Source organism: Cuculus canorus, chromosome 1, assembly GCF_017976375.1.
Source record: "Cuculus canorus isolate bCucCan1 chromosome 1, bCucCan1.pri, whole genome shotgun sequence".
Classification (NCBI taxonomy): Eukaryota; Metazoa; Chordata; class Aves; order Cuculiformes; family Cuculidae; genus Cuculus; species Cuculus canorus.
The window spans coordinates 117,578,942-117,827,718 of NC_071401.1; the positions used below are offsets into that span (position 1 = coordinate 117,578,942).

Sequence of the window (248,777 nt, forward strand, 5' to 3'; positions counted from 1 at the left end):
AGTATGGTATGCATGGGATCTTTTAAATTCAGTACTAATCTTTTGAAGAAATACTCCAGTATGCTTTAGTATATTACCCTTTTATTTTGAACTACTTTGTTTTTACCTGGCACAGGCAATAACGCTACAATTTTTCTCTGCTTATAGAACACTAAATGAAAATAGGATGATGTCAGGTCCAGGCAAGCAGGAAGTGGGAACAGACCAATTGTACTGAAGAGCTTTACAAGCAATAGATATAATTGGTTTTGTTGGTGGAGGTTGTTATTTTTTTCTTTTAGGGAATGAGTTTGTATTTGTGTGTTTTCTGGAGTTGTTTTTTGTTTGTTTGTTTTGTTGTTTTTTTTTTTTTTTTAGGGAGAGAGAGCTATCAATACGTAGTTTAATAGATTTAATCTCTTTTGGAATGTTTTCTAGAAACAGACCAAATCCTCCCTTACTTAATTGCAACCTTTTTCTTCTCCTACACCATTTCCTTCCTACCTCTGAATTGTGGTAGGACGTAATTCTGTGCTTAATAGTGTCATTGTAAATCTCCAGTGAAACAGCCTTTAATGGAATAATGGAATTACTTTTTCATTTATAGTTATATAATTGGTGACAGGATCTAGCCCCTGAAAGGAGACATTTCCAACCTGGTGATTCTATGATTCTATGATTCATTGCCTTTTTGCTTTCATTGTGCATTGTGCCCATTGACTCACTAGACACATATGAAAGGGAAGATGTAAAATATTTTTAAATTGCCAGAATCACATACAAGTGAAAAAATGACCTTTAGTTTGTTCAAACACAGTTCTTTTGTTGAATAAATATTTATCATACCTGCTTATACTGTCATGTCAAATGAAGCTAGTATTTATTTTCTCTGGATGAAAGCCACAACTAGACAGGATTAATCTTAAGCAAAATCTCAAGACAGTAAAAATACTGTGTTCAATACAGAAAAAAGCTTCATGAGTACTGCAAATGTTATTTTTGCATGTTAAGTCCAGCTTCCTTGGATAAAACACTGAAGAAGTCTCAGATCGGTTTTCAGCTAATAGAGGTTTTGATATGCCTGATTTTATTTGCATGAAATTTAAGTGACTGGGCAGTAATCTCTTAACCTGAGAAGTGGAAATACCTTGTAACAAACTCCAGCAGATTAATGTAAGGGGAGCCTGATAATATTTTTATTTTTTTTAATGCTAATTCTCCTTTTCCAGTGGGAGTGAATGATGTCATCCTGTCTCCTCCCACTGTGTAAACTAAGCTTGTGTCAAAGTGTTGCTGCCTCTTGTCACAGACAGAACAGTTCACTTAAATGCAGCTGCAGTACTTTTGTGTGATACCTGTCAGAATCATTCCCAGTGCGAGGTTGGGTTTGTGACCATGATGTCAAGATTGGTCTTTCTGCTTTTCTGTGGATATATTGCACTAAAGCTGGGAAATGCTCAGAAATTGCCAAGAGGCAAGTAGCTATGACAACTTTCTGGGGTTTTGTTTGTTTTTCTGTTGTGGGGCTTTTTGTTTTTTAATGCTTGTGTTTTGCCATGGAAATTAGCTTTAAACATGTTAGGAATGATTAAAGATAATGGAAAAGATCAAAGATCAGTCGACAGGGCACGGTCCAGGTATAAGAGAGTAACTTTAAAAGTCTTGAATAAAACAAGCTCAAATGTTTTCATGGGATCTTGTGACTCTGTCGAGAAGTACCATGAAACAAAGTAACTGTATTTAATGATTTTATAATTATTTAGACAGCATTATGCAGGTTTGTGGTTTAAGATCTTAAAGAAAATGTGCCTTAGAAGCACATTCTGTTACTGGTGGAAGATTTCAGTTCTGTCTTGAAAGAGCTTTTATGCTTTCTCTTTATATCCATCCTTAACAATTGAATAGGAATTCATGTTTGTAGGTCAGGTTGTATGCATCTTTGAGGGGGAGAAATATGACTTATTAAAGCTTCCACAAGAATAAAAAAATCCCCCAAATCAGTGTGAGTATTTTTTAACTGTTCCTTTTTCCTAGAGTCTGGAAGTACAGTAGATTTGCAAAGCTGGCAGGGATCTCTTCTCTTCGTTGCTAACGTGACCTGTGTAACATTGTCATTTGACTAGTATTTTATTCCTGCAGGAAAAACAATCATAGCATAAAATGAAAAGAATATATCTAGATCATAAAACATTTTGCAGTACCTTGGCATTGAAACAGCACTTTCACAACTCTTTCTGTACTGCACATATTGCTCTCGCTTTGTAGAAGTGCCTGCTTGACTCCACTATGCTTTGTAATGCATTTTACATCTGCAGTCTCCTGCAACCAGTAACTTTTAGAAAGGAAGTTGTGATTTAGTTCCTTATGAAATATTTATTAAGAAATCTGCACTTTGAGGACTTCCTCGGATATTCTGTTTCAAGGAGGGAGAACTTAAAGGTATTTTGGGGACAAGAGGTGATTTCCACACACCCCCACCCCTCACCCCGAGACCCAAGAGACTTTTTATAAAAGATTTTTTTCTTTTCTTTTCTTTCCCCTGTGACGGTGATCTTGTTTTGAAAGAGGCTTTCTTTTAAGCTCATCTTCTGGAGCCAATGTAGAGGTTTTTGTATACTGCTAATAGTGGGACAATGTCTAGTCTGTATGTAACACATGGATATGCAGTTGTTGTTCAAGTCAAGCAGACTGTAAGACCTTAGTTTAATCCAAAAAAAAGCAGTCAATAAGTAGATTTTGTAGCAGGATTCATAGGAAGGATTATGTTGAACAGGGAAGAACCTTGTATGTACTGCCTATTTTGAGGGTAGGAACTTTTCTAGTGGTTCTCTTTTTAATGGTTTCATTGAAATTTCTGCTCACTACTATAGAACGGTGCCTATAAATTTACGTTAAATGTGAAATTCAGACAAAGCTGATCCACTGCAGTCAGTGGCAGATTAACTCTGGGACATATTTTTTTCCTTTCCTAAAATAACATTGCAGAAGTGAAGTTGAGTTTGCCAAATGCATAAACCTGGAGGTGGAAACTTCATTTCTTGTCAATGAAATAGTGTTTTAAAGATTATCCCATTGCAGTGTTGAAACATTAGTCTAATTCTTTTGTTTTCGTCTGCCTTTCAGGTTATTATTATATTGGACTATCGAAAAAACAGCAGTGTTAGTATCTAGCTCTTATCTGGAAATGTTCAAAGAATTGTCTTTTTCTACAGCTCTCTCATGTTAGGAAGTACAATTTTTTTTCATAAGCAAAGAGTATATTTGGATCTTAAAGTATTTTTCAAATGAGGATATGTAGTGGTAGCATTCCTTTAAGAGGGCTACTCTGCCCTGCTAAGTAAGCATAAATTCAAGTGAATTCCTGTGTTCTTCAAGTCACAAACTATGTAACTGAGGCTCCAGACTCACTGCTATTCTGTGGATAACAGTGGAATTAATTTCATAACTTGAGGGAGAACAGTCTAGCCAAACTTGCTTTCTTGTGGTGCAGGTGCTCCTGTGAACAGGTTCTTGGTGTAAATCTTGCTATTCTTACTACTACTTTGGAAGTAGTAGGACTCGAGTCCTCCTTCCAGGAGGTGAAACACATTGATCCCTGGTCTCATGGCCTGGGGCTTCTTTTTGGTGATATAAGATGGAAAGAACATCTTGCCTCCTGCAGCTGCAGCAGAACATAGCCAGGACACCCTTTGTATGTCCATGACTTCCAGAGTTATTTGAAAGATTATGTGCAGAGATGCTGTTCAGGAGGATGGAACACACATGACTGTCTTTTCCAGTGAATTTTCATACTTTCACCTCTACAAGTGTGTGTTTGACTAGAATGAAAGAGAAAATGTTACTGCATCCTTCCAGTACTTAAAGGAGGCCTAGAGGAAGGCTGGGTAGGGACTCTTTATCAGAGAGTTCAGGGATAGGATGAGATGTAACAGTTTTAAGCTGAAAGAAGGGAGATTTAGATTAGATATTGGGAAGCAATGTTTCATTGTGAGGGTGGTGAGGCACTAGAACAGGTTGTCCAAAGAAATTGTGGGTGCCCATCCCTAGAGGTGTTCAAGGCTAAAGTGGATGAGGCTTTGAACAATCTGATCTAGTGGAAGGTGTCCCCGCCCGTTGGCAGGAGAGCTGGAACAAGGTGATCTTTAAGGTCCCTTCCAACCCAAATCATTCTATGATTCTGTGATTCTATGATTTTCCACTTATTTTTGTCTCTTCCCTCAAGCCACTATGCCAGTGCCATCCAATGCATAACTCTTCAGTTCAACACTGTTGTACTTGAAATATTTTAATGATGGGTGGAAACAGATGCAATGCATAGGTTTGAGAGTTATAACTTGTCATACTTTCTTTAATTTTTATGATTCTGTGGATCAGAAACATTCCATCCTTGAAAAATACAGCTTTATCACTGTGGATAGGAACTGGGTACAGACAAAAAAAAGTAGTGTACTAATAGAAGGAGTTGGTAAGCAGCACTTCCTGAATCTGATAGGGAGATGAAAAATTAAAGCCACAGAGACAAGAATAAGCAAATTAGAGGACAAAATCCACAAGATTGTCCTGCTTTGTAGACTGTGTTTCATCAACATCTTTACAGCTGGACCTGATACAACTGTTGAAGGTGACAGTTGTGGAACAAGTCCTTAGAGTCTGGTAAAACAGCATTTCCTGTTTTTTAATTCACCAATTGACTTTCCAGTTATGACACAGCTATAAATAGAAAAACGCCTTTTCATTATAATCTCATTTTCTGAGAGCTTTTAAGTATATTCATGTTCTGTTTTTCTCTGTTAGAGCCAAAAAGAATTTGAGCTTGATCCCTTCATATAAGCTTACAATTTAATGAAGTTTTTAAAAAGAAGAGTCTGGGTTTTTTCTGGTTTTTTTTTTTTGGGGTTTTTTTTCCCACATTTCTGACCCCTGTGGTTTTTCTACTATTTGAATTAGTCATCAGGTAGATTGGAATTGAGGCCTATCCTTGTTCTACTTTCTAGGATTCAGGCCTGTCCTGTTCTGCTTTTCAGGAAGGGCTCAGGAAACCTTAATTCACCTTCCTTCTGCTTTCTGCCTTCTTAGGGTAAAAGAATACAGACTTGATATTTCTTATGGGACGATGTGAAAGAACCTGATTTACAGACTCGTGTAAGGAAAAACAGATTCAAAACTTTCTTGTTTCTACAGTGGTCAATTATGGTGATAAATGGGAAGAATAATAGTTTTACTCCAAGTTTTTTTTTTTGTCGTTGTTGTTTTGTAAGTATACAGGAATGTTAGAAAATATTCTCGATAACTACTAGCTAAGATTTGTGTTTGTGGTAGTTATAACTGGCGTCCCTTTGAGAGTGAATGCTGTATTTACAGTATACTTCCAAACTTACCATTGACATTTGTTAAAGGAAAGGTCTAATCTTATTCATAGCTAAATTTGCTGGCTATACTATGTTATGTAATACTTCTTCCTAACCAGACATTAAATTCAGCATGTGTTTTTACTTACTGGTGTCAAGCAGTTACAACAATGTTGAGTTATTTCAATGTATCACTGTCACTGTATTGCAACAGCCAAAATTTAAACTTTTTTGCTGCCCTCCCATTCCCCCAGCCCCTCAGCAGCACCCCTATGGTAGCTGTAGGGTAGCAGGTCAGAAATTGTAAGACAGGGAAAAGATACCTGAAAGTTGGGGAGTTTGACTTTATAATGAGGCTGGCATATCAAAATATCACAAAAGAAGTGAAATTACATGTTACTTTCTCCATACTTTACAAAACATCTTTCTGGGACCTATTTTTCAAAACATGCAATGTATCAATCTTTAAAAAGCATATTCTGATGAAGGAGGACCTGTCTGGACTAAACTATTGAACTTCTTTTTTTTTTTTATAGTGTCTGTATAGTGAACTTCAAAATTAAATTGATGTTTGTGAAATACTTCTCTTGTGTTTAATGGTACATAAATGGCAACAAAATCCTATGAGAAATTTCAAAGGGATCCTTCATCTACTATAACTGAGTGTCTAGAGTTTTTGGTCAGTAGATATGTCATGACAAATTTGGCTTATTCTTTGCTGAAAACAAAAACAACCCGTAAGAATGTTGCCATTATAGCAGCTCATTTAATCAAAGCTATCTTATCAGGCAGACAGTTGTGTCCTAGGATCACACGAAAACATATCTAAACCTGGTATTGGGCGTCAGCCTTCTGAGTTCAAAGATAATCTGTAATATCAGAATTCCATTTTTATACTGGCACAGACAGTGGAGAGACAGTGTGATGATACATATGGGTGGATCCTGCCAGAATTAAATTCCATAGCATATGCACGCCTCTCAAATGATCTCATTGCTGGGTAATCTGTATAACCTTCCACCTCCTCGTTTTAATTTTAATGTTCCTAAGTATCTCTGAATATTATTTTTCATTCTTACTCCATATAGTCTTTTGTATCTAGCCATTCCAGCAGGATAAGCTACATAAGTCACTTGAGAGGGGAGCTGTAGGCTAAATCCTGCTGCTCTTTGGCTATACCTACTGTATATGGATAGTACAGGTTGTATATTTATTGAATGGTTGTACTGTGAATGGTCAATGGGTCTAAGGCTTCTTTGTAGTGTTTGGACTTACCCGGTGTGTACTAAACATTGCATGTCCAAACAGAAACCTTTTCTGCCCCAGGGGGAGAAAATTGGCTAGCACTGACCTGCCATAGTCAGAACTGTTCGTACATCTCCTAGTGGATTTCTTTTCCTTGGGGAAATTCAAGTGCAGACTTGAAACTGTTGGTAAGTAGGATAAATTTGTTGCTCTGGAGTGTTTTTAAGTATTGCCTTTTGAGGGAGAGAGACCGTTGGAGACTTACTCACTGGCGTGGATTGAGCAGCAATGTCACATTAAATCTTGGTGTGAAGAGAGGCAGGTGTTAGTGTTCTGGAAAGGTAGGGGTCTAAAATAGATGCCCTTAGCAGAATAACCCAGTCTGTAGTTTGGTCCTAAGTAGAAGAAGTCAGCCAGAGGCAGGCCAGATGCACACAAGCTTGCCTGCAGGCCTTTATTCAAATGCCCTTAGTTAGAAATTGAGTTTTCTACAATACAGGCCAACATGTGTCCAGTACAAGATTGCTTTATGAAATATATGCCTGTCATATTTTACTGTGAGAGTAGTGTTCATAAAAATGACTGATGGCAGTGTCATCAATCAAATCTCTGTGGGGGCAAATTCCCCAGCACAGTGTCCCTCAAAACATATCAGCTATGTGTCATTATACTCTCACTAAGTCAACCCTAAGCCTCCTCACTTGAGCAAACCAGTGTGTGTGTCATGTCAAGATGAAGAAAAAACAAGTCAAGTTTTAAGAACCACCAAGTGAATTTCTACTGTTGCTGAAGTTGTAATTGTAATTATGGTCACCAGAATTAATTTTTTTGCTCTCATTGTTTAACCAAAGTTACGTCATCAGAACACGCAGATATCCAGATAAGCCAAGGATGGTCACAGTAAGAATACAAACCCAGAGTCTTCACCACTTCAGAACTGCTGAATAGTAAGTTGTAAAGAGCCAAGGCACAAGAGATCTGAAAGCAGTGATGTAGGGAAAGATTTTTTTATTTGAAGAAAACTAGTCTTCACCCAGTCTGGAGGGGAGAACTTGCTGCAATTGTTCAGAGGTTGGTAAACAAAATCTAACCTCTGTTTTGTGAAATACTTTAGTTGTTGCTGAGATCCACCACGCTGTAGTGATTTAATATTATTTAGTGTGTTTTCTGGAAGGAAAAGAAAGGAGGCAAAAATCCACAAATTTTATTGGGCTAATTGTAGCCATGTTTTTTTTACCCAATTCCTGTTGATCATGAACAAATGGGTCAAGTCAGCAGGGCTCAATGTGAATAAATTGACTTCAATAAAACCCAACAAAATGAAGTACCTGTGTGTGATTTGATTTTTATTTGTGTGTGTTTGTGTGTTATGCTAACACTAGAGTGTTAATGACCATACTTAATAAGGGATTGTAATTCTTTGCTATAATTCAAGCCACAGAATCAGTAGCAAAATGGATTCTGAAAGTGTGAGGGAATTTCTTTTGAAGGGTTACTTCTGCATTTTTGTGTAGTTCTACATTTTTGCATTATTATTGAAATCTGCTCAGGAAAAGCATGATTCAATAAAGCAGTAAAAGATTGTAGTATTCTTCCCTGTCACCAGCAGTTGTGGAATTAGTTTATGAACCTATAAATGGCCATGAAATGCGTGATATGATTCTACATAATTAACACTTTGGGAACTTGGCCAGTTTCAGAGGACTGACAGTGTATATGGGGTAACATTATTTTTGAACTTGCATAAGGAAAAATCTTTTCTCCTTTCCTCAGCTATTGCCTCTGCTTTACATTAATTATTCACTTCAGTTTTTCTTTCTATGACGTAAAAGTCTGGAATCACTTTAGGACACATAAAATTGTGATTGTTTCGAAACTACAAATATGTAAACTTGAAATGCCCCAGTAGGCTCTTTTCTGACTTTGAAACGAAAACATTGCTGGCAGTTTTAATTCCTTCGTTACCAAAGTTCAAGCCTATACATGAACAAGAAAAATGCACAGCGAGAAAAATGCAAGACTCCAGGCTTTATTACTTATCATTTCCTTTTAAAATTTCAGTATGTCTGTGTAACATGCACAAGCATATGCTGAAAATAAAGGAACGGGTGCATAGTCTGAAAGTCAGTAAGAGATTGTGCTTTGGGATAAAAATAATAGGAAGAAAACTGTGTTGTCCAACCTGGATATTTTGGCAGAGTTCCATTATCTCTGGTTCATATAAACACTGAAGTGGTTGGATTAAATGGCAGGGCACAGTTTTTATTTATAGCGCAGCATACACTAAGGCATAGCTTGTTACACAGTTAGGGAAATGGCTGCTGTCAGATTTGAGAACTGTGAACTCTCTTAGCTCGATGAAGAGCCCTCTCAGGGAAAAGTGAAGAATCAATAGGTGTCCTTCCTTTGTCTTAAAGCTTATTAACAGCTAATTACTGTTGTAAACATGACTATGAAATTGCTCCGCATTGGTGGTCCTGTACCAATCAGAATCAGCTTTTAGATATGCTATGACAAAATCTCTTCAGTATTTTTTCTTGCCTTTCATTTTAATTATGAGGAAGGCAAAATAGGAAAAACATCTCCCTGTTCACGTAAATTATCCAGTGTTCCTCAGCTGATGACAAATCTGCTGTGACTCAGTGGTTGTGTAGTAGTTAATTATGCTTCTTTATTAAATCTTTGTATAAGCACTATAAATAAGTTTTTTAAAGGACTGTAACGCTAGTTATGCACACTTTTTGAGCTAAAGATCTTGGTTTGAATTTTAATAGATTTTGTGATTTTTTTTGCTTAAATGGAAGAGATATAATAAGACTAAACTTGCACGCAAGTAAGCAGGTCATGAGAGTGGTTTCACACAGAGACATGCACACACAAAATTGTTGTGGGATCTAGTTCAATTTTGGTAAATGCATTGTATCAAAAAATATTGATTTTAATCTTCCAAACTTTTAACAATCTCTCTGTACTCTCCCAGTTTTAGCAACATGGTCAAATAGCAGTTAATAAAAGCATTAGTATGTTGTTAATACACAGTTAATGAATTCTCAGAAAACGAAGTTTCGTAATAATGTTACAGATGTTTAGTGTGTTTCCACTTGAAATACGTGCAAAAATTAGCAATGGACATCACATGCTATTTATATATTTTGAAGGGAATGCAAGATTGTTTGTAGTATTAAGGCTGAAGAAAAATTACAGATGCTTCACCATGCAAACAAAATGTATACTCTTAATTGTGCCTTGTTTCAGTATAGAAATCTCAGGCATTGTGGGTATTTTTTTCCATTACCTGAATTTTCTAGATTTTTTTCCCCCCATTAATTTGCTTTTGTAGTGTTAAAACATTTTTCACTTGTCAAACAAAACTGGCAGGGGAAAGACCATATCATATTAAAATGCTGTGAAGTTGTGAAGCGGTATTTATGTACTTTATATGCTCTTAAGTCAAAGAACATTCCTTGGGAATATAATCTACTGCACATGGGGATTAATATAATCTATCTCACACTGGGTTACAAGATCAGCGATGAGATAACTATATACATACCATAAATTCTCCACGAACAATTGAATACATGCCTGAGCAAAGTACAAGTGAAAATGCAGTCAGTCATACACAGATTGACTAGCTGACGGGTCTGTCCATAAGTATACGTGCCCCTATCTTGCCCCACAATTAGCATAAACCTTCTTTTAGCATAGCTGATAGTGTTTTTTATGGCATTTTCTTTCAATAAAAATTGGATAGAGACTTTTTTTAAAAAAAAAATGTATATATGGACATAGAAGTAGGGGTTAGAAATAGAGATTGTTCCTCATTATTTTCATTCGTGTTTGTAGATAAAAGGCAATGTGGTGAAAATGTAGCAGCTGATGTAATAGATATAGAATTTGGAAATATAGTCAGAGAACATAAACTCCATATTGTCTACCATATCCTGGGTAGGAAGTGGGAGAACAGATGAAATGCTTTGTTACTATCAAAAGTAAGTATCCGTGTCATATCTTAGTACTCCCTTAAACATACACACAGCCTTTGCTTTACATGTTGTTTACTCACTCTAAATCTATTTTGGTTTGCTTTTTTTTGTTCCAATGCATTTATTTAGAAAATTTACTTCATATTTTAGTTTTCTTAAGATAAGCTAACAGTGCCTCTGCTTCACAAGGTGCCCACAGTGTTGGAAAAAACAATTTCTGCCATACTTCTTAAAATCATCAAGTGTTTATCTTAGTGATGGCTGAATTTACCCTCTTTAATTAAAGACTTACTGAAAGTCTGTTGCTTCTTTCTTCAGACATTTGCTTGAACTGTAGAAGCTTTCTTTTGATCTCTGCAAACAGAATGTGTAACTATATAGAGGAAGATAAAAAGGGTCACTTGTGATTGTACCGTTTTAGTTTGTTTCTTTTTTTAATAAAATCCAAGTCATCAGTCTTGAGATCCATCTCATCTAATGGTGCAAGATGAGATAAATTTTCCATGTGTAAAAACTATATGCAGTTGGAATCAACCCTTACGTGACTAGTAGCCAGCTAGTGTCAGAGACATGCGTGAGAAATGTTCAGTTTGGAGACCAAAAGCATAAGTGAAACCACTTTACTGTGACTGCCCTCTTGGAAACATTGAGGAGAAAGCTTTGCTGATAGACTTGAAAGCACTGAGAAGACATAGCAGCATTTCATATTTTTTGTGGGATTTGTTAACTGATGAAGTTTGTTTGTTCTTTCTGAGTTTAGCATTTGATATGCAGCAACATCAAAGAATTCTTGTATATGTTTCAGATATTTAATTGCTTTATCATCTGTCTCTCTCTGAAAAATGGGAAACTTCTTCCAAAGTTAAAATGCAGAATATTACAAGCACCATTGCCAAGTGCGCATCCAAAGCTATTAATCCTTCCACTATTTGAAGTCCTGTATGTCTTGGATGTAAGAAGAAGATTTTGAGCAGAGAACTCAGATACTTTGTGTGATCATATGATGGTTGCAATGTTGGAAGTGAAAAAACATCATGACTTCAGAGAAGAGATGATCCCACTCATTTTTCATCTTTTGATGTATACTATTTTGACGAGGCCTGCTTCAACCTTACACAGCTTGATGGGAGATATATAAATAGAGATTAAATCCCATTAGTCAGTATTAAGGTACTAAGTACATTCTTACAAGCTTGCATACATTTAAGAATTATTAAATGTCAATGCAATCTCAATGTGGTGGGCAGATTTTACTTTTCCATTTCTGTTAGAAATAGATTTTTACATTACCTTCTGATTAAATATTTGTTTCTGTTCAAGAATAACTTATTTTATATACCTTTTATTTCATCTTTTGAGAACCTGTGAACTAAATCCCAGAGTTAACTGTCATTCTTGCAAGATGGGCATGGGCGTTTTTACTCAAATATTAAGTCTTGACAAAGGAAGGAGCATTCAAACTCACGGGCGCATCAGGAATGCAGCAGTGTCTGTTTCATTAATTACAGTGCCATTCTGTAAAGATGTTTTAGGGACTTAGTTTGATGTCTCCTTATTTTTGAATGGGTGTCTCAGTCTGGTTTGTCTCCCTTCAATATGAAAGCAGATAATTATGTACAATTCAACTTCTTCATTTGCCCAACCAAGTTATTTCGCAAGCACACAAAAATCACAAAATGTTCTCCCCTGTTGAAATTAATTTAGGAATTAGTGTGGATATTTCTCGAGAACCAGAAAGGTTATCAATGAGGACTTCGGACTTTTAACCACTGACTGCTATTCTTTGAGTTCATTTCTGCATCTAATTTGGAATCTGCACATTCAGTCTGCGTTTGGCTGGAAGGATACCCGTGAAGATTGTGTCAAAGTCAATGTAAAAAAGATTCGATAGTTTCTTCTTGTACACAAAGCTAGTAATAGCATTGCAGAAGACAGCAGGGTTGGTCAAAGTCTGGGCTTGGTAAATTTGTACTGCCTGTTCTGAGTCACCTTCTTGTTCATGATATGTGCAGGTGTGACCATCTGTTCCTGGTGACTGAGATTAAGCTGAAGAGCTTGCAGATTCCTGAATGCTCTTTCTTGCCCTTACTCAAGCAATTGCAGTAAGAAAATAAATGAAGAAATAATTGTTTACTGGATTTTCAATATCTACATGTTGGAAATAGGTAAAAAGATACTGGAATTCAATCATAGCATTGAGGAAGGCAGTCCTTCTTGAGAGCTTTATGGTGCATAATTAGAGGTGCAGGAGAAATACTTCCATCCTTCAAGTGGAAAAATATTCTTTTCTATAAAGGAACACAGAGATGAAATGGACTTTCTGAAATCATATTTTCCCCTTCTCCTTATTTCTGAGGCAGTTTGTTTCAGAGCATCACTGCCTTTGTCAGTTTTCCAGCTATCTGCCTTTCCATGGTTTGTCACTTACTTCTGCTCTTCATGTATGGAGAACTTGTTCAAACTGCTTTCTGCTGGGATTTTGTTTGTTTTATGTATTTGGATACTGTTTTCATATCTATATAGTTTTCCTCTAAGCTGGATGACTCCTATTGAGGCTTTTTTCCTGTGTACCATACTCTGGACCTCTAGTCATTGACTTCACTTTTTTTTTTTTTTCATGGATTTTATCAAGTTGATCTACTTTATAATGCTTCTGAGACTCCAAGAGTTGGAAATATATGTTGATGTCACATTTACTTTGTTGGTGTAGCCTGTGGACCCTGCTAGCAGACTAAATACTACTATTTTTAAGCCCTTTTGTCCTTAAAAAAATCAGTGTGCTGCATCAGAGAAGAATGTAAATGAAAATTATATATGACAACATCTAAGTCAACATTACAAAATGCTGAGCTTTTACAGAATACTTGCTTTTTCAGCTGCTTGGAGCATGGCAGCTAAGATAATACTTGTCACAGATGGAAGATTTTAGTATATGACTACCTATTTTATTCTACAGATATAGAAACACTTGCAAATATCAGTTTGAGAGTGCTTGGGGTCTTTTTAACATTAATTTGAAGCTGCCTTATTCTAACACATTAGAAATGATACTGTCTTACTGTCAGTTATTTCATATTCTTCTTTCAAATCTGACTCCTATTCTTCCAAAGTATTTCAAAAGATCCCTGGGTGAATAGTCACTCAGCAAATCAGTGCAAAACCTTTGTACTGAAAAAAAACAGAATTATGTATTCTGATGTAATAGATATGGATCATATGTAAGGAAAACACTTAAAAATGACTGCTATAATGTGAGAACATCATTACAATCTGGGTACACATCAATCCACGTAGCCGATGATCTGTGCATTTGGTAATGAATGATAACATCGTGGATTGTAAAGTGTAGTATCTTCACACTTCTTTCAGAAGCAAGTGCAGTTATCTTTCCAGATACTGTTTTTCGTTAAGCTTTTGTTTTTTGATTCTTCACAAATGCATTGATAATTGTAAATGAGAAGTGGATTAAGGGAGCGGTAATGTTAAGCACTGCCTGCCAATGAACATGTTCTGCGTTAAGGTCTGCACTCTTTAATACAGATCACTTAAGTCTATTTTTAATTTGTGGGCAGATCTCTATCACGAGCAACTAAATTCCTCACCTCCTTAAATTCTTAGTATCTTGTTGAGCTGTCTTTATTAAGGAGCTGTTGTTAAAGAAAGTGCATATTTTTATTCAGTGATCAGCTCTAAAATATGACTGCCTTATACACAGGCTGAAAACTACACTTCTCTTTTGGTTTTTGCATTAGCCTTTGAAGGCTTAAAAGAGAGTTAGACCTAGAAAACTTGGGAGGCTTCTCTTGGTCCCCACAGTCACCTACACACCTTCATTGAATATCTTCATGCAGGATCTGTCAGGTTCTTTGGCCAAAATGCAATATTCTTCATAGCCAAGTCTGGGTGGAGTTGCCTTGGACCTGTTTCCTTGGACAGGAGAAGGAGCCAGGGTTGGAAAGACCAGCTCTTCTGGGCAAGATGCAGTCACTGTCTCGTCAGCTCTGTCCAGGTGGAGTTGCATCAGCCCAGAAAAAGACATGCCAGGCCAGTCTGGAAAAATTGCAACAACAAACAACTAGCACGGAGACTGAAGCCAGGGGAATAATGCCCGGGAGATAAAAATGCATTGGATCCAACTTGAGCTTTATCCTCGTGCAAATAAGTGATCATAATTGAAATTGAAATAAAAGTTTGAGGTTTTTTATTAATGAGGAGTTTTTTCAGGGACAAATAATGTCTTTTTGAGTTTTGTTGTTTATATACTGTTGATTTGAAAAGTAATAACTACCAAAAATTGTTCAACTTGAAGGAGATTTGGGGAGATTATGCATCAAAAATAACGGATAGACTTTGTTCTGTCCCTAACCTTCAAAAAATGTTAAATTGTTTGATACTGAATTTTATTTAAATTATATATTTAGCATATATATTCGACCTAAGTCAACCGCTAAGTTGACTGACAGGGCAAAGAGAGGAGCGGAATTTTCTAAGATTTCAAAGAAAAATTAAGCAATATCTTATGACAGGAGCCAGAGACAGGTTGTTGAAATTCCATCCAAATCAGTTCTCAGAAATTTAACTCCTGTTCCTTTTTCCATCAGGTCTGTAAATTTTGCTATTCCTATACAATGATTTTCTTGCTTGTTTTCAGTTTTATTTTCTATTTTAACAAATAACGGGAAATCAGCTACAGAATGAAAGCTGGAAATGGAGATCAGACCCCTGAAGTGGGTTGCTTTGTTTAAATCCAGGGTCTTTTCAGCTTTGTACCCTAAAAATAAGGGTAATTAGTGTACTTAGTCAATAAGAAAATAATTTTAAACTAACAAGGAGCCTTGTGAGGGACATGGTGAAAAGCATGGAAGTGTAACTTCAAAGAAGTGTTTGAATTACTTGAAAACAGATGAGAGAGATGTAAGCATATGAGTAATGAGTTCCTTTTTCTACATTGCTTTATGTAGATATATGGAAGTTGGAATTGCTGATAGCTACATCTTTACCTCTGCATTGTCCTTACTTGTACCAAAGTAATGGCGAGCTTCAGCTTATTAACTCAGTTCTAAACTGTAGTGATCACTAATGGGGTATGGGCAAAGGAAATCTACAAGACTGTATAGCTGTGTAATAGAAATGTTTTTAAAAGTTTCTTTGAGAAATACCAATTTTTTCTATATGCACTAAAACCAGAGAGTGTATTTCAAATTAACAGTAGTAAAACTATATACGCATTGCAACTAAAGGAAGAAGTCTTGGTAATCCTGAAAGTCTACTATGAGAAAGAGAGCTGAAAGGGAGGTAGCTGACCCTGGGCCCTCACAGTGCATCTCTTCCTAAGGAGGTCTTAGTTGAGTTACTGCCTCCAGCTGAACGCTACTGTTGAGGGATTTTCCTACTGGATGTTTCAGATATTTGTACTTCTTTTGTGGTGAATTTCTATTATAAATGAATTTTCCAAAATTTCCCCCAATGATCTGAAAGAAGTATGGAGGGGAATTAACAATTTATGATATCTTATTTGCTATGCACAATCTCTTAAGAATGTTGATACACCTAAAAAAAAAGTTATTATCTTTCAAATAAAAGTATTTTAAAGGCATAGACAAGAAAGAAGTTATTTAAAACTCTCTTGAAAACATCTTTATTCTGAGTTAGGCAAGTAGAGAAGTTGGAATTCGAGCAGATTATTCCTGTATCATGAGACAACTGATGACACAATGTCCACCTGAAAACTGAAGTTGTTAAATGTGATTTCTGAACACAAGTAAATGGACCAAGTGTTTGTATTGTCATTATATTAGCTGAAAAGATTTATTTGGCATCAAGAGAAGCTAGAAAACACAATATGGAGGGTTACATGAAAGTAATGTTATTATTTTTTTAACTTGAAGTAAGGTTGCTACAGCTCATTCTAGTTTATTTCCCAGAGAGGCTTGATCAAAATTCTGCATTTCCTGTTGGCTGACATAAGGTGGCTTCCTCTTTAACATGTGGATTCTCCTCACAGGCGTTCAAGTCTCTCACTAGATATCAGAAATTGGATTAGATTTAGATCTTCTTGATTGTTCTTTGATGATACCTTTTCTTCTCTTTTAAATTACTGCAAGTCATAGGACAGGTTGTGTTTACTATGCTATCTCACTCACCTTCTCAGTTATTGTTGGAGTTGAAAAGAGAACTGAACTTCAGAACTGAATAAGGTAGAATCAATTACTAGTTTCTAGTTATCAATAAATTAACAACACTTGATATTAAGGCTTAAAATAACAAGCTTTATCCATCCCATTAAGAGCCGTAGTCAAAATAAGAAAAACCCTACCACTTCCAGTGTCATTGTAAGTGAAAAAAATGGCATTTCACAATGAAAGATTACTACTTCTCCTCAGTTGCTTGCTTGAACAGTTTTGAAATGAACAGAATGTATAGCCTGCAGACAGGGAAACTCAGGTTAAGGAGAATGCTAGGACTGGAACAGAAGCTGTATTCCTGAAGCTTTTCTGATTGCTCATCCTTAAAAAATGTGCCAGTGGATCTCACTGTAATGAATGTTGGTCCACAGGTATGATTGACACTGCTTTTGTTCATCTTTTTCTGGAAGCTGCCTGAGCAGAGAGATGCTGTGAGTCTAAGTTACAAGCTTATGAGTTAGGCTACTTTTGTAGATACGTGCACGTGTGTGTTTTGAAAAGTTAACTGCATCTTGACAGCCTATTTTTCTGAAGTAATACGGAAAGTAAGCGTACTAGTATTATGAAAAAAATATTTAAATGGAGAACTTCAGTTGCAAATAACAAAACTAGGTGCAATATTTTAACTTACCTTCTCTTGATTAGGTATTCTTTGTTGTTCTTTTTAGGGATATAATTTATATAGCACCTATTTTCATCTTTTGGAGTATTTATAATGTGGATTTTGTAGATAGGAACGATAGTGTTTTATGTATTCTGTAATGAGAAAGATGATCTAACATTGTCCACAGCTACCTGACCTGAGGATACAAAGAAGTGGATGGATTTTCTGCTGAAGTTAACAGGAATATGACAAGAGGCACCGGGTACAAATTGGAACATAGGAAATTCCATTTAGATATTAGCACTTTTTTTTAAAATCACGAGGAAGATAAATACTGGAACAGGTTACCCAGAGATGTTATGGTATGTCCTTAGAGGTGTTCAAGACTCAGCTGGACATGGCCTTGACCATCTGATTAGGTCTGCTTCGAGCAGGGCGTTGGAATAGATCATCTACAGAAGTCCTTTTCATGCTAAGTTATTCCATGATTCTAGGTTGTTGCTATCTTAGTCTTGTTTATTCTACTTCATAGAAACAGAACTGGTTTTAACTGTTTCCCATTTTAAGCCATATTTGGGTGTGAGCCAAACAACTATTATGTCTCCATGTTTGCGAGCCAAAATAAATACAGAAATCTAAAATAGCCAAATAAAAGCTGCTGGTGGTACTATGGCACCAGATATGGAAAATGAAAGCTCTCCTGTGAATGACTTGAACGTTAGAAGTGAGGTGGTGCTCACGAATAGATGGTACTGATATGTTTTCTTAAGGCATGCTTTATTTGTCTAGCACTCCGGGAGGCAGTGCTGGGTCTCACCTTCATGCCCTCTAAAACCTTTGAAACAGTGAAAACCAAACAGTTTCAGTGTAAGGCAAACAGAATTCTGATGATGAAGCCAAATTTGCTGTAATACAGTACAACTGAATTCACCCTCTAGTTTTGTGGGGCAGAGTTCAAGGCTTTTCATTCTGTGGATAAAAACAAAAAATAGGACTGTATTTGATCGCAAGAGACCGTACACACTTCAAGCACACCAGCAGAATCATAGGATAAGAGAAAGGAATACCTTATCCCAGTACTGGTTTTGCTGAGCCTTCAGTGAAGCAGGCAAACAGATAGCTCCAAATGTAAGTTGCCAAGGTGAATTTATTTCAAAACAAAAAATAGACACTTTATTTCATTTGTGCTTCATTCCCGAAGTTTGTTGCTATATCAGCACTTTGGAGTTACTTCGGAATGTATTAGTTACTAGTTAATAAATTATCACCCAGCTGTTGACATATCTTCTTAAACTGGAGGGAGAATTAAAGTGCTTTTCATCTGAAGATACGTTATTTGACAGGGCCAAGATGTATTTTGGGGCCTGGGTAGAAACAGAAAAGAGCAATTAAATTCACATTCCAGTCACCTCATCACCGAAGTTCTCTCACATTCCTTGAAACAGAGAAAATCAAACCAGCTGGCAGTTCTAGTGAACTCCACATCTATTGTTACCAACAGTATTGTAATTATATAGTGGGGCATAAGACACGATTTCAAAGACTTAGATTCTCTGTTACTGCAACAAAATTAGTTTTACTTTCTGGGAAGCAAACTCGTAAGTGGTTTTATTTGTGCTTATGGTTTGGAAATACCTGTTCCCAACATTGAATTACTGGACAAATACTACTTTCATGCAACTAGCCTAATGAACCATTTCTATTTATCTCCTTACCTCTCTTCAATTATTAAATAGCAAAGGAATTATATAGATCTATTCTCAGTAGTTACTGTTTGGGCTTTCCAGACTGCCTTGCAATGGTAAATCCTTAGAGGGATGTTAGATGTAAACCAAAGAGCTTTGACTGAAATTTTGTTGTGAAAATACAAGTTGAAAATTGGATTTCTCCTTTGCCTTGTAACTTAATATGTTATGACTAATGATTACAAATCCTCTCCTCTCTTCCTCTGTTATGCTATGATTAATTAAAGTGATAAGAAGATATTTCACATAATCCCTGGTGGATCTAAAGCATGTACAAGCGTCCAACTGAATATTTTGTGTACTATTTTCCATACCTGCTTTCACCTTTTAAAGATGTGAATTTCAGTCACCTGATTTAGAGTTAAATTTTTCTAAAGTTTCAATATTTATTTGTTCTTGGCTCTTGTTGCCTATATGTGGCCACTTATTTTTTCCAACTCACCAAATTATAGTCCTCCCAGCTGAATTCCTCAGACCATTTGTAGTGTTGTTCTTCTTTCTGAAGAGTTGTCAGTGGCTGGTTCCTGTATGACGCAGCTGATTCATTAAGCTGTTTTCAAAAGTCTTTTCCTTACAGATGAAGAGCCCTTTCCTTTGAGTGACTGTAACACTGCAAGTAGTCTGGTGCACTTAACAGAGCGCATTTATTTCAGATACGCTGTGCATGGTTAGTCCTGCTCATTTTGGCCATCAGTTGACTTTTGTTGAAGAGAATACTTGTAGATCACTGTGGAATTTCTCTTGGCAAGCCAGGAGGGAAAGATTGTTTTTTCAGAGGATGCTATGGGTCCCAGAATCTTTCATTTGGAGATGGCGTCAATGTAGAATTATTCTACAAATGTAGATACTTAGATCAGAGTTTCAATAACATATGCCAAAAACTGATACAAGTGAATATGAGTTAGGAAAAATTAACTTTGTCTTGCTCTGTGCCTGCAAGCATTCTTTTCTGGTTTTAAGAATGTTTTCTATCTTTTTGCTTAGAAATTAGAGGGCATCTAGTTTATTATTCAACTGTTTCGTCAAAAAGAGAGAGGGGAAAAAAGGTATTCTGAAATCATAATATGACAAAGTTATTTTCTGAAAATGAAATAAATTCTTATCTCAGTATCATATCTATCAGGTTTCTGTGACTTCCCTTGTCCATTTGATCATGTTTAATGAATGTTTATTGAAAAGGTGGCCAAGACAGAGATATTACTCAAAATAGGAATGCTTTGTTTCCCCCTTAGTTGTTCAAAATACCTTGAGATCAACACAAGTGAAATCTATTTTGTTGACATTCTCCTGGATTAGTCTCCCTTCACCACGCTAACTGATATGAAGTCCTTTATATCTTTATTGTTCCAGTCTGGCTCTCTCTTGAGTAGATTGGCAGTGTCTGTGCAACACGCTGCATCGAGCCCTCCTCAGATGTCTGCAGAGGCCCCTCTGCAGTGCTGTGCCCTCTCTGTACACCTCTTGTCCACTCTGAGAATTCTAAGTGACCACATAAGCCTACCTCATAGGCCTTAACACAAGTTGAGTTTTGTTACATTTTCATGGGAGGCTTTGTTCCTTGTTTTTAATTCTGAGTTGGACTTAGTCTCCTGCACAAAGCTGCCTTTCCCACTTATATCCCGGAAATGTTTGAATTTATTCATAAGTGTCCAGGTCTCCTTTGAACTGCTGTGACCTCCTTGAGTCTGGAACATTCAAACTTTTTTCTTAAATTCTCTAACAACTATTTCTTTATAATGTACTCAGCTATAACAAAAGAGGATTGATTCACAGCCCTTTGTTTTTTTATTTATGATGCTATGAAGTATACTGTGTGTAAGCAAAAGTGAGGTGTTGGAAGAGTGGAAAGATGTTAGAGTGGTAATATGTTGGCAGGCAGAAGAGCTGGACTGATGACCAAGTAGCACAGTGACCTGGTTTGAGGAGACAAGTCATTCCCCTCAGGGAGTCCATAGCAAGATTGACTTACCATCCAGTGCTTGTTGTCTTCCTTCTCTTCTCATTGTTCTTTGGTTTTGTCTCCTGTGTAACCGTTCACTCTCTGGAACCCAAAGGCTATCATTCAACAGCTACGATTCCAAGGAAACTTGGGTTCTAATCAGTTGGGAACCTTTGTTGCCTCAGACAGAAAAACTTGTCAGTGTTGGTCTTGGTTACGCCTCTTCTGTCCATACACTTCCAGAAAGTGGTAAGCCTCTGATGGTTATTGTTTTAGCAGTTAAAATTCATCCCTTGATTTCATTGACTCTGGAATGCCTGTGGAAGTGAATGTGGTTTAGTCATATGAAGTGTAACTTCTATGTTTTTCTTTAGCACAGTTATTTTCCTTTATAAACGTGCAGCTTAGTAATAGTGAAGAAGGTTATTTGCCTGCCTTGCCCTATGCTGCTCTTTGGGTCAGGCTTCAAGAGAAAGGGAAGAAGAGCACACTTGCTGAGATTGACTGTGCCCTCTCAGCTAGGAGAATTTCTGCTGTATGGAGGAGAGGAAATAGTAAACAAGGAGCTTACAGAAGTGTTAGAAGGTAGTTATGTTAAGAATAGCATGTAGCAGACCCTATAGCTACATCTCTGAGGAGACCAAAAGAAAGGCTTTTTCTAAACGCTGCTAGGACTTTGCAGTGTTTGTTGCCTTTCAGGCCATCACTGAAATGATCCTTTATTTAAAAGTGAATTAGAGTGAAAAGACCTGCCCTGACAAGATGGTGTGGGGGCGCCAAGGATTATTTTTTTTAAATTTTAAGTTAATCTCCTTTTCTTCTGTTCTGCCTTATTCTCTATTTTTAAAAATATTATTCCTTTTTATGTTCTGCTAGAACTGGCTTTGAGTTTAAAAGGAGTCTTGCTGGTTTTGATGTGCTAGCTATAAATACATGGTCTAAAGGGTCCTAACTCAGAACTGTTTCTGCCTTGGGATCCCATTTAGACTTTCTCTTTTCAGAAACCTCACTGACAACTTTTAGGCTTAAATAAAATCAAGACCTTTTGCCACTGTAATTGACTGCTTGTGAAAAAAACCACAATATCTAACTAATTGGAATCAAACCCAGTTGAATTTAATCTTGAATTAGAATTAAATCTTCAAATTAATGTAAAGTGGAATTGAGAGATATATAGAAGCAGTTGTGTAGAATATAAAAATGTGAAATTATTGTAAATATAAAATTAAAATAGGTCTTCAGTAAATCTTTAAAATAATCCAGTTTAGGGTCTGAATAAGGATTTTATTAAAGAAACCAAATTGTTGTCTCATATTTTAATCAAATACAGTACATTGTGCTTTCTTCTTAGACGTGAATATTCAATGTAATCTAAGAGACTTTTGTTTCATTTATGCTCTGATTTCCAAGGTTAGGTTAAAGTTGTGCAGCCTATATATAATCCTAAACTTTGTTGGTATGGAGCACCTTTTACTAAACATCTTTATGAAGCATATTAGGAAGGTTTTAAGTCTGTTGGGGTTTCTTCCTGATTTCTGCTATTTGGAGCCTTGTCAGTTTTCAAAGTTGTACACCTGCGGCAGTTTCATGTATTGAAAACAGAAGAAGTCATGATGTCTCCCACATAAGGAAGCAGCTGCCACCCCTTACCCTCTGATGGCATTGAACTGCTGGAAATATCAGAGAGTTGAGTTTTCTAGAAGCCTTCTGCAGCCCTGTCAGAGTTGCCTTTGGAAAACAGGGACTGTTTCTTGGCTGAGTGCTTTTACTTGATAAGTCTTTACGTAAAGGAGGCATCTCATTGGAGGCGCATGTTTTGCATCAGTTTTACTTTTACGCTCCTTTATATAAAGGGAAGAGACATAAAGTGTTTGGCCTAGGTCTCCTCATTTAGGGTGCAGACAACCACAGGTGTTTGACAGTACTACTAAATCATCTTCACAGATCGGGAATTGTGGCCTCTCAGAGACTCTGGTGTTTAGAATTTCACCCCAGAAAACCCAGGGGTAGGCTGGGATGATACCAGAGAATCAATATGTGCTTGTTTAAAGAAACTCTGAATATGTGTCTGTAGTTATCGAGAGACAGAAAGGAGGGGAGTTAGACTGAGAGGAAGGAAGGAAGGAAGGAAGGAAGGAAGGAAGGAAGGAAGGAAGGAAGGAAGGAAGGAAGGAAGGAAGGAAGGAAAAGAGAAAAGGAAGTTCAGTATCACTCCACCTTGTAATTTAATGAATTTAATGTCAAGGGATACATATCTTCTAGTTCTTCAGAATTTATCTCCTGAAGTGAAATGATTTTGTACAAATTTCTGGGTTTTTTTCCTGAGAAGTTAATTGCAGCCCTCATAAGTGGAGAGATGCCTGACAGTCATCTGGGAATAAAAAAAATTCTATTTCAACTATAAGAAGAGGGAATAGTAACCCAAAATGTACCATTCTAGTGCCAGTGTCATAAGTTTTGGGAGGAGTAATTATTTTTCTTTTAAACATTGATGTTCAACAGTTCTGAAAATACAAGGCTAACAGTGACAAGGAGTATTAAAATTGTAAGTATCAGGGAAGGAAAAGCCAATGCTCCTTCACCCCATGAAGAGAAGATAAAACACCTTTTTGTAGACTAAAGAACTGATTATTCTGTTATGAATTCATTCCATGTTGTCATAAGTTAAATTTTGTAGATGGCTATGCAAGATGTTTCTTACTTTATATGCTACTCCCCTAGAAAGCATAAAATGAATGTTTAAAAAAAGTTTCTTAGTAATTTGAGTAAAGTGTATATGTTGGTTAGGTGTCCTGGAGTAATTCCAACTAGAAAATTACATTTCCAGTCCAACATAGCAAAAAATAGAATACTTGTAGCATTTTTATTTGGATCTAGTTCCTAATTATCCTTTATCCTAATTTTGCAGTGTGCTTAACTTGCTTTTAAAGACTTCATATTTGTTACTAACCACTAAAGAAGTTTTTTTTGTCTGTGGGTCCTATAGATAGCTAATACTACTATAACTCCAACATTTAAAGGAAAAAATACTTCCAATTCCTTCATGCACTTTTCTGCTACTGCAATTGTAGAAGCTGTTACAGCTCATGATAGCATTAAGCTAACGATGGAAAAACACGTTGGAAACCACAATTTTACATGACTCTTAATTTATTTTCAAAAAATACACTTAGTTTCCAGAAGATTCCACCTTCAAGCAACTGTTCAGTTGCTTGCGAGAAACAAATTAAACAGCCCTGTATTCTTATATTGTCATATTTGATTACTGAATTATAAGATCATACATCCTGATTCTCCCTTTTTTGACTCTTTTCTCAGTGAAAAGGCAAAGTTTAAAAGTTCAGATCAATGCAACAGATGACACCATTTGCATGAGGTATCTTCGACCAAGTCAAAACACCAAACTAGAAGGCTTTGTCCTGGGTTATGGAAGCAGCTTCTTCTCTAATCAGTACATTCCTTTACCTTCAGAAGGAAAGACTTCCATAACAGAAATTGGTAAGTCATATTTGCTTTGCATGCTCCTGTTGTCATGAATTGTGGAAAGAGAGTGAGAAGAATATGGAACTTTGAGTTTCTTAATTTTCCTTTTTATCAGGTCGTTCTTTAGGATTTCTTTGTGTTTGTTAAAGGTTGCTTTGAAGAATTTCAGGTGTAAGTGGAATTAGGACACCCTTCAAGGGGAAAGATTCTTGTTCTTGTTTGGAAATAATTCTACTGACATTTGTTTTGAGGATTTTCATTGTACCAAGACATTGTACTCTAATGAGCACATCACAGGTCAAATGGGATGATTTGACTAAACTTGCAGTTATAAAGCAGAATACATGGAGATGTGCATGCTTTTAACAAATCTTACAGGAGGCAATGAAATAGTTCTGAGAACTGTGTGGTTAATTTCCTTTGCAAGTAATGTTCATATCAAAATGATGCTTTTTCTGGCAGGGGCCTACTCCAGTCCTACATGTTATAGGAAAATAGTGGAACTAGATTAGTTAGAATTGTCTGAAAAAACAAATTTTATGATAAATAAATATAATAAATAATAATAAATACACCCACCTCCCCCACCCCCTCCTCACCTCAGATTTATCAGGATTTGATATTTAAAGAAATCTTTTTAATCTCTGAGGATTTCCATGCTGTTTTCTTTAATCTTTTGTACACTGAGGTGAATCTTAGTTGTGCTCATCATTTTAATACCAGTGATCTTCATGTAAAACAAGGGGGAAGAAAGAATGCATAAGCATAGATGTAGCAGTTGCCGTCTTTTTGATGTGGTCAGTTAAGGCATTTCCAGGGATCTGCTCCAGGTTGAAAACTGCAGAATAAAAAAGAATTAGTAAGATGATGGACACAGAATAATTAAGATATTAGAGACTTTGATTAGGTAACTGTACCAAAAGTTAACTTTCCCTTCTGTGAGTTGGTACTCCTGGGATGTTTCTGTAATTCTATCACCAATCAAGTGTTTCAGTTTATAGCTTAAGCTGTGTTTAATTTGTCTGATTCATCCCATGTGGAACTTTTGAATCAACTCACTAAGAATGGTGTACAGGGCTTACTACAGGATACTGTGAATTGGGCATAAGTAGTGCCTGCATTGCTGTATTGCAGAAACAGTGAGGATTAATATTTTTCTTTGAGATCCTTGAAAGAGGACAAAGCACTGGATGTAACATCATGTGTAGATCATTTACACTTCCTATTTAATAGGGTAGCTTTACTATCTAATGCTCTTTGAAACTGTATGAATACAGAAAGCTGAATGCCACCTGGAACAGATGGGGTTTTGGTATTTTGTAACTTTTAACAGTAATAGCTAATGGCTGGAAACTGCAAACACCTTTCTTCAGTTCTGCAGTGCATTACAGTGCTAACCACCTGTATATTCATGAAGACATACTGTTAATCAAAATCTTGTAGGAATGAATGGAGAAGACGAGAAAAAAACATGATGCAGACAGCCTGTCATGAAATGAACACATTTTCTCTAGTGTATCTAGAAAGGGAAAAGCAGAAGTGTTGGGGAATGCTCTCCTATTGCTTTTAATTATTTTAAAGGATAATAAATTCAAAATTTTAAATCACTCATGCTAATACAAGTTGTCAATCAGTTTCCTAGTGACAATGAATCTTTGATTGTGACTTCTGGGTGTCCAGTAACTAAAAATGCAATGTGCAACATAATACTAAGACTAGCATTTCCAACTTGAAGAAAATTTTTGAAAGAACGGGAATAAAAGAAGCTAAGAGCAATAAGTACTTCAAGTCAAAAACATTTATTTTAGGTAATTAACAGTGCATTTATTGGAGCTATTGCTTTTAGCTAAGAGATTTAGGGTTAGATTATATGTTTTGTAAACTCTTACTGGAGTTTGGAAGCAGAGAGCACATAAGCTTTCTCATTCCTTTAATATTAAAAACCTCATTAACTGCAGCTTTGACTATGCTTTCCAACGTGTACAGTACACAAGCTAAAAAACCTCAGTTGTGCTTTTGGTTCTGTTTTAGAGTGACTCGTGTGGTAGAGGTGAAGAGAAGACAGAGGTGATTGCTAGCACACCCTACAGTTTCAGGGACTACCTGTTGGCATAACCTGCAGGAAGTGCAGGGTAGTTCTTAGATTTAGGAACAGTGGTTAGGTTTTATTTTGGCAGCCAGAGAACACAGCTCGGCACACACTTTATGTGGGTGTTAGAAAAAATATGGTATTGTAAAAGGACAATAAAAATGCTCTCAAGATACTTCCAAAGATAAAACCTAGAGCCAATTGTTGAAAAAATCTTACAGTATCTTTGTACTGCTAGTACGTCTTGTATGTAAGTTGGCCAAGTATGCTATCTTTGTATTAAAAAATATGCATTTTTGAAAACACACACTAAAAATTGCCCATTTTGTAGATATTCTAGTGATTCAAGTGCCATTTTACACTTTGCAAAAGGTCTTCAGTGAATTCTGCACATTTTTCCACAATTGAAACAACCAGGTTTATACAGAAACATTTAAATTCACCCTGAGAACTCCTTCTTGATCCTGTAATACTTTGGCTTATCCAGTTTTTACAGAAAACAGATGGACTTTACAGGCTGCCTTGGTTGTGGCTTTTGTTGAACAGGATGTGGAGGGAGTGATTCCCAAATGTGAAAGGACATTGTAACCTGTTTAGATGAAGACTAATACAATTAAATGTTTCCTCCTCTCCTGTCAGTTTTAATGGTTCATGGAAAGACAACACCTCTCCCAATCAGTTTAGGGACTTTGATTACGACCTTAAACTGATTTGGTAGCTTAAATGTAAATATTAGAAATGGAGATTTAAGGACATTTGTTAGTTACTAAAAAATATATTTTCCTAATGGATTGAAGAAAATTGCATTAAAATATATTATCCTGAGAGAGTGACTAGATTAAGGACAATGGAATCCCTGTATCTACACAAAAATGGATCTCACCCTGGTAGTATTATAACTGTCTATTCAGTGAAGACTTGTAAGTGAAGATGGTATAGATATGCCTACTCAAAGGAAAAAAAAATTCATTAATTTAGTAGTTAGGCCATTGTATCACAGACCCTATGCATAAGTCAGTCATGATTCTGTCCCTAAAATGCATCAGTCCTTTAAGATATCCATTGTTCTTTCTCACAGTGTAGGTCTACAGAACAGAATTGAATGCCTTCCAGACATTTCCTTGATTTAGCTCTACATGCCTGGTTTGGTTAATGGAGCTGCATAATTGGTATTCTGTTTGTGATAATTGTCCTTATTTGGAAATGGAGTAAGGGGAGTGAAGCAATGTCTAACTTATTTTTTTAATAGATGACACAATATACACAATATTATATATCTCCAAGGCCCATGACTTCCATATTTGCAAACTTGTTACTGTTGATTAAGATGAAGTTTATTGTCAGATTTTCTGCTGGGTCACACACCTCATATGAATCTGTTAGCAGTAAACTTGAAGTCAGGAGATTTTTTAATTTGTGAAATTGCATGTATATACCTGCATATATATTTTAAAATAAATGAATGAGGAAGTGATCTTTCCTAGAATTTCCAGGAGAGATACAGCTTTGTGGAAAGTGTGACATCCACCTACATTTCATCCATTAAAATATGCAGCACCTCACTGCAGTGATTCTTATCTCAAAATATTTGTTTTCCCTTTCTTTTGCAACTAAAATAATAAGTGAGCCATCAATTGCATAACATTATCCATGAATTGGGAACTGCTTGCAGAGGGCATATACAAAGAGAAAAGGATTTTCTGAATGTGTAATGAGCTCATGCTGGAAACAAACTCTTGAGCAGCTTCATGCATTGCTAGACAGATGGATTTGAGTCACAGTGAAGGAGAAATGTCAACGGTGAAGTTGTACAAAGTTTTACTCACAAAAGTTATGCCTCTTTATCAGGATATTCTTTTGTGCTAGGTGTACTTTATGAGTTTACAGGACAGTAACACCGGTATTGATCATGGAAGTTATTCATACTGTATCAAAAGATATCAAAATTTACATTCAGCCAGACTAGTAGATAAGGTGAATAGACCCATCCAAAAGGTCTGAATTTGATTTAAACTTTTATCTAAATCTGTTCATTCTGTCTGACTCTTAGAAAGTATTTCCTTAAGAAATTTGTGCTCATTTTTGTTAACTTGGTTAGGAACATTGCAAGTCAGTCTCTTTGAATTTGTTGATACAGTTGGAAGAACCCAAACAACTGAGGGGAGACAGGAAAAATTTAGAAGAATGAACAACAATTAGCTATCAGAGTAAATTTCTGTCTGAATGTAATTTCCCTTTCAGTTTCTAAAACCAGCTCAGAGTTGGGCCATGTTTTGCCCTTTCCCTTACCTGAATTAGATTATGCAGCGTAAGAGGAGAATATATTGGCAATCCTGCTTTATAACAACCATATAAATGATGGATTGATTTAGATATAAAGGAGAATTCTAGTATCACCTTGAATGCATTTTTAGAAAGTGTAACTCGGGGATGTGTACTAGAGCAGTGGTTGGCTAAAACATCTCACTGTGCAAGATTTCTGCATCTCATCACTTCCCACAAATGTGCAGATCATAGAATCATAGAATGATTTGAGTTGTAAGGGACCTTAAAGATCATCTAATTCCAATGCCCCTGCCATGGGCACAGGCACTTCCAACTAGATCAGGCTGCCCAAGGCCCCATCCAACCTGGCCTTGAACACCTCTAGGGATGGGGCATCCACAACATCCCTGGGCAACCTGTGCCAGTGTCTCACCACCCTCATTATGAAGAATTTCCACATAATGTCTAGTCTGAACCTTCCACTCTCCAATTTATACCTATTGCCCCTAGCCCTACCACTGCAGGCCTTTGTAAACAGTCCCTCCCCAGCTTTCTTGTAGCCCCCTTTATGTACTGGATGGTCTCTATAAGATCTCCTCAGAGCCTTCTCTTCTCCTGGCTGAACAACCCGAACTCTTTCAGCCTGTCCCTGTATGGGAGGTGCTCCATCCCTCTGATCATCTTTGAAGCCCTCCTCTGGAACCGTTCCAACAACTCCGTATTCTTCTCATGTTGAAGATTCCAGGACTGGACACAGTACTCCAGGTGAAGTCTCACAAGAGAAGAATAGAGGGGCAGAATCCCCTCCCTCGACCTGCTGGCCACTCTTCTTTTGAAGAAGTCCTCCACAGGGACACAGTCCTCCACAGGGCTGCTTTCAATCTCGTCATCCCCATCCTGTATTGAAACTGAGGATGTATTACCCACATAGTTTTCAAGATGCCAGATAATGTGAAAGTTAATCTAGTAGTATGCCACTTCCTAGTAACTTAGAAAAAAACCCAGATTCTTATTGCTCATAGTAGTTGAGCCTACCAAACTGGATGACCTGGAGGAAGTAAGCAGCTGCATTTTCAGCTAGACAAGCATACTAACCAGCTGCAGTTTAAAAGATGAGACACTGACAAATCTGTATCTCATGTATCTCTGATAAATACTGATGTGTCTTGAAATTATTTCTGAGGGCAGATGCTGGATTCATGGATCTGTGTCCAGATATTTGAACTTTAATCTTAATTATGTAGCTACCATTTTCTTACTAAATACAGTTCATACAAAATATGAAATATTCATCTGCAAGCAGGATTGTCTATACTCCATGATTTGATTTGCATTTACTTGAGGTCATAATTTTTTTTTAGAAATGCACTTCTTTTTAAAATATATTTTAGTGTAAATAGTTGATATATTCTGCGGATCATTATGACATGCAGTCAGAACCCCACATTTTTTATAGGTCTGATGGTCACCTTTCTGCTACCTAGCTTCTATTTCAACAAATTCATTTATCCCTTAAACCTTAAGATGAAGTAGCACAAGATAAATTATGGTTTTATTTAGGTTCCGATATTTCACAGCATTTTCTTTTTTTTTTCTTATGTAGCTCACCTGTCCTCAACGTTCATGCTTCTTAAAGACATGGATTTGTAGAGTGTAATATGCTTATGTAGGCATCTTAAAGGAACACAGATGGTAATAAGGAGTTTTTTGCAATTTGATAAAGTTTAATACATGGGTGAGGCGATGTTTTAAGGCCTTGAAAATTAATTGAGTTGTAGTAGCATCAGATGATTCTTGTGTTGTGATGAGGAGTGATACGTATATTTCTCAGCAGAAGGATTCAATCAGTATGAAAATTCAGTGGCCTTTAGAATTTACTAAGAAAAATTTCAATTTGAAGTGGAAGACTGAGAAAGAACTCCTATTTCTAAACCTGAACCAAGTCTCATTATAAGAGATTAAGCAAGTTCTCTGCCTTCCTTGGTTTCAGTTTCCTTGGATTTAAAATATATCTCTGTCCAGAACAGAAGCATTTCAAGCATTGGACTCGATGATCCAGTGGGTCCTTTCCAACCTGGTGATTCTATGATTCTATGATTCAAGGCCTGTGTTCTTCAATTCACGCATAATTCTTTGATAATGTGCATAAAACAGATGAACTTAAGTTAAACTACAGTTGCTGTACTTTTTCATGGTTGATTCTGGTCAGGAATAGCAAAACATATTTCTGACTTAAGCTCTATTTTTAGCTAAATTCAGAATAGAACCTCTCATTTTAGTTACAAGGATTGTAATATTGTCTGAAATTCAGTGGTTCTAAACCAGACAAATGATACTTTTTAAACCTGCCTGTTCTGTATCAGATTTCTTTCAACATCTAGTCTCTACCAGTTTTGCTAAACACTTGGTTATATAGATTGTATTATTGGAAGTTCTGTGAGTTAATGGGGAGATGGGAATGTCTTATATTCTTTATTAAGGCAATATTTGCTAAGTCCATAAAAAAAAGCTTAATGAGCAGCACCAATCACAAAATATTCCTGCTGAGAGCACTTTGTTATGAAACAAAAACACCTGTTTTGTAGTTTTGAAATGTACAGGGAGAAATTTACGGTCTTTGTTTATTACCTCATTTTATTTAGCAGACAATCTAACCGTATACTGCTACAAGTAATTTCAATCTTCAATCAGAATGAATTTTTCCAGTGCTGGAGCAGGGCTAAGTTATCTGTTTCGAAACATTTGGATAACTTTCTTTCACAATCTTTGGAAAGAGGAAAAAATTAATTTTTGCAGTTTTGAAGACTAATTTTGTAGTTCATGAGCTTCAAATTGATGTTTGAAACTAATTCAGTGGAAGTTAAGCTTTCTCAATACTTCGCAAGAGTTTTAATAGTCTCACAAGTGGGCACAAATGCACAGTAGAAAACTGGGATTAAAGTACAGGGAAAACAGATTACTGTAAAATGTCACTTATTTCTGGTTTTAGGTCTCAATACCAAGATTATTTAGGTGACTGCTCAGATCCCAGAAGAAGTGTGTGCTACCATAAATATTAAAAAATATTTTTTTTGTAAAGGAAATGCTATTTGCACTTTGGGGTTTTTCTTTCTTTTCAAGCAATTCTTTTTTCCGCACTACTTTAAGCAGCAGGCTTCAGTGGTTATCTTAGTTATATTTATATTGGGTGGAGTTGAAAAACATTTAGAAAAAATAATTAAACAATTAAAGTATGCCCATAGTATTACTTTTCAGTCACTTAGATGCATGGAATCACTGAAGCTAGAGTGTCTTTTCCCACACTAGCACAGTCTTTTAGATAGCTTTTGATTTATTCAACGCTGGTTTTCCTTCCTCCTTCCTTACAGAAATCTCGAAGTAAGAGAAAATTTAATGATATCTCAGTGGTTGTGTTTAGTTTGCAGACTTAAAAGCACCTGTTAAGCTGGGATAGGTAGGAAATTCAGTCTGTCATTCATAGATACAAGTTTAGGTAAATGTATCTAAACTAGAATAAAAATTTTACATAGAGTAATCCTTTCTTAAAAAAATGCGACTAAAGTAGTTTTGATCGCTATATGGCGAGCCAAATTCTGCCAATTCTTTGGAAGCTCATATGACTTCTTGTGTTGCAGCTCAGTGAGAATAGAGCTTGGTTCTAAACAATCAAGAAGGGCAGAAATCTTTGACATCTCATATCAGAAGTAGGGACAAATCTTTCTGAAGATGAATTCCCAAAACTAAAATCACCATCTCAAAGTTATTTTAATCAAAGTATATATTATTTTAAGCTGCATGGTGAAGTTACCTGCATTTCACTGTGAAAAACACGAGTATATCTGAACTTGTAGCCTCTTACCATGCGTGCTTGTGTCATCTAAACTGCATGAGATGTCTTTCAAATGTGTTAGAGTTTGTGTAAAACTTGGTTTGATTCCTTTCATTATTTCCTATGATGACTAGTATTTCCAGAAGTTTTCCTGGTTCACAATTGACACCCAGCTAGCAATGACAATGCTTCCTCTAGAATGGCTGCAGTTCTTGTGTTGTTTAAAAGAAAATTAGACCATTCAGATAAGATTGAATTGAAAGACAAAGATTCTTGTCTTTGGAAGGACTTTGGTTTTTAATATGTAACATGATCTGTTCTATTAGCTTTTTGAAATTAAGCGGTTGAACCTTTTGTGGGAAGTGGTGGAAAAAAAATTTGAACTGGAGTTAAGATGGAGAGAGATTCTTTCCTGAAAAGATTTAAAAAATATTTTGCAAAGGTTCATTTTTCCTGGTAGAAAATGCATAGGCATTAAAATAAAAAGAAATTTAAGTGTCGGAAGGTCTGAGGAATACAATTTGTCTTTGAGATGAATTTATTGAATAAGAAAATCATTAAAATTGTTGCACGTGACCTTATTTCTGATGTAGACTTTGAGTGGAAACTCAAAGTCACAGCCTTTTGCAGAAAGTATGTAAACCTATTAATAAAACAAGCCAGTGTCCAATATGCAGTCTTAAGCATATCTGAAATTGTGTTGTTTCCTGAAACCAGATAATCATGCAAATCTTGATGGATTTAGTATTAGTCTGTTCCGGTATGAGCTTCTCAATGATCAATTAATTTTATTTATTCTATTTTGATGTAGTCAGATTTTTACTGAGAAACTGCTTACAACAGGAAAACTAAGGTGTATAGCCTTGAAACAGAATACAGAAAATGTAGGAAAAGTTCTAGTTCCTGTCAGAGAGTAGATATCTTTGGTTCTACTCTTTAGGCCTTACTGTCTTATTATTTTACCTGTTTTACTTTTTTGTTTTGCCATCATCTCTTCTTCATCTGGGTTTTCATTCTCCGTCACTCTCCAAATAATTTTTAAGTTTAAATGCTACATGTTTGTCCTGCCCTTTTCATACTTTTTTGTGTTTAGGTCATAAAGATTTGCCAAATCTTTTGTGCATAGGTGAGTTATTTTTCTTAATGACTGGAATATTTCTGAATGATTGGTGAAAATGCCTTAAAGCAAACATTCCAAAAGATCGCAAAAATTATTTAATGTAGTGAGCATACACTGAATATTGGACCTTTTCTTATTGATTGTAGGTTAATCCCTTTCTCAAATAAATAACACTTCTGTACTAATTGCTGGTTTTTTTCATTCACAGATGCAGAGCCACGGTATTTGGTTTCAGTAAGACCAGCACGTGTTTCAAATAATAAGAAATCTTGTTCAGGTATTTTACTATTACTATATCTCTTTTTTGAAGTAGTTAAAGGAAGACAGATATTTGTAACTTTAGGTGTCTGACTGGGATGCACAAGTTCCATAAATGGGAAGGGAAAATGTGGGACAGTATTTCCTAGTCAGTAACTAGTAACATATGCTGTGTTCAAAATATTAAGTATTTAAAGGTTGTTCTTGTAAAAAGTTTTTACAACTCTGAGTTTAAATTTAAAATACTAATTTCTGATTCTTAAAGAGGTCACAGTGCATGCAAAAAGAAAAGTAAAAATTTTTAAATACAATGATCTGGTGTACTGAAGTGATTCTTCTCAAACTAGTGTTACTAAGGATTCTTTCATCCGTGAAATTGCTAATGCTCTTTGTTTCTTGTTGGAAATTATAACATGTATACATATATGCATCTGTATATCAGTACTGCTACTAAGTTTGCTGATGCAAGGAGTTAAGGAAAGAGGGAGCTTTCTAGCTTAAACTATACATAGCAGAGCAGAAATCTGGATTTGATTCTTGTCTATTCAAAAGACTTCTTATATGACCTTAATCATGTCATTAATATTTAGTTTTTGATTACTTTCTTTAATACGGAGATGACTCTAAGATTCACTGGACTGTTGTGAAGAATAAAGTGATAGTATATATGTATCTGTTTATAGTTTGAGATCTTTGCATTAATTTTTTTTCTAATTCCTGGTAACTGCTTGGGATTAATTTCTTGCTCTTGGACAGATGTAAAACAATGTGTCTGGAAAGATTTTTTGAAAAGGGATTTACCTTTCAGGTGCATTGTGTATGTATGTCAAAAAACCCACAAAAACAAAAAATGCCCAATGCACTATTTGGACATCATCAATTTTTATATCTACAGAATACAGAAACTGATTTAAGGAACAAGATTCAGATTATTGACTTTTCATTCCAGCAGATAAAAGTGTAACAAGAGCATTTAGTTCAGTGCTATCTAGATAATATGGCAAGTCTTTTTATTAGTGAGAGTAGTTAGACTGGACACATTACCAAAAATTGTAGTAGATCAACACGGATGATCCCTAAAGTAATTTTTGGTTTTACATAAATCATTTCGGTCTCTAACTGGGAACTAATGGCATAATAAGATGCATAATCAAAATCATATGTAGGTGTTCCCAAAAAACCAATACAATGTCAAGATACGTGATACCTTGTTTTTTCTTTTTCTAAAAACTCACATAATTTCCATGTTTCCTTGAAAAATGGTCAAGAAAGGGATTTTGCTATAAAAAGCAGATTTGCCAGAGAGTTTGGTGAATGACCAAGCTGTTAGATTTAAGTTTGTCCTCTAAAAATAGAGGAAAAGTATAGGAACTGGTCCAGAAAAGAAAAAATTATTTGGCCGTTTGCCCTTGTGGTAGAATGGTGTGTTCCACAGTATTCCAAAGCACATCATGCTTCCTCTGGAGGGTAGAGAGTGGTTATGTTCGTGGAGGTTTTGTGGTAACATATTCATCATTGACATTTTTGAAGAGGTATAGGTCCTTTAGATTTTTGATGTAATGTGATTTAAAGAATATATGAGTTTCCTTTAGTTAATCATCTTTCAGATACCAAGGGCTTTTATCAATCCACAAACTTCAGGTTCAAAATAGTTGCTCTAGACCATTTCTTCATTTCCAATTCTCAACTTTTAAGCTTTCTTAAGCTTTATTCAAAGAAAGTTCTTTCTCCATGTAAGAGTGGTGCTGCTTTATTCAGAGCAAAGTTAAAGTTAAGTACCATACAACAGTTGAATATTTTGAATGTAACACGTGTTTAAAAGAGAAAAATAACCCCAGATACAGGCAGTGATTCAGACCTACCTAAGGCTAAAAGCAATAGAATTTCTGTAGGTTATATTTTACTCCTGATGAAGAATGCTGTAGAAAGTATAAATTATCTATGGACATCACTGCAGTGTTACTAAGAATCCTACCAAGACTTTACCAGTTCTGTCACATTCAAAAAGAGACTTCCTAATATCCTGAACTCTGTGTAACACCTTCTGCAATGCAGTCCAAGACAGAGAGAAGTTTGAAGTTAATCTGCGGATAGCTTATTTTCATACTAAGCATAGCAAACACATCCACTGCTCATTTTCAAAAACTAGATTTAATTGGAAAATGGGCTGTAAAAAGAAAAATAGAGAAAACTTCTTATAAGAGAAAATTAAAATGAAATTTAGTAAACAAGTCTCCTTCCTACCCAACAAATGATAGCAAGAATTCATTTACACTGCATCTGCTAGTCTGGAAGTGAAGACTTCCAGTTTCTTACCAGATTGAAACACACGCTATGCAAGCCCAGAGGGCACCTAAAAGACAGTCCTTCTGACATCTGTGTGTCTGATACCTGCTTTCTAAAGCAGTCTCTTAATCCATGCTCCTTCTGCCTGCTAGCACTGTTCTCCCTTTCTTTATGCCAAATTTATTCTGCGCTTTTTTTCTCTGTTCATGCTTAGTTGGCTTCAGAGACAAAAACATTCTCCCTTCCTTGCAAATGTTTCACTTGTCTTAACAAGAAGCCAACAGATCACAGACACTGTCTCTGCCCCCCTTTTAAAATCATACATTAGAAATGTTGACTGTGAAAAAGAGAGATAACTGTTGTATCTTACCCATCAAGCTTAGTAGAGAAGTAGGTCTTAATTTACTTTATTATCTGACTGCAAAAACTTTCCCCTACATAATGCAGGTGAGAGAAACTAACATATAATTGGATTATATGTTTCTTATGTAGGTCGGAACAAGACTCAAAAGCCTTTGCAGCTAGTAGTTGGCACTCTCACCCCAACCTCTGTGTTCCTCTCTTGGGGCATCCTAGTCAACCCTCAACATGACTGGACATCAACAAGTAACTGTGCTAGTGACAGGTAACATAAGAGAAAATTGATCTCTATTATGATAATGATTTAATCCAGTGTACTTATTGTTTGTGGCTGAAATAAGTTTGACAGTGGCAATTTAAAAGTTGGAAGTAATAGTTCCAAATGTGAAGTAATTTTTATTGTTTACTTAAATTAGTGCTTTGCAAGTCTTGTCTTGAGTGCAAATTTAGCCAGATGTCTACATGTTGAAGTACAAATCTTGCTATTTCACACTAGATTCTTTGTTCTTCTTAAAACAATGGCCTTGGCTATGCCCGAATTTATATCTGAATGAACTGAAGGAATCTTTGTTAAGTCTTACGAAATATGGTTTAAAATTGGGTAAATAGAAGTAAAAGAAGTCTTTTGTTGTGCTGTGGTAAGGGAATGATGCCTTGTTTTAATGCTTTTCGTTTTCTGTATTTGATCTTACGACTACGCTGCTTTCCTGGTATTGATACAGTACAGCTTTCATTAATATTCTGTTGTAAGTAAAAGAAGATCTCTTCTACTATAATATTTTTGTTTTGTTGTAATTATTTACTGTGTGCTACCATAGTTGGGGAACTCACAAAGACTCACCAAGCTGCAGTTTCAAGAGAAGCCACTGCATAGTTTCTTAGTTACATGTACCATTACATTTTAAGCAGCTCTTGGAGGATGACTAAAATTCATTGACTGCAATTATTGAAATTGTTAATACAGAGGTTTTCCCTGCTCTGTAATTGCAGTGTTCTTTTTGTATTCTTCCCTTTATGACAGAATAATTTTTTGTCTTCATCTACATCCCGTGAAACTCCATTTAAGTCAGCAATGTTTTGTTAAACTAAGAAGAAACTTTTTGCACCCATGTTTGGGATGCATCTACATCTGGTTTGCAACTATTATCTTTTAGGTTTTTTTAATGCATATTTGCATTATTAAGAACACTTTTTTCCCCTCTATCTGTCTAATTTTTTGTATAATTTGTAGCTGTCTGATTTGACTTGAATCTGCTTACTTTGGTGCTGATAATAAAACTCCATTAAACTGGATCTCAAACACAGATTATACTAAAAAAACCATCGTGCATATCATATAATGTGGTCATCCCACATGATCTTTTTCTTACCTCTGAAAGGTTTTTGATTAATCCTTTTAGAGCTTCGAAAATTTCTCATAAACAAATTTAGATCTTCATCATCAAACGCTACTGAAAAAAACCAATAGTGTTTATTAGGAAATTACTATGAAATATAAGGAAATATCCAAGAATGTATTTAATTGGAATTCTTTTTCAGCAGGAATAAAATATAGTTTAGCCTTAAATTTTGCTCTTGCAGTCAAGAAAGAAGCAAATCGTTTCCCACAGTTAGATATTTGTAGAAACTAGACGATCATGGAGGAGCCTGTAAAGTTTTCTTCCCACATAATGATTTTAGTAGCATTGTTACCATGGAATTTATCTTCTCTGTGTGCTATGTCAGCACCAAAGTTACAGAATCCATTGTGCAATGGGAATGAAGAACACTTTAGAAGCCTATATCCTATATTAATCCACCTGGAGATTTGGGGCATATGATAACCCACCATAATGCCTTCATGAGCTTTGGGCTTTCTCCTCAGTAACTGAATATTCTTGTTGGGCACTCATTAACTTGAAGTTTGAGCAAACTCTTTAACACAGTATGCAATTTTTTTAGTGTAGTGGGATGTTCCTCTTACTGTTACACGTTGAAATGAAACGTTAATCATCTTCAAGACTGCTGTGTAGCAACTAACCTCTAATCTTTGACATGGGCAATAGGAGGCAATTATGACCTCTTAACTCAGTTCTGTTCGTTAGTATCTCTCCAAGTTTATATTTGCAACTCTGTATGACCTGAAATAGTGTCAGTGTTCTCAGCCTCAGATTTTACCATCTCCGGATGGGTGTTAGGCTTTTGTAGGAATGTTGCATAATATGTAAGTTGAATACATTACTGACTCAGAAGATAAAAACCATATGGAACATCATGGATCTGTTGGCCAGGATTTTCTCTAGTATGAGTCTGACCTCGGTGGATATTCCTGAGGAGATCCAGTGCTGTGAGCAAATGAGTTTTGAAAAGAGGTGCTATGTTCTCAAAAAACACTGATATCTTTTACTGCTTCAATGAAATTATTGCTTGCTTTTTGAGGGAATGTAGTGTTCTTCTGTATCTATGAAGTGCTTTTCAAGAAACTCCAATGAAGACAATGTTCCTATACTGGTTTTCAACAAACCATTCTTTGGTTGCTTAACTGTTCAGCGATTAAGGGCATAAGCTAATAGAGTGTTACATATTTCCTGCAAGATAAACCCAAACCCTTGTGGAAGCAAAGATAATCACTGCCATTTGTGTGGACCAAGTTCTTTGCAAGGTCAAATTTTAAAGCCTCCTTGAAGTGGCTGTCACCTCTGATCAGACCCTTAGTACTGGAATACAAAACAAAGCATAACAAAAACATCCAAGCCAAAAAACTCAGGCTATGAGTTTTATGTACCTGATAAAAACTGTGTAACACCAGAGAAGTTCCACCAACAGTGTGGAGTTAGCATTCTCAACATCTTCTGTTTTTTTGACACCGGTATGGGGTAGTTGATGAGGGAGGTTGGCAAAGTTTCAATAGCCTGCTGCAAAGTCATGTCAGTTCCTTTTTTTATGTATATTTCCAAGAGTATAGAGAGTCTTGCCTTTCTGTTTTCAAACAACCAGAGCTGTCATAATGAACGTACTGGAATTATGTTTGCTGTCCATTTAGGTCTGAAAAAGAAAGTATAGGCTATTGCATAGAATACTTTTGACCTTTCCTTCTGCTAGAACAACTTCACAGATCCCAAAACAGAGCAGGGATTTGAAAAAGGTGGAAGTTGACGTTCTGCTCTTTAGGAAGGGGGGTCAAGGGAAGGAATGGAAAATGTTTTTGCCATGCAAGACGAAAACAGGTTGTGTATATAGAATACTATACGGTATTGGGTGGATTGTATAGAAAAGCAAACACACTTTCAGATACATAAGAAATAGAAATTTCAAACCTGAACTTCAGGGGGTTTTAATGAAATATATCTTAGTTAATAACTTAGACCAAATCACATTTATGCTGTTTAAATGTGTTCGCCCATGGTTTAAATGACTTAATATCATATTTGTGAGTAGTACAGATTTTGTGTTTTACTTAGTTTGTATCTGATGTTTTAAAAAAAAAATTGTAAGAAAAAACAAGAGAGAAGGAACAACCAGAGAAGAATTCATGTTTACTCTTTATGTTATACAGCACATAGAATCAGGGTTTTTAAAACCCTGAATTTAGAAAGATATGTGCATACATTTCCTTTTTTTGTGTATCTGCAAATCTCTGTCACTGTGGAGCTGCCAACTTAATTAATTATAATTTCTGTTGCAAATATCATAGAAAATTTATTTTCAACTTAGCAGAATTCCTTATGAAAAATATACTTCAGCATATAAACTTTCTGAGTTTCAGATGCTTTTGAGTTACTGCTACAGGGGTAAATGCTGAAAGCTTGTTTAAAAAGATTTGTTGGTGATCAGCCTTTCATTCTCTAGAGCCGCCAACTCTTCAAGTTATTTTGGTTGTTCTACAAAAAAAAATAAAGTGAAAAAAGTGATTGCTAGTGATCATGTAACAGTGAAAACTAAATTAGAAAGTGGTTTGTAAACCTAACATAGTCATCAGCAATGTAATTATTTCTTTCTTTTTATATATGTCAGTGTCTGTTACTTTAGTAGACTTGGCATTAAACAGGAAACAATGTAATCAGCATCATGTGCTGATTTGGTAAACACTCAGTATCTGAAAAATTGTAGTTTAAATAATTTCTTTTATTACTTTCTTATACTAAATGGATGCTGTACTTCTAATGAAGTCTGACCATAAACAAATCAGTACATGCATATTTTAACAGACTTTTCTTAAAAGTTCTATTACGTTCCTATGCACAGAAATGCAATAAGCTTTATAATCTTTTAGCTATGGCAACACATGATCACAGAGGAGGAATGTTCTTATATCCCCAGGGCTTAATTTTTTTGTTTAGTGTTATGTGCCACTAAAATAGTCATGATTAAATTGTTTGGAGTTTTGGTTTGGATCTGGTTCTAAATAAACCCATGTTATTTATACAAACTGACTTTCTCTGGAAATCTCATAAAACCATCTGCCTTATAAGATTTCCAGTATCTAATTTTTTGTGCCCAAATATTTGACTTTGCAAGTATTTTTTCAGAGTCTGGCTGAAAAGTAATTTGGTTGACAATTGGAAAAATAACGCTGATATTCTTGGCAAGACAATGTCATTCATACTGATATATGAAAACTTAATGTTTTCCCTATTCATCCTAGAATTTTTCTTCTAACAGCAAGTGATATTTCCTTCATTTCAAAAGCAAAAACTCTGTGGGCTACTTATTAAAATTATCATCATATTTTGATTTCTTGTATAATAAAAAATTATCTCTAAGCTAAGAAGAAAAAGCTTTTACTACTTTTCATTGTGAAGCTTAAAAATGAAACCTGTGTAAACCGAACATAAAAAAGATAGAAACATCCTTTTGTATCAGGCTGATTATCTGTTACATAGACTTTACAGATACAGTGATTACTGCAGTGGCAGGTAATATGATATTCATAGCGTCATAGAATGGTTTGGGTTCTAACCCCGCTGCAACGGACAGGAACACTTTCCAGTAGACCTGAGCTACTGCTACAGGGGTAAATGCTGAAAAGCTTGACCTCCGCACCTCCAGGAATGGGGAATCCACAACTTCTCTAGGCAACCTGTTCCAGAGCCTCACCACCCTCACAGTAAAAAACTTCTCCCTGAGATCTAATCTAAATCTTCCTTCTTTCAGCTTAAAATTATTATGCTTTTTTATATCACTACATTCCCTGATAAAGAATCCCTTCCCATCTTTCCCCCTTTATGTACTGGAAGGCTGCTATAAGGTCTTCCTGGAGCCTTCTGTTCTCTAGGCTAAAGAACTCCACCTCTCTCAGGCTGTCCTCATATGGGAGGTGCTTCAAGCGCCTGATGTTCTTCATGGGATCACTCTAACAGATCCATGTCTCTCCTATGCTGTGGACTACAGAACTGAACACAGTACTCCAGGTGGGGTCTTATGAGAACAGAGTAGAGGGGCTGAATCACCTCCCTTAGGTTGCTGGTCACAATTTTTTTGATGCAACTCATATTACCATTGGCTTTCCAGGCTGCAAGCACTTGTTGCTGGCTCGTATTGAGCTTCTCATCCACCAGCACACCCAGTCCTTCTCTTCAGGGCTGTTCTCCATCCATTCTCTGCCCAGCCAGTATTTGTGCTTGGGATTGCCCTGACCCAGGTGAGGACCTTGCACTTGGCCCTGTTGAACCTCATGAGGTTCGCAGAGATCCACTTCTCAATCCTGTCCATACCCCTCTGGATGGCGTCTCTTCCATCCAATGTACTAACCATACCACACAACATTGGCAGACTTGTTGAAGGTGCACTCAATCCCACTGTCCATGTATCCAACAAAGATGTTAAGCAGCACTGGTCCCAATACCAAATCCTGCAAAACTCCATGATGAGACTGGCTTTGCTTCTTTTATTGCTGCCACTATTTCACATTTTGTGTGTGTCATAAATGGAGCAAGGGAAGTCAGAATATTGCTAAGGAATACTTAAAGCTCGTTAGCATAGAGAGAGTTTCAAGAATGCAAACATTATGGTGTTGCACAATTTCATATGGAGAGAGGCCATCCACGTGAGTATAAACTCTTTATTTCTCTACAGTGTTTAGGGTTTGTTATGTTTTTTCTTGGCTTTATCACAGCAATTAACTTGGAGTGGAGCAGTAACCCTCACCTGCTCATTACATCTTCTGTTTAAATTGTTGGAGTTTATTGATCTTTCAGTTGCCTAGTAAAAAGGGAGAAAATAAAATTTCTCTACAGTCCCATAGAGGTTTGCTTGGAGGATTCTTCTACTGAGTGAAACATGGCCTGTTAGGTAGAGAGATTAATTTTTATGGAGCTTAAGAAAAGAGCTCTAATGTTTTATAGAGTGCTAACTGGAGAAGAACCGTCATGAACCCTGAAATCTTCTGATTAAGGAATACAAATGCTATTCAATAAACACTGTTCTGGTGAAATGTACCCTTTTCATATGCCCCTCCAAAATAAAGAAAGAATCAAAATTAAAAGCAGTTAAATATTGCCAGGGCTTTGTACATGCCAAGAATCTGGATTAAAATGAATTCTCACCTAGACTAATTGGGTATGCCACCTCCTTGCTGAAACATCAAACTAGCATTGATAGCTGTGACAAAGATTCTTGGGACTGTTCCAATTGACTTCACTTAAATAACATATTACTTTCATATTAGCTATTAGGGCCCTGCAGTACACAATCACTGTTTCAAATTCTTAACTCACATGGCTAATGGGAAGTGTTTTATCTGAGAAACAGTGTAGTGTACCTTTCCACTCTATGTGAGTGTGGCTGTACTCCATTTCAGCCTGCCTTCTATCATTTTTGAATGCGAATCTGTGGAGAGGTTTCTCTAAATGTTTGCAGTCCAGGAGAAGCAGTTTTGCAGCTTCTGATACACACAGCAGGCCAGCTGCACAAGTTTTGTACATGTATGTCACTGCCACGAGGGGATTGATATACATGAGTGGTGACTGGACTTTACAGCTTTCTCGTGTCTTCAATTATATGTGTTGATTGTTTGATATTGTATTTCTTTTCTGAAAGGAAAGTTTGTAAAAGGGATAAATTAAAATGACAATAAATTTTAATCAGTAGAGTTTTCTTAACCAGGCACTGAATTTGCACTGTATTTGGCAGCTTGTTGATCTGGTTTCACAATGATTTGTTGAACTTTAATGACAAATCTTGGTATTTCAGAATTCATACTTTATAAACAAATTTTCCAAAAGAGCATATTGTTAACAATTTGGGCATTTTTAATACTCAGATGATTGTGACTTGCTAATTGTTAAGTTGAACTTCATTTTGGTAGCTTTTTATAGAAATTGTTGAGGAAATTCTGTTGTCACAGTCAGTGTTCTTAGTTCTTGTCGTGGCAAGATTCCACTGAGATAATTACACACTTGGTGAAGTTTTTACAGGCTTGGAAACCTTGGACTTGAGAGCACAGTTCTTCTATGCTATATGTCTCTATTTCTAATGGCACATTTTGACACAACTATTAAAATCTTGTCTTCCTTCTCATTTCTAGTGCAGCTATTCATTTAGACTGTTAAATAACTGAAGTAAATTAGTATACTGATATGACTATTTCTACTGCATTCAACTAAAACAGGCAGGAGAAGGTAAGGTTGAAGATGAAAAGAAATGAGATTTCCTCTTTCAGGCAAGCTGGGAAGAAGGTGGCTACTTCTACCAGTGATTCACATTTTGCTCATAGAGCTATATATACTATTCTAAATCCCTTACTAAGATACTGTACGGGGTCAATCAAGATGCTTTTATGCTGCAGATAGGATTTGTCTATTGCTGTTACGTCCTTTGCAAGACAGTGACAGATTCCAAAAATCTCCTCTTGTCTGCTAATGTCTATGTAACTGTGTATGAAAGGATCAAAAAGGCAAAGGAGGAGGAATTTTCCTCATTTTAATTTTGCTAGTAATTTTTTTTAAAAACATTCTTTGTCTGTCTAACTTGATAGTTAGATCTTACATTGCTTGAGGAGATCACAGCCCCAAGAAGTAATGGTGTGGATTATTACTTGGTACTCCAGGAATTGATAAGAGAGAGGATATTCGTGACTTACTGTATGTCTTTTCTTTCCAAGACTTCAATTAGACTATGGCTTGTTTTGAACACAAGGTAGTGCGGCTGTTGAAAAGAGTTATGTGAGTCAGCATAAATATAAATTTTGTAACCTGGCAGAATACCTGAATGGGCTGAATTGAGTAACTATAACGGGAGAAATTATGTTTTTGGTGCCAAGAAAATAAATTGATAGTTATGAGATAAAATGTGTAAACAAAGTTAATCTTTGGGTATGGAAATATTTTCCGTGACTGGCATGTGTCTTGTGTTAGATTGTGTTTTAATAATGAAGTAAGGCTTTCCCTGTACTCAACAGTCATCTTTCATGTATAGCTTATTCTGCAAGTGCATTTTTCTAACTTTGGCAAAAGCAGCTTTATGCATTGATGGTATTTATTTGGTCCATTAAGTCCTTTTAATCTAGACCTTACAACTTGATATCTTTTCAGCTGATTAAAGATTGGTTTAGGTTGTTTTCTTAAGGTTCCTTCCTTTCACTTCATATATTTTTCCTTGTGTAATTGAATCTCACAACCCAATTTTTTTTTTTTTTTACTTCTGAGTGATTTTTGGACATCTATCTGGGGTTTTAGAGTTGTGTTACTTTTATGGCCTTAATTTACTTTATTGAAGTGTGGAAAAATACAATTGGATGGAATTAATCCTTTTTCAGCTGATGTAAATGTAAAACGGATGTGGACAATGGATATACTTGATTTATATTATATGTAACAATTTTCAGTAATGCTTGCATTAAAAAGTTGCCAAATCTCTTTGAGATTTATTTTTACAGAAACAGAAAACCCCACCTCATTCTGGCAGTGATATAGTATATAAATTTAAAGTGAGACTGTGGCAGACAGTGGAGTTTTTGTGCTATAACTCTCACCATTTGCATTGTGTTGTTTTCTACTGGTTAGCATTGCAGTCATGCTTTTTCAGGGTGGTGCTGCTTGACTGAATTGGGCAATTTCTGAAGAAATGTTTTTTAATTTCATAATCAGCCAGCATTCATCACGTTACTGATTTAAACTGCTGAAAGTAACATCTTGGTGTACTTTCCTGTTTGAATTGTGGGCAACGCATAATGGGATCACTGAATGAGAAATGTGTCATATAAATGTCAAATATTACTGATTCTCCCTTGAGAATATTTTTGGAATAATTTTGAGGGGAACACCTTCAGCTGGACAGATACAGGAGATTTTGAGAAATTGGTCAAGGCTTGACTAATAGACTCATGATCCAATTGACTAGTTACGGCTTATGTCATAATCAGAGAAACTTCTTGCAAAATGAGCTTACAGTTTGTGGTTAGAACCACACACATGGATGTTTGTTTAAAAGGGACTGCTCTTTTGCTCTTTATACAGTATTCCTAATGTTGGGTTCTATATGATGGGGAGCATATATGTACCTAGGAGATGACTGGGCTGGCGTTATATTTGTAGGGATATTTGATAACCAAAAGAGGCCAGAAAGAACAAGAAAAATGGTGATTAGGAGTCATTTTAGTAATTCCTAATGAAAATTATTGCCTTTGTGAAGAAAAACCAAAAATTTTTTTTTTTTTTTTTTTTTTTTGATCGCACAGGTTTTATACAGTCCGCTACAGAGAAAAGGGTAAAGACAAGAAATGGGTTTTTCAGCTTTGCCCAGTAACAGAAACAGTGGTGGACAATCTGAAGCCAAACACACTTTATGAGTTTGGAGTTAAAGACAATCTAGACGACAGCATTTGGAGCAAGACTTTCAATCATAAGACAGTTTTGTCTAGTAAGTATTTGGCAATAAATCATCAAATGGCTACTTAATTTGACAACATTTTTTCCTCTATTGTGGTATTACTAAAAGTAAGCTGCTGATCAGGTTTTCATTGTTTAAATGCTATCCCTTATGATCTCCCCAATTCTTTTAGAAACTGGTGAAACTAGAAAGAGTTTGTGTTTGAAAAACTGCCACATACTCCTCTGAAAGGTGTTTTCATTGCAGAAAGTAGAGGATCTGTGCGTGTTTGTAGAACTCTAAAAGTGACTAGTTTAGATACACAGAAAGTGTTGAGTTCCTATGTCTATAGTTCTTACTGGATTATAAGCTTTTTCCTTAAACCTTTAATAAAATCATCACTGATTTGAGCTGTTAGAAAGTATTATTCTCATTTGAATCTACTTTTACAGCTGATTCTATGTTCAAGCTTGTTAAAAGAAAGAAGGGGCCTGTCCTATTCAGCATGCATCACAGTGGACCCTTTATGACTCTGCTGGAAAGTTGAATTTTAAGATAATTTTCAGTCAAAGAATTTTATAAATTGTGTTTGAAGCATATGATCTCATGTGTGGTTTTGTTTAGGTTATCATAGAGGCAGTGTATAGCATCTGTATCTGGTTTTCCAGTCATATTTTAAGCTTTTTCTCCAGAGCCCCAAAACAGCGCAGGCAAAGTGATTTCAAATTAGTCCTTGAAAAAACGTACTGCTCAAAGAATCGCTTCTGTCAGTGGAAGAAATAGGCAGTAGCAGAGCCTTCCTCCTTGCAAAGAGAGGAGAAGAGCTCATAACAGACGTTGTCCAACGTAGTTTATTTTTCTCAAGAATTTACATAAAGGTATTTCTGAGCATGATTGTCTTCAAAAGGTGCTGCAAATTCCTATGCTCAGTATTTCTAGCTTGATACAAAATTTGAAGGCTGGGAAGTCTCATAAGAGAGTCTTATTCATATGAGGTTTCCAGCTGAAATTTGATTTGGACCTCAGTATCAAGTTGTAGGTGAGTTACACAGCTTGATGTATTTGACGATACGGGAGGGAAGCAGTTGGGTGGCTTCTAATACTGCAAAAGCCCTCACACTCCCTAATAAAGTATTTTGCTGGCCTTCATCATAAATTAGAAACCTGTAACTTTCAAGTAGCTGCCAAGCGTTGCAGGTTCATTTTAGAAATCCAGAATAATGTAATTATTATACTGTGAGTTTAAGGTGGTGAATGGTGGTAGGCTTTTCCCTGCCTCACAAAACAAACTCTGCTTCACAGCACTAAAGAAGGCTTAATAATGGTTGGTTTTCCTATATTTCAACATTATAAATTAATCTGTAGAGCAAGTGCTGTACATATTTGAGCACTTAAAATAGGAGGGAATAAGAGTGCATAGTATTTATAGTTTAATACTCTGTTTTAGTCTGATTGAAATGTCCACTGACATCACCAAATTTCCTCTTTGATATAATACATTTCTAAATGCTGTTTCTTACAAACACTATACATTTTTAACAATCCAGAAGAATAATTCCTCTAAGTTATGGAGAGAGATTGAGTTGGTTTGAAAGAAACTTTCTTGTAAAAGTTCATATTCTAAATAACTTCTTTTTCCCTAGAATATAGACTTGAGTATTCAGTGAGTGCTTCTGCAGACACTAAATCCAGGGAGCTTGTTACCTGGTATATCTACTGATAAAGCATCTTATAATTGGAAAGTTGACAGCACCTTTCACACTCAAGCCTTCTATATTTTCATTGCATAGTAGGTAGACAGAGTAACTGTGGGCAGTAAACAGAGTGAACATTTATTATCTGTCTGCATAAGAGCTTACTCATCAGCACAAATGGCCACTTCTGGTTTAACTTGCCCTCTTGTGGCAACTCTTTCCATATATTAAGAAACATCTCAGCCTAAACCAAACCTCATTCACTGTAAATTATTTTTCCTCACTGAAAAATACACAAATGACTATAAACTGAAATTACCGCTCTATATCTTTGTATTTGTTGATTCCACAGGACGAATTTTTGTTGTACTAAACACGTAGGGAGGGGCTGGGAGGAGAATCTGGTTTTAATTCATGATTCAAGGAAGACATAAAAGGCATGGCAAATGTTCAACAGTTATTTAACCATGATTTATAAAAAGAGATTAAAGCAGATTATTTCTGACCATCTTAACATGATTCTCTCATGAAGTCAGTGTGAAACTTTAGTTGGTTCTCCCTTGTCTTTAGACCAATAGTAAGTCCTGTTTCTCAGAAGTATCAAGCACTGATTATTAGCATCAGTATTTATTTTTTCAGGATAACATGTCAACTTAATTGTCTCTTTATATTTCTTTACAGTTGCTTTTTTCTTTTTTTTTTCTATTGCTTATCTGTTAGGGATGAAATTGTGAAGAAATATGATAACATTTAGCTTGATTCAAAGGGAGCAGAAAAGTGTGAAGGTAGAAGATGTAGACAAAGTTTGAAGCATCAGACTAGAATACCAGAGGGGCTAGGAGGGACTGTTTCTCCTCTGTATCTAACTGTGGCATCACAACAAGCTTCTAGAACTAAGAAGCTAAGAGGAAAAAAAAATAAGAGAAAAATTTCAGACATTAAATCCATGGGCTACTTTGTTCATGTGTTGAGCCAAAGGAAACCATGTCAAACCCAAGAGAAGTGATATGCCTGCTGTGTATTACCAGTGGTAAATGTGGTGGGGTTTTTTTTAGAAGAGTATACTGAAAAGCAAGACTATGTATTGGAGACTTTAAAACATGCTGCTTTTAGCCGGTCCTAATATAAGCCTCTTTCAAGTTTCTTCCTTGCATATTAGTGCTGTGATTATATTAATTTTCTTAATGGATCCTCATAGGCACTTCTGACTTTCCTTAGAAAGTCCTAAAGATCACTTCAACTCTTTTACCCCCTGCTGCAGAACAATGAGAATGTGTTTCATTTCCCCTCTGTCAAAATGTGAAGGGGAGGCTTTGCAAATGAATTAATTAATCTGGAGAAACAGGACTGAACAGAACAGAATGTTTTGACACTTTATAATTAAGTCTTCTAACTTTCTTAGCTTCCTTAGCTTTCTTCTAACCTTTCTTAGAAAAAAGATGAATAAACTTGTTTTACTTTGCTTTAGACAAAACAAATAATAATCCTATGTATTTATTTCTCCTTCTGTCAAATCAGATAAAAAAGTAAATGGACAACTCCAGAATATGTACAAGTTGGTACCTAATGCCCAGACACAGGTATGCAAAACAATCTTATTTGCTATAACAGATTTGCATTTTGAATGGTCAAATTTTTGTGTCTCTTTTAGAGTAAACTGAGAAAGAGATAAACTGCAAATATAAAAATTCCGTTAAATTTAAGACTAGGAGAAGCATTTCTAAGTGTGGATCGATAATATGATTGAGAGCTGTATCTGAGATGATTACACCTACTGATTCTGCTTTAACAATGATGAAGTGGATGTTTCCATGAGTGGATTCTAAACATTAAAATCTGTTTATCCCTTTGTAGTAGTCAGATTTGTTACTTGTGATGTGTGTTGTGGTCAGTTAATTTTGTGATAAAGTAGTGCTGTTATTTTATAGACCAATTGTGTGTATACACAGGTCTTCTAAGATCATTAGTAATCCCATTGAGCTCTCTGATGGCTTTCACATGTGAGGTCTCTGCAGAACGAGAGGAAACTTCATGGGGCAATTTAATTTCCTTATTGAGATTGCTAGGCAGTCCATTAAATCCTTGCAGATGGCAAGGTAGAATTTTTAACTGTTTCATCAGAGCAATTGAAGATTTTTTAATAAATAAATAAATATAAATATTTATTAATTTCCTCTTTTTTATTTTCTCATCTGGTATTTGCCATAACAGCTATCAAGCAAGCATGGTTTTCATACTTTCATAGGCTCACATACACAAATACTTTTTGCTTCCAAGAGCTGAAGTAGAAATAAGGCTCTGTAGATTGAACCTGTTAGTAGACTGATTTTAACACAGTGTAAACCAGGCATTTTATTTATAACTTTAGATCATTACCTCTTCTGTGAGATTAAATGATTTTCTTCATATTTTCTTCCCTTAATGTTTCATCAAAATACGAGTTTCAGCAGCTAAACTTCTGGGTGGGGTTTTTTTGTTTTGTTTTGCTTTGTTTTTATGATACTATCCATAAGGTAGACTATGGGATAACTTTCCATGAAAAGTTGTACAAATCCTTCTTACTTCAGTCATTTTAAATGAATGACTCATAAGTGATGATTATTATAAAGGAACAATCCATTATTCACAATTCTCTTCTGTTTTGGATTTTCCAAGTGTTTTCATGGTAGGAAATGACCATGTATGGTTTCTCATTGTTGTTTCTTCATATTGTACAATGTCATAAATATTCTGTTATTATCAGACCCGAATTTGCTTCAGGAATCAAACCACGGTCCATTACATACATTTTCTTGTAGGAATAATTAGGTTTGTTCAGGAGAGTAATACCTTAGTTATATCAGTACATATAGAGTGAGAGCAGTATAATGATTAGATTATTGGAAATGGTTGTGTCTCATATTCAAAAGAAAATGTTTTATCTGTAAATGATATGAAGCCGGTAGATTAGATACGCAGGAATGTGATCATCTCATTATGTTGTTGATGAAATCAACTTTACCATTCTTCCCACTACTCCCATAAGCATCCTAAAAGTTACAAGTGACGACCCAATACCAGGTAATTCGTTCTGGCATCTGGAGTGCAAGCTGAGTTCTTTTCTTCCTCTTACCAAACCCTGTGTGCCAGGATCCTGACTGTGTTATGCCGCTTCTGTGGAAGCAGTGGTTCTATTTATGCAAGAGAAGTCCTGAGAAAGTGAGCTAAAACAGTTTTCCAAATATTTGCACAGCTTAAGCATGAAAGGAGGACTGGAGCCAACATCTAGTCTTTTCAGACAGTTTCACAAGTCTTAGCTTTAGAGCGATACTGTTTTATCACTCCACAGAAGTATCATGAAAACATTCTGCAGATTATTCTAAAAATTCTCTTATCTTTCTCACTTCAGTGATGCAAAAAGCCATAAAACTAAAGCTGGGAAGCATATAGTGGCAAGCTCTTAATTTTATGTTATAAATTCAGTGTCCACATTATTAGGTGGAGAATGTTTCATTGGTGCAATCACTTAATCAGTCCAAAACCAGAATGAATATTATTTAGGCCAAGCTTTGTTTGTGCCTTATTTTGCTCCAAAGACATGACTGGCTTGTATCAGCATGGTCCTAACTCTTCTCTGTATGGAGAAATTTTTAAAGGCTGTTTATTAAAGCAACATTACGGATCCATCTAGTCATTTTGCCCTTTCAACATCAGCTTATGTTTCTTTTGGCAGGTTTATCCTTTAAGTTTGGCTAAGCTCCTAGGGCTGTGTAAGCTACAGCTAATGAGAGAGGAGAAGAAAAGGAAAGCTCTAGGGATGGCCATTCTCTTTCCCAATGGTTGTTGGTAGAGTGGAGTTGATGCAGTAAAAATTTATTTCCTCTTCTGGCTGACTACATTTCTGTAATTTCATAATGCCAGTCTGAAAGATGGGGTCCTCCTTGGTTTTGGGTGGCTAGAAAAAAGATGGAGACTTCTTTTTTACAAGGAGTCACAAGATAAAGATGAGAGGTAGTGGGTACAAATAACTACTGGGGAGATTCTGACTGGACACAAGGAAAAATTTTGATTGTGAGAACAATCAGCCATCGGAATATTCTCCCCAGGGAAGTGATGGATTTCCCAGCATTGGACACTTTGAAGATTCAGCTGGACAATGTGCTAGACATGCTTTTGCCAAGAAAGGCTGGATCAGATGATCCTTGACATCCCTTCCAACCCGATATTCAATGATTCTATGATTTTCCAAGGCCAAAATCAAGACTCTTGTTTTCTCTCATTTGTTAAATTCTGGAATTAAACCTGCCTGCTCTTTCAAAACTTATACAGTCCAGGTTGACAGTAATGCTTCCTTGAGGTGTCTCTTAAATGTATGCCAGTTATTTGTGGATTTGAGGAGTACTGGAATATAAGAGAGGCAGAAATAACAAAACTCTCTCAAAGTAATGTTGCCATAAGCCATTTGACAAAATGTCTAAGAACAGCAGTCCTTTATGCAATATGTCATAGGTATATGGTCAAAAGTTAAGATATCTGGCTTAAGGTCTCTTACAACTAATATCTCTGTTTTCCCTCTGAAATTAAGAAATACTCTATTTTCTATTTCCCTTCACTCATAGAGATGCCACAGTTATTTTAAAAACCGATGTTCCGAATCCCTATACACTTTCTACCCTCTGTCTAGAAAATACAGAAACACAGAATCATTCAGATTGGAAAAGACCTTTCAGATCATCAAACATAACTGTAAACCTAACACTACCAAGTTCACCTCTAAACCATATTCCTAAGTACCACATATACACATCTTTTAAATACCTCCAGAGATGGTAACTCAACTACTTCCCTGAGCAGCCTGTTCCAATGCTTGATAACCCTTTTGGTGAAGTAATTTTTCCTAATTTCTAGTCTAAACCTGCCTGGACACAGCTTGAGGCTCTGTCATCTCGTCCTGTCTCTGGTGACTTGGGAGAAGAGACCAACAACTCTCTCTCCTTTCAGGCAGTCGTAGAGAGCAACAAGGTCTGCCCTCCGCCTCCTTTTCTCCAAACTAAACAACCCCAATTCCCTCCAACTGTTCCTCACAAGAGTTGTATTCTAGAACCCTCACCAGCTTTTTTGTCCTTCTTTGCACATGCTTCAGCAGCACAATGTCTTTCTTGTAGTGAGGGGCCCAAATTTGAACACAAAATTTGAAGTGCTGCCTTACCAGATCTGTGTACATGGGTACAATCACATCCCTAGTCCTTCTAGCCATGCTACTTCTGATACAAGTCAGCATGCTGTTGGACTTCTTGGCCACCCAGGTACACTGCTGACTCTTATTCAGCTGGCTGTCAACTTCCACCTTTTCGACTCCGAGCATGTAGCATTGAATTGGGTTGTTGTGGCCCAAGTTCAGGACCCAACACTTGACCTTACTGAACCCTGTACAACTGGCTTTAGCCCACTGATCCAGCCTGTAAAGATCTCTCTGTAGAGGCTTCCTTCCCTCAAGCAGATCAGGGCTCCCACCTAACTTGGTGTGTTCTGCAAAATTACTGAAGGTGCATTTGATCCCCTCATCCAGATCATTGATGTAGAGTTAATAGTGCCATTTTTACAGATGCTATGTTGATGTTTCTGAAATATTTTGTCCAAGTAAATTTTACTAGACATAGAAATATCTAAAGAAGTCACTTTTTGTAGATTGAGAAAGAGAGCATTGACAACACAGAGGTAGATTTCAATGGCAGCACTTGCAAATTTGTGCAGGCAAACAGCATAATTATAGCAGCTGCAGAACATGGATTTCATGTCAATTATTTGTTCTTGGGCGAGAAACTAAAATTTGAATATGTTTTAGTGTATTTAACATTTTTATATTGCAGTCATTGCAGTCATCCCTTGTTATTCAACAAAGAATGCTCTTGTCAACATAAGAACATTTTACTAGTAAAAGGACTGATAATAATTATGATCAGAAGTTCTGCACTGGAGTTACACAAGTGCTCACTACAACTTGAGAGGTGTTTATTTGATTATAGGTACCCTGATGAGAAATATAATAATATTAACATGTTCTTCTGATGAATGCATTTCATCCCACTTGTTAGTAACATTAATAGCAGGCTTCAAAAAATTACCATCTGCAACACAATTTCTTCACTAAAAGGCAAAATAAAAGGTAAACCTTGTTAATAATAAAGGAAATATAGTAAGTAATACAGGATAATCTTTTTTTTAGTCCTTTATTAATGAAAATGATTGAAATGTCTACTTACTTTCAATCTGCATTCATCTCAATGCAAACAAATTAATGGGTTTTGCAGAATAAGCAGCCTCCATCCAGTTCCCTAAAGGAAGGGACATCTTACTTGTTGACATTTGCCTTCTTCCAGCTTCTTAGACTTTGATATTTATTTGATGTGTCCCAATCGTTGCTTTTAAAACTTTTTTTTTTTTAATATTTATGATAGAGCAAAAATAGTTATCGTTAGGTAAATAAATCTTTGACATCAAATGCCCCTGGCCAACCTCCTGTTTATGCAATGAGCATGACATGATATGATACCAAATATCTCTTTGGCCAGCTTGTGTCTGCTGCCTGGCTGTGCTTCCTCCCATCTTCTTGCACATCTACTCACTAGCAGAACATGGGAAAATAAAAAAAAAGTCCTTAATTTCTTAACAACAACAGAAAATATGAGTGTATTACCAATATTATTGTCATACTAACTCTAAAACTCAGGGACTGCTGGGAAGAAAATTAACTCTATCCCAGCTGAGCATAAGCATTACCTAGCAACAACTAAAGTGATGCGTTATCAACAACATTTTCGTATAAATCCAAAACGCAGCAGCTACTGGGAAAAAAAAATTACTATCCCCGTTGAAACCAGGACATTCTGACATAACTGGAGAAAAAATCCATTTTTATTGATTTAGCATTTTCTGCATTGCTGGCATTACAATCTTAACTATCACCTGAGTGTATTATTAAAATGTTAGAAGTTGTTCCTAGTACGTATGTCTGATAGTGAATACTGATTTACGATCTTTGGATCAGCTGTTTTCTTCTGTATAATAAATGTGGGGTCCATTCAATGTTCCTAATTTTTATGATATCAAAATACCAGAAAAGATTCACCCTTAGGCAAAAAGTCATCTGAGTCAAAGGCAAGTGAACAGTGGAAGAGTCCAAGTATTCAGCATAAAAATGTGAGAAAAACATGAGTGGCTGGCCAATCCTGGTTTGGAAACAATTGCACTGAATAATTACTCTGAGTTAATCTACTTTAAGCAGACCATGGACCCAAGAGTGCTGATAGTTTACTAACGTACACCTGGTTCTGGGATAGTTTGTGTTCTAAATATATTATTCCTGAGAACATAATTATATCCTCTGCCCAAATTTGTAATTGCGTATGTTTCAGATGTTTTGCTGTAGTTAGATTTCAGATTTTCTTAGCTTTCTGGACTACTCCCCAGTGAGTGCTCAAGAGATTCTTGAAGACTGAGGATTCCTAAACTGTCAAATACTTTGTTTTTATGAAGCAAAACATCTCAAGGTGAAAAAAAAAAGGAGACTGAAATGCAATATTTCTATACTAGCCCATACGAAGTAAAGCAATAGCATAACCTTCACTGACTAGGGCCAGGGACATAAAGTGTTAACTTGGGGCAGGCACTGTGTTGGATTAGAGCCCTTTATTTTTTTAACTAAGAAAGTCCAATTACTATTATGGGAGTTATCCCAAGGCTTGTTTTTTGGTTTTTTTCCCCTTCTTCAGCTTACGCTGCGTGATAATAAGAAGTTGGTTCCTGTCACAATAATCAAACAAGGTAAATTTGCATATTTTTTAGTTGATACTTATGCTCTGCAAATGAAAAAAAAATCTGACACTGATGTGAATGTCATGAGAGTTTCCCTTTAGAACAGGTGGAACCTTATAAACTATCGTATCATTTAATTACAGACACTGTTAAGCTGTTACATATCTGTGTTTATAAAATGAGGTATTATAAACAGCGACTTAATTAAGTCATTGAATGGATACCAATCAGTTCTGATTTTTGTTAGTATATATTTGTTTACAACTGGATTGTCTAGGTATGTTGATCTCCCTGTTCTGCATAACTTGATAGTCGGGCATGAAGAGCAGCAGTACAGATAAGATTCATGCTGCCAAACATTTTGGCTAGGTAATTGACTTAGATCCCTTTCTTCTCCTTTCCCTGTTCAGTGGAGAGAGATGTCTACAGTAGACTTAAACTTAATGCCATTTAGAAAAGCCCATTTCTCTCTAGTAGTGATAGTATAGTAATGTAATCTTTGAAAAGTAGCTGCTTAAATGTAGCTGGCAGAAAATGAGCTGCAGATTAAAACTTGCTAAAAGAAATTGTATTGTGAATAGTTATTGTGACTAATTTTAAGTCATAAAAGCAATTAAACTGTCCTTGGAAGTAGTTCACAGCCCAGCGAAGGGAAAATAGTGGTGTAAAAGAAGAATAAGGCAATTACCATTAAAATATAAATGTAATGGCACTTTCCATGCATCTTTTTAAAGACTTGTGAATGGCAGGATAATGAGGTGCCCTGGAGCTGGCTCTATATTAACACAAGCATAGAAAGGTTCTTTTCACCAAGGATATAAAACTGATATGGTAGGGGAAAGAAGATATGCACTGTTAAGAGATCATGTTGAGACAAACACAGTTTGCAGTCTCTTAAACTGAATGCAAATGCAGAAAACATTAGTATGTTGTCCTCATCTACAAGTATTAAACTGAGGGATTTTTTTCAGAATGATGAGGCTTGTCTCGGGTGTGGCTTTGTTTCTTGTTTGTTTGTTTGTTTTCTAAATGATTTTCTAATACCCTTCTCTTGTCTCCACAGTTATTCAAAATCGGACGCAGTCAAAAACTTCAGATAGCTCTTCTCTGCCAGGAGCAATATTAGGTGACTAGAAGATTTTTTTCAGCTCTCTTTGGCTGAAAATTAAAAATGTGTAAATACTTTAAATTATCTTGATAGTTCTTTCCTTGCACATCAATGGGTATTTTATAGCCAGTTCAGACAGTATTTGTTATATTTAATGGTGGTACAGATGGTTCAAGGATAATGTAGCCTAAGGGAATGAGATTCATTTTATTCCCATAGTATTTATAAGAAGATAATGTCACTGTTTAAATCACAAAGTTCTTTCATACTTCAGGTAAAGTTCTGTGGCATAAGATCTTACTGAGATCAGGCGTTGTGATATATAGTATAACCTTCCTTGCAATTAGAGCGTCATCTTAGATCTCAGGGTGTAACTGTTTCCTTCAAGCCGTTCAGTTTCATGCTTCCTGTCCTTCTTTGACCTATAAGAATGTGCAATATTGGCTTAGAACATAAAAACAGCGAAGAGTTTATCATATAGTGCTCAGTGTAGTGAACTACTGGCCTGCCTGAAATAGATAGAAAAGGCTCACTGCTTCAAGCACTTTGTGGACAGTTTATTCCTGGATTTGGGAAAGTGTTGAGACCTCTATATGCGCATGAAAATACTGACATATCTCAGTGGGCAGAATATTTTTCACCTCTTCTGGAATTAATGGCACACACCTTTCTTTGCAGTGCACCTTATTGTTCCAGGTCTCAATGAAACGCAGCAGAAACTTCCACCTCTCCTGACAATAGATAATATACCTCAAGCATCCAGGAAAAAATTGGGTAAGCAGAAATGAACTCAGTTTGTGTTGTTCATGAACAGTATCAGCAGCGTAAATGAATGAGGTCATGCAGACAAGCAGAAAAACAGAAAAGCCTTTTTTTCCTTCTTACCTTCTTTTTTTTCTGTCTGTTTAATTAATGATTAGCTTGAATGTTCAAGCATTCACAGGAATTGTTTATTTCTAAACATTTCTACAAACTTTTAAGGTATTTTGCAGCCATTTAAGAGAATATGTAGTAGGTTTGACCCATAGAGGAAAGAAGGGAAATCAGTCATGTTTATGGTCTTTAGGGGTTTTGTTTTGTAATACAACGTCACTTTTTTTTTTAATAGGTTACATATTTCAATATATATATATATTTAAAAAAGGAAATTTTGTGTCCATTTTAAAGACTATATTTTCAGTGAATTTTAGTTATATGAGTTCTGGCTTGAGTATAAGTGAGAAACAGTTTCACAAGGAGATCCTTATTATTATCTGTAATTAAATCCATGAAAAAATGGTAGCCAGAAATTAGCATATTTCAGTACAGTGTTAATGTGTATCTTATGAATATGCCTGAAGCCTGCAGGAAAAAAAAAGATTAATTGAGACTTTTGGGTTTGATCCCTGAGCTAGCATATCATCTGTGAATAGTATAATTAGGGGAAATGCACCTATCTTTAAAAACCTTAATAATGCCCCCAGGGCATCGTTCACAGATCCCTTGATTAGAGTTCTGGATCTGATGGCTTTTGGCTTGGCTGGACTTAATACTTATTATGAACTCCAAAAATCTGGGTCAGTTTTTTTTATTTTCCTTTCTTATTTCTGCTTAGCTTAATTTATTCTGTCACTCCGTTTCTGGCTGTGGTACATATGTGTAACATATCTTTGAATTTTGACTTTCTTTGCAGTGACAAAACAGCAGTGGTTGCTCCTGTTAAGATATTGTGTACATGTAAGGGTAGAGCTACACAGTAGAATAATATTTGAATGTGTTTGAGTAAGAATATATTTGAACTGAGGGTGAGTTCCTCTAAAAATTAGAGTCTGGATGTATTTACCAGCGTGTGACAGGGCGATATTGTTAGGATCATCTGTAGCTACTCACCTAAGCTCAGTGGAAAAACTTAATTGCAGTATTTACATTACAGAACACTACTGTTTTTCAGTCATGATGATAAAATTAATCACGTCATTAACTTGTTTATTATTTTCCTTGAACAGCAAGCATAGAAAACAATACATTTATCATTACTATCTTAGTTTTCACATGTATATGACATGCAGGTAACAAAGGTATCATTAAAAGTCAGAAGACCATATTTTGACAAATCTGTTTTCCACACCCCTTAGTTTTACTAAATCGTGTTTTAGGACCTTTCATATTAGATTCAAACTACAGTACCTAGAACTTTTAGCTTTATTTTCATTTTCTACCAATAAAATTATGCCTTTCTGCAGGAAAACGATGTTGTGGTTTTAGATAGGTCATAAGGTTCAGTAGAGTGCATAGCAAAAATGGCAGAATGTGAGTATGAGCAAAAGATGGGGAGAAAGACAAAGGTATCTTCAGTCGTCCTAGATATATCCAACTTCTCCAGTTGACTGAGCATAGAACTTGGAATGCTAAATTCAAATCCTTTTATATGTCTAAACCATAAGCTGGTGCGATGCCAGTTTGGAGCCACTCTTGTGGCAGATTACACAAACACCTCTGTGAAAATAACCAGGGCAGACAAGAAATGTTTTGTTCTGGTCTGTTTACATTTACTATGTGTTCCTTACCAGAGAACATGAAGTACATGGGTGTACACACAAGGACTACTGGATTCCGAACGAATATACAACAGAAAAGAGTCATTGCTTGGAAAGGAGAAATACTCTGAGAAATAATTTAAATGTATAAAATAATTGACAAGTCTATACAAATTATACTTCATTGATATCTGACAATTACGTATGTCTACAATAAAATACAATAAGGCTTATGCTGTTTGGGAAGTTATAACTAACTATGATTCGCTCACATAGTACAAGTGGTGTAATTCTGTGTTATTTAGAAAAGAAAAAAAATGCATCACAGAATATTGTATTTATTAAATTCTCAGAGTATTTTTTTTGTGTTTACTTAGTCAAAAACTTACTTGTTCTTTTCTAAAAAAACTAAAAAACTAGTAGTCCAGAAAAAAAACCCACAAAATATCTTGCCTTAGTCCTCCTTGGAAAAAAAACCCAGAAGTGTTTTATTCAAGTAAAAATTAATTCATTTTCCCTTTTTCCATTGCTGGTATTTCTTTATTGGAATAGAAGGCTGTTGTCGTACTGCTGTAATTTTAGAAGTAATGTAAAGGAAAAGAAAGGCATGACAAGTGTGACAATTCCATTGCATTTGAAAATGTATTGGACTATTCTTATATAATGTTTAGAACTGTAACGTATCTTTGAATTTTGAAAGACATTATTGCTGTTAATGCTCACATGCTAGACAAATGAAAACTAAAAATATTTTGGGCTGTGGAAAGTAATGGTTTGTAAGGCATTAAATAATTCCTTGCTGTAAATTTTACGTTTTAAAGAATCTTTTAAAAAAAAAACAAAACCAAAACTGATGTGTTTAAAATAGCCAGGCAGATGCTTGTACTTATTGTGCAGTGGAAATTTGTTGTTTTCTAAAATTATTCAGCTTTCTGCATTTATCCGTATTGGTTTACTTCGCCAAACAAAAGTGGGTCAGAAATAAATCTGTAGTAGAGCAGAGCAGATATTACAATTACTTTCTAATGTCTTTGTCTGTTTAGCCAAGAATGAAACTCAAGTGTGGCCTGCTGAATCCAAAACACCAGAAGTTCAAGAAATCTCCCCACAGTCCCTCCCAGGTAATGAAAAGTCTGGTTTTAGACACTCTGTGAAATATCTTTGTCAAATATATCAACTAAAATTGAATCCACCTTTGTGATGCTTCTCCTGCAGTTAAATGCAGTAGCTGGAAAACAGGAGGATAATGTGGATGAATTAGCAGCCATGAGTGATAGATGTGGATAAAAATCTGAATCTAAATTTGGAGGGAAGTTTCAGATGCTACAATTGTTAGGCTTATAAAAACACTTAGAATTAGAATAATGTATTTCTCGGGTGCTGGATACCTTGAAACTGACAAACGGCAAAACAAGAGTTTTCTTGTCATGCACCTTGAACTTCTGACTTTAATAAAATGTATGAATAAGAAACCTCAGGGTAAGAGCATGACTGTGCAAAATGCATATATGAGATTATGATGGAACAATCACAGTAACAAGGTGTGTTTCCGAGGTGCAGAGAATGACAACATGATGTTCCATTTGAGTTCAGTTTGATCCATATTCAAGGTTATTTGTCTGTGGAATGTATGCTTATTCGTATATTTGGAAGACTAAAGTTTCTTTGTCATCTACTTGTGGCGGAATACATATAGGTTTTTTAGAAAGGGCACACTCAGATGATAATTTCTTAAAATGTTCAAAAACATGAAGTAAGATTTTAAATATCTCAAGATTAACTGCTTCCATTTGCTCGGGAAGCAAGTTAGCTTAACATAAATGGACTACTTTATCAAGTTTTACGACGAGTATAGCCCTATATTTTAACATTTGCAATCTGAAGACAAAAAGATTGGAGGAAACTAAGTTGTTCGGAGTCAGATAATGAAGAATGAGTTTCTCCCTCTTTATCAACCCACATATTGAAATCGTTTAAGTAGACATATGCCTATCTTCACTTTCTGTAGTCTGGCTTTTGTCCTGTAACTGAGACTGATGTCTTGATTCTGCTGTCATTAGAAGCAATAGTTGGCTTCTAGCAGCTTCTTTGCTGAAGAGGGAGAAATATGGCAAGACTTGAAAATGAAAACAAGATCTTAAGGACTAATTTATTCTTAACACAACAACACAAATTCATAATGTTGTTTTTTTCAACTTCAGTCTTTATAATGCTGTCTAATATATCTTAAACTAGCTATATATTTGAAACAAGTGTGAACATTTTTATTAACTTTACAGGGAAATTGGAGCTGACTAACAGTTAGGAATACCAGTGCATTTGTCTAGGACATGAAAGAACAAGGGCTTTTTTTAAAAAGAAGCAAGTTATTTATTTATGTAACCAACACGTTAAGCCTAGTTTACCTGTTGCCCTGGAAAAGTCAAAGACTTTTCTCTCATTTTTTCTAATTTTGCTTTTAGAACCTAAACTGCTTCTTGTATTTTTTTTTTTTTTACAAAAATGTCTTCTGTTGCTTCACATCATCCCTACAATTCTGTGCAAAACAAAGGAGAGTCTGGTTTCTTTTGTCCCAAATCCAGGCATGCTTTTTCTTGTTCAGCTTGCTCATCTAACTTAGCTGACAAGAGACATGCTTCATGTGAGTGTATGAACATCTGACTTCTGAAAAAATGTAAAGCATGATGAATTCTAAATATCTGTATTTGGCTTTGGTGGTTTGGGGGATTTTTGTTTTTTCATTATTACATTTCACCAATGAGAAGTGTTAGCTTTTGAAGTACTTATGAGGTATGGGTTTGTTAGTCGTTGTCTCTGGGTCTCTTATGGGTGAATTTCCTCCCACAATCTTGATAGAGAAAAATTACTTAATTTCTCTGTAGAACAAAATCCACCTGCCACTGGTGACAGTAACAGCCTGTAACTGACTTAGCAGGGTTCTAATAAGGGAGCGTGTGTGGAGATTCTAGTTCTCATGGCACTGAAAAGCAATATACTCCAAACCAGAAAATAATATACTGGTTGCAATTATAGTAGCATCTCTGTAACTATTTAGAATTCAGAAAACAGAATGTTTTCTTTGGGAAATGAAACAAGAAGCCTATAAATCTCTATGATCAGTTCTTGTTTGAAACATTCTTAGCAGATTGTGGAAAAATCATGGAGAACGTGCTGGAAAAACAAAAGTAACTTCTATTTTGTCTCAAAAATAGAGTGATCTTTTATTAATCCAAATGCATGTAAAAACTTAGTGCTATATTGGTGCAGATCACTGATACTAAAGATCTCAAAATACCACATCTAAATGTTGTGCAGTTTACTGTGTGGAAAGAATGAATGTTCTTCTTACATTCAAGGCTGAGACCTTACTATCTTGTGTTCCATATCAATGAGATTACTCTGTACAACTGAGATTACCAATTCTGTGTACCGGATGACTGATTAAATTCTATGGGACCTGAAACAATATGGAGATGAAAAATGTGATCTTGACTTGCATACCACAGGAAACAAATGTTATGTGAAACAGCTGAAAGAGTATGATTATGCACTAGCTTATTAAAATTTCATAAGCAATCCAGTTTAGGCTGTTTAATAAACTGCCCACCTTTTACTCTGAAAATGTAGAATTAGAATGATGAATGAAAGTCAAAAAGCTATTATTACTAGACAAACAGAAGAGCTAGGATATTAGAGGTGAATCTTTATTTTTTGCCTGTCAATTTTGATATTCAAATTATTTTAAAATCTGGACTAGCAGGGAAAATATTTGTAAACAGGCTTTATGATGCAATTGACCTTGTTTATAATGTATAGCATAATGAGCTTGTGAGTGTGAGGCTGTAATGGAAGTGAAATGTGTTTTTCTGATCTGAGCTTTGCTCTTTGTGACTTGTACTTTCCTTTTCTATGACAAAATAAATACAAAGCATCATAGAGATTTCACGTTTGAAAACAAAAATAAATAATTAATCATGATGGAGTAAAGCTGCTGTAGAAATTATTCTAATCAGGTGGCATAAAATGGTGGTCAGAAAAGCAGCAAGTAGGCATAGGCAGCAGAAACAGAAGAGCTCAGAGGGATTCTAAATTAAAGCAAGATTCTTTCTTCTAGCTCAGGCTGAGAAAAAACATGGATCCCAGGAATTTAAGTCAACGCCTAAACCCGAATTGGTGCAAACTCAAAACATACTGGGTAACTAATTTTGTTGATTTTTGCCTTCTTTGTACATTAAATGCTTATTTTCACCTCCAGCAGAATTTCTTTAGTACTTGCTTCATCCCCTTTATGTTACTCCAAAGGAAATTCTAACAACATATTCTGGTTCCCTTTGTGTTTCCAGCAACTCGCACAAGAAATGCAAGACAGGATGCATCTAGAACTGTAGCTGTTATGCATATGGTTATTTCTAGCAAATTTGTCTTGGTGATTCAGTTTTGGTTTTTGAAGAAATGCTTTCTGTCTATGTGGTCTGTATGATTGATATCACATAAAATTTCCATCAGTAAAATTAAATTCAGTGATAGAACTGAAATAATTAACTGCTTGATTTTCTTCTGATAACAGATTCATTAAAGATAGCATCAGCAGCGATGAAAAAGGAAAATTTCATATTTCATGTGACATGATATAATTGTATTTGTCCTGAAGGAATAAAGAACTCTACTGATTTTTTCATAGAGATGTATCAGAATAAGATATTTCAGATCTAAGTAGTAGCAGCATTGTTAGTTCCGTGATTTGGAGCAGCATCTACATATTTGTTGCATGCAGAATTCTAAATTCTCCGATATTGGTTTTGTTGCCTGTATTTTAATCCCCAAACAATGCAAAATTATGAACAGAAATTTAAACATGAGGTTGTGGTTTTTTTTAGATTTGCATAGATTTTTCTAAAGCACTAATGGCATACATACAGGATGATGTATGATAAAATATCATCAATTGCAGGACTGAAATACAGATATTCCCATGAAGAGGACTACTGATTATTATAAATAAAAATACTTTTACATAATCTTGTTTATTAATTTTAATGCGATACTCTATTTTTTGTCTTTTTTTTCACTTACAGCTGCAAGCAGATTTCCAGCATTCACTGAAGCTACCTGTCAGTCAAGCAAATTTTCTTTCTAAATTTTAATCAGTTTTTTTAAGCCTAAACAATCTTGCTTGCCTTTTAGCCATACTTTTAAAGATTAAAATAAGAAGATTAATCATGATGGGTCACTGCTTAATTTCCAACCAGGTCGTCATAGTTACTAATGGATGTTTGTTATCAACTTCCTGTGATTCATGGATCTGCATTATGGTTAGCAAGAAAGTGATTTCGTTCATATTCCACATACCTCTGTAAGTGGTAAACTGATGTGGTTCAGTTTGGGGCTTTTTTCTAGGTTGGAACTACTTCTTTTCTTTTTTATTAAATATCATTGGTTTCAGGAATAAGTAGCTATAAGCCAAAATATAGTTCCACAATGTATCTTGTAATATTCTTAATCAAGTAAAGCCTTGATTATTTCTTTTATCATAGCTTCTAATGAAATAGAGCCAGTTCCTTCTGGATTCAGAATCTCTGATGTTCCAAAAAGGCCGTTGACAGAACTTGGTAATCACATTCTTTGTAAATTTGAGTAAAACTTGGTGGGAAATTATTTAATTCTTTTGTTGTTTCCACGGCTGGTAGGTTTTAATAATTCAGCTGCAATAATATCATTCTATATGTAAAACAAGGTAGCCATTAGGTTTTTCTTCACAAATCTGCAATTTTCTTCTTTAAATCTAAGTCTGGTTTGGCTTCATTATCATGGCAAGATGCTCCAGATTAATGCTTCATTTTAAAACTCAAACAAACAAACAAAAACTCATGAGGATCTATGGGCTAACTTTTATCTGTAAAATAATGATGGCAATTTATACTTAGCTAATAACTGTACTCTTAGCTTTGTAACTTTCTTCAAAGTACCCCATAAGCTTCTGAGACTGACTGTATTTCTGTATTTCACAGTTGGAGTACTCTTCCAGCCAACATCAGTTCTGTGGGTTTTCACATTGTTTGCCAAACACTTGTACATTTGGTTAAAATAAAGCCATAAGTTGTAGATGTTGTTGTAGTTTAAATACTCATAAGCATCTACCTATTTCTAGATTCATTATTTTTTAGTGATGAACTTCAGAACACTTTGGAAATGATTGATACTGAGAAAGTGCAAAACTGCTTACATTTTCAAATAGATTTACCTGTGTTAAGGTCAAAATGTTATGGACAAAATCTTCTTACGGTCAAAGGGGAAACACACTCTTTCTTTCCTTCTTTTTTTTTTTAAACTTATATCGTATGTATGTATACACACACATTTATGTGTATGTAGACTTGTATAGGCACAAGTAGTTACGTATATGCATGTATATGTGTAGGTGTATGTATATGTAAATGAAGCCAAGTTTACTATTAGTGTAATGGAAATCTTAATGGTCTATTTAATTCCAGAATCACCATTAGTCTAGATTTAACTCTTACAGTAAAACAGATTATTAGTGCAGGTAGAGCCTTTAGATAAAAAAAAAAAAAGCCTCAATAATAGCAGTAATATGATTAAAGTATTACGTCACAAACTTATTAGTTTCTACTTTTTTCCTCGTGTTTTACACACCCTTCCACTACACCTCTGGACCTAAAGCATAGTGATTGCATGCCTTTGGTGGTGGTGACTGGGTATCTTTCAGCACATTATGAGCATCTGGAGCCTTGTACTACGATGTTCATGCTGATGAATTCTTCATGCTCTCTTCTTTCGTTCTTCTGCTGAGAGATACATCTGCATTTACCACATATGGTGATATTTGTGTATGTTAGATACTATTTCTGTGTACTTGTAACCCTTAAACTAAATTTTGTCCAGCTCAGGGTGTGCTGTTTTTATAACTGACCGTCACTGAGATGTTTACAGCGTGGGCTCTCTCCTCCCAAGCCTTGTCGCCCCATCTCTTATCATCCCATGCCTATATTCCACTACTCCACATCCTATGCCTCGCCTTCTCGAGACCTCTGCTTTCATAACAGGCATATATTTCTTCACACTGTGTCATCGTGCTAGTCATAAATATCTCATGCTACCAAAACAACTGCTTGCTCCTACTATCTATATAAACAGCTATTACAATAGTTAACTTGTGAGTGACCTTGAAACTTTATGGGTTTATATTTCACTAAGCATTAGTCAGGAGTTATCATATAATAGTGCTGGTTTGTTTAGATGGCATAGTTTTACTTAATGCAATCTGCCAAATAATTTCCAGAAAGAGCTCTTACTTCTTAAAATGAATATTAGAACCAAATTCACTAGAACATAATTTGTTCTTTTGACAGATCTTTTCCAGGTATGTTTGAGGGGATGGGGATACATATTTGTTTTTACTGTAGTAAGAGAAGTTTTGATAAATCCAGTTTGAAACAGCATTGGATATAGACAGAGAGATATTAGGTGACTGAAGAACTTGTTTGCTATGAATATAACTTAAAGCCTGAAAATTATTAGGCATGGGAAGTATTTTTGCTTTTTGCTGGGGAGCAATAACTTAATGCTGTATTTCTCTCCATGGTAAAGGTAAAATATTAACAACATTTGAAGCAAAGTACGAGTTTCATTCAATTATTTTTTTGGGCTTTGCTCTCTCTTCCATTCCTTCCATATAGTCCACTTAGCAAAAGTGGGATTTAATTATGTGAGGCTGGGCTCAGCTGAAGCATCTGTGCTCCCCATGAATTCAATGCTGAAGCCAAAGATATTCTGTGAGAGGGAGGGGTGTGTGTACAGAGGAGATGTACTGTGCCTGTGATGTACTGTGATGCACTCTGTCTCTGCATTGCGCCTCTGCATGCCTTGATCATCTACTGCCACAAAATCACAAAGAAAGCAAAATCTAATTTCTGAGATGTAAGTGTGCATGACCTGTATTCTGCCCTAGTTCCCCTGAAGGCTCTATTTTTTAATCTCAGTTTTACCAGAGGGAGACATCGCCTTTGTTTTCTAAACTTTCTGTGTGGTCGCTATATTTTGAATTCAAACCTTTCTGAAAAGATAGCTTTGTTAGCATGCCTTCAATGTTCTGAGACCTTTGGGTGATCTCTCATGGTTCTGGGTGTAAATGGGTCAACAGGAGCTTTTGCCAAAAGGGGTGAAACATATGGCTTTTGTTGTTATTATTAGAATAGAATAGTTCCTGTTGGAAGGGATCTACCACAATCATCTGGTCCAAATGCCGAGTCCAACTATGTCAAGATAGTTACCTAGTTTGTTAGTGTGATAAGCTAGATTGAATGTAAATGGGAAAGAAAATCTAAAGGTCTATTCCAGTTTTGGCTTATATTTATATTGCCTACACTAGAAATGAAGCCCAGTTGTAGTTGTTTGAAAGTTTTTCTCAATCTCAAGATTTCAGAGAACATTAATTCTAAAAGTAAGGTATAAGTGCTTTTCAAAAAAACTCATCTTGATAAACACCAATTAAAAACATAGATGGAAATTTCCTCTTTCAAATATATTATAGCATAAACTGGCATAAGGCAGTGATAAATTTACTGGAAAGAATGGTACTTTCTGGCCTGTACACACAGTTGGATAGAATCTGTTTCCTAGAAGCAGGACAGTAATACAAACCTGCACATGGTGGAAACTTTTTCATGATAGCCGTTAAGTAAGAATGTCCAATTCTGCCTTGATTCCCTTTTTTCACTAGAGCAGGTAACTGCAGGTTATCAATACTTAAAAGTGAAATAACCATGAGGGGTTCATAATACTCTTCATTACAGCATAACAGATAAAAGATGCTGTTTACTGACTTTCATCATTATTTTAATGGCTTAATTGTACTACTCTTTTTTTATCTTTTCCCATTATAGCTCCTTCAAAAATAGTTATTCATAATGTAATAGCAACCAGTTTATACAGACCTGTGCTATGAATTTCAAATGTATTTTTTGGGTTGTAGCTGCCTCACTGTGAAGAAAAACCTCTCAAGTAATATAGTTTCAACCTGGTTAGAAGATGTATACCTAAGTCTGAATGGGGTAAAAAATAATAGGAATAAGAAACTTTCAAACCAAACAAAAACTTGCTACTTCTGATTAAAATTAGATTTTGTACCACTTGCAAACTGAGAGTGTCTGTCTTGGCATCATAAATTTTTTTCATTTTTTCTCTTAGCTACTCAGAGTCCAGGCTTGAAATCTTTGCCTTCTGCAGAAACCAGAGAAATGGAGATGGGTAATCATCATATTATTTCCATGAATTTTTTTCCATTATCTTAGCATCACATAGATCTGCAAATGGTAATTTTAAGATCTGCTTTAGAACCTTGGCTATCAACACTCACAGGAAGATGCTTATTCACCATTCTTTGACTGTGTAACTAGCTGAAAACCACATATGTTACTGGCTTAAAAACTGCTTAAAGCAGTGTTGTCATATCTCATTGTTAGCTTCATTCTTTCTGTATAGCTACAGTTCTTCTCCCAGAAAATTTAATAAGACAACATTTCTTGCTGATAAGAATTCTTTTGGGCATGTGGAACTCAAATTTCAAGGCTAGAAGACTGTATGGCAAGCCATCATCTCCTGTTGTCATGGCACAGTTGTCTTGCATCTCACTTCTAGACCATCTGCCACCCTGCTTAGCTTTTCATTAGCACCACCAGGAATTGCACAGCCTTCACTAAGCTATTTGATGCTAATCCATTGTCACAAGTCTTCCAACATTTTAAGCTCGGATTATTTTTTCAGCTTCTGAGGAAACACAACTTGTTTCTTCAGGATCCAAAACATCTGGTACCACAGAAGTGCAACCAACCAGCTCTGGTAATGATTCCTTATAAAATTAATCCTCTTGACAGTTAGGAATTTTCAGAGGAAACGTAGTGCTTCTCATTGAATAGTTTGTTTAGTTTGACATAAATGAAGAATAACTTCAGGTAAGAAAGTTCTGTATCAAATAGAAGGGTTTTTTATGAGATTTTATATTGAACTAGTTGTTTGGAGTTTTTTTCATACTTAGCTACAGCATGTAATTCTTAGCTTTAAAATTAAATTGGACTTACAGTAAATACTATATTTAAATAGGACTGTCCATGCCTGAGTTTTGTAAATGGAATATCCTGATTTACTGATGTACTCAGAGACCTAAGAAATTAATGGAAATTGCATAAATTCCAGCGTCTTTTGAAAATGTAGCTTTTCTTTTAGCTTTTCTGTAGACATAATTCTAAGTGCCCAGATTTGAAAACTAGCACTATAAGAACATATCACTGAAGATTCAGACACTGGCTAGTTGGTCCTTAGAAAATTTCTATAATATTTCTCTTATTTTATACTTGAGTTTGTAATAGCTAGATATTTATCTGGGGCCACTGATGGTTATCCAAAAGAAGTAAAAAAAAATAATAAAATAGTAAGATGAGAGTCAGTTGGAGAGATTTCACTTCATTTGCATGCCAGTAGGATAATGCCTCGTGGAGTAAATCCATTAGTAAAGGTGAGATTTACTGCAGCTCTCAGCTTTTCACGTCTGGCAAAAGACAGTTTATATGTTTCATTTGGTGCAGTTCCTGCTTTGTCATCCTTCAGCACTGGGATATCCTCCTTCTTGATTCTTGGAGTTCTAGACAGGATTCCACACAGTTCCAGTTTGCTAATTTTTATTCATAATTTGATCTCCTTTTTTGATCTGCCTTGTATTTTTTGTTTTTAATTCTATAGTTCCACTTCATTTTGTGTGATTCTTGTACCAGTTTAGTACATTAGTTGCATTATGTGTCTGTACATTAATGCATGTTTTTGGAAATTGTTTTTGAGTCATACTTAATTGTATATTCTACATTTCAGAGTCTACCTTTCTGCAGAACATAATGTGTTAAATATTACCTAGAAATTTCTTCAGCTCATAAAAGAATATGATGCTGTTGCATGATGGTTCTTGTCACTTCGAAACAATACAGCATGATTTTTGTTTTTATTTTCCAGCTTCATATGACTTCCATTATGTTACCTCTACACCCCAAACTTTTACAGCTTCAGAAATATCAGACACTGGTAAATTATAGTAATATTATTTCAGAAGCATACCCTTTTGTTTGGTTGGTTGATGCTGAAAAGCTTATTACTTCCTTGTTGATGATTTCAAACAGTTGTTCCATTGTGTCTTGCCCTATATGTTAGTTTTTCAATTCCTACAGCAGCATGGTCATTTCTGGGATTAGGCACAGTACAGTTTAAAGCAAGGCTGCAACTAGCTTACATAGTGAGAATAACTTACCAATCAAATGGATGTGTCAAGAAAAGATTTAATTTTGCAAGCCTTAAGACTTTTACAGTCAAGTTACATATAATGTTTTTTAGTTATAAGATTATTCTCTTTCTCTTTCAGTCTGTTTTTCAATGTCTAAATACATTTTGCTGTGATTTCCCTCCCCCCTCCCCCCCATATTGTCTTAAAATAAGGAAATAACTCCCAGGCCAGACCTTTCTAACTAAGCCATAGTTTGGCTTTACATATTTAAGGGTAGGTTGTTTCTTCCTGTAGCCTTTGATATGTGAGAATGCTTAATTTTTGTAAGCATTTCTTGAATATCAGCAAGTATGTGCATAAGAGCTGAGGGCAATGGGGAAGAGGTAGGAGGAGATGGAAGGGGAAGGAAATCAGTTCATTTCCCACAGCTTTATGCTGAGCAATGTAACTGTAGTTTATTAAGTGTTCTGCTGTATAACCTACTGGTTCTTGGCATCTCAATACACTTTTTTCAAGAGTTCAGTTTTGCTGCACTGTTCTATAAGATATCCTTCTCCCAGGCAATAATTTTAAATCATTAGTTCATTCTGTTTGATGGGATACCTGAGACCAAATCTGACTGAAAAAAAAATTGGCTGAAATTGAGGAACTGCATAGACCTAAGTGACATAATGAACTCGAACCGAGAGATTTTATCTCCTGAAATCACAATTTTTTCCTAAATTTGCTGAAGAATTTTTAGCTTCATGGTAGGATGAGAGAGCTTTTTTTTCAGGTGCTATCTAAAGCGAGTGCATGTAAAATAATATCTATATTGTTTCCAGACTCTCTATGAACATTTGCACACTTGGGAAAATTAGAATAACGTCTTAAGCTAAGTAATTAGTGAGAGTATTTTAAAAGCTTTAAAAAATAATCTTCATTTTTTAAATAAATAAAAAAATAATAATAAAAAATAGTCTGCGGAGCAGTGGAAGGTAAAATTTCTCTCCTGTAAAGCTTCCTTCTTAATTTATTTACATGAAACTCTTTCTCAAGTGTATTTACATCTCTCTTTCTGCAGCTGGAGATACTGCTGAGTGGGAAATATCCATGCCCATAAGTACTACAGAACCCCAGTTGTTAGAAACAATGCTGGGTAAAGTTGATAAGATTGCTTTATTTACTTGTAAATATTTTCTTTTAATTTTTATCCTTGCCGTTATTTTTGGAAGCTTTGCATTGCTTTGTTTGTCACCATCCTAGTAATTCATACCACATATTGCTGCCAATAAGTCATTAACTATATTCTCATACACACTCATCATTCATCTTTATAGATGGTGAACTGGGGAGCATAGAAGTGGGTTCCATTGAGCTGATTTGGTTTGGTTTTCTCATTATTGAGGTTCCCAGCGGTGGATTTGCCATTCTTAGCTTTCATTTTTTTTCCTTTCCACAGAACTTAACCGTGAGAGTGTATTAAGCAATTAACATATATTTCTGTGTGATGTTTCTGTGGAAAGGTTGTTTTGACTAGCTTTATATTGGCTGGCCCATTGACTGTTTTCTGGATCAAAAGGTGTTTTCTTAGTACCTACAGTTCTTAATGTGCTAAGATTCTTAAATAGTAATAGATCTCATCAGTATTAATAACTAGGTCACACGGTTTCCACATGGACTTCCACATCAGCCTAACTTCATGAGATACAGTCATGCCTAGCTGATTTGCAAGCAAATTTCCCTTTGCTTCCATTTTAACAATGCAACATTCATCTGCTGGATCCCACGCTATCCATAGTAGCTCTGAGGCAATCAAGCCTTTTAAAACAAGATTATCTTTTCAGATTTAGATGAAAAGAAGCCTCTTTCTTCAAGATCCACGACACTTAGCATGCCAGAAATGCCACCAACCTCAGCTGGTAATGATGTCCCTCTTCATTGTAGTTTTCCTGACATCTAGGCACTCACAAAAGTCACAGCAATGCTTTGCTAAATCAAAGATTTACTCTGACTTGCTCTGTATAAAAGCGTAACTAAAGAGTAAGAAAGAGAGACCAGTTGTACCTGCTGGAAAATTTGAGAAATTTGGAAGGAGGTCTTGGACTATAAGATTATTTTCTTATATTTGCAACTGATTAGCTAGATCGTCCTCTGGGCTTGTCCATTATTCTATGAAGGATAGTATGTATGTGCAGGCCTATTATTTAGAATGGTTAAACAAGTGCTAACGTGCCAAATTTGGTCCTTTTTTACATTGGAAGGAAAAGGTCCCCATAGGTGGGAAAAAGATTTAGCTGCTGTTCTAAAGAATACCTTGTGAGTTTTTAACTGTGATAAAATGGCATGTACTGATTTGGTTAGCGAGTTACTGAGTTTTTTAGAAAAGGTTCATGTAGACAGGCTTGAATGGAAGAGTTTCAATATCAAAAGGCTAGGCATATAAAAAAATGCAGAGAAATCACTAGAGACCTTATCCTATTTCTTGATCTTTGTACATATTTGAAAACTGTCACCAGCATTCTTGCTTCCCTTGCATCTGGAGTAAGCCCCTCATGTACCAAAGATGCAGAGTGCAAACGAGTACTTATAGACTAGATCCTACACTGCTTTATGTGTTGTGTTGTGCAGTTTTTCTGTGCAAAATTAGGGTAAGAGATTATGATGAAGACATTTCAGTGAAGTTATTTTTTCTTCAGTGTACAATGGGATGATGGGTTGTACAAGGGTAAAAAAAACTGGAATCCTGCAGAAAAATTTCCTTTGGTGAATTTTTTGCAGTAATGCCTCTTCAAAGTCATTGCGCTTTATTAGTTCAAGGGACTAAGATCTTGGACTTCTAGAATGAAGCCTTTGGAAGATACTAGGGAAAAGTGAGATCAGATCTTAAATTCTGAATACAAAGATGAGTCTCTTTGCTCGGATGATCAGTCTACAATGACTGTTTTTTCTGCATCTACCAAGGACATGTAAGGAGTTGTTTGGGGAAGCAGACTTTTAGCCATTTTTCCATTTAGTTGAAGGAGCTACTGTGTTTCTAGGGATATTGTGTTAGTCTCAATCACAAGATGGCAAGATAGTTGACAGCTAAATTGGTCACTGAGTCACGAGGTTTTGCTGGGAAAAGGGATGTATTGCCCTAAATACAAACGTTTGCTGTGTTCTGAACCAGTGCTTCTTGTACTGCTCTGGCAAGATTATGTAGATATCTCAAAGTCATTTCCATGTCTGACCATAGCAACCCAGAGACCAGACCTGGAGTCCACCTTGTCTGCCTCACTGGAAACCACAAGGACTGTGAAGGGTAAATAGCCAGTGATTCACTTCCTACATTGATTACTTTGGCAGTGCTTTTCTCTGCAATGATGAGCCTGTTCAGATGTTTGAATGTCCTGAAAAGTGGGTCAATGATGTGGTTGATCACTTGTGGCTCCTTATTAGAAATTGCTCCACTTGTAAGCTTTCTGTTGCCTTTTTGGTGGGGGTTCCACTTCTAGGTTTACTCTGTTATCTTGGGCTATATATGCCAGCGGAAAGATAGTTTTATGCTGCTATGGGAAGTGATGCTATGACATGTTAGCCTTCTTAAGCAGGGCCATATCTCCTTGCTTATAGCTCTATCTTGATACCACCCATGCAACAACAGCCTATCTGAGGTCCTGAAAGTGGTTTTTGTGTTTGATCTTAGCTACTCGGAGACCAAGGCTGAAATCTACCACTCCTGCCTCCCTGGCAACCCAGCAAACCATCATGGGTAACTAGAAAAACTTCCTTTTTACATTTTCTCCTATCTTGCTCACTCTCCATCATACCTCCCACCCCAAAACACCTGGTATTCTTGTCATCTTCCATGGAAAGTATGAAGACTTGGTGCAGCTTGGCTTGCCAAAGCATTCACCACACTGTTCCGCATTCTGTATTTTGAATCTACGCTTTTTCCATCGCTGATGAGCATTTTCTGCAGGGACTGAGTGAAAGCTTGCATAGAGAACTTACCATCGCATCTTGCTTTCAGCTACCATTCACCCAATTCGTGTTTTGGTAAACAGTCTTCCTTTCTCCAACACATTAAAATAGGACCAGTACTTAAGAGGAAATTTCCATCTAGGCTGGCAGAAGAGGATGGTGTTACAGCTCAGCTGCCCACCAAGGTTTCCTCGTCCAAGGGTGCAGCTCTTCATTGCTTCACTTCTGACTTTCAAGGCGGCTAGCCATCACCAGCCCACACCTTTGCTCTGTTACTGCTTTTTTTTAAAAAAACCAACATATTATTGTTTTAAGAATGATGCCTCTTTTCAGCTTTTGTTGAATCACAGCATGTTTCTTGAATGTTCAAAACACAGACAGCCTTGGGCACTTGATTTCTTGCAGACCTCATAAAAATGCAAGATGGGAATTGTCCCAAGAGATGTTATTGTGCTTTTTGATGAACCGTTATTTCTCTCGGGGCTGTGCTGGGAAGAAGTATAAAAGAAATGAAATGGCCATACACAAAAAGCCGTGTTTACTTAGGGCACTGAATATGGCACTTGGTGACAATGGGTGGAGAAGCTCTTGGTGAAAGCTTGTTTCACACTGGCAGGTGTAGAATACCCTTGCTGTGGCCTGGTAGTATATTTTGGCCCATGAGGGGGGTCAAAAAGCATTACATGAGTAGACTGGTAAGCCTACAGACTTGAAGTTGAGTGCAAATAGAAAGTGCAATGAACAATATTAACTGTCTTGCAATGTTATCGTGTCCCTTTTGTCTGTAGCAGTCTTGCTTTCATGTCAGCTGAGCTATGACATGCACTTCAGAATCTTTTCCAGGGCAGTTACATTTCTTGCTTTGCATTACTTAAAAGAATTTTCTTGTTGTTATAGAGGAGAAATCAGATACTTGTAATTGTAGGAAAACATAAATTTGACTGAGATGAGGTTATTTCTCTCTCCTTCCTTGCCTAGTGATGTTGTCTGGATTATTTTTCACATTCTTTTATTTTTGGTGATTTTTTAAAATTGGATTTGTTTCAGTGTCATCGTATCATAAATTTCCTTTCTCTTTGCCTCCTTTTGCCAAGTGTAATTTCTCTTTTTCAGTCTTATATTCGTATTAACATTGTGGGATTTTTTTTTCCATTCTACTTCTGATGTTTCATTTTATTTTTGGCATCACTTTTATGTGTTTTTACACATTTTTCCATATTAACCTCTTTCTTTTTTAAATTTTGATTATTTCACTGAATGTATTTTTGTGTTGCTTTAGCTCTTTAATATTCAGACACTAAACAATTGAATCCGTGGTTACAGATAATAAAATGATAGTGTAATGGTTCGTGTATCTTCTAAATAATAAGCCACAATCTTTTTTCCAGCCTCACATGACTTTACTTCCACTCTCCAAACATCTACATCTGCAAAAATGTCAGAGCAAGAGACTGGTAAATCACATTTGTTTTATTTCCAATCCCTGATCTTTCTTGATATTCCGGTATTTGTTATTTGGCCTGGCTTTTTAATGTTACCTGCAGTGGTCTTTCATTTGTTCCTTAAGGCTTCATGTTATTTGTATTAATTGCCAGTGTCTAGCAGTTCTAGCCTCAAGTTAGTGATCCTGATATGGTCTGACTATTTCAAGGTATTGTTTTACCTAAGAGCTGTTGACGGGGAGAGAGAGGGAGAATTTAGCAGATAAGAGGAAACTGTTGAGCTTTGATAAGTTTTGGGCTGTCAGTATAAGTTTCCCTTTGGGGAAGAAATATTTTGTCTTTAGCTAGCAGACACTTTTAAAAGAGATTTCTTGATTGAACATTCATTTCCTGCTATAACTTCTCAGAGTATTCTCTAATATTCAAAAGACTAATTCAGTACAGCATTTTGGTATTAAAAATTAATTTTACAGTTATTTTTGCTAATAATTTATTATTTCTCCCCTTATATTTATGGAGAACATAGATTTTTTTAGGCAGAGTATGTGTATTTGTATTTGAGCATGAGATTTTCCCCAGAATGTGATTGTGAAACAGAAGTAGAGGGTTGTAGAGAGCTTTTTGTCTGTGTTTCTTTTCATTCTAGGGTGATTTCAGCATATTCAGGATATTTTATTACATCATTACATCAAACATCTTTCTCTTTCTGGGGACCAAATTTAAAATCAATTGTCTTGTTTCTGCAGTATACTATACTGAGACAACAAAGCAAGCATATAAAAAGCTGACTTCTGAGTGAAAAGTTAGTTGAAGCTACTTCTTCATCTCCTCTTGATATGTTTACAAGTGGTGTTTAGTATTGTGAGGGCAATTAATCTTTTGTAATGAGTCTTTTGTAAAGGCAATTAATCTTTAATCTTTTTTTTCAGGAATCTTTGTGAATGGACTTTCATAGGTGCTATGTAGTGCTTGTGTGTCAGATGCACGTCTTATGACATGATTGAAATAGATTTATTTATAGAATCATTGATCATGCACAGATTACATGGTAATGTAGGACTGTGGATGTCCCACACTTACTAAATATACAGACAAAATACTGGGAGTCTCGGGAAAGATTTGGTCCTTAATTTTAAGTACATGTGTTCAAAAGTGCTGAGTGGCATAAACTGCAAAAAGTACTTCGAGAATAGTAAGGCTGTATTTTTCTGGTCAGGATGTTTAAAGTAGGATATAAATCACAAATAATGTAAAATTAAATATGTTCTGGACTTTCCACTCATAGAAGTTGAAAGTTTGCACATTTTTACTCTTATTTTGTTGATGCAGAATAAGTAGAACAGGTGGCTCTGAAATCAGTTTGGTTGGTAATGCACTGTGTGCCAGGATGAGTAACTGCTCAAGGTCTCAAAGTAGTGGTGTTTGAGACCTTGAAGTCTTCAATGTAAAACAGCTGTATATTTTTGCTCCTTTCAAGTTATACATTCCAGTGCAATGCTGATGATTTTTTATTTTAATAATTCTAAAACTTAAAAATGGACAACTTCTTGCAATGGTTGTTGGATTGATTAATTGCAACTTAGTAAATGTAGCTACAGAAAATGTGAATTTGTTAGCAAATTTGTCCTAACACACTAAGAAATCCTAACGCGCTAAAATGACATCTTTCTCTGTTACAGTAACTTTTCAAGCACCTTTCAAACCTGTTACATCTGACAACAGTGAAGCAGAATTGGGTAAATGATCATTAACATTTTTTGTCCCATGGAGATTAGCTTATTACAACATATATACACTATTCATGCTTTTCCTAGTCTTATTCGTTAAACTTTGGTCAGTGATCTTTTAGCTTCTTATTACAGCTAAATTCAGAGAAGTATTAGCTTTTATCTGTTGCAAACTTCACACTGAACACAAACATCACGCAGCTGTGTTAATACTCTATGGGTGGTACTGACAGTTGCCCTGCTGCTACATGAATACAATATTTTTGTTTCTTTTTGAAGTTGAGAGCACTATTTTATCCAAGGTCACTTCAGTCAAATCAAACTACCTTCATTAGGTGGAAAACTTTAAGCAGATAGCCAAGTGTGACTTTACTTCTCTCTGTGGCGTGTTCTATCAGAACTACTACAGCATTCCCTCTTGGTATAAAGAATCAGGCTACTTGAATTTTTTATTACTTGTCCTTCAACTTTAATCAGTGATGAGTGATCTTAACGTTAAGAGCACCTACTCTTCCGTTTTTCATATACCACTTCCCATGGAAATAAACCATGTTTCTTTCAAGCTGGCTACAGAATTTTTCTAATGGAAATAGTGGTCTTAGAGATCTGGTAGAATCTGATTTTTTGCATTTGTGTTTTCATTAAATTACTGTCATAAAAACACGTGTTCTTAAGACATTTCCCACCACAGGTTGGTCTTTCTCAATAATGCTGTTTATATCAAAGTAACTTTGTGGCAGTTGAGGGAAAATCCAATCCCTGGGCAAAATATGAATTTGTTCATTATGTTCAGAAAAGTATCTTGATACCATGTCTGTAAAGACCACCTGCCTCAGTATCTGAAGTTTTTCTCTTTTGTTACCTGTTTTGTTAGCTTTAGAGAGACCAGTTGTGATCAACACCTCTTTCTTACGTGGTAACTAGATATATAACAATAGGTAAACAACACAACAATAGGTAAACAAACATGCTTGCATTGTAGTTTCCACTTCTTCATCACTGCCTTGGTTTGTAGTGAGATTAGAAGTCATTATCTTTAAACAAAATGTACATCTCAAGTTTCTTTTGTGTAAACTATTTATTTTTATTAGTAAGTAAAAAGCATCATAGAATCATCATCATCATAGAATGGTTTGGGTTGGAAGGGACCTTAAAGAGCATCCAGTTCCAGCCCCCCTGCCATGGGCAGGGACACCTTCTATGATATTAGGTTGCTCAAAGGCTCGTCCAGCCTGGCCTTGAACACTTCCAGGGATGGGGTAACTGCAGCTTCTCTAGGCAATGGGTTCGAGTGCTTCACCACCTTCACAGAGTAGAATTTCTTCCTTATATCTGCTTTAAATTTCCCCTCTTTCAGTATAAAACCACTACCCCTTGTCCTGTCAGTACATCCTATCAGTTGTCCTATCACTACTGAGCATCCTGCTCAGACTGAAGGACTGAGAAACGTACTTATGTATTACTGTAATTATTTTTTTGTAGGTTTATTTCTTATTTGAAATTTTCTTTACCTAAGCTCTTCAAAAGGATATAAATTCTATGTCTTGGAAATGTAACAGATACAAGAATACCACTCTGATTGGACTTGGGTTGTATCCATAACATAGGAGACAACAGCTTGGTTGTTCTGTTAGTCATCCTATAGCTGACTCTCAAGTAATTTACATTCTTGATTTTTATTTGTACAATAGTTTTCTTTTACAGAACAGCTTCTGCCAGCTAGACACTGTGGTATTTTAGTGGCTTTGATGCCACTTCAACTTTTGAAACTGAGGTTCTCTTTTCAGCTTCTGATGAAACACAGCCTTTTTCTTCAAGATCCACAACATTTGCTATTCCAGAAATGCCATCAACAAAATCTGGTAATGACATTTCTTGAAAATGTAATTTTATTCATAATTTTTCTGGAAGTTTTAAGGACAGAGATGACTCAGATTATCATTGTTTTTTCGTACTTTGGTTGTAAATTAATTTACTCATACTATAATTACTGATTTACATTGGGCTACCTATCCCAGTTCAGATGTCCTGGTTTTGCACAAGTGCTCTATAAACAGATTCCCTGAAGTCAGTATAACTGCCAGCAGCTACCAGTGAATAGTTATTCTAAACAGATAAATAAATAACAGTAATTTTGTCACTCATAATACTCTATCTGTAGAGTGTAATTTCCCTCAAATCTTTTGGTTCAAAATTATGATTACAGAAATATTTATTCTGATAAAGGGTGATTTGGCGGATTGAAGCTGAGCATGGTATTTTTTGGTTGTAGTTCGGGGGTTTTTTTACAGTAAATGTTCGAATACCTTTGCAATCTGTTATATTTAACTCAATCAAAATGAAACTGGAAAAATCGTTATTTTTTCTTAATGTCTAATATGGCCGTTTCTCAGACAAGCATCAGGATATTTTCTTTTACTGGATTCTGGTTGTGAAATCTTACTCTTCAGCCTCTTTTATTTCAGATTTTAGGATAAATTCTAAAGCCTCGCAAGAGTTCATGTTTTACAGGACATGTACATAGTGCGAATAGGCTAATGCTAGTGATTCTGACAATTGTCCTCTCTGTGAATGGAATGGTTTGTTTCTTTCTAAAGCTGAAAACTCTACACAGCTTCATGCTGTTGCAAGTTATTTGTACTTTGAATATTCTTTTGATGGAATTTTTTAAGCATCTAGCATATTCAGTGCCCCTTCTGTGTTTTGCTGATTCTGTGATACTGCTTAAGGTTTATACCACGTTTTATTATGCAGTGAACCATTCCCACATGACTTTTAAAAATGCAGGCTAGCTGGATTTAAAGTGTATCTCACATTGCATCAGATGTGTTTATAAACTCAATTACAAAGTTTCTAACTTTGATGTTTAGTAGTAAGCTTTTGTAAGCAGGCAAAACAATGCTTTTTGTAACTTAAGCTATTAATTTACTCTGTGTCTTTCCCTAAAGAGGTCATCCATAGGCTTTTTTCCATGCCAGGGGTACGTGTTTTCCAACTTGTGTGCATAAAGTGATATTTTAGGATGAATTAAGCCCTAATTCATACTTTATGACTAACTTCTAATGTGAAGGCATGCTGCATCAAAATAACATTAGACATTTGGAGCTCCTTATTTAAAAGACTTATTTAGAACTTTCAAATTAAAGTGTAGGGGATGAGGGAATTGCTGTCAGCTGTTGCTATCAGACAGAATTTTAAAATTGGATGCAGAGAGCTGGCCTTGTAATAAATGCCTCAAAATTAGATGTTATGGATCCCAAAAAAAACCCAATCTCACAAGACAAAGAACACAGTAGACTACTACAAATATCAATTAAAATTTTGTATACAATAAATCTAAAATAAATGTAGACCTTTTGGACCTGCTAATAAAGGGCTGAAGATTACCTTAGCTAAAGATTGATCTCATTTTGTTTCAAGATTGTTTTCACATTTGATCTTAGCTACCGAGGGCCCAGGCCTGAAATTCACATCTCATACTTCCACGGAAACCAGAAGGAGCATGATAGGTAAATAGTATATAATTCCATTAGCTATTCCATTGCTTGCCATCACTTCCATTGGCTGTGGACAGTGCTAAAATTGATTCAGACACATTGCTTTGAAAACTACTTGATGCTAGGCTGGATTTTTTTTTTACTCCCCTCACATTTCAACTTGGCCATTTCTGTGTAATCGGAGCTGAAAAATAATTTTACCACAGTGGCTAAGTAACAAAAAGACACCTGCTAGCATATGCTGCTTTTAATTTTCTTCTAGTAGTTGCAAATTCTTTCGAAGAATAGGTACTTATAAAAAAAGGCCAGTGAGGAAAAGTCTACCTAGCATGAGACACCAGAACTGACCTTACTTTATTTCTTACCAGCTTCAGTGATTACTCAATACCTCATTTCACAGCTGATCTTTAAAGCTGCTGCCATCTCGCTTGATCTCACATCAGTGTTGTCTTGCACTGCCCAACAGCTGCTGTCCAGATACTGTGACTCTGAAGTCAGTTCTCAGTTTAATTCCAGACTTTCTTTCAGCTTTTGATGAAAATCAGCACATTCCTTCAACATCTGAGACATCTAACATCAAAGAAATGCTGTCAGCTGTACCTGGTAATAATTGCAAATGCAATTTTAAATAGAAATTTTCACAGAGATTTCATCATATTTTTGGTATCTTGTTAGTTAAGTTTAACATGAACTAGAATAATTACCGAACTGTCATATTTAACTTGCTCTCTTAAATACCAGACTAACTTAGGAAAATTTGTTTATTACTCTAAAACAGAAAGTGCTTTTCTAATTCTGGTCTGCATTCCTAATATATTTAAAAATCTATATTGCTATGTTTGATGATAACAGGTTTTAGCATGTCTTATTACGTACTGTTCTCTTTTTAAGTTGCAGTACTGCAGATGGATACGAGTAAAAGCTAATATGTTTTGTTTAAACCCCTGAATGAAACAGTTCTAACGGCTGAAGGTGTGGAGTAAATGCTTCAGAAATAACAGGATCAATAGCAATGAACATCTAGGCTCCCAAATAGTGGAGAATGGACCTGTAACTATTTCATTTTCCTGATGGTGTAACTTAAATTCCAGAAAGTTTAAAATAAGAAGATTCTTAGGCGTTCTGTCTAGCATTAGCTGTTGGATGCCATGACCACCCTATTTGGCTCCATATCTTTCTCTTTACTCACATAATACAGAGAGGACTTTTAAGCATTCAGTGTCTTGCTTCTGTTTGCAGTTACATCATCTTGAAAACCACAGCTTGTGCTGGGTCATGTGTTGTGCTGGCCTTGCAACAGTGAGATTTCTCAACATTTTAAATCCAGATTTTCTTTTCAACATTTAATGGAACGCAGATAGTTTCACATCTAAAGCATCTGGAATCCCAGAAATACCATCAATCCAATCTGATAATGACATTTCTTGCAAATCAAGTGTTCTTGACAGTAAGAAATTAGAAGAATGAAATGTTGGTTTGATTTTCTTTACTTTGGCGATGAGAACAACTGCAAGATAAAAATTCTGCATCAGATACTACTTTCATTTAAGGCAGTGTATATGATGCTTATAATGCTGGGTTTGGGGTTCTTTCCTAATTCTTAGATCACTTTCTGTGATACTAATTGGTACTATTACCTGTAATTGCCATTATCCAGTTATATATTATTTAATGTAATAAAATTTTACAATATGAATTCCTGGGCTCTTCTGTGCCTGTGGAGTATGGTGAGGCTGGAAAGCAAACTTTAATTTCACCATTATATGTAGAGTATCCTGATACTGATAACTACAATATTACTTGAAGTTATACTGCTTTTTATTTTATGATTGCTTTGTCATTACTATGCTGAAGCTTTGTGATTATTGGTATTTATGATGTCTTCCTGGTTAGTTACAATTATGGAACATGTGTAGGAAATTCTCTCGATAGATTTATTTTCTGTTGACTTTTCATTTGTGGTTTTAAAACAGTTAAAAAACTTCTAAATACTTCAGTTGTGTAGAATATTCAAGTATATTTATTGCGAAGGAGGTCTCTTAAGCTATACCGTAGTGACAAAATTCTTAGTAAGGAGATGAAAGACAGCACAGTGGGCAATGCAAAGTCAAGTTCAGGGATTTTGTAGAATAGCTCAAGACTTGGTAGTCCAGATAGGCCTAGGAGAAAAAAAGAATTATGTTTATTCTGGGAGATAAAAGGCTTGATGACCTTCTGCATGTATCCTAAAGAATCAAGCCATTTTCTTTGATGTTTTTCTTCATCTATAGGGCAAATTTTATGCTGAACACAAGAACTCTCCTTTTCTTCTTTTGGTATACTCTGAAAGTTTTCTTCTACTGCAGACCTCTCTAGATATTTGCAAATGTTCTATAGTATTGCCCTGTACACTGACAAGTAGGTTTTATACTATTTTATACCATTTTATACTTGCCATCTTAACTGTGTTTAACCTTCAACTCAGTGCTAGTAAAGGTGCAAACATCGGGTAGGTAATTCAGAAAACATGTTTGTGGAGCAAACGAAATGAAAATAGAGGGGACAATAAATAGCCCAGAGACACAGAGAAGTGTGTAGCCAAATGGATCATTGAAAAGGAGAAATTTCTGGAACTCTCTTCACCTTCATCACCCTGTCTACAAACACATACATTTCCAAAACATTTTGCTTGCTTAGACAGTAGGAGTCTAATGGAGTTCTTTCAGAGTAAGAATTCCATATTTGAAATTTTCTCTCTATTTGTCCATCGAATTTGTGCTCTTCCAGTTTTCCTATAAAACACTTTTGCCAGTGTGATGGTAGTTTCAAAATTTGATTCCGTTTTCTTAAATCTACTATTTGACCTCTCTTCTATTTGTGTTAAGAATTTGGTCTATGCTTTTATCAGAAACACTCTATTTGTCTGTAATATATTTGTATGCAAGTAAAGGGATTATTTTATCCTGATCTTTGCATTTCACTATTGCCATTTGCATATCTGTTCACTGGTTTCTGGAAAATAAATGTGATGATTCTTTTAGCTCATGGTTCTCTAGCAGTGTGGAGAGAAGGTTCTGTCTGTTTGAAGTACTTAATACCTCTTCGGAATGGAAACTGGTTCCTGTAAACTAAGAAGATGCTTACAGTTATTGGTTAAGAAAGCACAATCTGTTTTTCTTCTTCTAGTTGGCTCAGCTCTTGATGGAAACCCTTACTAACTTCAGCTGTACACATTTTTCTGCAGAGAAGCTGTTGTTTGTTTTTTTCCCAAGCATATATTATTTTCACTCTAAAGTTCAGAATTTAAGAGTGATGAAAAAAATAGTAATGAGAGCTAGGTAGTTGTTTTTCATGTTAAGTATAAAGTCGTCATTTCAAAAACTTGACAGTATCTTTGATGTGGGCTGAAGTTCTGGCTAGATATTCATTGACTAGTTTTCAATTTATAGTTTGAAAATATTTGATGCTAGAAAATGAAGTTTGAGATCTGTCATTTATTGCAGTTAAATGACAGGTCTGAAATATCATGATGGCCATTACTGTCTACTAAGAGCAGTGTTTAGCAAATGGTGCAGGGTTTTTGGTAATTCAAAGTGACCAAAGAAAATGATTTATTGTTTATATGGTAGGATAAGTATACCTAAGAAACTACAGTCTAAATACTGATTTATTCGGATGTGATTAAAGTGATGCTTTCATATGCATAGAGAGACTGCCATAACATCTCAAGTTCTCAGATCTTAGATATCCCAAGACAAGTCCTGAAGCACACAACTTTTCTTTCTCTGGAAACCACAATGACAGTGATGGTTAAACAGTGATTCCATCATAATTTCTGTCATTTTGTAAATGCTTAAATATGAAAAGCATTATTTTAAAATTTATTCAAAACTATTTGATTTTTTTTCCTGTCAGTGGCAATGCCATATGTGTCAGTGAGGTGGTCAGTCATTTATATAAGTGATGACAAGGAGATACTTAATTGTTAAATTTCTCAATTCCTCTTTGTAGTTTTCTGCTTGATAGGTCTTAGTCACTAAAAAGTTAATTGTTTGTATTCTACGTTAACTCAGCTGGGCCACTCTGATTTAAAAAAAATGGAATAATACTGTGATGAATGCAAATATTTATTAAAAAAACTGTATGTAATATGGGCTTCATTCATGTAGAATTACGTATGAACATTGCTTTAAAAAACATTGTTCATCTGTAGTATCTGAAGGCAGTTTTCTGATTTAATCTTAGTTACTCAGAGATCAGAGCTGGAATCTACTTCTCTTCACCTTGCAAACCAAGAAACCGTAGAGGGTATATATGATATTTTTTCTATTCTCCTGCCATCACTTCAGATGAAAACTATCTACTTTTAACAACGCCTAGGTTTGTTAATCACTTTGGCTTGCAAAAACACTTGACATACTAACGACATGATTCTGTCGTTTTATTCTGTGCTTTTTTCCGTCTCTTGAAAAATCACTTTTTCACAAAATGAACTTGTCATGCAACGCTCGTGTGTCTCTTGCTGCAGTTTTTTAATTTGAAAATTCTTTCTAGAATGTGATGTTCCAATATGGCAGAAATATAATTTTACTTCAGCTTGTCTTATTGTGGTGCTATAGCTGTCCCATAGTTTCCTTACAAGATATCAGTTATTTTCTCCAATGTTTTCACTAACAAGCACTGAAGTTCAAGCTTTATGAACAGGCATGTTACTCATTGGCATAGATACTAACCTAAAGGAAGAACGGGGATTTTCAGATGTAATGGGGAATAGTGAGGACTTTTGTGGGAATGATGGGGCCTTATATAATCTGCTCCTTGTAAAAATAATAATAATAACAATAATAATAATAGTGATGAAAACAACAATAAGAAAATACATTTTTTGCACAAATTATTGAACTGCTAAGGAGAGTTAGATGTATGACTGAAAATTGGTAGAATAATGATGGAATGATGGAATAAGGAAGTATTTGTAATTCTTTTCATTTGGGAGGTACACACTACCTGTCATCTTGTATTCTGAAAACAAAGATGGGTCTCTTGGCTTCCATGATCAGCCTGCAATGACTGGTTTTAGGGAATGTACCAAGGAAATGTAAGGAGCTGTTTGGTAAAGCAGATATTTAGCCATTTTTCCATTTAGCTGATGGAGAGTCATTTAGTTTTTGTATTTTTAAGAATATTGTGTTAGTTTCAACTCAATACGGCAAGACAGTTGATGGCTAATTTAGTCACTGAGTCACAATATGTTGCCAGCAAAAGGCACACATTGCCTTAAATAGACCTAATTACAGGGATGTTCTGAACCAGATTTGCTTTTACTGCTCTGCCGAGATTGTGTGGGTATCTCAAGATAATTTCCATGTCTGACCATAGCAAGCCAGAGACCAGACCTGGAGTCCACCTCATCTACTCTGCTGGAAACCACAAGGACTGTGAAGGGTAAATAACCTGTGATTCCCATCCTATGTTGATTATTTTGGCAGTGCTTTTCTCTGTGATGATGAGCTGTTCAGATGATTGGATGTCCTGAAAAGTGGGTCAATTATGTGGTTGATCACTTGTGGCTACTTATTAGAAATTACTCCATTTGTAAGCTTTCTGTTGCCTTTTTCTGGGGTTCCATTTCTAGGTTTACTCTGTTACCTTGGGGTATATGTGCCAGCTGAAAGATAGGTTCACGCTTCTATGACATGTCAGCCTTCCTAAGCAGGGCCGTATCTCCTTGTTTATAGCTCTATCTTGATACCACTCATGCAACAACAGCCTGTCTGAGGGCCTGAAAGTGTTTTTTTGTGTTTGATCTTAGCTACTCGGAGACCAAGGCTGAAATCTACCACTCCTTCCTCCCTGGCAACCCAGCAAACTGTGATGGGTAACTAGCAAAAAATCTTCTTTTCTTCATTTTCTCCTGTCTCGCTCACTCCCCATCATCCCTCCCATTCCAAACCACCTGGCATCTTTGTCACCTTCCATGGAAAGTATGAAGACTTGGTGCAGCTTGGCTTGGCAACACACTCATCACACTTATTCTGCAATCCTATTATTTAGTTCCACGCTTTTTCCATTGCTGACAAGCATTTTCTGCAGGGACTGAATGACAGCTTGCGTAGAGAACTCATTGTCACACCTTGCTTTCAGCTATCATTCCCCTGCTTCTCCATGTTTTAGTAGATGGTCTTCTTTTCTCCAAGACTTTAAAATATGACAGTGTTCTTAAATGGCAAATTCTTTCTGGGCTGGCAGAAGAGGACGGTGTTACAGCTCAGCTGCGCACCAGGGTTTCTTGGTCCAAGAGTGCAGCTCTTGGTTGCTTTGGTGCTGACTTGCAGGGCAGCCAGTTGTCATCTGCTTGTACCTTTACATTGTCATTAACTGGAATTGGGAATGCTCTGCTTTATTACTTCTTGAAGTCACATTAGTGTGTGAAGAACGATGCTTTTTTTTCAGCTTTCATTGAAGCACAGCATATTTCTTCAAGGTTTGAAACACTGGCAGCCTTTTGCGCCTGGCTGTGCTAATGACCTAATTTGGTAGTGATTTCTAGCAAACTTGGTGACAATGAAAAGCAGGGATTGTCCCAAAAGATGTTATTGTTCTTTTGGATGAACTGTTATTTCTCTTGGGCCTATGCTGGTGTGAAGAATAGACATAGCCATATATGAAAAGTCCTGTTTAGTTAAGGCACTGGATATGGCAAGTGGTGACAATGGGTGGAAATGCTCATGGCTATAGCTTCTTTCACATTGGCAGATGTACAAGACCAGTCCTGTTGCTTTGAGATATTTTTTGGCCCATGATGTTACAAAAGCATTACACAAGTAGGCTGGTAAGTCTACAGACCTGAAGTCAAGTGCAAGTTAGAAGTGTGACGAACGGTACTAACGTATCCTTCCCATGGCGAAGAAATGGAATTGTAGATTCCCAGAGATGGTAGCCATGTTTCATAGTGTCTTAGTCCAAGTGGTGGAAAGTGATTCTGAAGTCTGTTTTTGTAGCACTCAAAAAATCTTGTGTTTCTGTTAGCTGTCATATAGTTCACAGTCTTTTCCAATGATGCCACAATTCTTGCCTATATTAATCCTTGTAGGGTTCTTCCACCTTCTCTTTTGCAAGAAAATTCTTTCTGTGTATCAGAAATTGTAGATGTCGCCTTTGTCGTCTCTATTTTTTAGTGTTTTTAAACTGGGTTTCTGTATGTCACGTCTTGCAAGCCATAAGCAAGTCTTTCTTTGCTTTTCACCTCCTCTTAAATTATTTTTTTATCTGTTCTTTTTATATTTTTCCATCACATTGTCTGATATTTTTGAATATTTCATCATATTTCTTGCAGCAGCTTCTTCATCATTTGTACCACCAGTTCATCTTCACGCTACTGTATTATAGTGGTGCTGGCACCTTGTAAAGCAATGTAAAACAATCTTACTTTTTTTCTGATTTCACCATTCCCACATACCCCTCATTTGTACACCAATAAGAATCTGTCTCTCAGGGTTATTTACATTTTTCTGCAGTTACAAGTTCAGCTGACCTGGAAATATCTATCCCTCCACTCTCCAGAACACCTTATGTGCTAACAACAACTATAGGTAATAGTAATGCATTAGTGTTAGCAGTTAAACCATTTCTGGTGTTTTAATAGCATTTTTTTTAAATCCTATTAGTCCCAGATACTTTGTCCATGCGTGGTATTTGTCTTCTGCTTGAGTCATGATTGACAGTGTAGATAAAATACCATTCTTCACATCAGCCAAGACAATTTGTGCTTACTGCTGAGAAACTCACTTAGTAGTGATTTTGATCTTACTTTTGTCTCTCAAAAAGCTATTCGGGCTATTTTGATGTAGACTTAAATGAAGTAATCTTGCTTTAATAATAATAGTGCCTAAAGCTGAATAAGAATTTTAAAGTTACTTGGCTTTTTTTCTTTGAAGTTTCTTGTTGTACTCTAGGATAGGTGGATACATGCGTTTATATACTCTGTATTATTTATGACAGCATAGTAAGCTTGTTTCTTACTAGTTCTAATGGTTCAGTGCTTTTTTTTTTTACTTTATTTTACTCTTTTTTTACACATGTATATATGTACACTACATAACATTAAAAATGACTGACAAAATCTTAACAGGAAACACCAAAGAGAATTTAAACAGTCCCTTTTTCAGAAATATATTTGCAGTGTTTTTTAGTTCTGCATATTATATTTTTTCTGTGTTTTTTGAGTGCTTTATGCTTATAACCGCGGTGTTAGAAGTTCTTTTATCTATGTATTTTCTGGGTTGCTTTAAACTACATGGGCTATGCTATCTAAAGTAATATCAGATTTGGTTGGCTGACATTTTAGATTCAGTTGTCATTTTAAACACTAGCTTCACCTCTCACTCCAAACTAGCTCTGGTCCATTGTCAAGGTAAGGTATGCTTATTGTGGGTAGACCTTTGTATAACAAAATTAGGTATATAGATATATTTGTTTGTTATTTAAAAAACCTCTATGTGTAGAATTAATAATCATAGATATTGTGACCTGGTTCTTTTATAGCTTTGAGTGGTGTTCAGCCTGTTCTTTCAAGCCCTGTGACACCTAGTAAGCCTGAAACAACAGATACTGGACCAGGTACAATCATCTCTACCTAGTTCAATTCAGTACCTCAAACCATGCTCTAAAACCCACTGAAATAAGTACACTGATTATCTTCTCTTTCAGCACACTTTTGGATTTGACCCTAACACCTGAATTTTGAATTCATAATAGATTGCTGTTAATGGTTGAAATTGGTTATTTCTTGCTCTTAAAATGCGTATGTCAACTCAGCCATGTGATTTTTCTTCAGTATTTTTAAAAATATACCACTCAGATAACTGAGAAAACAGTGTTTATTGTCCAGTTCTGCTGCTGAAAATACTGTGATGTATGCTGTAGGCTGCATTCGATTGATGTAGCCTTGTTAAAAAATACTAAGGTGAGTGTATCCTTAATGCATGAAATTGGTTAACAAGTAACAGACACTTGATACTTTTGGACTGAAACCATAGCTGGAATTGTTGTCAGCTTTCTACTCCAAATTTGTATGATTTTACTGTCTGACTAATTGATTGTTCAGCATGTCTTCTTCATTAAATTCTTACATTTTACACCATACCATCTTCCTTAAGTAATGGACCAAAACTCAGAATGTTCAAATGTTTGACTTAAAATCTTGCTTGGCAGTGATTGAGATCCAGACCAGTTGCAATGAAGGCAGGAGAAAATGAACATGCAGAATTTCTGCACATCACAAATGCGCTGATTTATAGTCACTGAAGCTCTGTGCTGTTCGAAAGACTGAATTTCCCTTTAACATGTACTAAACTGACAAGTGTCCAAGCATTAGTGACACACTTGTTTTTCTTGTGAAAACAAATTTGGGTTTGCTAATGAAGGAACAGTTTCTTCCATTTGCTCTCCTATGACTGTCATAATTTTTTCCAACAGCAACAAGTGAATCCATTCTGGAATCTTTCACACCTAAAACTTCTCGTCCTTTTCAATGGCCAAGGGTAACATTAGGTAATGTTGTTTTCACCCAGTGAAAAACTGTGTTTGCTTTGAGCACTACACCCCATATGAATGCTTTTCTTCTAGCATATCATTTCACATGCATAATCATTATTCTATTTTCTGATTGTAGACTCTTATTCTTCTATTGTCATTAGACTGATTCTTATTGATAGATCTCTGTATAAGAGCACCGTTCAGGATGGTTTTACTGTCATCAGAGAAGTAAAATTTGCCCCTTGCATGAAAAATTCCATCATCTTTTCATTGAAGCATTTTCTCTCTCACACTCTCAATCTCATGCACATGCATGTGTTGACTTTGTCTCTAATATGTAGGGCTCTTATAGTGCAAATTTTAACTGTTTCAGAGACACAGAATCTTTTTTCCGATCTAGGCACAGCAATTCAATGTCATCTCCATTCCATGCTTTAAGCTCTGAATTCATCATACCGCCTTGACATTCCATACTAAGTTGTCTGCCCTTCGATATAAACTCATGGCATGTGCACTTTGTTGTGGGAAACCCTTGATAAACAATTTTTGATTGCAAACTGAGCTCTTTCTTTCAGCTCCAAAAGAAATACCACTTATTCCTTCTAAAGTGAAACCATCTGCTACCACAGAAGTACAGCTTGTGAAACCTGGTAATTGTGCACATGATTTGTATAAGTTGGTACGCAGAGACATATGTTCACTAAAACTAAGCAAAACTTGCTTAAAAGACAGGAGTTACGCAATACATGAGCATCTTGACTAACTCATCATTCTAAAATAGGTCATTGAATGTTGCCTAGCAAAAGGAATGAGAGTTAAGCTCATCAGTTTCATGCATTTCAGTCCAGTGATAAAAACATAAATGAGTTCTTTAGTTTTGTAAATTTTTAAAGACCTGGAAGGGAAAAAAAATTCTGAGTGGCACATGGCTTTGTAATATCGCTTGTATGAATGATATATATTATTATTATTATTTCTATAATCCCTTTTACCAGTTCCCATCTCCTACATTCACACAGACATATTATGGTAAAGGTGGCAGCTTTACAGCTTTACTAGTCACAACAGTTTGTTGATTGAAAGTAAAGTACTACTTATGTGATCAATAAATCCTCCTGCAAGGAACTCATTGGAAAGGATTGCCATTTTAGTGGAAATAGTGGAGCTTTCTCAAAGCAGAAGGGTAAACATTCATATGCACAATATGTGTTCTTTGACCATGGGAACTTTACCATCTTATTGTGTCTTTTTTTCCCCTTTTCTGCTTTCTTATTAAAAAAAAAAAAATAGATCTCTGTATGCATTTTCTTCTGATTTTGGATTAAGGGGGATGAATTTGCTTCCTTTAGTGGTTCAGGTACCAGATCAATAAATATTATGTTGTGCATTCCCAGAGTTGTCATTGATTCTTATACATGTCTTACAATCGACTGCAGGCTCTGACTAAAGATTTTCAGTAGTTTTCTCTTTGGGGTAGATCCTCTGGTATTTGTTATGAACTGCAGTCTTTACTCGAGTCAAAGCCCTCAGATATCCGTTCTTATTAGTCTCCCACAACATAAAAATAATGTATTTGTTGATCAAATTAATGGATTGAAAATGTCTTGAGACCATAGATATGGGGGAGGAGCCCTAGAAGCAGACTCTCAACATGTAGCCACGAGCACACAATGTCTATTTTCTTAGGAAACAAAACTAAAGCAAGTGTAGGGTGTTATGCATAAGAATAGGACTTAGTAACATGTTTATCTACTCCATTTTAAAAACATAAAAGCACCCTCAATTAACAGAAAGATAATGCTTTTGGCTGACTTTTGATACGTCTAATAACTTGTTCGACTACACTTGATTTTTTCTTTTCTAGCCCCTAAATCCCCACATTTGGAGCCTAAGACTTCTCACACTGTTGAAAAACCAAAATCAACATTAGGTAATACATGCTTCTGCAGCTGTTGGTCACTCTTCTTTGCAGTCCAGGACACGGTTTTTACTCTTTCACTTTATCTCATAGCTTTTGCTATATTTAATCCGTTTCTCTGAGAGGAATAAAGTTAGGGAATAAGCATTCAGAAAGGGGTTTTCTAAACTTAGGATAAAAAGAAACTTGAGGTTTTTTTTTTCATACTGTTTTGCTAGTTCTATAGTACAGTAAAATTTGTGTTCAGAATTGTGTTCCATTTTGTTGGAGGTTTTTCTACACCAAAATACTTTTAGTCTTAGAAAATCATTAAAAACCCACTGGAAATAATATTGAAAGGCCAAGTGCAAAATTAGCATTGTGAACATTAATCCTAGAACTCTCAGTGAAGGATTCCTGTGGCACTGGATGGACTTGTTTATTCTACTGTTCTTTTATGAATCTTTCTGAATGTCATTTTGTCTTGAAAAACACTTTTCAGTCACTTCATATGTCTTATTCTACTCTGTTCCTTCTATAAATATCATTTGCTTTGCCACTGTGTCCATTGCTATGAAACCTTTCTTGGAAAGAGGTCTCACAGCACTGCTTTAAAAATACAAACAAAATTACTGATTATACTACCTGAAATCCACCTGAAGCTTTATCAGATGTCATATTAACAGTTATATTTAGCTAATTGCAGTTTGAGCCAATGCATGTTCAGGGGAAAAAGGTTTCTAGGACTGGTTGCTCTTAGTTGTTACCATCTAGATGATGTTATATCTATTAGTAACAGAACTCAATTACTACAGTTATGAAGCATTTCCCTTATTATTGATTTCATGTTTTGCCAGCTCTACCATATTTTGTCTACAGCTGTCTTTTGACTGCTTAAAATTGACTTGGAGTTCAAAAGGATAAACACCATTATTATTTTGCCTCTTAGGTATCTAACAAAAATTAATTTGCTAACTTGATGAAAGGAACATTTTGATGTGACCGTAGGCTACAATTACATATTTTAAATTTGTTCACTGATTTTTAAGCGAAGGACAAGGAGGTATTTTGCTGTGGTGGTGTAGTCTGTGGAAGATTTTTGAGAAGTCTTCTTAGCAAATCTGATTTCACCATTTGCTTTTGTTCCCAGTGACCATTCATTGTTTCATTTCAAGCTTGAAGAATGTAATTTTCGTGTGATATGGTGGAAAGGATAATCTTATAACTCAGTATATTTATTTCAGCTCCTAAAGAAGCAAAAAGCACACCTTCTGCATCCAAACCTAGACCACGTGCCAGAACCAAAAAGCCACGAACTAAACCCGGTAACTAATTTCCACAGCAAACATTTGTTATAAAGTGTCACTTAAGTAGTATTCTTTAGTTTAAATTTATTCTGTGTGACGCTTAGCACATGATCATCAGAAAGATGGGCACTGAGGGGAGCTGCACACTTAGAGGAATATTATTTTTGTATTGAAACAAAAAAAATTTGAAGCAAAGCAAAAAGATTTTAACTTTTATAGCCCAAATCACCAAGCTGCGTAGCCTGGCATTCAAGGAAGTTGTTATCCTGCTTTTCATTTCATAATAACAAGTTAGTTCAACACAGAGTCTAGAAAATATATAATTCTTAATCCTGGAGGAAATTAGGCAATATTATTAAATTATTTCCAGATTCTCTGTGAATTGTTTTTTTATCATAAAATGAATTGCTCTAACCAAATAATTCCTTGTGAGGCTTGTTAACTAAAAGGTATTTATGACTTGGAATTGTCTCAAAACAGTGTGAATAATTAGCTTTTCATGGTGATTACAGCTTCTACAACATTCTTAGTGTAGTGTATTACAGGATTAATTACATTTGTGTCTGCTGTAGATACCTATATCTGAATACAGATCTGAATCCTGCATAGGTTGGGGTTTTTTTGAAATGTCAGAGAAAAAAAAGCAACTAATTTGTAAAGTGTTGCGTAAAATTGTTTTACATCCTTGAATCAACACTGTATATTGATGTTTCCACTGTGAATGTCTGTATAACAAGTTTCTATATAACTACACAGAAGGTTACACAATTCTGTATACCTCTTTTTTGTCTCTTTCTTGTTAGTGATTTTACTGATCAATCAGGTGGAATCCTAAGAACCATTTTTGAATCATAATTAAGCTTGTAATGATTTTCCTGTGAGTAGGCATTTGTGAATTTGTCATTTGTGCTCATGGGACAAATGATGATATTCTTGTTCAGAAGCTCTTGTTTGACATGTAAAATATGCAGTGCAAGGGGATAAACTGCCCTTTGGATAGGTTGCAAAATAGGTAGAGAGCAGAATCTCCTCTGTATTCCAGGGTCACTAGGGAGTTCAGCTTAAATGAGAAACTCGTGTCGTCACAGTCGTTGTCACCCTCCTTTAACAGTGAATCAAAATAATGACAAATATTTGCCAAAGTCATACTTGATCATTGACTTAATAATGACCCACTTTGGATCAAACCAGAATTCCTGAAAGTTAATTTTGACTTACATTCTTAATAGGATTTTGTACTGTTTCTGGTAAATTATTTGTCTTTTTGCAGTGAAGCAAAAAAAAATATTTAAAAACAAACAAAATTTTTCAGGTTTTCCAACCAATCAGCTGTATTTCTAGTAGAAGTTTGCAGCTTCATTCTTCTTGATATTTGGGTGACTGAATTTTTTTCTTGCATTAAACACAACAGTTCTTTTCATCGAGGTGATTGCGGCCAACTGTTGTGTTCACTTGTATTACTGTTAGATGTTACTCTATCTAAAAATACTAAGTTCTCCATTATTCAAGGAAGGAAAATGTAGTTAATTTTCTACCATGCACTGCAACATTTTCTTCCCAGAAAAGTTCAAGAATAGCTCTTTATAATGAACCCCTGTTGAGGCCTTGTAGACACAGTATAATTTTCCACTCTTGTGCCTCTAGTACAAAACACTAGTTCTTCATATTCATCCGTGCATTTCAACTTGTGTCATACGAGACTTCTGCATGATAACCGCAGAACTGTTTTAACAACAAATAAGCGGAACATATCTGTTGTAGAGAAAGATCTCAGCTGCCTACTATTTGTAAATTTCAGTATTCGCCATACAGTACTGAAGCTAAGATAGAGTAATGTTCGATAGATTGATGCATATGTGTAGTTGTTCCTTTTCCAGTCTTCTCTCCCTTACCAGGACTATGAGGGTCCTGGAAAGACTTCTTAACATGCATCTTGTGAAGGATAGTGGTACCCGGGAACTATACCTTTTCAGCCTATGAAGACTCTGCTTGACAATTTGATGCATGTCTGTCTTAGTATTTTCTGTCCTTCAAAGCCTCAGGTTGCCTGGCTGCTCAGTCCTTACAACCCAATAATCTGACAAATTGTTCAATAATAACAAGAATCACTTTTATGTTAAGCTTCTCTTATATTGCCTGGGAGGGTTTTTTAGGTACTCTGCTCTCAGAAAGGTCAGAGGAAATTAAAGTAATTTTATTTCCACCCAATCTTATTCTTCTCTCATCATCATTCTGAGAAATCCATCTCCTTGCTCAACTTTCTTCATTTGTCAAGAAAAGTCAACATGAAATGTGAATTATATAGCTATTAATGAACTTCTTTTTAAATGGGCTGAGAAGATATTATTACCAGAGACTTTCATAATCTCTTTGGGGTTGGGTGGAGGATGACATTGTTGAATTTTTTATTTGAAAATAACAAAGAGATGAAAAGGAAAAAAACAGATCTGAGTGATTTAAGTGTCATCAGAAAAACATGTTGTATTGAATATATGGCCCTAGGTTGGATCTGGAAGGATGTGCAAAGTACCTAACTTGTAGTATATTATGCTGCTTATTGGGTTTCCCTGCTTGGATATAGAGGGAACTGTAGTACATTATGTACAGTACTCAGTGCTGGCAGATATAAAAAAGTAGCCTTCAGCTGTTAAATAGATGTAGAATTCACTGCTGATCTTTGTGATGACAGAGCAGTACCTCCACATGTGGCAACTGGGAGAAGAATTTGGCAAAGAACAGGAAGATCATACTAGACAATGCTTAAGAGCATTCAGTAAATTTATCACTTAGTGTTTCTGTTTGAACAATGGGGATGTTCTGTTTGAACAATGGCAGATTTTGATTGGGAAGCAAGAGCAGCTAAGCCATACGAAATGTTGAGAAATAGGTATAGATGAACCTGTATTTGTCTCATGAAAATTCTCTTTATTCCAGCAGCAACCATTCCAGTGTCAGTCACTACTAGGAGTCCCTACACATATGAACATCCAAAGACTGCAGAGGGTAACGATTATGAGTCATCATTAGTCATTCTTCTTTTCATTGGTCTGATAACATGTGCAGTTGGAAACAATTTTGTGTAGGCTTCTTGCTTATTCATATGTATTTCAAACACAACAAATGGAAATATAGTTTTGGTGCTTTATTATTTCTCCATATTCTTATCATGGACATATTGTCTTGTAAAAGACAGGATATCATTCAAAGAGTGATGATTAGACCCTTCAATTACGTTAGAAGAGGAAAGACTAAGAATTATCATAATAACAAAGATTTTATTAAATACAAAAGTAATATACTTTAGCTAAAAATCACATCTAGAAGTACAAACTGCTAAACATTTTCTGCAGAAGGGGGAAATTTTTTTGTTGCGCATGACAGAGCATTGCTTGATAATTCCTCAGATTTAAGGAAAATATTGTTATCTTTTCAATTAATCCACAGAAACTTGGGTTCAATCTAAGAAAAAGAAAGTAATTCTAGCTTTAGTTAGGATGAATGATTATATAAAGAAATACATGACAGCTACCTTTTTTGGTGAGTGATATCTTTAATAAATATGTTTTCAAACTATACTAAAAACAAAGGTGTCCTTTACAGTGAACCTTAAAATGTTATGTCTCATTTAAAGGACAATTTGTGTCATTGCGTTTTCTACGCAGATTGTATTCTGAGAAGGACTTCAAGATGCTTTCAAAGGTATAGCTTTGCTCTTTAAAACCTAGATGAAGCCCACATAATTTATAAGACTTCACTGGATGAGGATGGCTTTAAGTCTTTGTGTAAATTATTTAATCAAACACAACCAATTTGTTTTGATTGTTAGGAACAAATCACTCAGATTCACTTTTTCCGACTGTAGTAAGTTTGACGTTATGAAGTAGTCTCAGAACTCATCTAACAACCTTGAATTGGCAATGTCAGCATTGGACAACAATGTTTACTTAGCATCGTTTCTTAGCTCTCTTTTCTTTGGCTTTTAGCTAAACTTCTAGAAGCTAATTCTGCTGCAGATGAGGATACAACTCTTTGATTATCCCTTTCTTCAAAGACTCTGTCTGCTTATTTTGCCCATATACAATAATGTTTTTTGCATTAAACCCATAGCACGTTTTTTTCTGTGTTTATTCATTGATAAGAGCTAAAGATCATTTCCTGGACTTCATTTTTTCATTGCTGAATGTGATTCTTCTAATTTACTTTCAACTTAAATGCTGGCTTTTAACAAACTAAGGTTCTTCCAGTTCTTCCAGATCCAAAATCACAATCCACTCATTTGAAGCCCAAAGAATCTGCTAAGACTAAAACATCTCAAGCTAGACGTGATAGGGCACTTCTATTGAAATTGTGTACTTTGAGGCTTGTTATTAGTGCAGAATATGAAAAAGAAAAAAAAAGTCAACTTTTTATCCCTGGAGACCAGAGAAGGAAATAATTCATTATTTTGGGATAATATTTATACAAAGGGAAAACAAATTGCTTCAGAAAACAATTTGCAGACCTAACAGATTTGATTTTGTTATCAATATCTGAAGTGGTTGTTTTTCTTTGTAAGAACTCACTAAGTTTTTGAAGGCAAGCTGAAAATGGAAATGAGTGTTATATAGAAAAATACATTGAACTTGAATTCTGAAGGTAGTTCATGAACTTACATAGTGGAAAAGTCATTGCGATCAGGGATATGCAGTGAGTACATTAGTAAGACTAGTAACTAGTTTAAGTTTCCTATGCAGTGTCTGGCCATTGTTGACAGAAAGAAGTAACACTGTTTAGTATTTTTTTCTGATTTGCAGCAGTATTAATACTAGGCTATATTACACTGAATGTTGCTAGAAGTGTAAAATATACTGTAGTATCAAAAGCATCAGTTGCAAAACAAGTTTTGTAGTTTTATTTATTGTAAATCCTCTTTTTAAAATAGGTAGATGTATCAGAGGGTTTGGGATGTGAGTATAGGTTATAGAAAATGCTGTCTTTAGGTCTGTATGGCTGTATGTTCTATGTTGCTTTAGTTAATACTGCTTTGAGAAGGGAGAGTTTATCAGTTAATAGTATTTTAACATATTTTCTGTACTTCCAGGAAATTTTTATAGATTCTGCTATTTCATGATTTAGGGTTACGATTTTTTCCACCCTTTTTTTCCCCTAATTTGGCGCGTATTTTGTGAGGAGGAAAAGGACATGATGTATTTGGTTTGTGATCCAAATTAGGAGAGGACATAATGAAAATAAACTAAGACGCTTTACCAAAATAAGTTTTTCAGCTATAGTTATATTGTTCTATAGCTGTACCAATAGCAGCCTTTTAGCTCTCTGTTTGATTGCTCACTCTAGAGGGAAAATGCAACTGTTATGTCATGGTCAGTATGTCACTTTCAAGCAGCAGACTTCAGTTTGGGGATACCTGGCATTTTTGTATACCAAGAATCCTTTGCTGTCTCTGAGTTTAGCTGTTCCTAGTTTAGTTTCTGTTTAGCTTGCTTGTTCCGGGTTTCACTGTTTTCAGTTAGCATATTTTGCTTCTGTTGCCATCAAGTTTGTGCAATTATATTTTTCCTATTGAACCATTACAATTAGGAAGTTTAATTGTCCTTGTTTGTAAAAAAATAAGAGTTAATTCGAAGTTCCACATTACTGCAGTGTAGTATTAACACCTGCTTTTATACTTACCAGTGGAATAATTATTAGTTTTCTGGAGTATTTTCCCTACTTACTGTGTCATACTGTTTCTGTTGCAGTCTTGGAACCTATTACAGCTAGAGTTGAACAACCAAGGTCAACGATAGGTAACAATATTTCCTTGGCAAACTGTCATGTTTACATTTTTCATCACAGAAAGCATCAATTAAATTAATCACTTCATGCCTTAGGATTGTTTAATTAAACTTCACTTTTCTTCTAGGTAATTCTCTTGCTTGGCATTCATGATAGTTAAGCCTATTGCTTTCTTCACAGTTGAAATGTCCACTTTTTTAAAGGAAACAAAGTTGGCAGCTCTGAATCATCTTATAATTATGCTTTTCTGTGATTTTTCTCAGCTTTTCATTCAAAAAAATAAAACCTGAACTTCAAAAATAACTAAACTTCTACTTTCTTGCTTAGATTGGTGCTGATCAACTTCTTACCCACATTTTCTTTTCCAGCTCCAAAGGAAACTCAACGTTTTCATTCTAAACCTAAAACTTCGCCCAAACCTCATATCCCACAAGCTAAAGATGGTAAACTGCTTTGTGTGATTATTTTTAATACTGTTTATATGGGATTGAAACGTACTTCTGAGCAGCTGTTTAGTTATCTGAGCCAGTTAAAACACAGAGGGTTTGTGTTCTCATGTGTGATCAATGTTTATTTGCAGTGTTCAGGAGTAGTACCATTCATTAGGCATCTTTCATCATGTGAAAGAATGAGTACGCTGCTCCATGGCAGAAGGAGGATAATATTACTGTTAAACTCAGATTACAGTGGTAACCAAAGAAAATATCTAACAAATAAAGTATGTATTGTGGCTACACTTCTAATACAATATAGTTTTACAGTTTTAATATAATGATGTTATTCATAATAACAATAACAATAGTTATTATTATAGTTGCAATAGTGCTACTATTCTCATAGAATAAATAACTTTTCCTTTTAAGTCACAATTGTTTAATTTCATGACATTATTATTTTCTGCACTATGAACAAATTACACAGGGCATGGTTATTGTTTATTTATAAGTATTAATATTTATAGCATTAATGGTCATTTATGTCATACTCCAAAATACTGGATTTTTATACTATGTCATTAAAGATGAGTACAGTTGAGTTTAGTGGTAGGTATAAAAAATTACTCTCTATCTCTGCTGTCCAGTTATTACTATCAACAGAAAATTACAAAGGTGTCAAATACGAACATATGTTATCTCTTGGTAGATGCAAAGTATTTAATGATAATCACTTCACTGGAGTTCTTTAAAATTGTAGACAAAGATCAATATTTTTGAAAGCTGATATTATCTATTAGATATAATTTCCTCATGTAGAAAACAGTCAAAATCCTTGTGCTTGGATGATGTTTCAACCATGGTGGCTGATTGTAAAAGAAAGTTTCCAAGTTGCAACTGAAAATACAACTTTTCATAAACTCAGTGTTTGAGTCTATGGCCATTGTTCATTACTTTCTAGCCTTCTCAAAAAATGGTTTTGTTATAAAAATGTTTCAGGTTTGTACTGTTCTGTGTTAAAAAAAAACCTATGGTTTCTTCAAGAACCTATAACATACAGAACTTTTTTTACCATATCATCCGCTTATCTTGTAATAGTCTTAAAAGGTGCAAGGAAATTTTTTCACCCATACAGAAGAACTGACACAGAGAGGGATATAATTTCTATTTTGTCTCTGTTTCTAGTGTAAGAAATGCAAGAAAAGAGCATCAATTTCAGATCCTCATGCCTCTTAAACACCAGGTTTCATTTTAGATGCCAATTTAGAGCTGAAGGGTGTGATCATGCAATACACCATTAAGTTCTTTAATAATATAGCACCCAGAAAACAAGAAAATTATCTCTGATTCCAATTGTATATATAAACCATATATGAAATGCACCACAAAAGGGAGAGATTTGTGTCCCTAAAATAACATTTTCTGAAAAAGGGAGTGATACATATTTTAACATCTAATCAAAGCCTGCAAGATAACTAAGCTCACATTATGTTTCAGCTTCCACTGATTTCTCAGAAGCTTCATTTAATAAAACAGATCTTGTACGAGGCAGTATACACAGTATATAATTTAAAATGCAGTTACTAAACAAGTAATACTAATTGTAAGTGGAGTTATTCTCTTCAATTTTCATAATAACTGTTATGTTTTGTTTCTAATACAGTCCTGGAATCTATAACCCTTAGAACTGATCAACTAAAACCAACAATAGGTAACAGTTTTACCAACAGGAACCATCACATCTAGCATTTTTCTCAGTATGCACTGAACATCACAAGAACATCTTCATTGCACTCCACTGCCATGATTGTTTACTATCAAATTTATTCGGTTTTGTGTGTGTGTGGTTTTATACTAACAATTCATAATCTTCTTGTTTGGGTTTTCTCACACAAATGTGTTCTGTAAAGTGGGTGGATGCAACACATTCTACCTTTGACCATGTGTCTCTGTATTCAATTCATGTCCTGTGCTGCTTCATCTTTTATACTGGTTCATGCTTACTGGCCTTGCTTTATGTTATCCCGTTACAGGGTTTCTCCATCAGCACTATTCCTTTTTGTACCAGACTTCACTAATCATATAAGCATTTTTCGTTTCCAGAGGGTTCCAAAGGCATGTGTTCTTTTTTAATATTATGTGTTCTGTCAGTTTCGGTTCTTAAAAGTTTAATAGTTGCTTTTTTTTTTTTTTTTTCATTTCAGTACCAAAAGAAACACAGCGTGTTCCCTCCAAACATAGAATACCACTAAGCTCAGAGGTGCCACAAACCAAACCCGGTAAGTACATTGTTTCTTCACCTTATCATACTGATATATGTATCTTATGAATTCTACTGTGATCAGTGAAGCTTCGTATTTATATGTATCCCTTGGGTGTATATGCTTGTGCATTCCTGTATAACAAGTCATGATGTATAGAACTTCTAAGTAACCTGGTAAGTTTGAAATCTCTATCTTAATTTCTGTTTCACATTTTAAGCCATTGCAACACTAGGCGTTTTCTGTGCAGTTGTTAGTGGAAATAGATCTATTCTTTGTGTACTTGCTTGAGTTTTGGGAAAGTGAAAAGGACTGGGATTGCAAAGAGGAAGAGTTTATTTTCTGTATTTCTGAAATTTTATACTTGCTTTTAAATTCCCAGGCACTTTCATTTTTACTTTTCAGTTCAGTTTTGCACAGCCCTTGTGTTGTTCAGAGGTTTAAGAATGTGTAGCACTTTCTATAACATTGTTTACATAGTTTGGCATGGAGTAATATACAACCCCATGCTAATTATAGTTGAGGAAGAAAGTTACACAACTCACACTCACAATTGCATGAGGGACTGTGGTGGCTTCATCCAAGCCAGCAACTAGGCACCTACTAGCCTCTTGCTCTTTCTAACCTGCAGTGGGTTTGGGGAGAGAGTCAGAAGAGCAAAAAAAGAGAAGAAAAAAATCATTGTTCAAGACAAGGACAATTTAACAAACAAGGGAGAAAAAGAGAGGAAAAACTATTGATTCAAAGGCCACCGCACACCACATGCCACCAGCAGACAAATGCCAGTCTAGGAGCAGTGGGTTTGGAGAGGTTTTGTTGCTGAGTATGGCATTGTATGAGGTGGAATATCCCTTTGGTCAATTTGGTTCAGCTGTCAGTGTTATATCCCCTCCTGGCATCTTGCCCATCCCCAGCCAACTTGCACAGGGACAGAATGAAAACCAAAGAAGTCCTTGATGATGTAAGAAGAACTATTCAGCAACAGCTAAAACATTTGTGTGTTATCAATATTGTCTTGGTTACAAATATAAAACAGAGCACCAGAGAGGCTGCTATGAAGAAAATAAATTCCATCCCAGCCAGACCCAGTACAGGTATCCAAGTTATATGCAGTATTAGATTCCCCCTCTGCTGGGAGAAAGGGCGGAGAGATGACAACTAAAGTTCCTTCCCCCTCTTGTAAGTCTGCACCTATTGTTTGAATAAAAGACTTGAAATAAGTCAGGAAAGTGTACAAAACTGAAGCGGAAAAACTACCCACAATTTCTTTGTGGCTTATTACAAAAGCTTCAGATTATATTTGGGCTCTGTTCTGTATTAGAGCTATTGCCTTGAACTGGAGACAGTTCTGAGCAGCATAATACTCTAACGTGTGTTGAGTTTCAAGGAAGAGCCACCATCTGTCATTGGCTGTAGTAGGGATGATATGATCATTATGGAGGTAGCGATTGTAATGTTTTGATTGGTTTTTGATTGTTCCTGATAATACTTGTATTTGGTTTTTATCATGCTAATGCAGTTCTGGAATCAATTACGTTTAGAACTGAGAAACCAAGGTCAACAGAAGGTAATGATACTTTCTTAATTGAATAGCTATGCTGTCTTTCCTCTTCAACACAAATCATTAAGAACAGAGGTGCAAAATATTGTAACCTTTCTTTGTATGTGCCTTAGTAACTGAGCAATCAAGATTCTCTGTCTCTTTCCTTATTTTCTACAAAACAGTTGAGGAGGATCCTTGTGCCTTCAAAGTTGTTATGAACATTATGTAGGGCAATTCCTTCACTATTTAGTGATAAGAGGCAGAGGGCAGTTTAGAACAGGATCCTAACTTGCATATTTTCATCTGTACTGTAGAGGTGGCAATGTTTTAGTCAATCATATAGTTTGGGTGTGCAGAGCTGCATGTTGCAAGTTTTCTGTCTCTGCTTTCCTTCCCCCAGTGTTACTAAATGAAAAAAAATAATTCTGTTTCACTCAAACGTCAATGCCACTATCAGAACAGAATCACTTCACTGATTTTTAGGTCATATGCTTCCTTGAGGTAGATCCATTTGGCTAAAGCATTTTTATCATTTTGATCTGGTATTGCTAACCATTTCAGTACAACCTCCCTTACAGAGCAGTAGTATCTGTATTTGAAGCTACTTATTTTGTTTTCTGTTCTTTATTTTTCTAAGCCCTCTTCTTAAACAGAACCAGTAATTCAGTCACATGCTTAGCTGATGATGCCACAGAAGATTATTTCTTTTCTCTATAACCTGATTTTCCTCAAGAAACCCTTTCTTTTTGCATTGCTCTCACAGTACATCTTTGGTTCAAATCTTCGCTCTGTTTTTATTGACTATTATGGGTAGAGTGGACACACATACCTCAGAAAATTTTAGTATAGTGAAACCCAGTTTCTTTCTTTCTTTTAGCTCCTAAAGAGACACGTCGTGGGCCTTCCAAACCTAAAACATCACCCAGTCCACATGTTCCTTCAACTAGAGCAAGTAAGCTTATCAGTATTTTGCCTTTTAGTGCAAGAAAGTTTCATCAGCTTGAAAACTGTCAAAATTGATTAGTTCTCTGAAGGTACACAGATACTTATTTAATAGGCTACAGTTTAATGTTGTAATTAAATCCTGCTATATAGCTATCATAGAACAAGATAATCAACTAGATATTCATACATGTCGGTAAGCTGCATAATGTCAGGAATGTGGGGGTTAACACTCATCTTCAGCCTTAGCACATAAAATTTGTGTCTTGATTTCTATAAAATGTGACAGATGTATTAGTATTTTCCAACTACTCATTTGCAAGTGTAAAATTACAGTACTCTCCTGTTCCCAAAACTCTGGAAATAGTTCTGTCCATTTGAAAATCAGTGGTAAATTTCCACATTTCTCATGCTTTGACTGCTTTGCTGGAGAATTTTTTTAATACAAAGCTGATTTAAATGAGCAGCAGATTTTTTTAATATGAAACACTTGAGAAGCACAACTAGGGAAAGAGAACTGCAGAACTTTCTACTTTTACTCTGTAGAAAGCTCTGTTGATAGAGCTGAGAGGAGTAGAGAGCTAATCCAGCACTGCACTGAAACAATCATTTAGTTTTCAGTCTCTGCACTAACATAATTTTAATTGCATTGACAGGAGATCTCTTTGTGACTATTTTCAAAAGGCAGAAATACTTCCTAAAGAATTTCTTTGCAGAAAATGCATCTCCTGTCAGGAAAATCAAAATACTTATGCTGAATCATCATCTTCAATAGCATGTTCAAAACTTTGCTCATCTTCATAGGTCTGAAAGAAAGTCGTCGAGTCCCTTCCAAACCCAGGGCATCCCCAAGTCCAGATGTACCATACACAAAACCTGGTAAATACACTGTTGATTTGTTGCACTTGAATTTTCAGAGTTTCTTTTGGGTTGTCCTCATTGAATCCAGTGTTGATTAATATCTCTTTTTATTATGAACAAATAGATTTTCTAGTGATCATTATATACATATTTAAAGGAACATAGAGCTGATTTTATTTTTAGTGGCTGAGTTTTAATGAGTTGTATATTCTTTTCAGCCATATGACAGCTACCACTGATGAATAGTTTATATAACATGGTAGACAACATAAAAACATATTAATATTTTTGGAAGAAATTGCATTTCTTCTGTGCCTGTTGAAAGATACTTAGAGAAAATCATATTTGAATGCCTTTGTGTGTGACTCTAAATATCTGTAACTCAAATGACTCATATGTTTGTGTGCCCCAGTAATGGAATTTGACCCTTAAAACTATACTCAATAGAGATTTACATAGCAGTGAACTGCCAAACCTGTCACTCTTGATGTTTCTGAAAGCATCAGTTGAAATTTCCATTTGAGTGTGTGTATATTCACTAATTCCAATAATGAATATTTTTTTTAAAAAAAGAACAAATTTAAGTATGTGTTCCAACCTTAGAAGAAATCAATCATGTAAAAGGGAATATATTTACTGTTTTACTTGTACTAATCGCTAATTCTGTGTACGTTCTCATTTTTATAAAGTTTTGACACCTACTACATTTAGAGTTGAACAACCTAAGACAGCAACAGGTAAAGTTTTCACTTTGGACTAGTCATTATTAATTTTTCCTGGCTGCTCCTTGGACCAAAGATTACATATCATCAGTCTGTTTTTCATGTCATCTGTTTGTGGTTTTGGTTTGTTCTCTTTTCTACTTATTCAACTTAATTCTACTCTGTTCCAGGTATTGAAAGATTCCTGGCTATTTTTTTTTTGGTTTGCACAGAAAATTTCTTTCACTCTCTCACAACTTGTAATTCCTTGGACACTTGTAGGAGACAAGCATGACATGGCTGCAGCTGTGAGAGCTGAGATGCAGATTGAAACATGCCTACTACACTTGTCTGTGTTCTTTCTGGTTTTGTTACTTGACTCCAGATATTGCTTACTTTATCAATTTTCGACCCATGTTTTCATTCATTATTTTCTTTTCTTCTTAAATTTCTCTGTGTACCTGACACTCAATTTTTCAGTCTCTCATGTAAGGATCTTGCTTTTCTTTGCAAACATGAGGCACACCAGTGCCCGTGCAATTAATCTGTCTAATTTCTGAAGAAAACACTTAAAACAGGTCTTTTCTTTCAGCTCCCAAGGAACCACAGCATACTCCCTTTAAACCTAAAACAGCTCCTACCCCAGATGCTCCACACAGCAAACCTGGTAAATTATCTGGTCTTTTGTCAAGCTGCAGTTGATAACTGAGCAACCGTTTTCAGGGTGGGCAGTGGGGGAAGTGGTCAACAGTACGTTCACTGTTACTTGAGTATCATTCCAGCTTAAGAAACCTCTGCAATGCTGTGGTTAAGTCATACTGCTGATGAAAACTGCAACAGTTTGAGACTTTTTATATATATATATATATATATATATATTATGAGGATATTGCCAGAAGAAGAAATATTAGTGACCTGTATGTTTAAATCTATAATAAAAAGTTATTCATTGCTTGCATCTGGGCAACACACTTCAGTTGTTTGCACTGTGGTTTTGAAGCTCGTATGAGAAAACTTCTAAAGCTGTTGCAGTGGTTTTCTTTTACATCCAGATTAGACTGAGAATTCCCTTCAGTATCATTTCAGTTAGGGGTCGCCTCGGCATAAATCTGATTTACCTGTATAAGATAATCGGTGATTTCACTGAAGGGTGGGTTTGGTTGTTTTCTAAGTACCTAGATGTTAAAAGCAAACAAAAATTGAACTCTTTGTAACTATAAACCTCTCAGGGTAAATGCCCATTGCTGTTTTAAAACTTCGTTTTGCTGGTGCATGTAGTATAGTGCTGAAGGGGGTTTTTTTTGAGGGGACAGGAGGGAAAGGGAGAGGCTCCTTATTATTCTGAGTGTTTATCAACATTTTTCCCAACAGAAATCATTCCAACCTTCCATGAACCAGATACTACTATGATTCCTCATATTCCTGAAAGAACAAAGGCAACATTGGGTAATCATGTATATTTCATAACTAATTACTCTATTTTCCATTCTTGTTAGAGCAGATCATCTTAGAGAAAGCAGATTACATAGTATGAAATGTAATCATGAAGTTTTGTTCTGCTTCTTCATACTTGCTTGCCCTTTCGTCTTGATAAGGGTAATAATGCATGAGCTCAATTACTTTTGAAGGTCCATTTTCTTGAATTCCAGCATCAGGACTATGTTATTTCCTCAGATGTTTTCCAGTAAAAGGTGAATTTATTTAAAATGCAGGTAGTGATTTCTGTAATTTCTGTGTCTGAGTTATGGATAATATTATCCTAAACACTCTTTTGCTTTGCTCCTCACTTCTTTGCAGAAGAAAATTGCAAGCAAATGATAAGATATCAACTGTAGCATAACACATACCAAAACAGACCAGTTATGTGCCTCTCCAAATCATATACTCGTTCTTAAAGCCATCTTCTCTGCTAATTCCTAGTCATCCGTACTGAGAAAGCTTGCTTAAACAAACAAAATATTACCTGAGAATTCTTCCTTCTCAACTTAATTGGCAGATATGGACCAAATAACAGTCAATGAATCCAATCAATACTAGGCAGCAGGAGTATAGCTGAACAATCTTTGTTAATAATCTGTCCCCAGTTTCAGATATTGACCATGATTTTCTGGGAAAGAGGCAATATCATTAAGGAGTTATTAATAGCAATTTAATAATCTTTAAAATTTGTTTTGGTTTTGTTCTTTTTTTGAGAAAAAGAAAATGAAAAATGCTTTTAATCATGTTTCTATTTTAGTATATACTCCCTGTATGCGTTGACACTTAAGTTAGTATTCATTTGTTAACTTTATATACATAACTTTATGAAGTTTATATACTTCATAAAGTATATACATCTTATACACATCTGAGCCTACCAGATGCAATACTCATATGCACAGAATGGTTCTTAAGAGCAAGGAGGGTAAAGAATGCATAGGCTAAGACAGATATTTTGAGGATCTCTCACACTGGTATGGATTACAGGCTAGCAAGTGCTAAGAAAACCTTTTCCAGTAAATGATTCCTACACAGCAAGAATTTTTAACTGAACAGTATGAAGATAAGACTGAATAGTTCCCACATAAAACCAAAGAAGTTAATTTATAAATCCAGTATGATATGAAGAGTCCACTGAAAAATAGATCCTGTTCTTAGACACTTAGGTATGGCAGATGTGGAAGATGTAGACTACTACTGTCTAGTTTTGTCTGACTACTGTATGCTGTTAATGACTATATTCTTCGCTGCTTCATCCAAAGCTACAAATTTATATATAATTTTGGGGAAGCTATTTGTACCATCAGCCGTTTAATTTGTTTTCCTTTCTTTCCAGGAATTCCAACTGCTTGATTTTCAGCTTTACCTTTCCATAATTTGCCTTATTAGAGAGCAGATCATACTTATGTTCCTTGTGTATTATGAAAGCAGTGTGTTTTTTCAATTATTTTTCCGGGTGCTGTTTGTTTTTATTTCAGCTCCAACTGAAAAACAATTCATTCATACCAAATCAAAACCATCTGAAAAACCAAGAGTGTTGCACACCAAACCTGGTAATGGAGTCATTCTTTTTATTTTGTATTTCTTTTTAATCATTCTTTCCCCTAGCCTCAGGATTTGTGCTTTTTAACCAAATTATTTGTAACTGTGTTTGCGCTGAAACAAATGCATTACACTTAAGTCAGTCAATCCAACGTATGCTAAAACTACATTGAAAATAATAGTAGGATTGGTAGTGTGGCATAAAAAATGTTTTTCCTCCTTTCTCTTGCATGTAGGAAATGATTACTAAAATGTAGTGATGTGGGCATTGATAAATCTCAGTGGCTAGATAGATTCAGTTCTCTTTCATTATTTCCTGCTAATGAGATGCTTCTCTGTGAGCGTATATTTTTTTAAAATCTATTAAATGCAACATTATTGCTCCTTTGCAATGTGTTTGCACACTGCAAACTGACATTGTGTGCTGTACTGAAACAAAAGTAGTCTTAAAAATATTTACAGTGGGCTGTGTCACTTCCCATTTTTCTTATAGAACAAATACATAGAAGTATTTAATAGAAACATGATATCTGTGAGCAGTTGATTTTTTAGATGTCCTGCTACTATATAGTTTGGGGCATTTTGAAGGTTTTAGAAATAATGCAAATAATACTTTCTTTCTACTACAGTTTGATATTCTAAGATTCTTCACATTTTCTCCTTAACAGCAATACATCAGACAACTCCACAACCAATTATTACAAAATCTTCTACTACCACTGAGCATTCAAGGGCAACAATGGGTAAATAAGTTTCCTTAAAGTTACGATACAGGTATTTTTAATTTTTCAATGGAGAAATATCTAGAGAACAAGCTCTGGTGTGGTACTTTGTGTAACATCATTCCACTGTCCTTCATCCTGCTTGCATACATGCATATTTCTTAACACAGATGAGTCTCAGTTCTATCCTAGAAGTAAAGCAGAAATAGCCTACGAATAGCCCATGTCTGGTCAGAAGATTGTGTTTGTCAGATCTTCAACCAAATTCAGTTGTCTAACTTTTCTTTCAGAGCAAGAATTTTAGCCACCAACTCAACTTATCCTACAGCACGATACTAGGATTTTTCTGTGTTTTGGATAGACATTTTGTTTCAGGTTCCATAAAGCCATGGAATTGTTATTGTCTTTTTTTCAGGTATTTGAGGCATGCATTTTCTGTGGGCTAAATATGGCATTGAATCATGACTCCTGAAGAATACAATAATAATCTTTTTCCTTTTCTTTCAGCTCCAAAGGAAACACTGCTCATTCCTTCCAAACCCAAAACATCTGTTGAGCCAGAAGTACCACAAGCTAAACCTGGTAATTTAAAGTTTTTAACTTTAAAAGCGTTGCTGGGGCACTGTCTTAGTTACACTTTCTGCTGTCATTCAGTGCTGCAGTCATGTGACATGCGTGATATGTATACAGAAATTACTATCATTGCTTAGCTCAGAGCTTATTAATAAGTTGTATCAAAGATAATGGCCAATTGCATAAATTTCCATGGAGAGCGAAAGGTAAGATGGCTCGGATTTTTAACATAGTTTGTTGAATTGGTGGGCTTTAGCCATTAAAAATAGGAGGAATTTTATTAACTTAAATAAAAATATACTGCTGCAGCCAGCTTCACTAAGTTCTTCTCTTTGGGGGTATTTTGTTACCGTAAATACATCTGTTTCAATATCTTGAGTACTTTTGAAACTTGGGGTACAGACTCTCAGTCCAAGATAGATGCTAAGAGTAAAGGTACCTTCTTCCTATCACTGATTTTTTTTGCAGTATGGTTAAAATTTAGGAATGTATGGTTAAAATTAAGGATGGTAACACCTCAGCTTTAACCTCAGTGTGAAATACATCCATAAAAATTACTAGGTAGGAAGGTTACAGAAGAAAAAATATTGTTAGATGTGGAGTGACAACACTACTACAAGAAAGAGCAGCTCCTAATCTTTCATACTCTCTGATCTAACCTACAAAATAATAATATTTTAATTTTAGACAAATAGATTAATGAATAGTTTTATTGTTATCCCCTTTTCTCCCCTAGACTTCTAGCCCTTTTTATACAGCCAAAAGAAATTTAAGCAGAACATTCAAGAACTGTGCATGTATCTTACTATGAAAATCAAACTGAACAGTCCAGGAATCACAGAAGCAAAGACTAGTTGGTTTTGGAAGGGACCTCTGGACATCATAGAATTATACAGTGCTTTGGATTCAGGTCATCTGGTCCAACCCTCCTGCAGGGGCAGAGACATCTTCAACTCCATCAGGTTGCTTAGAGTCTCATCCAGCCTGGCCTTGAATATTTCCAGGGATGGGGCCTCCACTACCTCCCCGGACAACCCGTTCCAGTGTTTCACCACCCTCATTATAAAAAATTTCCTCCTTATATCTAGTGTAAATCTACCCTCCCCTGGTTTAAAATTGTTACCCCTTGTTCCTATATCAACAAGCCTCACTAAAAAGCCTGTCCTCCTCCTTCCTGCAGTCCCCTTTAAGTACTGGAAGGCTGCTATAATGTCTCTCTGCAGTCTTCTTCAGCCTGAACAATCCCAAGTCTCTCAGTTTGTCCTTATAGGCAAGCTTCTCCTACTAAAGTAGGTTTGCCTAGAGCAGGTGAAAAAGGTTTATTTTCTAAAACTCTTGTTTTGAAAGACTGTCTTATAAGTAAACAATTTAGAGCCTAAGTCTCAGTTGAATAAGAGCTATTTCCAATCATACCATAGGGAAGAACTGCCATGTTTAAATACCACCTCAAATTAGTTTTAGGCAAAGAATTTTAGAAAACAGAATTTATACGTTTATTCTTTTCCTTTTGAATTTTCATTCATTATAATGACTTATATGCAAAATAAACTACTCTTAGGAAATTTGTTAAAAATTTGGCAAAATTTAGCCACTGTCTTTCATGCTAGTAAGTGGGTCACTTTCCAGCTTCCGTATTTTAACCTTATTTCTGAAAGACAGAGAGACATCTAGTGTGTGCCTCTGCCTGCCAGTCTCTTCTTTTCCCTCAGTAACTATATTTCACTAAGTTCAGTCACATTTGAGTGAGAGAGAAGAAAGTCGGGAAGATAAATACATTACCACAAGCTTTTAGAATTTTTTTAGGGAAATGCAGGTTAATACATCCAGTGTGAGAAAGACCACGGACTGTCAAGACTCCACCTTTAGGACATTCATTTTGAAGTTGGTGAGGGGGACAGTAGATAGTTGCACTGTCTGACTATCAGCATGAAAATACAACCAGACTGATCAGAACACGTGTCTGTCTCATGTATGTTAAAACAAATGCATAGATAGATTTTTAGGAAACAAAGGACACAGATCCTTAATGAAATCCAGCTTCTTTAATTTCACTTCTCATAGGATGTTTTATTTCTTGTAGCTCCAAAGGCAACACACTTGGGATCAATTAACCTTATAACAGTTCATGTTGTCGATGGGTCCAAAATGACTTTGGGTAACGGGAATATTTTGTCAGTTTATTTTTCACGGAACTTTACTTTCTCTGCTTTTGCTATATGACTAAACTTGCACTTTAATTAACAGAAATACCTTAATATATCTTTATTTTATTTTCATTTGCTAGTCACATTCTAGTGCACTTAAAAAGTGTTGCCAGTTTTCGTTTTCCAGCCTTTTTTTCTTTCATGCAATTCTTTCTAGAAATAAGTACTGCATGTACAAGGGTGAGGAGTTGTAAAAAAAGGCATTACCCGATCATCTCTTCTTCTTTTATTTGACTTACTAATAGTAGATATCTTCACAGTCTTAAAAAGTCTTCTGTCTGCATGAAAGCAGGATTTTCAGCCAGATTTCTAGAACTAACTCTTTTTATTTATGGTTTGCACAAAGACAGTTTGAATTTCTCTTCCACCTGTGCTGTCTTATGTTCAAAAGGAAATCATTTGCAATTGATAAGCAATGATATCTCCACTTTCAGTTCCCAATGAAACATACCAGATTTCATCCAAGCCCAAAATTGCTCAGGCAACTGAAATTCCATGGTTCCATACGGGTAAGTTCTAGGGTTTTCTTGAGTTGTTGTATTGCGAGTCTGTAGATCTTAAGTAAAATTAGTTTAACGTTTCATGGTCTGTTCATTATTACTTTTAAAACTATTTCAAACATTTAACACAAAAAATTATTTTTCCTCTTATCAAATGTATTTTTTTCGCTGCTCTGAAAAATCAAAGTTTAATCAGTATTGCCTCAAAGATGAATATGAAGTTTTGAACAGTGTTAGTGCTGTGTATTTTATCCTCAGATGTACAGTGTTGCAAACATTAAATGTAATTTAATTCCACGATTTTCCTTATAAAATATCAAAACTAAGTCTGTAAAACTTTTCCAAAATATAGCTGTCAATAATGAGTAATGTGTTCTTTCCTGCATAAGTATTTTCTCTGACACTTCAGAGAGGCTGTGTTAACTGTTGTGGATAGAATGGTTATTAGTGTCAAATATCAAAAAGCTACTGAGTTATAGTGGTTGATAATTTGGCATGAGATGACAGTGACTACTGCCAATGCCTTCAGCTTTCAGTGTAATTCACACAAATTCATTAACAACTAAAATATCAAAAGCATTTGACAAGTGAAAGGCAACAAGAGAAAAAGGTTGAAGGCTTCTGATTTTAACCTTTATGTAACAATGTGCTTCAGCAGCCCTACACAGTGTCTGCATTAAGGGCTTCAAATGGAAGAATATTGTTTTCTCAGCAATATTTTAATATTTCATGTTTTTATCTGAATATTGGACTTCGAAAGGCGTTCATTTTGGTGTTTTATTTTGAGGTTTTTTGTTTGTTTTGTTTTTTACAGAACCTAATTAAATGTCTTAAGGCCATGGATACCTTGCAGAGCTAACTCTGTATCCATATACAGTTGGGTAACTGGCTGTAAATATTTTATATCTTTTCCTAAACCTAAACATGAATGTAACTGGTCAGACTGCATGATGGAGTCATCTGACCACTAAAGAAACTAGCATATTCAGTGTGCATTTGGGATTGGAACTCATAGAATTCTCATATGTCCATTTTTCTGTATCACATCGGTGCATGGACCTTTTTTTCTGGCAAGTTACACTGCATTATTGATGTTCCTTTTATACACAGTATTTAAACTAAACCTTATTTCTTTTAGCACCTCATAAAACACGTCTCACTTCTGCAAGACCAAAGCCATCTGATAAATCACAGATGAGACCTGGTAATAATTGTTTATTCAGTTTGGGATGGGGAGGAGATTAATAATTAATTAACTAGTTTCATCTGCTCTCTCCATAGAATTTTAAGTGTTGTTGAGAAAAAGGGGGTATTTTTCCTTTCAAGTAACCAGTCTAGAGATAAAGCCAAAAAAAAAAAAAGAAAGAAATCAAAGCAATGTATATCATCACAGCAAGTGTCACTTTTTCTTTTTTAATAAAGAATTATTGCATCACATGGAAGTCTGTTGGGTTTTCTTCTCATGGAACTTTTTTTTTTCTTCTTTTTCTTCTTTCTTTTTTAAACTCTCTCACAGCTCTTAGTAAAACCACAGTAGCACCAGCTAGAACAATAGCACCTGGACTGCCAAAGTGGATTGTGCCAACAGGTAAAACTTCAGTTTGGGCAAGGGGATTATCTTATCAGTAAAAGACATGAATGTGAGATCTTCAAACCATTTTGAGCCCTGCAAAATATTTCATTGTGTTTGATTGTAGAAGTTAATCCCTCAGAATACTGCATGTAATTGCTGTTACTGGTCATGCTGTATAATGTCTGTGTTTCATTATGAAGTTTTATTGACAATCAGAATAAACTTACAGATAGATTATTAATCAATCAATAAATAAAAAATACACATATTCAAAACAAACCTTTGGTTGTTCACCCACTACTAACAGTGCTGCTATTCCGTATTATTGCTCTGTGCTAGCTGGGTTAGGATAACCATCTACTCTATGAATTCCTTTGTCTGTGTAATATTTCTCTGTACTAGGATTTCCGAAGTATATTGGGCAGTTTAATACCTATTTTTTACCTTGGTATGATTTGAGGTACTCATTCCTGTACATAATTTTGAGAAGACCACCATGTTTCTAGAAATGGCAAAACCTTAGAAGAGAGGTTTGTACATTTAAAAGTAGCCTGTTTAGAATATGACATACTCTTCTGAATAATATACAGGAGGGATGTCTTCACAGGAAGGGTGTGCTCTTTGACCTTCCGTAGTCCTCCTGCTAAATGAAATGAACCCATTGAATTCCAGGGCATCAGGGAAAGTTACAGTACTACATAACCAATGGCAGTAGTTGTTGTTCATCACTTTTGTGTGCAGTACGATCATAAGTAAGCTTTCTAATGTATGATTACCACAAGAGGCCAAATGCACACAGGTGTCCAGGAGTAGTTGACTTTTTAAATCACATTATGAAATTGGCACAAATGGACAATTATGTTAGACAGTATATAAAGCTTTTCCTTTCTTCTATATAGTAGTAACCTTTGCAGAGGTAGATTAAAAAGAAGGAAAAAAAGAAAGCATGCTGAGTAAATTAGCAGTATAAACATAATAGTAGATACACTAATTGTTAAATGTAGTTTATTGTGCTTAGTGCTGTTTTAGGTGACTGCTAAAGTATGATTTTAAGCAATCTTATTTTAAGCGCTCTTCTTGGAGCACTGTCATTATTTCCATGTCTTTATAGTAGTGCCAGTTACCAGGAAGAACCAGAGTTTCACTATGGTAGATGATGTAAAAAATCATCAGAAGACTACTGCCTTCCTGTGAATTCTTACTCACAGACGAATAAGTATCTTCTTTTTAGAATTCTTCTGGAAAATTATACTTCTAATAATGTTTTCCATTGCTTGGTTATGTAAGTATTTTTTCTCTAAGTTAAAGAAATGTCCTGAAGAGGTCTATTACCTAGATTTTATGTCCTGCCAAGTGAGCCCTTCAAGTAGAACCTAGTGCCCAATATACTAAGGAAGAACTGGCATGCATTAATACTGTCTCTTTGTGACTACACCCTTCTGAACTAGAAACTCATTAGTATCCTTCTGCCATCCTGTACTTTTCTTCTGAGAAGCGTAGAGAAATCACCAATGAATTTTGTATGTTTGTGACACATTGGGAAAGGACTGCAGCTTTCAACAACTTTTTGGTCTGTACATTTCCTGGTGATCAGTGAATGAAATCCCAAGCCTTCCTGTAGGGAAGGTACATCACAGTGTAGTGGCAAGTGCAGTGTCTGAGCCTACGAGGCTGTGCTCACAAAAATCATTTCACACAAAAAAAGCGTTCAAGTAATCAATTAAAGATATCTATATCTCTCCCAAGCAATGTGCAATTCCTAAGCCTGCAGAAGAGATTTAGAAAAGAGAACTCCACTAACCTGGAACCGTAAATCTTACCAGCTGAACAAAGAAAAAAAAATTCTATTTCAGTAGATGATATCTTAAAGAAACTAAAAACTTCTAAGATCTCTGGATGAATTTGGGGAGTGGGGAATTTTATTTCTTCCATTATGAAAATGATATGTTGTTTTCTATGGTTATCTTATCAGAACTCTTAATTTCTGATCCAAGCTGATTAGAATCCTTAATTGGACCATAAGCAACAATATGTTTTCAGGCTTACCATTAGACATTACATGATTTTTAATTTCTCTGAAGAACACCATATTTACTGAAGAGCCACGGACATTCTGTTGTTCAAAGACCAATTAGGATCTCTTCATTCCTTGCTGGGCTGGCACTGCTTTTGAATGTAATTCAGTTCTTCCTGATTGTGCTCATTAGCATCAGTGCAAAGATGTTTCACCATACGGACTCTGCTTGGCAGCTGCAGGGCTCACATGATAAACAGTGGAATTTCGTTTTTCCAGTGGCTGGTTTCATGGCAGGCTTTTCAGTCTCCTGGCTAGCTGTAGTGTCAGGTGGTAAACTTGACTGTGAGAAGGAGCCAGGAGTTGCCTCCTCGTGACTAACATTCCTTTTAGTTGTCTGCCATGTTTTATCAGTTTTTTTTTCTAGAATTTCAGTTTATTGGAATGGCTTTTTGTATTTGTTTTACTGTATCTAACTTGCTTTTACTTAATCCTAGCCATTTAAAAATTGCTCCTGATCTGTTAAGCTTCCAGATAACCTTCAGCAAACAAATTTTGAGCAACATTTCCATTTCCCGTGTGAAAGAGAGAGAATTGGTTTCCACTATAACAGCCCTTAACTTTGTGTTGTATTTTCATTTCATTTTTGAAACTGTAGATGCATAGACATGTTCTAGAGGAACTCAAGTCTTAAAGTATTTCAGTTTTTTTTTATCAAAGGCACTTTTCCCAGTTCTTCACTTTAAATGATCCACCCTCCTAATGACATTCCCGTTATTAAAGATGCAGAGGTTAGTTTTAAGGTGTTCCAGACAACATGAATATTTCCAGGAAAAAAAGATAAAAGTAAAAAAAGACACAAACACATGTGCACATATATTCTCAGTTCTGTTTAAAGTTTGGATGAACGTGGCAAGTCAAAATGCTTATAATAAGGAAGTTATGACAGCTAGCATAAGGCAAATGTTATGATAAATGGATCAAGCTGATAGTGCACATACATTGTGTGAAAACACTAACTTTTATGTAACTTTGAAATGCATTGAAACATTAGAAAAGGAGATTTTGTCAACAGGGGAGTGTTGTAGTTTGGTAAGCTTTTTCCCTGAAACCTTAACTTTTTTTTCATTACTGCTTTACTAATAGTAGAGGAGCAGTACAAGTCTCCTAAACCCAAAACCAAAACATTACTTCTTCCATCTAAAATGTATACAATGTTTTGTTCATCCCTAGCTGATATAAGTCAGAAAAAAAAAGTGATTCTAAATTGAATTTTAAGGAGCAGGAGAGAGGTAGGTTGTTCTGTAGATGCTGTAAGGTGTCATGGATACTTGGATGATAGTGTGATTTAGTCAACGTGCTACCATGTTTTGTTGATATGTTTATTGTGAGATGAAGATAAGAAACTAAATGTACTCTATGAGCCATGGTGTACAAGATTATTCTTCTTTTTAAAGATGATGCCAATCTTCTCATGCAACGTCTTCCTTAAACACTATTCACATGAAACAGTACGCTGATAAGTGCACGTGATTAGTACTCTGGTGCTTTGTATATCTGAAGATTTAATTATCCATTTCATTTACCTGAAGATAAATTGCTGTTATATAAAACCACAGGATGTGTTTAGATATTTGGGTTGCAGGGACCAAGTGACCTGTGTCCTGTTCCCATCTTACTACAAGTCTTATTTTTTTAATCTTAAGTAAATAATTTAATGCTTCCATACTATTATTTTGCCTTGTGAGGAGTACTGAGACTCAGTTGCACTTTTAGAGTGTAGAGTTTCTATTCAATCTCGTTTTGAGTGCGGTATCACAACTGTGGATGCCTAAGGTATGCCTAGTCAAATAAGAATGGCCAAATAGTAAAATTATTGGAAAAATTATCTACTTCATGCTGTTGAAATACTAGTTTAATCTCAAAATGAGATGGGCACCAGATTATAACCCGATGAGATCTTTGGTTGAAATGTTTAGATCATGTTGAAATAGGCATAATTTATTAATTAAAATTAATTTAATCCTGAGTTTATTTAAAAAAAAATCAGGTTTTTTTCTTATCTTGTGAAAAAGAGCTCTTTTTATTTTCAAAAACATGATGAAATCACAATGCATTTTCTCACCTTGCCATATATAGAGTTCTTGTAAATATATTAATTTAGGAGTCTGGCTATGCTATAAATCTCAACATGTGAAACAGTTGTTTTATACCAGGAGTAGTTGTGTTGATATTTTTAATGCCATTTACTTCAGTGTTTTCTTAATGTGTTTATATAACTTTTAAGTAGGACTTTCTTTTATATACAAATTGAATTTTATGCACACTTTACCTCTGGTACTCCAAATACGGTATATGTTTGATTCAGAATTGCTCTAGTGATTCAATGTGGAGCATAACCAGAGATCTTGGTTTGGGGAAGAAGAATTTGCAAGAACCAATGGACACTCGATTTGATTCAAAAATTAAAATGTTCTCTCTATTCATCTTTCCACACCCACTCTTGGTTTAACACATCTGTTATCTCTTAATCTCACATATCCTCTCTTTCCAATATGCTTTTTTCATGTTTAAAATTAACATGCAGAGTCTTCTAGGCCAAAATCACTTTCTGTTTACTTGAACAGGAAGATAATGGATATCGCTAAGTTATCAGTTAAAATATAGATGGGGCATACATGCCAGTTTTGCACTTAAAGTTAGCTACAGTTTGAACATATAGAGCGTAGAAGTACTCCATGACTTGGTACTGCACTCTAGATACTTGTTTTGTTTCTCATTTCCTTTTGTTTCACAGATGAAGTATATACACCAGAGGATGTTGACAGACAAATTGACGCGGATGTGAAAAAACCTTTTGAATATAGTCATACCTGGGAGAAGCCATTTTCTGGTAAGGTCAATAGAGAAAGAAAACATAGCAATTTTTAACAGTTATGAAAAATAAAAAATACTGCCTTTCCTACACAAATAACACCTCCACTGAAGAACAGAAAATAATTCTTAGTTATCCTCATCAGTTCAGATTGTCTTGGTTTCTGGATGCTACTAAAAGAGATAAACCCCAAAATATTTTATGGTCATTACTTATCAGTAACATATACCATATATTACAAAATTAACACCACCAACATCGCATCCTTATGATCAAAAACCCACAATACTGCAAGCATTGATTCTTTTCATGCTGATAGTTTCTACTTAGCAAAGGAGAAGAGGGAGAATGCATCACTAACTTGTCCTCCCACTTACAAGAATGTTTTGTTGAATACTAGGATTGTTAGGAAAGTTAGAACATTAGGCTTGAAGCAAAACAAGGTAAAGTAAATAGGACTACAGTTTTTTTTACATGTGCTATAGTAGGCTTGTCAGTTTTACTTTTCTTGCAAGTCTTGCAATCACATTTTCAACACAATCAAAACTTTTTACTGAAAAACGGCTTCAGTAAATAGGCCTTCAAAACCAGGCTTTTTGCATTTCACTTTTTTCTAGTCAGCTGCTTAGAAAATTTCTGTTTCAATTGAAAATGTACAGTATAGAGCATGTTTGTATGCCGCATGTATACACAAAAATTGTTTTCTTTTATAATCATAACCAAGAATAGAGTTTGTTTTAGTTGTGCTTTTTTATTGGTAAAACCCACTGAAAATAAAAAAATTGGGGGGTTGCCCTTTGATTTACTTTTCAGCCACAGCTGCTCTTTTCAGTTAGATTTTCCTTTGAAAGCATACTAGACTTAAAAACATAGATACGTAGCCTATTTGACAACTGGCTTCCAATGTTTCAGCTTTTTAAAGTTTATTCAGTCTGAAGATTGTACTTTGCAAAAGGTTTAGTTCAGTATGATATATCACTATATATCAGTAGCTGGATGCAGACTGTAAAGTGCAAACAAGGATGGCTCTCTGCATATCTTTTTTTCATTACTGAGCATCAGGCAGTGCTGTGTATTTAAGTAAGTCCAGCCTGTGATTTGCAGAGACTAAAAGGTTTTTTATGCATACAGATTTGAAGGAGCATCTGCATCTGCTCTTACTCATCTTATGATATTAGGTATTTAAAGTTAAGCTTTTAGAGCTTTTGAAGTAAGACAATACCTTGAACTGTAATCATAAGAGACAGTTGTGCACAGTTGTGAAGTTAGCTACTACTATTGCATAATTTTCTTGTACACTTCTGTAATCTCCGATCTCTTCATGAGGCTTTACTATGTATGTCAAAATTCAGAATTATAGAATCATAGAATCGTAGAATTATTTGGATTGGAAGGAACCTTAAAGATCATCTATTTCTATACACACACACCCCCTTCTCCCTGCCATGGGAAAGGACATCTTTCACTTGATCAGATAGTTCAAAGTCTCATTGAACGTGGCCTTGTACAATTCCAGTAATGGGAAGTGGTTCATCATAGATACTACCATGTAGCAGTATCCAGGTATGATTGTTATATGTCAAAAATTTATCATCCTTTTTTAGGTTATTCAGGTATATTTTTTTCCACCTCTACCTAAGGATTAAGAATGAATACTAAACCCACAAATGTTGTTTTCAAAACCATTACATCTTCCTGAATTAGATAGAGCATTATTTCCTGTCTTTATCTGATGGATTTTTAAAAAATGTGTTTTATAAGTGACTGCAAAAGTCCAAAAGGAAACGGGAACAGAGAAAGATGGAGATGTTGCTGTTTGTATATTTTAAGTCTTTCTAAAAAGACTCTCCCAAATCAGTCTTTGGACCTGCTCCCCTCTTGCCCACAGTCACTCTATTTATATGGTAAACTAAGGTCTAATACGTAGGGCCTGAGGTGGTTTGTGTAGCAAATAACTCACTATGAGGCAACTTGTATATTTGTTGACATTGGCAGCTTTGTAAGAATTATATTACTCTTGAGGATTTCCCCCTATTAGTTACAAAAAGTCTTTTGTTACATAAATGTGTTGCACATTATCTCCTAGGTTTTTTTCTAAAGGAAAGAGTGCAAAGGTAAATAGTAGAAGGAAAGTCTGCCTTTCCTTTGCATAATAAAATCATTTAGAATTGCCTGGAAAATACAGTAAAATGTTTTGTAAGCGTGAATTAAGAAGCTTAGGTTCTCCTTTCAGACCTCACTGTTGAAGAACCCTACCAGATACATTTAATAGATTTTGGCTGGAACTGCATGTTCTATCACAATAACTATCTCTAGCCATGTCAGTGCATGAAGTAATATTGAAATTTTTTATTTCTCACTTTTGAACAGCATAGGTTAAAGTATCGCAGAGAATTTCCCTTTTCCTATATCTTACTTCAAGCTGAGGCTGACCAGTTTTATCAGTCAGAATGTATACAAGATCGGAAATTCTTTTGAGTAAGATACAAAAGATAAATCCAAGTACACCAAAAGTGATGTTTATTCTGGGAAGAAGTATCCTGTTGGCTGCCAGAAAGTTACCATTGACAGAAATGAGTAACTACACAGAAAATGAATCACTGCAACACTTGTACAAATCCCAAAAGAGCTACATTTTTTTCAGTGTAAGTTTGGTTTAAAGCTCCATGGTAGACACTTTCCAAAGAATTTAAGGCAGGAAATACAAATTATGCCAGCTCCTAACCTCACCTCTGTGCTTTTGATAGTAAATCAGACATGAAACACTATTTGAGAAGTCAGAATATAACTGGTAGGGGGTTTCTCATTTTATGGAATTTGAAATTCAATAATTAATAACACTGTCTTTTAATGTCATTCAGTAACTACACCACCTGGCCCTCGGCATCCTCCTATACCTCCTGTAAAGCCTACACAAATGCGAAGAAAACCTTTGCCCCCAAATACCGTGACTGGTAAACCAGGGATTCCAGGTACCTCAACCTTTTCAGCATAAATATTTTATTATGTGTGCATTAATACTCAACTGACTAGCTGGGTATAGGAAAATTTTATAGTATAGATTCTTTTTTTAGTCTTTGATATCTATAAAAAATGGTCTTCTGGAACATATGGGTCTCGCACCTTTTGTCTTCATACATGCACTCCATTTTCCTTTTGTTTTCCTAACATAATTATGTTAAAATTATCCCTTGTAAGGAAGCTGAAAGCAAAACGGTATAACACAAGTCATCTTTTAATGACCTTAGGAATATTTCATGTCTACTAATAGCATTTGCAGTTACTTAATGTTCATGTCAGATGGGAGCTATTGAATATTATGCTTCAATGCTACTCTCAACTGGTTATCTTCAAACATATTCTGTCCTATGTATATAGGGCACATCCATTAACCACTGCAAATAATGTAATAATAGAAACCCAGAAAACTAACTGCACTAGGAGGTAGCGTAAGCTGAGTTATTTCATGTGCAAAGAGTTTAGCTACTGTATTCCTGCTTCTCAGTGTCAGTATAAAAGAACACAGAAATTTCACATTTTCTATTTTATTTGATTTTTCATCCTGAAGCTGATATTCAGTCATCTTATATATGTTTTGTCTTTGTATTCTATATAAGAATCCTTAGACTAGTGTTATTCCTAGTAGTCTGACTATCATCTCATTATGCTTAGCATCATGAGAAAAGCTTCCTTCTTCACACTATTCTCTGTATTTCACAGGAAATATAAAGTTCTTGGCTCTCCTTTATTTCCAGATGGCTTTTTTTTTTTGTTTGTTTCAATTGTGGCTTTGTGCGTTATTAAGGGACTAAAGACCTAAATAATTCTTTAGTATTTTGTGCATCAGATTAGAAGCAGGAATCTCTAAGTTGGATGAAACGAGCTGTGTATTTACTCAACAGCAGAGCTGATGTTTCCTTAGTAATAGCTGCAACAGAGCATAAGATATTGTCAGTCTGAAGATGCTGCATAAAAATATGTTGACTTGGTATATTTTGTTTTGCTTGTAGAAGGGTCTATGCTCATTTTCTCCATTAAGTGTGTAATTAATTTTCCAGTGTTTTGAAATGTCACTCCTCTTCCATACACTACAGGCCAGATTATGTGGTAGTCAGCAGTTACCATACCTTCCCAGGCTTTCAAGATGGAATAAATTTGTTAGATGATCCAGTTCTCCCTTGTGGAGCCAGTAGCAGATTTTCCTTTTTCTGTGTTTCCTAGTGTTTTATCCAACTTAGTTTAAAACATTATAATGGAGTTTCTTCTGGCTCCCTAGAGAGACTGTTCCACAGTACTAACAGGAAAAATTTGCTTCAATGTTCTTGGATTTTCCCTTTCATAATTCTGTCCTGTTTCTTTTCATCATTAACACTGTAATTAATTCCTCACTTCTATCTTTCTTACTCGTCCAGTGTATGAGTATTATGGAAAAGTTCCTATGCAGGCATTAGTCTCCTGAATCAAAAAAAAAAAGAAAAAGGCAAACAAGCAAGTTCCAGAATCTTTGTGAAACTGGACTCTAAGAAGAATCTTTCTAAATTTTCTCTTTATTAAGGAAATCACTGGAAGGTAGGGATTTTTGTGGTTTTAAACCAGGCTCACCAGAGTTCTGCCTTCAATCACCATGTTCTTCTGTGTCACATATGTAGGGAATGTAGCTACATTATACAGTTCTTCAGTTTTTCAGGGTTGAGATTTCACAGTCATGCAGTGATTGTCTGGGAGTATCTGCATGTTTTGTGGATGTAGTTCTTGCATTTACAGCTATTTTGCAAACAATTAAGACATTGCTTCTTAGAAACTTGTTTTCATTAATAGGTGATAACAGCTGAGAAGTAAAAGCAATGTCACATAATCTAAAACAATTTTAAAATAGCTATTTAATTATGGGAGATAATATCTCCTCTAGCCATCAGTTTCTGCCCAAACTTACAGTAGCTGATACAGAATAGAACAGTTCAGAAGCTTTTTTCCTTGGCTCGTGTAGTCTCATAAATGTTGGTAATACTTTATTGCATTTTTCATACCTTCATTTGAACTGCATCTTAATTTCATTTAGTGGAAGTTCTAGTACTGTTCTGTGGTTAAACTCTTAATGCAGACCATAGTTAAGTTTATCGTTACACATGTTCAAGCTGTACCTTTGCTAATACATGTGCTGTACTGAGAATAGAAATTGAATGATCCTAGCTATATTTGAGGGAAGAATCCGATATTCAGTTGCAGAGTTCAGCTATTCTGTCTTACAATTCATGAATCAATGTCTAGCTTTATTTGATAAACAGAAACATCAATGCTGGTCATTTTGCATCCTTTCACCAATCTGTGTAGGATGGTTCTGTGTATTAAACCAGGTCATATTCTAGCTGACTGAAGTCCTCCAATCACCCAGTAGCAAAAAAATTTCTTACTGGGTTTCAGGAGTAGGTTATATTGGCAATACGAGCAACTAGAAACTTTCCTCAATCTGGAGGCTGTATAGGTTTAGAGGGAATTACATAGTTCAAACAAAAATACTTGTTTCATGAAGCTGTTGTCACAAATCTGACAATTTTCTGCTAGAAAATCAGAAAGGTGTTTCACTCTGCTTTGTTGACGCAAGTTCCTCCTTTTGTCACTATAGCTAAACCTACTGGACCAACATCGCCTGTGAGGACTAGAACATCATATAAGACTCCAACAGCTTTTGCAACTCCAGAATATTATGGTAAGCATATTACAGACAGATCTGGCTTCTTTTTGTCTTTTCTTTTTTTTCCCTATTAACATAAAGGCTTCCTTTTTTTCTTTTGGATCCCTTCCCTAAAATATATTGATGCATTGTATATTTGATAGCAGTATTCTGTCTAGGGTGATTTTGATTTCTTTTATGCCACTTTGCAACTTTTCTGACTTGACTGAAGGCATCTGGCAGTCTTCTTATACAGACCTTGGTAAATGAGAACATGATGGCTCTTCCATCTTCCTAGAAACCAATATATGCTTAGTAGTCTTTCAATACTACTCAGTGACTACTTTAAATCTGTGAATGAAATAGGTAAGATACTTCTTTTCCTGGACATTTCTTTTTAAGTGGCACATAAATTACTGTTTGACAATGACTGATAGTGGTCAATATGGTTGTAATATCCTTCTAACTATCTGATCAAGCTGCCACCATTTAGACAGGAGAAACTTCAATAAGGTAAATATAGTGGTTAGTTGGTAATTTGCCTTTTTATAAAAGTGGAAGTTAACTACAAATTCAGACCTAAATCTCCTCCAAATGGCCATACAGGAAAGGGTTTGGAGGAAGGTGTGCTTGGAATTAATTTTTGAGCCAAAATACACAGTTCTAGGTATACTGTCATGAATGATACTGTTTCTAACTTTCCTGGACTTGCAGAAACTCTGAAATTCTTGTCTTCTTATAGTGATCATGAACTTCCTGTGACCCTTAGTGCTCCATAAAGCAAGCCAGGTTATAGATTTATTAAAAAAATGCTTCCTGTGAATATATTGTGGAAGTCCATTATGGTATTTGCATCCAAGAGAAAATTCTGTTCAGCCTAGTGGGTATTTATAATTTACCGTAATTTAAAATGCCAAAGAAACTGTGAAATGCTGCAGTTCTGACACTGAAATCTCATATTTATTGCAAATTGAATTACAAACTCTCCCACAGTTGATGCAACTGTCTTCAGCTCAAGTCCTACATCAGAAACAGATTCTTCAGGCAAGCCAAGGTACCAAGGTATGAATTTAATAGCCATGGTGTTTTTATTTGGGGGAATATACGAAGACTGACCTATCTTGTGTCAGAATTACCTTTTGTTGTTATTTGAAGGCCAAAGCTTCCTTTGATTCTGTTCCTCTTTAGTGTTAAGTGAAGGGACTGTAGCGCAGACTATCAGCAAATCCTAAATTTTACTTCTCTTCTCTTTCTTCCCTGCTACCACATTGTAGTTTACAGTCTTGCCCTCAAACTTGTTGTGGCTCTTCTAGTACGTCAGCAGTAGTACAACTGCACGCAGTTCACATTCTAGCAAACTAAATGAAAATCTTCCTGTGGGCTTGCAGGCATAATTGGGGAGAAATTGCTCCAATACCAGTGTGCCTTACTAGAACGAATATCTACTCACTATATTAACCTTACCTGTCATTCCACACTGTGAACATTCAGATAGTCTAGTAACATAGTAACATATACTAAACTAGATGATAAAGTAGGCAAGTTATTGCTGTTGCAGTAATCTTGAGAGTTTAGCAAGGTGAGATAAGGGGAAGTGCTTTTGTACCAAAAGATTTTTAGAGCATTTTTCTTGATCTACTAAGGGATAATATATTTCTGAAGATACTGACTTTCTTGCAAGAGCTTAATGTTTACATCCCATAGAATTTTTAATTTTAGAACTGACGTGTTTGTCTTCAGTAGTTGTCTTTTCCTAATTTCGAGGCAGAGTACAGGACATTTGCTTCAGGTTTGTTTCAAGGTTTGATGCTGTACCACTGAAAACAGTTAAGACTTTGACAGTCACTTTAGAAACTACAGGTTTAATGGTAGGATGACTCCGGACTAAACTTGTTACTCTTTCTGATGAAACAAAGTGGTCATGGGCATTACATCAAAATTACCCAAAAGGTGCAAATGTAATTGTGTGTGTGGGGGGGGGTCTGCAGTAGTCATTTTACTTCAGTGGGACTAAAGTTAATTGTCCTATTTTATGACAGAAGTCAATGATTTCAAACAGTGCATATCACCCACTAATACTTTCAGAGTGATATTTCAGCAGTGGTGCCAGTGGGTTGGGGTGAAGGCAATACAGTTTCCAAGTCTAACAACAAAAACCTCAACAAGCAGCTTAATACTGAATATGTGCTTTTTATCCTTAAACATTTATGTTTGACATTGATTTAGTATGCAGATTTTTACTTCGTGCCCTGAGGTGGAAGATGTGTACTATGTGAAATGGCACTGACAATTTGTAAAAACACTATATTGAATAACAGCTCTTTCCTGTTGCTCTTAGCCCCTCATGTAATGTATATGAAGAAAGATGAGGATGTGCCTTGCTCTATCACAAGCTCTCTTGAACATTTTCCTCAAGAAGAAGTTGGCACCAAGGAAGAACCTACTCGCCCTCCACAAAATCCTCCAACAAATCTCACAGTGGTGACTGTTGAGGGCTGTCCAACTTTTGTCATATTGGACTGGGAAAAACCAGAGAATGACACTGTTACTGGTTAGTTTGATTTCTTTCCTCCATTTTATAAGAATACAGTATTTCTACCTTGTTTTTACTTTCACAGTGGTTTTATGCCATTTCAAATATACTTTAATCCTAAGGGAGTCTTACACTTCAGTACTTTTTATTTTGTGCTAGTGTCAACTCCAGTGTGGATAAAAAAATGTTATTACATTAGAATAAGATTTTCACAACTATATCTTTGGTATCAGTTATGAAACAAAAGACAATTAATGAGTATCACTCTGTGTCTGCTCATGTTTTCTGGCTTCTCTATGTACAGGTTCTGTTAAGATCTAGCCAAGAAGTTCTTTCAATGTGACAATACTCTTTAAAGCATATATGCATATAGTGTAGATGTGGTTTTGACTTGAAGACATTGATCAGACAAAATGAAATTCTCCATCCATCTAGTAAGTCAGTAGAACTCTGACAGCATAATATTTGCTGTACCTATCATAAGGCCACAATGTTCTCTGAAAATAATTGGGTTTTTTCATTTCAGGTTTTTTTTTTCTGGTTGGTTGTTTATTTTATTCATTTCTAAAGGAAGGGGTTTTTTGAGAATAAATCCTTGTTATTCATGCAGGAATTGATACACAGACAGGCATGCATGCAAGACAACCATTCATAATTTTTCTGTCATCTTCTGTAGAGCCACACAAGCTTACTGAAATTGGACATTTAAATTAATTAACAATTGAAAACTAAAGTAAGTCATTCTTTACTGTTAGGAAAATGGTTTGATGTGGTTTTTTTTTAACCGTAGACACAAAATTTTCAGTTGCAGAAATCCCTGGCTTAACACAGCCATGGCCAAAAAGATTTGGCTGTGTTGCATTACAAGTAGAACAGATAAGACTAGTGAGAACTAAAAACTCATCATTACTCGTTCACTTAAGCATATAAATGGGAAGTCTTCAGATGTTGTATATGCATGTCATGAGATATTTAAGTGTAGGTGTATTATTAGGTGATTGTCACAAACAAGTCCACTGTCTTCTCCAAATCAGTCCTTCTTTGATTTTCCAGAAATAATTACTGAATTTAGCCTCCATTCATTCTTGCTCTCCCTTCCATTTTGAAAAATAACAAATACAAAACTGAAGTAACACTCAAAACAAAAATTAGCCTGCATTTTTTTCTTCTGGTGAAAGTTAAGGAAGTTAGCCCTTCTGCTGGATTAAAAAGGGAATAAAAAGAGTCTATAGGCTAATAAAAAGTATTAGGGAAGAATGACTACTTGGCTTGACTTCCACAATGTGCTTCATCCTAGAAGAAAAGGAAATGTGAGCTTATTGCTAACCTTAGAATTAGGCTGAGGATAGGCTCTCTGTGAACACTCCCCACTCCAGACAGTTCTGCAGTGCTTCTTTTTGTTCAAGGGAAAGCATTTCTGTTGCTGTTTTCATTTGGAGGCCTCCTGCATGGCCCAGTCCTTAGCTTGAATGGATCAGATAATGTCATTTAGTCTGCATGTTTTCTTGGAAGTAGATTTGCTGTTTTCTTGAGCATGTTAATGAGCCCATTGCAGCACAGATATTTGTACTGCAAAAACAGAAAAACATTTTCACTGTAGCTGGTAAAATTGTCATCTGGTAAAATACACTCATCTAGCAAGGCCTAATTATCTTCTGATACTGTTTTGTCTCTTTTTCAGTGCATTTTGTGAAATATAAAAGCAAGCCATACTCACTGTTTCTTCTGAGACTTTAGGTGGAAACCCTTCCTCTATTCAGTTGTAATCAGCATTTGTAAAAGTTAACTTTCTGTGAAGTTTTTTCTCTTCTATAAGACTATTCTGTGATAACTGAGACACTTGACATACCCTTCCCCATTCCAGAAAAGAAGATTGAAGTCTTCTACAGCATGTGTGACTAATACACATTTGGTTTCACTGAGAGAAACTGTAGTTTTCAATCTAGCTGTCTTCCTATGTAGATGTAACAGCTTTCCCCTAAATACTATCTGTATTCTTTTCATCTTCAATGCAAAATACAAAATCTTTGAACTCTGTGGCTTTCAAATGCTCTCATTGAGCTTGTCTCCTTTGTCTTAACTTCAAAAATCTGCTCAGTTAATGACTCATCAAAGGACACTTTCTGAATTCAAGAATAAAATCCCATTTTTTAATCCCATTTTCTGAAAACAGTGATTACTTTATATTGGCACCAGTATGACATTGTTTAGACAGACTTAAATCAAGTTTTCTGCCATGTCTTTTTATTTCTGTATTTTATAGAAGTTTTTTCAGTCATTTGATTTAGGCATCACATCTTCTTTTTAATGCACTGTTTCAGATAGGACCTTGGGAATATAAAATGTAAAGTTTAGAGCTGTCTTTTTTTAAGATTACATTACTTGACTTTTAGCTATGCAAAAGGAGTTTCATTGTACTGAGTAGTCTTAAAAAAAAAATGTGCACTTCAGTAATGGAAAGGTCTGATAAATAGCAACCAAAACAGTGACCAAGCTTACCTCCTTGTTTTCCTAAAGTCTGCAAATATCATGAACCAAGAAAATTTTGCTGGTTCTCCACTACTGCTATTGAGTTGCAACAGAAACAAAGGGCAGTTTGTTGTCTTGAGCACTGAAACTCATGCTCCGAATAATAAACAGGTACTGGATGTGATCAGTATTTCTTTGTGTGAGTGTTTGTGCGTGGGCATGCACACCTGTGCACACCCATTCGCATGTGCTGTATTTTCTTTTCCAGCTTAGATTAATTAAAATATTCAAATCACATTTCGACTTGGGGCTGGCAGAAGGCAGAAAAATTGAATTCGTCTCAAGTTACCTACTCATTCTCTATCTGGTTGTACCTAAGGCAGTGCTTATCTGCCTTCTTTCCCATGCTTCTTAATGGAAATTTCTCTACTGAGGCTTAATTAGGGCTAATAAGGGCTTTTCTTTGTGAAGAGAGGAAAATTAACAATATATTCAGTGCCTTCATTAGAAGAGGTTGTTATGAATCAGAACAGAGGTTGTCTGCTAAAGAGAGACTGTGTCTTGGACAGGACTATGACTGAAGGGGTAGCTTCTTCCCAAACATCTGTTGTTAATTCCCTGTTCAGAGCATGGCATTTGCCTGATGATACATCCTAGTGAGATAAAAAGAAAGTAGTGAGACTCCATAAATCATACAAATACAGAAAATAAATTTACGCAAAATTATTTCGTTCTAAGCTGGCGTTTTCCCAAGATGCACAATCCATGTTAGGTGGGCAGTTTCTTTTGGAAATCTTAAAAGTATAGGTCTTATTTTACCTTAATCAAGGTTTAAGAATTTAGAAACTATACTTTCACATTTGATGTCCTTTCATTCAAACAGCAGAATGCTTATATTTATTTGTGCTTGGAATATTGTCACTCATGGACCTTTGGGTGGAAGTGAGATGCTGAGTATCCTCTATCCCATAACTGAATTATGAGGAAGGATGAGGGGCTACGCACTCAGCAATCTGAAATTGGATCTCTTTCCTAACAGTTTCAGCATACTAATGTCCATAATGGTTCACACAAGATGCCCTTACAACTTATTAGACAGTAGGAGCAGAAATCAGATGAGAGAAGAGACAACAATAAAGAAGCTCAAGCAAGAGCTGTTATTTAAGCAAACGTCTCTTTGCTGTAATTTTGCAGAGTATGAGGTTGTATCAACTGAAAATGGCGCAAGTGATGGTGAAAAGGAGAAGTCGATTATCACTACAAATCAAACCCATTCTACTGTGGAAAACCTAAAACCTGACACAAGGTAATTAAATAAAATAATTTTCTAAGTCCATCCAACTGATTTAGACTGTCAGCTCTCTGCCACTTCAAATGAAAATACATATGTATATAAGACCAAACTGGCTTTATTCCTATTCTGATGGGGAAAAAAAGTTTTCTTTCATTTTGCTTTCTTTTAGGTTACCAGATAAGACACATCTGAGGAATCCTTAGGGAATTTCCAAGAATATATATGGACAAAGGGTAGAAATGACCTGTTGTATAACAAAGATTAACAGTCAAATATGAGAAAATTTACTGGTCTTTGCAAAAAAAGCCCTCTTTAATTTAGCAGATAAAGAAGCAAGGTGAACACAAGAAACATAAACTTGATAAAGTGAGATCAAGATTTATATACACCATTTTCTCTCTCTGGGGTTAGAGGAAGTTCAGCACAACTGATGTAGACTGCTTGCCTATTTAGTTGGATGTTCATTCAAATACTGCAATGCAAGTTAGGCCACTATATGAAGACTGACCATTGCATTGCACTGTTGAGAGGAAAGATACATTTGTCCTGTATGTTTAGTTTTCTTTCAGCATCTTGAAACAAGTCAGATAGTTAAAAATGGTCAGAGGATTACAGTTGGTGACATTCATCTCATGAAACTACTCCAAATAAGCATTATAATTCTTTTTTCTACAAAAAAAAATCTCATCAAAAATTATCCCTCTTTTTCTCTGGTAAAACTCAGAGCAGGAAAGAAAACCACTTGTCCTATATTTGTGTTGCTTATTATTTGCATCAGAAAGTTAAGTTGTTTTTTTTCCTGTAAGACCAACCATTTGGCTTTGGTAACTGAATTTTTCAGTGTCAGATAAACTGCCTTTTCCTATTATTATCCTTAAATCGGTAACACAGAGCAAAATTCTGCATAGAATCCATCTTAAACATTTATTTTTAGACATGAGTTTTATTCTAGGGTATTCTTAGCTCACGTACTTGTGACTTGCAGCTTCTAGGAGGAGGAATGAGAAACTGTTGTGGAAAGTGGAGTAGTAGGAAAGAGGATTGGAAAAAGCGGGCATAAGAAAATTGTGATACCCAAAAAGAGCTTATTTGAGAGGTTCCAAAACTCATAAGATGGACAAGAATTGCTGTGTATTGCATCTCTATTATTCCTTCAAGTCATGTGGCTTGTGAAAAAGTAAGCTGCAGCTATGATGTTCTGTCTTGCTAAGAGGCATTTAGGATATGTTAGTAATACAACTGGAGGCAAGCATCAGTTTCTTCAGTCTCTTCCTCAATCCATTGAGAAGGTTTAGAAAAGACAGCCAAACAATATCTTTCTGGAGTAGCAATGGAAGAAAGGCAGTAGATGCTGCTAAACTTGTCAGAATATGCTGTTTGTGTCTTCATTTCAGTTCTGTTTCAAAACAATACAGTTGCATCCTTGAAAAGAGCTGCATGGGTTTTTTAAGAGATGAGAGTTGAGATTTCATTTCTTTATGCAGTTGAACTCTTTGCATCACATACAGTGACAGAAATCGGACAAAATTTAAATGTATAACGAGCACAGAAGCAAAGGCAAGTTGTTCTTGCTGACAGCAATGTCTAGACCGCCAAAAGAGAAAAATATTCTTAAACTGCTCTTAGTTCACAAAGGAAGAAAGATGTAGGGTGGCAGACCCAGCTGGACTGGTTGGAAAGATCATAAGGAAGTCAGGAGGTATAGAGAAGCAGATAAGCTGATTTTAACTTTAATTGGTAATTCTGTCCATCCTAGGAGAGGATTTGGGGGTTTTGGTAAGCAAAGGCAGACTGAAGACCATGGAGAAAAGTTATATTTTTGAGCATGGATTTTGTTGAAAACAACTAGATATGAGATCAGTACTGACTGGTGGAGGGTGACTTGAGACATAAATGGATAACTTCCAAATGGAAAAACTGTGAAAATCTTTCTGGATTCAGGAAGCAATCACCCAAAACAGAAAACCTTTGATACAAATTGTACCAGTGCATGTCCCTCGAGTCACCAGGCTTTGAAGGACGTGAAGTCCTTCTTAGGGGTGGCTCTGTTCAATTAAACTCCCATTTCAAAATCTGTGTTTCCTACTTTTGAGGACACCTTGAGAGCTTTGGAAGAAGCACAAGAAATTTTTACCATTACCATCTGAATCCAGGTTTGTTGCAAGGGATGGCATACATCCATAATAAAAGTTTCCTGTCTGTCAGGAGCTGACTGCTCACTAGATGAACAAAAAGGACCTGTAAACAAATCTGACTGAAAATAAGAGGAATAGAGACAATGAAACACAGCTCAATAAATTAATTAACAGAGTCCCTGAAATATCTGCAAGTTCATCGAGTAATACATTAACATTGGGAAGTAGACTTTTCCACAATTAATTTTAAAGGAAAGACCTGTACAAGAAGTGGAGCTGGAAAAGAAACTTGGAAGAGAAAAAGAAATCCCTTTCACAAAAGATCATTTACAAAACTACCAGTGAGTATACGGAAAGAGAGATGCTCATTAGCAGAAGGTGGATTAACTAGGGAAGAAACTCTTGGCCTTTAAATGCTTAGGAAAAGCTAGCAAGCTGAATTTGAGAATCTATTTTTTTCCAGCTTTGCTGAAGCCATTGGTGAGGTTGTGTGAATCCCATGTGCTGCTCTGAAGGCTCAGTGCATCTGGAGCTGAAGATAGTTCATGACAAACCTAAACCAGACAGACCTAAACAAAGAGTTTCTAAAAGGAATAAAAACATCTATGAATGCAGTATCTCAGTCTACGTGGGTAAATTTAAACCAAAAAGATCCTATAGCAGCAAGACAGCTAAAGTCTGTAATTCTCCAGTTGTCTGCTCTTGAGGAGTGGTTCACAACAAAGATGGTCTGCAGTCACGTCATCTTGTTGAGTTAAATCAGTTAGGATATGTTAGTACCTAGCCCAGAAGCTAAAGAGTTAATCACCCACCCATCTGGAGGGAATCAAGACAAATTGCTCCTCAGTATGAAGGGGGCAGAACAAGCAACAAGGAAAAACTGGGTCCATTTAAGCATGCCAGATCATGCTGTTTGTTTGCTTTCCTCTTCTTAACATTCTTCTTTCAAATAGGTCATACTGCTACACCTCTGGGAAGCTCTGCAGTAAGCCAGACACCAGTCTTCCTTTCAGCTGGCCTTTTGACAAGGCAGCTTTTAAGCATTAGGAGCTAATGGCCAGACTTAGAATATTCAAGAAATTTGGACAGTATTAGGGGGGCAGGAAGGAGAGACTCTTACAGTCTGTCATGAAAAATTGCATGTCTGACTGCAACTGTCAGTAAGTACAAACATAGAAGTTAAATGAGATACAAATTTCTCTGAATCATAGGGATGTCATGTAGTATTCCGTGTGTCCATTTAGCTGTCTGAGAAGTGACTAGATCCAGAAAAAATGCACTGGCTGAAAACAGGAGTCCTGACTTTTAGTACAGTTACCAGGTATTTGGCTTTAACAGACTCATACCATGCTATTATGGAAATGAATGGACTTTCATAGGTATGCAACAACTTCTGAGCGTTGGTTTTAAACAAATGAAGTTTCAAATATTATGGCAGTTTGTCATATCTCTTGTTTGTCTTGTAATATATAAGCCAGCTTTATGTATCCTTAGTGACTTGATTGCGAGACATTGAGACTCTGAGAGGAGGGTAGAATAGTGACTACAAAATCTAAGTGTGAGGACATAGAACATTTAAAGAAGTGTGGGGGGTGGTCAGCTGCTTTCCAACACAACGGCTTGATTAAAATCAAATCTAAAAGGCTCCTGTGCAATGTGATTTTGTTGGACCACTAAGATCCCTAAGTCTTTTGCCCAAGAAAATGCATGTTGTCTCCATGTCATTCCCTCATAGTAAGCCATGCCTGACAGCTGACAACTTCACATTCATTTAAAGGACTTTTCCTTATAGGACAAGTATGTTGGCTTCTTTTTCACCTGGAGAATTGCCAAATATGGTGATTGCATTACATCTTAGAAAACTTCCAACAGTCTAAAGTACCCTGGAAAGTTCAAGTCTTGATATCCATTATTTGGTTGTTCACAGTTCTTCGAACTGCTGCTGTTTCTGGCACTGAGCTGCTGTCTGGGTCCTATCTAGAATTCTGTTTATTTAATCAGATATTTTGCTCTTGAACGTAACTTTTACCTGAAATCTCTCAAAGCATGTAGTGTGGTTATGCTTTGTGAGCTAGGTAAATATATGTATACTTCTTAAACAGATAGTTAATTGGATATAACTTGTGCTTGGAGAGGAAAACTTTCTCTTGTTCTAGGAATGTTTTCTTCTTAAACATTTCTATTCTAGATGTGCTTCTGTGATCGAATAATCATATATACACTGCCGTTAATTACAACTTTGTACCACAGTTAGCTTTTGTTACCCTTTACATTATTTCTAAGAAATTTAGAGTAGAGCCTGGTCACATTTAACCCTCTTTTCAGTGTCAGACTTAAACATACACCAAATTTTCTTTTCAGTATCAGACTTAAACATACACCAAATTTTCTGCATTTTTTGCCATCTTTATTCTTCAATTCATCCTTCACTTGTTAAATGAGTGAAATAGCTAAATTCCAGTCATACTTTTTTATCTATTATAGTTATTCTAAACCAAGTACTGAGCTACTCAGTTTTTACTCTGTTATTCAAGCAGTGTCTTTAACTATTGTGCTTGTTGATTGACTCTGAGCAACCTAATGCAACTTTAAGTCTGTCCTGTTGTGAAAAGAGGCCTAGACCAGATGACCTTCACAGATCTTTTCCAACCTAAATTATTGTATGAGTGTACCTTAGAGGTAGTTTCTGATCTTGTAAATCTTAACTTTGCCTGTTTTCTTTAACGCAGGCCAAGATGGGTTTGTCTGTTAACGCTAAAGTCATTCATTTCTTAACAAATTAAAAATGAGAGAAAATGTTGCACCAGTATGGACTAATCCATCAATTTATTTTTTTATCCTCTACGTGGAATTTCTGCCATTCTGCCATACTGAGAAAACTGCAGCAGGTTTTCTAAGAAATGTGCCATTTATTCCACTTGGAAAATAGTTGAAGTCAAACTACAAGACTGATCATTTAGGTCAAAGCAATGACAGCCTAGCTTCCAAGCAGTCGTTTGAGAAGTGAGACCTGTAATAATCCATCTAACTTGTCATACGAGTCCCTTGTTTTTAAGTTTCCTTACAGTGCTTCTCACACTGGAACTCATAGTTTCACTGACATGCCCAAGACTCTGCACTTTTTATCTGTTCTTAAAAGTATTCTTAGTTTTATGTTTAAAACTGCCCTTAAAAATAAATTATTGCAGTAACTTTTCCTATGCTAATTCTCAAAGATCTCCCATATGTTGAGTCAAAGTGAGGTCATTATCCACAGTTTTCAGTATTTCCCTCCTTGAGATGCTTGTTTGTTATAAACCTTGAGAGGCCTGAGAAAGAAATAGGCTTACTGCATTTTTTGTTTTTTTCATTTTGTCTCTTGTGCTGTAATGATGGCTCTTATCTGCATCGTCTCCTTCATTAAAATCAGTTTCATTGACTTGCAGTTTTTTCATGGACTTTCCCTAGCCTACAATATTAAATGCAGATGTTGGGTTTTTTTGCTTCCAATTCTATTTTCCCATTTCCAAAGGAAATTTAGGGGTTTGGGATTTTTTTACTAGTTTTGGAGTTTTCTATCTTCTTAAAATTGATTTATTTATTTAAGTCTTCCAGTCATCTGATAGAGTATCATTTTGACTTCTCCTGCTATTTCTACTGGTTTCTCTGCCAAAATATGTAGTTCTTTTTTCTGTATCCTTGCCCTATCTAGATTTTTTTTTTTTAATTAGGTATATATTTCCTCTTTCATTCTGGTGGTTTGTTTAAGGGCAAATAAGTTCACAGCTTCCAAGTCCAGGAAACTTTGCAGCACTAATTTCTGTACAAGCCTTCAAAAAAAGAGTCTGAATACTGCTGAAAACAGTTTTCATGCATGTTTGTTTTGGCAGTAATAGAGAAAAAATATTAAGGGTGCAGTCAGACATGTGTCAAGCAGCTCTGGGGAAATTCAGGTAGCCATTGAATTACAGGACGTGTCCCACCAGCCTTCTGGTATAGAAAAAAACTATTCATAAGAAACAAAATGCCTGTGGTGCTTGCAATCCACAGCTTTGTAAAACCTCCCTATAGGTACTGATCCTTTGCCTGGTTAAATAATTTGGTGATTTCAAATATACTTTACTACCTTTAAAATACATTTTGAGTGGTCTCATTTGGACTTCTGGGTTAGATTGTGTTGCAAGGCAAAGTATATTTCCAGCCATGAGGTCTCTTGACAGTTAAAAAGAACAGGAAACTTAAATTAAAAAAAAAAAATATTAAAAATCCAAGGCCTCAAAAAAAACAAAACCCAAAATACCCAACCAACCAAAACTAAAGTAAACATGAAATGTGTTGTATATATGCATGTGCCATACTTTTTCTAATATGTGGGGATGGTTTCCTTCAAAAGGTTTTTCATATGTCTTACAAAAGTCATGAAACCAAAAAGGGAATGTTACTATAATTTATATAAAAGCCCTACAATGTAAGTCTCCAAGCCTCTATTGAATAGGCTTTTTGTGCACTTATTCACAATAATTAATACCCTCCTGCTCATGCTGTTATTACCATTACCTGGAATTGTTTTGTATTGTGGTTAGTGCCCAAAACGTGCCAATACCATAAAAGAAAAAAAATATACTGATGCAGACACCTTAGCTATCATTAACAAGGATCAAAAGATGAGAACTACAGTGAAAGTCACAATGCAGAAAAATACAGAAAGTGGCACAAAAATGCTTAAGTTTTTTTACTATTTATTGCAAAAGTAACAGATTTCTCTACTAAATTGCTGTTGCTGTCAGGGTTCATGGGTAAGCATTTCCTATTTTTCTTGGCCCTTCTTCCAATCTGATTAGCAGAAAGACTCCTCAGACAAACCCAGCACTTCCTTTCTTTCTCCATTATTTCGTTTCCTTCTCTTAAACCTAGTTTTATTAGCAATGATGTCTGATCATACTGCTATCCAAGCACACTCTGCAGATACAGAAAAGCTCTGTATGCTGAGACAGCCCTGTGTGATTGTCATCTAACCACCAGCATCTCCCCTGCAACTGACCTGGAGTCCCAGGACTGTAATCATCTGCTCTACTCATCCTATTATGGTGAAATTCTCTCTTCACCCACTTTCAGTTCTACAGTCTTCAATCTTCTACTTTTGCATGATTTGAGAAATGCAGGAGTGTCTCTGTCTGCCAAAGTTCCATGTGGAATAGCAACTTCCTAGGGTGGAAAAATAAGCTCTTTCACAGTAATTACTGTAAGTCAAATCCATTTAATCTCCACGATGACTTTTACTGTCTTATGCAGTTTGGGAGGATTTGAGAGGCGTAGTTTATAGAATAGAAATTTTATAGATGTGACATATGTTAGATTGCTGCATATATTGGGTGGGTGAATTTTTGGCATCAGAGTGACACAGATAAAAAGATGGAATATAGACTCCTGTTTCTCATGAATAAGTCTAGCTAAGAGGTAGGCATGGGATAATCATTATATAGCTTTCCTATATCCCTTTTTTAACTTTGTCCTACACCCTTTCTTGTGCCTCTAAGGTTTTTTCCCCTCCTTTGTTGTTTGTATAGAAGTGTATAAGATAGCAGCAGGTACCCTTTTTTCACCATTTTCTTTTTATTTTTGAGATCTTTCATGTGGCACACTAAAAGTTAGACATTAAATGGCTTTCTATGAAGAGACTCATAGCATGACTCTAAAATTACAGTTAGATCTCTAAAATCTACCAAATCGTCAGCTCAGTCTAACTTTTCCTTTCTCTCCCCTTAAGTTTTCAATCAACTTGTTTCTTATTTTCATCCCCAAACATGTTTGTTGTTCTTGTACTGTTGCAGCCACTATTATTGTTTCAGGATTGAATGTGACAGAGGAAAGGAGCCTGTGATGTTTGGCCACCTGTGAAAACATGTAACACAAAACAGTAGAATTCTATATAATTTAGTTTAAAAAATTTGCTCTTTAACATTATTAATAGAGACTCCTCTGTGGAGCAAAGCTATTTTTCTTCATTATTTTCCTTTTCTCCAGTTTTGTTTATATGTTTCCATGAGCTGAAATCTCTGTGTAGATGTCAGTTCTTTATTTCAATCTTGCCATGATTTTCCCAACTGGTTTGATCTTGTCCAGAGATTCTAGTGGTCCCTAGACCACAATTCAAAAAACACTGCTTGGAAAATATTTAGTCTTAAGTTCTTGCTTTGTGCTTTTAATGGAGTTAGAGAATTGACGGGTCTAAATTCATCAGATTAAATTTTTTGGGGAACCAGACTCCTCCATATGAAGAGTCTTAGCTGATGCGACTTAAAGTAGAGCAGAACAGCTCTTGAGGACCATATATTTGTACAAAAATCAGCAAAATACTTAAATTCCTTTCAAAATCCTCCAGTGTCTTGTCCAGCTTGTGTTTTTCTGCCTGACAGAGGCATGTAAATCCAGCTTGCAAAATCCGTGAAACCCTTGCACATTCGGGTAAGAAGCAGATATGCTGACTGTTGATCTTTATCTGCAGTTCAGACTTGTCTGCATCATTACCCTCTGATTCTCTGTGGCAGACCAGTCCAGTTCCATAAAAGCATTTCACCTGCTCAGGTTTTGTGGGAAGGGATAACTCTCCACAGAGACAACAGTCCATGGGGAGCTGTTAGAGTTAGTTTTAGGCTTATGGTTTATTTTAGGATTAGGATTAAGGTTAGAGTTGGCCCTGCAGGGAGTTGACCTAGACCCCAGTCTTTGTCCTTTTCTTGTAGCCAGTCTGATGGAATAAAAATACCTCTAGGTCAGGAATCCTAGGCAGTGCTCTTCATATTTTTCTTTTGCTTTCTTGCAAAGGGACATAAACAGATAGGTTTTTATCACCCATAAGGTCAAACCTTAAAGAAATAGAACACACCAACTTGAGCTATTGATCAAAGTTAAAGTAATAGCTCTAGATAAGTTGTTCCTGCTGTGAAGGAAGCAGAAAAACTTCTTTGGAGTCTTTTTATCTCTAGGCATGCATTAATTTGTACATGTTCCAAAATGTATCTTCTAGCTATTACTTTAAAAAACACAACATATTAGCAAATCTTCATCTATGCTTCAGTAATTCTTCAGAAAGGATCTGCAACTGCTTTGCTACAGTTCTCTGGATAACTACATTTCCTGCTACACGAGAATACTTTTTGAAAAAAGTTACTGTACCATATTGCTGTACATGACTATTAACTGCTCAGAATCTATTTTTAAAAGCAAATATTTGTTATAAAAAATTGAAATTGATCATTAAGAATATTTTGTGTCTAGAACTTATTATTTAATTTATTATTTATATAAAGTCTCCCTTGTAAAGTCAGCTAATATGGGTTCTCAAAACACTCTTACAGCATGTGTGAATAAATGTTAAGATTACTCTAGACAGAGTTTCTAAAGCTCAATAGAAGCCCGTGTTTCACTTAGAAATGTCCATGAATTATCCACAATACATCTGTTCAGCATACCAATCTTTATAAGTATTTCGCTTAAAAAAGAAAAGAAAACCCTAGAAATAAAAGCAATTGCTTACGTAAGCAATTTCAAAGTTAAATATTGTCTTAGAAGTACTATAGATGGAAAACAGTTGCTTGGTACTTCATGATTAGACCATTGAGGTTAATTAGCGAGCTGCTCAGGTTTTGCAGGAGCCAAGAAACAATGAGAGGTAATCCAAAGTTTGGATTGAATTATTCTGTCTCTTGTAGAGACTTGCAAATGGAGTTTACAAATTTCCAACAGTGCAGGGAACGGTATGTTTTTTTTTCTTTAGAAAACTGCTGTTTGGAAACAATTTAATCAATACATTACAAAGCTATGATATAGTCATGAGCTACCAAGTTATCCTTGGTAAGTGATCCTTCATAAGTCAAGGATTGGATGTTTAAATGCCCACTTCTGGGATTCTCATTTTGCTCTGTGTTTAGTCTCTAAGTTAGGGCCCATTTTCCAGGCCTACGGTCCCTTTGACTCATGTCCTGTGGATCTCTCTTGCTGACGAAAAAACGCTCTGTGTTAAGAGAGATTCACTATGTTAAGTACTTAAAGCATATGAAAAATCTCTCTGTAGGTGACATGCATGGGACAGATGATTCCCTATAGGTCATGGAGAAGGCACAAGGAGGGTGCTGTTGACTGGGTAGATATGTTCTACCTGTCAGGGTGCTTTGGCAGAGAGGGCCAAAGCGGTTCCTACAGGGAGGCACTGAGCTGTTGCTGCCAGCCTGAAACCAAGAGAGCCGAGAAGCAGCTTGCTGGGATAGTGTGTGCTGAGAGGAGGGAAATAAAAGAGTCTGCTCCTAGCTCTGCCCTTGGTGTAAGATCCTAGCTGTGTCTAGTATTTGCCCTTTAACTCTCTTTTCTGCCTCATCTGGCTGGTGTCTTCTCTGTAACAATTTTAGGTTTGTGACTGTCTTTCAACAGCTCTTTACCTAGAGCTTTTAACTGGAAGTGTAAGTTTCATCTGACCTGCAGAGTTAGAAAATGCCTTGTCTTGCCTGTCCATCGCTGTTAGCCAAGTATTGAAGGGTGGGAGAGGTTTAAGCAGAGGAGTCTGGCTTGGATTTTTTTCTTCCATCTTCATCTATTTTCATAGCCCTGTGTTTGGTTCCCAACACAGCCATGATGAAAAGAAATCACGAGATAACTACAGTACAGACTGGTGTTGTGTTGACATTACTGTGAAACGATAAGGAAGAGACACTGCACAAAATCTTTTCATTACTTCATATATTTGCTATTAACATATACTCAAGCAGTTGGATATTTGCCTTGGCTGAGCTCCTGTCCTGGAAGATGCCCTGTGTTTCACCACTGCCCGATCTGTCACTGTTAGTGGGCCTAAGAGACATTGAATTGGAGGTTTGTGTTCTTATGAATCAAAAATGTGCAAATAAATAGTAATGTCCTTTAGTCAACCCCTGCTTATCAGGTTGCTTCTGACCTCACCTGAACTGCTTTCTTTGCCAGAACTGAAACTGCACGTGAGAGGAGACAGACTTAAAATAGTGGTGCATTAAATCAGACGCTAATGGTATGTGGTATGTGTGCAATGAATTATGAAAAGATCAGTAAATTATGTTTTCAGTGAGACGTTATGCGGTTAAAACAAAGAACATCTCAGTGTTTCCAGAGCAAGAAATGAGGTCTTTTTACTCTTCTCTAGGAGGCGAGTGGCACCACAAGAATTGTATTGGCTGTTTGCTTGCTCCAGGCTCTGAAAGAACGGTTGGCTTGCAAAATTTTCATCTCTTCTATTTTATTCCCCAGTTATGAATTCCATGTGAAACCTAGAAACCCGCTTGGTGAAGGTCCAAGTAGCAATGTCGTGACATTCAGTACTGAATCAGGTAAGAACTTCCAAAGGTCTGACCACTGTTTACAGTGCTCTGATATCTATGTTTGTGGGATATATGAAAGGTTCTCTTGCTTCATTTTGCATGATTGGTTTTGCTCTTTAGCGTCTTTTTACTACTTACTTTTAGACTGTCTTTTTACTACTAAGCATGTTATAGTAGTACCTGGCAGGTCAGCCTGAGATCAGGCCTATATCATGTGAGGATATATGATGTCCAGACTGCAGGCAAAAAAGCCCAGAATCACAGAGAGTTTTGGCTGGTGGTCATTATGAAGAAACTAAGTTTATACTTAGAGAAGACTCAGTCTTTTAAGATTAAAATTCCTGACCTTTTTATAACTGTCAAACTCATTGATGACTTCTGGATGGGGAGCAGAAGATTCTTCTTTGGGCTGGTGTGTTTATGGGCATTTTTTCTACCTGTTCAAATGAGGCAGTTGTGTATTAGCAATGTCTTTTGGATGAAATAAGGATTGAGTAATGGCAGTTGGAAAAAGTCGATGTCCTGGCATGTCCTCTTCCACCCTGTTTACTCTCCTGTAAAGCTGTTGGAGAGGTGTATACAAGCCTATTTTGACCATTGGTGACTTCCCAAGTTAAGTCCTATCTGACTCAGAGGTGAGAATCAGAGAGTGCCTTTGCTTTTCTATTCTAGTTCCCCATGAGTCTAATTACTAGAGTTGACTTGTTGACATTGTACAAGCAAGATACATTTTGTGTAGAAGTGTTTATTGCTTGATAGTACTTGAGGACCACATAATGCACAAAATGTTTTTTTGCTTTTTTAAAAGGACTTTCTCAATCTGTGTTTTGAGCCAGGTGTAATAATAGTCCTCGTCTAGCGCTGTCACTGATGGGTGAGAGTTTTGGCTGAGAAAGGGATTAGTCAGGGAGAAATTCAGCCTGTGCCACACATTTAAAAATGGTGAATACAGTCTTTGTAATCTTAGATTGTTAACACTGCAAAAATATTTATGCCAAGTGCAGTTTTCATGAATGACAAGGCTCATGTTCAGTGTCCTATTTAGCTTGGACAAATTAAGCAGTCATTTGTCTTCTTTCTTAATTGTGCACATCCATTTCTCACTAGTGGTCTTTTATAGCCAAGTTCTGTGTGGCAGGTATTACAGAGACATCCTTTTTATTATTTAGGTTTTGAAATTTTAAAAAAGATGTGGTAGGGTTTTGCTGATTACTGGATTAAACTTGTTTTTACTAGAATTGTGTTTGACTGGTTTTGTACCATAAGTAAAACTTTTAAAAGTTCACTGGTACTATTTTCACTTAAGTAATGTATTTCTTCTAATTTAATTTAATACAAAAATGAATTGTGCTTCCAAAACACTCTGTTTCACAAATTATAGCGTGTCAATTGTAGAAAATCACTTATGAATGCTTTTCCATCAAAATATAGGGAAAGTTCATTTTCCAGTGTCTGATTGAATGTTTGTTTTCTTTCCCCAGCGGACCCAAGAGTGAGTGAGCCAATTTCAAGTAAGCCTTTCATGTATAGTATAGTGTCTTCTGATCAGGAATTTTTTCAGAAGTGAGATAGCATAACTTTACAAGGGGGGTGGCTGTACTGCACCAGTTAAGTGAGTTATGGAATCAAACAGCATTCACACATGATTTCATTCCTTCCACCCACGCCCCTGGTAAAGGAATTCATGCCAGGCTGCTTGTTTACCTGAGTGGAACGCAATCAGCACGATGTGGTGCTCCCATTGCAGCTGGGATGGCTTCAAACCAATGTACACAAATGAGCAAAGGACAGCCTCATATTTTCTCAGCCTTGTCATTAAAGAAAAGAAAGCTCTGTAAAGCGATTAAGCTAGTTCACACATGTTAAGTGAGTTAACAGAGCACGACTTGGAGGACACTATTTATCTACCATTGTGTTTTAGAAAAATTTTCTGCTTCTGGTGGCTTGATCCATCTCTGCTTTAGGCCACTTAGAAGACTCTTGCTGTGGGAGATGGGAGGTGTACCGAGCTTTTGAAGAACAGCTGAGATTGTTCAAGCAAACTGGGCTGCTTTTTGCACTTGTAATGGACTTCGACAAACACCGAGACACTATTTTTTTCCACATAATCCATGACACATGATTTTTATGTACATATATTTAGACCACATACTGTTTGCTGCAAGTTGACTGTCCTGACATGGACCCCCTGAAAAACAGTGACTGTATTATGCACTTTGTAAACAAGAGTTTCACCAACACACAAACATTGTCCCCCTACCAAGGTCCTACGATGAGCTTGTTCCAAACTGGCACCACACACAGAGTAGAAGTCGTTTACAGTATCAATCATATCTGTACCCTTTGGTCCTTCCCTGAAATATTTTTCATGTTCAAAATGCAGGTGTTATGGTGCATTCTGGTCCATTAAGGTTTCCAATTCTATTTTTTTCTAATATATTTGTTGTACACAATTTTGTACGCAGCATCATCCTTCAGCCTCTCTCTTCCTCTCCTGCAGTGGGAAAGGATGCTATCTGGACCGAAATCCCATTCAATTCGGATACCTACTCAGAATGCAAAGGGAAACAATATGTAAAGAGGACTTGGTATAAGAAGTTTGTAGGTGTGCAGCTGTGTAATTCTTTGAGATACAAGATATACCTCAGTGATTCACTTACAGGTAAGAGACATTCAAGCCCGTGTTGTTCACATTATACACTTCTGAAGATACATTTGTTCCAGAAGTAAGAGATTTAACAAGATAGGCTCTGCTAAGTGTGATTAGGTATGTTTAATCAGTCCATAGCCAGATTTATCATAAACATAAATCTGCTTGTGCTCAGTAATCACTGATGTGCTTGATACTGAATTTTCAGACTCAAGAGTTACTCCTTTTCAGTGATCATCTGATTCACAGTACCTGAAATATCCTGGGGGTTATGCAGAAGATTGATAAGGATCAGGTCTCTGTTAGTGAGTGGCAAATAATGTAAATGTACCGAATTTGGATTTAAAGTGTAGCCTAGATAGCTCTTAATTAGAGGATTAGAACCTAATTTTAGACCACAATTGGACAAGTCATTCCCACACCATTTGATAAGCATATCGTTACTTTGCTACTTTGAGGCTTATAGACACAACATTTAAACTTCTTATAATCCACTCCAATCTCCTGTACGATCTTTTATGAGAGGTACATGGACAACTCTATCACAATAGCGTCAGTACAGCATCCAGAACACAGAGGGTACAATACAACTTTGCATAGGAAATGTCTCCGAGTGCCAGTTAGGCAGCATGTTCATCACATTCAATTCAGTTAACTAGGAGAAGCTGTGGCTGAAAGAATCAACTTTCACAACCACAGCTGTCCCATTGCAGAGTGCAGCACCTCACAGGAGCGGGGGTATGTTCTCCGTGTGTAAGAACAGAAAGAGAAAAGAGCAGGGCAGTGTAGGGCAGACCAGGCCGATATAATTTTAAACTGCCTGGCCTTGTACCCGGCACCATTCTTCCATGAACAGACAAGGAAGGAAAGCCCTATCATTAATAGTAAGTACAATACCTCATACATAAATAATATCTTGGCATTATGTGAATAAAAAAGACTGTTTTGAACAGAGGTATCTTTCATTCAGCTGTTGCTGTACTAACCAGCTGCGATCAAATGACAAACACTGGCAATGAGGCATAGAGTATCGCAAAACCAGCCAGTAGAGGAAATAGCAGTGCTAATTTAGCAAGACTAGTCTTCAGCCCTAAATCAAGTGAATTAACACTGCAGTGAAAGATACTTAAGTCTTAGAAGAAAAGTTTAGTATATCAGGAGCCCATTTTCCTATTTTCATTCGATCGTTTTTGTTCTTGCTGGAAGATTGGTGATTTAACTTGGCTGGAGAAAGATGATGGTAGCCACATTGTATTCATTAGACTTACTAAGCCTAGTTCTTGCACTTGAATTGTTACAACCAGTGCTGACCAGTTGTCACAATATTTGAAAAAAAACTGAAATATTTAAGAAGGAAAGCTGCTTTTCCCATTTCTAAAGCAAGACTCTCATGGCACAGGCCTCTGTGTGAGTGAGAAAATTTCCAATTTGAAGCCAATTCTGTTTTGATGAGTTTCCCTGTCACACCTTGTCTCATCATGCCAGTGACGCCAGCAGAAGCGTCTCAGCTAGCTGTGCTGAGGTCTGAGTTCCACCTTATGCCAAAAATATCTTCCAAAGCTTTGCTGTTTGAGCAGCTTATTGATCTTGAAATTTGGGTGTTTGGGCACATTGACAAATGCTGTTGTATAAAGCAGCCAACAATCATATCTTTGTGTGCTGATTTTCAGCATAAATTTATACTGCTAGTGTTGCAGAATTCGCAGTGTGTAAAAAAAAGATAGCATCTAATTTTCTTAAGACCACCCATAAGGGAACACTGGGGGTGGGGGGGAAATGAATTTACTTTGTAAAAGAATTGCTATCCCCAAAAGAGAAAGATGAATCCAATTATTTGTTAACTAAGTATTTTTAAGCATGTTCCTTTATTATGGAAAAATTGGTCAGTAAGAATTTAATATTTACTCAGAATGCTGCTAATTTTTATATAACAATTGTTTGAATTATGCATAGGTTATACTGTGGGCCGAACGACTGTGTGTGTGTCTGAAGGTTACTGTTCCTGTGTTAGCCATAAAAATATGTTTTCTTTTGTCTCTCATGAAGAAAATCTGATCTACGTTACACATGCCAGGACTGTTCTATAAACCAGCATCTACTGCTGACTTCATTTAACAGTTCTCCAGAGCAGTCATTGTAGGCATTCCAGAAAAGCAGGCCACCTTAAAAAAAAAGTATTTATTGAGGGGAGGAAAAAAATAAATTCTAAGTGTGACCTTCAAGAGCCATGGAAAAAAAAAGAAAGTGCTATTTTGGGCAGCCTGAAAGTTCTTAATTTCAGACAAAAAAATTGCTGAGAGGAACTCCCTCTGACCAGTTCTCCAGTGGAAAAAAACATGCCTGCAGCCAAAACTAGATAGTAATAAATAAAAAGAACTGCATGCAGTGAGACCGTCACCTGGAGGTGAGAATTTTTGGCAAGGTATTGATCAGATCACAAAAATATGAGAAAGGCAGAGTTGATTGGTAGGCTGCTCTGTTATGAATTGCACTGCAGGGAGCAGTATTACAAGGCATCTCACCACTTCTCAAATGGTCTCATTGGCACAGATTCAAGGCTACAAGACACCCAGCATCTAAAAAGTAGCTGGACTTTCTGCTTAGCTTATACCTGAGTATTAAGCCTATTTCCAAATGCTCTCACCTTTCCTTTCAACCTCACAATCCAAAGTTGAACACATTAAGAACAAGTGCTGTGAAAGAAGTTTAGAAAAAATGCTAAGTTTATCTGAAAAGGTTTCCTGCCAAGGCCTGGGAAGAGAAGGTATCATGCTTTTATCCATCTTCTGAACTGAATTTTACTAATGTCTTGCAAATCAAATTAGTAAGTAAGAACATCTCTCTGCCAAAACTCCTTCACTGTGAGTCCTCTTGTTAACAGGATAAGCACAGCCCATAATCTCAGCACACACCGCATGGGGCACTTGAGACTTTGTTTTCTACTCAGTTGCAGTCAAGTGTCCTGCTAAGCAATTCGGCAAATAAATACAGGGCACACTTCATGCTCTGAGCAAGCAGTTTCTGTATCGAGGTCATCTATTTGTTAAAGGATATCACTTCTGCATACATGTCGTAAAAATATGATGATTTGTAGAACAGGCCTTGGCTGTGTTACAAGGTGGTCTATAAAAACACCTTTGAAGGTACTTGGAGGTTCTTGTTAGGGAAGCAAACCTGTCTTCTGTTAAAATCACTTGCAAAACTTACCTCATTTTCATACAATTAGGATGAGGTTCTAGGTAATAACAGAATTTCACTTATCATATGAAATGTAAGGAAGGGAAAAATGCATTCAGGTATAGATTTTGGCCAGGAATGGAGCAGTTTTGTTCACAGCCATGAGCACTGTACTTGGAGTATGCACATAACATTTCAATTGCAGCTACAGATCGTGGGAGGAAAAGATTCGTAGCATTCACAATGCGGGGAGAACTCATGATGGGGAGAGAAGAGCGAAGGCAGGGGGAGAAGAAGAGCAAAGGGGTGGAGAAGAGCGAAGGCGGGGAGAAGAAGAGAGATGGGGGAGAGAAGAAGAGCGAAGCAGGGTAGAAGATTGATGGGGGAGAAGAAGGGCGAAGGGGGGAGAAGAAGAGCAATGGGAGTGAGAAGAAGAGCGAAGGGGCAAAAAGAAGAATGAAGGGGGGGAGAAGAAGAGCGATAAGGGGAGAAGAGCGAAGGGGGGAGAAGAAGAGCAAAGGTGGGAGGAGAAGAGCGATGGGGGCAGAAGAAGTGCGATGGGGGGTTGGAATTATATGATCTTTAAGGTCTCTTCCAACCCTAACTGTTCTATGATTCTATGATTCACCTTGGCTTCCTCACAGAATAAAGAGCACAGCCCATTGCTGCTGGTGGATTTTGGAAATAACTCTCACTAAAATGGATATGGATTTTCAACTTTGCTGCTTCTTTGCTTTCAGGAAAATTTTATAACATTGGAGACCAAAGGGGCCATGGAGAAGATCACTGCCAATTTGTAGACTCGTTCTTAGACGGAAGGACAGGACAGCAAGAAGATCTACCAGTCAAAGATGGTAATTCCTTTTGCCTGTTTCTGTAGCAAACCTTGGCATTTCCTTAGTTTGTGTGTTGCTTTTTCCTGTCAGTGGATTCAGCACCCCCTGCTGGGGTGGGCAATGGAAAGGGACTACTGGCTTTGAAGGCAGAAGAGAGTTGAGAGGTTTTTAAAGATGAACGACTTATTAAAACAAAGCTGTGACTCGGGTTCTGTTAGGTAGCAAACAGCCTCTCTCCTGTTTAAAACATTCCAACAGACTATTCACAGTTGGTATTAACATATTTAAACCCAACCACAAATTTGAGTTTGCAGAGAGGCATGAAGTGTTTTGTTCAAGCTATCGAGGTTGGTTTAAAGAGCAGTAAATCATCAGTTGGGCATTGAACATCTTTGTTTAATGCTAATGAGACACTAAAAAGTTATTACTGGAAAATGTAATTCATGCTGCAGTAATTTTGTGTGCACTAATTTGAACCAGGTGCCTGGAATTCCAAACTGGTCTAAGTGGGCATGGGACTGGATGTCCTACACACAGCTGTGACCTGCCTGGCTATTTTTCATAAATTGCTGAGGCTCGAGAGTAAGAAAACTGTACTTCTGTCAGCTGAACTCCCGCCTTGCTTGTTTGCAGCAATGCCAGCATGAGGTATCCCATTCCCTTGTGGGGTAGGAATGCAAGCTGTATTGATACAGGCGTGCATCCCGAGTGTGTCATGGAATATTTTACTGAGGAAATATCAAAATGGTTTTCAGGGCAATATCAGTGTGTTGATCAAACCTACTTGTGTGCAGTGCTTCATTTATAAAACACCTTACAGAAGTACAGAAGTGCATTGAGGTAGGTGCGGGAGATTAAAGTGAAGTACCGAAACCTTTCACAAGGTTTTCTGAAAATAAAGTACGTGAACAATCTGAAAGGTGTTTGCCTCTGTTATCTCCTTCCTTCTTTTTTCAAGAAGGCTTTGCTTTTCGTTCCCCAGTGTTGCCCATCTGTAAAGTTATTTTCTTTATATAGGGCATTGTATGAATGCAATTTGATGTTGACAGGGCAGCAGACCTCTCGGCTGTTATCACTCTTTCAAAAAGTTTACATAAAAAGCTCACTACCCCAGCTTAAAAGACAGTTAAAACCAATTTGATTTCAGCAACTGGATTTAACTGAGTGGATTCATGAGATACATTCATTTTTAGTTAAATAAAAAAAAATCTAAACAAAAAAAACCAAACCAACCCAACCAAAAAAAATATCCCCCCCTTTCATGTATCTTGTATTTCTAATAAATTAACTGAACAGAGGGAAACGGATTGTCCATTGCTGCTCAGTTCCTTCCTAACTGGCAAGCTGAGTTCTGTTCAAACCAGAATCAACTACATGCGTTTGACCCAAAGCGCAGGGAGGGCATCAGGCCTGCTTTTGTGCATTAGTTGCAGAACAATATTTTGCATATGCCCATGCATATCTGTGTGCATGCTTCAGCCATACATACATTTCTGATGGCCAGGTTGGATTCAGCAGTAATTGCTCACTTGAATTTTTAACTTAGTGTGAATTGTTGGAAGAGGAAGTGTGTATAGTGCCATACAGAATATAATTAAAGCAGTAGGTATGATTTTTTCTTTAGGGTGGGAAGATAATGTGAAATATCTCCAACTGTCAAAGTTTTATTTAGGTTCACTGGTGTATTAATGCTGCTGTAGTGGGGAGTATTTAATCATTGCAACTTTGGAAGGAGAAGCAGCCTCCTGTTTAGAGAAGACCCCAGCAGCAGCCAGAGGCAGGGAAAGAGTGGGCACTGGCTTCGTCCTGCCAGCACCGTCCATGAGTGGGTTCTGGCACCACAAGTCCCAAGGAGAGGCAGGCTTCACCTCTCCTGCTCTGGGCTGCAGCAATCTCAAGCGCTTCTGCTTTTGATTGAGCTGGATGGACAAATGCCAGCTATTTCAGAGTGCTATCAGTGCAGGAGCAGTAGACCAACTTGTTTGTGTCAGATGGGTTAGCAGCACAGTGACTAGTTTAGCTGTTATTAAATTGTGAACAAACTGCACAGGGAAACCAAAGGAAAGTAGTTTCTGAGGGCTTCATGCAAACAATTCTCTGTTCTCTCTTCCAGGCTTTTTCAGGGCAGTGCGTCAGGAACCTGTCAAATTTGGAAAAATAGGTGGGGAGACCCACATTAATTATGTTCGCTGGTATGAGTGTGGAACATCAATACCTGGGAAATGGTAGATGCAACATGAACTTGGTGACAAGGCCCAGCACTTACCAACCCCGCCAACTGCCCAAGGCAGGCACAAAGATGGAAATGTTTATGGTTTGCCTGGCACTTAAATAAGTTTGCTGATGTGCAAAGGTTTATGCAAGTCTAATGCCAATACTGCATTAATGGTGTAATAGCGTAGGCTGCTTATTGTAGTTACCCAGTTTTACAAATTTGTTTTTAGACTACAAAAAATCCCAAACAGGCTAGGGACATGTTGTAGGATAATGTATAGGGAAGCTGGCTCCCTATCCTTGAGGTATGGTTTATATGGTATTTTAAAAGATGCAGTGTGTGTATTATTTATCACAATGTTGTAATAAATGTTTAAGGCACGGGTACGGCAGAGCTGGTCATGGAATGCATTAGTTTTTAAATATTCACTGGTTGTCCTATAACCTAGGTGCCATAAACTACCTGTCCAGATAGATCTGTAATGTCTCTCTGGTCATAAATTATAGAAAAGACCTTAAAAATTTTAATATCCTGCAACCAGTTAGCTTGAAGCATTTTCTTCTTACACGTACAAACAGTTCATACTCCTGCCAAAACGCTGAGGTAGGTTGCTATACATGCAGCTTTTTTCCAATGTTTGTTTTCAAATGCTTGAGCTCCAGCAAAGCAGAATGTTCAGCCTTTTGCTGCAGAGTTAGAGCCACCGCCCGTGAACTTGGCAGTGGCTGGTCGGTGGGTTTGGTTTCCCCCATTAAAGCAGACAGGTACACGTGTCCATGGAACAAAAACTGCCTTCCACAGCTGTCGCTTTCCATGACCACGTAGTTTTCAGAGACTGAGACTGGTTCAAAAGCTAAATGTATACAGAATGCAGGGGGGACTTGGAAAGATAAATGAAACAGGAAAAAAAACAAAAAGCTACTTATAACAGCATAATCAGATTTACTTTACATTTAAAAAAAAAATGGTTTAAATTATTGTTCACTGGGGACAAAGGGGAAATTGTGATAAATGAACTTTAAAACTGCTTTACAGCAATTCTGATTAAAACTTCTCCCAAAGCTACTTGTTGTACTGCTTGAACATTTATGACCTAAATAAAGAGATGTAGGTTTTTTTAAAAGGTGTTATTCATTACATTACTAATGTATTGAAATATGAACAGGAACACCCATATATATATATTAGAAATAGTCATTTATAGAAAATGCCTTATAAAGTACATTGCAGGTACACTGTACTCCTAATAAAATATTTTTTAATCAAATGCTTTTCTTAAGTGTTTTACATGAAAACAAATGTTAGTTTCTGTGGCAAACGCTATTATTTCAGGAGGCAGTTTGTTCTGAAACAGGCACACATGAAAGTGTGATGAACTGCTGTGTTAAGTCTGATGAGCACAAACAGCTGGAGTTACAGCTACGGCTCATTGGATAGTAAGTCTGAAGGGAGAGCAGCAATGATTAAGGATGCTGAAGGCAGCAATACTTTCATTCACTTTATTTCCTAATTTGTTTTTCTGAGAGTTCAAGGAGCTTGCTCCAGTTCAAAATGTTATTCTATACTTAGTTTCATTTATTCCTAGAATCCATAAGATGGAAAATATTAACTGGAAGAATGCTTTACCCTCTGCTGTTATACGGTCTACTGAACTTGTTACAGCTCTTCATCTGCTTTTTGTTGGCTCAAAATCCAGTCACTAGAACTGCACTCAAGTTTTTCTAGGTGGCAAAGAACCTGTGGAAAATTGTTTAAGAGTTCTTTTTTAAAAATACATAGTTGGTTTAAATTTTCAAGTAATAAAACCAATTCTCCCCCTGCCCTTGTTAAAGTGAAATTGGTAAGGGGCTCTAAGATTTTATGTATTGGTTCTTACTCATTTGGTAAAAGGGTTTCTTGGCCATTAACAACAGCAGACAAGTGCAAAATCATCTACTCTTGCATATCCTCTGCAAAAGCAATCTGTATTCACAATGTTGCTCCGTTTACAGACCTAAAAATCTGTCTCTTCTACTAACTCGAGTGCCACTGATCTTTGCTTGGTATCTGTACACCCAGCACGCATACTTGTCTTAACACTGTTTTGTTCCATATTACCTAAATGCTAAAATCAAGATCAGGCAAATAATAGATTCAGGGGTTTTATTAGTTCTCCATGTGAGCATTACAATTTATAATACATCATATCTAGTTTTACCTCCAGAATGAATCTAATTTAGTACACCACAGTATTAGTAAAAACAAGCCTGATAAGTGGGCTATGAACTTCCAACTAGCATCTTCATACCCTTCAAACAAGGCAAGCTAGAATGTCAATCACTTTACAGACATTTAGGTAGTGTTTCCCAAAAACAACCCAGCCCCGAATTAAACTAGGAAGCAGATACAATTTAAAGCAGGAAAGATTCATTTGGTCATTCCCCTCCCCCCAGCAGAATTTAATTACCAGCTATAGTTTTGCCTCATTACAGTTTTGGAATCTCAATTAAAAATCCTGGAGTCTGTTTGGATGGAATCGTACGTGCCAGTTGGCCAGCTGCCTGTGTTTGACAGCACCTCCTTACCGGTAGCCAGGTCCCGGCTGGGTGTAGCCCTGGGAGCCGAAGGGTGGCCGGTTGCGGGCATAGGGGTTGGGCGTGCTAGGCCCGGGGGTCATGGTGCTGCCGGGCGGGGGGGTGAAGCCAGGCCTCGGCTGGTAGGCGCCAGGTGCTGCCTGGGAACCGGGGGGACCGCTATAGGGAGCCGGCTGGGAGGCCTGTGTGGTGTAGGGCTGCGGTGGGTAGCTGCCCGCTGGGTACTGCGGAGGCTGCCCTGCCGGCAACTGCTGCGGCTGCCCCGGGAAGGCAGCAGCTGGGGCCGGGGCCGCTGGCTGGCTGTAGGCTGGGAACTGCTGGGCTTGCTGCGACGGGGCTTGCTGCTGCTGACTGTAGCCTGCTGGAAAAGCAGAGAGTGACGTGGGGTGAGAGACAGCAAAGAATCAAGGACATTTGCAGAAAGACCTTTTGGGTAGTTTTTTTTTCAAGGTGAGACACGCAAAACAATGCAGTAAGCACAGAAAGGCCAACCAAGAACAAACTGCACATTCTCCTGCCTTTCATATAAGCACACTGCCTGTTTTTACGCACTACTGTGGCAGCACAGCAACAGTGAAAATAGTATAAAATAGTTTTCCCAAGACTCACAAATTAAAAAATGACAAATAGTATTTTACCATCATAGCAAATTAAAAAGTCTTCATTGGCAAAAGAGGGCGAATACAACCTATTTCCCAAAGAAAAACTCAAAACTAAACTGTTATCAATAAATTTTAAGGGTTTAATTGAAGTCATACCTTTGATTTAATCATAAGTGTTTTCAGTTCTTTAGGGTTAAATATGAAAAAGTTGTGTAGAACAAAATACTTTAGTACAAAACTTCCATTTAAACATGTCCCAAATTGATTTTTCTGTATAAAAACAGCTTCCGAAAAGAAACTTCTCCTACTGAAGACTTTAAAGTGACACAGAGTCCTTTTATGAAGAAATAGCTACTTTTATCCATCATGACACACACCTGCAGCTACTTGCAATGAAACCTCTCCAGTGACGGGAGTCCTGTCAGCATTAAACACCAGACACACAAATTATTAAAAGTGAACAGCCCTAAACAGAAAGAGTAAGGATTGAAGAATGCACTGGAGTAAAGTCTGAAACTCACCTTGAAACTGGAGTCAAAAGTTTACTCATGAGACAAAACTTTGAAGGGTCCACTTTTACTACCATGAGTAAGTAACCACACTGCTGCCTAGGAAATCTACTAGCATGGGCATAGATCCTCCTCTTGGAGGACGTGGGTTTGAAAGAACACAATACTCATGGGAACAACAGCAAAACAAACAAAAAAATCCTACAAATCAAGATCTCCAAAGGCTGCTGTCAGTCCGTCCTCAAAAATGACTATATCTGAAAGATTAGGTTAGTCATGAAATAAGTTAAGAGGAGCCCCAGATCCGTTCGGTGGTTTCATGATGTTGATTAGAATGCAAATCTTGCATTGCACTACAGCCTTCACAGGGACTTCTCCAGGAAGATAATTAATTAGATGACGGTGGGATATGACTAGAAAGCAGATGGAAACCACTTTCTTTTTTTCCCACCCCTCAGTCTTTTTTAAGCCTAAAGAAAGCCAGATAGACCATTCTACTTTAACAGGCTCATTACTTCTGAAATTAGACTTCAGAAAGTCTGGCACTGTTCTAATTACAAATGTGGGGGTGAGAAATCTGCAGAGAACAACACCCCATTTAGAGACTCAAATCAATCAGCTCTCACACACTGCACAGGAACAAGGGCTGAGGCATAAACCTTCAGTTCCAAGTTTCCTAGAGTTCTTATCCAGGATGGATAACATGGAATTTCTTCATAAACTCCACAAGTGTTCTCATCTACATCAAAAAACTGATGCACTCCCACTGTATATATTGCACACCAAAAAAACGCCATACAGGCTCTATTCCAAGTCACTTAATGGTATGAGAGTCTTTTGTTTAGTTTAAGGAAGACTGTTTAGAACAAGGAGTGATAGATGCTTTCTGAAAGTATTAAGCAACTTGCAATTTGTTATGGAATCTTCTGTTACAGAAGTACATCCCTGTACTTTAGCTGGATTACGTTTCCTAGCATATACTATGCTGTATTGGATGCCAGCTCCTTCTAAAGTAAATAACTGGAAATTCTGAAGTCAAGTTTATTTGGGGTATATGCAAAAGCCAGCTTTTCATATTTGGCCTCACAGAAACTACTAGCGCACTAAAATGTTCTGCTAAAAGTCTACTGGCGCCTCTACTTGAGGCATCAGTAAAATCAACAACCAAAAAATACCTGTCACTTGAAAGTTTCTCTGAAATCACAGTATTCGTAATAGCTAAGTATACACTAAATGACAACTATAATCAGTGTTTACACTTTACCCCACTGTATTTTGTACATTGAGATCATTACAGATACAAGAAATAGAGGCCATCTTTATATACCCCCAATATTTAAGGAAGGTAAATTGGGATGTCTTAGTTACTTACTAGAATGTCAAGACTGTAGAAGTTAATCCTGATGATTGCTCATACTTATGGTAATTCATTTTGCTTACCTTTCTAGCAATGCATTCTCATTAATAATAAAGTCTGCTTTTGGTCACAGTCAAGCAGGACTGAGGTACCAGGACTCCAACTATGTACAAAAAATACACAGCTACAGTGTTCTCCTACTAAAACATAAGGAATTTATGAAATGTGCCGGTTCCCATCAGAACCAGATGCACTCAGGCTGCTCAGCACCCTGACCACAGGTCCAGAAGCTGAAGCACACAGGGTTGGGCATTGGAGGACACCACCTACAGCTAACTCACCATTGGAGAGAGCTGCTTACCTGGGTACTGCATACCATACTGCTGCTGAGGCTGAGCCTGCGGTTGCTGAGCTGGATAACCAGGCTGTTGGTACTGCTGATACATCTGACCTATGGATTAAAAACTTATTTAGTTGAAACCCAGTACCCTAGCTATTTTATAAACAAACAGTGAACATCACCCTAACAGTTCAAATATCACAGAAACAAACTCTCTCACAACATGTAAAAACTTATTTAAAAAGATCTGAATACAGTGATATTTGAATGATTCCACCTAATTACCAACTGAAATCAATATACAGATTTTAGTTTCTGAACCATAACGTTCTGAAAACTGAATGGTGTTTATCTATCTCCAGCAGGATAAATAGTTCTAATTTGGTACACTGGGCATACTATTTCCCATTTTCAGAGGATGTCTGAAGCCATCCACTCCAATTACTGCTACGCTGGTGGGTAACAGAACAGGAATCTTTAAATATCTCAATAAGTGTTCCAGGACTTACACTGTAAATTAAAGTACTTCAAAAGTTAATCATGTCTTCAGGTTGTCTGTTTATATTAGGTTTTTAAGACCATTTCTGCATCAAAGTACTGTAAGCAGAGTGGTACATTATTTATTCTGACCACATTTTCCAGATAAGTCATCCATCTCTTAGTACCTGACTTGCTATAAGCCAAGTTTTCTTAAGAGATCCAGGGGTATACAGCCTAAAGAAAACCCAAAACCATAACCATATATTCCTAAGCTTGATTATTCCAATTCAATGTTGATCTTTCCTAATTTATAATTTCTTGGCAAGAAGAGGCAGAATATTTGTTTAGACTTAACCTACAGGCCCTGTTGAAGCTTTAGGCTTCTGCTGTTTTTTACTTTAATAATAGGCACAGTCAAAGAATGAAGACAATTACCTGCCAAAATTTAAGTTCAGCTGAACTAGAGCAGACATGGAAACTTACTGAATGATTATTTGTTCTGCAGAGATCACCAGACTCTATAAATATACTGTAAGCTGTATCTTCAGAATTGTACAAGACAAAACCAACTCGGCTCTGCTCCCAGTCCTCCCAGACCCCTGTGCACACTGCTTTAACAAAGCTCCTTATTTCTTCTTTTCTCTGTGGTACTTGCAGCTGAAAGCAATGGTATTTCACATTCACACTAAGGTGTTCAAAATGTTTTGTAGTGCTACTGTCCCTTTGAAGTTTTATTTTTTATGCAATTATTGTGGAACGAAAAGAGTGCTAAACACAAGTCTTGAAGATAATTTAAGCCTGCTAGCTTGATAATTGAGAATTAGACACTTGGAATGAATGGATTTTGTCTCTTAAATGCAGTTATTGGTAAGTTCTGGGAGAACAACCAAAGGGCAGGCTCCCTGTGTCAGTATCATTAGCTACAGGCTAACAGACCACACTGGCACCTGCTACAGACAATCATATAAAGGGATATAAAAGAAAGCATGAAGTTTTTCCAAGGCTTTCTGAGAAGGCTTGCTGTCTTCACCAGGGTTGAAGCATTAGAGAGGTGGCTCCAGTGCCATTTAAGAAAGCATTCTTAATTTATGTGGTCAGGGATCCTATAGGTCCTTAAATACACAGCTTTCCCTCTCACCAGATTTTACTCCGAAAACAAATGAGCTACAACATCAGTGTCTGGTTTTGTACTTAGTGCTTATTGCAGTCAGGGATCTGCCAGCATTTACCATTGCTCCTGTGCACTGAAAGAGCCATTTTACCTTGATTTAGAAAAAGGACCAAATGGGTATATAGTCACATAACATTCTTTTCCCTAAAAGATCATGAAGTCCTTAAATGAACAAACTTCTACACCTATTTTAGCAAAGATAAAAAAAATGTCCACATCTGTACATAATTGGTTTCTGTGTGTGTGCAGCAACTGGATTTAGCGATACAAAAGCACAGGCATGCCACAAGAGATAGCAGTATACTTAAATGTCTTTGCCATATAGATTTAATTCAAATTAGTGAATGCTTAAAATTTTATCAAGGGAGGCAAGCCATCCATTAGTATCTGCACAAAGAGGTGAGGTGACTTAGTATTCACAAATAATGATTACCAATAAGCAATTATAACCATCATATCATTTATAGGCAGACAATGGCATTAAAAAGCAATCCCTGATATACCAAAATGATTGACGTGTAACTGGCATCATCGTTTTACTTATATCCTCAAAATACTGGGAAGGGGTAGGGAGAAGCACAGCTTAGAGTGCCTTGGTTCTTTTATAAGAGGCAAACTGATATATTAAAACTAAAACTAGTTTCTAACAAGAACACATAAGAACTACTCTGATATGAGCATAGACAACTTCTTTCCTAACTAAAATGAGTTTTCCTGAAACAATTACTTTGTCCCTTCCCAGGTATTTGTAGCCATTCAGGGTTCCAACCTACTGCTGCTAGAGCTTTTAAGTGTTCCACTGCTTTGTTTCAGTTCTAGTTTAACATAAAAACTTAAATCCTCATACCTTATAGTATTTAAGTAAAAGTAAAATAAAGTAAAAAGTCTATATTCATAAAATACAAATAGCTGAAAGTATATTTTTTAATACTGTTTTCTAGCTGCTCACAAAAGAACCTGAAGCTTTGTTTTCCAAAAGTAGCTGCCACACAAAAACACTGAACAGTTATTTTATCTTTAAGCTTGCTGTCTCGTTTATATCACCTCACGAATTCTTAGGAAAGTAAGCAAAAAAAATCCCCTGAAAGCAGAAAAATAAGTTTTATAAGCCCCACTGCAACCAAAAGCATTTATGCCTGCTTAAATATTATGTCTAACTACAAGTTGCTCAAATACTCTGTTTTATCAAAATGTTACTGATGCCCTTCAGACAAAAGTATTCCAAGTGACTGTGGATACTGTCATCACCTCCAATAACGCCTCTCACATTTACCTCAGCATTATGTCAGTTTAGGAAGCAGCAGAGGGTTGTAAATTGTTTCTATGCTAGCACATAAACAACTTTATATTGTAGTCCATTCAGAGGTAGAAATACCGAAGCAAGTCGTTCCACAGTCAGTCTCATCCTGAAATATGCAGGTCCAACTAGTGCTCTTAAATATCAATAGAAAAATGATGTCCAAATGTCCAAACCTCTGAGTAGGTTTATTTTTAGAAGTCAAATAATGTGTGAAAGGGCACAGTGCAAAGGAATCTGAATATCAGAGTTAAGACCTTAGGGTTTTAAAGAGCGCTAAGTGAGGCTTTCAAGGGTTACACAGGAAAACTCCAATGAACATAAAATAGTTATAAGGCTTAACCTGGCTAGTACAAAGCCCTGCACAGCAAAGAAGCAATGCAGTAATGGCCCTGTTTTGTTAGATAGAAATGATAAGTAAACAACATTTTTAATTCATAATAAACAAGCCAAACTATTAGCTGAGTGAAAGCTTGACACAATACACAGAGCATAATACAAACTAAGGTTTGCAGACAGCTTTAAAGTGCAGTGTTTATAAATCTGCAAATCTGCCTTACAGTAAAATGAACATGGATGCAAGTAGAAAACAGTACCATAAAAACCCTCCTCCTGTTCCATCACCTACCCTTTAAAATAAAGCTACTGCTCCACCTGCCGTTTCTACATTGAAGAGCATGTGAGGAAAAGGTTTGCTGCCTAGTGGCACAGACGAACTTGCAGTTAGGTTATCAACTTTGAGTCTGCTAATTGGAAGTCTTAACTACTAACCACTCAGATTCAGACACCACCGTTCACTTCCTAAATAGGGAAAACACATTGGTTACCTTCCACTTGACCAGTCTGTGGCTGTGTTCCAGGGTACGGTGACTGCTGTGCCTGAACACCAGGGGGGTGGGCTGCAGAAGAGGAGGAAGCAATGCTGTCTGGTGTTCCTGATCGCTCTTCTGCAGGGGCACTGGGTGGTCCTAGAGGAGCAAAATCAAAATATAGTACATAAGACGAACAGAGTTTGAATTAAAAAAATCTAATACAAGACCATTCCCTTGCAATGTTTTTTTTATAATTTTTTTTCCAGTTCTCCACACATTCACATGCCAGTGTCATACCTGAGCTAAAACTAAATATATTTGCACATTTAAACTCTCCTCTGAAAATATTTTTTGTGGGAATTGATGTCATTGTCAAATGTCATCCTCCTGAGGAACCTGACCCATTTGCGGGATACAAACCTGTGTGACATGTTTTTTCCCCTGCTTCAAGCGTTAATCTTGCACACATACACTAAAGACCTGCTACATTTGGACAGAATATGGTCCTATACACCCACTCTTTCTCACTGGAGCAAAGGTGAAAAACTGCATGAAACACTTCAAATGTACCAGTGTTTTACTGTGCCCCATACAGGCCCAGGCAACAGTGTTTTTACCAAGAGCATGTGAACAGAAAACCTCCAAGGAATGTATTAAATTTGCACTCCCAAACAGAAGAAGGCACGCTTCAGTCTACAAGCAACTATCCACTTTAACAATTCCAAAAACATTCCAGCAAGCACCAAATGAAAGCATGGGAAAGGAGAATTCAGATTTTCTCTAAATCAGTGAGAAGTTTTGAAATATGCATGCATGTCAACAGGTACAATATACTACAAAAAAATGCAGAATACTTTGTGAGAAACAAGGGGGCTTAAACCTGGATCTTTCCAGCTCTTAGCTATACGAATGCTACCTATGAGACGTACTTTCAAATACATGCTTAAAGTTAAGAACAAGCATTAGAATTGCTGCAATTTCACTTCCAAATTTAAGACTGTTATATTTACACATTATAAATATGCATCCAACAAGCACTTAATTGTGTCTTGATATTACCCTCATTAGGGGGAAAATGAATCATATTTGCCTACTTCTGGGTTTGCCTTTATATACAAAACTGCAGGGTTACAGCTTTAGAAATGGGATTTCTTATATCCTGCTTAAACGGTCCTCTGTGATGTTCTTTTAACATTCAAAGCAAGGTCAAGTCAGTTCACCATATCAAAATAATTATGGAGACCCAAAAACATGGAAGCCTCACTAATGGTATGATCAAAGCATTAATAGACACTGAGGCTTTGTACCAAAAGGTAAAACTACTCCTTCAAAAATCAGATCAAATTTTACACTAGCTGTACTTCATATTCTACTCTATCACTTCATTGTTCAGATATGGCCCTGTAAGTTTTCAAGTACCATCAAACCTTTATCTGGTTTGTGAAATAATGATGCTGTGACAATACTCAAAACATGCCGTGGAGGAAATCACTCAACAGACCTGACCAATGGAGCACTACCCCCATTCTGAAGACAACCACTCCGCCTGCAGGTACAACTTTAGATCCTGCACAGCTGCTATCATGCAATGCGCATCTATTCCTATCACTACACACTCTTGCCAAGGCAGCCACGCTGTAGAAACAAGCTCCAGTTGCTATTAGCTTGTCCATCTGTATCATTCATTACTTCATACACCATATAAAATTCACATGCTCTCAAGTTGAAGAGTACATAGCAAATCCTGTTAGCTAACAGCAGTTTTATTTTCAAGTTTCAATGCCACATCTTAAATTTTGCCAGATCCATGCAGATTCTGTGCAAAGCTTCTCCACGTTCTGCATCACACTCCCAATTACATTCAACATTGCTTTAATAAATTATTCTGAGTTGACTGCATGCAGTTTAGTGTAACCAGTTTTCATATGGTTAGCATTCTACTCACAGCTGGGGCCAACAGTCATTAAAGAATAAACATAATGCAGACAACTAGGTTGTTTCTTTATGTTAATAGTAAAAAAGTTAACACTATTTACATTTGAAACCAAACAGAGAAAAGGCAGGGTCATACAAAATACTGACTGACCCAAACAGCAGAAGCACAAGCCAAGAACATAGGCTGGACTGCAAGATCAAACTCCTCTAAGGCAGAGCAGTGGACACCGCTTTTCTATCACTGACAGATATCAATTAAGTTACTCTACACAACAGCTTTAAGTAATTCAGATAAAAAAAATCATTAAATTAAATTAAGCCATTATTTACTCCAAGCTAAAACCAGCAACATTTCAACATTTTGTATACAAAAGTTAGCAGACACATTTACAACATCTTAATATATCAAGTTTTAGAGTTCTGAACATAAAGAGTTTATATAGAACACTGCTTAATACTTCTGAAATACAAATGCCTTGTTACAGAACAAGATTTCAGTCATTGATTATGAACAGGTTTTGCTTTCCTTTTCTTTCACAAGATATGTTCTTACCTGACACCTGATCATCTGTCAAGCCAAATGCTGACATGACATTCTTGCTGATTTCATCCTGGTTCTTTAATGGATCAAATGCAGACATGCTTGCTGCTATAACTTGAGTAGATGGCTTAACATTAGAGTCAGCAGCAGCAGGCTTTTCTTCCCTACCATCTACAGCATCTACAAAACAAAATTGTTAATAATTCTTGAAAACTGAAACACCATCAGATAGATACAGTACTACAACAACTTTAAAATTGCATGTTTGTGGATGTTTCCTAAAAGTTTCAACTGCTGCAATGCTTATGCTATGTAACAGTGATGAATCAGTGATGTACCTGAAACTACAATGAATCACAAAGATTAGGTTTCATTGCAGTTACTTAAACATACACTGACACTGTTGAACATCAGTATCACATATCGCTTTGTCTTAAATTCAAAGGTACAAAGCTCCTCCTTCAACAAATTGTTCTGGTATGACTTGCCTACAGAGAATTTAAAATTAAGAAAACTTACAGGATAGGTTCTAGTTTATCACAGTGTTTTATCAGCTGCAGTTTTTGTTTTGTTCTATCGTCTTCTCTTCAAATGCTTCCTAAACTGACCGGTGAAGTTCATCTCTTTGCAATAATACAAGTAAACCTTACACCTCACGGGGGCTAACAAAGAAACAGGTGCAGATAGGGATCTGACTGGCTAGTTTTGTTTCCACTCTAAGATCATCACCCTCACCTCTTTCCAAATGGTTTATAACCAGAATCCACAGTATTCCCCTGAAGCTAGCAATTGCCTATATTGTAGGAACAGAGGCTGGGATTTCTAAACAACAAAAGCAATAAAACTTCGAAGTGTAAAATACAAAAGCAGCATTTGCTAAAGAAAGGCTGGAGTTCTTGATTTGCCACTTTACTTAGAACACTGTATTTCACGACTTTGTGTCATTGTTTTCCGTCCAGCTTACCTCAAACCTGCAGTTCAGCACACAGAGGTATAGTTTCTACAGCACAACAGCCCTAAGCTAGTCAATGAATGCCTCAAAACTGGGAGAATAAGACTTCCTTCCCCATTTTGCCTTCCCCTTATAACTCTTTCCCACTCCTACTTGCACCTTTGTGCTGCTTACCCTGAGACAGCTCTGATGCTGGTCTGAGCTCAAAATATGTGGATTCAATTTCCTAACCTGGCAAAAAAAGTGGATATAATTTTTGCTGAATTCACTTTTTACTGTTTTAGTGAAGCAGACTTGCTTAGCATCACAACAAGATAAGCACCAGAGCTAGCCCAAAGTAAACAGTGAGACTGGTGAGCTGGGAGCAAGAACTCTTCAGCAACAACAAACTATTAATTCGGCCCAAAGCCCTCTTAAAATGTGGTCATCACTCACAAGTGTTAGTTACAGCATTTTCATACATTGCAACAAAAACATAGACTTTTAAATTTTATTCCTAAATTCAACTTAGTGCTTTACTCCAGATAATTTGAATAAAAATTCTGCCTCTGAGATAACCTAAGCATTGAAAATTGAGTTCTGAACCATCAAGCAACAATTAAGAATTATCATAATTAGTATTCAAGCCTCCATTTTTCACTTCAGTAAATTGCACACAACTCTGCAAATCCAACCAAGCAATACTCTGCCAAGGCCACCTACCGCTTTCAGGCAGATTAGTGGAAAGCCCTGGTTCAGCTGGTGGTTCTAAACAGTCCAGTAAGCGATTAACTTTATTGCGAAGCTCTATCAGCTCTCGACGCAGGTATTTCACCTGATTAGATTCTAGGGGTCTTGGTTGTCCATTCACTGCAAAATAGTGGTTAAATAAATTTAAGACTGAAGTAACATTCTGACATTGTTTAAAATTGCAAAAAGAATTCTTAACTTTTTACTTGCTTGTAGCATCATCCCCCTTGGTGGAGTTTAAAGTGACACAGTTCAATCAACACAGACTGAAAGCATTGTAGAATTTACTGTTCCTTTAATATAATCTCAGTTCAGCACAATCCACAAAACCAGAACTACAGAGTAAAGTCTCTAGTTAAAGTTTCTGCATTGTTGACTCATTTCTATGGATATATCCTGAACAATACAAATGTCATACTTGGTTCTGAAAAGCTGTCCCTTTAGAACTAAAGCAGCACACACACCACCAATGCTGCAGTTCATGAATAAAGTCAGTGTTCAGGTTGAAGACTACTTGCTGTTCCTTGGAACTAGATGCTAATTCACCAATAGCAGCTTGAAAATAAAGAAGTATTTTATACAAAGGCCAAAGGGTAAATGTTAAAATCTATTCAATTTTAAGCAATTAATGTTAGCTTTTAGTAGTGTACCAGTAACATTGCAAGCTTATAATCTTAAATTTCTCACGGGCCTGTGAAGAAAACCCCACAAATGCCAGTGTAAGATAACATGCACTCTAAGTACAAGTACTCTAAGTAGTCTTATGAAAATTGTTTCAGTTTCCATAAATTCAGATGTGAAACGTCAAGTGAGAAAACAGATATCATTTATTAATCCAGTATTTTACTGATTTCATTCTTATGAGCTGATAAACTGGAAGTTTTCAGTATCTTGCAGTGAAGGCCACTGCTTGAGTTTTAACAGACATTATTAAAAAAACAAGAGATAAACAATCTTCTGTACTTACCAAATAATGTCAGCTTAAGTATCCTGCTGCACTGAATTGCAAAGGAAAGGTCTGAGCTATCAAAAATTGTTATAAGATCCCCATCTGAAAAGAATACAAAAAAAGTTACATAAAAAAAAAGCCTATTAGCTACTGAACTTCATTTAGAGCAGACTGAAAAATAACATTCTCTATTTGATCCTGAAATCACTAGGAAAAAAGTTACAATTAACACAATCACAGAAAGGGTACCATACCTCATTATATGGAGGATACGAAAACTGAAGATGAAGAAGCAATAAATAGAGGGGGTTTTTTGGTCTTTACTAAATAAGGCTTGTATACTCATTTTGCTGAGCTACAATCAGACACACACCCTGCTGACTTAAAAAGCATCTGCAATAACTTGAGTAGGAAGAATTATTTCTAGAATTAGGAACACTTAAAGAAAAACAAAGTCATTCAAAACAGGGGGCTTTAAAAATATCACAACAAAGCAACAAGTTAGACATGTATGTAACGCAAAACAAAAACATTTATTATTTTAGCATGAGAGTCAGTGTGCAGGGAAATTATGCACAGAAGGTATGACAGAAGAATGAGTGGCTACAAAAAGGAGCCTTCTGACATTAGCCCTTTCAAAGCTGCATAGAGCTCATCATTCTTTTATGTTTGCATACGTAATGAAACATACGAGCTAAGACTTCACAAAGGGCAACACCAGAAAGATCGACACAGCCAGTTAGTTATATGCCTATTACAAGCGGCTCCAAAGGGGTACTGTTCACAGACAGGAGAGTCAAGATAGATAGCACAAGCCAATCCCAGTTCGATTTTTAAAACACAAAATATGCACGCTATCAAGGGAAAATTTTAAGTGACTAGAACTCTTTTTCAGGTTCTTGTCAGAACACCGAGGTGCAGATTGCTTTTCAACAAGGGAATAAAGTTCCAGTGTAAAAGTGAATATAAAAATATTTATCAGCCTTAACGCACAAATAGAAATGAAGACATGCAGATGTCAAAGTTATTAGAACAAAACTTTTCTCGCAAACCAGGAATCTGACATGAAGTCTCAGCTCTTTGCCATTTATTTTTCTGTGGCAGATTTCAGAGGAACTCTGAATCCCAATGAATCCTAATGAACCTGCACGTTGCTATCAGACACAGGAACTACATAACAACAGTATGGGATCATTTATTCTTAAAATACAAAGGGCTATGCATAAAGCACTGAACAATTTTAATCCTACTATGACCAAGAAAGATACTAAGTTCCTATTAAGTCTGGTCTCAAAGTTTTTAACCTGAGTCAAGACAACAGACAACCACATTAACACCACATCTACTTAACAAGAACACGGATAAAACAAGCCTATTCTCTTTGGCAGAACAGATTTTCTGCTCTTCTAACATATTCAACAGATTAGTAACAGATTAAACAAACACAAATTAGGCAGTGTGAAGGAAAGAGTGGGAACACACTATCAGGAAAAGGCATGTACAGGCAGAGGGAGAGAGGAGGGATAGCAGAAGCACTTGCTGAACACCTTGAAGACTGGGAACTGAGATAAAAATATTAGGGAAGCTTCACCTTCAGAAGAAATAATGTTAGACAAATGACACAGCATGGAATAAAGCGAACTCCAGGCTACCAATGTTCCTCCCTAAAAAACTATTAGAAGGAAGTTCTGTGGATGATACAGAAATACTGCAGATTACTATCTAAAAATCCTGAGCTACTACTTGTGCACTGCTGACACAAATATCCAACTTTATAAAAGTTATGCTTAAAAATTTTAAATAAATAAATGTTTCAGTATAAATAGCCATATGATGGCAAGCTAAAAAAGCTCAAAATCTGAAGAACCATACATTATAATTTTCCATATCCTGAATGTAAGTAACACTTCTGCAATAGAAGCTTTTCTTAGTACCAATATCATCTAACAACGCCCATCAATCTTCAGTGGAGCTCTTTTCTAACAAAATAAACAAGGAATCTTATAAATACTAACAAAGTGATGACATAAAATAATTTTTAAGTATTCCTGAAGGAAATATTGTTGTCTCCAAAGATTTTATTTGTGTCCTGTGTCCTGATTGCAATTTCACAATCTCAAAAAACATTGGTTGACAGCAATATCAGTCATGGATTTGCTGAGCAGAGACTGGAAAGTCTCCAAGAATGGAGGCTCCAAAACCCTCGAGGGAACCTGCTCCAGTGACACACTGCCCTCACGGCCAAAACTCAAGCTCAAGCTCTCAAACTGCAGTTTATGACTGCTGCCATCTGGTGCTACTGAGAAGAGCTGAGATTCGATGGTCTTTGCAACTCCTAGTTTGCTGGAAGCTATTATTAGCCCTGTCCTCAGCCTCCTCTGCACCACAGTGAGGGAGCTCTGCTCCTTGTAGGTCACCTGCCCTAGGCTCCTCATCACATCCTGCTGGACCCTCTCTAGTTTCTCCAAGACTTTTTAGCCTGGGGTCCAGGGGTCAAAAGTGAGCATGGAGTTCCCAGTGAGGTGGGCAATAGTGTCCCTGTCTGCCATTCTGATCCATAACCAGGCTTATACAATCAGACCCTAAACAAGCAACTTTCGTAAAGTTTAACAGTCCTTTCCCTTTTGCAGTGGTGTGGGTTTTTTTTCTCCAACTCAAACACTTCCTCCAGCTTTTCAGTATCCTTTCCTAAAGACTGACATCAAAATCCACCAGTGTCTAACACAAAATCCTTTTATTCCTTATTCTCCTGCTCACAGATAAGATTATTACTTCTATTGCCAGTGTACAACATTGACAGATCATCTTATGATGCTTTTCTGTCACACCAGTCAATACTTGGCTTCATTGCCTGAACAAAAGTGAATGTTATGAACAGTAGTTTATCCTGCATAGCCAAATGGAAGTTTACATTAATACACATGGTTTACACAGATTAACACAAATCAAAAAACTCCAGATCATTCCATCTTATTGTCCTTCACCTATTTTAACATCGATGAAGGCAGTTAAGAACAATGGTAAAAGTTTTGAATTTAAATTGCTAGCAGAAAAAAAGGTCGAAAAGCACCAAATATGGAATCTTGTTAGAAGCATAAAGTTAGTACCACAATTCGCATTAACAGCCATTGAGCTAGCACCCAGTAACGCATATGCTAGTATTCATAAGGTATATGTATATGTCAAACCATACAAAAGTCTGGCAATTTAAGTGTATTAGATTTATCAAACACACTTCTCATTTTAAGGAATGTCAACGAAGCCTAATTCCTGTTATCATTACATAGATAGGATATAAAATATTAATTATTTTCTCTTGAAGAGTAAAATAAACTTTCCTTTTTCTACTAATTTTGTTATTTCAAGACTTTACCTTTCCAGTTTTTAAAAGCAGCACAGCTTTCAATTCCCATGTACTCTAAATATTCCTTGCTATACCAATTATATGGGGTTTTTTTAATCTTCAGTAAAGGCTAGTGACTCCCTTAAATTACCAATGGATTTGAAAGTACTTTAACATTAATTTTGCATCATTATGATGTCTTCTGATTTTTGTAACATTAGAAGTTAGAAGAAATTGGAAATGTTGAAGACATTAGAAATACGCCTCATTATCCCTGACCCTGCCAGCTATGCTTCCTCATCTACTAGTTTCATCTACTCTTATAAAATCATTTTTTTCCCTGTTCCATTTCAGGGGGTGAGGGAGGGTGTAGCTTCCCTTCACTTTGGTAAAATTAAGAGACATTGACTAACACACCACATTGCCTACATACACTATGAGTTAATAAATCATTATTGGCTCTGACACAAAGACATCAACTTGTATTGCAAGGTAACGAAGAACAAAAATTAAAAGCCAATCTTACGTTAGGCACTCTAGTTTTAAATTCAAGCCTAACAAAAAAAAATAGGAACTCTTCTATTACTGGCTCATTAGGGGCCATATAAATTCATTGCTGGCACTCATCGTTGAGTTTTCGGATTTTTTTATTGTTTTAGACACTGGGTTTTACTACATATTCAAAAACATGAAGCAGGACATGAAAATTAGTTCAAATCTAAAAGAGCAATCTACTTACTTTAGAAGTTTGAAAGATGCCCAAGCCTGAACACAAAACCTAACTCCACAAGGCAGTAATCAAACAGAAACTTCTTTCCCCTGGTAATTAATAAAAGCACGACATAACCTAAATGTAACTTAGAAATATGCTTCTGACTATCTTAGTCCAGAAATCCAGAGATGGAAGGCTTGGGATTTAAAGTATCCTAGACTCTCCAATTAAGCACACAAGTTTGACACAAACAAGATGTATTTAAGTATCACGGCGGTTTGATGAAACCACAATATTTTGCAGAAATTAAATAGAAAATCCCATATCCATAGCCTGAAGATCACTAGCTTTGTGACCATCACCTAGGATAATATAGACAGAAATTTCATGTCACGATGGAGAAGTACGTCCTGTGACAGAGAAAGATAAAATTAAAGTAGGAGTTCTGTAGGCAGTGAAATACAAAGAATGAAACTATAATTACTGTCTCCATCATGTACCATTATCTTAAAAAAAAATAAGACAAACACAGAGGCATACAAAATCAGAGAACTACACTTTAAGAACAGGTAAGAACGCAAAAAGGGACTAGAAGGTTTAACCTAATGAAAAAGCATTTAAACTACTTTTGTCTTTCCCTGTCCAGAAAGAAAAGCTAAATTGATTACGTGGTAAAAGGAAAAACAAAACTACCACAAATCCATTGAATCTTCTTCCACTAGAGATTAAGACCCAAAATATTAGCCATTCGTTGCATATCAATTTTGATAAGCAATATGTCTCAAATGTTTCATGAGGTAATTCAAACAGAAATTTTATTGCCTAGATGTTGGCACAAAATTTATTTGACATCTTAGGTACCACAGGCAGTGCTAAAGTTTCTACTGCTATCCAGAAAAACGAACCTGAACGCCTCAGTAATGTAGCTTTTTTACTGTGCACCAGTATAATTATTACAGTCTTTGATCTTAAGAGATTTTTGGATTTTATCACTTCACTCTGAGTTTCATTTTATTAATACCACCTCTCTCTCTCCCAAATTAGGTAACTTACCCACGCCCCACACTGACATTCAAAGAGGAAAAACCCTCAGAACCACTACTTTCTCCAAGCATCTCAAACATTCATTCTGTGGAAGTCCTTCTACCTTAAGGTTTCATTTGTTCAGCACCAATAATTGATATTTTCTTCGAAAGAAACTACATAAAACCAACGCCCAACAGTTTCAAACTGTCACACAGAGGAAGCATTACTTTTAACAAATATTTCAGGTTAAGTTAAAAGTTTCTTATCGTTACTGATGGAGGAAAACATAATCAAGAATTACTGCTACATCAACCAAGTCTTATAAGAGCTTGTGTTATATAAACACGCTTATTCACTCCTCGCCTTCCAATGCACTTGATCACTGATAACACAAAAAAAATGGTTAAATGAGTGGACAGCAGAGAAACCTGCAGTAGCATCAACTTCCTGCAACAGCAAAAAATGAACCTTCAGACAGCTAGTATTTCTGGAAAACCAGAGTAAATACTATGTTAAGACAGGACAAGCACAGGAGATACGGCTCCAATTGCCTGATTCAAACGATTTCACAAGAAATCATTTGCCAAGGAAGCCAGACAATTTTGAAGAGGTGAATTTGATAGTTTACGTCCTTTGATAGACCACACCAGGGCAACAGTGGTAATTAAACCTTACCTTCATCTTTATATTTTATAGTAACTTCATCATTGCTCAGAAGTTTTCCTCTAAAAACTCTTTGCATCATTAGCACCAATTCATCATAGGTGATATCTTCATTATGAATAGGAATTCTCCTAATATCTTCCCCAAGCTGAGCTTTGATGATCAGCTTCCCACTTAAGTCCAGCTGCCCGTTCATGGTGGATTCCTTATCACCTGCAGACCAGTTAACAACAGAACATTATAATCATAGAAAACTAAATTGTTAGATATTTAAAAGTATCTGATGACAGTTCTGAAACTTTCCATCTTTGGAAAGCATTACTGCTAGGAAGCTCTCCAGAGAGCTTCTCTCAGACACATTCTATGATGCAATAATTTCTCAAACAATAAAGTTCACGATACACTAACTGAGGTCACTAGCAAAAGGGCAACACTGTAAGGTCAGACACTTCAAATCAAGAGTTACTAGTGCTCAGAATTTAAAAAAAGAGATTTTTAAAGTCAGACAGCTTTTAAATATGTGTGACATTTAAAAATGTCAAATTATTTTAAGTTCTCAGCTGTAAGCTGTCATTGGGGACAAGCTATATAGGAACTAATATTCCCTAGGATTTGGGTTTGAGACATGTTTCACTTTACCTGAGAGAGGTTTTATACAATAGCAAATGCTCTCTGCCTTACAACATATTGGTTATATTACCATCACATCAGATTATTTTTACACCCCCCATAATTATGAAAACCAGCAAAAGGGTTTTTTTCCATTCAATAACAGACTGCCAGAACAAAATATTTTATTTCAAAGATTATAGGTGGATTTATTAAGGCTATCAAGCTGAATCGTGCATTATTTCACAAACAAATGAAAAAATAAACAAAGACCTAACACTGGCTTCATTATATGACCACATTGAGGGTTCGTCTCCAGAAAGCAAGATACAACTTTATTTCCTTTTTTTTTTTTTTAATTTTGACTGAGATGCTTTAACCAAGATTTTAGGTTTTTAAAAGCCGGTCAATAGACCACACATGAGCTACTCATTAGGCTCAGAGCCACATATTTGTTAGACAGCATACAAGGTCAGAACAGTCTGTTACTCTCAGTGCTTTAAGAGGAGGACAACTGCTCCAATTTAAAAGTCATCCTGTGCCCAAGCAGCACCAAGCATATACCTCAGTTATACCTTTAAGACTTTATATAAAACAATGTAAAAATTAACACTTTGTACAAGGCATCACTCTTGCTAAAAACCACAAAGGCCTCATGTTTAAAACAAAAATAGAAGCTACAGAGAAATTACTAAGAAAAAAAAAATCTAGATTGCTAGTCAAAAGTATTCTTTCTTCACTGCTTTGGACAGGGCCAAAACAATAAATCTAGAATGAGGAGCAATTAAAGAGGCAGTTATCTTAACGTATGAAGTACGAATATTGGAAATCTTGGTAGAGATATGTAGATATTCCTCCCTTACCTTTGAGGATGTTACAACACAGTGCTTTATGAGAACTTTGCTTTGGTCAGCCTATTTTTTCAAGTACTACATTGAAAGTTACTTTTCTTCTACCAGAGAAACAAGACACTCAGTTAAAGCCTTTAATAAATCACACCTTGATGCATTTATATATACTTACCTCTACTGTTTCACTGGTAACGTTTTATGTTAAGTATGAGTAGTCTGTGTTAAGTTTTGTGTAGTATGATACTATCTGTAGATTGCAATTCAATTTCTGGATTTTTTTGGTAATTAACATAAAGCAACAATTCCCATGCAAATCCTTTTGCTTAGCTCAATGGCATCCAAAAAAAAAGACAAGCAACTAATGAACAAAACTTATTCTCTAATCTCTCCTAATCACACATACCAATAGGTAAGTGGATATGGTCTAATTGCAGAGGAAAGGCACCTGCAATTAACACAGCAGCCAGGTTGCTGCTGAAACACTATGATGAAACAGTGAAGTTTATAACATTGTTAATGTTTGCCAATGCATTATTCATGTTTTGCAACAGAGGAGCCTTGATTCAGAGATATCAACTCAGTCTAATTAAACACTTTAAGCTTGTTGTAAAAGCACAGGTTTCTGCAGAAGATGTTCGGGATTGTTTGATTTAATTTAAAGCATTAAAAAATAAAATAGCATCCATCCACAGATTTTTTTCCCCACCTCCTTTCTAAAAATATATATTTTTCATTACCTTGTCTGTCTTACTGATGCTGGATTATTGGACAGGTTTCTCACCTCACTTCAGGATAGAGTTAGGATAAGCCGCCATGCACTGTCAGTGGCTGAAAAGAGGAAATTGCATCAGAAAAAAAAAAAAATCTAATAAATATTCATTTACAGCACTCTTCCTTAGAATTGTATACTTCAGATCAATCACTCACTTTAAAACATCTTAGCTAATACACTCAAGTAAAAAAGTCAGTCTTTTATCCATAATATAATAGTTGAGTACTGTAGAGTGTGAAGTTCAACTAAAACAGATGTCAAACAAGAATTTTAATTTCATAAGAGTAGTTTGTTTTGCAACTGCATGTAGGAATACCTAATAGCAATGTGTTCCTTTCCAGGACAGTGCTCTTCCTCAACAGTGTCAAAGTACCCACTTTTACGATCACTATCTTAAAATCCCAGGTTAAATTAAAGAAAAGAAAGTTGGATTGATTTAGCAGTATAAAAGCCTAGAAGGCCACTTCTTAGCTGAAGGCTGAAGCCTCTGTAGCATTAAGTAACACGTCTTCAAGGACAGACTGCACAGCTGTAGGACACGCTACCAAGAGGAAAGGCAGGGCAATGCCACTTTCCCACAGTAACAGCCAGCAAACCGGGCAAGAAGAATTAAATGCAGTCAGAAATACAGAACCACTTAAAAATATGATCTGCCCTCAAACCAGCTTAACATCATGTTTTTTTCTGCTAGAAAGTCTATGTGATGTACTGCCTGAAGTTTACGGAGTTCACCTGTTTACTACACAAGTGCTTAATGTCCAGAGATACAAGAAAATGATTTAGCATACAGACCAGTCCAAAGGAGAACATAACTGTGCTCCTCCCTCCCACCTGACAGGCATTCCCTATTTAGCACTCTTTCTCCTTGTCTCTCTCTCTCACAAACACAGTGAATCTCAAACACCTATGATCTGATTTTTAGATGATTCACTGCTAATTAGAGAGAAAAACGTCAGCTTCTCTCATCTACATGAAATTTGGCTTCACAGCTCTCCTCTTTCAACACAACTGGAAGTAAACCAGAATAGCCAGGCATGACCCATACAGAACGGAAGCAGAGAGCAAGCAAACCCCAGTGAACGAATAAAGTCCCTTCCTAGGCTGGCAGCTGCTCCCCTCATTCTGGATACAAAATGCACACCTTTCAGAAGGGCTGTACTTGTTCCTGACAGGCAGAGGGCAAGACTGCTGCGACATACTAGGCAGGTCAACAGGAAAAGATGACTACTCTGACTCCTCACACACATTTTTTGAAATTAGTAATGCATGAAGATGGTGCCCCTTTCACGCTAATCTTGCTACAGCTCCAGGTAAAATTTACTGCAATGGACAAATAAGGGAGCCAGGTAACACATCTAAGAGTGGTCCCACTTAGTTAATTTAGCACCTGTCTCCTGTTGCTTAAACAACAGAGCTGGGTACTGGTTTTGCTTCTTTACCATAACAATGTAAAGCACTTGGAAATTAACAACAGTAAGAATCAAACCTCATCTGTAATTCCTAACAATACAAATTTTGGCAGACACCTCAGCTCCTGTGGCCTTACAATAGACTGAATGCAACATCTGTACCTTTGTGCAAGAAAACTAGCTGCTGTAATGTTCTTACACCACATGGTCTTATTTACCAACATTAATCACAAATGGTATGCCTACCAATGATTATGGAAAAGTAACAGTAATGCATTTAAATGCCTTTTTTTTTTTGTCCAAATGTTCTCCACTCTGCTTGAAGATGTCCAGGTTTTAAGAGACAGATTCCAAGCACTGCAACTGCTTGCAACTGTTACAGATAACTATATGAAACATTCTAATTATTGAATTACACAGCATTTAAGCCTTTCTCTCATCACTATGACACAGCTGAATGGATGATTCCCTTGAGAAAGTTTTTCAGGAAAGTCACCCGGAATGCACACTAATGAGCTTTTTAGCAGAACCAATTACAGTGCCTACTTTCTTGAGTGGAAAAAAAATCTAAGCAAAAAAAAAGCATTAATGTCCTCCTGTTTAAGAAAGGCTATTTTCTATCCTTCCTGGCATACCACATGCATTTTGGACGTACTGAAAAGGATGGGGCCTTGGGCAGCCTGATCTAGCAGGAGATGTCCCTGCCCACGTCAGAGGGGTTGGAACTGGAAGATCTTTAAGGTCCTTTCCACCCTAAACTATTCTATAATTTTTTTTAATTCCCTTCTTGGCTCTCTTTCCATTCACAACATATACAAATCTAAGCAGTGCATGTGGATAGTGACTGTACAATCTAAGTCAGTCCCTTCAGGATCCCTTCTAAAGCCATGATGTCATAGCCATTCTAGTTATCACTACCATATTTTGCACAGCAGCAGAGAAAAATAGCTTTGCCCAGCAAGGCAAGGATAGGCATTCCTGCTTCACTCTTTCCTCTGTCAAAAAGGGGGACAAGGAACTAGACATAAGGAAGAATTTAAAGTAGATATAAGGAAGAACTTCTTCACCATGAGAGTGGTGAGGCAGTGGCACAGATTGCCCAGGGAAGTTGTGGATGCCCCATCCCTGGAAGTGTTCAAGGCCAGACTGGATGGGCCTTTGAGCAGCCTGGTCTTGTGGGAGGTGTCCCTGCCCATGGCAGGAGGGTTGGAACTTGAAGATCTTTAAGGTCCCTTCTAACTCAAACTATTCCATGATTCTACGATTCTAAGGAAGAACTGGGCCTAGCTCTGCCTCCCAAATCCCACTCGACAAAATCGTCAGTTTTCCCAGGACAGCTGAGGGAGGGGGAATCAGAGAATCATAGAATCACAGAATAGCTCGGGTTGGAAGGGACCTTAAAGATCACGTAGTTCCAGCCACCCTGCCATGAGCAGGGACACCTCCCACCAGACCAGGCTGCCCAAGGCCCCATCCAGAAAGCAGAGCTCCTTCTCATTTTCCTCCAGTTCCGACCAGAGCAGCCTCGACCCACCGGGGAGTAGAAATCACAACCAGCAAACGAGGTGCCTCCGCAGTTCCCCTGGCTCCCGGGATAAAGAAAGAGGCTCGGTGTGAGCGAGGCCCCGCGCTGCCCGCGGGGAGGCCTCTGCCCCCAGTTCCCCAGGGCCGGGGACGCGAGGGGTCTCCCAGCCGCTCCCACAGGGGCCGCGTCGCCCCCAGCACCGGGGAGGGGAGTGGGGGGCGTCTCGCGCCCAGCCCTCAGTGACAGTCCCTCCCCCTCATCCCCTCCCACTCCCTTACCCTGGCTTTACGGTCCCACCGGTGGAGACTCCCCCGTCGCCCAGTCCGAGCCCGAGCGTAAACACAACAGCCGCCGCCGCCACCTCCGCCACCACCACCTGGGACGTGGCAGGGGGAAGAGGAAGAAAAAAAAAGGGGCTGGAAGGGACAGCTGCGTCTGCCGGGCCTGCGCCAGCCGCGCGCATGCGCGCTCGAAGCCGCCAGACAGGCGGGCAGACACCTCAGCGCGCACGCCGGAGCGGCCACGCCCACGCCACACCCCTTTCCCGCCTTCCGCCGCCGCGCGACCGTGCGTCGACTGATGGGGGCGTGGCTTTCCCCAGGGGGCGTGGGTTTCGGGGTGGTGCGAGTTGGGGCGTGGCTTCTCGGGCGATAGGCGTGGTTTCCCGTAGGGGGCGTGGCCACCCCGTTGCGGCTGGAGGCGTCTGGCGCTGCCCTCTGTCCCCGCCCCCGCCGTGCGTGCCCCCGCGCTCCCCTGGCGGGGATGGGATTCGTTTAACCTGCGTTCAGCAAGCAGCCAGAGTTTAGGGTAAAGCCTTTCAGGCTCTCTTGCAAAAGCTTGGGGGAAAGGAGGCTGAAGGGAGAGGTCATCGCGCTCTACAACCGCCTGGAAGGAGGTTGTAGCGAGGCAGGGATTGGTCTCTTCTCCCAAGTGACGAGTGATAGATGAGAAGGTATGGCTTCAAGCTGCACCAGGGAAAGTTTAGACTGGATATTAGGAAATAGTGCAATGTGCACTCACAGCCCAGAAGGCCAACCGTATCCTGGGCTGCATCAAAAGAAGCGTGGCCAGCAGGGTGAGGGAGGGGATTCTGCCCCTCTATTCCTCTCTTATGAGACCCACCATAAGAAGGATACAGAACTGTTGGAACAGATCCAGAGGAGGGCTACAAAGATGATGAGAGAGCTGGAGGACCTCCCATATGAGGACAGGCTGAGAGAGTTGGGGCCTGGAGAAGAGAAGGCTCCGAGGAGATCTTACAGTGACCTTCCAGTACCTGAAGGGGCTACAGGAAACATGGGGAGGGACTGTTCACAAAGGCTTGTGGTGACAGGGTGAGGGGCAATGGATGTAAATTGGAGAGGGGCAGATTTAGGCTAGACATAAGGAGGAATTTCTTCACGCTGAGGGTGGTGAGGCACAGGCACAGGTTGCCCCGGGAAGCTGTAGCTGCCCCATCCCTGGAGGTGTTCAAGGCCAGGTTGGATGGAGGCTTGGACAGCCTGGTCTGGTGGCAGGTGTCCCTGCCCATGGCAGGAGGTTGGAACTGGGTAGGCTTTAAGGTCCCTTCCAACCCAAACTGTTCTATGATTCTATGATTTCTTCACCAAAAGGGTTATAAAGCATTGAAATAGGCACAAGGAGGTGGCTGAGTCACCATCCCTGGAGGTATGGGTGCATGAAATGCTTAGGGACTTGGTTTAGCAGTGGGCAGATACGGTTGGACTCAATGATCTCAAAGGTCCTTTCCAACCTAGTGATTCTATGATTTAAAAGACATGTAGATGTAGGGATATGGTTTAGTGGTCAATTTGGCAGCATTGGGTTTATGGTTGGACTCAATGATTATCTTAGAGGTCTTTTCCATTCTAAACCATTCTGTAATATTAAGAATTTCAAGAGCAAGATCCCATTATACTCCAGTGTTTTCTAGGAAAGCTAAGAAAATGTCAAGTGTAGTCACCTCATCTTCAGGTGAGCATTCCCAAAGAAAAATATCTATGATTGTGTGCTTCTGAGGTGTTGTTTAATTGTAACATGGGATTGAGGATGGATTAAATTTTGGCTACTTCTTAAGATATCATGTATTATATAAAACAGTAAACGATACAATATGCTGCGTATAAAATGTTAAATAGTGGTTCAGATAGAGCACTGTAACACAGGATTTGTTTTGATTTGCAAGCTTTGACCATCACAGACTGGAGGTTCTGAGGTGAAAAGCCTGCCATAAAATTCCACCCATTGCCATGCAGAGAACCTGTTCACCCACAAATAGTCATTGCCCTGATAAAAGTGTCCTTCAGCATCCACTACTATCATCCCACCCTACTGCCTTGCATTCAGAGCTTGTCCACCCAAGAGAGAAAAACATGAATCTGAAGCTGATTTCCTGAGTTTTCTCTATTAAAGATGCAACAATGGACTCCTAAAAATGCCTCTCACAGAGCTGCTGGAACTGGACCTTCTGTTACTCTGGGATATTTGAGGTTCCTGCTGCCTTTCTTCATTCATAAGTAAAGCTACACATGCTAGTGCATGTGATATAAGTACCTATGCAGAGCTAGCTAAAGCGCAACTTCATTTAGTTATTTCCTAAAGTCAAAAACACCTCTGAAAAGACCCCTTTTTCTTTAGTGTCTTGAAAAAAGCAAGGCTTCCAAATAGTGATTTCTCCTGGGACAAGAAAAAAGTCATACAGGTTTAATTGTCTTGTCTTTGATTAGAACTTTGTCTCACCTTAGAGGAGTGTAATAATAGGTCCAACTTGAACTAAGCAAGTGTTATTTACACTGAAATAGAGGTGGAAAAAGCTGAATTTGATACATATTTTTAATTCTAAATATTTCAAGGTGGGGGGCATGTTTCAGGAGGCTTCTTTGATAAGTATTATAAAATATTTAGAAATGATCAGGGCATTTTCAGTACAAAAAAAAAAAGTTCTCTATTCTGAAAATATGGGAGAGAGAGCTGGAAAACAGGACTTTTCCATCCATTACATTCATGAACTCTGCCTCTCATATTTCATACCTTTGCACTGATGATTCAGTCCTTCTCCAGTCCATTTATCAAAGCAATGTTTCCAAAGTGTTAACGAGAAGAAACTTCGTGATCCTTAAAGCCCACGTATCACAAAGACTGCCAAAGTTCACTACAATATTAAGATCAATATATTCCACGTGTAGATAAGAGCTGAACTACTGTTCCTGTAAACAATCAAGCACATAATCTGTAAAAGATCATTTTGCTTTATTCTATTTTTGAAATTAGGATTCCTTGGATTAAAAAAATAAATTAATGACGTATAATTTTCTGATAGGTGTGCAGTGCTGGCTGCTGCATTTTAGGAACATCTGAAATACTTAGATACTGGATGTTTACTTTAATTAGTAGAGTCAACACTTTTCCAGACCAATACTTCAAATGTTGCTTTTTTTATATAATACAGAGATAGTATATTTGATTTGATTTTGAAAAGCGCTGTGTTCAAAATTAAATGAAATGTGGTTTAGAGAATATTTTTGTTTGTGGGAAAAAATAATCAAAGACTGGAAAATAATACTAGTCATTTAAAGAGCCATCCTCACAGTGCCTAGCTATGTTGTACAATACAATCAAGTATCATCCTTCCTAAATCACACCACTATTTCTAGAATATACTTTCTTCAGTGAAATTGAATGAATCTATAAGGGCAAGTATTACACATTTGCTTTACAAATTAAAAATGAGTGCCCATAGAAACATAAACTTCCTGTCCAAAAAATAGAATTAGGGTTAATTACCTTTTATTAATTATTATTACTTTCAAGGACCTTTTCTGTCTCTTCTGGAGCAGTGGTGGTGAACATCAGCCTTGTATCTGATGCTACTGCTCTTTTTTGGAGGCTTTTGAGTGCTAGTTTCTGCTTCATAGAGAGCATGGATTTCTAAAACACAGAGAACTTTTCAGGACTGCTTAGGCACTTCTATGAAGACATTTGGCTAGTCTCATGTACAATGCCCTGTGTATTCAGAAGTGCTGTCCCTAAACTTTCAGCCATTGCATTTAATCATGCTCATGACCTTATTTGGAGCAGCTTGGAGGTTTTCAGAACAGACCACATTCATTTTCAGAAAAAAATGCAAGCAGGAGATAAATCTGACCACACTTCTTAAACTGGATTATTTAAAATTCAACACAGTGTTCCTATTTTGTTAAAACCAGAGATGATAAAACATACAAATATATTTGTTCAGAGAATGGAATAAAGAAATAATGTTTTTTAAAATTGTCTGTCTAAATTTCTTGGGCTTTTTTCTCACAAAGGAGAGAATGAGATGAGTCAGCATAACTATCGCCATTCATTAAACAAGAACTCACTACAGTGGGCCTTACGGCTTTGCTCAAAGTCATGAAGTGGGAAGAGATACTTCCACTTCACAAACCAGTTGTGCTCAAGCTACCATACACTTCCTTCCATCAAGATACTCTCCTCTTCTCTTAGTCCTCACTTCAACATCCAGAAATTCTTCTCCCCCCTTCCTTTGACATTGCTTTCATTTTTTTAATACTGTATAATAAATAAAGGGTGGATGGAGAAGGAGAAAAGTTTGTATTTATTTACAGCATAGGTTTAGAAATCAAGTGCTTAATGCCTAGGTCAAGGGACCCCTCTTCCAAGCTCCCCAAAAAGCCCAAAGGACAGAGAGACAAGGAGAAAGATGCAGGCCAAATTCAGTTCAGAGTAGAGAGTTAAGTGAAGCACTCCAGCTGCTATTCTAGTAACACCCATCCACCTCTGGAAGCAAATAGGCTAATGCTGGGGATGATGTGAATAGGACCTATGTTACATATTTATAAATAATTTCTTTCTTAGCCTCTTTCTTCACTCTTTCTTCAAGCATCTAACTATTTCTAGCTTAATTTTCTGTTGTGAAAACAGAATGCTTTGTATAGTTATCATTTATAATAAAGAAGTTTTAGCTCAGAAATTAAGAAAACCATTATAAGATACAGATTTTTCTTTGGTAAAGACCAAGCCAACGTATTATGGAAGCAGTAAGTAGAATTTTGAGCCAGAGCCAACAAGATTTGTGCTGCCTTTTTATTGACTTTTTGGTTTCTAATTAAATTGGAATTGTTCCTACAACAGTGAGAGGAGAGCTACAGTGCACAGGCTGGGTAAATATGTTCAACTGGCCTGAAAAATGAGAAGGGCATAAATAGAGAAACTTTTGTACATCTTACTGTAATATAAAACTATAATAACCCCAAGTCCTTTCAAAGAACTTCCTCAGTGACACAAAGAACAAGTATCAGCAAGAGGATCTAGCACTGTGACTCCTGGTGGTCTTGCTTATGATCTGTTTTGAGGTACCTGCAGTTAGAATAGTGTATCCATCATTCAAGATACCTGTGAGATCTATATAAAGTGAACAGTGAAACATGTAGGACTATGTTTCACGTACTTAAAGGTTTCTAACTATAGCTAGGGAAGGTAGACAAGGAAATATTCTCTGAAAAAATCTGGGGTGATCCGAAAGTTTCCTGTGAATGTCTTGCAGGCTGTGATTTTGAAACATAGTAAGTTTTTGAATGCAGATACAGTGATACCTTTAGCACCCAGAAAACAGCAAATGCTTCAGAAACTCTTTTCTTGAAGATTTGTGATCTGAAAGTGTAGAGAATACAAACCTGAAGTCCCTGTAGAATAAATGAAAGTGTAGAGTTAATATTTTGTTGATAAAACCAGAAAAGATTAGTCAATATTATTTGACTTGAAAAGCAACCACAGAACAATTTTCAGCAATCACTAACAATGACATTAATACCTTGAAATACAAGAAGTACTTTCAATAGGGAAAGTATTCCATGTAACTATGGATTTACAACTATAGTCCCCTCATTTGCACATTTTAATGGATTAGCTAGTATGTTTCACAATCGTCTTAGTACCCTGTACTGGCTAGGGTGAAGGCAAGACCTCCTTGAGCATGCCATAAGCATTCAACATGGTTGGTGTGCCCTATCAGCACTTCAAACAGATACATCTTGAGGGAAGCAGGACTTCAAAATTTCTATACTAGCTGTTCGAAATTCTCATTTCAAGGATTAATCAGGAGTATTCTGGGTTAAAAAAAAAAAAAAAAAAGCTGATGGGTATGATCCATCCATCAGTGTGGTAATAATCTCTTCAGAACTTTTTGCATAGAGTTTGCATATCTGATCCCCACTGGTGTACAGGCCCTCAGTTTTCAGTAGGTCAAAATGATAGTAAACAATATTTGGAGACGGGGGGATTTTCATATATTTCTAATTATCTGTTTTGTAGAAAATATTCAGTGGTGTAGTAATAAAGGATCCTTTACTCCAAGTGCTTCATACTTTGTGTGCCTTATGTGAATATAAAGCCAAGAACGCAGCAGGGCCATGGTGGGAAAAAGAGGCAGATGCTGCCCTATGGGCTTATATCCAGGATCACTGTGAAAGGTCTCGAGCTATGAAGCTCTAGTTACTCCCCCGGGTCTCTTTTCCACAGCTGACGTGGATGTTTTTTCCTGATATTCACTCTGAATACTATTTTATATATGATTTTGTTATAAGAGAAGCCACTCATACAGGAGGGTCTTTTCAGTAGTGACTTGGTACAATGGGAGTTTTATGAGTGATAGACAAGAAGGATAACATCCCTTTCTGAACAAAGATTCTAAATTCTAAATATTAACTGCTTTCCAGTGAGTTCCTAGGCTATACCAAGCTATAGAACAAATAACTTCAACATCTTTTTTTTTTTTATTATTATTTCAGTTATTAATCTCAGAATTACTAAATGCTTTACCTGGGTAGCATTGAAAATGCAGAAGAGAGAGCTGAAAACAAAACTTGCTTTTTCATGACCTTTTAACATGCGGTAGCCTATTGTCCAGGTGACTCCAAGCACTACTACTATAGAGATAGTGCCAATCATCTTTTTCCTAAATGAATTCTTTTTATTCCCGGAAACACAAGCAAAAAAAATAATTAAATCTTTTTCTATGCCATTTATTAGCTTTTTGAGGTTTAGACTTACACTTTTATTTATTCAGGGCTATATTGCAAAGATGTGTTATTAAAGAACATTGAGAACAGACAGCACTGCATTTGTTTGAGGTGTCATCCAGAGGAGAAATCCAGAAAAATAAATCTATTGAAGTTTATCAGAATAGTTTATGTTTGAAATATGTGGCTTGGATGTATTTTCTTTAACAAAAAAAAATGAGGCTTACCAAAGCAACAAGAAGCACTGAAAGTAAATACATTAGCTACCATAAGCTTTTTGGAGTGTTTAGAACTTCAATCCAAATGTTCTCCATTTTCAGTGTTAGAATAAGCTACCAATGAAGTTTGGATATCCAATTTCTCTAAAGCCTGAGAGGAGTCAGAGAGGACATATTTCGATTTGCACCAACCATGAAAATTTTCATTAAAAGGAGTGAAGAAATGGTGCAAATTTTTCTTGAACAGATCAGTTCTTGTGTGATTATTAAAAATGAAAGTTATTCCCTTTTAAATAATACATGTAGATTGCAGAGTTTGTGACACACAGCCTGTGACAGTACCTAGAGGGTTGATTAATTGATCAGCTGATTAATGCCTGGCTCCGAGCCTGGTGTGAGGAGAAAGGCTTTGGGTTCTTTGATCATGGGGTGACCCACCCACCCGCAGGCTTTCTTACTAGGGATAGGACACGCTTGTCTCCTAGGGGGGCTAAAGTCCTTACTAAAAATCTAGCTAGGATCTTAAATAGGGCTTTAAACTAAATGTGAAGGGGAAGGGGGACGTGACCAGGCTAGTTGGGAGTGAGCCTAGAAGTGGGACTCCAGTAACTGAGATATGGTGTGCTGGAGAGGACCGCCAGTACATCACATCAGAGCAAGTGGGGGCGATTATACCTGGGGACAGTAAGGATGAAACTGGCACTGTGGAGTTAGCTATTCCAAGGACCAGTCAACTGGGAATTGATTGAAAATCAATTTTGAAGTCAAGATTGATATCTTCCTGATATCTGCTGGAAGTACAATACAGCAGAAAGGAAGCAGTCTAGGAGTTTCCTGAAGTGTATGGAAGACAACTTCCTCACACAACTGGTGAGTGAGCCAACGAGGGAGGGTGCCCTCCTGGACCTGCTGTTTGTGAACAGAGAAGGCCATATGGGGTATGTGACGGTTGGAGGACGCCTGGGACAAAGCAATCGTGAGATGATAGGGTTTTCAGCTCTAGGTGAGATGAAGAAGGGGATTATCAGAACAGTCACATTAAAATTCCAGAGGGCAGACTTCGGACTGTTCAGAAGGCTGTTTGGCAAAGTCCCATGGGAGACAGTCCTTAAGGACAAGGAAGCCCACGAGTGCTGGGCGCTCCTCAAAAATGAAATCCTAGCAGCTCAGGAGCAAGCCATCCCCATGTTCCGGAAAAGGAACCGGCAGGGAAAAAAAAACAGCTTGGTTGAGTAGGGAGATCTTGAGAGATATCAAAAAGAAGAGGAATGTCTGTGAGATTTGGAAGAAGGGACCGGCATCTTGGGTAGACTACAAGGAGGAAGTGAGATCGTGCAGGGAAAAAATCAGGAGGGCTAAGGCCCAACTAGAAGTCAAACTGGGTAAGTCTGTGAAAGATAATAAAAAATCTTTCTACAAATACATTGACAAGAAAAGGAGGACTAGGGAGAATATTCAGTCCCTATTGGAAGCAGAAGGAACAACAGTGACAAGGGATGAAGACAAGGCTGAGGTACTTAACGCCTTCTTTGCCTCAGTCTTTAATAGTAAAGGAAGTTTTTCCCCCTGTGTACAAACCCAGTTGTTAGAGGAGTAGAATGAGGCTTCCATGATCCAAGAGGGGGTAGTTAGAGACTTGGTTGCCCAGCTAGACACCCACAAGTCTGTGGAGCCAGATGGGATCCACTCAAGAGTATTAAAGGAGCTGGCAGATGTCCTTTGCAAATCCCTTTCCATCATCTTCTAGCGGTCCTGGCTGACTGGGGAAGTTCCACTGGACTGGAGGCTGGCTGATGTTGTGCCCATCTACAAGAAGGGTTGCAGGGAGGATCCAGGGAACTACAGGCCTGTCAGTCTGACCTCAGTGCTGGGGAGAGTCATGGAACAGGTGATCTTGAGTGCTATCATGAAGCACATGCAAGAGAACCAGGTGATCAGGCCCAGTCAATATGGGTTCACAAAAGGCAGGTCTTGTCAAACTAACCTGATCACCTTCTATGACAAAGTGACTCAACTACTGGATGGGGGAAAGGCTGTGGATGTAGTCTTCTTGGATTTCGGTAAAGCCTTTGACACAGTTTCTCACAGCATTCTGCTTCAGAAACTGTCAGCCTCTGGCCTGGACAGGGACACACTCTCCTGGGTTTAAAACTGGTTGGATGGCCGGGCCCAGAGAGTGGTGGTCAATGGAGTTAAGTCCAGCTGGAGACCAGTTACAAGTGGGGTTCCTCAGGACTCGGTACTGGGTCCAGCTCTGTTCAATGTCTTTATCAATGACCTGGATGAAGGCATTGAGTGCACCCTCAGCAAGTTTGCGGATGACGCTAAGCTGGGTGGAAGCGTCGATCTGCTGGAGGGTAGGGAGGATCTGCAAAGGGATCTTAACAGGCTGGACTGCTGGGCCGAGACCAATGGGATGAGGTTCAACAAGGCCAAATGCTGGGTCTGCACTTGGGGCATAACAACCCTATGCAGCGCTACAGACTAGGAGAAGTCTGGCTAGAAAGCTGCCTGGAGGAGAAGGACCTGAGGTGTTCGCTGACAGCCGACTGAACATGAGCCAGCAGTGTACCCAGGTGGCCTAGAAGGCCAATGGCATGTTGGCTTGTATCAGAAACGGAGTGACCAGCAGGTCTCCCTCTGTACTCGGCACTGGTGAGACCACACCTTGAGTTCTGTGTTAAGTTGTGGGGCCCTCACCTCAAGAAGGATGTTGAGGCTCTGGAGAGTGTCCAGAGTAGAGCAACACAGATGGTGAAGGGGCTGGAGAACAAGTCTCATGGGGAGCGGCTGGGAGAGATGGGGTTGTTTAGCCTGGAGAAGAGAAGGCTGAGGGGAGACCTTATTGCTCTCTACAACTACCTGAAAGGAGATTGTGGAGAGGAGTGTGCTGGCCTTTTCTCCCGAGTGATGGGGGACAAGACAAAGGGGAATGGCCTCAACCTCTGCCAGGGGAGGTTCAGGCTTGACATCAGGAAAAAAATTTTCACGGAGAGGGTCATTGGGCACTTGGAACAGGCTGCCCAGGGAGGTGGTCGAGTCACCTTCCCTGGAGGTGTTTAAGGGATGGGTGGACGAGGTGCTAAGAGGCATGGTTAGGGAGTGTTAGGAATAGTTGGACTCTATGACCCAGCGGGTCCCTTCCAACCTAGTTATTCTGGGATTCTGGGATTCTATGATGTGAAATTAATCAAGTAGATCTGATTCGAAGCTGCTGGAGAACTGGCCTGGCATTCAGTTGTGCCAAGAAATTCATTATTCTCATTTGGCTGGAGCCAGCTGTGCTCTCACCTATATGGATTTTAACTGTGAATAACATTCACTGAAGTCGAGTGACACTGCAGCCAAAAAAAAAAGCGGGAGCAATAGTCTCTAGTGTGTTCATTAATAGACACTTGTACAAAGTCTGACCCATTGCAACAATGGAATTCATTTTCTGACTGCTTTAAGTATACACTTATTCAAAACAGAAGATTTTGTAAAAAAATCTGAATTTGTAAGAGGAAAGTCTGAGCTGGTGATGAGAGACCAAGGAATATGTTTGCTGAAAGATCTGAGGAGTCCTATGCCATCTCACCTTGTCAAATTCTCATTCTTCTTCCATATTACAGAGACTGTGATCTTGATGAAGTTGATGTTAAACAGGATTATGAGTGCTGCTGGCAGAAGGAATGACCACAACATGGGCTTTTGCACACCGAAATTCTGATTTTGATCCAGTGCTGCAAGCCAGAAACTTTTAATATAAAGAGAGATCATGTAAAAAGGTTTGTTAGACGCATTATTCAGAATACCAAAACAAAATAGAATAATATTCCACTTTTCATCCTGAGGGACCTAATGGGGCTTTCTAGGTCTTGTCAACCTGTCTCCGAAAGGCAACCATTCCTTGAGAACTGAGAGCTTTCAATCCTGCTTCTCTTTCTCTGGGGAATGTGAAGTGATTTACCAAATAAACCACAGGGAAATATAGTAAGGTGCGTTATAGGTAACCAAGTATCTGGCCTCCATATGCAAATTTATCTTTAGAATATATACTACAATAGAGCTAAAGACTAGCAGGGGAGACCTGATGGACAAAAGAAAAATGGGCAATTTCAGGAGGACATGATTATCCTGCAATAAACTTTACCTCCTTTTTTCATTGTCAAATAATCTCCAATTAGAAGTATGTGTTCTCTAAATGATATCATGAGGTGGCCACCATGCAGAAAGGGAGTTGTGTTTAGATTTCTAAAATAAGTCTACCTTTGCTCTGTATCACCCACTATCACCAAGGTAACATTGTAAGCCTGATAGCCTTCTTCAGCAGACAGGCAGGTAGGAATGTCAATACCAAAAAAATAGGGTAAATAGGGATATAGTTATGTTGTCCAAGAAAATTTTAAATAAATGGGAGGATTAAGTTTAAGTACTGAAATGCAGTGATGCACTTAAATGAAATCCTTGAATTTCAGTTAGGCTAAGAGCATCTGCAGCTTCCATTTAAAGTCACGGGGGATCTTGCAGCAGGATTCAAGGCAAATGTGTATTCAGTACCTGAAATCCTTAGAGAGGAGCAACTATAATTCCTTATAGTGAACGTTTAGCTTGATTGAAGAGTTCTGTTTTGTTTTAAGTTCTTGGAGACACAAAATACTATACCAACAATAAATCTCAAATTGTTCTAATAATAACATAATAATAACAATAAAATGTGTTGGATAGCAAGAGTAGTAATAATACATGGACTTACAATTCCTCCTGTTGGTAGTTTAAAGCTTTTCCTTCTCTGTAAGTAGCTCCAAGTGTTGTAGCAACTACTGCAGCAGGGATTCCTAATTAATAGGAGAAACATTAACAAATTATTGTTCAGTGACATAGGCATACCTCCCTTCCTCACAAATAGTTTCTTGCCTCCTAAAATTCATAGATTTAAAGAGCTCTGTTTTGTCTTCCTTGCACTGAGCCAAGTGGGCTTGCCTAGAGAAAAAGCATGTCTGAGGGTTGTGAGCACTATCTTTCCGAGGACAGCTGATGTCCATGACTTCCTGGTTTTTGCTGCTGAAGAGCTTCAACACAACTTCCAGAGACAAGGTGACAGAGGAAACTGCTTCCTTTGCTGTAGCTGACTGCCTCATCGCAGCTGAGCAGTCCTACCCTCTTGTCAGCAGCGAGAAACTCATTTGAGAGTTCTGCACCAAGCACGATTACATTTCATACCAGATTGATGCAGAGTGTAACTTTTGCCCTCAGAGGAGCATGGCAGTGTACACTTGCCTCCTCGATGCCTTCCTGTCTTCCATGTCTCCTGCCTACCTGTTCAATAAGCAGTACATCTCATGGGAAGGAGCCTCCCGCACAAGTTTTTCTCTGGCAACTAAGCATGCTTTTAAAGTCTATTCCTCCTTCAGGCCTCATAGAGATCTCCCAGACTGCCAAGCATTTGATGTGCTCCCAAAGTAGATCTGAAAAGCAGTGAGTCAGAATCATGCTACTTTGGACATGCATAACTAGTCACAGTACACAGTGAAGAACCTAATGCTGTGCTATCATATGAATACACATGGAGTACAGGGATGCGTAGCCAAACAGCTTTTGCTGAACATTTTCTGGCTTGCACATGCAGTCCAAATTCTAAAACTTTTTGAGGAATTGCCTCTACCTCCACCCATATGCTTAACATTACAATGAAACAACCAGGATCTAAAACTGCCTGGTAAATGCCATCAGAAATCACACACCACACAAGCTGGCATGCACAGCAAGGAAAAGGCAGTTATTCCTGTACACTATATTAGAAGAGTTTCTTGAAGAAGGCTGAGATTTTTACTTTACCTCGTGGGCATCTGTCTGCATCTTTCAGTCTTCTAAGTAGCTCTCTTTGAGCTTGCAGTGTTGCTGGTAACTGCTTTACTGATTTAAGCATAGGCTCTTTGCTTATTTATAAATAATATGTAACAAGTAATGTCAGTCACTTCTTGCTTTTGAAAGTGTAAGGCTCTGGCAAAGGTCATGAGCAATCTCAGAGATATCTAAATGAATAATTTGAGTCCATACATGCAATCAACTTACTTGAAAGATTTTTTACTTAGTTGACAAATGGATTGTTGAATACGTTGATTATTGTGAAAATTTCTCCTGCATAAAACAGACCTATGTTGCTGTGCCAGTGAATAAGCTACTAGATTCAGTGTTATGTCAGGACAATGAAAACAAGCTCAGTTTATACCAGGAAATTATTTATTAAATCACATTGTGCTAAACCAGAGAGACACTGATTATAATTCTCTCTACTGATCTCCTATCTTTACAACTCTCCCTGAATGTACTATGTACTGATACTTTTGTGAGAGTTGCCTTATATATGGCTTTAAGTCTTATCCCATCCAGTTACTGATGTGGTTATGAGGAAGCGGCCAGGCAGGAGCTTCATGGCTCTAAGCAGCCATGCAGAGTTGAGTGCTGTCCACATAAATGTTGCCAACAAAAAATAGTGCAGTAGGACAGCCACAGCTGTACACTAGGAGTCTGCAGGAGGACCTACCTACCATCAGATGTGAGTAAGGTGTGACTGGCAATATCATAAGGAAAGTGTTGCTGGTAGTAGCTGGTGGTGTCACTGCTATGATTCTTGGCATTTTGGCTTTCAATTCCGGAGATGAAGATAATGTTAAAAATGAGAAACAGAGACTCACTAACATCCATGTTACCGATGTTTTTCAAGTTTTCCTGTTGGTAGAAGTACACTTAGGAGAAAAAAGAGGAGCAAAATAAGAAAAATTGTAAAGTATTTCCTCATTTCCATTGATATTAAAAGCAAGCTAGAGCATGTAGTCTTTGATACAGAGAGAAAACAAAGCAGTAACTTGTTTGGGAAATTCTCCGCTATCATTACTCTCAGGCAATTTACGAAATCCATCAGTTCTGTCCAATTGCAACTGGAACAGAGAATACTCAGCACCTTTTAGGGCTGGGCCTTTTCCAGTAGCAGTTGGGATGCATTTTGTTTTTTCCATTCTGCTCTTTTTAGAATCCTTTTCTTCAATATTAAGCGGTGAAATAGCATGACAAGTATTTCTAAACACTCTTCAAGGTACAAGAGAATAATAAACCTCCACTTCCAAATGCTCTCTTGTAAATTCATTTAAAGTGCAGAGTCTGGGAGGTCTTACAATCTTAAATACATAGACCTTGACGGAATTGTTCCAAATCTACATTAGTGCAAGCAGAATGAGAAACGTATTCATGCGCTCATGCAAACATGCACTTGGCATCACTTTGCTCCTCATTTGAGCGGGAATCACTATTAATCACAGGCAGATCCACCCAGGACCTTTGCTGCAGTTCTATTTAAATTAAATCACTTATAATAAAACTGTAGCACAAGTAGCGTTCATAACCTATATTGCAGTATAATCATGGTGCTTTGAAATCATCTGTTCTACAGATATTTTACAAATATTTTACAAATAGCGTTGAAACTATCAAACAGGCAGCAGAAAGTGGTGTAACATTTAAATAGGACAGCAAGAAAAGAACCCGAGGAACAACATATCTGTTTCAACACAAATGCTAAACATCTAAGCAATAAGACAGTGTGCTGAAATGACTAGCCTTAAATGAAGATGTCAATGTAACAGCCATAGTGGTAACTGGCTAGAAGAACGATAACTAATTAAACATTGCAATATGAGGCAGAGGCATATAGGAATATAAAAAGGAAAGGAAGTCATGCTGGTGGTTGTTATACTGTTAAACATTTTTAATGCCTGGTATTAAGTGAGAGTAATTGGTCTATACAGCATGGCCCAAGGTAGCTGTAATGCAGCTCTGGGTCTCTGTTGTCAACTGCCTGGACAGAGTAGTAACAGAGACATCAGCAAGGCAGCAGGGGACATGAAAAACAGTGTGGCAGACTGCCCTTATCCCGTGTAGATGGGACATGTCATTCTGGAACATCACGTGGGGGAGCCCATGGTGTAAGGATCAACCTTTGACTTGATCCTCAGTAGCACACGCTGCCTGCTTTGTTATTTTATAGCTGGTGAGCTTCTCTGTCAAAGCTATGGAAAGATTTTTGTTGCCAGTGACTATGCCCAGTGTTTCCTATGAAAGACTTGGCCTTTTACCATACTGGGCTCTTCCATATGCTGTTGTATCACTTCTTTTCAAAGTACGCATTTTTAAAGGTGGATTTGTTGGATGATAATCGTATATCTATATCCTCACCTTAAAAGATTAATAACTGAAAGATTAAAGCTTCATCTAGGTGAGTGGCATGACTGAGACATCTTGTGTCTTTAATGAGTAAGCTACACTTTTTTTTTAAATGTTATTTGCTGAACAATATTATTGTGATATGATCTAAAGTGGCTACTCTTTTTTTTTCTTCAAACTATGTACAGAGCAAAACATTGTAGCTTAACATAAAATATTTGCAAATTTACATCTTCTCTCTTACCTAGTGAATATTTGAAACAAAATAGTGATGACCAGACCAGCCATGGACAGTCCAACACCAATGTAAGATACATACTCCAAAGGCTTTGCATGTTTATATTTGATCTGAAAGGACTAGAAAACAAATTATGAGTTATAAGATGAGATGAGATGAGGTTCATTTCTTTCTAAACTTTGTTTTGCTAGTTGTACATAGAAATAAAAATGTTTTAGCAAAATTATGACCGCTGCTAGCTACTGCCAAAATTTTTAGCTCGCATAAAATTATGCTAGACCTCAAAACTGGAGAAACTTGTGAAGAACTTCACGAAGAGACTTAACAATAGCAATCAAATATTTAGCAAAATAGCAGATTAAATTATTCACAGAAAAATGCAAGGTGACACAGACTGGAAAAAGTAGCTTTAATTTTTTATGCTGATCTGCATTCTGAATTTTGGCTTCTAAGGATAAGGCCTAAGGGAAGATGTTACAAAGAATTACAAACCAAAGCCATTCTTTGTTTGTTTAGTGACAGTAAAGCAGCAAGTAAATGTAAATATATTCAGTGAGACAGAAAATACTGTTGTCTTTGCATAAACAGATTGGAATCTTCTCTAGAATACAGTCATTTTGTGAAATAAAGACATGCATAAGATAAAGGGAAGCAGAAAAACAAGCAAATATTACAAATACGGAAGTATTGTTCTGCAAAGACAGACTAAAAAGAAACTCTGAAGTCCTAGCACTGCTGAAGTCAGTGACAACAAATATGTGATTTTAACCTGGGAGTGTTTTGTTTAGAGATGCTGAAACAAATACTGAAAGAATAAGAAATGCCAGAGACAGACAGTCATTCCTAAATACCTTGTTAGTATGAAGAAGGCACTATATAAAACTTAATGGTAGCAGGCTTAATATTTACAGAGTGATTGCTTTTTACAAACATACAAGCAAAGGGAGAGGTTAATGCTAGTTACTTTTATTTATTTACCCAGCACAAGGCACTGCCACACCCAGCCCAGATGGCAGCCCGCTTGTCTTGGGGCATTCATTTAATAACCAGTTGCAGCAATAGGGGTGCAGACTGGAGGCCACCACAGCTGAGCTAGGGGAGTGAACCGTGCCCGCCCTTCTTTGCTGCTGCGGTGCACAGGCAGGTGAGCACAGCCACAATTTGTTTCAGAGGAAGCCAGGATTCACCAATACATTTGGTTTTCCAGCAGTGTGGTGACAGCTCACGTGTCCTACCTTGCCAGTTATGCCGTAGGTAAGAAACAAGGATATGAGGAGATCTTACACTCGTGTGCCGTCTAGCTCAGCACACCTCTACCCGCACATGGACATGCTGGTTTTACAGTTGAAAACAACCAAACAAATGAAAAAAAAACCACACAAACTCTTCCCATACAAGAAAGGACAGCACCCTACCATCAGGACACCAAAATTAGTGGTGTGATTACACCTGCATATCAAGAACTGGTCTCTTCCTTTTGCACAACCAGCCGTGCTCCAGTCGTTGACAGCATAGTCCCAAAAGACACAGGCATGATCACGCAGCTGCAGTTCAGATGTGTTGTACTATGGATTGGGAGCAGAAAAAATGGTTACAGAAACATAAACAGATATGCACCAGCAGACAACATATACTGACAGTTGTCCTCTGAAAGGGGAGCTGACAGCTACTGAGGGATTTATGATGTTTCCGGTAAACATTAAGAACAGTATCAATAACTGCATAATTTGGCATTTTTTATATGCCTTTCTCAGTCAAGATTGCCAAGGAAATTACCCATTTCTTTGAATTATTTAGGTAATTACGATTCAGATGCACATTGACTAGGCATTAAACGACTGCCAAATGAATCCTGCATAAGCTTTTGGACATTAGTAGCATTAAATTAGTGCCAAGTGCAGCTGAATCTGCACTAGCAGGAAGCAAACAGTAACAAATGCCATGAAGCATCCCTTCTCCTCCTGCAACATGGCAGTACTCGTGGAATCGTACATCAAACTGCATGTTGGTTCAGACAACATACTTCTGCAGGGTACTGCAATTGGGACTCCTTTTTAATAAGCAACATGCAGCTTGAAGTACAAATAAGTACTGAAGTACTATTCACTAGTTGGTTCAATTAAAAATGAGGAATGAAACTAGGAGTAAAAGATCAATTATAAGTTTGCTCTAGTGGCTTCCTTAGAAATTACATATGTTACCGAGTCTCTTAACTGTATGGATCCATGATGATGATTACTGATCTGTCATATGCATGTATTTGAGCTCAAAACTTCTGTTAAATACTGTAAGAAGAAGCCAACTACTGTTTTCTGGAGAAAACATGCGAAACGTGAGTACATATTATCTAAAAATTAGATAAAAAATTAGTTCAGAATTATGATGTCTAAGTATTCTACAAACTTCACCTTCATTATAGTCTTGTGTTGTGATTTCTTAGTGGTACTGTTACTATATAGAGAGACTGAGGACCAGTCAGCTGGTTTCAGGTGCCCAGTCTGAAACTCTTGATTTTTAGCATGTCATAGAAATGCACATGTTCAAAACTTACCTCCCTCACAGCCAACAGCTTCTACAGCAAATGAAGCAAAGGAACGATAACCTTATTTTATTTCTCTTTATTTTTTCCTCCTGAGCAACACCAATTTATCCTCAGAGAATTGCAAGCTATAACTAATGGACGTCTGGAAAAATCCCATGTGACAGTGCCACTAAAGACTACCCCAATATGTAGGTGAGAGAATGCATATGTCCTGACTGACACCTGACAGTCGTAGTAATTTTAGTTGAAATGGTTGGTGTCTTTGGATTTCAGATCAGGTATGTACGTACTAGCTCTTGATCTTGATGTATGAAAAGCTTCAGTCAAAGATTCATTGCATTCTCAATTTTAAAAACAAAACAAATTAAAGATTCCTAAACACTGAAAGCATTCTGGTGATTACATGTACAAATGCGTTAATCTATAAGTAACATCATCCAGCTCTCTTGATGTGTTCGTTTCTCGTACCGCTGTATGGCACCAGCATGCATAAGACCCAATATGTAATTGTTTATGTTGGTTATGGGTTTTGTTTTCCAAAGTAGATTTTTAATAAATATGTATTCAAAATTTTCCCAGACACAGTTTTCAGTAGGAGAAAGAACTTACTGTTATTAATAATGTTAAGCATCTGAACTTCAGTACTGAGGTCACCATTAAGCCCAGGCACATTTTCCTGTATTCCTAGTTTTGCTGACTGATATTATCCCAGTGCTGTATCTGCAAAATTTAGCCGTGGGATTTATGGTACATAACACCTTGTCCAGGATTTATGGTACATAACACTTTGCCCAGTTAAATCCAACAACCCACACAGACTTACCTCTCTGTGCTGAAAACAGAGTTGTAGAGGAGCTTGTTTTCAGTGGAGCAGACTGGATTGCGACATTGGGCTGTGAGATGTTGCCAGTCAAAGAAAATTCCTCCATTAAGGCTGCATTGGAATAATGAGTGGGAAAAAAAAGTTACCATTATTTGTTACTATATGGCTACAAGTTCAGTTTCTGAGCTTAGTGTCTGATTTGGTACACCAGCAGAAACTGCTTCGCATTCCCTGTCTTTATCCTTTCTCTGGAATGGAAAAATCCACCCAAAATGGTTTATGTTAATATAAATCTACTGAATCAATGAAATTGCATATTGGAATTGAACACAAAAAGTGTTTTTACTTATCCGTGAACCACTTTCATCCTGCAACAGAAGAGAAAATGCCATTTACAAGACCTAAAAAAAAATGGCAAAAGCTAAACTTACCTTGATGTAACATTGACAAGGTTATCGTGGTTGAATTCTGTTTCATTGGCAGCCATGAGTTGACTCGCTGTAGCCATTAATGCCACAGATGCCTGAGACAAGCAGGAAAAAAAATCAACATTCAAATGCAATTGCAATGAATCACACTGTGTAGTACATAGTGGGTGGGCAAACTAAGAGCATTTAATAAGTACTGCTTGAAAGTTCTCACAACAGAGTAGCAATGTACAGGACACCATTCAAGAGAACACCCAATAGGTTCATTAATACTACACTTCTATTAATTTAGACAGCAAGTATTAAATGATTAACTTAAACTTCAAATGATGCTCCTATTCAGAAATATGCAAGCCTAAACAGATGATAAACAAACTTATACTCAGCTCTGTGAACTGACTCAGCAGTGATTCCACAAGTATGCACTCAAAGTCACTTAAATTTAACACTGTTAAATGGCAAGATGAATGCATTTGGTTGTGGTGTTATGTACAATTAAGAAGAAGAAGAGTGTTCCTTCTGCTGGTAGAGGAGGGACAGAGTTGATATCTCAGATATTAAGCCACAAAAGTCTTTTTTTATTCTTATTAAGTCTCACCTGATAGTCTTCTGAAACATTTGGCTTTTTCAGAATCTGTGCTGTGATGTTCACAGCAGCAGAGATGTTCTGTGTGGCCAGTTGGTCTGGCGTGGAGGTGAGGATTTGAGTATTACTTGCAATAGCTGAAACATTGCTAGAGTCTGCAGTTTCAACCTGTTGGGAAAATGCCATTCAACAGAAGGACAATAAGAAAAGGAAAAAGAGTTACCACTTTTATAATATTCTCTCATAAAATCAAAATATACAAGTAATTAATGGTCTAAGGTCTTTCTGTTCATGTCAAGTATGCGATGTTTGCAAATTCTCACAGGAGGATGATTTTGTGGATTCATAGAGTAGCTTGGGTTGGAAGGGAGACCTGGAGGTCCCCTGGCCCAGTAGGGCAGCTGAGACCAGGCTTCTTAGGGACTCCCTTTGAATATCCACAAGCTCCCTCAGAAACCTGCTTGTATTTGACCAACATTAAGGGGAAAAAAATTCTCTTGTCTAATCGGAGTTTCCCGTGTTGCCACTTGTCTCCATTGCCACTCATCCTAAAACTTTGCATATCAAAGAAGAGCCTGGCCCCATCATTCTCCACACCTTGCTGTGAGATAGCTGTGGGCAGCAGCAGGACCTCTGCTTTCTATTGAGGTCATTGAACTTCTGAGTCTGTAAACTTCTGTACACCTTTCACTACTCCTTAAATAACCAGAATAGAATTTTCTTTAAAAGCCATCAGAGAAGCTTAAGAAATATCATCTCGAATAATCATGCTTATCAGCACAATGCTCATAACCTGCACCAAGAACATTACCCTCACTTCAGTATATTGCATATAGAGTCAGTTTGCAATAAAAGTAGAAAAAAAACAAAGAAAACATTCTTGTGCTGGAGATACTAATACAAATTGCTAGAATCATTGTTGGGTTCAGTCTGAGCCAGTTAGTGGGCAGGGCTTAAATGTGTAGAGTATCTTAAAAGTCTAAACACAAAACAAGAAGAGGCATTATCTGTACGATGTATGAAGGTATAGCTAGGTAGCAATAAGACTTAAAGAGACAGAAAATATGTTAATCATGAGGAGAATTTCCTTTGTAGGCTATGGAGATAAACTAAACTGTGTTTCACGTCATCCCTTTTCTAATCCAGTCAATGAATTATTAAAATGAATAGCTTCAATAACTAAATATTTCTCATTTTTTTATGTTGGAAGCCATCAAAATCAAGACTGATGCAATCACCTGGCTTTGAAGTGTTTATAAAGCTTGGAGTAGTATGAAAGAAAGTGAATGGATTGCACAGGGAGGAAGGAAATTGGCATTTGTATTTACTGGAGATGATATTTGACTTGAAAACATCTGCATATGGATCATCAACAAAAAGTGCATCATGAATGCTTACTTTCACTGTAGTTTCACTTCTGACTCATAGCGTGACATTGTAGTTAAACATTTTTGTTTAAAAGAAATAAAATAATATTAAGCAGAGGCTTTGGATCACTAGCCTGAACACCTCCTCCCATTTCCTAGCATTCTCCTTGGCATCCCGAGCCGCCCTGGGCTCACTAGGTGGCAGGACGACATCACAACTCGTAACAAAACCCTTCTTTATTAAAGGCAGCAGAACAACCTTGTGCTGCAACCTTTTGTTGTGTCTTGTTAGCATGAACCATTTAGTGAAAGCTGTGCACTGGGGAAGTATAATATTGAGCTCAAGGGTTTCTGTCAAAGGATTCAGACAGGTAAAGTATTGAGTTGAAGGTACAATAGTCAAACAAAAACATGTGATGAATGGGACTTCTCTTATTTAAAGAAACTCAACTGGTTACTTTTTTTTTCAGTTGGGACTAGTGATAAGGAAACAAAGCACAGGAGCAGTGGGAGAAGCAGTTGCTGTCTGTAATGTGTTTAATCATGTTCAGCTCCTCATGTTTTATAGATATGGTGCAGCGAAGCCTTAAAGCAAGGCTTAAGGGTTTATGGATTTTATCTGGAAGTGTTTGTCATTAATAAAAGAGAGTTTGAATTTGAATTCTTGAGGAACAGAAGTGTTTTGTCCGTGTTTAGCTGATGACAGGACTGAATGGAAAGGCTACACTCTTAATCCTTCTTAACACATCACTGGCAGCATCACTTTGTTCCCCCATGCCCATCTTCTCCAAATCCCTTTCTCTTTCTCACCAATTTGGTATCCTGGGTTGGCATTGCCTCCATTCAGAGGTTTCTGTTGTGAACTGGGAACTTGGCTGAGAAAGTTACAGGCTGGTTAGAAAATACGAAATGGGATGCAGTGTTCAAGCAAAACCAAGCAAAATAAACTAATCACTTTTGGGAATTCAGGCCATTTGCAAAGCAGGGAGATGCCAAGAATGCCACAGAAAGGGGTATGTTTTTCATTTTGGTTTCTGCAAAATTTTAAGAAATGTAACGCACATATATATTTCCTGATTTTATTTCGTATCACATTTTCATTTCTTGCACAGTCTTGGACGCTGTTTAAATAGTAATTTAAGATTACCTGTGATGCTGGGGAGTCCATATTTTCATTACAATTCAGAATCTTGGAGGATCTAAAGTAGGAGTTCTCCCTTCTCTAGAGCACAACCGGATTGCTATTGAAGTGTTACCTGTAATTTTGTAAAAGCAGAAAAATATGCATTTAGTATGGAAGTACTAACTCACATGCATATGACCTCAATGGGAATTTAAGCAGTACTCTGGGTGTGACATGCTGTCCAGAGTTATTTTCTGTTTCAATGTAAAAAAATCCTTTCAGTGCTACAGGTGACCACCAATTATTTAATTAGTTACTGTTTGCTTTAGAACATGTGTTTTATACTCACACACAATCTTGTCAGAGTGACTGACATTATTCATGCCAGATTCAGATAGATTTAGTTACACTAGAGCTGCAGACACATCTTTTAAATAGAAGGCACAGGTATCAGTTCTTAGCTTTTTTATCATGTCCTGAAAAACATAGTTTATATGTCATGAAAGAAATATAAAGGGCACATGAAGCAGCCATGCAACATCTGTTTCTCTACAAAGTCTCTGAAAGATAAGACAGTTTATGGAACCACAGGTGACAGAAAGCGTCCTGAATCCTAATGCTAAATAATACGATATAAATAGGTTATTTCTTCTATCAAACAGTTGTTCAGGAGCAGATATTAACTGACTCTCAGTGCAGTTCTAGACAGGCATGGATACAATTCAGCACATGTACCTTAAATTCTCTGCATTTGGCATAGAAAGCTGTGCGGAGAGGTTTGCACTCCTGCTCGCCTGAGCTATGCTGTTCTGGCTTCAAACACCAACCTCTTGTCTGATTTAATAATCTGACATTTTACACAATCCTTATATTTACTTTAGGAAAGTAGAAGTAAAAGGAAAGAAACACATACCGTTCACAGTATCAGGTTCGCATTTTTGTTCAGAGTTGCCATATTTACCCACTCTAATCCATCCAAAAGTAAGGGTTTTGTAATTCTTTCAGAAATATTCACCGTGTAAGAACTGGCTTCACAGAAATTAACTGCATATAAGGAAATTAAAATAATGTATCCAGATCAAATTTAATACAAGAAGCAATTTTCAAAAAAAAAGTTGTATTGAGAAAATAGAAGCTCGTCGAATATTTTGCCCTAAAGGAAATATATGACAGTAAAAGCAGTTATATAAATCTTGACTAAACCCAAGCTGCTGAGGTGCTACAAGTGATATTTATGAAGTCACTGAAACTCCAAAGTCCCATACTTTCTGTCTTCTGTACTATTTTCACTGCCTTGGTCTTAGAAAATACTCAAAGCATTTTAAAAATCTTGTAAAGCTTTATTTCCAAAATCTTGTTAGGCAGGCAGAAATTAGTTCTGGTAATCGAATGCCACAGAACATAGCAGGGGCAAAAATACACTTTTTCTCAGAATGGTGTTTGAACAAATAATGGGTGATAGTTTTTTGATGGCTATGAACCATGATCCCAACACATTGTCGAAGAACCTAGCACTGGCTACTTCTAATGGCAGGATGATGAGCTCAGTGAACCCATGGTCTAACCCAATACAGCAACCTATTGCATTCTCACGTTATACCATATGACTATAACAACACCTTGCAATGCTGCAAGCACCTGAAAAAAATACTGCGGCACAGAGAGGGAAAATTGTTGCTTGGTCTTAGGACTTGCAACAACCTGTTTTTTCTAACTTTTGCTAATTCGTACCCCGTTTCAATTAACTGTGTCCCATTAACAGGACTGAATCAAAGAAACATGATTACGATTGGGGTCAAGAGGAGGGTTTGGGAGACATAGAGTGCTCTCATGTTTGGGCATGGTCTTCCTTGCCAAGTCATGTAACATTCTTTGGGTCTTGTTTTCCATAGGGTCTCAGTTTCCCATGAAACAATGTTACTTTCCTTCTGTAGAAATGGTTATGAACAAATAAGGATGTGTGACCCTGCAAAAATTAGGCCTTCCTTATAGCACCATGCCTGAACCTCACTTGCCAGAAGCTGATTAACGGGATGAGGTGTCTCAAAAATGTTACTCGGTAGGAACCTCTGGAGGGCATGTAGGGCGAACAAAGGCTCCCCATTCCCACTGAACAACGTGTTCCAAGGGCATAATGCCTTTGTAACCAAAACATTCCTCTTCATGTTCAACTTTGGCCTCTCAAACTGTGGTTTATGACTGCTGCCCTTGCTTTACCATCAGGTTTTACTGAGAAGAACTGAAATTCAATGGTCTTTGCAAATTCTACTCAGTACACTGGAGGCTGCTATTAGCTCTGCCTTCAGAGCAAATAGCTCTGCACCACAATGAGGGATCCCAGCTCTCTCAAATGCTCCCCAAATGCCACCTGCCCTAAGCCCCTCACCATCCTCATCACATCCTGCTGGACCCTCTACAGTTTCTCAAAGTTTTTTCAGCCTGGGGTGCAGGAGGCATAACTGAGCATGGATTTCCCACTGGTGTCTCAACAGTGCCAAAAAGTGTAGGGTAATAGTGTCCATCAACCTATCTCCCTCCATATAGCACAGCTGGTCTGCTTCATTTGCAATGAACACACGCTGTTGGCTTGTGTTGAACTTGGCATTCACCGTCACTCCAAGGTACTTTCCAGCAGGGCTGCCCCTCCACGAGCAAGTTCTTGGTCTCTACCAATGTCCGTGGTGCAGAGATTGGCACTTGTCCATGTTGGACACTGTGAAGTTTCTCTTGGCATGATCCCTAGGTTTCTCAAGGTTCTTCAGCACTGAAACTCTGCCATTCACTGTGTCAACAATACGTTCACCCTGCCCTCAGTACAGTAGTCTCTGCAGATTTGCCGAGAGGGCACACTGCACCATCCTTCTTAGGTCTTTGATCAAGACATTGGACAATACTGGCCCTAGTATCAACCGTTAGGTTACTCAACTTTGTCAATGTTCCAATCAAGTCACTGATCACCCTTTGAGCTTGGTTATCAAGATGATTTTCAACTCAGATAATGGTACATTCATGTCTTTACCTACTAAATGAGAATGCTGAGGGAGACAGTGTTAAAGACCTCTCAAAAACCAAGATGTATTGCATCTGTTGCTCTTCTGTTATCTACATAGCCAGTTATGGAAGGCAGTCAGCCTGGTCAGACATGATTGGACATTTGTAAATTCATACTGACTGTTCCTGATTATCTTCTTGTCTCTCACATGCTTGGAAATAGGCTCGAAGAGGATGTGCTACATAATACTCCTACGACCTGAGGTAAGCCTGATTGGCTTATAGTTTCCCTGGTCCTCCTTGCTTTTCTTAAAGGTGGGCATAATATCTCAGTTCTCTGTGACCTCCCTTGATCACCATGGTTTTTCATAGGTGACAGCAGCCCCACAATGACATCAACCAGGTCTTTCAGCAATCTTGGATAAATCCAGTCTACATCCATGGATTTGAATACTTTTTGTGGTAGTCCTATTTCCCTTGTGAAAGATGAAAGTCAAGAATAAGTTGCTACATTCATGCATGAATACATATGCATTCATAGATGAGTACCTAATTAAGCTTTATCTTTTATTTTTCTAATATTTCAAGCCTTGATCTGAAATTAGTTTGGGTTGATTTGTGTACATATCTATAATACTTTGTCTTGGACTTGCAAGAGTGAGTCCATCTGAAATAAAATTGGTGCTTTTTTTCCCTGCTGATGCAAATCTCAAATTGTTGCAAATACAAGAGAATTGCTACAGAATTTAAAACAAACAAACAGACAAAGAAAGAAAGAAAAAAAAAACCACGAGTAAGAAGAAAACCAAGCCCTTTGTCACAATTTGTGAAGGAAAGTAACCATGACATAATGTACAAAAGGAGTGAAATATGAGCCAAGTGGAATTTTTCCATCACCACTGGAACAAAAGTAATTGGTTTACAGAAGTTGTCTGCCCTATATTCCTTGCTTTCTCCTGCTGGCAATAAAACAGATCACCTCCTCTATATCCCCTACATCCAACTGTACTTCCTTCCAACTTCCCCAACATTTTCAGCACTGTGTTCCCACACTCCCTATGCTTTTTCATGCCCAGCCCCCACCTCTGTGTCCTACATCCATCTTTAGATACAATGCATAAAATACATAAATACTTATAAATATACATAAAATACACATCTTTATTTTATTAGCTGGGGGAGGGGAGGTGAATGTCAGGGGTAGTTTAGAGCTCTGCATCTTAGTGGCTAGGTTGGATTGACTAGCCGTGTGGCCCCCCCACTTCCTCATGGCCAGCATAAGTTTCCTTGACTTTTTCTCATTGAGGTATTTAGAGAGTTGGTCTTCTCTACCCAACTAGGGATATGTGCAAAATTCATAGCATCTTAAGACATTTAAGACCTGTAACCATGTAGTGAATTTGATTGAAACTGATCAGCAAGTTAAAGTTGCCAAGAAGGTGGAACGGCAGGTGGGCAGTATGAATGCTTCTTGGGAGAAGAGAATAAAATTCAGATTTTGTAAGTGTAATAATGATTCTTAACATTTCAAGGTTCATGTTATCTTTTCAAACATTCTTTATTCATACAATTTAAGAAATTTGCATCAATCTGTTCTTTAAGGCAAATCAAAACATATCAAATATAGACTACCAGAGGACTGAACATAGAAAATTAAAGCCATCATAATGATTGTTTTCCAGTGCTGAAGTCCCAACTATGCTTATTTTACTTAAGCCTACTTCTATGAAACACTTTGGCCAAATGTTCTAATCTATCACAAACCCATCCAACCTTTCATTGTCTGTTGGATGTGCTATCCATTCTGTCATAAGGGAAATGACATGGGAGACCTGAAGTTTCTATCTGCCTAGCAATCTTCACCAAGAATATTTTCCTGCATAATCTGCAGATCTTTTGAAGTCTTTCTGGCCAAACGTGAGTTCATTTGACAAAGATGTAGCTGACATGTGATGGTGTATCTATGTGTCACACTGGCCAGAATGTGGATTGTTGGCTTGGAAGGCATAAGCTGGGGATCTTAAACAGCTCTGGAGATACTGTGGTTCTGTGAGATGGCAGCCTCCGAGCATTGGCTCTATCAGCACCCTCACACTCACCTGCTCTAGTTAAGGCAATGCAGAAATGCCATGCTGCAGTAGAGGAGCCTGAAATGCAAGTCAAGCAGGCCAGTACTATGCCAGGCGTAGAAAATGTGACTCATCCAAAACCAGAGCCGATATGGCAGTAGAAACTGAGGACAGGCATTGTCCTGCAGGTTGCTGAGCTGGATGATGACCCTTGAACACTAGAAGATCCAGACACAGCAGTACTGGCCTCTGAGGTCTGAATCAAATTTTCAAGACACTCTGAAGTTCAGACAGAGGAATTCAAATGCAGGCCAAATTGGCTAGAAATAGGCCACAGATAGCAGAAACCCATAATGTCTTCCACAGATGCATTACTCATTTGAAAGAGTGACAGAAGTGGATGAAGGACATGGCCTTACCTAGCAAGAAAAGCCACGTCACTGGCTGCGCATCCAGCCCTGCTGAGCAGATCTTGGAGGAATTGGGATATGGATGAGAAAGACTAAGATTAAGAGCCTTCCAGAGCACAAGGGTTCACAGAAATTACACCAGCTACTCGTGCCTCCTGGCTTTTACTGACCTATCTCACAAAGAGATCCCACCCACTCCTCTGGGCACACGCAGGCTCCATCCTGACAGATGCCACCACTGAGGCACAAGCATGGAGGTACCATGGGTTCTGTAGTGTCTGCGTAAATAAGGAATCAAGATAGATAGATAGATAGATATAAAAAAATACATATCTAAAAACATTTATATATCTATGTAATTTGATGAAGGAAGGAAACAAATGTTTTATTTGCAGTGTCAGCTAAACAATATTCAACTAAAAAATGTATGCGACTCATTGTCTTGTCCCAGTACTCAGTCACTGGTTCCTCCTTACTCCTAAAACCAATGACATGAATGTGGGGTCAAAGCTTTCAAAAATCAAATCTGCATTTCCACAACAGTGTAGACAGAAAGAGTTATGTGCAGCCAGACAAGTAGGAGTGATAGTGTGAACCTCCAGGCTGCCAAAAGCTCTGACTATTGAACCCGTGAAAAGCCCAAATTACTTCTGCAGGATTTTACAGGAGCAAAAAGGGAAAACAGGTCCACAGATTCCCAGTGCTGAGGACCCAGAACAGTAGCAACTACTCGGGCAGTCACACGTCCAAGAGTCCGATAGTTGTACTCTGATTTAAGCAAGGTATGCTAGGATAAAGCAGATAAAAAAAACATGCCCCAATCTCAGCCATAACCTCTATCCACAATCTAGGACAGGTGGCAATTTTTATTCTGTCTTTCGGCAGAAATAGTAGAAGTTGTTCAAAGTAGTTGTTGTATGGGCTGCCGCAGCTTCAGGAAACAAACAAAAAAAGGACAGTATGAACAATTGTAGATCTTAGGAATTTGTCATAGAATCATGGAATGGTTTGGTTTTGAAGGGAAACTTAAAGGTCATCTCATCCAACTCCCTGCAGTGAGCTGGGACACCTTCAACTAGATCAGGTTACTCAGAGCCCCCTTTTAACCTCACCTCCTCATCTTGAATTTTTCCAGGAATTGGGCTCTTACCACCTTTCTGGGCAACTTGTTCCGGTGTTTTACCACCTTGTTGTGAAAAATTTCTTGCTTTCTGAACATACCATGGTATTTGCTGTGTTTGGCAAGCTCTGAAAATATTAAGGTTTCTTAAAAGGTGATTGGTAAATCTTGAATGGCTCAGGGGTATTCTTGCAGCAGAAATTGCAATAGGAAAGGGATTGATGGACCTCGGGCTCAGAGAGGTGGGTCCAAGACCTGGGGGGTGTCCACAAACCAAGGCTTCACTGCAGTTAATCTCACCTGGTCCCTAAGTGAAGGATGGAGCTGAAAGCCCTTCTCATAAGCTTAATAGCAGAACTTGTGCACCTGTGCACTTGATGCAGTCTGTGCCTTGAAATTATGCAGAATCCTGGAGCTGAGGACTGCCATTTGATCCAACACGCTTGTGCCTGTGTTTGGACACGCTGACAAATAGAGCAAAGCCAGAAAATTCGAAAGTAAACAGTGGTATCAGGAACACATGTGCTATTGTGTATTTCTAATGTTCTCACTGAACTAAAAAGATTGCCTAACTTCTTACACTTTAATGGGATTCATATAACTGGAAGGTTATTGCAAACTATAGGGGATGTGCTGCGTGGCAGGGGTAATTCCGTTCTTGGCATGCATCGCTTGGCTCTTGCTCATGTTGTTGCTATTTAGCATTTCTGTTTCGGGCTGTCTCAGCTACATTAAAGCCAGAGCCTATGATGATAGTGGAATAACATCTATGTGTCACTGGGTAATATCTTTGCTAGCCATCAGCTTTTTAAAACACATTGTCTCTCCAATGATCTCTGGAAATCTTACAGAAAGGAAAGAACTCCTCCAGCAATTGACATCTGAGTGGCCCAAGTTTTAAACATCTGCAGGGAAGAGTTACACCTGGGGGAACTGGGTGGCTGGCTGGGCAGCTGTTGCCCCATTGCCCAGCAGCCCTGGCTCACCTGCCCGACACGTGTGTGGCATATGGGGCCATGTGGCACAGGAGTGGCACTGGGGCTCAGCCCCTTGCTTTGGTTTGGGAGCCTGGGAAACCACAAAATACAGGGGAATCTGCAGCACAGCTCCAAGCCTCTGTCTTGCTTGGTAAATGCATGCCCAAAGCAGCCAGGGAGAAGGTGACACAGCAAAGCAATAGGCACAGAGGGTCCTGAAACCAGAGAGGAAGCAGTGCCACCTTGCAAACCCACAGCCCCTGAGCTGTCTGCTGAGAAGTGGGGCAGGGGAGCAGCCCCACGGGCAGCCCTGGGGAAGACCTGAGGTGGCGGCACTTCCACAGTTAGGCTGAGTTGTTGGTGTCTGGCTTTGGTACAGTTAACCACAGCTTGCAAAAAGAGTGCAAGGGACCTGGAAGGTGAAGGCAGGGCTGACATTTCTTTGAAAACACTAAAACAGAAAAGCATTAAGCTGTGGGTTAAAAGTGCAGCATTTACCCCTGGAGGTGCAGACGCAGCTGCCACGCAGCCAGTGCAGCAAGCAGCAGGTGCCAGCATACAGCATCAGCCTTCCCCAAAAGTTTCTCTCTGTAACAACATGGTGCTCATGGAAGCTGTTAAGCTGGTCAAGGCCTCTTGTACCATTTTAAAGTGTGTGCGATTTTTTGGTGTTTGATTTTTTTTGTTTGATTTTCAGTGGGAAATCTGTGTCTTTCACAAAGTCCTGAGCTGGCTAAAGCAGTCATGTCTACCCCACATGCAGTAAAGCTCATCAGGCTCCAGTAGTTGTGGCATTGGCTTAAAATCATGGGGTCCTTCTGGCTTTATTGTAAGATTCAGAAAACAGGTACTTTGTATTTGGCTTTGGCTTTTAAGTGTTGCAGACCTGAATGATCTCAAGAATCATATTGATTTCAACCGTGTATAATTCTAAACTAAAACTTAAAAGATTCTCATGTAACACTGTTATGAACTTTTCGGGTTTTTTCAATCCAACATTACGGGAACTTTCAATGCTAATACTTGTGGTTAAAGTTCAAATAAAGAAGAAACTGCCACTACAGGCAAGCAATGCATCAGATAGGCATCCTCTGCCCCTGAAGTATCTGCAATTTAAATCCAGTTCCTAGCAGCTCATTTATATGCAGCTGTGTAAGTCCTAGGCATTAGCAGAGGTATCCCCAAATTGCACTGAGAGTTAACTCCCATGTTAACTCTCAGTTAGCTCTGTCAAGTCAAATAAAGCACTGGGTATATACTTGTATTGTCAAAGGTAGATTATTTTTGACTTATGTTAAATAATTGCTGTTTACTTATGTGTCATTTCATGGGCTTGGGTATGTCCCCTCCCTACAAACATCTGATAAATCTCTTGAAGTAAATATAATCTAATGTACCCTTGTAATAAACTCTTCCCTAGTTTTTTTTGTCTCCAGTCATACCTGACTCCCTGCTGGGCGAGCAGTCAGGGGTATCTAATTCTGTCTATGAATTTTGAATACAGGTCCATGCATAATTTTGTATCACATCTGTACAGTGAGTACTTTGCTGAGAGGGAACACTGACCAGTTTTCTGCTCCTGGTTTGCAAAAGAAGTGTCTTATGAGGGTGCATTGACCTGATTTTCAGGAATATCATATGCAAGCCAATAAAACAGATATTCTTTCAACAAAATTTTCTGTAATGCAAGATGTAATGAAAACATGAACAAGTGCTATACAGCAATTTTGCTTGTATGCATGCAAGCATATAATCATACGTAAAGCTAAACATTTCCCCTTTAATACAGAAGTTACCAGACTTGTTAGAGGTTTACTTTTGTCATTTGAAAAACGAATCAGAATTCTCCCAGAAGAATGAGAAAATTTCAGGACATTTCTCAATTCCTATTGGGGGAATCATGTACAGTGTACACATGTTGCAGGGAAATTACTCCGGAGATCGTTTGCCATCCTATTCTGGTTTACAGCAGGATGCAAAGTTTGGGGTACTTCTTTAAACATCAGTTTAGGAAGAAGAATGTTTCCACCTAAGAAGCATACAGTGTAGGTGTTATAATGTTTATCAGCAATCATGTTTAAATACTTAAAGAAAGGAAAAAGAATCCAAAGAGCTCAAATAGAGCTCAAGTGAGGTAGCATTGAAACAGGTATCTTACCTGTTTCAAATCTGAGGACAAGCTGCCAAATACACAGTGCCCAAAGGGTCATGGTCACTACACAAGTAATTCCAACCAATATCCTGTCCCACTGTAGTGAAGACATGTTGTGCTGCAAACTGTCTGCCCTATGATAAATAATATTACACATTCATACCTTGTGATGATAATGGTTAATGATAAACCATTAACTACTTGTCTGCTGCTAAAACTTTAACATTTTCTGTTCCAGTTAGGAAGAAAAAAAGTTTTGGTAAAGAAGTAGAATACCATTATTTCTATCATTTTCCACCGATTTTAAAATTTCACTTGTCATGTAATTAAATGTCATGTCTTCTGCTTGCTGTAGGAAAACATCCCAGCTCAAACATCCAGCTGCATTTATGCTGATAAGGGCTAAAGCCTGTTGTTTGAGTGTATGGCACAGCTGAGAGCCATGCCAGTGGACATCTGTTTCCCCCAAGCAAAGCATCCCTGTGTGTGTATATATAAATATATATATATTTAAAGCCTGTGTGTATATATATATATAGCGCCTCTTGGGAACTGACCTGGGTCCTCAGATTAGACCTGCATGTGACCTGGGGGGTGCTGGCTGGTGTGGGTCAAAACCGTGCCAGGCAGTGTGCTAGCACCTGAGAGATTAGTCCTGCTGTGCGATCTCATTTCATTCACTGGCACAGCTGTAACAGCTGGGCTTTGCAAAGGGGAGGCCAGACAGGACGCAAGGAGGAGGCTGTGGAAGGGTGAGAAGGTCTCTCCTCTGCAGCAATGTTCCTCTTTTGCTGAGAAGAGGTGGAAATGCTGATTGTATTAGAATTGGCCTAGATCAGGCTCTTGACAAGTACTTTCAGAAGAGTAAATGGCATTTCCATACTGTGTAATTCAGACAGGCAGAGCAGAGCCTTGTTGCATCCCATCTGTGCGCCTCCATCATTAACTATGGTCACTCAGCAGGCATTGGCATAACTGAGAATGAGTGTCTTCAGATTCCCAGAACATCTGATCTGTCCAGAAAAGAGTGAGGAAGCTCCAGGGCTGACCCCAGCTTGTGTCCCAGTACCCAGCCATCCCAAAGGCCAGGAAGCATTTGCGAAGTCTCCCTGGCAAGCCCTGGCAGCCTGATAGCTGCATAGCCCAGGACAGAAACATCTTCTCCTTGTCCTACTCACAAAGAATGCTTGGTACCCTTGCACGTGTTAATTGCTTTACAGCCTCTTGCCACAAGCAGTTAAATGTTTGCTTTTCTGGGGATGGAAGGGCCAAGAATTTAGAACTAGGTCTAAGAGACACACAGGAAGATGCTTGTCCCTGCATAGGACTTGTACAGAGTAAAGCAAACCAAACATGAGTCAGACAGACTGGATCTTGCAGATGGGGAAACTGATTCACAGAATAGTTTAGCAACATTAAGTTAAGCTACATCTAGTATAGCACCAAGTCTGAGGTTTACAGTATATTAAAAGCGTACCCAGCTTCTGAATCACAGCTCTGAGTCCTTTGCTAGTAGAAAGGCTGCTAGATGATAGCAGGGATGTGAGATTTTAAATGACAAAATAGAAAGAAATAAGAATTAATTCTCATGGTTACTGACATTGTCCTTTCTTTTCAATGGAAGTAACAACCCTGCTTCATTCATTTATATAGCTAACATCATCACAGACATCTTTGAGCAGCATGTTGTGTTTAGATATATAAAATATTGCATGCCCAAAACATTGGGTTGCAAGCACAGGTTTGCAAATTGAAGAAAATTTGCCAACTGGGAAAGGGAAGTAGGATTGTGAGCAAAATAAGATTGAGGACTTCTAACTTTACAGGAGTATTTTATATAAACTTGAAAACAAAAACGTTACATAAGAAACCAGGTGGTAAAGCCAAAACAAATCAACAAATACCTCCTAAAGTATATTATACTTTTATTCATGAAAATATTAAACCCTGTTTATATGATTGAATAATCAAACTGAAAGAAGTCCTTATTACCTGAAAATTTGTATATGTGGTGCAGTTGTAGGGAGACAAAGCCATTCTTGAGTGACTAGATATATTTCTACTGATTTTTTCCATTTCTTTTAAAACTTAATTAGAGCCAGATGTCTTGTATTTCCTTTCTTTTTTGTTTTAAAGCCTGAATAAAGTACAGTGCCAGCAGTAAACACCATCTTTGACATTTTTTTATGTGTCAACTGCATCTGGCTGAGTTGGAGTCACAAAGCAGTAAAATTCCAGCAAAGCAGTGCAATCTTTGACTCCTGCTGACATTCCCGTTGGGAATGAGAAATCAGCATTACTGCTTCTGGGGCTGCCGCACAGCAACCATAAAAATCGTGGAGTGTGTCTGAGAACCTTGTCCTTGGTAAATAATGCTGGAGGAAGACTGAAATGCTGTACACATGAAAGCAGCTTCCCCTCCCATATTCTTAGAGTGCTGGGAGTGATTTCTTGTTACTTAATTGCTATTCGGTTAAATTGATCTGCAGTCTATTTTCCATTTCTTCTTTCTTCTCCTCAGGGGAGCAATGGTCGGTAACTTCAGTATGTAGATGTAACTGTTTCTACTCCAATTTCATGTCCTTATGGTGACATTGTACCATCCCTTGCAGAATATTTTGTCATTGAATGGCAGTGGTCTGTATACAAGAGCTTTCTTTCTCAATCAAATTACAAAGTATATTGTAGTATTTATAATTATTCTTTCAACTACTTTTTTAATCTATTTTCATTCTAAGAAGTGTACCCAATATAGAAATTCATGAACTGCAACAATTACATAGCAACATGTTAGAAATTACTGTCCTGAAAAAGTCATCTGAGGACTAGTTATGCCCTATTTGACAAATATTAGACTTTTTACTCACACATATTTTAAGCAAGTACATATTTTACTTAGAATAGATTTTAAAGGCAAGTGCCCAGCATTTTTCCAGTTGTCTTTCTCCCTTTTAACAGATGTGCTGTTGTTGCACAGTCCTTGGGAGTCAGGCTTGCTTCCAGTACCGCTAAAGGGCTTTTGGGATAAGAAAACTATTCTGTTTTCTTCCACCGACTTCTCTACCAGTAACTCCTACCCCAGTTGCTGTAGTTCAGAGAAACTGAATCAATGTAGGAGGTGGATATTAAGTTACCAGATATACCAAAATTTTCTAGTGCCTCAGATGAAGGATGAATGAACCTGTAGGGTTGAAATTCCTTGCTGCCAAATTTACTCTTAGTTCAAGCTAAGATTAGATACAAGGGGGGAGAAAAGTATATACATAATATAGAACAAATGCCACAGTGACTAAATTTTACAGAGTTGTATATAACATAAATTAGAGAAAAACACATTTAACCTATTTATCCTCATAATTAAACTTTAATGGGTGCCTTCCCTCCTGTCAGACAAACTCCTCATCTTTCCCATGAGTGTGCCTTTATTGGTGGTGCCAAAGGAGTAGACCTCCTTAGCACAACCATTCCATGCTACAGGTGTTTTGGAACTCTAATTTTGTCCAAGGAATGCAGATGCCCATTAGTGCTTGGAGTGCACGAAGTGCAACATTGAAGAGCAACATCGAACTTCGTTTCCCATGAAAGGACTCCATCTCCCACACTCTGACTGCTTTCCGTGGTGCAGACCTCGGCACTTAAGTTAAGACAACTGAGGGACATCAAAACTGCTTCCTTGATCCAGACTAAAATAATAGTGTAGATGCAGCTGCAGTGTGGTCAGGGACTCAGGAACTGCAGGATCAGCCTTGCTTTTAATCTTCCAACTCCAAGACGCTCTTTTTCCCCAAGACATCTTGTTGCCTGGTTGTCCAGGGTGTGGTTTCAGCCTCCTTTCCATTGGGCTGCTGAATCCTTCACAACCCACTGACAAATTTGAGCAAGCTCTCTTTGGCTCAGGCAATTCCATCCTATAACCAGAATCTCTGTAACGTGCACAAATGCCTCCCTCCATGTTTCACTCCAACATCAATGCAATTGTGAGGTCCTGGGTGGAAACACCTTCCTGTTGTGAGACAAGCTCCTACCACACATGGCAGCTGGTCTGTCTTACACAGAACCAATGCCTAAATGTACCTTTTACACAACTGCTCGAATGAGACGGGGCATTCAGCCTGTCACCAACTTTCCCTTGAGATCAACCATGAGGGTAAGAAATCATGCTGATGATGTGGTTGCAGATAGCTTGTCCCAGACTCAACCCCAGTGGATACAGTGACATCTGTACACTTTATTTTCTAATGCAATCTGGTTGATTCCCAGCTGATTTATTTAAAGCTAGTTTTAGTTTTCTAAGTTTCTGACTGGTAGTTTTTGAGAAGTCTTATACAACTGATTCAGATTTGTGAACAACCAGGTGAAATGGGAAATTAGGAAGTGCTGAAGAATCTTTAATGAATAATCAATTTATCCCCAACATGGAGTTTGAGACTGGACAAAATTACTTGCTACTTTTTGTCAGGTATAATCCCTAGTTTTAATTTTAGAAACTGATGAAAAATATGAAGGGAACAAGATCTATAACTGCCAACATTTCTTCAAGTTCTTGTTTTTTTCTTTCAGAATGTATTTTCCTCTTGCAGCAGAAACAGGTTTGTTTTTTTCTTTAAAGGAAAAAGTGAGCAAAGTCAAATAAAATTCTAAATATTTTTATTATTAAGCTTGCTAAATCAGAAAGATCCCATTCATGCAGTTCTGTTTGCTTGGCTTGCTGGTTGCTCCATCATGCATGACACAAGAGACCACATCCAAATTTAGGACCCCCTTTTTCCACAGCATTGGACTTTTGTGTATCTGTGAAGCTCTACTGACCAGACCTCAAAAAGTGTTGTTTTCACCTGTATTGTAAATGAGAATTAAATAGTAGAATCAAGGGAATTTGACAGGGCAGCACTGACCTTTCCTGAACCTGAGTGCAAATCATTCAAATGGTTGGGAGTGCTATGAGAGTAACATGACAATACCACCCCATCCTGTCTCATATTTATTGTATTATAATATATTTTTCCCCTAAGAACATGACAGACATCTTTTATGAATAAATCAATTTTATTTAAATAAAATTACAAGCATATCTTGTCTATTTTAAACTACCATACAGTTTTTCAAAGGCACCGATATTTAACAATAATTTAAATTTTCTTGAGAGCAGCTACCTTTTTCTGAGTGGCATTTGTAAACTTGTCAGACTTCCCTCCACTCATTCAACTTGAGCAAAATCTGTTGCTAGTGAAACATTGAAGGTCGCACTTTTTTCATTGTAATAGGCACCTTAGTGTTCCTGAGCATCTCCTTTGAACAATGCTTGAGAAGAACGGGTCAGGTGTCCTGTGTAGCAAAACCCTACCCTGAGAAGGAGTATTTCTTTCCTTTGTGGCACCAAGAATACACCAGACACAAAACCCCACTATGAGATGTACTCTACATTTACTCTATGTATTAAAAGTTAAATCCAGGAGACTACTGTTTCTTTGAGTCGTCAGGATCTGATTTTCTTCGCATTTCTTCAAGCTTAATAATGCAATGCCACTTTCTCGTATGCAAAGAGAGTTTCTATAAGAAGCCTGCCCTACAGTTCTTTGTCACAGACTGCATCAACCTCCAGGTTGGGCTTCTTTAAAGGCATCTTTGCTAAGCATGACTGCACAAGAAGCAGCAGATATGTCTGATGGGCTTATTTATCCAGTTATTTGATAATTTACAGGAGATTCACAACAAGGAGACAGAGGGAGATACAGTTGATACATCTCAGCAAGATAAGTTCTGCTCAGGTTTTTTCCCAAGTGACCTACAGGCACTTCTGGGCTAGTGCCTTGGTGCAGGAAAGCACTGAGCCAGAGCCGCCAGGTTGAGAGCTTCACAGGAGGAACGATGTCAGGCGGCCACTCTTCTAGTCATTGCATTTGTGTATTGGGACATTTTGTTTCTGAAAAATATTTTTTTTTTCAAAAGGAGAGTTTGCTAAGCATCCTTTGCATTCACAGCTCACTCAGGTTATTGAATCCCATGAGAGTCGCTTTGTCATCTGATTTTGGCTTATCACGACAGACTTTTGCAATAATCCCGAAGTTCTCTTCAATACATAACCATTGTCTTCATTGCCTGGCGGAAGCTTTATACACCAATCATGCAAACAGGAAAAAAAGTCTGCCCTTTAAAAAAATCCCAGCAATCTTGTGACAAGAGTGTTGTGGTGCGCTGAAGGCAAGGTTATAGCTGGGTGTAAAGATGTCGCATTTGGTCAGTGTATCCCTGCTTCAATTAAAAGACAAGCTCCTCAACAACACTGTGGATCTTTCTTCTGGCTTATGTCAACATAAAATCTGATTTTAATCAGACCACACTAATGAAACTCAAGTCTTAGATTTGCAGAGTGGAATAAATATCAATCAATTCAGAGTTTACGGTGACACCATTGCAAAACTGAGACACAGAGCTACAAAAATGCCATCTAGCTCACAGGAATGTCCTGAGCCAGACTTGAGTATAGTTTGCCAAAATCTCCAAGGCCCTTCAGAGAAAGGCATTGAAGAAGGGCAGTTATTAAGAAAAGTGGTGATCTTTGGCTGTTCACCTGCAGCTTCCCATTTTGCACTTCTAAACATAGAAAAGACTGTAAGCCAACTAATCTTGCTTCCCAAAGTAGATTCATCTGGATAATCTGACACTTGGTTACAGGCGTCACTTCACGATACTTGGTAAAGATCTAAAATAATTTTTAAAAATTACCAACCAAAGTCTTCTAAGAAGACATATAAAAGCTTAGCCAGTTTACCTTACTTTTCTTCCTGCGTAGATTATCCTTCAGTTTAGAGATACAGCACCTTAATATTTGTACAGTATTAGATACAGTTTATCAAGAGGAGCAGTGAAGAAATTTGCATTATTCCTGCCTGAGAGAAGTAAAGTACTTTCTGAATATCTTCTTCAGAATAAATGACCTCACTGATTTTGAAAAGACATGGATAAGCCTGGTGGTCTAAAATCCAGCATAACAGCACATGCAGCTAAAGAAGGTACTCCTTGAAAAAGAGAAGGTAAAAACTGAGTCCTAAACCTGAAGTGAGTATGTATGTTGAAGGTCAAAGAGCCTTAGAGAAAGCCTTTAATTTTTTTTTTTTCTGAGTTATGGGATCTCCTTGAACTACTAATTATTTTACTGCCTTTCTTTTTAAGGAATCAGCTTACCGCAATTAATTATTTTATGCTACTCATTTTTCTGGTTCACACTGAAAAAATACAGAGGGAAGTACTCCGAATTCTGAGGGAAAGCAGACTCGTTCCACTGTCTTCCAAAGTCAAACGACAGCAAAGAGGCAGCACTATCTAGGCAGGAGAATGAATAACTGCAGTGGCGTTTGGTCATCATACACTGTTTTCGTCCTTCTAACGTGCTTGGCAGTGTCTCTGCAGGAGTGAACACGTTACACACTCTTCAAGGAAACACTGAATGGCTTTGCAGTGAGTGTTTCTTTCCATTTAACATGAAGCCACAAGCAGACACATCAAGGTGACATACAAGACAGATGCAAGACTGACTTTTTTATCTTGTACTGTTTTCCAGGGCTGCACAGTTATTTATGCAGTTACTTGCAGGGCAATGAACACACTTAGTTGGACATCTTAATTATGAAAATGTAGCAGTCTGTTCAGCAGCAGCTGAAAAACATTTTTCTTATCTTTTAATGAGGCAAGCACACAGTCTTCATCATGCCACCTTACTCAGTCCACGTCTGTCTAATATTAGTTCGGTTTTCTCTGAAGAATGTGATAAACAAGGCACTAGTAAAACCATAACCACGTATCGACACTAAACTTATCCTTCGCAAATAAGATGTAACTGAGTAGATGTAGACAGTGCTCAGCGGATGATATTTGCATAGCAAGTTGTAGTAAAGAATGAATAAGATGTCAAACAAATCTAGAAATGAGGTATCAGTTAGCCTAATGGTAGAGCAGGTAAACTAGGCAAGCCATACTCATACTAGATTTCTTCTTCTGACTCTTGATCTCGTTCAGATGTTTTCAGTAATCCTATTTCCATGGACTGGGACTGTTTAACCTTTGAACGAACTGCCCTGGAAACAACAACAACAAAAAAGAGTTGTCAGTAGTACCTCAAAGAATTATCTGGACATTTTTACACAGTAAAAAAGGAGCTTAACTCTTGCATCTCATCTAGCAGTTAGGATGGTTGATTCATGAAGACTTGAAGTGGGCCATTGTGGAAGGCATCATGAAGAGGTGATAGTAATTTCAAGCAGAATCTGAGCAGAATTTAACCCTAGGCCTTAACTATATGTACCTGTATTTTCACATGAGTGGCTGCGATACAATGCGAGCATGTATCGTGACATTAGTATGTGCTGCCTTTAGCAATACCACCTGTATGTACTACTTGTAAGAGCTTGTTTCTATGGACACATCTAAGAGCATACAGCTTAAGTAAACTTCAGTGTAACACCTAGAAGGTATGATGTAGTGCAAGAACAATAGCAGTGTTTGCTAGGGTACTATAAGGCTGTGAAGAAGACCGAGTCTGGTCAGCCTTGCCACAAATGGTTACTCTGAGCAGCGTGCCATGATCAGTCTGAGGGGCCTTGTCTGATGCTGCAGCAGCCGGGGATGATAGGAGGGATGTAAAATTGCTGTCACCTTTTCTATAGTTGCCATCCTTTACACAACAAACCAGTTTCCCAGCCTTGTGTGCCTGTGCCTTTTAGACTGAGATCCAAAAATGGCATGTCCTCAGTGCAAAGCAAGACTTTCAGAACTACTTATGGCCAAAGTATGGTTAAATAAGACTATTAGGATTGCAGGGGTAAAGTACCAGAAGAAAAGCATGTTTAGGACAGTGCATGGTAAGGTCCTGTAGCCAGAAGGTGATGGTACAGGACAGAATCAGACTTATTTCTATAACCCAGTTAATTCTGCAATTGGAATTTTGTCAGAATTAGCACTGGGTGGCAAGGAAAAGGGCTAACCTTAGAAATTAGGGGATGAAACTGGCTAGTGAAAAAGAAATCAGGTCTAATCATAGGAAACTGCTAGAAATGAAACCTGTCCAATAATCTTCAAAGTTAGGCCATGAGGCCTGCTGTCTAAGCCACTTCAAATTAGTAGACATGAGTACTGGGAAAGAAGATGTCATAGGGAAAAAAGTCCTCCTTGTAACTTCTGATGCACTTGCAAGAGTGAAAGACTATGAAAAAGATCATATTTTATGTGAGAAGCATTATGCTGTCAGAGCTGCACTTTATAAATGTTTTCCCTCTTTCTGCTGAAGCAATGAATCATGGTTTTTTCCTCGATTATCAGAGTCTATGTGTTTTTTTCCTTTGCAAGACAATTAATTACTTTGTGGAAATCTTTTGTTTTATCAGTGAAATTTTTCAAAAATATAGCTCCTACTGGACTAAATGGACAGGTCTCCAAAGTTTGGGTGTTTCAAGTAACTTACCAGCTGACAATTGTGTAATTCACTCCAAGTATAAGAAAAGCAAAGGCGTAATGCCAGCAATAGCACATGGTCAGGAACATCACATTAGTATGATCCATCTGATTCCACTCTGGGCTCCCATTTGGAGGATAAAGCACAAAACCAATCTGTAATATAATATAAGATATTTAGCAAACATCATTTGACACATATCCTGTGCTGTATCATGTATCACACTACCCATCCCAAGGCAGGTGTTTCATTTGATCATAGTGTTGGTTATTTCTGTGTTTATTATTATTAAAAACAATTTTGCCGTCACACTCAGATGTGTTTACACATTTTTGTGCAGAAATGCCTTTGAAAATGCAGAGCCGCCCCAGAGATCCCCTGCTGTAGCCCAGCCAATCAAGGAGCCAGTCTAACAAGTCCTGCAGCTATCACAATGCTGTGCTGTAAGGAAAGGGGCTGGTGCTCAGCCATGTATGATCTGAACTGCAAGGATATCACCAAACAGCAAATCTGCCTGGCTATTTGCATTGACTCACTTCTTTCCGACAGCATGTGGGAATGTGTTACACGATTCAGAAGATGCATAGTAAATTAATAAACAAAGGAGAGACATAAGTCTGTTTCTTCTGGGACACCTGGGGAAAAGGTCAGTTTCTGAAAGTACATAAAAATGGGGCTTTCTCATCCAAGTCTGTAAGTTCATGTGAAATACAGAGCTAATTTGTTTATTCAGAGCTGCGAAAGATCAAATTCAGATTAATGCATAAACTCAGAAACTAGTAATCCCGTGGCTAGAAAGGGTATACCTTGACAACAGAGGTTCTCCGCACTGCCTAATACTCTTTAAAGTCACTGCTCAGCAATTTAGCTGAGAATTTAGGAGCTGGGAAGAGAAGGAGAGGAAGAGGGAGGGGAAGAGTGCATTTTGCATTTCCATGCAGAGAATTCAATGAATGAGGGTGTGATGATGCAGAAAGTCCCTTTACCTTTCACAAATTTGTCATGCTGCAGCCAGTATGCGGTTTTCAGTCACATATACAGGTGAAGTCTGATGCGAGTGTGAAAAAAAGTAACACTTAAATCTTTTGTATTTTTAGCTCTTCAATTTTTTACTTTGAAACAAAAACCACATTGTCTCCAGAGCTAAAGAAATAACTTGTTCTAAAATTAGATTAGGCAGACAACAAAGAATAGTTTCATCTAACTCCTCTTATGTAAAACTTCTTAAATCATCGAAGAAAAGTTTACGAACAAGAAAATAAAACACCAAGTACTGCAGCACCAGGTTCTTGAGTTCACTTATCAAAAAATACTGCTGTTTCAGAGGTTTGTTCGCTTGCCAGAGCAAGTATTTAAATATTTGATTTGGTGCTGACTGTCCAGTTCTCCTAAGGAACAGCAAACGTTTTTATTAAGCCTGTCTGGCCAGCATATAAAAAAGGGGAAGCCAGTCTAGACATGCCGGAAAGCAAAATCACTGGAGTGACCTCAGTTCTCCACTATAAGTTGAAACACATATCAGCACGAATGCTCCTATTTCTTTGCTACAAAATGGCAGTAATTATTTAAATTGTCTCTCCTGTTTGACAAGAAAGAAAGGGTCACTACCAAATATCTATTAATTGGATAGAATCACAAGGTGAAGGCATGGCAGCTACATTTTGAAAAGTCTTTTTGGGAGCCACATCTCTGAAATACAGAGGTTTAGGCTGTTACTTCTGCTCAGTTTCCCGAAAGCTGTAAAAGGAGGAGACTTTACATCACTCAATATTTTAATGCGAATTGGGAGCTCAAATACCTTTTAGACCTAGGTTGCCACTGCTGAATTGCTTTTCAAAAAGCAGAAAGAGGCAGCCAACATGAAAAGCAGTTTGCATCTTCATTCCCTTTCATGCAATGTCAATGTGTGCTCTGCTTCATTTGTCCAGTACTCTGCTGGGCATTCACACGCAGCTCCAGCAGCTGACAGTGGGGACTGTCTTTGTAAAGAATAGCATATATTGCTGGGCTATAAAGTCATTGTGATTCAATTGTCAAATTTTGAACAGGATGTTACAGAGCTTAGATGGGATGTTCATTCATAAGGAAGAGCTCAACAAAACCACCTAGGGGTAAAATGGCTTCTTTGTCTGTAAAACAGATATGATAAGTACTTCTATCTCCTTAAATCTACTTAATAGTGCAACATTTTCTATGAGTCCTTTGAGGACTGTGTTTAAAAGATATATTATATCAGCTGTAAAACATCTGTAAATGAATAAATGACTGATTTTGGTGAAGAATGAAATTCCCAAGGCAGAAAAGTGACCTACCTGCCAGAACCAGCTGCCTTGTAATATGCAGAGGCTTGTACGAAGCATCTCTAGCACAATACTGCCACGGAAAAAAACTTCCAGAAATATGCAAACAGCAGCGCCAAAGATAGCAAATAGCAATAACTGATGAACATGAACATCCAGCATGGCTCTCCCATGAAGATGGTAGCAAAAGAGGAAACCTGGAATAAATTAAGTGATCAGCTGAAGATCTTTTCTTACCTTATAATCTCCCTACATCTACTTTTGGAAAACAGTGAACATTTAGCATTTCTCTTTATGCCAATATTACCTTCTCAGTTGAACTGAGAGTAATTTTTTAGGACTGGTGCATACATACTGTGTAATCCTACTCTTGAGCTCAGACCAGGAAATTGCATGGGAAGCTGCAGCTCTGTCATCTTTCGTTTAAAACACGTTAACTGAAAGTCTTATTCATCTCTGTTTGCAGTATAACCACAGGGATACTATTGGATACACTGTGTGTACAGAAAACACTAATTGAGTGTGGGTTCAGTGCAATTGAAGTAATTGCTGTGCATGTAAATGCAGTCACGCTGGCTTTATCTAACAAGTTGTGTACCATGTCAGTGCCTACACTGAAGTTCACACCTGAGCTATTGAGCACATCAACCCAAACACTGTTGTGTTGCTATTTTTGTAATATTTCTGTTGCTTTCTGAGCCAGCTAGGAAAGCACAGACACATCTCTACATGTGGTCATGCTCTGGGCTGCAGTGCAGGCAAACCCTCAACAGTTTAAGGAGGGCCGAGACTGATCTTTTTAAGCATTTCAGGGAGTTAAACCCCCAGCTCCCATACACTCATTCTCTAAAGCTGATTTGAGATTCCCAGACCAAAGATCCCCTCTGCAAGTTGCATGCACGCCTCTGTGGGCAAAAGTAAACTGACCTTCAATAAACACTGCTAAGGAAAGCATCATCCTGTCCATGGCCACTGGTAATGCATTGGTCCCGTGAGCCACAATGTCAACCAACCCTGAAATGCCATAGAAAAGGTACATCGTGGCATGTTGCCAATTCATCAAGTGATCCCAGTGCTTTTCCTCATAATTATACAACTTCAGATGAGGTCCATCGGGAACAAACTGCTCAGCCACCATTCCTGCACATAAAATGAAAAATACGACTGTTTGTCCTGCTTCTTAGACTGAGGATGTCTTTATACAAACAACAGAGGCAATAATATATCCCCATGCAGCATAATGACAGTCAGTTTGGGGTTTAGCCTGGCTGCCTAGGACTGATCTGGGTGACTGCTGTGTTTTACTCCTTTCTGCCCAGTTCAGCCACTCCCAATAAAATTTTAAACGTGTTGTCCAAATTCAAGTGAACATGCGCAGAAGCCTCAACAATATTAATTTTATATAAACTTTCAAGAAAATAGGCAGTGGGTGGAGAAAAAGGAAAATTAATTGCTTTGCTGAGGGAAAGACCATTGAGTAGGCTCAAGCACATATTAAGCATCACGTAATCCACAGGAGGAAGCCAGAGGAAACCAGGCTTCAGCTCCATGCCTGGTGGAACTATTTGCATCTTACAATTTCCAGCAGTGAAAATACAGACAGTTATTATGTGCAGCTTTTTTTTTTTAACAATTGCTATTGTAGTAGTCCTCTGAATTTTTCAACTGCCTTTCTCAGCAGTTCAAACATGCATTTAACATATGCTAAAGTCCCCAAAAGAAAGATTTACCACTTCAGTCCTCTGCAATATGCAGGATGACAGAGTTCAAACTTTTAATTCAAAGGCGCTCTTTCCTATAAAGCTATAAAAGGAAATCGCTTCACTGTGCAGAGTTATTAAATGTCCCATGAGAATATACACTGAGTTAGGGTTTGAATTGCTGCTCCAATGCCTTCCTTACCTTGGCCCCTTGTTGTCTTGCTAGATAGCTGAAGAAAGGGGAAAGCTGCTTTTAGATACTCTATATGATCACTGAAGTTTGAGAAGGGTTTAAAATGCATTACGGTTTTAAAATGTTAAAGTTAATGACATTGCTTCTAAAGTGCAGGCCAGAATACTGCTGTATAAGTAGATCTGCTACAGAGCAAATGCAGTGTTTTTCCAACCCTATTTCAAATCTTCCTAATAAAGAAACAGCAGTTTTTATTCCTTCTGCTGCTTTTAGTGTTTGTCCTTGCCAGGCTTTGTTGTCCACATTGCTGACTGGAATTGAAATTACCATATGTTAAAATAAAAGCTTTTCATTTTAGGGTGAAAGTAGAAAAAAAAATGTTTTAGCTGCCCGACCACCTCTAGTCACTGACTGCAAAATTTATATAAAGATGTCCCCACTCACACCTCAAAATGAATGCTATTATTTAGGTTTTATTAAGGATATCAAAGTATATACTGTACACAAAACAGCACTTCAGTGCTGAGAAATCTGAACTCATGCAGAGTAAGAAAAAGTTGTGCTGAGTTCCCCTTGGCCCTTGTTATTTAGGTTACTTACTCTCTAGAAGTAAATTGCTTATACAAAGCATGCTGGAATGCAAGCAAGAACTAGAGATTTCCAGTCAGATGCACAGATCTGCATTTATATAGTTTGTCAATAACTCAGTGGTGACTACTGACATCTGAGATGGCTGAACACAAAATAGAAAAGCAATGTCCCCACAGTCTGGTGCTCCTAGTCTGCATGTGAGAGTCCCTTGCTTAAATACCTTATCTCCCTCCCTGAAGTAGTGAGCAACATGTGAACACTCAGATGGACCAGCTGTGAAGCTGCCAGAAGCTCCAAAAGAGCACTGTGGATGGGAATCATGTAAGAGCTGTAAGTATGTAATTAATAGCATTTGCCCCACGAGTTCTTAGATTCATGTTGTTCAAAGAACAATTTTTTTTCTAAAAAAAAAGTGTTAAAAGGCATAGCCTTTTTGTTCTCTGTCCCAAGTCAACCTTACTTACCAATCAAGGCAAAGACACCTTTGATAATCCCCTCAACAAATTCCAGGCGCTGAAATCCTGCCCTGGAACCAAGGTAGCAAGCGTTCTTGTTTTTTCGACACGCGTATTTCAGGGGATACTTCACTGACCACCACAAGCCAAAAAGAAGGAAAAAGCTTCCAGGGAGGGCATGTCCTTTGAAATTGCCCATGTTTTTCTGTTAGGTGATATCTGAAGATGAAACAAATGCAGATCAGTTATGGGAGAAGTAGGAGAATTCTGTGGGTTATAATTTTAAAGCGTCTCCTCACATAGATCAAGAGGGTGCCACTGAACTATGTACTCACGCTGAAATTAAAAATAAATTTGTGCACTTATCTTCCCTGGCTGTTTAAAATCCCCAGCCAGTCTCTCCAGTTTCATAGCTTTGCAGAATAAGAGTAAGAGAGCAAAATGCAAAGCAGCTGACCTCAAATGCAGAGCCGGCAAGTGAAGAAGAAAAAAAAAAAAAGGCATCGTACACTGTGTCATGTTGTTGAAAATGAGCTAGCAAAGGAGAGAACATGAATATGCACAATTTGGTTCTTTCACCTTTAGAGCGGGTTTTATACTTATTCACTCCATGAACAAAAATCAAGATAATACTTGACTGAAGGAAAAATTAACTTTATACAGATCCAGTGGGTAGCTATTCACTAATAAATTGATTTTTTAATTTCAATCTGGATGTCTCATTATGATTTACAAACATCAAGTCATTCTCAATGTTTGATAGGTGAATTATGCACCCACAACTAGATACATATTATCAAGTACATCAAGTGCAGAATGATAAGGTTATTAGTTGGTCAGTGTTATACAGTCATTTAAAAGTAATGCTGTTAATAAAACCTAGTAATTCTAGTCATCATCCCAACTTTTAGGAGAGTTAACTGAGCTCCAATGGCTTCTTCATTAAAATGACAGTTCTAACATTAAATTGTAATTTTTATTTACGTTATCACAAACTGAGTTGTTGCACCTCATGACCCAAAGGCATACTAAATGTTTGCACAGGCATAAAGAATAACTACTTTAGAATCAAAAGGCAATCTTTACTTTCTGTTATTATCAAGGCTGACTTAAAAATCCAATCACCTCACTACATCAGAGCCATCTGGTTATGAATAGAAAATGGAGGCTCTGGTATATTTTTCTTTCCGGTAAGTATTTCCTATGGTCAGCTCTGCATAAGAAGTTTTAAACTGTGGCTTGTGGGCCATGGAGTACTTGCAGATGGTTCACATAATGCTGTTTAGTCACGTAGGTTGAGCTCTCTCCTATTTCTGGAGGCTAAGCAGCTCTGAGAGCAATAATTACTATATTTATTTTTTTTAAAGAGAAACTTTTCCATATGCACAGGTCCTGAAGCTGCCATAAGACTATTACCCAACTGCACAAGGAGGGGTGACCTATATTGCCACAAAAGAGGAGAAAAAAAATACAATTGTTCATGCATAGCACAAGGCAGACTGTGATTTAAACAGGGATGCCGAAGAGGGTCCTGCCTGCATTGCCTGTCTTCTCCTCTTCCAGTGCTGATTTCTCCCCCTATAAGGGCTGCAGAAGCAGTGAGGGGTGAGTTTTAAAAGCTTTCCCTAGATAAAACTGCCCTTGGCTAGTTTCTGGGGAAGACTTACTGAAGGACGACCAAAGGAAAATGTGATACTGGTTGCCCAAGAAAGCCCGTTTCTGGATGTGACCTTGTGGGTATTGCCGGTCCTGGCATTTATATGTCAAAGCCTGGAAGGAAAATGTGCCGAGATGGCTGCACCAAGCTCAGGGAAGGCTCCTGGGGAAACAGCACCTGCCAGTTGTGGGGCAGCCAAAGGGGCAATGAGGGATGTATTTACATGTTTTTACAAAATGCAAATACTCTATTTGGGATTTCTGCTGTGTTGGGAAGGGCTCCTGCATGCCACTTGGCTCCTGCCAAGAAGAAAAGCAAGGATGCTATGCTCAGAGCTTGCTGTGGGCAGCTTTTCCTCACCTGGTGGCTGGCCAGCTGCTCAGATCACGGCAGAAAAAGCCACGAGGATGAGTTGGTGCTGGCAGACCTGGCAAGCAGTTTTCAGCACAGGCACCTCAACCACCATGATCCATGACCACTTTCATCTCCCCTTACAAAATGCTGAAATAAGCTCTAAGCCTCTCTGGGGCTGCACACCTCAGTTAGTGGTGCCAAATCTTCCTGTTTGTGAGCTGAACATCTCTGATCCTGGCCCAGAGGGGCTGGGCAAGGCAAAAGGAGGAAGTGGCAGCCAAGGATCCAAGGATCAAGAGAGCCTTTACTCTGTTCCCTGTGCCTTCCCCACCACCCTTAAAGCCCCACTGGGTTGATGCCTGTGTGTTTTGTTTACAGGTGGGCAAAGCACTGCTCACTCTCAAGCAGCCTACAGCTGAGGGGCTCAGCCCCACAGGTTAGACACAGCCCACACTGTCTTGCAAGAGATATACCACATTTCAGGACATCTTTAGTTCAAAGTGTCTGACTAGATTGTGCATCATGGCCAGTACTCACTGTGCCATTGCCTCAAAAAAGGGCAGTATTTACAGCAGCTGAAATTTTAGACAGTCACCTAAACTTTGATTTAAACTTTGAAATACTTCTTTTGCTTTGAAAGACTTAATTTCAGATTCTTCTAAAACTTACAAATCTGAAAGACTTTAGTGTCTTTTCAGACACGGTGGATTTTTTCCTTCTTTGAATGAAAGGAAGAGGGGAGGAGTAGGGAATGGCCTTTCCTCACCGTATGTCTGATCTCACTGAACACTATTCATTAGAAAGGCTTCATTCATTAGATCATTTTGAAATTCACCACAGATACATAGCACTTGAAATGGAAAGATTTACCCTGTATCCTACATCAAAGAGAGATACTGTATTAAAAAGGTAAATTAAACCTATGAAAAGCCTCCCTTTAGGAGAATACAGCTGCAGGAAGAGTCAAATGAAGAACAGTATGCTAATGTTATTTGTAGTGCATGATTTACAAAGCTTCAAAAGTAATTCTCAATCTGTAAATTCACCCCTGCGTTATCTAGAGCTCTAATCACTGCAGGATTTTTCTGTTCTGAGTTTGAGTAATCCATCAAGATACTTTAAAACTAATTTTTGCCGTTCAAAACAAGAGAAAAGAAGAAAAAGAAAGGACTGATACAGCAGCTACTGCTGCATATCCAAAACTGAACTAGATTTTTTTTTTTCTTTAAGAAAAACAATAACATATTATTGGCTTTAGAGAGTGTAAACTTCAGTTTGAGTCCATCCAAATATGTTGGGGATTATTTGTAGGACTTATCTAGAAAGATACTAGATCTGCCAGCCAGCTGTTGTGGCAGACCTTTGGATCACTGCATCTCAACATAGTTGGCTTCAGAAAGAAGTTATATGAATTATACTTAAAATCCTTTCCTTTGTGGACTTGAAAACATCATGACAGAGCTCACCTTAAAACGATTAAACTTCCAAATTTGTTGTCTCTTATCGGGCCTGAGATCTTATTTTGCTGAGTCTATAAATCAGTTGCCACCACCCACAGTGATATGACTTGAGTTTTGCTGCAAGTAAACCAGGTGACGTCACGTGGTTGGGGTGCTCGGTATGACACTATGGATATGGCAAGGATAAGTGCAGCCTCCACTGCAGAAAGACCACTGCAGAGTCAGGCAGTAGATCTGGGAGGTGTGAGACAGGAGTGCAAGGAGAGGTGGAAGGAGAGGAGGACTGGATGGCAGGCTGCTGCCTTTTTTCACTGTGCTTTGGCATTCCCTGTGCAGCCTGGTACAAAGCAGCTCCTGCCAGCATTTCTGCACAGCTTGAGAGCCAGCCAGTTTTGGTGTCTCAGGTGTTATTTATTGGATAAAGATGGCATCAGCATTTTACAACAATACCTAATAAATTTGAGAGTTTATTTTTACAGAGCCTTATGCCATAAACTAGCAAACAGATCACTGGAGGACTGATGTTGCAAGATGTGCCAATCCCAGACTACCTTTTATCCTCAGTGATTTCAGGGATGTTGGCACAGCAACCGCCATGTTCTGGGCAGTAAACCTTCCTTACTGCTCACCAACTTCCTAAAGTGCATAATCTGTCAGAGATACAAGCAGAGGAAATCCTGAGGCTGCCCCACAACTGTGTGCCGTGAGGTCTGGATTCTACCATGCAGGGTCTGCTCACAGTCCCTCCGCTATCCCCTAAAGCTACCTAGTCACACCAGGTACTGCATGCATACCTGCAGCTGGTGACATGCTCGCACAACCCTATCCCAGTCCAAATTGTGCTCCTAACCCTGCCAGGCAAACCCAACAGTGGTGGTGCCTACAAGAGTCACACCAGACAGGTGGCATCACGTCGCCACAGCCCTTGGTTGGGCTTCCCAACAAGCATACACAAACTTCTTGACCACCGCTGATCAAATCACCCATTACCCCAGGATCCCTACCAGCTCACTCGGATTTTCATGTCTCCACCCTGAAGCCTCACAACCCAGGACCCTTCCACCACCACCACCAGCGGCCATGGGGCCACAGCAGCCAGGGCACCAGAAAATTTTGACTCTGGCAAAGGAAATTTTAGGCTCTACCTGGGAGAATCTCCTGCTCCACTAACCAGCAGGGCTGCCACTCCAGGAACCAGACAAGGCACATGCTCCAGCCCAGATTCAGGATTTCCACCGGAAGTGCTCCTTGAAACCCCGCTCTTGGGACAGTGTGGGGCATTCCAGGAGGGGAGGCTGTGGTCAGGGTTCAAGGGCACCCAATGGGCTTTAATTGACCCAAATAGCCTCAGTCAGGACCCGCCAGCCTGGCATCCTTGCCGAAGGGCCCATGGTCACAGGGGGACTGGAGAGAAAAGTAATTACACATAATTATGGCAATAAATTCAATTATTGAGGTAGTTTATAAATTTTAAGTACCAATCAAAGTTTCTGCAGCTGATTGGAATAAGGAACAAGAATAATTTACAGCTATGACTGAATGTAAGATGCTTTTCTTTTTCCACACGTGAGTACTCCAAGCATGGTTCTTCTTGCAATAATCACAGAAAGCTCTGCATGATTCAGGCTTTACCAGCAAGTGGAAAGCTGCATAGTATTGCAAATATATTTTACCCTCAGACTTTGCCAACAAAATATAGGTTGCCCACAAATTCCTGTGTATCAGTAATGCTTTGTGTACCTAGGACGTTCATCCCTTGGTTCAGGCTGCATCTTATGCTTTGGAGTCAGAAGGGAATATGGGGATCTGATGGCAATGGAGGGGATGAGCAAATGCAGTTTCCAAGTGAGTATTCAAGAATAGGTGTACATTTTTGTGTGTATTAAAAGCTGCCTTTGTAGCCTGAAAATTATCTCACACAAGCAGAAGCATGAAAGGCAGGCAAGAAACAGACTTACATGATGTTTTAAACATCTTCAAACTTGTGGTAAATGTTTCATAACATTTACCAGTTTGATTCCTCACCTCTCAAGGCTGCCCATATGGGGACTAAGGCAAGCCTTGCAAGTGGTGTAGAGAAACTAGCTATACCACATGGTTACTCAGACAGCTTCTCAATCGCTTCTTGAAGAACTAGATTAGTTTCCCTTTTTTAACTCTTCTCCCTTTAAAAAAGGAGCTTAAAGGGAGTTGACACTGCCAGGGGTTTTGACAGTGTAACCTATACTGAATGGGAACACAAGTGGTATTGGAACCAGAGCTAGCCCTGCAGCAGGCAGCTTCCCCTCCCTGCACGTTCTCCTGCCACAGTAGTATGTCTCGCAATTTCCTGTGTTTATCAAGCCCTGGGGGATGTTAAAGGTTAAAGAGGACTGTCAGCCAGAAATGTGAAGTTTTTTTCCAGAAATGGCTCAAGTTATGAGGCCACAAACTCACTCTGCTGCAATGTGTTCATTTCTGCTACAGAACCATATGATAACAAAAGTTAAACCCAAATGGTAAACACTAGCAAATTTACTGCAACAGTAAAACTGAAGCATTATTATTCTTCTATATGTTAGGTTAGGAAATAGTGATGTGAAACTTATAATATTTGATACAAAAAGTTTATTTATCCATCACAGCCACAGGAATTGATCGTAATGTCATTGAAAATAATGCACCGAGATAAGAGGAGAAAAAAACATATTTGTAGACACTTTCTAATCAGTGGACAAGATGTGATCATACAGCTTTTACCAAAGCTGGAATCTGGTCAAGTTGAATGCAACTTTGTCTTTGAAGACAAAGAAAATCACCTTCTTCAGTACTAAAGTTTCCTACTTGTGTTTAAAGATATGTTCACGAGGCAAGTGCCTTTTATCCTCTAGCCATTAAACTGTAAACATCACAGAGCGCCAGGCTGATCTGAAGAACAATGTCTGCTGTAATTACCTTGCCCAACAAATGCAGTACTGACTTCATTTCATGACTGAAAGTGTTTCAGCAACTACAGCCCCACATTTCCAGATGAGATCACTGTTCTAGTGTTAAGGAAATACTCAGCTGGCTCCTTCAGAATTAAGCTGGAACTAAGCACTGTGTACGCTAATGAAAGTAAGTCTTCTTGAAATGCTAAAAAATGACAGTACAGCCTTGACAGTTTTGGCTTAAGAGCATGGGAGATTAAGATTTTCAGGTCAAAAAAAAAAAAAAGAAATATCATTAATAGGCATCCCTGAAGCCTGTAAAAGAAGAATTAAACCTCTGATAAAATTCTCAGGACGCTAAAACAGGAATGAAAACAGAGGTAATGACCAGAATTCTACATACTGGCCATAGAAAGGAAGGACTCCAAGACACTGACTCTCAGTGGTGAGTTTGGGCCCACAACCTGAACTGCTTCATTTCTTTCAGTGCCTTGCATTTGTCAACAAGTCCTGCTTCACAGACACTTGTCCTTCTCTGCCCTTTGAGTGCTCTTTACTGTGTTTTTAATCTCTCATGACCCTCAGTTCTCTGGCTTTATTTCCCCTTTCTCTGTGTATCTGCTGACTCTGTTTCTGTTCCCAAACCCAAGCAGGCTATCTCCAGGGGTTTTCAGGGACAACAAACACTCCATAATAATCTTACAATTGGCTCTTGATATCAGAGCAGCTGCTACTCTGTGGATATGAAATTTTTCATCTTCAGGACTGCCAATTCAGAGGTTTTTATTCAGATCCACAAGTTCAAAAAACATACACACATAAGAAATTAAATCTTGTAATTGCATGGGATACATAAAAGTCATTTTTCCTATGAAAGATTCATCGTTTCTTTGTGGGCCATAAAACTTGGTATTTCCTAGCACTGACTGAAATAAAGAGTTAAATAGCATGGGCATGTGAGTAAACTATTGCAGGTATGAGAGTGCTACCTCCTGCAGGAGTACGTTTGGCTTCAGCCACTTCCCTGCCCACTGGACCCCAGCAGTAGCCGCTGTCTCCTGTGGGGTAGTGACCTTTCAGGGATCCCTTGTGCAGAGCAGCAGTTTCCTTCTAGCAGAAGGTCACAGACTGCCACCTCTAAACAGAGGTGCTGCCAATTTGTGACACCCCCCAACCCAGCAGACTCCAGCAAGTTTTGATTGTGTGTGTTAATGGCTGAGCTCTGCCTTACGCACAGCGTGGTGGAAGGATGTGCTGTGAGTGTGGTGCTGCAGGAGCTCTGCATTGACATCCGAGACTGCCTCTCCTTTCAGTCCACCCAGTGCTGGGCTCAGCTAGAGCTCTTATTGCTTCCTGATTTTAACTTGAATTGTGCCAGCTAGTGAAATGAAATTCCTATATGCTCCCTGTTTTTAAAGTCAATTCCTCTTGCCTTTAGAACAGTCCAAGTCTCTTCTAATGAACAACCTCTGCGGGACTCTAGGTATCCTGGAAGGCCCATGGTCACACCACAAACGTCTCATCGCCAGTGAAATGACTGCTCCCAGAGTACCAAAATCAGTTTTGTAGGGTTATAGTCCCTGTCTACTCCTTGTAATTCCAGGTGTGCTCACCTACATGTTCTCCGCTTCCTGATAGGCTAGGAAAATGTCAAGAATATTGGCTTCTAGTGGTACACTACATTTAGCTGTATCCTCCTGCTGAGATCCAGCTACTTCTTGAATCTCTGCTTTCTGAAATTATTTGATTAAGTGATTCTTAACTTTCAGCCACCTGTCTATCTGTCCGTGGAATACAGTTGGGTAGTGTGAGTCCTCAGGGCTCTTAGACGGCAAGCAAAGTGAGATAAAATAAATGATTAAATCTCATGAATTTGTATGCCATAATCAATGATATTTGAGTGTTTAGGGCTTGCAACATTGTGTTGTGATAGGAAAGGAAAAAAAATTCCTAAAGCTTTCCTGTAAGTAACTTCCATAAAGCCATACAGCAGAACAGAATGTGGGATTTGCAACTAGAGATTTGCCTTCACTGACTTGCCTTGAACTTGGAAGTTTTCTCTGCAAGTCTTGTCTGCTGAGATTAGGGTGCTTGATGTCCTGCCTGTCACAAGGGTGACCAAGTGCACTGCCTCTACTGACTGTTGCTTGGGGGAAACACACCCTCAAGAGCAGAAAGATGTGAGTCAGAAAAGAAAGAGAAACACTAATGAATAAATAGTAGCATTGGTAAGGCAGTCTGTAACATTTATAGTACCTGAGAGGAATGGCTGTCTGAGTTAGCCCAGCTTGAAAATACAAAATACATCAGAGAAATAAGCAAAATTCCTCTTTATGGGACCAACTTATATTCACTAAATGGGGAATCAGCTAGTGCTAGTGCAACGTTAGCAGAAACATGAGAGTCCTCCATAACGCAAGGCTACCGTAGCAGCATCTTCAATTCCTGCTGTCCCTCAAATGAATTAGTGGAATGAGCAAGAATAATGCCATGGAGTAGGAGCTTTGTAATTCAATTAGACCAGCAGCCACAGCAAGGAGCTCTATCCTCTACTACTGGCCTTACAGATGCTACCCTGTATCTTAGACATGTCTCAAGTGCAAGGACATGTGGGACAAGACTTGTAGAAATTTCACTGGGATAGCCTTAAAATGTTGTAGCAGGCCCTGATTTAGGCATAAAGCGATTAGAAGAAACTGAAGTTTTCTTTCTATTTTCTGAAGCAAAAAGCGGTGCCAGAACTCAAGGTCTGGCTCATGCTGCATGGTAAGACAGGATTGCCACAGTAGAGTAGCATTCTGCTAAAAACTAAGGTATTTCAGAAACAACAGTTAATTATTTGTAATCCCTGGGTTTAGGAGCTTGCCTTGCTCTCAGCTAGGAAGAGATGATCAAAATCACCACTGCTGCCCACTGCAAATGAGCATGAGAACATTTGGTAATGTCTAAGAAATAGAGTAGGAGCCAGCTGACAAGAGGTTTGACACTTGGGAGTCTTGGTTCATGTACACCCTCAGACTGGAAACAAGGGGCCCATTTTTGTGCTGCTGCACTGGCCATTTGTGGTACTGAGTAAAATGATATTCCCATGCAGATTTTCTGTGCAAGAAAAGAGTAAACAGAGTATTTTTCCTGAACACAGGCATAATTATTCCAGCCACTCCTCAAGGTTCATTTGACTTTTCTGCCCTAGCAGTGATTTCTGCCCACACTCTCCACAGCTGAAATAAATCTGTTTGGTTTGCCCAGCTCCATTTATAAAGAGAAAAACACAGGAAAAGTCCGCAGAATCAACCCTGAAAAGCAACTAAAGAGATCTGAGTGAACTTCAGAAAGGTAACTGCACGGTCAATGATGACTTTGAAACTAAAATGGATATTGAATAAATTCCTTCTACAAATTACAAAGTCCTTACAGTGACTTATGGTACAAAATATGCCATGACGTAAAGAGGTCTACAGAAACAGTAATATAAGGTGATGCAAACAAAGTTATACATACTGGAGAAATCACACATCCTGGGTATGTAAATGCATAGCCATCATCAAATATTTAGTTTAAAAATGAAGAAGCATGAATACTTTTGTTTAAAGTATTTCAGTTCCTAAGCTCTGAAATTTCAGAATGTCAGTTATCAGAAAGATAATGAAAGGTTTTATACCATGTCAAATATGAAATATTACTCGGAGAGCAGAATATGATTCACTGCTGAAAAAATTAAACAAAATGGAACATATACAGGCACTGAAAGTGTTTTTCCAAGGGTTATTGTGTTTCAAAATAGAATAGAGAGGGTGGGATAATGTAATTTGAGGTTTTGTCTCATGTAGTAAGTAGGCACAGCTGGACTTACATTGTCTTGATTTTGCCTGGAAATTCAAGTTTGGATATACATCTCCATTTAGGAGAGGAGAGGAGAGGAGAGGAGAGGAGAGGAGAGGAGAGGAGAGGAGAGGAGAGGAGAGGAGAGGAGAGGAGAGGAGAGGAGAGGAGAGGAGAGGAGAGGAGAGGAGAGGAGAGGAGAGGAGAGGAGAGGAGAGGAGAGGAGAGGAGAGGAGAGGAGAGGAGAGGAGAGGAGAGGAGAGGAGAGGAGAGGAGAGGAGAGGAGAGGAGAGGAGAGGAGAGGAGAGGAGAGGAGAGGAGAGGAGAGGAGAGGAGAGGAGAGGAGAGGAGAGGAGAGGAAAAAATAACAGGCAAGCAACTTAAAACTAGTGCATGTTGTATTCCCACCCCTAGCACTTCATCCCCCCTTTGTCTAACGACTGCTGCAAAAACTTTCATACCTGGAGTAAAACAATCTGGATGTCTGCAAGGGGTACACTCGCAATTAACACCAGCAATCCTTTCAGAAGCTATTTCTGACTTAGAAATCTCGTCCACGCTCTTTACATCAGCAGTGTGCGTGTGTATCCATCCCATGGACCGAGTTAAGGCAAACATGGAGTAGTTCTTGTTCTTCCACCCGGGAATATTCACACACCCCCATCCCTGCCCCTGCTGCCGCCCTCCCTGCCTTCCCCCCTGTCCGCGGGAGAGGAGACCTCCAGCCTTTCCCGCACCCGGGCTCTCCTTACCTCCCTCCCTGCTCCCTCGCAGCCTCCTCCTCCGGCTGCCCCGCAGCCCCTCGCCCCTTCCAAGGGGCTTCGCTCCGTCCCGGGACCCTCCAGCTGCGGCCGCCGGGGGATGCGCCCAGATGTTGACGGCGCAGCCGCCCAGATGTTCCCCGGGCGGGGTAGGGGGGGACGGCTTCCTCTCCGCCTGGCTGGGGAGGATCCAGGGCAGAGCCAAAGGAAAGGGGCTCAGGGAAAACGAAGCTTCGGAGGGATCCGACTCTGCCCGGGGTCCGTCCCACGCCTCTGCCTCTCTTTCCAGGGAAAGCAGCCGGGAGCGGGCAGGGCTGGAGGCTCTAGGGAAAAGCTCCCACTGGCAAGGGCAGGCTAGGAAAAGTAGACAAAGTAGAGAGACTTTCTGACACACAAACCCTCCTTTGATAGCTGCGTGTAACACAGACTTTATATATATATATATATTTACCTTTCCCCACCCTCGTGGTTTTCGCCACAAAAATGAGCACCCGTGGCTGTAGTTCCTATAATTTGGTAGGAATGTATGGCAAAGCCCAGAATCCAAAAGGAGAATGTCTAAAAATATAATTGAAAGGATGAAGCCACAGTTTTATTTGCAAATGTCATGCTATAGTAAACAGTTAGTGACATTACGGAATCATTCACAGCAGAATGAAAAGCATCTTGTACGGCACCACCTCCATCACATTAGCCAGCAGAGAACACCAACGAAATCCTTTCATCTTAAATATGGAAAAATCCTACTTTGAGGTATTTGCCAGGAAGTTTACAAAGGCTTGTAGTGACAGGATGAGGGGCAATGGGTATAAACTGAAGAGGGGCAGATTTAGACTAGATATAAAGAGGAATTTCTTTACCATGAGGGTGGTGAGACACTGGCACAGGTTGCCCAGGGAAGCTGTGGATGCTCCATCCCTGGAGGTGTTCAAGGCCAGGTTGGATGGACCTTGATCCTGATCTAGCTGGATGTGTCCATGCCCATGGCAGGGGGGTTGGAAGTGGATGATCTTTAAGGTCCCTTCCAACCCAAACTATTCTATGATTCTATGAATCTAAGTTGTGATAATCAAGTTTTGAAGCGCTGCTTAAACTGCACTAGTTCCACTCCTGTCAGCAGCCAACCTCCACTGTGGCTGTTGGAATGGCCAAGATGAGGCACAACCCTCCCCAACAGATAGTCATAACATGGAACAAATTCTTCGACCCCTCCCCAAATCCCCTAACTTAAGATTTCTGCTTTTCAAGGTCCAAAATATTTTCGCTTTTGTGGACAAAATTATCTCCATGTGAAGACTAAAAATTAGATCAACGGTGTATTTCTTTTTGACACTTTCACTCTAGGTTATCTTCTCAGACAGCTCCATCCATGCTTATTACTTTACAGTGACACCTTCACTGTCAGATAGATGGTACTCCAGCAAATACCATTCAGCACCTGGCAAGCAGATGCCTTTGCAGGTAGGGTGATATAATGAATGCAGAGAAAAAGGCACTCAATATTTTCCAGAAGGACCACCTCTCTGTAAGCAGAGTGTCAGATATCCAGCCTGGCAACTGTGGCAACTTCTCCCCTTTCCTTGTCTGAGTAACTTCTTTTGCAACATTCTTTAGACAGCAGTATGTATTCCACATAATGGCATCTGTTCCTACTTAATGGATATCCATCTGTTGTGGAAGAGTATTCAGTTAGACTGACCTACATCAGTCAATGGAATTGATAATTGTAATTATGTCATCTATTAAGCACTGGTTGAATGTGTGTGCTTTGGCAGTGGAGCAAAAATCTCTTCCTGGGATTCCTCAATTCCATCCAGGCTTAAGATTACTTAAAAGTGATTCTAAGTAACAATTAGTGTCTCAAATATCAGAAACTCTTATTAGCATCCTGGAAACCCTGAGGGATTCTGCACTGCTGCAAGAACTATTGCATTAAAGTAGCCACAGAGAAGTGTGTGCTTAGAGTATTCTATAAAACTGTTAGGGACTGCAGAAACAACAACGCAATTTTTTACCAAAGGCTGATGAAAGGCTAAAAGCACCGCTACATTCAGTCAAGTTCAGACTTTCTTTCATTTTCATCTTATTCTTTTTACCTCATTCCAAGACTAGGAAATTAATTCACCCTAAGTATTCCAAACATATGATACATACCTGACACACAGGCAGGCAATTGAGCCCTTCTCTAGCTGGAGGAGTATTCATTCATCTCTGAAAGGGCTACATATGCCTCCCAGACTCTGGTTGGTCAAAGGAGACAAGAAATTGTATAACATTTATCTTGTTTGCTGGGACAGTGTGTCCTGAAGTATTAATACAAACAACAGCAAAAACCTTAAAGGTATTAAATATATATAAAAATATTAAATATATATAAAAATAAGTAAAATAAAGAAAGAAGATTTGTTCAGATTGTAGTGAGTTTTCCTGCCTGCTCAGTATTGCTTTCTACAATACAGTTGTAAGAGACAATAAAATTACTAATAGAGCCAGTTTACCGGTTTGTAACTAATATAACAACATCTTTGATCCTTTCCACTTTATTTCCTGCTTAATGTGTCTGTCAGCAAAGGAACAATTGCTTTTAGATGCTTAACCATGTAGTGAGTGTTCAGTCAGTGCCATGAATGATTTTGGACAACCACTCAGTCCTCGAATGCATGGCTTTGATGTGATTAGTATTCCTCTTGCTGTATGGCAAAATGACCTTGTAATCATACCATATATTCTCTCTGACATGGTATTTCCTATTCACTTGGTAAGAACAAGCGAGCAAGTAACTGCAGATAGAAACTGTGACTTCTAAGATAGAAAAGCAAGAGCCTCTGAACAATACAGCCTGAGTGCACCATTTGTGTCTGCCCACCTGGCAAATAAACCTATTTCCATATGCCGTATGTCCTCCTATTTTTGCCCGGAAAAAATCCTTCATCATTGGGAATCCCTCTGTTCTTCCTAGAGTAAAAGTAAAGTATATCCACAAAAATCATTAAGAAACACACTTCAAATAAAATTCCATTTGGGCTTGAGTCCCTAAGACATGTGCTAAGGAGACTTTTTATAGGCACTTGTTCAGGTGTTCATCAATGCTGAGTGTTGCACCTGAAGCAAGTCACAAAAGCATTTCTTCATGGCTAAGCCTAAATGCTGTGAGGTGAATTTGCAAGTAGTGCTTGAACCTTGGACCTTTTCATAGGAGTCACCTGAATGAAACAATACAGGACCAAATGTTTGTGGCTCCAAGCCTCACAGGTCTATTACATTAATATGGCACCTAGTTCTTTATTTCATCAGTTATCATAAATATTAGCCACTTAAATCAATCTTTGCACTTCACCGTTTGCTCCCAGTCACACATCTATACCTTGATCCAAATATTCATGAGCATATTATGGACAAACTGGAGTTATACATGTTTTAGGATTATGGTAACATCTACAGTTTGGCCCACAAGGCAGGTGAGCTAGTTTCAGTCTGGTCACATGGAGTAACAGTACCTTCAGGAACAGTGGAAGAAGACAGCACCATAACCTTGCTTTCCAAGTTACTACCACAGGTCTCTTGCATCCTTACCCTGTGTCTTTGGCCTTTGCTGCTCATTACCTAGGCTGGCTGCATTCACACTGACCTGCCTCCTGAGGAGGCCATCTGGCCTCCAGGATGGTTATAGAGTAGACATGCGCAAGAGCATGGCCCTGCACGGACAGGGGTTGAAGCTAGCTATGGAGCTCCTGAGCCTTAGTCCAGTCCAACAGGATACATTCTTGATATGTCTGTGTAAAAACTGTCTGCTCCCTTGGACACTTCAAGCTTAAGATGTCTTGTTTGTAGGTATCTCTGCAGCAGCACATATAATTTATAGCTGATGAAATGTAGCATATAAGTGTAGCTGACACTGATAAAATAATTGATCTCCAGGTAGAGTGCACAGAAAGTTAAGCAAATAATTCTGTCCTTGCAAAGTTTATGCAACAGTTGGAAAAAGAGCAAATACATGCTTTGGCTATGCCTTGAGAAAAAGTGAACATTTACATTCTGTTTTCAATAGAACTTGTAACAACAAAATAAATAAAACATGAATTTCAATACAAAGATCCATTTTATGACAATTAAATTTTTGGATACAAATAGGGATATTTGCTCTTGGATGTGTTTAGAAGATACAGGTTTACATCTGTAAAGTTTAAAAATGCTCATAGGTCTACTGCCATGAGTAAAAAATGTAGTTACATTGCACTTAGCATTTAAAAAATTATTTATTTTATAACCATTAATTATGTTGTTGTTATTTTAAGTACTTATGTTTTCTTCAACAAGTCTTCTGTGTAAGAAATTTCCAAGTAATGTATTTTTTTCAATTTGTGTCCTTGCTGTGCATTAATCAGCAATGTGTCAAGCTGAATCCTAGCATATAAAATTACCCCACTCTGTGAAAGTCTTTCATTTATAAGAACACACAAAAACAATCATGGAGAAAAATAGTCGAAAGGGCTCAACTTACTTCTATCTACATTAAGAGAGGAACTGCAACTACTGCAGGTGCAATGCCTGATACAATCTATAATTCATGGATAACTGGCTATGTCTCAAGTTGATTAGAGTCCTTTGAACTAATCTAGGAATTTGGCATAGGGAATCCAGTTCAATAAAGTCAGAAATGTCAGGCATATTAATGGTATGAATTTTTTTCCTCAGACTTCTCCATTTCAGATTCAGAACAGAGAATTCTGGGGAAAGCAGAAGCGCTAGGAGAAAGCAGTTTGCAGATTTCTTCTGAGTATCTGGGGGTGCCAGTTGACAGCAGGCCAAATATGAGCCAGAAGTGTGCCCAGATGGCCAAGGAAGCCAATAGCATCCTGCCTCGCATCAGAAATCATGTGACCAGCAGGAGTAGGGAAGCAATTGTCCCCCTATATTCGGTGCTGGTGAGGCTGCACCTTCAATGATGTGTTCGTTTTTGGGTCCCTCAGTACAGGAAAGAAATTGAGGTGCTGGAGTGCATTCCAGAGAAGGGCAGCAAAGCTGATGGAGGGTCTGGAGCACAAGTGTTATGAGAAGCGGCTGAGGGAACTGGCGTTGTTTAGCCTGGAGAAAAGGAGGCTGAAGGGAGACCTTATTGCTCTAAACAACTACCTGAAAGGACTTTGTAGTAAGGTAGGTGCTGGTGTCTTCTCCCAAGTAACAAGTAATAAGATTAGAGGAAATGGCCTCAAGTTGCCATAGGGGAGGTTCAGATAGGATATTAGAAAAAAATTCTTTACCAATAGAGTGGCGAAGCATTGGAACAGGCTGCCCAGGGAAGTGATGGAGTCAGCATCTGTGGAGGTGTTCAAAAGGCATTTGGATGTGGCATTTTGGGACATGGTTTAGTAAGTACAGTGGTGTTGGGCTAGCAGCTGGACTTGATGATCTTACAGGTCCTTTCCAACCTTAATGATTCTATGATTCTATGATCAGTACTTGAAATTAATATATGCCTTGACACTGAGAGCTGTGCAGGTGAGATTGCCTTTAATACAAACATGCATAAAAAAGAGATCACAGGGATCAAACTAAGAATTTTTGCTTTTTCTCTTCTTGCTAGGCAGCAGCTGAATGAGAGCAAAGATGATTCTTAAGGCTGCAAATGCCACCACAACAGCTTGAATATCAGCTCAGAGAATGTGGAATGACATCTCTTTTTACTGTGCTTCAGCTTTGAATTTGAAAGTAAGAGTTCACGCATGCTGGGGAAAATGACATGCACTAACATGGCATTTTTCAACAGTAGATTATTAGATTAGGCAAACAAGTCTACAACAATGCAACTTCTCAATAGTGTCACGCGGCAGAGAGCTTGTCAGGTGTACTCACTTGGGGTCAAATACTAAGCCAGGTCACAGTTTATCAGTTGTTTCAGAAGCTGGGGCATGGAAATATAAGGCAGAGGGCTGTAGGAAAACAAGGGGTAGGTAATTTGTCAGCTGAGGAAATAGTAGCTACCAGAACTAGAAACTCTTCCTGCCTCAGACAGGTTCCTCTGCCGTTTCTAGATGAGTTACCTGCATGTCTGCATTTGGCTGATGATGGCTTTGTAGCACCTGGTAGAAGGCATCTATGTTATAGATTTATAGACACACCAAGCAGTCAAAACAGCAAATTAATTCTGCTGGAGCAGTTAGCTAAAATATAAAGTATTCTGATCAAATGTCAAGGCCAATGGGGTATTCAGAAAGTTGAAGCAAATCATAGCAAAAAGTTCCTAGGTCCCTCAAAACAGTATCTCTTCATCTTTAATGCACACTGTGCAGAAGCTGCAGAAAATATGCCCCAGAAAACCTCATGCAGCTCTGAATTCAGTACGCTGTCTGGGTTGTGCAGTGATAAATGGGGCTCATAGTCAGAAACTTAGGCTAAGCAATGTAGAAACGGGATTTATTCCCAGATGCTGTCCTGCGTTTACACTAAAAGAAGTGCCAGCCCTGTGGGAAAAACAGTATGCAGTCAACCAATTAAATCCCATCACATAATACACATTGATTGGGGGAAGGGGAAGAGCAGGCTGAACTATGCTTCCAAAGGCAGCTTTAGGTCTGGATTTGTCCAGCTTTTGAGAGTTTAACTTTGTAAATATAATGGTGTTCTTTGGACTATTTTTTAATGATGTAAATTCATATTCCACATTGTTTTGTTAATTTTTGTTCTCTCTGACTCACTTGCTGTGTTCAGCACGTACGTCGGGTGAGTCAGGACAGAGGGCTGGCCAGGGTGAACATCAGGGTGAACAACCCCCTGGATGATGACGAGGCAGAAAGAACAGGACAGGAAAACTGGCCAGTTAAACCGTGATATGAAAAGTACCAGCTGTAGCTCAGCCTACAGAGGAAGAGGGGAAAATGCTTTTTCAGGGGATGAAGGGGAAGTGAGAGCAGGAGTACAGCTGTGGGAGGTGAACGTGGAGGGGTGGGGAGGTTGGAAAGCCAGTGTTGCTGCATGGGCATTGCCCCCTGCAACCTTTCACCCCCAGCTGTCCTGCAGCACAGCAGGTAACATCCCCCTGCTTTGCTGTACAGAGCAGGGGTATGCAGCTGCTGTGGAACTGGTCTTTATCTCATGGGACACAAAGGCCAGGAAAGTTCTGGTGCAAAAGAGTTCCCATCAGACACATTTATCACGCACGTGAAAGAGAAAAAAAGCCAATAAGAAAGAAGTCCATTCAAGCACCATGAAAGTCTCTGTGTCCAGGTGCAATATTTACTGGAGACAAACACCTTCCCTTCTATCACTGTCCTCTCCAACCAGCAGAGCCACACACATCCCGTTTCACTTAAAGTCAGGAACTGGATCCTTTGGTCTCCTGCTTCACTGTCACTTAGCAAATCTTTGTCCTCCCAAAGCACCTGATTTTTGCTGCATATCCACTGCCAGGTCCTCGCCATCAACCCAGAACACTCTCACAAACTAGCTCTCTACCAAAGGTGAGTCTGGACTCTCCCCATAATACTCCTCCCCAGGGATGCCCTTATCAAACGGTCCAAACCACCAGCCTGAGCTCCTCATCCCTGGCCTTGCTGACCCTGCTCCCAAGCCAGCCACCAAGCCACAGCTGCAGCAGTGCTCTGGCATTAACTTGCTTGGCTCTTCCTCACCTTTGCTTTAATTCAGGGGCCCCACCGGTGCTGCCAGGGCAGGCAGACCCACTTGCACAGCGCTGGCTCCCACCCAGTCCTGTCTCTCTCTCCCAGGTTTCCCACAGCACTGAAATATCCACCAGGCAGTGAGTTAGTATATATGTATTGGCACAGACGCCTGATAAGCACAGGCACGCTTCAACATGGGTTTAAACTCACAGGGCGATGTGGGCTGTAATGGGATCACAGGCAGTCAGATGAGCGGCTTTTTAGGAAAAGGCTGTGGTAGGGAAGCGGGGGAGTGGTGGGGAAAAGGCTGTTTCTGAGCAAGAAAGTCGAGAAACGCTGGGAAAGCTTGAAAAATAATAGTTTGTGGTGAGACAGGGGTGTGTGGGTGGATACGTGTGCGTCAAACAGAAACGTGCAGCACAGCACACTTCTGTGAGACTCAGAGACAGAAATGTCTACTTGTCAGTATGGGTCAGTATATATAATATATTGTGTATAATGTAATATATATTTTAGTGTGTTAGCATATATATATATATGCTTTAGCATATATATATATTTTTAGCATATATTTTGTTAGCATATATATATTTTATATATATAAAGTATATCATACATATTGTGTATATGCAGTACATATATATAATGTTATTTTGTACCTTGGTAAACAGACACAATCAAATTGAAATGACCAAGTAATTCAGCAAGCCAGTAACTGGTTTAAAAGGGAAGACAGGCAATTACCGATCCTGATGAAATCAGGATTCTGATTCTGATTCCTGATGAAATTCCCAGCCAAAATATCCTCTTTTGATTTAAAAAAAAAAAAAAAAACCAGAAAGAAAAAAATCTACTATCAGGTCTGGTTTGACATCCCTGTTTCTTACTTCTATTGTTTTAAGAAATTCAACTGTTTAACTCCTTTTTGTTTCTAAGCAAATGTGTTTCTCTGTTTGACAGAAAATAAGAACTGATCCTGCCAGCATGTCCATTTGTGCTTCATTTTACAACCATGAGTAATTTCTGTGCAATTAGCACATTTGTATGTATTATATTTGAAGAACTAAGTTCAGTGTAGCTTTATGTCTCCAGATTTCCTCTGAACTTAACAGTGATAATTAACTGCGTAAACAGCTGAAGACTCCTTCTGCTCCCCAGCTGCTTATTTCTGTCCCACTGCTGGACATAACCTCAGAGCAAAGCTGACCAACAGGAGTGAGTCCCTTCTCTTTGCTCTGGCAATTCACAGCCCAGAAAAGCAGCACAAACCTCTCTGAATGAGTTGGACTCCGAATTGGACCGGCTGAATTGCAGGTGGTGGTGCCGCTCGGCTCATTTCGCTATAAACTGTTCCAGAGCAGAGATTACAACTGATGAATGGAATTATTTTGAAACGTATCTTAAAACATGTTTTATTTTCAGTGATGTTGCGTATGAAAAGTGCCTGTAACATCATTCACTTTTTTTCTGGGTGACATAGGAGAACAGTAAGGGTGGATATTTTCTGTGATGTGAGTTTGAAAAGTAAAATCTGCGCACTTGACAAGTAAAAAAGAGTCACAAAACTATTCATGGAAACCTGTATAGACCTGCGGACTGTAAATTACATACCTTGGAAGGAAGATGTTCCTTTTAAAAAAAACTGTTGCAGATTAATCTTTTGACATTTACATTTATGGAGTAGCACATGTTGCTTGCAAGAAAATAATGTTATTGCTTTTTTTCACCAAGAAATTTCTGACATAACATATAATTATTCTGTCAGAACAAACCTAGGACAAGAAATGTATTATCTTTTCAATAGTAAGGATTAGAGGAGAGCTTCCCAAAAGATTTCTGTATTTAACATTGACAATATGGAAAGCAAGAAAATACAGAGAGCAAGACCGAGCACCAGGGGCAGCAGATCCCTCAGTGATGACCAGGACATTCTAGCCTACAGGAGCAGCTCATCAACTATAGGCAAGTATCTCAGGAAGTTTTCAGAGAAGTGCAGGCAGAAAACACGCCTTGGTTTCTGGGTGTGGCTTGGAAGCTGCTGAACCCCAAAGCTGCCACAGAAGGGAAGCCTGAATGGGCATACAGGAGGAGCAGTTTCCTGCACAGGAGCTGAGTGAACGGTCTCTGACATCAGTCACCCACTGACCCCAAGGAAAGTAGAAGCCATGGGGATTTCCATTTTTCTGCAAGAGTTGCTGCTCATCCCTTCCCTCCAGCTTGGGCATTCGGTGTGCATGTTGGTGATGACACCGAGGGCTATACCAGCAAGGGTCTTATTGGCCCTAGGGCAATGGAGGGCAGATCAAGAGAGCAGTCTAGGACAGCCCTGCAGTGAGGCGCTAACAATTAGTTATTCAGCAACAGAAAGCCTTGGGAGGCAGATCAAGGTCTTCTGCTGACCATAGGTTAAATACCAGTCTCTAATACCAGAATAAACTCTGCTGTGGGTCTCATTATTGATTTCCTTCATGTCAACAAAAGCCACACATGAACACGTGGCAAAAATTGACCATACAGTGTTGTGCTCTTGGTTCCCTTTTTTTACTGTTGTCTCCTGCAGGCACTGTACTTAGTTTTTAGCTCAAACTCATGTTTCCAGTGAACCACAGTGCATGTTCTCACACTGTATCAACAGACTCCCTCTGCTGGAAAATGGCTGCTTATGTTATCTACCTCATGATGGTAAGTGAAATAACTTGTAAACAGTGTATTTTGTAGCAAATGTGTAATTTTTATTTACACTGTCCATAGAGTTGTAAAAATATTTTGACACTCACAGGCAGAAGGAGTTAGGAGTTAGTTTTTATCTTCAAAGTTTGTCTCTGAACTGCTATACCACTTACAGTATCCTTGTAATGCATTAATACACAGAGTGAAGTTTTGTTTCCTTTATTCTCTGTAACTGCACTTTATGATGAAAATTCATATATCACTGTCACAAGTATTAGTGGGTCTTCTCTGTACAGCAAAACTCTACTAATCAGTTTAGAAACAGCATAAGCTAAAGCATTTTGACAAACATATAAGGACAAGAATGCGTCAAATACAACAGAGTATTACTCTTTGATGCTCCCTGTATCACTTCTTTCTCCTATTTTCTGTCTGGCCTCAGAGACAAGACACAGCTAAGAGAAGTTATCCTTTGCCAAAGTACAGTAGAGACTGGGCTAGGATTCAGAGGGATCATCGTAAAAGGAGGAACATCTTCAGTCAATCCCATCTTACGCAACAGAGCAAATGAAAATTAGCCCACTACAAGCAATGTTTTCTATGATGAGCGAGTTTATTTTAGTATTTGTTTATACACACTTACCTAAAGTTCTGGCACAGCAACTGCAAACAGCGTATTCTCTATGAAGTTTTTTGGATTTCAGTATTCACTTTCTCTGATTGAATGACTAGATTTTGGCTGCAATACCCTTCTGGACATATTTCAAGACCTGTTTGTTTTCAGTGGTTTTGGCAGATGGATGTATAAACTCAAGATCCCATGATTATGATTCATTTCTGTGTGAATAATTTTGGTTATCAGATATGATTATATCTCTATGTGATTTTACACTATTCATGTGTACACAATGCATTCAGAGCCAGGGCTGTGCTGACCCAAATACCTTCTTTTGTGCTAAAGAACAAAAAAAAAGTACAAATGAACATTTTCATTTTTCCTATTTAAAATTTGATTTCTTTTAAAATTAGTACTATATTCTTGTTTCTTGTTCAGTTATACATTATGGTTGAAGTTTTTTATTTATGCATTTAAATATTTCTTTTTTTTCTAGAAAGGTTTGTTGTGAGTATGTGCATAAATATAGCTATTACTTCATTTTGTCTTTATGGGGTTGGCATTTTACATGCTGGTATATGATATATTAACAAGTGCACAACATTTAAGTAGACCACAAAACCATGCTGCAATTAAACAATACCTCAGAAGCACACAAACAGAAATGTTTTGATTTGGGAATGCCCACCTAAAAAATTAGGTAACCACACTTGACATTCTTTTCTTAGCCCTTTCAGAAAACACTGGCTTATAACTGCTTCTTGCTCTTGAAATTCTTAGAATCACAGAATCATTTAGGTGGACAAAGAGCTTTAAGATCATCAAGTCGAACAGTGAACCTAAAACTGCCCAAGTCCACCACTAAACCATGTCCCTAAGTGACACATCTATATGTCTTTTAAAGACCTTCAGGGATGGTGACTCAATCACTTCCCTGGGCCGCCTGTTCCAATATTTGGCAATCCTTCTAGTGAAGTATTATTTCCTAATATCCAATCTAAGCCTCCCCTGGCACAATCTGAGGCCATGTCCTCTCATCCTATCACTTGTTACTTGGGAGAAGAGACCAACACCCACCTCACTACAACCTCCTTTCAGGTAGTTGTAGAGAGCAATAATGTCTCCTCTCAGCCTCCTTTACTTCAAACTAAACAATTATAGTTCCTTCAGCTGTTCCTCCTAACATTTGTGCTCCAGATCCTTCACCAGCTTTGTTGTCCTTCTTCGCTCATGCTCCAGCACCTCAGTGTCTTTCTAGTAGTGAGGGGTCCAAAACTGAACACAGTATTCAAGGTGTGGCCTCACCAGCAGCACGCATAGAGGGACAACCACTTCTCTGTTCCTGCTGGTCACACAATTTCTGATACAAGCCAGGAAGCTATTGGCCTTCTTGGCCACTTGTGCACACTGCTGGCTCTTGTTCAGCCGGCTGTCAACCATCACCCTCAGATCCTTTTCTGCCAGGCAGCTTTCGAGCCACATTTCCCCAAGCCTGTAGTATTACATGGGGTTGTTGTGGTCCAAGAGCTGGACTTGACTCTTAGCTGTGTTGAACCTCATGCAATTGGCCTCAGTCCATCAATCCAGCTTGTCCAGACCCCTCTGTAGAGCCTTCCTTCTCTCAAGCAGATCAATATTTCCACACATCCTGGTATCATCTGCAAACTTACTGAGGTAGCACTTGATCCCCTCATCCAGATCATTAATAAAGATATTAAACAGAACTGGCCCAAACACTAAGCCCTGGGGAAAACCACTTGTGACTGGCCACCAACTGGATTTAACTCCACTTACCACAACTCTGTGCTCAACCACCCAGTCAGTTTTTTACCCAGAAAAGAGTACACCTATCCAAGCCATGGGCAGCCAGTTTCTCCAGGAAAATACTGTGGGAAACAGTGTCAAAGTCTTTACTAAAGTCTAGGTAGACAATATCCATAGGCTTTTCCTCAACTAGTACACAAGTCACCTCGTCATAGGAGGCGATCAGGTTAGTCAAGCAGGACCTGCCTTTCCTAAAGCTATGATGAACTGGTCTGATCACCTGTACATGCTGCATGATGACTCTGTGGAGATGATCTATCCCACAACCTCCCCAGCACCAAGGTCAGACAGGTCTATAGTTTCCTGGATCCTCCTTCCATCCCTTCTCATAGATGGGCATCACATTTGCTAACCTACAGTCAACTGAGACCTCCTCAGTTAGCTAGGAGTGCTGATTAATGATGGAAAATGAATTGGTGAGCCCTTCTGCCAGTTCATTCAGT

At 37.7% G+C, this 248,777-nt stretch overlaps 4 protein-coding genes across 46 annotated transcripts; 1 reads left to right on the forward strand and 3 right to left on the reverse strand.

The window, feature by feature from the left end:
• Window positions 1-1,272: 1,272 nt before the first annotated feature.
• Window positions 1,273-153,453, forward strand: ABI3BP (ABI family member 3 binding protein). Of its 41 annotated transcripts, none has more exons than XM_054056979.1 (62): window positions 1,273-1,453; window positions 24,350-24,529; window positions 34,026-34,094; window positions 36,854-36,986; window positions 46,377-46,558; window positions 49,720-49,781; window positions 55,953-56,004; window positions 57,059-57,121; window positions 57,782-57,877; window positions 60,663-60,740; window positions 63,734-63,814; window positions 65,154-65,228; window positions 68,827-68,886; window positions 69,403-69,477; window positions 70,639-70,707; window positions 71,967-72,041; window positions 72,730-72,804; window positions 74,121-74,186; window positions 74,571-74,636; window positions 76,237-76,302; window positions 77,970-78,026; window positions 79,805-79,879; window positions 81,461-81,526; window positions 82,043-82,117; window positions 85,739-85,801; window positions 86,873-86,938; window positions 87,306-87,371; window positions 89,011-89,085; window positions 90,038-90,112; window positions 90,971-91,045; window positions 91,606-91,680; window positions 92,895-92,960; window positions 94,172-94,252; window positions 97,169-97,237; window positions 99,973-100,020; window positions 100,378-100,452; window positions 102,107-102,154; window positions 102,648-102,722; window positions 104,224-104,271; window positions 105,125-105,199; window positions 105,994-106,068; window positions 106,740-106,787; window positions 107,344-107,418; window positions 108,123-108,197; window positions 109,709-109,783; window positions 110,441-110,515; window positions 111,002-111,076; window positions 113,148-113,222; window positions 113,706-113,780; window positions 114,910-114,975; window positions 115,288-115,359; window positions 120,156-120,251; window positions 123,095-123,205; window positions 125,857-125,940; window positions 126,898-126,966; window positions 128,243-128,455; window positions 132,101-132,212; window positions 143,588-143,667; window positions 145,140-145,169; window positions 146,159-146,320; window positions 150,226-150,339; window positions 152,435-153,453. In XM_054056979.1, the coding sequence occupies exons 1-62, from the start codon at window positions 1,375-1,377 to the stop codon at window positions 152,548-152,550; spliced, it is 5,028 nt and encodes a 1,675-aa protein (XP_053912954.1). In that variant the 5' UTR covers window positions 1,273-1,374; the 3' UTR covers window positions 152,551-153,453. The 41 variants fall into 41 exon arrangements, with proteins under 41 accessions (XP_053912954.1, XP_053912955.1, XP_053912962.1 ...); XM_054056980.1 differs by having other exon boundaries at window positions 97,172-97,237; XM_054056987.1 differs by lacking the exon at window positions 113,148-113,222.
• Window positions 153,454-154,664: 1,211 nt separating this feature from the next.
• On the reverse strand, window positions 154,665-178,182 carry TFG (trafficking from ER to golgi regulator). Of its 2 annotated transcripts, none has more exons than XM_054057024.1 (9): window positions 177,972-178,182; window positions 174,725-174,815; window positions 172,540-172,740; window positions 166,802-166,885; window positions 165,808-165,954; window positions 164,166-164,333; window positions 161,693-161,833; window positions 157,939-158,028; window positions 154,665-155,467 (listed from the first exon to the last, which is right to left on the reverse strand). In XM_054057024.1, the coding sequence occupies exons 3-9, from the start codon at window positions 172,721-172,723 to the stop codon at window positions 155,097-155,099; spliced, it is 1,185 nt and encodes a 394-aa protein (XP_053912999.1). In that variant the 5' UTR covers window positions 172,724-172,740; window positions 174,725-174,815; window positions 177,972-178,182; the 3' UTR covers window positions 154,665-155,096. The 2 variants fall into 2 exon arrangements, with proteins under 2 accessions (XP_053912999.1, XP_053912998.1); XM_054057023.1 differs by having other exon boundaries at window positions 154,665-155,470; window positions 177,972-178,181.
• ADGRG7 (adhesion G protein-coupled receptor G7) lies at window positions 177,979-210,067 on the reverse strand. Its single transcript, XM_054062554.1, is given in 20 exon segments — window positions 177,979-178,529; window positions 183,158-183,377; window positions 184,513-184,670; window positions 188,509-188,666; window positions 189,666-189,748; window positions 191,295-191,456; window positions 191,459-191,592; window positions 191,595-191,641; window positions 193,374-193,486; window positions 194,783-195,014; window positions 196,539-196,629; window positions 196,733-196,854; window positions 197,167-197,255; window positions 197,759-197,914; window positions 200,261-200,304; window positions 200,307-200,369; window positions 201,150-201,230; window positions 201,233-201,280; window positions 205,877-205,984; window positions 209,962-210,067. Coding segments are annotated over 20 exon segments (2,766 nt in total).
• A 4,936-nt stretch (window positions 210,068-215,003) lies between these two features.
• Window positions 215,004-235,857, reverse strand: TMEM45A (transmembrane protein 45A). Of its 2 annotated transcripts, none has more exons than XM_009556948.2 (6): window positions 235,597-235,857; window positions 224,652-224,861; window positions 222,631-222,843; window positions 221,716-221,900; window positions 219,413-219,558; window positions 215,004-218,030 (listed from the first exon to the last, which is right to left on the reverse strand). In XM_009556948.2, exons 2-6 carry the CDS (start codon window positions 224,839-224,841, stop codon window positions 217,937-217,939), a joined length of 828 nt encoding a protein of 275 aa, XP_009555243.1. In that variant the 5' UTR covers window positions 224,842-224,861; window positions 235,597-235,857; the 3' UTR covers window positions 215,004-217,936. The 2 variants fall into 2 exon arrangements, with proteins under 2 accessions (XP_009555243.1, XP_053912801.1); XM_054056826.1 differs by lacking the exon at window positions 235,597-235,857 and adding an exon at window positions 235,306-235,439.
• Window positions 235,858-248,777: the final 12,920 nt, after the last annotated feature.

What these genes read in the sequence shown, in the direction of transcription:
- TFG (XM_054057023.1), bottom strand. Translation starts at nt 172,723, where the DNA reads ATGAACGGGCAGCTGGACTTAAGTGGGAAGCTGATCATCAAAGCTCAG. An exon ending in TATAAAATATAAAGATGAAG is followed by an intron (nt 166,886 to 172,539) that starts GTAAGGTTTAAT and finishes TATTCTTTTCAG; the next exon opens with ATGGGGATCTTATAACAATT. An exon ending in CACTAATCTGCCTGAAAGCG is followed by an intron (nt 164,334 to 165,807) that starts GTAGGTGGCCTT and finishes TTTGTTTTGTAG; the next exon opens with ATGCTGTAGATGGTAGGGAA.
- ABI3BP (XM_054056979.1), top strand. Translation starts at nt 1,375, where the DNA reads ATGATGTCAAGATTGGTCTTTCTGCTTTTCTGTGGATATATTGCACTA. An exon ending in AACAACAGATACTGGACCAG is followed by an intron (nt 90,113 to 90,970) that starts GTACAATCATCT and finishes TTTTTCCAACAG; the next exon opens with CAACAAGTGAATCCATTCTG. An exon ending in TCAACTAAAACCAACAATAG is followed by an intron (nt 102,155 to 102,647) that starts GTAACAGTTTTA and finishes TTTTCATTTCAG; the next exon opens with TACCAAAAGAAACACAGCGT.
- TMEM45A (XM_009556948.2), bottom strand. Translation starts at nt 224,841, where the DNA reads ATGGGCAATTTCAAAGGACATGCCCTCCCTGGAAGCTTTTTCCTTCTT. An exon ending in CTTAGCAGTGTTTATTGAAG is followed by an intron (nt 221,901 to 222,630) that starts GTCAGTTTACTT and finishes AATTTATTCCAG; the next exon opens with GTTTCCTCTTTTGCTACCAT. An exon ending in AATTACACAATTGTCAGCTG is followed by an intron (nt 218,031 to 219,412) that starts GTAAGTTACTTG and finishes TGTTGTTTCCAG; the next exon opens with GGCAGTTCGTTCAAAGGTTA.